Here is a 211,025-nt window from a genome sequence, read left to right as displayed (position 1 = left end):
ACTTTTGTTTCTAATGTTTCTGCTTCAGAATCTGATAATTTTAATAATAACAATAAAGACTCCCCCTCTGATGAGGATGCCGACGACACTCCCCCTAAAATTAGACACATGATTCAACAGGAGGAGAGTCGCCGAGCAAAACCACTCGAAAAGGAAATTGAAACTGTGAATATAGGTGATGAAACCTTGATTCGGGAGATTCGAATTGGCAAAATTTTATATCCTGAAGAACGCGAGGAATTAATCACCCTATTTAAAGAGTTCAAGGAAGTTTTTGCTTGGTCATATGATGACATGCCAGGATTAAGTGAGAAAATTGTTCAGCATCGCTTACCCTTAATTCCTGGTATTAAGCCAAAGAAGCAAAAACTCTAAAAACTCAAAACTGAATGGGAGTTAAAAGTTTACGAAGAAGTAAAGAAGCTGTTAGAAGTAAAATTTATTCAAGTTGTTGAATATCCAGAATGGCTTGAGAACATTGTATCGGTGCCCAAAAAGGACGGAAAAGTTCAAATGTGTGTCGATTTTCGAGACCTGAACAAGGCAAGTCCTATGGATGACTTTCCTCTTCCAAACATTGATCTCCTGGTTGACAATACAGCTGGTCATGCTCTTTTATACTTTATGGATGGGTTCTCAGGCTACAATCAGATTAAGATGGCGCCAGAGGACATGATGAAAACAGCGTTCATTACTCAGTGGGGTACTTACTGCTACAAGGTGATGCCGTTTGGTTTGAAAAATGCTGGTGCTACATATCAAAGGGCTGCTACAACTCTTTTGCATGATATGATCCATAAAGAGGTCGAAGTATATGTCGATGACATGATTGTGAAAGGCAAGACTCGACCTGAACATACAATTGCATTAAGAAAATTCTTTGAAAGAATCAGGAAGTATCAGCTTCGCCTAAACCCGAGTAAGTGCATCTTTGGTGTTACATCAGGAAAGCTCTTAGAGTTTATGGTCAGCGAAAGAGGGATCGAAGTGGACCCACAAAAGATCAAGGCGATTCAAGAAATGCAGCCGCCGAAGACAGAAAGGCAGATCTGAGGTTTCCTTGGCAAAGTTCAGTATCTGAGACGGTTCATAGCACATCTGACGATGACGTGTGAACCCATTTTCAAGCTTCTGAAGAAGAATTCCTCGAAGAAGTGGAATGAAGAATGTCAGGAGGCCTTTGAAAAAGTTAAGCAGTGCTTATTTTTACCTCCTGTTCTATCACCTGTCATTCCCGGCCAGCCGTTGTTGTTGTACTTGTCTATCACAGATACAGCGATGGGTTGCATGCTTGCTCAGCAAGATTCAGAGTCTAAAAGGGAGAAGCCCATTTATTACATCAGTAAGAAGATGTTAGAGTACGAGTTAAAGTACATTGTTTTGGAAAAGACATGTCTAGCATTAGTTTGGGCTACCCAGAGACTTAGACATTATTTGCTTACTCTCCCATGCTTAAAAAAAAAAAAAACTCCAAAGAGTGCTCTCTAAAAAAAAAGTCTAACAGTTATTTCTTTCTCTCACTTCTATTTCTCATCTTCGTCTTCTAGTTTTTTTTAGAAAACAATTAAAGCTCCCTCAAGACAAAGATCATTTCCCATCATTTATTTTGATATAGATTAGAATAATAAGAAAAACAAACATTATTCTCCATCCCTTTGAGCTAAACAAATGAATCCACCCGTTCGACTTGCGGTTCCACGGCAATTAGATCGTTCGTGGCTGTTCGAGGTAGATCACGCAGACGATGTCATTTGTATTTTGTTATTTAAATTTCCTTATTTTCAGATCATCTAAACCCTATGATTCCTGGGCTTAAGGGCAAAATCGAAGAAAATTTTATTTCAATGCAATTTATAGTTTCGCTGCACGAAAGGAACCTATCTTTAATTCCTGGGTTTGGGTCCTAAAAGGAGGTGGCTATGGTTGTTAATGGGCTATTAGTTTAGGCATGAATAAAAGGGCGGCTGTCTTGCAGTAGATGAAAGATTGTTTATGGTTTACTTTTAGCACCGAAACAAGGAATGATGACTGTTTTGTGAGGGAGGTGGGCTGAGATTAAAGTGCTGAATGAGTACCTTAAATCTAGGGAGAGGGGAGGAGGCTCTGGAGGTTGAGGAAAATTGGGATTGCAACCGAACTAAATTTTTATTTCCCATAAAAGATGATAATTTCATTCACACTAGTTGCAGACCCGTGCGATGCACATGGACAACTAATACAAATAGGGAATGATTTGGGGAAAAAGGCAAAAATGTCTACTACTTCTCCCTATTACCCCCTTTTTAGAATTAATCATATCTTTTTCAATATTCTATTTAGAGATAAAATAGGAAAAGTGAAATAAAGAAAATATGGGAGAAAGTTTTAAAGAAAGTTTAAGAGATTTTTTTGAAATTGGATTGGCATACAAAAGGCAACATTTTAAAAGAAAGAGAAAACGTTAAAAAATATATATACATAATTGTGGACCCTGATCCGAGAGAGAGTGGGGGACGAGCCCCCAGCAGCCTCTGGATCATCCACGTGTGAAGGAGAGCTCTACCAAGGAACTCTCGAAACGGATGCCACCCTCATAGCATAGCATGAGTGGCGATAAATGAACTAGATACCTCTTGATTCAAGGATAAACCCTCAAACCAAGACGTACCTAAACAAACTCAGAGTCGCCATCCATGGATAGGCCATGGAACCCCAACAAAATAAATCATCTTGCAATGGATAACCAGAAATATCTATAGGCTCGTGCCTGATTACGAATGGAGAAGGTCCGAAGAGTACCCCCAATTCGTCAGAGTGCAAGCACTTGGTCTCTTATGTCATTTATTATTAACCTTGAAAACTTTTAGGCAAAAATCATGTAAAATAGGAACAAATATCCCCGAGTAAACGTCTAACTAATCATGCATGACTCGGGGATGAAATAATAAGCAAACACAACATAAATGAAAGAAGTGTCACCTAAGCATTGCAAGGTTATAAATGACATGCCTAATGGGTATCCAAGTTCTGGTGGACAAACACATGCATGCTACAGCTAAAGGTATAAAGTCTGCATAGGAAAGTAAGAAAACACAACAAAACATGCAATACAACTTGATACCACATATTATATAACAAGACAAATCTTAAGACTCTAATGATTAAACTCAGTCCTTGGGTGGTCTGATGTTCATCCAAAGAAGCCTACGTATCTCCGCCTCCCTAAGAATCAGAGTCACGTAGTTCTTCGCACATATTCTAAATTATGATGCCTAAGACATCTAGACCTCTATCCTAAATTCGATCTAAAAGACCGGACTAGTTATTAAAGCTTCTTGTGCGATTATTTAAATTTCAATGGATTGTGGATTTTAGGACACCCTATATGCCCTAACTAAATGCAGGTTTACCCTAAGCTAATACAGGTGGTTCCTACAACCTATGTGCAACTAAGCTGTGTTTCCTAAGAAAAACAAAGGGCGGACTAACGCATCATATTCTAGTCATTAGTCGGCGATGTAGATCGCCAACTGACCGGACGGAGGCGTTCCTATAACTCTAGGACAAACCCCTAACTCTAAAACAAGCACACAACAAACAAACAATACATCAAGGACAAACTCCTAACTCTAAAAAACTCTCTACCTAGGACAAAGTCCTAACTCTAGAGGAAGATCTTTTCGAAAATAAAGTTTAGAAGATTTTTTATGCTTTCAAAAGGTTTGAAAAGTTTTTTATTTACAAAGTTTGGCTGGACTTGGGATAAATATCCCAAGCTACACTACGTACCTCGTGGAAGAGGATCAAGCCAACGTAGTTCGAAATCGAACTCTCCTACTACGCTCCTAAAACTCAACACTTTAGATTTTATTTTTAGGTTTTTGATGTTTTCAAATGTTTTTTATGTTTTAAATTTCTGATGTTTTTGGATTTTAAAGCTTTTCTAATGTTTTTTAGATTTTTAAAATATTTTAGATGTTTTCTGAATTTTTAACTGTTTTCACCATTTTGGTCAAAGACCTAAAGGAAATACACAAAGCAACACCCTAGGGCCAAACCCTAGGGCTAATATGGAAAACTCCTAAACCAGGTAAGCTAATATCAAAGACAAGGAAATGAATTAAAAACTCAAAAGGCAGAGCTCTAATGAGACTGTGTTAATCTCTAACAAAGAAGAGTGACGACAACACTAAAGAGAAACTCACAACTGATAACACTAAGGAGCTGAACAAACAAGTCAAATACTATCTAATAATACCACATAAAGAACGAATGAGTCAAAGACTCTCTAATAACGCCACTAAAAGATAAATGAGTCAAAGACTCTCTAATAACACTACCAAAAATGACGAGTGAGTCAAAGACTCTCTAATAATACCACCAAAAGGATAAATGAGTCAAAGACTCTCTAATAACACTATCAAAAGGCCAAATGAGTCAAAGACTCTCTAATAATATCATCTAAAGGACGAGTGAGTCAAAGACTCTTTAATAATACTGCTAAAAAAGACAAATGAGTCAAAGACTCTCTAATATGGACAAATGAGTCAAAGACTCTCTAATAATACCACTAAAAAAGGACAAATGAGTCAAAGACCTAATGAGACCACAGTGGTCTCCTAAATAGGGGTCTCTTTCATTGCTCTTACAATGAAAATGCTTCTACTATCTAAAAGGTATCTAAAAGACTGTGTTAGTCTACTATATAAAGGAGGGGAGCGTTGCTTGGACTGAGCAAGTCCTCTAAGGATGGGCTTGGGCTAACGCCTTCATTGCCCTTTCTGTAATAATAACCTAAATATCAAATGAAGATCACAAAATCTTATGGAGCTTCCAATATTTAGATAAAACCTAGGGAAAACAAAGGGAGGATAATGAAATTCACTGTTTAAGATTACTTAATTATAAACCATCAAACAATTTAATGAGCTGAGCCCATTAGAAATAAGGTCAACTTGAATAATCTGGAGCTACACAATTCCAAGGAAATTACATTTTCACTACCACTCATGTCATGACAAGCAAAACTCAATAATAATATTTTAAAATGTTCATCTATGAAGACCTATGTTTACCACTACACTTCTTACAGATATTATATCACATAAATTTCAGTAAAATATTTAAACAGACATATCCTATTAATAATGTATGAAATGATCTGTCACTAAATACTATGAGCTAGATGCAATGAATTATATATCCTGAGGTTACTTGTAAATTAAAGAATGATTGGGCAATATAGGACTGATATATATGCTTAACAAAATTCATACAACTCTGTAATATTATTCTTTTCTTTTAGGATCTAGCAATATGCTTGTAATCTTAAGAAGAAAAATTTACCATTTCTTTAAGATAAATGATCTGTCACTAAATACTATGAGCTAGATGCAATGAATTATATATCCTGAGGTTACTTGTAAATTAAAGAATGATTGGGCAATAGAGTCTGTGTAATCATTTAAACACCTGGAGAATGTGAATATCAATCTTTGGTGAATAAGATTACTACTATGTTCAGATTTGCTGCAGTAAGAAGATTCGATTCTACATCTTAATCCGTTCCTCAGCACTAACATGAAAAATGTTAACCTTCTAAGATAAAATAATGAAACCATTCCACATATACTCAACAATGTAACCACGCAATCAATACGCGTCATAAAAAAAAACAGAATGATATTACTCACATGAATTGCAAACGTGACTGAGAAAACTAGAAGCTGATGCACCTGCTTCCATAACATCAGGTTAACAGATTTAAAATTATATCATACCCTTACACTAATAGGAAGATGAACTCCTAAAAGAAAATCTTGTGTTTCCACCAAAAGAACATCATTTCCAATAACTAGGTGCAAAACAGGGTAATTTTTAAGCCTACATAAATTAGTATAATAAGTCCAAATTATGAACAAAAGGCTAAAATGCTTCCTTTCTATAATTAAAAATCAAAACTTAAAAACTCTAACAAAGTAGAATTCAACCTCTTATGAGTTCAAAAGTTCACAAAGATACTCTACAGGTTTCAAAAAATAAGATGGCCTAACTAATACAATGCTCAACTAACAAGGATTCTTCTAATGTACTTATAGAACCACTAAGACATGAATAACCTAAAATATAGGCAAATATTATAACAGGTAAAGAAGGAATGTTGCTACATGATTTTCATGGAAGGATTTTAACCCAGCTGAAGAGGGAAAAATAAAAATATTTGGTTCAATTTATTGCAAAAGAAGGTGACAATGTCATCCTGTAGCAAGCAAAATAGTTTGAATAAAGAACATGTCATTGTTATAACTCTGCAGACCTCTCAAGCCTCAAATTAGAATGTTTGTGACAACCAAAGTTTTGTGCATTTTCAAAGAACCAAAAAAAATACAGAAAGAATTGTGTGAAAAGCATACAACAAAAGCATCCCAAATTTTCTATGAATCCCTTCCATAGTTTGTCTTTCAAAAAATTCTTCCTCAATAGGACATTTCCCAAGAATATCAACTGAAGTATGTAATGCAAATGAAATCGTGATATTACCCAACTCCTTTGTATTAATATCATCATATACTTTTAACAAAATACAGAGACATCTTAATTTCATGTCATTCCAAAATAGGAAAGGAAAGAAATGACTCAGTTTATTTATTCAAACCATTTTAATCATAAATTCTTTTTCTTGCAAAATAAACTTGAGTACTGATTGAGCATATATAAAGCATTTGCCTGTCACCTTGCAAGATTTAAACAGAACAGTAACCATATCAAAAACAGAAATATGCAAGAGACCACAGAATATAGAGTACTGAGAATGAATAAGAGAATGGGTGAGAAAATATGATAGCTTAGAATGGATGGAATATTACAATGCATTAAGCCTAAATTCATGTAAGCTAAAACTCTAAAGATAAAGCACACAGGGCAAAACTCAGAAATAATCAACTTCCACCTCAAACAAGGCATGTTTTGATTAAAGGAAGAATCAAGCTATAGTTAACATGATCTCCTAATTCATTTGAAACATTGCATGGCTCAAGTATTGAGATAAACAACATATAGGTCATGACCTTCATTTTATCTATTCAAATTTGTCCACAAGTGGTAAAACCAAGGTATGAAAACAGGGATCACCATATAACATACAACTTTGACAAATCTGCTTATGATCATAGCTTATTTAAACACATGCCAAGACAAATCCATGAAAAGAGATCTACTGTCATACTGCCATTCCAACCCCTTTGATGAAGAAAACAATACCAGAAACTCATTCTTATTTATTTATTTATTTTTTTACCAAACCGCAAGATATATAGTATAACAAAAGCCTTCTAAATCAGTCTTGAGATAGGAGAAACCCACCCAAAATGGGTGCTAAAATTAACAACTTGGTATCATTATCTAATATGGACAGAAAAGGAGCCAAGACACAAGTAATACAAACATAATTTAATGTTATTATTAAATCTATGTGAAATTGACCCGAAACATAAACCAGACAAATATAATTTATTGTTATAACAAGTTAATAGCACAATCCATATTCCACAAGTAGCTACCAGCACCATGCCACATAGATCTCATATACTCTCAATCATCCACACCACATACACAGTCATACTTAGGTACATATACCCTCACAAGTACCTACATGTACACACGTACATACTATACATTCAAAATACATATATCGTTATACATACATTTATACATATACTATGTCACTCATGCACACAACACATACACATTCGTTCGTTCACACATTTACATGCATACATTTACTCATACATTTACAGACACATATCTATATATTCTCTCACAAACATATATACATAGACATACATGCATTCATCTATACATAATTGCATAGCCACACACACATAGGTTCACACACACAACACATTCGCACACCTACCCCCACACTCACATACATTGTAAAAAGACCAATCAGTGTATCAAGTTTACACTAGCAACAATAACTCTCACATACATATATATTCTCACGCATATTTTATCCAAGATGCATTCAATCAAACAGGTTATAGGTGTGAGATACCTGCAATTTTACCTTGCGAATACAATACCACTCAAATGTTTTACTCTAAGATACATTTAATCAAACAGATTGCAAGCATGAATGAACATATATCCATTATTTGCTTTCCCAAAAATAAAATCTCTATGTCAAGCCATGTCTCTAGTTATGGAAAGTATTACACACCTTTGAATAATCGAATAAGATCATAATCCTACTCCATTGAAGGAAAATGTCAATAAAATTTAACACCAGTTCTACCTAAACCCTCATCATATACTACCCAAACAAAAATCACAGAGAGGGGATTTCACAACCTTTGATTAACCACCACAATCTTCAATCAAATTCACAACCATACACTACTAAATGAGAATCAAAAGAAGAAAATCACAAGAAACCATTAAGAAATAACTACTATCGAATAAACTTGAAAAGAGAAAAGATCTATTACCTTCTGCTCCAATTTCCGCTTGAAATTGCTAAAAGAATGAAGGAATTATCTATCTTAATTATCAAATCAAGAGATCTCAGCGATTACGAACAGATCTGAGAGTTGAAGATCCTGAGACTAAAATTAGGGTTCAGATTTTATATGTGAGGGAGCATATCTAGCTTGGAGTGTTAGAAATGGGTTTGATGGTGGAAAGTGGGGTAGGGCTGAAGAAAAAACGATCGTGTATAGAGGAAGAAAAAATAGCTATGGTACTTAGATGAACAAATCCGGATGGAGCTTAGCAGGAATCTGGCAAAATTGACCGGAATCCGGCCAAAATTCTGCCGGAGAAGATCGGAGAAAATTAAAGAAAAGATGAAAATTCACCGGAATCATGTCGGGATCTGGTTGAATATGATCGGAGAAGATGACCTTTGCTTAGGAACCCTAACTCCTCTCTCTCTCTCTCTCTCTCTCTCTCTCTCTCTCTCTCTCTCTCTTCAGCGAAAATGAGAATCTTCCTCCTTTTTTTATCGATTTTTTATATACAAACAAAAGGCTGCTGATATTGGCATACCCAATTTGATGGGAGCACAAAAATGATGGGAGCACAAAAATGATGGGCGCACAAACATGTTGCGTCAAAAACGGGCTATATCAACCCCCTTTTTGCAACAAATAACACATTTGCCTCATTTTATTCTCATGGACAGCCTTCATCTTGATTAATTCAACCCCCTTATTGCTCTTATTACCCTACACAATCAACCCCTCTTATTTGCTAGGTAAACCACGATGGATTTTGACAAAATTTTATGGGGACATTAGTGAGACTCTAACCTAGCTTAGGATAGAATTTGAGACTCAAAAACCCTAATTCACTGAGGTTTCAACCTAAACCAAATTATTAGGGCTCAGTCAAAATGGGGTGTCTATAATAATGTTACCACGTGGCGCACTCCCAACGTGTGACATTCTGTTTTACTTATATGTTACTAGTGAACAACCTGTGCGATGCACAGGGCAAAAAATAAATAATTTGCCAAAATTTTGCTAATATATAGGATTTTGAGAGTTATAAACAATTTTGCTAAAATCATGGGACATAGTGGAGATTTTTCTCCAATAAATAGAAACAATTTTGCTAATATACGGCAACTAAAAACTTCTACAATTTTGTCCAATAAAATTTTGTAAATAACGTGAGATATTGTGAGATTTTTTCTACAGTCTTTTTTTCTCTTCTAAATAGCGTGGGATATTGAGTAAGAGAAACAATGCTAAAAACGTGGGAAATTGAGTAATAGAGAGATTTACGTTTATTGAGGAGGGGTGCCACGTGACGCTACACGTCGTCTAGGATTCAATTTTACTATCTATGTTTCTTTCCATTGTCATTCGTCTTTTTTCCAAAAAAAAATTCCTAGAAAATTTTTTCTCCTAGAAAGTCAGATTTGGTCTATCAATTTGAGTTTGCCATTTAAGAAAATTTTTCCAATAAAAACAATTTTGCCATTTTTGGTTTGCCGCCGTGTAAATAGGTTTTAATTTTAATAATGGAGCCTCCAAATCGAATTTCACGCTATTAATTACATTTAATTGGGTTTCGCCTTCAATTTTTCCAACAAAACTACTTTCGCGCCTATTTGTTGGGGTTTGCCGCCCCTGAAATTGGTTTTAATTTTAGTAATGAAGATATATCCTACTAATTTGGTCAAAACACATCTAAAACTGAAGATTTCCTACTAATTAGGTTTTCTAAAACGGATGATCTCCTACTAATTAGGTTTTAATTTTATTGGTAACTTCCATGAAACCTCACTATTTCATCTATCACTTTTTCACCATAGTTACACGTCTCTCTCTCTCTCTCTCTCTCTCTCTCTCTCTCTCTCTCTGCTCGCACGATTGTCCTGACCCTCATTCGTCCCTTCAAATCTATCCTCTTTTGGACACCAAACAAGAGAGACACTGATTGGTAAATTTAATTTTTTAGCTTCTGTTAAATTTCCCTCTCCTTTTGGAACACTCGATCTTTAATCTATAGTTTGTTTTTTCTTTCGTTGTTTTTGTTTTCTGTTTTGCTAATTCTTTTGCTAAATACATTTCCACGGAAGAAATGTGGCTGAGTAAATTGGAATATAATGTGAACTCTCAATGCCAGAACAACGCTTTTGAGCTTAAATTTTTATGGACAGATTATAATGCAGTGGTGAGTTCAGGAAACAACGCTACAGAGGTTTTTTCCCCACCTATAGTTTACAAGTCCTTTTTCTTCCTTTTTCCGTTTTGTTTTCTTCTTCTCTGAGCATTCTGTTCTCATTTTTTCCATGGTTGTTTTCTTCAACGAGCGGCGTCAGCCTAGGTCTGGGAAGGGCGTCACCAACACCTGTGAGGTATGGTGGGTTTTAATTTATACACTTCATTAATCTTTTAATTTCATTTCCATACAAAAATGGCAATTTTTTTTATTGGGCATTCAATTGTGTTCTAGAACAGGGGAACCAAAGAAATATGGGAAGAAACTTTCTCTACCCAGACTTATGCATAGGGTGGGGCCTACCATTTTACCCCTAATGTTATTGTTAATAGACCTGGCAAACAGGTGGGTCGGGCCGGGTCAACCCGCGGGTGATGCGGGTGCGGGTCCACGGGTCGGGTGAGAAAATGACCCGCATTTTGGCGGGTCAAAATTTACGTGACCAGCGCGGCCCGCGGGTGGGCCGGGTCAACCCGCGGGTCACCCGCAAATATGCCGCAAATATGGGATTGTAATAATTATTTTGATCCAAGCCGTCCATGGTTTGGATCCTCCTATGGTGTGGTTCGTACAGTAACATTAAGGCCCAATTTAGGCCCCACCCATATTTTTGAAAATGAAGTGTACCGTCCAGACCATAGGATGATCCGAGCCGTCCATTTGATGGGCCATAACGTAACTAGGTTGTGCCCCCAAAAGGGTTGGCCCATCAAATGAATTGTTTGGATCATCCTGTGGTCGTACAGTAACATTAAGGCCCGTCCACAACATAGGATGATCCAAGCCGTCCATGGTTTGGATAATCCTATGGAGTTGGTCGTACACTAACATTAAGGCCCAATCGTAGACCCCACCGATATTTTTCAAATTGAAGCGCACCGTCCACAACATAGGATTATCCAAGCCGTCCATGGGTTGGATCATCCTATGGTGTGGTTCATACGAATTTAGGCCCCACCCATATTTTTGAAAATGAAGTGTACCATCCAGACCATAGGATGATCCGAGCTGTCCATTTGATGGGCCACAATGTAAATGGATTGTGCCCCAAAAATCATTTCCGTAGGATGATCACAACCCTACAATCTATAGAGGTTGCATAAGATCTAGTTTCTATTTAGATCGGAGGCTAGGATCAACCTATGGAAATAATATTTTGGGACGCAACCTATTTACGTTTATGGCCCATCAAATGGACGATTTGGATTATCCTATGGTGTGGTATGGGCAGGGCCTATGTTGTTCAAAGATAGGCCCACCATTCCACCAACGGTTTCTGTTGGGCACACCAACTGTTCCTGTTGTATGTGTGGAGAGAGCATGGTTTCAAATTTAATTTCAGTGGAGACCGACACCAAAACCACTAAAAACCGAAATGGTCATTTATTTCGGCCTTTTTCCAAAATTTGACCCATAAAATCTGTTTTTTTTTTTTAATTAATTTAACATTTAACCGAAATTTCGGCCAAAGTTACCGAAATTTAATATTGAATAAAATAATAATTTCAATTTTTGTACCAGATTTCGGCCAAAATTTCAGGGTCAAATGGTGGGAAAATGTTAGCCAGCCGTCAAGGGGGGGAAATAGCCTGGTCAGCGCCCTAGATAAAAACTCAAATCTTTAACTTTTCTCCAACGTCCAAGACTCCCAACTCCCAACTCATATTCTTTGTTTCTGTGTATACAAAAGATAAATGAAAAAGTAAATTTTAACTTTGTTGACAAACTTAAATTCTTGGAGTGGAGAATTTATATGATGGCCGACCGTGAAAATTACAAGGGCAGTGTCAAAACTCCGCCCCTTGATTTTTTTTATCCTGGTCAAACCAACTTTTTTGACTTCCCACTTAGATAAAAAATAAGGGACAGAGTTTTGACAATCTGCCCTTGTTGTTCACGGTCGGCCACCATATAAAAACTCGAGTGGGAGGACTCTTAAGCCTTCTTCCCTCTTGAGATGAAGACTCGTACATCTTTGGGATCTTCCAAGATGCACCTGCATCATAAACCTGTGATGATTCTAAATTTTGAATGTCAATTCATTAGAGAAAAAAAAACCCCACCTCCTCTCTTAATAATATGGGTCCCACCTCTGACTGATCCAGAACGTCCATGGCATTACTGTTTGGCCGTAGAGACTTTAATTCTATATCGACGAAGAGACTTGCTACTGATTGGCGTTACACTAGTGACTAGAGGCTGTTAATATAGCCCTCCATTAAATGAGACACAATGTAAATACGTTGTGCCCTAAAAATCATGCCCATAGGATGACCCTAGCCCTCCACTCAGTCCGATGTATATTGAAACTCCATATAATCAAGCCTCCATAGATCTGAGGGCTAGGATCACCATATGAGACATAGATGCAATTAACAAATTATGAAATCCAATTCCAACAGTACTTAAGTCCCTGCAAAAAAAAAGAAGCCATTGCAGCAATTGTATGATAAAGCACTATGCCTAGTGTTTACTGTAAGCACAATAAATAGATAGTTAGGAGATTCCTAAAAGTACTAGCATCATTCACCAATAAGTGTTTGCTTTTGGCTGTAGAAAAATATGCTTGCTTTGGCCCAGCAAAGACCAGTTACATTTTTTTGAACATGACTTTTCATGACCTTTGGTTTGGCAGTGAACATGACTTTTCTCTTATTTTTTAAAGACCAGTTACATTATGACTTTCTCAGGTCTGGCATCACACACTGAATATCCAAGGTTTACCTGATGCACTTCCTTTGCTGAGCCAAAGCAAGCATATTTTTCTACATGCACTTGTCGGTGAATGATATTTTTCTCCAAAAGCATGCACTTGTCGGTGAATGATATCTGTGGTTTACAAACAGAATAGCATTACAATTTGTAATTCACAAACAGAATACCTTCACAACAGAATAGCATTACAAACAGAATAGCATTACATGAGAAACAGAATAGAAACAGAATCACATTCTCCATCATGGAACAGCAACTACCCTTTCCAAGTAAGACTATTCATAAAGTTTAGTGAGAGTATTCATAAAGTTTCAAAACCTGCAACCACATAAAACTGAACTGATTGCAGGTAAACAGTAAAACTACAACTACATTCCATAGTAGTCAGACTAACTTCTTGTAAACCTGCAACAACAACCACAGAAAACCTGCAACCACGTTTCAAAATAAAACCCATTTACAGAGAATGGGCCATTCTGCTGCAGCACAAAAGTTTCAAAATAAAACCCAACACCATCATGTCCGAGAGAGAAAGAGAGATTACCCACCACACTCAAAGATCAAAATTTGAAGAAACATCATCACCAATAGCTGAAAATTCTGAAAAAAACAATACAAATATACGTCAAGTTCCAAGTGAAAAAACAATACCTAAATAATTTGTTAGCACAGTACCTCAATTAGATGAACTATTCAGCAAGGATGTCAGGGTGTTCAGTCCAAAAGCTTTCCCCGATTATATCACAATGGTCCACGATCACAACATCTTCTACCTGATGTTAATATATATTAGATTGCTGTGTGCAATAAGAAAAGCTGAAAGAACAATCCAAAGCAAACATATCCCATTCATGCTGGAAAGAGAGGAAAGAAACAGAGGTTAGAATCAGATAAAAAAACTTGATCTACGCTCAATGAGGATTTGGGTCTGAGTAACCTTGGAAGTTGAATGATTAAATAATTCGATTCCTTAAACTTCACAGAAAAACCAATCAAACTGCGAATCAAAGAACAAAACTACAGGCAAATAACAAGGAGTACACTATAAAACAGCTAGAAAGGGATCACCAAGCACAAAGTTGCTGCTGCAATTTTAAAATCAGCATAAATTCAACAATAAATTGAGAGTTTGTAACTACACAAAGTCTCCAAATTTTTTTTGGGAAATGATATATTTGCCTCAATTTTTACTTGGGACAGCCACCTCCAGCCTCTAGTGAGTAGTAAAAAATACATTAGAGGGGGCTTTCCCGAGTAAGAAAAAAAGAGAGGGTGGGGGTGGGGGGGGGGCGCAGATAATATTTGAATAGAAACATAATTATTTACGCAAACTTCTCTCAAGCATAGTGTTGATCTATGAAAAACCTATGTTAAATGGATTCTTTTGAATCAGTGAAGTACCCATGTCAAACGTGTGTCAGATTCCATGGAGATCTCACCATCAGATTGAAAGGAGTAGCTTCCATGGATTCCTTGGTTTGATTGCCACCATTTTCAATTAAGTTCTCTGCTATTGTTTTCTTTATTAGTTCAGTCTAGCCCAGTTAGGCCTGAGCTTCCCTGTAAAATGGGTTCAAAACCGCCAGACCCTGGTACAAGCATTTTAAAAAACATTGAGGCTCTTCTTGCTCGAGCAAAAAATAGGGGGACAGAGTCAAAGCTGATGAATGCTTCACCACATTCCCACAGCAGTAGCCCCCCTGGTTCTGTCCAGAAAAATCGGACAAAAAGAGACGGAGGAAAAAGAATGAAAAGAGAAATGATCCGAAAAAACTTATCCCCTCCCCACTGAGTCCTATGGGGATAGATTCCATTGAGATTGGGCAACACATTGGAGTCGAACCAGTGAATGGCAGAAGCTTGAAGACGACTTCCTTTTCTGGAAAAACCCATGATCCTTGTTCATGGGTATAATTCAATAACCAATCAAACTGCGAATCAAAGAACAAAACTCCATGGAAAGACTCAATCTTGCTACTGTGCCCATCTGGATTAGACTGACAGGCCTTCCCCTCCAGTTCTGGAATTCCAAGGCACTTAGCAAAATTGAAAGTGGTATTGGTAAATCCTTGTTCATGGACGCTCAGACTCGCTTAAACTACGTGAGATTGTGTGTTGACGTGGGGGCTGATGAAGATCTCCCCGACTCAATTGATATCGAGATGCCAAGAAGAACCATAGTGCAGGAGATGGAATACGAATGGAAACCAAGCGCCTGTAATGATTGCAGAGATTTTAGCCATTCTGGTGATCAGTGCCCAAAAAAAGAAATCCAAGCTAGACACAAGAGTCGCCAAGAATGGAGACCACAAAGAAATTGGACTGGATAGATTGTATGACTGTATCTATTGTGGTGGTGTTGAGTACATGTCTTTCACACCCGTATTTCACTCATAAATCTTTGATGATTTTTTTTTAATGGGGAGAGGGGGGGTCTCTTCCATCTATTAGCTCATGTATATGGAGTTTTATGTTTCCTATATATATATATATATATATATATATATATATATATATACATGATCTTTCTTGTTTGCCATGGATATGTACTTCTCTTGTCTGTAAATCTTTCTATAATCCATGTGTTCATTAGACTATATTTGTTTCAACTTTATAATCTTATGTCTAATAATTATCCATTCTAATTCAAAGTGTACCTCTTATTTGAATGGAGCAAAAATTGAAATGGGTAAGGTGATTAAAATGAAGGGCTTGTGTGCTTGAACTATTACATTTAGATTAATCGCACATAGTCAGGGGGAGCTTGTTAAAGTATAAAAGATAAATACTGCCTTTCTCTAACAGCTTAAGCTTTTAGAGAAGTTGGTAAGTTAACATGGTATCAGAGCCAAAGGTCTCAAGTTCAAACCTCCCGGATAGCAAAAATCCATATGCAATGGTCGGCCCAAAGTGGGACCACATGTGCCACGTGTTTGCCAAGTGGGACACACGTGCGGGGGAGTGTTAAAGTATAAAAGATAAATACTGCCTTTCTCTAATAGCTTAAGCTTTTAGAGAAGTTGGTAAGTTAACAGAGCTTTCACTTGCAAATGTATAATCATATAGGGTCAAACAACTCAAACTCAAAAGTTATTTTATAGTTATTTTCTGCCCTATGATAAGAAATCTCCAACATGATGTAACTTGTGAACTTAAATGGTTAAGTCATAGATCTGAGCATATCTTTGCTCAGGTAGATACGTATCTGCCTTAAAAAGTTGGAAATAAAGCCCAAGTGTTCAAAACATTCACCTTGCATCATTGTACCTTGTCATTACCTCCAACATAGGTTTTCCCTAGGGCCAATGACAAATTCGTGGGGGAGAACTTAATGGTTATATATTCATGATTATATAGACCAATGTGATATGCTCATATGGTTATTGCCCCTATTATTGTGCTTAACTCGCAAATCATTTGATCAAAATTTTGTAAAAAATGGCTTATCATGCATTTCACTTTTGTTTTCTCTTTTATAAGCAATACTAGAGCTTGAATGGTATATCATATATAAGGCATATAGCTTAGACAAGCTATTATTCATCTTGACACCCCACTTACACTTTCACTTGTAGATCCCTACATTTTTACTGTTGCCAAATGGGGGAGAATTTTGAGAATTGATTAGGCAGTCCAATTGTATATGCACCATAAGTTTTACAGTCATTAATTATATTTGTGCATATAGTGAGGGGGAGCTACGGTCTAGTGTGTATATCATATCTTGCTTATTCATCTATTTGATTGATATCTCCTTCCTCCCTAATCAATTTGTTTGCCATCATAAAAAAGGGGGAGAATGTAAGCCCAAGGGTTCCCATGGGTTAATCATTCACCTTACCTTCTTGTTTTGATGCTAGCAAACTAAATTGATTAGGTTTTACAGTCTAATGTGTTGCTTTGAGGTGTTGTGTCATATACAGGAATTTCATGTCATAATCGTCATTACACAACTCAACACAACACATGGCTTGTGGATCAATAAGCAAAGAAGGGACCAAGAGCTTGTACCTACATTGGAGGCATCCTCATTTGAAGATGTTCAAGTCAAGAAGCTCACCATGAAGATCCTACAAGTTCCTAAGCAAGTGTCAAGAAGGAGCTTGGAGTTGAACTAGCCATTGGTGACACCTCATGTACCTCAACATTCTTTGAAGATTGGAGGAGAAGTCACAAGAGTCATGACAAGGTCAAGATGCTCACTCAAGCCGAAGAAGTCCAAGAAAGTGCAAAGGAGCTAAGACATTCCAAGAAGACTCAAGGTTCTTATTTTTAGAATGTATTTGGAGTCCTCTTGATTTTATGTTTAAATGCACTTTCAAAAGGTTTTCAAAATAGTTTTCATACTTAACATTTTACATATTTGAAAACCATCAACACACCCAAAAATGTGTCTGAAAAACCTAGGACTTAAGCCCAAAAACCAACGCCCAAAGCCCCTGGATTTTAAAAGTTAAAAATGGAATTTCACTCAGGGCCGGTCGACTGGGATATGTTGGGCGACCGCGAGATGATACTTGGAAATCCAGCAACTCGAAATTTAGTGGGCCGGTCGACCGGGGTAAGCCGGGTGACCGCGGATATGCTTCTGTTTGAAACAGAAACAATCCAGGTTGGTCTTGGAGGACGATCGCCATAAGGTTGGTCGACCGCGATAGTGTTTTTTAGCCGAATTTTTATTCAAACAGGTTAGCCTTGTTGGGCGACTGCCCTTGGGCCGATCGACCGTGACGGTATGAATTTTGAATTTCAAAAGAAGAGCCCGATAAGGGCGGGCGACCACCGTGCCTCGGTCGACCGCCGTGGCTTGGAAATAGATCTGTTGGGGCTTTCGCAGGTTGACTTTTTCAACCCTGTAATTTACAGTTTTACCCCCAAACAGTCATATTTCCTTGTGGGCTATATATACACTATCTAAATCTTTCAAAATAACCTTTTGCAAGATCAAATCATATCTTCTTGAACCAAAACTTTTACCTGAAAGGTTAAACCTCTTTGAACTTGGATTTTTACATTCTATCAAGAGGTACTCAATAGGTTTTTCATTTTATCTTTCTTGAAGTGTTTGTGAGCTATCAAGTTTGTAATCCGCCTATCTAAAGACGTATTAAGAGTTCTTTCATTTTATTTCTTCATTCTATATTTGAGGGTCTCCGATTTGGCCCGGTAAGAAAGGTAAATCATTTGTAAGAGGAAGGTGTCATCGGAAAGGCTTCGTGTGAAAGGGTGTGGTCCCTTTGAAGTTGAAGGAGTTGGTGTACGGCTTACCCATTGAAGAGTCTTATTGGTTAGTGGAGATCCCAAGGAGGAAAACTTGGAAGAGTGGAGTAGGTCAAGTCGTGACCAAACCACTATAAATCTTGTGCCTGTGGATGCTTTCTCTTCTCCTTCTCTTTGCACTTGGGTGTTTGGTAATCTTTCCCTTTACTTGTGTTTATGTTTGATTGAACAAGGGTTAGAGTATATAAGCATAAAGTAATATCTAATCTCTAACCTACATTATATTTATTGATTGATTAAGGGTTAGACTTGTTAAGGCTTAGTTGGTAAAGTGATTTTGATAATACACTTAATTAAGCCCCAAATTTTTAATTAGCCAATTCACACCTCCCTCTTGGGTTGTCACCTTGTATTTCAGATTTCTGTCTACTTTGATAAGTTTCTTTCCTTATCATGGTTCTCTCTAAATATTCTTATTGTTTTTCTTTGACTCCTATCCTCTAACTTTCTCTTGATATGTAAAGTCACTAGTTCATGTCAAATATAAAGATGATGCTATTAGACTCCGCAAGTATTTGAATGCAAATTGGTGCCGTATTTATATCTTTTGGTAAAGACGTTTTTGTCATTTTTACCAATAAAAAAAAACTTCCTTAGCAAATGAAAGGTATACTTCATCTTCTGGTGAAAGGTGTATCAGAGTCCATACAGCAGCAGCACCTGTGGTAGCAGATCTTGGAGAGATGTACCGCCAAGCATATACTATAGCTCTTGTTTGTTTGTTGAGTAGGCTCGGTAAGATAAATATCTATGTCACAAATATGTTCAATATTTTCAAAAAACTCGAGATTTTTTTCCTACTTTTTTTTTCTTATTTATTCCCCCTATAGATTTATGATACATGTATAGGATGTACTCAATGTGTACGAGCCTGCCCCACAGATGTATTATAAATGCCTTTCTTCGTTCGTGGTTCGATATTCTGGGTGTCCTAGGCGTAGAGGAACCACACCAATCCATCCCGAACTTGGTGGTTAAACTCTACTGCGGTGACGATATTGTAGATGAGGTATGATAAAATGACAAAATCCCTAGAATTTTAAAAAAAAATAGCGATATTTTCATTTACTGTGATAATATCAAGATATTTTTATGATATTTTTTCTTAATTTATTTATTTTTAAACAGTTTTTCCCGATGTAATTTCAAAAAGATAAAAAACAAAATTAATATGTCCCGAGATTTTCCCCTACCGAGAAATTCTCGAGAATGATATTTGTGACATAGATCAATATCCCTTTGATAACTTGTGGCTGTGGTATTCCATATTTTATTGGTTTTCTATCTCCTTATCAGAAACCAAAACATTGCAGTGATTGAGAAAACATTGTCTCATAAGTTGGAAGATGCCCGCCATGCTATCCAATTGAGAATTGTGAAAGGCCTTAGATAATACCGTAATCTCTGTGCCGTGCAACATAGATTGGATGGGAGAATGATATTTCTGGAATCTTTGAAATTCTTACCTTTGTATGGATTAGCACTTTTGAAGTCTATACCTATTCGTGGAGGATACGCCGATGCTCAATTAGACGAAGTTGTGCAGCTGGTTTTAATGTGATGATTTTGCCTATGAAAAGATTGTTGAAGCTCATCTATCCCACATTAATTCGGATTGACGAGTACCTTGTCTTAATGACATTCTTGGGTTTGTCATTTACTGAAATAATTCTGTTAATTGTTCAAACTTGAATCTTTGGATTGATGGTTGGAGATCATCCACAGATTATGCTACTTTTGTAGGCCCCAATTGTTGCTGATGATTTTGGAAACTTCTCAAAACGATTACCCTTATCTTCCGAGAAATTAGATTCTAGAGGCCATTATGTGTATGATGATGGATTTCGCTTCATTATTTGGTTTGGCAGAATGCTATCTTCTGATATCACCACCAATTTACTTGGAGTAAACTTATCTACCATTCTTGATCTGTCCAAGGTGTAGGGTCTTTACTGCAACTTTAAAATTTTCTAGTTTAGAAAGCTCCATTGCCATATGTTGATAAAAAGGTTTTCTAAATATGATGGGTGAGGTTAAAATTTCACAATCTTGGGGTGCCATTTAGTTTTGTTGCCTGTTGACTTGATATATGGACTAAGTATTATCGCATCTATTAAGGGAGAAATTATATGGTGTAAGGCCTTAAAACAATAAGGCCTTTGTACTGTGAAAGTACCACCATTGACATTTGATCCAACAGCAGCTCCTCAAAATCCTCAAAAGTGAGCTGCTGTAGGATCAAATATCAAGGGTTGTACCCCTAACTACCTTATTGTTATAAGGCCTTACACCATATAAAATCACCTATTAAAGATCATTTGTTTCTTTGCTTGGATATGTACCTTTCCCTATTATTTGTGGACACGGACATGAGTGTCGCGTGTCGACACAAACACGGAGTGACTCGGCGAACTACCAAAATTTAGAAACAGGGACATGCCTAAAATAGAAAGTACATATAATCATGATTTGTGGACACGGATTCGTGAGCTAAGTTTCGACAACAATATGAGGTATCTAATAAGGTAACCCCTAAAAATTCCCCTAAAAATCTAAAAATAGTGTCACTCTCAAACACCTACATACATATAAAGTTATTGTCCTTTCTAGCAGTACGCTTAAAAGTGTCTAAAGGAGTGTCGGACACGACACGACACGCGTGTCGACAATAAATTTAAAGTGTCGGCCAAATCATAGACCTTTCCCTTTGCCATTTTTTAATAGACTTCCATGCAGGAGTTTTGATGCACCTTATATCTTCAATGATGTTTATTGGTTTACTGATTTGTGCAAAATTTTGCATATTGTATTGTTTTATGCTTTATGTGCCTATAATCTGGCATTGAATGCAGATTGATATATAGAATCTCATATTTCAGTTTCTTTTTTTTCCAAGCTCCTTTTTTTAATTTGATATTTTTTTATTTCTTAATTAAAGTTTGAGAATTTTTATCCACACTCCTCTGTCCTTCTAACCTTACACATTCTAATTAATCTTTTTTTGCCGATTATAATTCTTAAAAACTTATAAACGGCCAATTAGAAAGGTCTTTATTAAAGTGAGGAGTGCCATTATCAAAAGGGGAGTGCAGATATCAAGTTATGAGATTAATCAGTGATATCTTTCTGAACCATAATTTACCCTTTCATTTTATTTATTTGGATTTCTTAAAATTATTATTTAGATCTTCCTTTCCATGATACTTTTCTTGAGACCTTTGAATCACAATCATTCCAATATTGTCTCCTTTCCAAGGTGTTATGGATAAAAGCAAAATAATAAATGAGGAGGAAAGGGAAGAGTAAGAAACTTCCAAAATTTCCACACTCTAATAGCTATTTTTAACGTTCTTCCCATTTTTATCGGTTGGCAGTTTTATAAGAATTCGAAGGTTATTATTAAATCCAAGAACGGTAAATAGTCGTGAAGAGATTTTGGGGGGAGATTGGGATAGTTGGACTGGTTTTGGGGGGGGGGGGAAGAAAGTGAGGGGGCGCACATTGAAATTTTAATTTCAATATGAGAGATAATATAGGCACTAAATCTGGCTTTTCGCCATTAATATTAGGAATTGGCTCAAATTAGTATCATCAGGGCGGCAAACCTAAAATTATTTCAAATTAGTATCATCTGGCGGCAAATTTTGGTGTGGAAAAATATTTCTGAGAAAAACCTTTCTTGGGAAAAAGATGAATGAAAGCGGAAAGAAACATGCCTATTATATTATATATTATAGATAGATGGATAGATAGATTATAGATAGACAGATGGGGGGTGATAAATTCACCCCCTTCGATTACAATATTCACCCCCTATTTTCAAAATGGACTGTACAGCTCACACCATAAGATGATCTGAACCGTCCAGTTGATGGGCCACAATGTAAATAGATCGTGCCCCAAATATCACTTCCATGGGATGATCCTAGCCCTCCGATCTATAGAGAAACTCCATATAATCAAACCTCCATAGATCGGAGGGCTAGGATCATCCTATGGACATAATTTTTGGGGCACAACCTATTTACATTGTGGCCCATCATATGGACAGTTTGGATAATCCTATGCTGTGGGCTGTACAGTCCGCTTTGAAAAATAGGGGGTGAATATTGTAATGGAAGGGGGTGAATTTATCAATGCCCATTAATATGTTGAAATCAGCTGGTGGCTGGGGTGCACATAGACCTGGCAAAAAGTGACCCGGACCCGCGGGTCCACCCGGCCCGCCCCTTAAATTACGGGTCCGGGTCACCGATTGATGACCCGTTTGAAATTGACCCGCGGGTCCACCCGGCCCGTCAAAAGTGGGCCGGGTCGGGTGGATCCGCGGGTGCCCGTAGAAAAGTTAAAAGCGTGTTTTTTATTGGTAATTGTCATATTTTACTACATTTTGGTATTTTTTAGGTAATTTTTCTACTTGTGTCCTTTTTACGGTAATATTTCATTTCAAACTTAGTTAATTCTGAGAATCTTGCAAAATCCGTAATGATTACTTCTCTTATTGCTAGCAACCTTTGCCCCAGACGGTACTTCACCCAATCTTTGCAGCAAAGGAGAGGCTACAAGCCGAAAAATAGCCCAGGAGAAGGTGGCTAGCAAATCCCTAAATAAATAAAAAAAAATACGTAAAAAATCCGGGTGACCCGCGGGTCGACCCGGCCCGTACGGGCCGGGTGCGGGTCCAATGTCAATGACCCGTAATATTTTCCGGGTCACTTTGACCCGGCCCGTTTGACCCGGACCCGTACGGGCCGGGTCAAACCCGGCCCGACCCGCCCGTTTGCCAGGTCTAGGTGCACATGAACCGTGGGTGGGCCCAACAATTAATTTGTTTAAATCTTTGAACAAGGTAGGTCCGACCCATAAATGAACTGTACGTCCCAAATTATAGGATGATCCAAACCGCCCATCTGATCTATGCATAGACTCCATATAATCAAACAACCTATTTACATTGTGCCCCATCAAATGGACGGTTTGGATCATCCTATGGTGTGGGCAGTTCAGTCCATTTTTAAACAATGGGGGTGAATATTGTAATGGAAGTGGGGTGACTTTAAGACATATGGGAGTCTATTTATGAGTCCCTGTATATAAATTATGCGTCACTCTCCCTCCCCCTTTCTCTCGTCTGTATTTCCCTTTATTTTTTCTTCGAAACCCTCTTCCCATTTTCGTTTAATGCGGGAAGAGGGGTTTTCCTTCTTTTCTTCCTCTCTTCGAGGGTTTCCTCCGTGGATCGAAGCTGCTCTTGTCACAGGTTTTCTTCGAGGATCTTACAGTTGGAAAAGGATTTCGAGATTTAACCCATTTTTTCGAGATTAACAGCAACCAACTTTGGGTTTGCTGTTTGTAGTGTTTGGTGTGTAATTTGCTAGCATCCATTTTATCTTTTCATGTTTTGGGGATCGTGAGTATTTAGTTTTATTTGATGCTATGGTGTTGAATTTTCGTGCATTTCTTTAGTTTGGTTTCATAACACATTTAGGTTTGCATTTTGTTGCTTGTTCTTCCTTTTATTGCTGATGCAAGACAGATTTTATTGTTTCCTTGGTCCTTTTTCTGTGTTTTTTTGTTCGTTTTCTTTTCTGTTCATTTTTTTATGCACTTGGGTTGATTCTCATATGCTCCGTCTTGTTCTGATGGATCTTCTACTAAGCGACCTTTCGTATTTTGTGATATTAGTTTTAGTACCATTGTTTTGTTAGCTGTTTTTGCTGTTGTGAGCTTTCTCCTCTATCTTTTGGTGTAAGTCCCCTTTCTCTATGTTCCTTTACATGATGGCACTGAAATTGTTTTCTGCGACTTTTCTATTTTGGTTCTGTAGGTATTTGCTTAATTTATTTTGTTTGATTGGCATCCACCTCTTTATACTGGCTTGAACTAGTCTCTCTTTTATTCCATTTTTATTCATCTTCATCTTCTCATACTGATTGAATTTCTTTCTGTGGAAGTTTGCATACTCTTGGTAAGATTTGGGATATGGCAACTAGCAATTACGAGAATGTATTGGTGCCTTCCTCATGGATTGTAGTCAGAATTGACGGCTGCCATTTTCACGGGTAAAAATATGCAGATGCATTTATGCTCCCACCAATAACAGATGGTACCTCTCTTATATTTATTGCAACATTTCTAGACATAAGTGGTTTAAGATTCTTTTGTCTGAAGTTCTAAGTGATCTTTTGTCATCATTTGCGGTGATGATCCCATTCGATTAATTTTAAATCTGTTAAGCATGGGATTTCTATTGCTTGGTCAACCTGCAATTATGCTGTCTGTTTCTGGGCTAAATACTTAAAACCCTCTTTATGATTTTTGCTAGGTTCTGTGAAGTCCATGAGTTTGACAAGCCCAATGATGAGTGTGCATTGAATCTAATGAATTCGTGTGCAATGTCTGTGCGAGAGGATCTCCCTGACATAGTTTTCTCATATGGTGTTAGTGATGAATACAGTTACTGTATTTGCTACATGAATTTTGTATGTATTATCAGACGAACTTTTATATTTTGTATAACATCACATCTTATAGCATTGTGTTATCGCTCTTATTAAGTAGTGCAAAGAGAAATGGCGTTATAATTAAGGGGCTGTTTGGATACTCGGATTTTAGGATCTTGGATTTCCTTAAAATCGTGGATGGAAGACGAGAGAAGGAGATCGTCTATCGTTTTCTGATTTCTCGCCCAAGGGAGGGAGGGAGGCCCTGTTTTCAGATTTTAGAAATCTCAGGATGGGGAAACATTTCAAAAACCTGGATTCTTACTTAAACCCTCAATCTGCAACCTACTTTCCCCACATCCGCAACCCACATCCGCAACCTACTTTATAATTAAGGAGACCGTATGTCGTTTTCTGATTTCTCGCCCGAGGGAGGGAGGGAGACCCTGTTTTAAGATTTTAGAAATCTCAGGATGGGAAGGGATTTCAAATACCTAGATTCTTATTTTTTTTTGTCTGGAAGATGATATACAAAACAAAGCAAAGCAAGAGGAGGACATGTCACCTAGCCTCAGAAACGAATGAGAAAACCCACTAAAAAGACACAACCAACATCAAATCCAGTACTGAGACATCAACCTAAGCAAACCAAAATTTAAGAAGGTCAAGTCATAAGGTTTGAGCCGGTGACTGGTCTAATTATAGAGCGAATGTTGGGGAATCCCAACGCATCACATCTAGGAGCGCCTTTAGTGAGAGTTCGTAGCTCTGGCCAGGATCTGTAAAAGCGGGTTGGTCTTGGACTCAGCAGCATTGGCAATAGCGTCAGCAACTGTGTTTCCCTCGCGGAACTGATGAGAGCACGTGGGATATATGAGCCTTAGGAGAGATTGGATTTTTGGCCACAGGTATTTTATAGCCCACATCCGCAACCTGGATTCTGAAACCGTTAATCTGCATCCTACTTCCCCCACATCCGCAATCTACTTCCATTGTAAAATCCAGAATTTTACACTGCTTTCAAACTAAAACCTAGATTCTGAAATCCAAGTATCCAAGCAGGGGTGGGTGTTTTAAAATAAAATTGAATTATTTATATGGTATTATACAGTTTATAATTGGTCCTTTACAATTCAAGCTTCTTACGTGCTAGTTATCTTAATGTTTCAGTTTTATTTTGAAGAAGACAGCTCAATTATACGAAAGTCGCGTCAGGTTTTCTCTCCATTCTTCCCTTTTTGCTTTTAGTTTGCACACTTTCTTCTAAGCAAAATTCAGCAACAAAACTATATTTTGGCCATTTTTATGTTGTTGATACAAAAGAGTTGTTGAGAGAGAGAGAAGAGAAGAGAATCTGAGAAATGAGTGAGTTAGGGAGAGTCTCCCCTGACTAATGTGTGTGTGTGTGTGTGTGTGTGTGTGTCTTGGGAGTACAATGACCAAAATGACCTTAGGCCAAAATACGTCTTGTAACAAGAGTAACAAATCATTCACATACTTGATTCAATTTTGACCTGCTCGCATTCGTATTGAATATGCAGGGAAATAATGGCACGCATCGTATCAGTCTTCTCTTGGATGTACGTCTGGAAGTGGAAAGAGTTTTTCCCAACTAAAAAATTGAAATATCCACCTAATTTTGATGCGCGAGTAGTATACTATCCATCAGCTGAAATTATTCGACATTATCTGTCATGGAGGCAAGTAGATTGTGGCCAATTTGCAATCACTTAACTAGTAGAACCATGCAACATCAACATTTTTTAAGTGAATGGATCATGTAATTGATGCATTTTCTTTCAGTTCGAGCAATTTTTACAAAATATGGAACATATCCCTGCCATTTATATCTTTCAGTTGTCAGGTCACGTCAACAATCAATACAACACTTGTTTCTGGATGCTGGTCAAGTCTGGAAAGAGCAAAAAGGAAGCACAAAATCTTTTAAAGTTGTTACAATGCTGTTTAACTTTTATCAGCAGATGGTTGATATATATTGCTATGTTTTCTATGCCGGAGCCATGTCCCCACCTTACTATTATTTGCATTGTTTTCATCCTTGTTGTTCCATCATTTTCTGTTATTGTCTTCTCTGTCATTTGGCATCATAATGTCTTCATGGAATTATCATCATAATGTTTGAGGGAACTTCTCTTTTGGTCCCTTAGTTAAGCCTTTTCATATTACAGTATGGTTTGTGGTGTTGGCTATTTCATAAAAAATTGACTTCTCACATTTTTAAAATTTTAAATGCACTCATAATTTGTATTTGATTATGTCATGTTTTCATTAAGTAAATTATTTTATTCAAGGGAAATCTTTTGCCGTTAAAACTTTCATTTTGTTACCAATACAATCTTGTATTTGTATTGACCTTTTGTGAAGAATTTTGTGAGCGGGGCTGGTTTTGGCACCCACAAATTAGGCAATTAACCGTTTTCTTTTGGTGTGCTATGATTTGTGACTGCCACGGGCTGGACTCCAAGTCAACAGTGATAAAACAAAGAATTAATGAAAACACAGTGAAAAGAAGCCATTCAAAAAAAAAACAGATATCTTTGACGACAGCACCTCTCCCTTTTTCCCTTTGGTCTTCATGACTTGCCATCGCCTTTTTCTCCTAATTACGCAACAACATGATCGTCTAATATAGGGACATGCAAATAGGCTTTAATTTCTCTACCAGGGGCTAAATTCATCGCTACTCTTGTTAAAATCCATGTATTTAGTTCCGATAACGAGTAATTCTCTTGTATTGATGTAGTCTTCTCCAACATACAAATCTTGTGAAACTCCATCTCGTGATATCGAGGTGTCCTCCTTTATATACAACTGTCCCGGACAGAACTTTTGATGATCAGGTGATCACCTCATGGCGGTCCTTAAAGCTGGCCGGTCTGGGTTGAAGAAACATTGCAGACTTCCTTTGCTCTCATGCACCCCATTTCTCCATTGTCGTGTCCATCACCCACACTAGCATAACCTGCTCTACAATATTTATCAACCTAGATAAATGTGAGTTGTTTCTCTTCAGTCATCTAACACCTCAGTGGTCAATTCCTCCGTGCGACATGAATGAGGACGAGCAGCCATCCCATCTTATCTTCAGTGGCTTTGGAATCTCTCCTCGGATTGCAAACTTCTATGCACACCGCTCTTTTTTTGTAAGTCTATTCTCCTTCACTTGTCTTCTTCATGTACTTAGGGCGCATCATCTTGAAAGTGTGGATTGAATGGAACTCCATTGCCTTTGTTTAAGTTGTTTATGAAAAATCCGCTTTCTTCATATAGGGGATAGGATCCATGTTTGGATTTTCTCTCTCTTTGGGGACAAACTTCTCCAAGAAGGGTTCATCGATAGGGAATTCGCCTAGCTGTTGGCATTCGAGTGGAAGTTCTTGGAAAGTGGTTGGTAGTCATATCACGGAAAACAAAAAATGGGTGCCAATACCAGCTCTATTTGTAAAATAGAATCACTGTTATGCTATCCCCCCCAACCTCCCCACTCCAAAACCCCCACTCACCATTTCTCTCTCTCCTAAGGAAGGAGAGAAAAGATGCCGAGCACTCATCATCAAATTAGAACAATTGTACTAGCAACTCTGTCTTTATTTTTTCAAGCCATTGGTTCGGAAACTTTATTGCCTTTAAGTCGTTTTCGTAATTGTTTTGAAAATCTTACGATTTACGGTTCAATTTACTATTCGATTTACGATTCTTAGGCAAAACGATTTGGATCCCATGATGAATCTTAATTTGTATGAATCTTACGATTTTTTATTGAATCTTACGATTCGATCGTAAATCGTACGATTCATACAATTTATGCGATTTATCCAAATTAAGTTTTGTATAAAAGAAAATATGTCTTTCTTTCAAAAAACCTCATTTCCTTTCTACATTACAAGAAGCCTTTGAAATCCCTCTCATTAGAAGGAAGAAGACAGAGGAGGATTAGGACATTTATGGGATTTTGATGAACATGTAAAGTCGATCCTTAGGCCATGTGAGGACATCTAAAAAATTCATTTATATTTTTCTAATATTAATGCTTAAGTGGATGATTGGACATATGTTTTCAATGAAATTCTTTGTGGATGTGTTTTTGATGAATTTTGCTAGATATCAAAATATATACATGTTTGATCTATATCTAACAATGTTTGACATATTTGTTCATCTAGTTGTGGATGCTAAGTGCATATGTGTGTTCTTGCACTCAGATGGAATTTTCAAAAAGATTTTCAATATAACACAAAATATAGTCTAATATGAATACAAAGGTGATTTGCTTTAGACTATAGCATGTATATGATGCTAGCATTAAGCTCAATAAGCAAGGATACATTCTTTTAATGTTAAAAGCATCCCCTACTCTTTTTTTGAAATGGAAAGCATACCCCTACTTTAATAAGGGTTCTTACACGAGAGGACAAAGTACAAATGCGGGCTATTCTAGACAATGATCAACCCATTAAATCATAATCGTTGCTCTGAAGGTGTCTTGGAGTAAAATCTACCCCTAATCCACTATTTTTCCACTCTAATTTTGTGGTCAGAATTCATCATGAAAGGCTCTACGTTTTAATCTGTCCGATGGGGCTAGATTTTGCTCCGTTACCCATCATAGCAAGGCCTAGAAAATAGATGATTTTAATCATTTAGCAAGTGGTTCTACTTGTACTTTATCCGCTTGAAATATATTTGCATCCATAGTATAAGAGCCTTTATGAGGATATCTCTTGAAGGTCTACCAAATTAGCAAGTTGATAATATCTCGACATAGGTTGGGTGGATCACATGGTGATCCGATTTAGAGGGCCCATATTCGAATGTACACAGATCAAAAGAGTATTGTAGGTTTCTAAATTTGAATATGTTTAATTTTAATGCCTTAATTGTGTTGATTTTTCAAGTTAGGAGACACCTCATCGACAAGCATACTGAATGGTGTCAATTTGCGTAGTTTTTGAAACTTTTGCATTTTGAGACAAAACACAATAGCAAGATCAAGATTCAAATTTACCCCAAGTGTGGTGGGTCTGAAACAACCTAGAATGCTTGCTATTGTGGTGTATCTCAAAATTCAAAATCTTCAAAAACTAGGCAAATTGACACCAATCAACATGCTTGTCGTTGAGGTGTCTCCCAACTCAATCAAAACTGATGAGGTGTCTCCTAATTTGAAAAATCAACCCAATTAAGGGATTAAAATTAAAGATATTCGAATTTAGAAAGCTACAATACTCATTTGATCTGTCCACATTTGAGGACATTCCAAGGAGAACAATCTGGATCACCATGTGATTAGGGCTGCAACTCGAGCCGGGTTTTACCCGACCCGCATCGACCCGACCCGAAAATACCCTGGGTTGGGTTCAGGTTTCATGGGTTTCTGGTCGAGCCGGGTCGAGCATTCAAAAGCCCGCATGAATCTCGGGTTGAGCCGGGTTTGAAGGGGCCCAACCCGACCCGGCCTGAGTTACATAAGTTATAGTATGTACATTTTTTTCTATTGTTAGTTAAAAGTTAAAAGTGAAAACCCACGCACCCACTATTATTGCGTGTGAGTGTAATTTCTGCTTCTATGAGTTGGGTTGATTCAAGTGTTTGATTCAACATTGTTTGATTGTAATTACAACATTGTTGATTACAGCATTGTTTGATTCAAGTGTAATGTGAGTATAATTACATCATTGTTTGATTCAAGTGTAATGTGAGTGTAATTTCTGCTTCTATGAGTTGAGTTGCCTTGCCAAACAAGAATTTTCCTTAAAATTTTGCATCAACGTGAAAAAACCCGAACCGACCCGACCCGACCCGAGATTTATCATGGGTAGGGCCGGGTTTGGGAATCGTGGGTTTTCCGAAAAAAAACCCAACCCGACCCGAGATATTTCTCGGGTAGGGTTGGGTTCTCCAAAACCCGACCCGCCCGATCCGAGTTGCAGCCCTACATGTGATCCACCCAACATATAGTGGAGATATTACCAACTTGCTAGATATTATCCAACATAAAGGGCTCATAAGCATAAACCTTCCGAGTCATGTATTTTGTAATATGCCAAAAATGAGGGTTGTAATCAAGGTAATAAAACTAATATAAATATTTCTCCTAATAATGCTGAGTGAATTAAAGGGCTCTTATACGATGGATGCACATATTTTTCAAACGGGTAAAGTACAAGTCTGATGGGTAATGGAGCAAAATCTAGCCCCATTGGACGATTATAATACTCTGATTTCTAGAGCTCTGAGGCTTGCATGCTCTTGCAGCCATGGAGATCCCAAAACTGTGAGGAAGTTTCACCTCACGAGCTTATAAAGGTCTAATTAACTCATCTCAATAAATCAGGACAGGTAAAAGCAATCTCCTTCGACTCTCTATCTCTCTTTTTTCTCTAAACTCATCATATGTGATTTTCTTAGTTTTCCATTTACCTTTCACTCTTTTTAGAGAATGTTTTGATCACAATTTTTCTTTGTCCTTAGATCGTCTTCTTGAAATGAGGAGCCGCCCATTTTTCCCTGGATTTGTTATTTGAAATTCAAGGATAGGGCATGTAGCTATGGTTTTATGAGGCTTGTGATCTAAAAAATGGGATGACTGTTTTGATCTTGGAGTAGGATGTTTTCCCTATGTTATTAACAGATATCATGGGGTTTAGGTTCTTGAGTTCTTCGAATAGGTTTTTTTCTTCTTTTCATTCAACTTTTTCTTTGTCCTTTCCTTTGTCTCCTTGAAATGTAGCTATTCATTCCTCTTGAATTTACTTTTGGTCTTTCATGGTTTCATTTTGGATTTATGGTTTTATGATTTAGGTGGATCTTATATTGTTGAAAATTGGGTGTTTTTTGTAGATTATGTTACGGATTTCCTAGGGTTTAGGTTCTATGATTAGGGTTTCTTTGTATTGATTCTTCTTGTAGTTTCATGATGATGATTTCTTTTGATGCGTTTCTGTATTTTAGTTAGCACATGTTTCTCTCTCTCTCTCTAAACTTCTTCATTTATCTGTTGTTGGTTGCGGTTAAAATCCGTGGGTTATGATCTTATGTAGGATTTTGGGGGTTTGGTTTTTTGGACTTGATAGATATTTGTCATTTTTTCATACTGTTTTCTAAGTCTGAGAAAGATCGCTTTCTTTGCTCCGCGAATTAAAAACTCAGAGGGAAAAACAAGTTGCTTGCTGATGTGAATGATTGGTCATTTTCATTTTAACTATTTGTTTATAGTCTGCCGATCAAATGGCTTGTATCGTGTGATGCGGAGGTTTCCGGATCAATCGGCCATTCATGTTGCCCCTGCTGGATGGCTGGTTTGGATTTGTGTACATGTGCCATGGTACATGGGACAAAGGGGGGACTACTATGGTAGTTTGAGGACTACTTACTAAACCTTGCCTTGTTAAGTGTGCATTTTCTTCCCTGTTGTATTTAGGGCTTTAGTGTTTGCATTTCTGGGTTTGGTTCATTATGTAGTATTTTTTTCATCTTGTTTTAAATTGCTTTATATGCTTGGTTCTTGTGTTTTTAAAATCGCCTATGATACTTTTTAGGTTTGAAATGGTTATTTGATTTGCCTTATTTATAGATTCTGTTAAATTTATTTAGCAAATCTTCCACTTGGTTTTTTTTTCTGATGACATAGGGTATCCCACTTATTTTTTGGGCGGGACTAATCCCTATTGATGCACTCAATCACCCGTAAACCACGTGGATCGGGTAACTCCGAGGGGACTCGAACTCCCGTCTATTGGGAGCAAACCCATGACGCTAGCCGACTTGGTTTTGTGAACCATCTATGCTTCGTATTTTCTTCATTTTTATTAGTATATTAATCACATTGCCAAATTTACTTAGATCATTCTATTTCCCCCCTTAATAGATTCTTTTGACTCATTGTGCATTTTATCTCCTTTTCCTCTTTATTTTATTTGGCTTCTTGATTTGATTTTCACACAATCTTTTGGATGTCATGCTTTTTTTTTGTAGGAATTTGGATTTTGGAGTCCTGCACTTGGGTTTAGGGAGGCAACAATGGAGGTTGTGTGAAAATTGGGTATCTTCTACAAATTAAATTGCTGCAAAGGTTGCAATGGCTATAAAATCTACCAAAGGAACATTGCGTGTATATCTTTACATCCCAAATATCATTGGTAAGCTTCTATTCCTATTTCTTTGCGTATATTCAATTGAGCCATTTGTGAGGCCACCGAGATGATAATGATGCTTATTATGAGAAGAGAGACCGGTCAACCACGAGGGGAAGGTCGTGGGATCTGGAGTGATGGGTTCAGCTTGACATGATATATGCGCCCCATTGTATTGTCACGGTTCCCATTGATCCCACTAATGTGAGTGAGAGGCTCTATTCATCCTCCAATGAAGGAGTGAAGTGGTCCCTCTGATTATTTTTAAAAGATGATATTCTTACAAGTTCCAGCTGAAATGAAATCGCAACAGATAAGAATCCGCTTTGTTGGTTTTACATAGGAGGTATAATTTCTTTGGCTAAAGTGAAAATCTTTTCGTCAAAAGTTTAGATAGAACAATTGAGAGATGTTTGCTTTGGAGCTACTAGACAGATGAATTTCCATCTTTATTTTGTATTTTTTAAAAAAAATTGACATTTATTACTGAGAGAAAAGTACAAGTAGGGGACAAGTCGTCCCCATAAAAAGACAGGATTAAACCCTCTGAAAGTACATCAGATGGAAAAACTTCAGTTACAACAGCGGGCTTCTTGTTTATCCATCTTTATTTTGTATCTAAAATTATTTTCTTCTGCGATTGTTTAGAAGATAATAACATTCATACATAAGGCTCATATTTGATGATTTTCTGCCATCGCATATTTCTACACTGATGTGTTTCACATATATCCACTATTTGTATGGAAGTGCAGGATACATGAGAATTCTTATGAATTGCGTTGCTTTTGCACGTTGCTTTTCTGACAAAAAGCTGTTCGCTGCTCTTTACTTTATCAGGTAATTGTCATAACTCTGATGAAGCTTTATTTCATAATTTCACATGTAAATTTTTGGTTAAAGTTATAAAATTTATGTTTACAGCTTTCTATGTGATGGGTTAGATGGTTGGTTCGCCCGCAAGTTCAATCAAGGTACAATTGGATCTATGACAAATAATGTTAGATTATAGCTTCACGTTGTCCAATTTTGCATCGAGTAGCTCAATTCTTCTTCAATTTTTTTGTTCTTAAATTGTAATATTTAATATTCATGTATAACGACAAATATAAGCAAATTGCGCTAATTTTTCCCATGCATTCAATCCTACATAAGGAAGGAGATATTGAAGAGGGTGTTAACCACATAATAAGAGCAGGTTGGTTGAAGTGGAAGCATGCTTTAGGAGTTCTGTGCAACCGTAAAATACCTACCAAGTTGAAGGGGAAGTTTTATAAGACATCTACGAGGCCAGCCATGCTGTACAGCTCAGAATGTTGGGCCACCAAGAAGCAGCATGTGCATAAGATGAGTGTAGCGGAGATGCGAATGCTTAGATGGATGTGCGGCCACACAAGGTTAGATAGAGTTAAAAATGAAGACATCCGTAAAAAGGTGGGGGGGGGGGGGGGGTGACACCAATTGAGGAGAAGATGAGAGAGCACCGCTTAAGATGGTTTTAATCATATCCAACGTAGGCCTTTGGATGCTCCAGTGAGAAGAAGTAACTCGTGCCAAATTGATGGAGTAAAAAGAGGTAGGGGCAGACCGAAAACAACTTGGATAGAAACAGTGAGGAAAGACTTGATGGCTAGGAACATAACAAAGAACATGACCTTGGATAGGAGAGAATGGAAGAAAATGATCCATGTAGACGAACCCAACTAGTATCAGGATTAGACTTAGTCAATTTGAGCCGGGTAGATCCTTTCACCTTCTTCATGAAAATTTTCTAAAGGATTCAGTAGCCGACCCCAAACTAGTTCGGGACAATGGCTTAGTTGAGTTGAGTTGAGTATTGATGAAAAAAAATTCGCACCATTTATCCTGATGCTTTGTATTTTTTATTTTTTTTTGAATGATTGCTTTGTATTTTTAATTGGAGCACTATAACCTGATTAGAAGTCTTGTTTAAGACTTCTCTTATTCCTTGAAAAGGGCAGCATAAAAAATGATGAAAATGGAAATTAGAAGAACATAGAAGGAACTTTTGGGAAATCACTCGTAACCGTAGTTACAAAATTCGAATTTGGGAACAATTTTGCATGGAAAGAATTCAGTTAATTTGGAAAGGCTACAGGAAAAATTGGGACAAATCAAAGGCCTAAAACACATAATTATTAAAGATCAAAATCCAATAAAATCATCCCAAAATGTTAAAAAAATAATCAAAATTACATTTGTTTTTAAAGTGTAACATTGGAGGTCCATTTGCTTTATCAGCCATGAGAAGTAATTCTCGGTAACTCAACAAGAATGTGCTCGTGAACTCAAAATATCATTAGAGATTCTTTGACTGACTCTCATGGTGGGGTTTATAACTTTTACTTTACTGAAAGAAAAAAATCATATCTTAATTACTTGCATTAGAGACCTTTAGGAGGTTTTCTACTAACCATCTGTTGGATGGTTAATTGGAAAAAACTACTAGTACTTTCTACTATGCTCTGCTTCAAACAATTAAGAAATATTATAACTGCATAAAGTGCAAAAATTATAAAATAGGCACATTAACAAAATACACCCATTACTCTACTACTACTACACCGAGCCTATAAGGCCATTGATGTAGTATAACCTCATATTCGAATTTAAAAGGAGCCCAATTGATCCAAATCCAGACATTGGAGCAGCCAAAGGTCATACAAACTTACTAAGGGATGATTGCGTGCATCCATAGGAATTAGTCCTGCCCTAAAATGGGGTGGTGATACCCTATGTCATAAAAAAAACTTGCTAAAGGAGAAGGAACCTGTTGTTGCTGTCTGTAATCCAGCAGATCCATGGAAAGAAAGAAGTGACCTGATTTTAGAAATTATTGAGACGTGAACAGTTGCACAGTGGGACTTTTGAACATGTGTTTCCTAGTTCTGAAAGGATTGATGATTAGGAAGTTTAGGTGTTTCCTATTGTTTCTGTTTTTTTACAAAGTCCGAAATGTTTAAGACTCGTATTTAGTAATTTTTTATTATTTTTAGTAAGTATTTTCCTTTAATTTTAGGCAGTCCATATTGACTTGGACTCTTAGGAAAAGGGGTCGACAATTGTTTGGCCTTTAAAAGTGATGTTGATACTAAAAAGAGATTTTTATGAGGGATTTGCTTGCGTCCATCGCAGAAGGCATTTCGCGGATGGCCTGTTGCATGTAAGAGCAGCCACATAGGCTCACTTTTCAGCAGATTTTGTCTTCATTCACGAGGTGGCTGCTCTGAAGATGCGGGTTCGATTCCCACTATCAATTCGCCTCTGACCATCAAATGAAATGTGAATAACCCGTCCTTCTCTCTTTGAAACAAGGGGTGATTCCGGTTCTGCCCGTGCTTCAAACAATTTTGTCTTCTCAATATTACCATATCTCTAGAGTCAATAATTTTATATGAGGAACTACTGAACTCAATCACTTGCTGCCGTTACTCTTCAGTTTTCTGTTGAGGTCTATCCCGTAGAGGTACTCAGATTGGATCAGTGCATATCTTGGGTTGGTATGGAAATGGGATCCCCAATAGCTGGAGACAAGAGATTCATATGAGAAAACATAAGTAAACGAGCCTCTGCTTGAACTTCCAAAGATAAAGGTACATGAACAACCATGGATGGGAGGAAAAGAAGAGGGAATATAGAACCACTACACTATCGTGGTCAACTATATCGAATTATTTATCATCACATTACTTTACCATGGGCGGATAGCGGGGATCGCAAGAGGCTGTAGCCCGATCTTAACTGGTTACCAGACGCGTGACTGAGTTCTCGGTTTTGGCAGTTCCATTTTTGGGCATTGGTTCACGACTGCGCTTTCAAAAGTAGTTCTGAAGGGCACCTGTTCATCCTGATCCTATTGAACCTTCTATTGAGGGTCGGACTTCTGGCCTGCTCTAGATAGGAGATTAATTCGACAATGAAACTCTTCAAGCAATGATCTTATCTATGTCATTTCTCTTCACGTGATACAAAAGACGACTTTCGAGAGTCACTTAGCCCCCTGACCTCTTCTCTAAAAAAAGGACCAAAAATGCAAATGGCAGAAAAGCAAAATCTTCATCCTCGGAAAGAAAAAGAAATAGGCAGAAAGTCAAAGAACGGCTGCCAGGAAGGTGAGTGGCCCTCCAGGAAAAAACTCTGTAAAGTAGTCCTTCTATCCTGTCTGCCTCTCAATTCAAAGCATGAGCATGACGGGGATAAGATTTTCAATGTTAGACTAGGTCCTGTTATGCCAAACAAACTGGCCTGTGGTGACTGCTCGATGGAGCCGTTGCCCCATCCTGCGCAAGAAACTTTGAGTTCTGTAGGCCAGTCGTCAGGTCAGTATAAGGGGGTTGTGTCAGTGAGGGGCTTATAGGCTCACTTTTCAGCAGATTTTGTCTTCATTCACGAGGTGACTGCTCTTCCATGCAACAGGCCATCCTTGAAATGGACGCTGGCAAATCCCTATTTATGATTTTTTTAAGGAGAAAAAATGTGGATAAAGAAAAGTTGGATAAAGAAAGTTGTACGCGATATTTTGTTGCACATTTTTTTTTCTTTTGATTTGTGGCTCTAAACAACCAGTTTTAAATCAAACTGAATTAGATTTTATGTTCTAGTTTGTTCACAGACTTGAGGCAAGTTACTATTTTTATTTTATATCAAGAGCTATCCAAGGACTATTGGTATAGATTTTTATTTGAGGCTGCATCATAATTTGGTATCAGAGAGGCCTCTGTTTTGAATTGAGTGGAAATTTGAATTAAGACAAGAACATTGAAGATGGGGGTAAGGGAGCAATTCACTTAGCCCTGCTCTTGCTCCAGTTGTACACAATCAAGAGATGCCTCAAGCTTCGATTGCTTTGGGAGATGTAGAACTAATTTCGAAAGGAGTTGTAAATGTGTTTAATCCTAGGCATCAATTTCTGCCCTATAGACAGCCTCCTCGACACCAGCCCATGTATCGAGCACCCCAAGAAAACAATCGTATTCAAATTAATCAATGGGAAGCTTAAATTAAAATTGAAATTCCAGAATTCTTCTGGGGATTAAAAACTATAGTGGTGACAACGGTTGAGAAGGTACCTGACTACAATGAGTTACCAATTCATAGAAGAATTTCTTTGGTTGATTTGAAGTTTAGAGGTCGTGCAAAGTCTTGGCAGCAATCATAAAGATTGAAAGAGCCCAATTATTCTAGCCTGCAATTACGAATTGGGCAGACATGAAAAGAATGATGGGAAGGGAGTTTTTACCTTTTAATTATTGCAAAACCTTTTATGAACAACTCCACAAACCCACTCATGGTATGAAAATTGTGTCTCAATATACATTGAATTTTTGTACATTACTTGGTAGGAATATGTTGAGAGACAAGAGCAATCGATTGAGAGATACCTTAGTGGGTGAAAAGCTTCGATTCATGATGATTTAAGAATACCGAACAACTCCAACAAGGTAAGAGTCATATACGGTGGAGTTTTATAAATTACTTGGTGTAATTGATTGAGAGATAACTGAGTGGGTGAAAACCTTCAATTAATGACGCTTTGAGAATACATTGGCTGAATAACTCCAATGAGGTAATAGTTTCTCAACGGTTTTTAATTTCATTTTCTATTAGAAAATAGAGGATTGCTGAAGTCACTCTGAAGAGAAGGATGGCCGAGACGGCAATGCCATTGATAGGCATATGCAACACAGCACGAGGTGGATCATAGTCAAGGTAATAGAGACCATTGGCCGCACGGCCAGACGCAATTGTCTTCCCAGTGGAAAGGTCCTGAAAGACACAATGAGAGGGGAAGAAAGAGGCCGAACAATGATGAGTTTTGGTAATTTGGGTCACATACAATAAATTAAAGGGCGACTTAGGAATACAAAGGACCGATGACAAGGTAAGACCAAGGTGAGGGGAAATAGTGCCGGTACCAGAGATGGGTGCAGTGGTAAGACCAGGGTGAGGGTAAACAGTGCCAGTAGCAGAGATGAGTGCAGTGGTTCCATCAGCTAAAGTAACAGTAAGAGAGGGTTGAAGGGGCATAAACAAGCGAAGGGAAGCAGGGTTACCCGTTATATGGTTGGGCGCCCCAAAATCAATAATCCAAGGACTAGAGGTAGTAAGAAGCAAAGCAGGGGGACTATTGGGATGTGCAAAAGGGGCAATATGGGCTTGGCAATGCGCACGCAGGCTAAAAAACTCATCATAGTCAGCGCGAGAGATACAGACTGGTCTAGTGGAGGGGGAAGACAACCACCACCACGGCCAGAAGATCCGTCACCAATATACACACTAAGAATAGAAGCCCCAATCAAAGGGGTAGGAGTCAGCAGTGGAAAGGGAGCCAAAAGTGGAGAAGTCGATCCGGTAGTACGAGGGGATCTAAGATGAGCATCCATGATGATAGAAATATAGAGACACCCTCAAGCACACTACGATAGAGGATAAACAAGAGAGAAGTGGAGAATCACACGACGAACCCAGCCATAATAGCGTAGCTCCGATGAAGAGACAAAGCATAAGAAGACATAGGATCACTAGCCATGTGGAGAGGAGAGGTTAGGAGATGAAGACGGAGGCACAATAGCTCACTCAGACATTTCAGCAAACAAGTGATGTGCACCTTTGATAGGAAGAGAAAGGGTAGAAAAAACAAGGAAAGGGGAAGTAGACAACGAGAGGAAAAGGAGCTTAGAAGGGCTCAAAAGACATACCGCGGCTCCGGAGAAGAGAGATAGTGGAGGGAGGCATAAGACTACACATCAAAATAGAATGTCAATCTAGTGCATTAGGGCACTAGGAAAAGTAGGAAAAACTGCGAAGGAATAGAAACGAGGCTATTTAAATGATGGAGGGGGTGGCACTATTCACGATACTGTTCATGGCACTATTCATGGTACTGTTCACAATACCATTCATGGCACTGCTCACGGGTTAGGGTTTGGAAAGGATGGATTTGGGGTTAGGTTACGGTTAGGATTAGAGTTAGGGTTAGGGATTTGGAGTGGAATCGTCGATCTTCAATCTTGAGCTTCGCTCGGGTTTGTGGCAGAGATGGGGATGGTTTGTTTGTTTGAGAGAGAGAGAGAGAGAGAGAGAGAGAGAGAGAGGCGGATGTGGACCCTAGGGCATCGTAACCCTAGGGCTCTGATACCATGTTAGAAGAAGAAGAAGAGGAGATGAGAATGAGGGAAAGAAAGAGTGAGTTGAGGATAGCTCCCCCTCACTTATGTATTTATATAAAGAGAGAAGAGTACAATGACCACTATGCCCTTAGGCATCAACACACGCATACACATATTTCTAACATTGGCAAATAATTATTTTTGCCAGTTGGGCATTATTGATAGCTTGAATGCTCTCATTGACGGTGTCAAGTTTGCTTCTATTATCTCTGAGCTCGTCTTGATTGGATTGTATCGTTTCTAACAACTTAGCCCACTGATCTGGGTTTGGGGGGTTAGAAGAAGTCAACATGTGGTAGTTGATTCCACTACGGGTGGGCATGCAATGACAGATTAGAAAGACCCTAAAACAGGTAATAAGAGCTATGAATTCTTAGAAAACTTAACCTAGGCTCTGATATCAAAATTGATGCGGGATGGACCTAATTGAGGGAATCCTATAAGGGCCTGCAACGTGAAGTTATCTAGAACCCCTAGGTCAATGGATAAATTAAGTCTCAACCTAATTAAGAAACTAATGAGGTCAATCTTTTTTTGGACACCAACATAGACATGACGCAAACATGCAAAATAAGTATTCGAAAAGAGAAATATTATAGCTACTAAATCACAACAAAGCAATTTGTAAATGTTGCATGTTTTATGCATTTATGAATTCCAAATAAGGCCCCACAAATACATGGAAAACCTTCTTTGCAATTATAAAATGTAAATCCAATTAAAATAAAAAAAAATTATGCTACCTAGTTTTTTTGCTTCATTCCACAGGTTTTAGCAAAATATTCAAAGTAGGACGACTATAAAAATAGGCAAAGGCTTTCAAAAAGGGGCAAACAGACTTAAAAATGTGTAGATCATGATTTTTTCAATAGATTTCAAGGGAATTAAAGGCTAAAATTCAGATCTTGTTGTATGGAGGCTTTAATTTCCAAATTTTGACAAAAAATGGATATTTTGTTAATTTGGCTAGGTTAATCAATGAGCGTTGATCAAACCAATCAGCCACCAAGCCATGCCCTACCGTAAAAGTTCAAGATAAAAAACGGGCTACTGGTCAATTCAAATGAAGAGAAAATAAAGATCTAAAGGTATTTACAAGATTTAGGAGAAAATAGGGATAAAAGGGGGGAAAATATGAAAGGATTTAGAATATCTGTGAGAAAACTGGGATAGAAAAAGTGGGAAAAGATAATAGAAGGAATCATATGAGAGATCAGGGAAGAAATAGAGAGGGAAATAGGATAGCCAAAAAAAAAAAAAAAAACAGAGAGAGAGAAGAGAAATTCACACTTGCAATAGAAGAAACAAGAGAAATTTTCCTTCATTCAATATTCTCCTTTCTTCATAAGAAAAGTGTCCTACGGCTTACAATATATAAGAAGAGATCATGGAAGACATAGAGAGGGGAATTGGATAGCCAAGAGAGAGAGAGAGAGAGAGAGAGAGAGAGAGAGAGGAATCCACACTTGCAATAGAAGAAACAAGAGAAATTTTCCTTCATTCACTATTCTCCATTCATCATAAGAAAAGTGTCCGACGGCTTACAATATATAAGAAGAGTTCTAAAACCCTAAACAAAATCTAACATTTTTAGACTAAAATACCCTCTAATAACTTTAAAAACCCTCTCCCACATAAATTTTTGTAATGCATGTGGGGCCCATTAAAAACCCTACCAAGTGATTTTTGTGGGAAGAGACTACTACCCGTCTTATGACATAAAAGACTTAAATAACATTCTAAAAACCAAATAAAGGTCTTTTTAACATCAACAATAGACCCATCTTCTTAACTCCATGATTCTTCAATGCATATTGGATGGTCGTCCATCAACCCTCGTAGATCTCTGCAACTGGCTGTTGTACCGAACATGGTTTGAAATTTCGGCACTGAAATGACCGAAACTAAAATTTGCCGAAATCCGGAATTTCGGGAAATCCTAAATTTCGGCCGAAATTTCAAGAAAATGTATTTTTTTTAATAAAAGAAATGTTACAAAATTTCGGCTGAATCGAAATTAATTAAATAATCTTTTTAAATTATTACGAGATTTCGGCCCGGTGCCGAAATTTCGGATTTTGGTGGGGTCTGAAATCGGTACCGAAACCGAAATTTAAAACCTTGGTACTGAAGAAATGTTTGGCTGTTACCTTTGTAACTCATTACCTAGCCAAATCAAGGTATTGGATGGCCGGTGAGGATGTTGACGTAGCTGGTAAACCTGGAATCAAGTGTCGATATCCCCATCACATACAATAAAGCCCGCCAACTCTGGAGTGGATTTGCTCACTTCTATACGATAGAGTTGAAGCCCGCAATACCCTTCAGTTCTCCTTGGTAGAGAGATGGAATCTCCAAAAAAGACGTTCTCTCTGGAGTTTGAAGATGGCCCAGCCGGAGAATAAGGTCCAGCGGAGGAGGAAATTCAGTGGGGTGGAGCGGATGAGAAGAGGAAAATCCTTTGGGTAAGTTGGGAGGAAGTGTGTAAGCCTATAGAAGCAGGTGGCCTGAGCATAAGAAGACTAAAAGTTGTACACAATGCTTTGTTTGGTAAATTGTTATGGAGGTCCGGGAGAAGCGAAACCATCTCTGAACTAGAGTTGTTGAATTAATGTATGAGGCCTCTCTGGTCCAATTGGTATCTCTGATAATAGGTACATACATGGCAGAGTCACACTTTGAAGGGATATGTTGAGACAAAGTCATGAGCTCAATAAGGGATAAAAGATTGACCATTGTTCTAATTGGCATATGTTGATTGTGGGTTATTGTGCCCTTTGCATGGAGTCAGGCGAGACAGCAGACCATATACTTCTCCGCTCAGATGTTATTGACCAAGAGTGGAGGACATAAGCATATAAATGACATGTTGTCGTATGGAACACTTGTGTCCATGTGTTTGGGAGCACAAGAGTGAAACATCCTAGAACGATCGACTTCTTTAATGTGTCGATCTTATGCTCAACAACCCATTTTGAGATCTTTAGTGTCAATTCATTCTATCATCAACGTGTCCCCAACTCTGGCCCATCGCTTCTAGCCATGATGTGGAGCATTCCAACTCGCCCCCTAAGGTCTGCATTCGGATGGACAACCTTTCTCGATAGAATCCCCTTGATTGACCACCTTTGGAGTCCGCATATGTTGATTGTGGATCATTGTGCTCTTTTCATAGAGTTAGGAGAGACAGTGGACCATATGTTTCTCCATTGTAAGATGACCAAATGCTACTGATCATGAGTGGAGGGCATAAGCATATAAACGACTTGTAGTAGTATGGAACAACTTGAGATGAGTACTCACTTCTACTATCACTCTTAGGTGTTTAATGTGGGTTTTGATGCGTAGTGGCATACATACTATATATAAAGAGTAGCCCCCTCCTACATTCAAGGGCAATTAAAATCCAAATTCAGTCCGCAATAAAAGTCTGTGGTTTTCAAAAGAACTTGCTAAAGTTGGAGTACCATAAGATATTGACACTCGAACATGCTAACTATGGAGTAGGTTTTCTCCAACCCAGGGGAAGACTTGCAAGGAAAGTTCATGAACATATGCCCATAATTCAGAGAACCGTATTCAGGAGAAGAAGCATACCAATGTAAATAGTAGGCCATACAGCGCTCCAATTGTCACTAAAATTGGAAGCTGATTTATATAGATTTTTGGTAATTTTTGTTTAATTTTTGGTTCATGTAGGTTTTGGTGGACTCTATGAATAGAAAACATGAAATGTTTTTGGGTCATGAATAATTATGAGTTTTTCCTATTGGATTTTGGGGTTGTCTCGTCTCTGATCTTGTCCCAATCAAATCTTTTGTTGTTTAGATGCTGTTATTTTTATTCAAGATGGACAGGCTGTTCCTGCCCTTGAATACTCCAAATTTGCCACGTATTCCCGCTTTATATCCTCATGCTGATCCAATGCTTGACAATCTTGAAAGGCCACCACATATTTTGCTATTGTCACTAAAATTGGAAGCTGATTTATATAGATTTTTGGTAATTTTTATTTAATTTTTGGGTAACGTAGGTTTTGGTGGACCCTATGAATAGAAAACATGAAATGTTTTGGGGCATGAATAATTATGAGTTTTTCCTATTGGGTTTTGGTGTTTTATCGTCTCTGAGCTTGTCCCAATCAAATCTTTTGTTGTTTAGATGCTGTTATTTTTTTTTTCAAGATGAACAGCCCTTGAATACTTATAAGTTGCCATGTACTCCTGCTTTATATTCTCATGCTGATCCAATGCTTGGCCACCACATATTTTGCATTTGCTTGTGGCTTCCATTGAAATCAAATTCAATACCCTTAAATCTTCCCAACTACTTCATACTGAGTTTCACTGGATTCCCTTACTAGAATCTTAGTATTTAGTTTCAATCCTTAGTTGTTTATGATTCTATTAGATTGCCTAAAATCTTTAGCATACGGCCATAATATGCATCAACTCTCTAGTCACAATTTGAACTTTCATGTGTAGATGATTCTTCATATAAAATGAGACCAATAGGGATTAATATTTTAAAAGAAATGCCTCAGCTAAGGTTCTCACCTCGGACTGGAAATACCTAAGTCCATTTATTAGAGTGAACATTGAGAATAAATGCTATTTAATAGGTGTGGTGGAAGGAATTCCTTATGGATTTAGTAAATATTGTCATTCTAGAATGGGGGCTCCGATTTCAATTGATGCTAAAACGGCTTCTGAGAACTCTGAGGATGAGTCGTTGAAGGTTCCCGCCGCTGATAAGTTGTTGTTGGAGTCAGGGAAAGTTTCTGATGAGTCGGGGTCAGGGAAGCCGGTCCTTCTGATGCCCCAGATGCGGGGGAGGGGGGGACCTTTGGAGAAACCTAAATTCAAATTTGAAATGGGATCTAATCGGGCGGTGTATTCTTTAGCAGGTACGTTGAGGCTGGCAAATTCTTGAGGTGGAGGTGATTGGCTCAATGAGACGGCGAGGAGCCCTAAATTAAAGGCTAAGCCACGTGGTTAGAGGGGAATGTGTAAGCAATTGATGGGAGAGGAGGGAGGTTCGACAGAGAATGATGAAAACATTCTCTCTTCCTGGAAAAAGAAAAAGGTGGTCAGAAACCAAATCGATGAAGATAAAAATGGGAAAAAGAAACATGGTACGCTGGACACGTGTCAAGTTTGCACATGCTCTATCGTGGGACCCAAGGCAGAGCTTAAAAGGTTATCGGGAAAAGGATGACTTCGACAGCTATAAAATTTTTGGGAAGAAGAAACATAATAAATTAAAGCTGAAGCCAGTGATCAAAAGGGGCGGTTTGTTCCCTTATTAAAAGAACAGTAGCGGTGGACCTCTCTTCAGACGAGAGAAAAAGTTCGCGTCGAGTTTGCTCTCTCTGCTTAAAAGGTATGTCCATTTTTAAGATGATGAGTTTCAGAACCCTAATTTTGAGCATCCTTTCAGTCGTTATCATCGGTTCGGAGTGGGTGATTCATCGAGATTCAAGCGGCCGGGCAAGGTAGTGATCGAAAGTTGGAACGTTAGGAGATTTTTAGAAAGGCGGAAGTGGCGCTGGAATACCTTAAGTTCCAATGGAAAAAGCTGCAAGAAGAGGCGGAAGGTACGGAGGAAGAAATAATGGAGATGACGGGGAAGAAAAGCTTGGAAGAGGCTTGTGTTCCGCTCTATGAACTGACAAGATTTGGATGTAGAATCAATGGCAAGTGAAAATCAGAAGGGAGAGAATACTGAATTCTTGTAGGTGCAGACAAAAGTGACTCAATGGGTTGTCTTACAAGGAGAAATTGGGATGTCTCGGGAGACGTGGATCTTAGTGCCAAGATCAAAGCATGTCTTCAAAGGGATGATGAAGAGTTGGGGGAGGCGGTTTCAGAGAGTGTGGAGGAAGAAAACAATGAGCTGTTGGAAGAATTTAAGGAGATGAAGAAGATGGGTAGTTGTTTGGGGATTGGTTATGAGGAGAATGTGAACGAGACAAAGATGATGCACTTGCATATTGAGAGGTGTGATGCTGTCAAAGGGAAGACCCCTAGTAAAGGACACAGCGAGCTTAAATCCCTGTTAAGTTAATTAGATGGTTTTGATGGCTGTACATACAGTTTTTTGGGAGCTTTGTTGGGCCGCCTCTTTGGATGTAGTTGGGAAGGTGTTTTTCTGATTTGCTAACATGTGATGGTGTAGATGGAAGGTTGAAGGGAGGTTCTTTTCGACTCATTGAGTGACCTTGAGGGACATTAGTCCTTCGTTGCTCGGGTTCCTTTGTCCCCTGGTTGGTCAACCTTTTGTTGTGTTAGCTGTTGGAAGAATTTAAGGAGATGAAGAAGATGGGAAGTTGTTTGGGGATTGGTTATGAGGAGAATGTGAACGAGACAAAGAGGATGCACTTGCATATTGAGAGGTGTGATGCTGTCAAAGGGAAGACCCCTAGTAAAGGACACAGCGAGCTTAAATCCCTGTTAAGTTAATTAGATGGTTTTGATGGCTGTACATACAGTTTTTTGGGAGCTTTGATGGGCCGCCTCTTTGGATGTAGTTGGGAAGGTGTTTTTCTGATTTGCTAACATGTGATGGTGTAGATGGAAAGGTTGAAGGGAGGTTCTTTTCGACTCATTGAGTGACCTTGAGGGACATTAGTCCTTCGTTGCTCGGGTTCCTTTGTCCCCTGGTTGGTCAACCTTTTGTTGTGTTATTTGGTGGGGGTTGCATATATGAGGATGGATGAAGGAAAGGTGTTGGAAGACTCGTCTGGTTGAGAGTCTTGGTTGTTCTGAGTGGTAGTATTCTGCGCGTTCGGGGGAGTAGGATGGAAGGCTACTTCGGGGTTTACGGGGTTTATCTATTGATGTTCTAATTTTTTGGGCCATTGGAGAAGTCTCCTATGGTATGTTGTGATGTAATGTAATGTGGCGGGACAACTTGTCCCCATCACTTTGTACATCTTATCTAGTATGAATATATATGTCATTTTTCAAAAAAATTATTTTAAAAGAAATGCCTGAGTTATAGCATTTGACTAATCTCTTTGACTTCATGTTTCAGTATCTACCTTTGGAGCGGTTTTGGATATGGTAACTGACAGGTGCCCTTCTATCCATCTTTTTGTTAATGATTTTGTAGAAATGCACAGAAGCTTCATTTCTCTCCATATGTTTCTTTTAGTGCTATAACCTAGCAATCATTACTGTCCGGTAAAATCAAAAGCTTTATTTCACCATCCATATGGACCTTATTTTTCATCTGTTTCCTCCACTCCCAGGGTCAGCACTGCTTGTCTGTTGGTAATCCTTTCTCAGTTTTACAGGTAACATTTTGTTAAATAGATTTGTTTAATGCTTATATAATTTCTTTGGATCCATTCATATATATGACTGTCTTATTAAGCATTTTAATATCACCCTTTTTGCAGTCCTGGTTTGATTTTCTTATCATTGCTTGCCTTGGATATTGCCAGTCACTGGCTGCAAATGTACAGGTATTTCATATCTATTGGTGGTCTGGAGACCTCTGTTCATATATTAGGCTTGGACTTATGTTATCCTATAATTTATGTGAATTGAAACCCATGGTGGAACCTCACAGGTTCATGAATTGTTTAAGTTGTTGTCAAATGATGTAAGGGCAAATCAGTTTGTTTCAAATTGTCAATTATACTTGGAAGTCGTTTACCTTTGGCCTTATGTTTATTAATTTTTAATTTCTTTTGATATTGACTGTCAATTTGAAAAAGGAAAAAAGGGACAAAACACAAATTCTTATCCTTAGCGGAATCCATAAAATACAAATTCCCGGTTCCTCCCCGAGCTTGTAACTGCTTGAAATAACCAGGATTTGCATGTTAAAAATAGGTATACACATGGAATGAGATATCGGTGTCATATCGTTTAGGTCAATGTAATATTTAAGGCCCCATATTCATTGATATTTGCTGATATGGCTGATACATATCACTGATATGGCCGATATTCATCGATATTCGCTGATATGGCCGATACGTATCGCCGATATGGCCGATACGTATTGCCGATATGGCCGATACCTATCGATGATGACTGATATTGATATTTTGAAGCATGGGTATACATTCTGCTGCAAGCATGTCTAACTTAGATCACATTTCTTCTAATCCTAACTTATATATTAGTTCTAATTTTCCCTGCTTTCTTGGCACAGTACTTTCCTCGCAGGCAAGGCTAATCACAAAGACGTAAAAGACAGCAGCAATTGGCTTTTTAAAGCATACTATGGAAATCGATTATTCATGGGCTATTGCTGCGTTGCATCCGAGGCAATTGATACTGCCTATCTGGTCCTTTCATTTTTCTTCCTTTACGAGCTATGTCTCTGTTAAACCAATTGCAATATAATGCTACAGGTTCTTTACATTATGCTCTTCCTTCTTGCTGAAAACCAACCTGGAAGTGTAATTGATGTAAGCCATTGGTTGCATTGTCATTTGGACTTGCAAATCTATAGAGAAGCTTTTTCCATCTTATTTTTTTGGGTTTTTGGTTTTCTTTATTGCAGGTTTTTGTGAATACTGTGAAAAAGACTCCACTACTTTCTTTTCCAGCTGTGTTGGTAATAATTGGTTGGGCAATCAAACAAACAGTTAATGTCATACAGGTATAATTCTACCTCTTTCATAGTTTTCAAGGAAACATCTCCCTTCCCAATTCTTTGTGGCATGAAGAAGTTCTACCTGGATTTGATGAATTGATCATAATACTATTTTTAATTTTTTGAATGGCATCATAAAGCCATTCTTTCTGCTAAAATGATCAAAATGCCCTTAAAAGTGACTGGAGTCGGTATAAATTAAACATGGTTTCTAGATTATAATGTTCCATCTAATCATATATCTTGTACTAGTTAATTTAAACAGAAGCAACGAGCTATTATTTGCCAGAATGATTTGGGAAACGTTGACTCTCTATTGGTGTTCTCTAAGAAGGAATACTGCTGTAAATTGGTTTGCCCGTTGCAATTATATAATAAGTATGAATGACGTAAGAAAGTGCATTTATTTTAAGAAGTAAATTTTTCTGCTGAGTATTATTTTCTGATAGTCTGCATTTTCTGGTTAATGTTATTGCTGTTTACATTATATTATTTATTTTCCATGTTAATTAAGTGCATATTGCTAAAACAAGGAAAAAAGGCTTTGAATAACCCTCCTCTCACCTCGGATTGGGGAGATCAAATCTACCATCTACAAGGGAAAGGTTTGATTCATTTTCAATCCCAAGTGATGGCTCTAATTGCGGATGCTTAGTGATCCGATCCGGAAAATGTTTTTCTCCGGCTGCTCACTTCCCAGCCTATCGAATCAGTTTGTACCTTCCTTAAGAAAAGAAAGTTATCTCGCTTCTCGACAAAAAAAGAGTGGGTGGAGGGAGGAGCCAGACATTGTATTGTTAATGGAGACTAAAATCTAATAAGTTAACATTATGTACGAAGTGCAACTAAGACAACATTTGCGACTATGACAACATTTATTCAGTCCTCATGCCTATCAGGGGATAGGACTCACTAAACCCAGGGGATTTGGCTCACTAAACCTTACTGTTATCTGCTGGAGACAGAGTCATATCACTCGTGGTAGGTTTTCTGTATTAATGCAGATGATCATGAATTTGATTTCATGGATGTTGTTGCCAATATATCCCCCATTTGATTACACTGAGAGAGAGCTTTCGGGGAAGCTATCCAACACACAGGCTAAAGATATTGATCCTTGATGCATTTCTTGGAATTTTAACTCTATTAGATGGCCTGAAGAGAGTTCTACTCCATGCATATCCCCGACGATGATTAGTTTTTTTAATTTTATCTCAGGTCAAGACCTAGTTGACCTATGATTTTTAGTTTCAGTTGCCCTGGAAACGGAAACATTTCAGTGTAGGGTGGAAATTTTGGTGGGAATCCTGTAAAATTGAAGTAACATATGGAAACATATGCAAATGATAGAATTTAAAGATGAGAAATGCTAAAATAAGCACAAATACACACTTAGAAACTATCATGTAAGAAAGACAACCGTCCATAATGGTTTAAAAACATCGAACACCTAGTGACATGCATTGTCGCACCTTTTTGATAATTTAGTGCATACCAAATTTCACTTTGAAGCCATATAAATATTTATACGTAATGCATACACCACATTTATACACTTACGATTTTGGTTTATAAATTTCGTTCCTTTCGGTTTCAGTTTCGGTGGAAATTTAAAACCATGACTCGATCAGAATTCAAAGCGATATGCTTCTCGTGGTTGCATCTAGTTACAGTGGTTTCGTAGTCGATAGACAATGGATGGAAGTGTGGTGGCCAATAAAGTCATTTTTACCTCAATCATGATATGGAAAAACCCTATGATAGATTGGAATGTGCTTTGCTCCTATGGAGACTGGAGAAAATGGCATTCAACCTTAAATGGAGAAAGTGGATTGAATGGTCCATTACTACGATTCACTTATCTGTTGTTATTAAGAAACGTCAATTCAACAATTTTTTTTAACTAGAGGTCAAAGGCTCGGGACCCTTTTTCTCCATTCCTTTTCAGTTTGGCACTGGCACCTCAGCATATTAGTTATATTCTCTTCTAAAGGTCAAAAAATGGTCCCCATTGTGGACTTGAGACTTGTCTTAGGATTTTGTCTGTCTGTCACTTGCTATGTTAATGACACAATCATTTTTGTCTTTTTTTAAAATGGTAACACAATAATTTAGTCGAGGCTTCTCTGTTCAAGCTATTCATATCTACATCTTAATTGTTTTTATAGAGGAGACCACATGCTAGAAAATAAATAGGAAAAAAGTTTTTTGTATGTTGGGTCAATGTAGATGAATTGGAAGCGGGGGCGAGGAAGCGGAGCACTGTGGGAGCGTTAATGTAAGATTTTCATCATGTCTTTCCCCAAAAAAAAAAAAAAGAATAAAAAAAAAAAATCAAGCCTTCCAGGGAGCGCCGAATCGAGGTTCCGAGTCGGGACCGGCACCCCGAGGGAAGATCCTGCTTCTAAGCTCCTTCCCCTTTGTCCTAGATTTCAGGTCGGCCTCCCTCCCAATTAAAGTATCTAGCCTTCTTCTCAAAGAAATGGGCCTCAACCCCCATGATTGGGACTGTGGTGGAAAGAATTGAGTCTATACCTGAGATGTAGAAAAGTATGTGTCCCATCCTGGCAGGATATCTTATTGAAGGCCTCCCTGCCAAATATCTATCCCTTTTTTATATCCATGTATATCAGCCCCCCACCCCTCATGCAGAGATGATAAAGAGAGCCCACCGGAGTTTACTCTAGACCAATGACATTATCTTTAGGGGAGTCCCCTCATTTAATTGGAAGTATTCTGGCTGCAAAATTTGATTGCCTCGACAATCTGCAAAGAAACGAGTGAAACCGGCGTGCTCTTCTTGCTGCGAGTTGAACGGTGAGTTAACTCAGTTGTCTTCAACCTCCAACCATCTCCTTAACACCGTATTTCCTAGACATACCCCTGAAACCCCATCTCCCAATTTCAGTCCCACCACCTGCTTCCAAACAAAACCAGTCCTTCCATTCCCTTCAAAACCCTTCACAGTCCTCACCAAAAGTCTGGCAATCCCATAACCCCGTTGAAAACTGACCATACTTTTCTAGAACCCCAGACTCCACCATTATCTCCTGCATCTAACCCACCACAACTACTATCCTCCAAACCCTAATCGAACCCTAAACCGTAGCCCAAAACAGAACCCAAAATCTGCAAAAACTCACCCCAGATTTGCCACCCTTCTTTCAGCCCATAAACGCAGATTTTCGGGTTGCCAATCTGCCATTGCTGCAAACTTTGAGGGTGTTTGTGTCTGAGTGTATAGCACGCCTCCTTGATAGTGCCGTATGCCTCAAACAATTTTGGGTATTTTGGGAAATTACTATTGCCTCGTTCGACAAAGAAAGGGAAGCTGAATCTATCCGCATCTTTATTTTTAGTAACCTGCAGCCACAGGTTAAGTGACCAGCAATAACAAGTAACTTACATATTACTTGTAAGCTTTAGGAAAGGTAACTTGCCCACTAAGTTATCTATCCACGACCTTGGTTTCTATTATTGATTAGAGGAGTTGCTTAAAGGGAAAAAAAAAAGGCAACTGAAGGCAGCAAGTACGGAGGTTTCTTCTCGCATAAGGAAGTTATCTAATACCTTCTAACCCTACCTTCTCTCCTTGGACACCCCTTTGTTACCTTATAAATTGCGGTATATTTTCACCCCCCCCCCCTCTTTTCCTCCTGGGCACCCCTCCTTCCACTATTTTGTGAACTGATCTCACCACCCCCTCTTTTATCTTTAGGCACCCCCCAAAATAAATAAAAAATCTGAAGAAAGCATACATAGTTTCTCTCCTCTCTCTATCTAGTTTCTCTCTCTTCTGTTTGGACTATTTCTGCTCAAAATTGGCCCTCGACCTCAACACAGAAGTTGTTCGTGACAACTTATAGAGCGCATCCATCCTATTTTTAGCAGTGAACAACAGTCTTCAGCACAGTTTCATGAGTCATTTCAACCGTTGATCGCGCCCCTTCTTCCGATCATCAGCTTTCACTCATCCGATTTCAGATCCGCGACAGACGTTGTGCTTCTTTCGACATGCTAGACAGATCAGACAATTGATTTCAATTTTCGACATTGATCCCTATGCCTCCACCATTTATTCCATATTTTGATGGGTACGACGAAAGCTATTGGAATGGACGCACTCCATTTAGCTATTATGAGGATTCATGTTTACAGTGGATTGATGCTCTAGACGCTTATCATGAGTACAATGGCCATGATCACCAAGCGACTATCTACTGGGCTAAAAAAACTGTGCGACGACAAACTCGATGCTCATGGGACCACATGGAGACGAACCGTCGTAGAAAAAGTGAGCCTCCAATCTGTCGTTGAAAGGATGTTCGTGATTTTTTTCTGACTCTTTATACGGAGATTGAAGCGTGAAGAAGCCGCTCGACGAGAAGAAGCAGCTTGCCGTGAACAAGAAGCTGAAGTCTTCGCTCGCTTTGACCGAATCATCGTAGCCCGTCATGCACGAGAGGCCGAAATTGAAGCAGCAAAGGAATTTGGTAACACTATTGATAAGCCAAACACAGATGATGCTATTGGTGCAACAGATGATTTTGTGGATGGGATCATTATGGTTGAGTCCTTGGTTATGTTAGATACTGAGTCAGAGATGTCAGATATAGAGCCAGAGAATCCAGTGATTGATGAGGCCGATGTCGACGAGCATGACGATTCAGAGGTTTCCCTAGCACCGATTGCCGAGCATTTATAGAAGGATCTTGACACTTCCACAGCAGAGGCAGATCTTGTGTTAGAGCCATGTGAGGCTGTTCCTTTGGCGGAGCCGACCGAGCACCGCTATGAGTCAGAGGCGAGTGACTTGCCTAATAAGCCATTATCTGAGATGGATGATCGAGAGCATATTGTTAAGGATTACCCTATCTTTGAGCCGATTGATCAGATTATCGAGATTGGTGCTGACACAGAGGAGCTTGTTACGCACATTGATCAGGAGGATTGCCCGCATGATATCACTATGCCAGATACGATTCTAGCAGATCACTTTGTTGTTGATTCCATTGCGCCCAATGTGATACCAGTAGATGATGATGACCTTATTGAGGCTTGTTATGGATTGGTATTGCCCATTGTTGTTATGCCGATCCCATTGATCCAGAAGGAGTACGTTGCCATTTTCCCCGCTACGTTACTTGTCAGGAGAGGTTTGCACATTTATGGTTCTACATGGGCGATTTCTTCCCTCTCACTCCGTTGGCATTTCAAACACCTCACAGTTGTTACGAGCATTACACATCAGGAGTGTCGCCGAAAGATTGTGACTCATGCTGCTTGAGTGGGTCGTCTACGTATTTGATCCAGGTGGATTAGAACTCGAGGGCGAGTTCTTTTCAAGCGGGGAATGATGCAGATATTAGGATTTATTTCCGCATTATTTAGTTTCTAATATTTTTATTTCCATGTTATTAGTTTCTAGGATTTTATTTTCCATGTTATTTTTAGGAATTCTTATTTTAGTAGGTTTCTATCTTTTAGATTGTTTATTTGCCTATATATAGGCCTCTTTACAACTGTTTTGTGAACATTGATTGATATTGAATAAAGATTCTTCTCCCTCTAATTCTGGTTTTCTTCTCTTCTCTCCCTAAATTCATCTATTCTTCTCTTCTTCTTCTACTTCTCCCTAAATTCATCTCTTCTTCAGGTTATTTTCGTCTCTTCTTCCCCTATTCTTCTAATTCTATCCCCTTTCATCTATTTCTCTCCCCTTTTCTCAATTTCTCTTCACGGTGCTGCATCAAATTTATAGGACACTTGAGAATGGATAACTGATAATTTGGGATATTAGCCAATACTGACTTGATTAGAGTAAGCATGCCGCGTCCTGTAGGTACTAAATTCCGTTTCTATGTATGAAGTTGTCTTTCAACTCTCTCAACAATGGGCTCCCAACATCCTTTCTTTGCTCTACCCGCTCGAAAGGGAAGACCGAGATAAGAAGAGGGGATGGAGTCCACCTTACATCCTAGAACCCTTGCCAACCCTGAAGTCATATCCATTGCCAAGTTTATGCCAAACACCCTAGACTTGTCACCATTTCCTGCTATAAAAGCCTTCTATCAATCCTCTATCTCTGCCTCTGTCCAAAAGCCTATTAAAGGTCTCTGCCAGCAAGACAAAGAGGCAAGGAGATAGGGGGTCACCCTGCCTCAGTCCCCTGGGAATGTAAAATAGCCAAAAGGGAGAGTTGAAAACCATGCAGATGATACGCATCTCGTCATCCATGATCTCCATCTAGACTCGAACCCCATCCTTACCTAGTAGGTAATCAAGACAATCCTATTCCACTAGATCATACGCTTTTTCCACATCCAGTTTGCACACTGTACCTTTCTTACCCATTTTTTAATACAACTCAACCGGTTCATTGGATTTGGCGATCAGAGAGCAATCCAATATTTGTCTTTTATACACAAAAGCACACCGAGAGGGAGAGATAATATTCAATAAAAACTTCTTTAACCTTTTCGCTAGAACTTTTTCCAACACTTTGTAAACGCAACCAACTAAACTTACATAGGACAATAGTCAAAGATTTTAGAGACCCCTTGACTTTGGGCACTAAAGCTATAAACAGTGCACCAGTCCCTCTATCCAATCACGACTTCATAGAACTCTTGGAAGAATCTTATGATATCCCCGTTAACATACCCACAACACTGTTGAAAAAACGTAAGGCAGAAACCATCTGGGCCTCGGGCTCTGTCTCTCCCAATGAAAAGACCCCCTTTTCGATTTCCTCAAAAAAAAGGACATTCCAACTTCCTACTTTCTTTCTCCCTAAGACACCCAAATGCCTCCACCCTAGGAATCGAGTGAATCATTTTTTTGGAAGAGTATAAGTTTAAGTAAAAGTCCAATATCTCTTTCCTCAGTACCTTGTTATAACCTAAGAAGCACGGGTACTCTCCGGAGGCCCACATACCCGTGTCGGGTGCGTATCGGGTGCTCTTGGTACTCTTTGGGTGCGTACTGGGTACGCACCTAAGTTTGTGTACGTATTGGGTGCGCACCCGGTTCAAATTAAATCGAAAATTACAGATTTACAATAGAGGGGCTGTCCCAATTAACAAAAGGGGGGTTGAATATATCAAAATATCTATAATATATCTATATCCCGTAGTTAAAAACCTAACAACTTAGAAGTAATATTAGATTTTGGTGATGTTATCGTTATTTGATTGTTCTCCAATTAAATTGTTTGAATTCTTTAACAAAATATTTAATTTTTTATTTTTATAAATATATAATAAAATATAAAATATATTATATTCAGCGTACCCCCAACGTACCCGTATCCTTTTCTTTTTTTAAATCACTTATTCACGTACCCGTATCATGTCGTACCCGCACCCCGTACCCGTATCCGTGCTTCATTGACTTATAACCCCATTGACATCTATTGCTTTAGTCCGATTACTACGCTTTCAAGCACTAGCAGTGGCATGAAAGTACGCAGTATTTTATTTTTTTTTGAAAATTAACGATTCCGTTCCATTGATCATGAATCATGAAAGTACACGATATTTTTATCCCCTTCTTTTAGCGACTTTACCCTAGACTTCTATCTCCAAGAGATTTCTTCCTGCAAGATTACTCTGTTGTTCTCTTTCTTCAATTTTCCCACTTCTACCACTTCGTCAGCAGAAGCTAATCCGGTAATCCCTTGGTCTCCTTTTCCAATAGTTCTTATATTTTGATTAACAAGCACACTTTCCTTTCAGATGTCACCCTTTGATTCTCTAGGTTCCATTTTTTAAGCTTCTTCTTAACATAACGAAGCTTCGACCCAATGACCACATCCGCCGGACCAGTCACGCTTAGCTCTGACCACCACCCCACCATGTTTTCCTCTATTTTGGGATGCTCCAACCATGCTAACTCAAGTCTGAATGGGGAAGGACCCCAAGACTCCAATCTAGGATCCAAGAGAATCAGACAATGATCCGAAATCGAATGGGAGAGAGCTCTCTGACATACATCTAGGCAAATATCAAGCCAACAGGGGGCAACGGTAAGTCCACCAACTCATGAATGGCAATGAATTCAGCAAAAGCCATCATGTTGTGATTAGCACTATTGCACCCAACATGCTCCTCCATCGACCGAATTTCATTGAAATCCCCAGCAATACACCATGGATGGGACCACCTCTCGTCTATTTCCTCCTGCCCCTCCCAAAGTAGACCTTTATCCTCTCTTAAAACAGGACCATAAACACTCGTGAAAGTCCAAAGCGAACTGTCATAAACTTTTTTCAGAACCGTAGACATCGAATATCTACAAATCCAGGAGTCAACTTGCTCTAGCCTCACCACGTTCCATGTTACTAGAATTCCTCCCGAGGCAACCACTGCTTCTTTATATGCAAAATCCTAATGGCTCCAAAACCCCCATACCTTTTATTGCTGCCCTGTTGGTTGTCGACCACTTCGTTTCTTGGATGTACAAAATATTGGGCTTATGTTTCTTCAACAGTTCCTTAACTTGGGCCTTTTTATTCAGGGAGCCCAACCCATTAGCATTCCATGATTATATCTTCATTTAGAGCGGAGTCTGGAATGGTCCTCAGGAATGAGTCTTTCATCCTTGACCCTCCCCTTTATACTTGGTCTGCACTGAGCCCCACCTCTGTAGTTAATCCTGGTTTTTAATCTAGCCAATTCTCGCAGGATCCTTTCGATGTCTCTTGGCCAGCAGAGCCTGAATTCTCAAGCAACGTAGGGTCTCACATTTCTGACTGCCGAAATATATTCCACAGACTATCCTCTATTAAGGAAAAAATTGATACCCAGAACTTTGCTTCATTCCACTACATGATCAAGCAGAGAATTTCAAGATATCTATTGATGAGTCATACCCCTCTGAAACATCCATGTCTGATTCTGATAGCTGAATTGCTAACAAACTATTCAGCTGAACTTATACACCCAACAGCAGATTTCGATTGGTTCGGACTCCACTCATTGACCAGACAACCCGGGGTTGGAACTTGGAACTCAATTTCTAGTGGCAAGATAGATACTGAAGGGATCATTGTACCTTGCCCTAGACCCTGCAAGGCAGAAAAGAGAGAGACAAGCCACACAGAAATCCACCAGATAACAGATAGAACGTACCTCATTTTTTGAACACAGAGAGGAATGCTTTCCGGTCCGAAGTGAACCCATTTGAGGGCCGCTGCCAAGCAATATCCATGGTACTAAGATCATCAAAATGGGAAGTGAGCGGGAAGACATCGATTTCCTCCAATCGATATGAGATATTCCAACTCCGGGTCAGCGGATTCGTTGCTTTCTCCGATGATGAATCACACGTGCTGATTCTTGAATCCTTTTTGAGAGTAAGCTCGTCTTCTATTATGATTCGATATCCGTCGACGACGCAAGCCCCCCTAAATCTCCATGAATCTGAACTCTGCACTTGCGGCCATCTTTTAATTCGATCCTTAGCCTTGGATCGGTGAAACTCATCTCTTGTGGGTGAATAGTAAAAGGCAGACAACTGAGACGGATGGCCCCCTCCTTCTCCCTGCTTAATTACTCTCAGATATCCACGGAATGAAAAGCTCTCCTGGCCCGACAGGTTTAATGGGCCCATGCCCACCAAGGGATACCTACCCAAACCCAGCTCAACAGCACAAAGGTCCTCTCTCTGGGGCCAAATATCCATGCCACTGGATAGAGAGAAATCCTGGCCGGAGATCTTAGAGGGAGGGTGGATAAGATTTTCTAGACAGCGGGACACCAATTGTTCCAAGTGGTCATCTGACAAAAGCCACCCCTTCGCTGATAGATCACAAGCTATGCTTCCAATTAGGATGTGACAACCACTCAAGACCTCCCTATCATAAAGCACCGATTATCTGCTATCTCTGAAACGTAAGAAACTTGGAGAATACACCACTAACTCTGCCTCTGAGGCATGCTGAGAAGCAACTGTGGAAGATATCACCCCTTCATCTTCCAATAGGGAGCCCCGCGATCTGTCCATGTGTCGCTGGCTCTGTGAAGACGACTCCACCTCGTGGGAACAAGATTCAAGTTCGAGTGCGCCGGCTGGGCTAATATGCGCCAAGACACCCATTGTCTCCGACGAGTTTCTTCTTCTGTGTAAAGTTGCCCCTCCACTACGGCTAACCTCCGGCGATACTATCTTCTTCCTCGATCCTTTTCACGACTCTAGGACTCTTTCTGTTGATTTTCTTGACATTTTTGGCAGAGATCCAGAAACATAAATCGTCAACAAAAGTCGGGGAGCCGATTTAGAGGCTTGCAGAAGGATGAAACCAGAGTCATATCGGTTGCCAGCTTAGCAAGAATTGTCCGTATCTAAAACTTTTCCAAATCTGCTCCCCACTATTTTGAAGTTCCTTTCACACCAAGCCTGAAGAGTGATTCCTTTGATTTCCCACTAAGATGTGGTATTAGTGTTGGAGAATTTAGGATTAGGTGATTACCATCACCAGTGTTTAAAAACTTGTTGACTCGACTCGGAACTCGCCCGAGTTGACTCCCTTTTACCTTGGCCGCATTCCGCGTTGCACCGCATCCGCATTCCGTGTTTTGCCCTTCAGAGTCAAATAAAAATTCCTTTGACTCTCCCGAGTTATGACTGAGTCAACCGCATTCTTGGCCGCGTCCGCACTGAGTCGACAAGGATTTTTCTTGGCCGTGTTCTGCATCACATCCACGTTTTTAAACACTGACCATACTGCATGTCTTCGAAGGGAGAATGAAAGGAACTAAGCCATTTTCTCTTCATTAATTCCAGATTCACTAAAACAGGCGGGACAATGAGAACTTCACTATCTTTCAGCTGGTATATCATCAAACCATCCTCCATATCTCCGTAGCTAAGCAACCAAGATTTCAAGTTACACAGATCTCCTGACCGGCTTTCTTGAAGTTTATCCCATACACCTCTCTTGGCGCATGGAACAGCCCAGAGAGATAACACTTTAGTCCATTGGATTTTAGGGAGGGGGTGAGGAGCTTCCCTTTCCCCAACATTGGTTTCAGTTTCCAACCCTAGTTCTGCAGCTCTTTCTTCTTCATGTGTGTGAGTTCTAATCGCTCCACCGCCTGAACCAGCTTTGGATATTACCACTTCTGGATCATTTCTTTGTACACTTCCAGCAGCAGACACTTCTTCTGAAAATGGAGAAGCCACATTTCAAACATTTCCAATCCCTAGATCGTAGCTCCTTATCTTCGTGGCCTTCACAAGTCTTCTTCCTCATCTGGATCAATCTATTTCCCAACTAGTGTTCTCCTCTCTCGCTACCCTCTCAGTTTGATGTAGATTTTCCGAGGCTTCTCCATCCACCCGCAAGCCCACTAGTGAATTCCTCTAAGGTTTTTCAAACCTATCGAACCATTTTCATTCCTACCGAAACGCAAGAACCACCTTCGGTTTTTCTCCATCCTCTTGGCTTCACTTGGATCCTTATTAGACGTCGGACCCTGTTCCCCTCAATGTTCTATCTTTTTAGTCAAGTCCTATTTTACTCTAGTTGCAAATTTATAGAATTATCCTAGATTCCCCTACATTTGGATCTCCTTTGCTTCTCCCATTGTGATAGCCTTAATGTTATGTGTTCTTAATAGTTAGATCCTCACTGATGACCGGATGATTAAAAGGGGAAGATGTATAAATATAGTGACCACGTCTTTTGTGGCTCCCTAGTGGAATCTCTTACCCACCTGTTTATTTAGTGCCCGTTGTTGATGTAGATACAAGTTACTTCTTTGGTCTATTTCGTGTGTGCTCTGATATAAAATTATCTTTTATCAATTCCTTCTGGCCTTGAGGGTGCAAACCGGTAAGAAATAGCGAACTTGAATGTTTATGGAAAATCCTATTTTCCTCACCATTTTGTATAGTTTGGAAGGATATAAATGTTAGAATGTTCAATGAAAAAGGCAAAAACCATGGCCAAATCATAAACTATATCATAGTTAAAGTATCCAAATGCTCATCAAAATGACATTCTTTCATATACTGCTATTCAATATATAATTATTGTTTTGATATTAATCAGTGCTGAGTTTCCCCCTAGTCAGATCTTCTGACCTGTGGTAAACCCCTTGTCTCCTTTGGGTTGTTTAGACTCAAGTTAAACTGAAGTAGCGAAATATCCCATGTGGGTGATGCTATATCCATTCTGGCGGGTATTGGGGGTCATGTAGTGCAAATCCGTAGCTCCTTTCAACAAAATATTGGAGAAGGGAGGATGAACTTTGAATAATTTTGATGATTTTACTTGGTATTTTGAATGATTTTGTTGGGTTTTAGAAAGTCGATGTTTTGGTAGAAGATGTGGTTGTTTGAAACTTCTAGGGTTCAAATTTTGTATTCATGACGTTGAAGTTGAAATAGGAAGGTTAAATTAGGTTGATTTATAATTAGAAATAATTTACAATAGGAAGTTGTATTTTTTAATGGATTGTAGTTGCCTCAACACAAGTCCCTATGGATAATAAGCATGTTGCTATTTCGGGTAATGTGGATGTCCTCAACTTCAGCGGGACAAGGTGAGTTTGTGTTGGATAATTACAAGACCTCAAAAAGGTGTACTGAGAAGTTGGGTTTGGCGTTGAAGGCTTGGATGAGTTCACAAAAGCTTTTTGTGGCAGACATCAATCCATCATGCTGAAGAAGCTACACTCGAATCTTAGCAAATGTAGGGAAAGCTAAACCAGTGACGATGGAGGTGGTGAATGTGGTGCAGTCATCACCAAGGCTCTAGAGAGTGGCTTGGATGAGGTCGTAGTATCCTTGGTGGCAGATGTTAATCCATCATGTTGCAGAAACAACTTTCGAAGCTCAACAATTGTAGGGAAAGCTATGCGAGAGTGGAGATAGTGTGCCTGGTGCAGTCATCAACAAGACTGTGGAGAGTACCTGTGTCACGATAGGTCACGAGTTTTTGAATTGCTACAAACTGGTCAACAAGGCTCTTTATTTTGGCAAGTTATTCTTCGATTGTTAATTTGCCATAGTGTTTTGCAGTTCAACCTTCAACCAAGGTTACATGGAATGCGGTTCGTTCCGGTACGCAGTACGAGAACGGGTACGGGCTACGATGATAGACCGGTACGCGGTACGATGAGGGCAGGCTAAGTTGGTTCACTATATGGGGTCGCAGGTCGGTTTGGAGCATTAATCTGGGTCGCTCTGGAGAGCATTCTCTCTCTCTCTCTCTAGTTTAATGTTAGGCCAAGATATGCTAAAGCATTGTTAGGCCTTATCTTAAATATGACGGTCAAGTGTAACAGCTGGTGGCTGCTGATAGTTTTTGGGAAGGGTAATCACATTTGAAAGCTATTTAAAAAAAGAGAATAAAACTTGTATTGCCAATATCAGTTTTTTGGGAAAGGCAATAACATTTGACAACTGTTTAAAAAAGTTGTTAAAACTTGTAGCGCCAATGCTAGTAGGCTTGTGGTCGGATTTTTTTAGGGTTTTTAAGTGGCTAGCCTTCACGGGTTCCCTTCTCCCTCATCTCTTATATCATTTACAAACCCCCCCCCCCCCCCCCCCCCCCCCCCCCCTCTCTCTCTCTCTGTAAAAGCAAGGAAGCAGAGAGGGGGGTTTTACAGTACTGTACATGGATTGGATTTTGATTGGCAATCTTCAGTGGAAGTTTCTATCAGAACATCTGTTTCAGTTTAGTCTCTTTACCTCTTCTCAGTTTCTTCTTTTTTTTCGACCTCCAATGAGGTATGATTAGATTAAAGTTGGGAAGGAAAGTTGTTTTTTGTTCCCTTTCCCCCTTCTTCCCCCTCTCTCTTTCTATGCACTTCTTCCTGCGGTGCGGGTCGCCTGGGTCGCCATTTTTAGCGATCCTGGTCGAAAATGACCAACGTTGGGGTCGGCGACCCCGGATCGTGGGTTGGAGGGTGGGAGGGCGACCACGGTAACATTGCCTTCAACTGTATAATGTGGGCTTCAAATTAGAAAGTACTTCCCATAAATCTTGATATGAACTGATATTGAGCACTTGAGCAGGAATCTTAGAAGGGTGGAATTAATCCAAGTGACTATATGCTAATCCTTGGTAAACAAGAGGATACAATTCCCTTGAATCTGCCATCCTTTCTCAATCTCCCCATCTGTCTTTTCTACCGTTATCAATTTATCTGGTGGTATAGCTAAACCTGTAAGTCGGTGGTCAATGAACCCCAACCCTTGAGGCAAGAATAAAAGAAGTATCTGACTTTTTAGAGTAGGAAATGGCTATGGGGATGTTTAATTGTGAGAAGCTAGGAGAAAAGGGAAGTGAGGGTGAAGTGGAGGAAGTATGGAGGAAAAAGATTTCATAATGTGGTCAATGAACCCCAACCCCTGAGGCAAGAATAAAAGAAGTATCTGACTTTTTAGAGTAGGAAATGGCTATGGGGATGTTTAATTGTGAGAAGCTAGGAGAAAAGGGAAGCGAGGGTGAAGTGGAGGAAGTATGGAGGAAAAAGATTTCATGATATAGGATTTAAGGAGTTGGAGAAAAGAGAGAAGAGAAGGTTTGAAAGTGACCGAAGACAAACTTTGAGAGAATGAGGAAAAAGTGGGTACAAAGTGTAGAGGAAATAGTGGGAGGGGAGAGAAAGGGTGAGATCCCTTGGTTGAGTACCCTAAATGATTAAATGCATGAGGCCTATAAAGGGGATACAAATACTTAAATATGTGAGACCTGAAAGAGTTTTTTTCCCCTTTCTTGTGTCAGTAGGCAAATTGAAACCTAACTAATAGAGGAAGACAAGTGCAGTAAGGAAATACTAGAGTTTAAGAAGTACAAATGACCGTCAAGCCTATGTACAATTACTAAATGATTTAGGTTCGTATCTTGACACTTCCACTATTTTCCTCTTATCTTTTTTGACTGCTTTTGTCTCTCAGCCCACACGTAACTCTCTCGTTGCCTAGCCACCGGCCATGTCTTAGCAGGTTTCTTAACTCCCAACGCTGATGAGGAAGATCTTCTTGGCCGTTGATGCAGCAAAACGGGCAGCCCGGGTAGGACCAGGGCTCTGTTTTGAAACAATGTCTGAGAATTAGGGAACTCGGATTCCATTAAGTTCGAGGGAGGAGGAGTCTCTACTGGGGAAGACTCCCTCATGGCAGCCCGATAGATTCCAAGGCCAACAGTATCGATCATTCCAGAGTCTATCCAAACGATGACTCTCCTACTTTATTTTGTGACCATAGGGTTGGGCTTAATGACATCAGCATCAAACTTCATCATCATCGTCATACTTCAGAGTTATTCCATGGGTAGAATAGAAAAGTAGAAAAAAAGAATAGAAAAGAAGAAAGCAGATTTCATGGCTTCCTCAACATCTTTTCACTTACTAGAAATTTCTCTCTCTCTCTCTCTCTCTCTCTCTCTCTCTCTCTCTCTCTCTCTCTCGTAATTGTATATAGATCCAAGGCTAGAAGGGTAATTTTATGTGCAGTTCAACAGCTACGTGGGTCTTTTCCTTAGTTCAAATGGTCACCTGCAAGCTGTGCACTCACATGTTGTCTTCTTTCGATCGAGTAGTTAAGATTCTCTATCTCATGCAGCACAGCACTGTGTCTTTCTTCATGAATTATCTCCCGGAGAATGGTGATATATCGGTCAAATCCTAGCAGATCTATTCGGTAAATCTCGACAAAGAATATTAAAATGGAACAATTGGTTGAGTTCTGTTTATGGTTGAAAGATGAAGAGGGAAAGCAAAAATGAGAACTATAGGGTATTTGTTCACATGTGATCAGTTCGATGACCCCTATTGGGGGTAGCGACCTTCGTTGCCGACGCCAGCGCAGGTGAGCCCTCGCAAAAAAACAAAAAAAAAATTGTACTTCGTTTAGTCAATTGGGGAAGATGGGGTTATGTTTCTTAATTTTCTAAAAGTAATGGTAGTTTTGGTAATTTTGCTCTCTTTAGGTTTTTTAGTCTTTTTAACAATGAAACCTTTGGTGAAATTCCACAAATGGAATCTGAGATCGGTTCGGCTGCATGTGGAATCCTGTAATGGTAAAACAAGTACTCATAAGCAGCATATCTAATTATCTATATTCCATGTTCTCTATCAGTAGCGGTCTCAATGGTGGGTATACTACGATCTTTAGGCCATTGGATTTACATTGAGCTAAAAACTCAAAAATATGGGCTCAAAAGCATGATGATTACCAATTTACTTCTGTTGGAAACTTAAGCTCACATTAGCAACATATTGTGGAAGCAAATACTGGGTATAAGACTTTTGCATCAATCTTAGTGAATTGCTTCCAAAGTATCCTTATGACAAATATGGAATCTTCTAACAATCAATAGGAAATACCTTATCCCTTTTAATACATCCAGCATATCATTATGGAGAGTAAGGGTTGGAAAGGACTACTCTTCTTTTGAGAAGTGTGAATTAGAGAAAATCTTCTTTCTAACAATAGGAAAGATCCTATCCCCATTAAGACATCCAACATATCATTATGGAGATTACGGGTTGGAAAGGGTTACACTTCTGTTGAGAAGTGAGACTTAGAGAATTAGATGATAGCTTCTGCACATCTTTTATGAACTTATCCAATGGAGACACAACCTAAATGATCCTATTCATCCATAGAAGCGTCTAAGTCATGAAGAAAATAGTCACATCGAATTATACATGGTATAATAAAACAAACAGAAAAGGTTAGGCCTAATAACCTGGATAGGCACTTGTCACCCCAAAGCAAGAGCTGCCATATGATTTATCAAGACACAGTGACGTTTTAGCCAAAAAATCCGTACCTTCATTTGCGGGAGAGCACATGTAACATGCAGAAGATGATGGATCTTAATATTGAGATGAGGACAGAAGGTCCTAGAATCTGTGTCGTATTCATACAAATAGGTCTGTTGATCTTTTGGAGATATTCTCTTCAATGTTGGATCTCAAGAGATGACGACTGCATTGGACCGATCCTCAATCGCTTAATGGAACAACTTGAAAGCAAACAATACCTGGGAAATTTGGAAGGAATAAATTGAATTGAATAGAGATGGCACTTCCAAAGTAAATATATACCTGGACGGAAAGACCGTCCCAGGTTCCTAGATGAATTCCGAGTTTCAAAAAACAATTTAAAGTAAACAATACATCATCTATGAGATATTATTCATCGATAGGGCTGAGTTAATTTTCAGGTTACTTCTGTCCCATATATTCCGCTTTTCTAGAAGAGCTTCTTTGTGTTCGTTCCAAAATGAAAAATCCTCGGTGAAGGAATTAATTTCCTTATATCTAGAGGGAGAGGTCACAAGGACATGTCCCTACTTGATGCAGAACGTAGGTCCCATAAGAGGCAGATTCACCCATTATGACTTTTAGGGATTTATATCCATGATTTAGTTTCTAGGATTTTTATTTCCATGTTTTAGTTTTTAGGGCTTTTATTTTCCATGTTATTTCAATTGCCTATATAAGGCCCTCATGTTTTAGGGGTTTTAAAACTTTGGATGAATTAATGAATTGAAAATACATACTTTCCCCTTTTTCTCCTCTTCTTCCTCCCTTTCTTTCTTCTTCTTCTTCCTTCCCTCCTCCTGTCTTCATATATTTCTCCTCCACTCTTCTCTTTCCCTTCTTCTATTCTTCTTTTCTTCCTCTTCTCTTTTCCCCTCTATCGTTTATTTTTCCCCTCCCTAGATCACATTAGTTTAATATCAGAGCAAAAGATCCCAACACTTTGCTCTCTCCCTATTTTTCTCACTCCCTCTCTCTTTGTCTCCCTCTTTCCGCTTCCTCCCCCATCTTTCCCTTCTCCTTTTCGTTCTAAAACCCTAACCCTTAAAAGCCAATCTGAAACCATCCCCTTCACCCCCCCCCCCCCCCCCCACAACAATCATAAGTCACATTTCCGCCGCAGCCGTCATCAGCCGCCTTCTTCGGCCTCTCCATCTCCACCCAAACCAGTCCCATGTAAACCCAGTACCAAACAACCTTCCTTTGAGTCTTAGGAATTTTTTTGGATTTACTAAAAATATTAAGTCTCAACTCAACTCAACAAAGCCTTTGTCCCAAACTAGTTGGGGTAGGCTAAAAATAGTTTGTCTGATATTTTAAAGTCTGATCTCTCTCTTCATTTGGACCATTTCTGCTCTAAATTTGGCCTCACTGTCTACACAAGAGTTGATCAGGACGACTTGAAGAGTCTATCTAGCCTGTCCCAAACTAGTTGGGGTCGGCTAAAAATAGTTGAAGTCTGATATTTTTAAGTCTGATCTCTCTCTTCACTTGGGCCATTTTTGCTCGAAATTTGGCCTCACTGTCTACACAAGAGTTGATCAGGACGACTTGAAGAGTCTATCTAGCCTATTCTCAGCAGCCAATAGCAAGCGAAGCTACTACTTCACTCAACTTTCCTCATCCGTCAATTTTGGTTCGACCGCCGATCCAGGTTATCCTGGAGTCTGAGATCAGCAAAAGGCGTTTTGTTCCTTTTGACATCACAAACAGATTTGACGGCTGATTTTCACAGAGTCCATTTGGGGGCCATGTGGCACAAACAGATCTGGCGGCTGATTTTCACAGAGTCCATTTGGGGGCCATGTGACATTGATTCGCCCCATAGTGACTGCACCATGGGTTCCATATTTCTATGGTTCCGATGCCTACTACTATCCCTATGGAGATTACGATGTTGTGCGTCTGTGATGGATCGAGGCTCTTGATGCATAACATAACTACTATGGTTATGATCATCAAATGACCATTCGTCAAAGAGATGCCAAGGTGAAATGGAGACACTTTTGAGAGAGCAGTGACTTAGGCATGTTTTAGTCGATGGCAAGATCTCCGTGATGGGTTCTCGAAGGTCTATGCTAGAAAGGCTTATTATCAATATCATCAGATGCAAAGACATGGCGCAACAGTAAGGTTGCTCCATTGTGACTTGGTGGTCACGGGTTCGAGTCACGAAACAGCCTCTCTGCAAAGCAGGGGTAAGGCTGTGTACATCTAGCCCTCCCCAGACCCCGCAATGGCGGGAGCCTCGTGCACTGGGTCACCCTTTTTTTTTATCAGAGGCATAGACAAGTCCAACCCAGAGGAGCTTGGGAACAACGCACTCAAGCTACTTTGGATCAGCACTCGAACATGATAGCTGATATGAAAGCTGCCTTGAATTGCATTAACAAGCATCTCGGGCATTAAGGCTCCCAGGGAGGCAGCCTATCCGTCTCGTTCTTCCCCTGTTGATGAGGCTACTTCTCAAGAAGGGGAGGAAGATGCTACGACTGATGTTAATGACTCCCACGATATGCCAGACGTAGTTGATGCTAGTGATGGGCCGGATGTTCTTGGTGATGAGGCTGACACGATGATCCGGTTGCTGAGCGTACTGAGTCTGAGCCTATTGCAGAGATTGCAGACACAGAGGCCATGATGAGCATTGTGCATGAGGATACAGTTGTTGTAGATGGTCCCCACTATTACAGAGGAGATTTTTGGCACACGTTCATGTGCATATGGTGTTGCCTATGGATTTTAAATTTGACACGGTCGAGATCTTTTATGCGGCTACCATAAGTGACCATTTACAGTCTATGATTGGCCTCAGCGGGGTTGCCACTTTTCCAGTCTGTCACACTTACCCGGATGGACCGCTTATGATGGCCTATATCAGATGTGACTTTGACGACCTTCTACTCCTACTATGGGCGTGGGTCATTTTTACGTTTGATAAAGGCGGACTAGAACTCGAGGCGAGTTCTTTTCAACGAGGGAGAATGATTCTGTGCTATAAGAGGCATATTTGCCCAGTAGGATTTTTAGGGATTTATTTCCATTATTATTTAGTTTCTGAGATTTTATTTCCGTTGTCATTTGGTTTGGGCATATGCAACGTAGGCCTTTGGATGCTCCAGTGAGAAGAAGTGACTCGTGCCAAGTTGATGGAGTGAAAAGAGGTAGGGGCGAACCGAACACAACTTGGGTAGAAACAGTGAGGAAAGACTTGATGGCTAGGAACATAACAGAGAACATGACCTTGGATAGGAGAGAATGGAAGAAAATGATCCATGTAGACGAACCCAACTAGTGTCAGGATTTGACTTTAGTCACTCTAAGCCGGGTAGCTTCTTTCACCTTCTTCATGAAATTTTTCTAAAGGATTCATTAACCGACCCCAACTAGTTTTGGACAGAGGCTTAGTTGAGTTGAGATTATTTAGTTTCTAGGATTTTTATTTCCATGTTTTAGGTTTTAGGGCTTTTATTTTCCATGTTATTTCAATTGCCTATATAAGGCTCTCATGTATTAGGTATTTTAGAACTTTGGATGAATTAATGAATTGAGAATACAGATTCTTTCCAATTTCTCCTCTTCTTCCCTTTCTTCTTCCTTCCCTCTCTTTTCTTCACAATTTTCTCTTCTACTCTTTCTCTTCTTCTATTCATCCTATCTTCCTCTTCTTCTTCTCTTTTCCCCTCCATCGTCAATTTTTCTCCTCCCTGGATCACATCACTACGCATGGACGAGGGAGAAATAATTTCTCCTAGGAAAATAATGCAATTGGATTATCAGTTTTGTGGTATGAATGTAGGATGGTTTATCTATAGAAATGTGACGAAGTGGCATGGAAAGCTAAAGTGGAAGTATTGGTTGATAGTGCTCAAAGATGCGTTCTCTACATGCCCACTATCAATTAATACCCTTTTCACTGTTGCAGAATGTATCATGATATATTGGACTTACTGAACTTCCTAAACATAAATTAACCAATGTATGCATTGGGACTCGGATGAATCGTAATCAGTGTGTTTTCAGTTGCTGTTGGCATTGTAATCATTGTCTCATATTGAGGCTTCTTTTCCAAGTGAATTTACTGTTCTAATTGTAATTCTATATTATTTTGGTTGCAGATGAAGACAGCCGCAGATGTCTGTGTGCTTTATGATATAAACAGAAACCAGAGGCCATGAAGCTGCTTATCATGGCTCTGACTCCTTTGTCTTCTTATCTTGATGGTCTGAAAAGAAAAAAGTAGATATTGTTTTAAATTCTCATTACTGTTTCCTTAACACTTATTTTTAAGGGATTTTTGCCAATTAGTACTTGCTTTGCAATATTATTGCTAAATAGCCCTTGAGAAATTCATATTTGCCAATTAGTTACTGCGTGTGGAAAATAATTGACATACCATCCCATTTGCTAGGCAATTTCGCGCGAAGCAATTTTGCAGATGGCTTTGCATGTAAGAACAGCCAGAGGTGGAGAGGACTGATTCTGCGCTCGAGTTCAGATAGCTTATTTGAGCTCGAGCGTCAAAACCTCATGCGGGCCCACATTTTTGGGTGATCCAAACCATTCATTTGAAAAGGCCCTTACATAGATAGAGTGTGTACTAAAAATCAGCTCTATAGGATTATCCTAACCCATCCAAAATTGGAGGGCAAAAATGGATAGATACTGTTTCTCTAAAAATCTGCGCATTTTTCCCTCAACAAATGGAAGGGCAAGGATGATCCTAACCATCTGATTTTTTATGGACATCTTATATATGTAAGGGCCTTTCAAATGAATGCTTTGGATCACCCAAAAAATGTGGGCTCAAGGGAAAATTGTTTCTGAGCTCGAGCTCAGATAGCTTCCCCTATTTCTGAGCTCAAGCTCAGAAACAATTTTCCCTTTATATATATATATATATATAGAGAGAGAGAGAGAGAGAGAGAGAGGATTGTACGCTCGAGCGTACCAAGCTTATGGCACGCTCGAGTGCCTAATCATATGGGCCCCACATTTTTTGTGGTGATCCAAAGCATTCATTTGCAAAGCCATATTATAGATAGGGCGTGTACCAAAAATCAGGTCCATTGAATCATCCTAATCCCTCCAAAAGTGGAGGGCAAATATGGGCAGATTTGTGGACAAACAGTGTCTGTCCATTTTGACCTCCACAAATGGATGGGTTAGGATGATCCTATGGAGCTGATTTTTGGTACACCCCATCTATGTAAGGGCCTTTCAAATGAATGCTTTGGATCATCCTAACAAAGTGGGCCCACATGCGATTGGGCACTCGAGCGTACAATCCTTTTCCTCATATATATATATATATATATATATATATATATATGAGAAGTGTTTCTAGTGGGCCAATTAGAAAAGTTATCTAGTCCATCGGCCATAAAAACAGTGGGGGCCCACATTGTTTGGGTGATCCTAAGAAGTCATAGGCCCTGACATGGATAGGGTGCGCCCAAAAAATCAGCTCCATAGGATCATCCCAACCCTACAATTTGTAAAGGTTAAAATGGATGGGTATAAAATTCCACAAATATGTCCATTTTTTAGCTCAACAAATCAAAGGGTTAGGATGATCCAATAAAGCTGATTTTTTGGGCACACCCTATCTATATTAAGGCCTATCAAATGAGTGCTTTGGATCATCCTAACCCCTCCTAAAGTAGAGGGCAAAAATGGGTAGATTTGTGGACAAACAGAGTCTGTCCATTTTGACCTCAACAAATGGATGGGTTAGGATGATCCTATGGAGCTAATTTTTGGTACATACCCCATCTATGTAAGGGTCTTTCAAATGAATGCTCTGGATCATCCTAACAAAGTGAGCCAACATGAGTTTGGGGCACTCGAGCGCACCTAAGCTTGGTGCGCTCGAGCGTACAATCCTTTTCCACACAGTGTCTGTCCAATTTCCCCTCCACCTTTGATTGAGTTAGGATGACCCTATTGATTTGATTTTTGGTATACACCCTATCCATGGAAGGGCCTTCCAAATGAATGCTTTGGATCCCCCCAAAAATGTGGCCCCCCATGGCTTGTGAGCTCTGCTCAGATAAGCTTATCTAAGCAGCTGCTCACAAACCATTTCCTCATATATATATATATATATATATATATATATATATATATATGCGCTCAAGCTCTAATAGGAAATGGTGCGCTTGAGTGCACCAATCACATGGGTCCCACAATTTCTGTGAGGATCCAAACCATTCATTTGCAAGGCCCTATCATAGATAGGGTGTGTACCAAAAATCAGCTCCATTGAATCATCCTAACCCCTCCAAAAGTGGAGGGCAAAAATGGGCAGATTTGTGGTCTGTCCATTTTGACCTCCACAAATGGATGGGTTAGGATGATCCTATGGAGCTGATTTTTTGTACACACCCTATCTATGTAAGGCCCTTTCTAGTGAATGCTTTGGATCATCCTAACAATGTGGGCCTCATTGGTTTGAGAGCTCAAGCTCACCATAAGGTTCCAACGCTCAAGCTCACAATCCTTTTCCTCATATATATATATATATATATAGTTGAAGAGAATGGGAGAATTATTTGAATTTCTCTCAAAATTCTAAGAGAATCACACATCACTTTTTTTTTGACTTTTTTTAACGAAGGCAACCATTCAACCCACATATTTTCAATCCTACGCCCCCCTTTATGCTTTTTAACAAAGGCACCCATTAAAGCCACATAATTTCAATCCTACCCCCCTCCTTTATGCTTTTGAAATAAAAAAAATGGACAAAGTCACGTTTTTTCTTTGCAAAAATACGGATTGGGTGCATATGTTACATAATATTATGAATTTTTGTGAACATATTATATAATATTACGACTTGGGGACACCTTTACAAATATTGACGAATTGCGGACACCTTCAGAGGAACAACAATTATGGAAACCTCTATAGATTGGAGGGCTAGGATCAGCCTATGGAAATGATTTTATGGGCACATCCTATTTATGTTGTGTTCCATCACATGGATGGTTTGGATCAACCTATGATGTGGTCCGTACAGTTCTTTGTCGACCCGTGCATCGCACGGGATTTTTTACTAGTATATATATAGCAGAAGGGAAAAGGAGAGAATTATTTGAATTATTTGAAAATTCTATGAGAATTACACATCACTTTTTTTAATAAAGGCACCCATTCAGCCCACATATTTTCAATCCTACCCTCTCCCTTATGCTTTTTAACAAAGGCACCCATTAAAGCCACATAAGTTCAATCTACCCCCTCCTTTATGCTCTTTTAATTATGGAAGCCTCTATAGATTGGAGGGCTATGATCAGCCTATGGAAATGATTTTACGGGTACAACCTATTGATGTTGTGTTCCATCACATGGACTGTTTGGTTCAACCTATGATGTGGTCCGTACAGTTCTTTGTCGGCCCGTGCATCGCACGGGGTTTTTTACTTGTGTGTGTGTCTATATATATGAGGAAAAGAATTGTGAGCTTGAGCGTTGGAACCTTATGGTGAGCTTGAGCTCTCAATCCAATGAGGCCCACATTGTTAGGATGATCCAAAGCATTCATTAGAAAGGGCCTTACATAGATAGGGTGTGTACAAAAAATCAGCTCCATAGGATCATCCTAACCCATCCATTTGTGGAGGTCAAAATGGACAGACCACAAATCTGCCCATTTTTGCCCTCCACTTTTGGAGGGGTTAGGATGATTCAATGGAGCTGATTTTTGGTACACACCCTATCTATGATAGGGCCTTGCAAATGAATGGTTTGGATCCTCATAGAAATTGTGGGACCCATGTGATTGGTGCACTCAAGCGCACCATTTCCTATAAGAGCTTGAGCGCACGAACATATTCCTCTCTCTCTCTCTCTCTCTCTCTCTCTCTCTCTCTATATATATATATATATATATATATATATATATATATATAGACACACACACACACACTAAGTAGGGTTGTGCATTCGGTTATAACCGAACCGATTTTGCCGAAATTAATCGAACCGAAAAGTTTCGGTTATGTAAACTAGGTAACCGAAACCGCAACCAAATTATACACTAACCAAACCGAACCAAAGCTGAAAAAAGAATTCGGTTGATCGGTTAGTTCGGTTAGAACCGAATAACGAGCAGTGGGTTTCCATTCGGTCAAAACTGAACCGTTACATATACTAACCGAACAGTTACACATACTAACCAAACTGGTTATGTCGGTTTGAATCTATTAATGAACAACCCTGCTATTTTGCTAATAAATTGCTTGTCAAAGCCAAAACAAACAAGGTTCTCAAGATGCTAAATGCCTAAATTAATGATTAAAAACATCAATTAGCATAATCTTGAACCAATTTTTTCCTATGAAAATGACAAGGGTATTTTGCTAATAATATTTCATGAACTACCTGGATAAGTTACTATTTTTTTTGTGATTCTAGGACCTGGAAGATGACATTAAATCTATACTTCCATTAATGACAGAAGATGAATGCAAAAACTGTTGGAATGGATGAAACCTTCATGATCACAGATTCACAGGCATAAAATAAATTCGGAGTAAAAAAAGGCATACTACTATAAATACTTCATGATCCCTCAATATGAATGCAGTCAATGCACTCAAATTTCAAACATTTATGGAATTTCTTCTACCAGCAATCAAAATATCAATAGGCCCAATGGAGTTTTTTCTACCCACTATCTTTAAATTGCAGCCATGAAAGGATATAAAAGCTCAAATTTTAAATAGTAAAATGCAGCCATGAGAAAATAGTTGCAACTTGCAACTTTACACCAAATAGTTGCAGCCCAAAAGTTTCTAAAGATGAATCTTGTTATTGTGCATCCACACCTTGAGAACTCTCCTCAGAAAAATCTGTAAAAATGATTCATAGATGGGTTAGATCACATCATGGTGATGTGTGTTGCCTGGGCAATGACGAAAATATGTACATATATTAATACCAACATATATCTACAGATCCCCATTGACCAGTGAACTAGACACCCCAAAAATCTATCAGATACTCAGCAAACCAGGACTCATTCACAAGTACTGAACTGAATCATGATACACATCCAAGAAAATTAATGAACAAAGAACTCCTAAATGAATCTTTCATGGCTGTAGTTTTAAACATTAAACTGCAGCCATGAAAGTAGTTGCAACTTGCAACTTTACACCACATAGTTGGAGCCCAAAAGTTTTTAAACATGAATCTTGTATAAACATGAATCTTGTATAAAGTTGCAGCCCAAAAGTTTCTAAAGATGAATCTTGTATAAAGTTTCTAAAGATGAATCTTTTAAAAGAGAAGATCAGAGGGCAGCCACAAGAGTGAGACTTGTATAAACTACATGAACACAGCATAAGATGGAGTAGTGATAGAATAGAATACAAAAGTGCTTTAGCTCATGATACAAAAATACTGAATACATATAGAAATAGCTATGTATCCAAGTATCCAAGTGCTTTGTGGTTGATAATTATGTACATCATGGCTCATAATGATTGATAATTATGTATCCAACTCCAAGTGCAAAAATACTGCATGGTTCATAATGATTGATAATTATGTATCCAACTCCTCCATTAACAGGCTGATAATTAACAAGGTGATAAACTGATAATGTGAAAAGAAACAAGAAATATGCTAGTACATCTGTACATGGGTTGATCAGCTGATGGGCAAAAGGCACTCTAGTGGATTCCAAATTTCCAATCATTATGAACCATGAAAGTAGGAAAATATTAGATTAAAAGAAATGATTAAAAGGAAACTCCACATACCTGAAACCTCAATCGTTCACTCTTCAAAGATCAATATTTGAAGAAGCATCTTCAGTATTTGAAATTCTAAAAAAAAAGAATACCAATATAACAAAATCAAGTTCCAAGTAGAACATACTCAAAAAATTTTAAAAATACAAATATTACCATTATCACCTGTTTCAAGTTCTTTTAATGCTTCTTCGATGTTAACCGGCATTGACGATGATCGAAGCCAATCTTGAACACATTGTGCTATCTTAGGAGTCAAAAAACTCCTACATGCATCAAGAACACGTCTCTCTGTGCTAAATGCATACTCTGAAGCAACGGTAGAGATCAGAACCGCCAACACACTCCTAGCCATTTGTGACAGTACAGGAAATCTAGGACTGTTAAGTTTTCACCACCCTAACATATCAAACTCGTCACTATCGTCTTCGATATCTTCACTTAAATATTTATCCAACTCCGATTTGTTATCCCCACCACCGGATGCGATCATGTGCTTCTTGAACTTTTCCTTCATCATCTTCCTCACATGTTGTTTTGGTTCTTGCATTTGTGAGTTTTGAGCATTCTCACTTGAACTTGATTATCCTGAGTGAACTTGAGTGTCATGAGGTGTGTTGGTTGTGTTCTTATTATTTAACTCATTAAACATTTCAACTATGGCATCAAACACTTTTTCTCCCAACTCTTTGCCCTTTTCATCTCCATACAAATCAATAAGAGCAAACTTCAGAAAATTCATTTTGTTTCAAGGATCAGGAACAACCGCGATATAAATTAACTTATTCATCTTTTCAATATTGCCCCAATACTTGTCATACTTCTCTTTTATTCTCCTGGCCGTCATTACCTATTGAAAGTCATCACTCTCACTCCATTGTTTCAAAAGGCATTCAACCTCACTAATTTTATGAAATAGAGTGTCGGATGTAACATATATTGAGCCTGAAACCTATATGGTGAGCTCATAGAAGTTTTGAAGCAATGTGGCCATCCTTCTAACCTTTTCCCAATCTTCATAATCGGGCTTTCTAATCCCATTCACATACCCCGAATCAAGTTCACTACTGAAAAACGGATCTTGATCGTCAAATCTATCAAATGCCTTTTCAAACTTTTCAGGTGCTTTTAACATCAAATAAGTCAAGTTCCATCTAGTGGAAACATACAGACACAATGAACTCTTGCTTTGAATCCTTTCAGTCTCAACACATTCTTTGAAGAGCTTCAACCTAGCTGGAGAACGCTTCACATATCTAACCGCCGCCCACACACGTTCAACTGAAATTCCCACTTGTTTCAGGTCATCACACACAACTAGATTGATTATGTGTGCGATACATCTCATATGAAGGTATTCTCCTTGCAACACATTAGACCCCCAATCGACAAGTCTTCTCCTTAAGTATCCAACCGCCACATCATTTGAACTTGCATTGTCCAAGGTAATGGTGAACACTTTATCAATCCCCCATTCAAGTAAACACTTTTCAACCGCCTTACCAATGTCCTCACCTTTGTGACTAGAAATTTGACAAAATTTTATTATCTTTTTGTTTAATTTCCGTTCACTATTTATATAATGAGCTGTGAGACACATGTAGTTAATTCTTTGCAAAGATGACCATGTGTTTGTGGTGAGACATACCCTTTGACTTGAGTGTTTAAAAAGCTTTTTCAACTTCAACCTCTCCTCCAAAAACAATTGAAATGGATCCCTGGTAATCGTCCAATGTGACAAAATATGAAACCGAGGACATGCAACTAACATGAAATCTCTGAACCCTTCATTCTCTACAAACTTGAAAGAAAGCTCATCAACAATTACCATACGGGCTAAGGCATTTCTAATAGCCTCTTGATCAAACTTTCAACTAGTAAGGGTGCCACTACCTTCCCCCTCTTCACCCCTTATCAGTTGGTAATTCAATTGTGTTTGCTTTGTGTTTAAGTTGGCGATGAACTTTTTGCATGAACAAATGTGATTCCTAAGTGTGGTAGTTCCATTTCTTCGCGCATCACAATGTAACTCCTTCTCACAGTACCTACACCTAGCCTTACTTTCACCCTCCTCATTAACAAATTTTATATAGTGATCCCACACTTCTGACCATGGCTTCATTGACTTTCTCTTCCGTGAGTTTGCAACCGTTTGGCTTGAGTCTATGGGGTTTGAAGATTGTTCACTACCAATAACATTAGGCACCTTTTCTTGCGACATCCAAGGAGAAAAAGAAAAGTATAATAAAATAAGAATTTTAACATAGGAGCATAGCATGCATCATGTGTGCATTGAAATCCCAATATGCAACACAAGAGGGGGGTGAATTGGGTTATTAAAATTTTTGTCCTAATTAAGTGTAATGTTAAAACCAATTTTAACAATTAGCAATTAGAAGTTCAATTAGGATTTTGAAAAGTATTACAAGTTTAAATCTAACCCTTGTTCAATTAAGCATAAACATAAATCAAGGTTAGAAATTACCAAACACCCAATAGGAGACAAGAAGGAAAACAAGGAGACTACACAGAGATTTATAGTGGTTCGGTCATAAACGAACCTACTCCACTACCCAAGTACTTGGTCTTTCCTTGGGATTTTTCTTCACTATGTTGGACCTCTTTAAACGCTGAGTCCTAGGCTTTACAATATAAACCGCCTCCAAGGGAACAAACTCGCTTTGCAAATCGCTTCCAAGGAACAATCCATCTTCGCAAAACTGCTTCCAAGAAAATCACTCCTCTTCGCAAACCGCCTCCAAGGTAGTGATCACTCTTCGCAAACGTCTCAAAGGGAAAAGCTCCTCTTCGCGTCGGATTCACCTTTGTTGTTGGGCCAAATCGTAGACCCCGATTACATTGAGAATGGAACAAAATAAAGCTCACTTAATGCCTCTTGATAGGCTAATACAAACACTCAAAAGCTCACTCTCTCCAAAAGACTAGCAAAGTAAAAGCCTATGGAGATCCTCTTGATAAATGAAAATACACAAATCAAAGCATAAAGAGGATAAAAGTAAAGAACCTTAGATTTGCAAGTTTTGACTCAAAGGATTTGAAAATAATTTACCAAAAGGTTGTTTAGTTGGTCTAGGATAGGGTTTAAATAGCCCATGGAAAGATATGACCGTTTGGGGCGTAAAACCGTAAAAACTGGGTTGAAAAACTCAACCTGTGCAAGCCCCAACGACTCTTTTTCTAGGCCGCGGCGGTTGACCAAGGCACGGCGGTCGCTCGCCCTTATCGGGCTCTTTATATAAATTTCAAATTTCAAACATACGCGGTCGACCGGCCCATGGCGGTTGCCCGACGAGGGCTACCCCGACTTTTATATTTTTCTCCAATTCCCTATCCGCGGTCGCCCGGCACTATGGTGATCGACCGGCCCGACCATGATTGAGTGCTTCTGGATTTCCAGGAACACCTCCGCGGTCGACCGGCCCGCTATGTTTCGACAAGTGTTGGATTTCCAGCCACCTTGCCGCGGTCGCCCGGGGAACCCCGGTCGACCGGCCCTGTTTGAAAATCCTTTTTAACTTATAAAAATCCAAGGTCTTGGGCCATGGTCTTTGGGCTTTTGTCCAAGGTTTTCAAATACATTTTGGGGAGTGTTGATGGTTTCTAAAGATATCAAATCTGTTTTACGAAACCATTTTGAAAGCCTTTGAAAGTGCAAATACATTTAAATTAAGAGGACTCCAATACAATCTAAAAGTGTAAACCTTGAGTCTTCTTGATGTCTTGGCTCCTCCGCACTTTCTTAGACATCTTCAACTTGTGAGTGAACTCTTCAACTTGCTTTGGATCTTGTAACTTCCTCCATTCTTCAAATCATGTTGAGAGGTACATGAGGTGGTCACCAATGCTGGTTCAACTCCAAGCTTCCATTAGCACTTTGCTCAGCATGCTTGTGAGATCTTTTACTTGAGCTCTTTGACTTGAACATCTTCTGAGGATGATGTCTCCCATGTGTGTACAAGCTCTTTGGTTCCTTTGTGCATGTTGATCCGCAAGCCATGTGTTGAGTTGTGTAATGGCGATATGACCTCTCAGGTTCCTGTCTAAGGTACAACACTACAAAGCAACACATTAGTCTATAAAGACTAATTAATTTGGGTTTGCCAGCATCAAAACAAGAAGGTAAGGTGAATGTTTGAACCCTTGGGCTTACATGCATATTAACCAAATAGGAACTTATCAAATCATAATAATTCAAATTGAAAAAGAAAGAAACAAGAAAAAGAATGCAAACAATGAATTCAATTAAACAAATATTATGGCAGTGACAAACTGAATGGCTTCGTGTCGACAGAGTGGTTACCTCAAAAATCAAACCCCTAAACCTGATTCTCCAAACAGACCCAAATTGCAATAGATATTATGGGTGATAATCTAAACACACCCAAATTGCAATAAATTTTATGAAAGTTCTATATTTCTCTATACTACTCTGTACATAACCCAATAACTCAAGAAGCCCCATGAAAGAAACCTCCATTTCTGCCATGAACTTCCATATGCCTTATATTTATGGTCTTAAGGCTCTGAGTGTCACCAAACACACTACCACACCACATATAATGCATATTATTCCAACCAACAAGGTCCTTTGGGACTTTTTACAAATACGGAAAGTGCACATATGAAATTATGAACTGAAGAAAAACTAAAATCAAAGACCGAAATCAGTGTGTACTGTGTAGTGAAGAAAAACTATAAGAAAAACAAATTCAAATACAAAGGAGGAAGAGAAGATCCAACTTGGACAAAGAGGTATGAGGGAGATGGCCGAACCCAAACCCAAATCTCCCAAACTGATTCAAAGAAATGCCTTCAAATAAAAAATACCCAATTGAAAGGAGTCTGAATTTGTTTAGGATTTACGTAGGAATTAGGAAGAGACTTTAGGAACTTTTAGAGTTGTTTTAGAAGTTTAAAAGTTGTAGGCTTTTAGAAAGAGATGGGCAAATTTTGAAGATTTGTTTTAGAGGATTTTTAGGATTTTAGATTGAGTAGGAGTTCTCTTTTTGAAATCCTATAAATAGGCAATATTGTAAACGTTTTCATCATCTTTTGGAATAAAAATTTAGTCGTTGCCTTGTTGCCTTATTGTCGTTGTTGCTTTTCGAAGCCACACCGAGAAGAGCCATATGTTGCTCTTGTTCCCCTTGATTCAAGCCATCTGCTGCTTGAATTTACGCCATGAATCCCCAACAGCCACCTCTATATTCATCTTGAAATATGAACCCCAAGCTTCATTAATTTGTAGCCCACCGATTATCCGCCCCTGCGTTATTTCGTATCAGAGCTTAGGAAAACAAGAATTATATCTTCTTGTAATCTTGGGTTAGAAAATTAAGATCCCTCACCACGTCTCCATCACGAGCGGATCAAATCACCGAGATATTAAAAATTATAAGTGAGATGGAGGAACAACAATGTGTTAGAGATGAACAACAACGAATTCTCGGTGAATGACTTTAAGCTCATATCAATGCACTCACAGAGCAAATCAAGGCAGGAATTGATGGATTAGACCGATGTGTTGAGGAACATAGTTTGAGCGAATCAGTTTCTCCAATCGTCATTGAAGATCCATTGACGCCAAACGAACACCTTGAGGATTCCCTTGCGGATGATAAGATTCAAAAAGAAGATCAGTCGAAAATAGATGAATCGCTTGAAGATGACCACAAATCGATTGAAAGCGAGCTCAAAGTCATTGATGTTGATCGAAGTGAAAGCTATTTTTTGCATTCGTCACCAAAATTCGAAGACTACATCGAGGGCCTATTTTCCAACCGAATCAAATCCCATCGTTCATCGACGAATGCTAGAATACTTACCCTATGAAAATATTTAATTCGCTGGAAAGGCCTCCAATTCGAAGTTGGAGTACGAAGCAAATCTGGTGTGCCAATTTTTACTTCCAACGGTTTCATCATGAACTCGTGGTCGAGTTCTTTTCAAGAAAGCGGGTATGATGCATGTGCATCTTGCACGATCACGAAGATCAACGGTTGAGATCGTCAGAACCTTAATTGGATCGTTCAAGACCCTCGGATCGAAAGATATAATATGGCGCCAAGATCAACGACTCACGTTGATTACTACGTTTCAAGAGTCCTTTTTGGGTTGTTTTGTTTTGTTTTATTTTTATTTAGAGTTGGCCATCCATATTTAGAATTTTTAGGAAATTGAGTTTTTTTAAGAGTTTGAATTTGTTTAGGATTTACGTAGGAATTACGAAGAGATTTTAGAAACTTTTAGAGTTGTTTTAGAAGTTTAAAAGTTGCAGGCTTTTAGAAAGAGATGGACAAATTTTGAAGATTTGTTTTAGAGTGTTTTTAGGATTTTAGATTGAGTAGGATTTCACTTTTCGGAATCCTATAAATAGGCAATATTGTAAACATTTTCATCATCTTTTGGAATAAAAATTTAGTCGTTGCCTTGTTGCCTTATTGCCGTTGTTGCTTTCCGAAGCCACACAGAGAAGAGCCGTATGTTGCTCTTGTTCCTCTTGATTCAAGCCATTTGCTGCTTGAATTTACCCCATGAATCCCCAACAGCCACCTCTATATTCATCTTGAAATATCAACCCCAAGCTTCATTAATTTGTAGCTCACTGATTATCCGCCCCTGTGTTAGAGGGGGAGAGAGAGCCCTCAAAAAAAGAATCCGAACAGAATAATTTAAGAAAGAGAGCCTTGCCCACCAGAAAAATCCCAAACTAGCCTCATAAAAATAGAAAACTTGCTGCTACTCCTATTAAAATATCTTCTTCCCATTATAGCTAACTAGTAAAAGTGCACGTGCGTTGCGACGTGCGTGCTAGTAATCAGCGGGGAACAAATGGAGAAGTCTTATTGATTCTTCCCAATCATTGAAGAATCATAACCAAGAATCAATAACTTACAAAATGGAGTTAAGGAAATTATAAGGATTAAAGACCAACAAAAAGAAAAAGATGCAACATGAATGTTCAGGAGCTTTCAAACATCCCTAAATCTCATTGAAGAATCATAATCAAGAATCATTATCTTACAACATGATTTAGTATGGTTTACTACTGACAAGACCTTCACTTCAAAGGACGTTCGCCAAAAGTTTTAACACGGAACCGATACTAAGGTTGTGAATCTTCTTCATCTTCATCTTCGCTCCAGTGTGCCCGCAGCATCAAGGCTCCAGGTGTGCTTCTGATCCAGCTCAAGCACCGATGTACATTCCTCTACTGCCTAATATGTTGGTCTGCTTATCAGTTAAATACGCTAAAAATGTGTAAAGCCAAACCAAACACAGGAAAAAGAAAACATAGATTATGATTTCATATTGTCTAGTGCCATGTTGTAAGGTTCCAGTTTCACATTTTTGAGGCCTTCACTACTTTTGGATGCAAATCATAATATAGACATAAGAACAAAAATAATCAATTAAATCAAGCCAATAGCAATGTACACGACATTGATAGTAACGTATTAGGGAACGGTATGATCCCACATTATGGGTGGCTGATTTTGGATTTACCTTCTTCTTTGTTTCATCTTCAGTCGGCAGAATCCATCTAGCCTGAATAAAAAAATGAAGTCAATAAGATCCAAATGCAGCAAATAACCCAATAAAAATGCCCGAAAAATGATAAAATCAGTCGTAAACCTTAAAAATCACTCATTCAAATTAAAGGGCAAGGGAAAAGCTAAAGCAAATGTAGAACTCGAAGCACAGAATCGATCTCCAGGGCAAGGGAAAACCCAAATGTGAAATTGTACACGGAGTGGTTATGTAAATCGCAGAATCCATCTCTAGGTCTATCGAAATACCTCTACTTGAAATTAGAGAGGGCAAGGTAGAACCCAAAGGTTTGTTGTCTTTTCCTAAGAATAAAACCACTTATCTCAGAAAATGATTTGTCCTCGTGAAAATAATGAGCTGAACATAATGTAGCCAAAATAAGGGGAATCTCGATTCATATATACTTAAGATTTCAGCAGCATGAAGAAAATAGAAAAGAGAAGTTCAAATATTGCACATGCGACTTAAGGTATTTTACAACATAAATCTGAAAAAATACGTGTTTATACATGTGACTGAGGTATTTTACAACACAAATCTGAAAAATACATGATTATTTTACCACAAACTTTATCAGACATCTTCTCAATGTCATTGACCTCGTGAAGACCCAGGAGATGGATACATCCTATTGCTGCAACTACCCGTAAAATAAAAACTCCATATTTGGGCTAGTAAAACTTGTCCAAATGCATTGCAATCTTGTCCTCAATTCCAATTCAAAGGTTTACTAATGTTTCCTTTCCATTCAGGAAGTAAACTATCTTGATCACTTGACTTTCAGAACTCCAAGGAATGACTACACGGCTACACCTGCTCCAATTGTTTTCGCATCTTCTGTTGTGACTGTTACCACACTATCATTCAACAATCTGTCACCTTGAAAGGGAATGATCCAGATTAGAGAACACTAATAAACAGAGCATACAAACACATGACTGAAACCATAAGCCCATTAATCAACTAAATAATTATTAATTCATATATGTGATTCCAAGAGAAACACATACGCATCAATAAATCATCTCCCTTATTTAATTCATGGCTCTCATGTAACAGTTGTCCCACGAAATGCCTTTTGCCTTCTGCAATAGTCCCTACGAAATCCCCTTTTTTTAAATATCATTTTTATTGATAAATCTAAAATAATTGTTAAAATTCAAGTAAATCTCTAGATTTTTTTATATCATAAACATCTATCGAGATCTCCACTGTTGACTGTACCATCCAAGAATTGAACTTTGGTCAAGCTAGTTAAAATCGGAGGCAGCTCCATTGTGTAGTTGAGTTTATGTAAGCATGAGAAAGAAAATGAAGAAATAGCATCAGGTACATACATGACTAACAAAAAAATGGAAAGGTATAATTGTTCCGTCCAGGGAAAAAATCCATGTAAATATGAAGATTTTTTTTATATCATAAACACCTATTGAGATCTCCACTGTTGACTTTGTACCATCCAAGATTTGAACTTTGGTCAAGCTGGTTAAAATCAGAGGCATTTTGTAGTTGAGTTTTATATAAGCATGAGAAAGAAAATGAAGAAATAGCATCAAGTACATACATGACTAACACAAAAAATGGAAAGGCTTTTTAACTAATATCTATTAAGAACATGTGCCCTGCACCAACAACTTTTTAGAAATAGAGGATCATTATTACCAATGAAAAATGCCACACGGACTCATTGCATATTCTTACCACAGCTAAATCCTTTTCATGCTTTGGTATAAGTGTTGTATCAACTATGCCATTTCTGAATTCCTGGAATAAAATGGGAACAGCTAGATGGCAAGGTTATGAATAGATCGGCTGCTTCAAGAGATCAATATTTTGACAATTCTAAAATATATTCATACAAAAAGGGGAATAATTATAATCCAAAAGACTTGTTAAGGTACCACCAAATCCCACATGCAGAAAATCGAAAGGTAAATGGTTCGGTTAGCCAAGCTAATGTAAAAGGGAAATGCCTTGCCAGCGGGACTCTCAAAGCAATTTCCGGCCTGCAAGTTATAATTAAGAAGGTCCACTAACATATGAAGATGATAGTCTCTGCACCTCGATATCAATGATGAATTTATGGTATTCAATGGCTGTAAGAATTCCTGCCAAAAGAAGTAACTAAGATCATTTAAACTGATACATAACTCAGTAGAGTGTAATCCTCCTAAATAATGTTGAGAACATAGCATAGATACCAATGTGTAACAGGCATGGTTTAAAATTTCGACCGAAATCCGAAATTTCGGACCGAAATTTCAGATACCGGTGGAGACCGAAACCGAAATTTTTCGAAATTCAATTTTTCACCATTTACCAAATTTCGGACCGAAATTTCGGTTTTATGACATTTTTTTTTTTTTAAAGTGTTACAAAATTTCAGAATTTCGGTCCGAAATTTTGAAATTTGGGTTCGGAATTTGGAACCAAATTACCAAATTTCGGACCGAAATTTTGATTTCTGGTGGGGTCCGAAACGGTTACCGAAACTGAAATTTTAAACCTTGGTAACAAGTACTGGGTTTTTACCATTAAAAAAAGAAGTACTGGCTTTGTTAATACAATAGATTATAATATCATTCTTTTTTTAATGGTATTATGAGAGAAATTATATGGTGGTCGACCGTGAAGTCCCGTCAAGGTGGTACGTAAGAGGTACCACTCTTGATATTTGATCCAATAGCAACCTCTTAAAAAGTGTGGTGGTGTTGGATAAAATATCAAGGGTGGTACAACATTCACGGTAGGTACTTCGCGGTCTGGCACCATATAAAAACTCGGTATTATAATATCATTCTTAAGGCCTCAATTATCAGAATAAATGCCAACTAACAACCACAAAAAAACAAACTACAACCAAATTTGCAAGGACCAAAATCAACCAAACAAGTAACGAAAAATATACCAATTCTAAAATGAAACCCACGTCATTTTGAGGTTCAAATCCCCATATTGTATGTAAAAGAAAATATATTTTTGCGCTAGTGAATTCTCCCACCTACAATTATTTGAAATAACTACAAAGGGGGATCATCCAAACAATTAGAAATTGTAATAAACATAGGATTCACAAAAGGGAAATTTATATGAAGATATCATCACCCACAAGCAAGCTCAATGGCATTTGCTAGGCAATTTCATAGAAAGCAATTTCACGGCTGCTTTGGCAGATTTTTTTTTCTTATTCATTTAATTCATTCAAAGTAATATTCTTAAAGGCTACTAATTAGCAAATAAGAGAAAACAGTACAGGAACGAACAACAAATAAAATCAAGTATAAAACAGTTGAAATAACTAAATTGATCAAATATGGAAAAATTCTGAACAAAGCTCATAAACATGCATAATAGCAAGAAGTACTTGATCTAAAAACTGAAATGCAATTTAGTTCTCTTCATGCCCAATAACTAAATTGATCAAATATGGAAAATTCTCAACAAAGCTCATAAACATGCATAATAGCAAGAAGTACCTGATCTAAAAACTGCAATGCAATTTAGTTCTCTTCATGCCCATCTTGCAATTAATCCCTTTCTTAGGAAAATTATCTCTTCTAAACTAAGCAGAAACTTATAAAAAGCTGTCATAATAACATATAGGTTCAACTAATTATCCCTATTTAAACGACGAGCATCATCTGTTATACTTCTCCAAAGACACTCATTTGATCTTTCTATAAAAGATTGGTGACATCATTTTATGATTCATGATCTTTTTATAAAATTCAGTAAAGAAATGTTTACAATTAAACTTGGCTATTGTCATTCTAAATTTTGAAAGCCACCTTGTATTGTATAAACATGGTTGAAAAAAGAGCAGACCCTGATTCTAGACGAGTGTGGTGTGGCTTTTACCCGAACAAGAAAGCATAAGAAAAGATAAAATTAATGAGAAAACAAAGAAATCAACATGCAAGCAAACATCTATAGTGAATTGCAAGAACCTTTTACAGGCTAAATACAGAAGGGTAAAACGAAGGTAAGAGTGCTATTATTGATAAATATTCACAAATTGGCATATTTGATTATAAAATTAAGAGGAATGCTAAAATGAAGGGGCTGATTGCTTCCATTTATAGAGACCAAAGTGCATATAAAATAAATAATGAAATACCCACAGCCCAAATCAAAGTACGTGCCCTAACAAACTGGAAACCACCGATGCAAGAAGATCATAACTCTAACTGATCATATTTCTTTTCTATAGGTGAGGTAGATATAGAGTTGGTTTGTGTGGACCCTGATCCGAGAGAGAGGTGAGGGATGAGCCCCCAACTGCCTCTCGGATCATCCACGTGAATGGAGAGCTCTACCATGGAACTCTCGAAACGATGTCACCCTCATAGCATAGCATGAGTGGCGATATAAACAAGATACCTCTCGATTCGAGACGTACCTAAGATAACTCAGAGTTGCCATCCATGGATAGGCCATGGAACCCAAAAAATAAATCCTCTGTGCAATGGATAACCAGAAATGTATATGGGCTCGTGCCTGATTACGAATGGAGAAGATTCGAAGAGCACCCCCAATTCGTCCGAGTGCAAGCACTTGGTCTCTTATGCCATTTATTATTAACCTTGAAAAGTTTTGGGCGAAAATCATATGAAATGGGATCAATCCTCAGGAGTCGTCGACCTAAGCATGCATTTCCTGAGAATAGAAATAATAAGTACATAAAAAATAAATGAAAGAAGTGTGTCACCTAAGCATTGCTAGGTTATGAGTGACATGCCTAATGGGTGTCTAAGTTCTGATGGACAAACACATGCATTCTACAGCTAAAGGTATAAGATCTGCGCAGAAAAGTAAAAAAACACAACAAAACACGCAATATAACCTATTGATATCACATGCGACACAACAAATCCTAAACTCTAAATGATTTAGCCCGAGTCCTTGGATGGTCTGATGTTCATCCAAAGAAGCCTACGTATCCCTCCTCCCCAAGAATCAAGGCAACGTACTTCTGTGCACCAATTCTAAACTATGATGCCTAAGACACCTAGACCTCAATCCTAGACTTGACCTAAAAGACCAGACTAGTTATTAAAGCTTTTTGTGCGATTATTTAAATTCCAGTGGATTGCGGATTTTTAGGACATCCTATATGCCCTAACTAAATGCAGGTTAGCCCTAAGCTAATGCAGGTGGTTCCTACAACCTATGTATAACTAGGTTGTGTGTCATAAGGAAAATAATGGGATCACTAACGCATCCTAGACCTAGTCATCAGTCAGCGATGTGAATCGCTAACTAATCGGACGGAGGCGTTCCTATAACTCTAGGACAAACTCTTAACTCTAAAACAAGCACACAACAAACAAAAAAGGACAAACCCCTAACTCTGAAAAAAACTCTCTATTTAGGACAAAATCCTAACTCTAGAGGAAGATCTTTTCGAAAAAAAGTTATACGGAAGATTTCTTGCATTTTTAAAAGGGTTAGATGGTTTATTTACAAAGTTTGGCCGGACTTAGTATAAGGATCCCAAGTTGCACTACGTATCTCCTGAAAGAGGATCAAGCGAACGTAGTTCGAAAACACATTTTCCTAATACGCTCTTAAAATTTCTTAAGTTTTCAAATATTTGTGTATTTTAAATGCTTCAATGTGTTTACCCTTTCAGCTAAAGGGAATCCAATATAAGAGACTCTACACTCACCATATCGCGCTAGAGTACTAAAGAGGTAAAATGAAATCCCAACAACCTAAGGGAAAAGCCTTAACGAGGGAACTAAAGTTCCCTGACAAACTAACAATCTCAAAGAGATGACAAACTTTACCAAGGCTTAGCCAGTCTCCAAAGAAAAGGGATAAATGTCCAAAACAAAAGTCAAACTCCCATACTAAGGGTCAAATTCTTAAGCTTAAAGGCTGACACTTAAACTATGACACTAGAAAAATAATGAGACATAGCTTGTCTCCAAAGGAAGCAAAAACCTTTAACTCTACTGAGACTTTAAAAGCCTCCTAAGGTGGGCTCCAAATGAGAAGGCTCATCTCCAAGGGAGAACCGCCTAACAAAATAAAACATGTCTCTTAATGGGGGCCCTAGATGACTCTTTCATTGCACATGCAATGAGGGAAAAACTAGTGTCTAAAAGACTAGGAAAGCACCTAAAAGAGAAGAAAAAAATACTACTGGGACATAGTAAGAGTCCTAAATGATAGGCTTGGGCTAACGCCTTCATCGCCTTCGCAATAAATAAGCAAGTGCCAAGACAAATTGCTAAACTAAAAGACAAGACTCTAAAAAAAAACTTATGAATATGGAGAATACGAACCTAAAAGAAAATCCTCTAATCTTGTAAAATCCTAAGACAAGAGGGAATAGGGCTGACTAGGGGAACATTCCACCATTACCCAAAACATGAAAGATAATCCTTTACACTCAATGGACAAATTCTAAAAGAAAACAGAAAAGAGCCATGAAAACTATGAAAGATCTTAGCCCAATTCGACCTTCACTTTAAAAATGTAGGAAATGAGGTAAGGGAACTAGATGGTGCATCAACACCCTTTAGGTATATGTAACTGAAGAGGGAAAACTAAAGTAAGAATGAAACTACAATTAAACTTTATATCTATCCACAACATGCACATGTTACAAAATGGAGCAATGAAGGTAAAAGCACAAAGAGGATGTCAACAGTAGACATAATGTATGTATTACCTGACCATCCATGTTGAAAATATAAAATCAATGTGAGAAACACACGAGAGGATTCAACCAACATTCCATAAATTTAAATGTCTTAATAAAAAGATCACAATTCATTATTGAGCATGGCCATAAAAAAAATCACAACTTCAAAACCGTATGTAAGAGGACCTTAAAACTTGAATTAATAGAGCAAGCATATGTAATCTAAATAAAAAATGGCAACAGTAGATAAAAAGAAAGATCTGCTAATGTAACTGCTCCTACATGATGAATGAGAGAAAATAAACAACTATACAATCATGATGATGCTAATCATCCAAGTGCAAAGAAACAAATGAGTATCATTTAAACAATCATATTCGGGCATTTCTATCACTGGTCTCATTTTTCATTGAACCAAAATTACCATTACTTTCATTGGGGTCAAAGAAAACCTAAAAAAAATGCAAATCCAATTATACCTGGACATGGCTCCTAGTTATAATGATGGTGATAACCATGCTTTATTAGCTATTCTATCCCACCTATTATTCCCTGCTTAAGCACTCCATGGACATGGCAAACTAACTTCATGTGGTGAGCTCATAAAAGAAATAAGAAGGCGGCATTGTGCATATCTTTCTCGACAATAAAGGTACTAAAGTCACAAAGTGTTCAGGTTTTGTGCTATATATAAAACTAATACATAATTTAAACCATTGAAACAAAACTACATTGATAGCCAATATAACAAGCATATTTTATACAATGTCTAACATTATGGTGCTAAACCAAAACCAAGAAAATTTTTGCACCATGACCTACATAAAGATTCAAAACACATATAACCCTCGAAATCTGCAAATGAACAGATTTGAACTTATAAGACTATTGTAGCAAAACAAATTGTTACTACACATGGAAGAGATAGATGAAGAAAATTAAAATTTTAAGTAAGTCATGTACAACTACAGCTCCATAGTGATATTCGACAAGAAATGATATTAATTTTACCATTTTTACTATTTGCACAAATATCTTTTCTAACCAGTCACCAAAGGTTGCTGAAATTCTCAAAAATCCCCACACAGTAATAAAACAGAATGCCACTCAATCATGGTTAGTTTAATTATAAAAAACATACACAATACCTTTTTTTGGCATTTGCTATTAAAACCACTACCTTATCAGCTAAAAAAAAATCAAACAACCTTACCCTTTTAAAGCTCCTCACAGGTTAACTAAATGATATGAAAGAGGCGTCCAAGCTAAAAATATTTTCAAATGAAACACCAAGAATCTATATTAACCACAACCATATTTTGGTATTCCCTATTATGTTTGTAGAATAAACTCATGTGGCTATCCCTTGTATATAACAGCCCAACTATAAAACATCTTTTACAATGATCCATCAATAGCCCTTATCTATTTAAAGAAAAAGTCAAAACTGTAGCAGAGGGCTCACTTGCACAATTAATAGATTTATACCATGAGCTACGACTTCAAAACTCTACTGAATACCAAGGTAAAATTCCAACAAAACTACTGTCAAGTTCTGACAATTATACCAGAATTATTTTATTTCGAGTTTTCCAATACACCTGTATGATTTCATAATCTGCTAAATTATATGCGCATGTTAAAACTTTCTTAAACTCAGCAAAACAGTTGTAGCTAAAACAGAAAATGCTAAGAAGAACTGCTGCAGCCTTCTTACTCAGACATATGTCCTCTAATAATCGGATTAAGACAGGAAACTTCTTCATCTTCTAACTTATCAACCTCTGCATTAATAGGCATTTTCACCCACCAAACCCTCCACCCTATCATATCTACTCCCTTTACAGGTTGTAAAATGAAAGTCTAACTCCTTACTTTACTTGAATAAAATTCATGTAGATAACAAAACAAGGCTGATGCGCACGTATCCCAAAAGAACTAAAGAAAAAGGATTAACAAAAAAAAAAAAAATCTTTCAGCCAAAAAGACCGACGCACAATGGGTTCACATAACAAGCATCATTCTCAAAAAGTTTTGTAAACATATTTTAAAACCAAAATGAAAGTTAAAACATGACAAATTTCTCTAACCAACTGTAGTTTGGGCTCTTTTATATCTACAGAGACTAAATAAATCAATAAAGGAACTCAAGGTTGCAAGTCTCTACGCTTGTTGACTACAAAGTCCACTAGGATGCAAATCACACTTACACACATACACACACATCTCATACACACATATGGCACACACATATACATGCATACATTATTTAATCAAAACAAGTATGCCTAAACTGATAGTTATTGACTAAATCAAAGATCATTTTAATACTTTAGCAATATAAACTACTATAAAACTTTGCACTAAACTTTCTTGACCTCTCCATTATTCAAGGAGTGACTTAGAAGAAACCTCTGCATTTTATAATGAAGCTAACGATTCATGCACAAAAGTGATCCAAATTCAGGTTATATAATAAATGATCTTAAGGCTACAATAACTGAACACAAAAAATTCTCTTTATAAAAGAACAAATCCATAGAGCATTTAAACGAGTAACCTATACACCTGTGCCTAAAAAAAACTTACATCTACATATCAGCTGGTATAAATGATTCCACTAAAAATAAAACGTTAAACTCTTAATAAACTCCTGCTATAAATTGATTGAAATAACATAAGTCTCTACACATATTACACTAAGATTTGGAATATAGCCTAAAAACCTATCAAATCAACCTCTAAAACAGATCATACATTTTTTTCTTAATAAAATAAAAAAGGGTTTTGCTAACGAGTGCCCTAAGGGCACTCGTTAAGGAGCATTAAAAGCTCTCTTTTTTACTCATTTTTAGACGGCAGCCCTTCTTTTCCCACGTTTCATTAAATGCCCGCCACTTTTGTCAACATCAAGAAAAGATTGAAGCTTAGAGGGGTGTCTATATAAAAAATAGCTTTCTATTATTAGCAATGCTAAATAGTAAGAATAGTTGTTTTAATATAGACACTCCTCAAAAGCCTCTCTTTTCTCACCCCTACCTGTTAAAGAGAGGAGTGCCCATATCAAAAGAAAAGGAAAATGAAAATGGAAAAAGCACAACTTTCTAATATGAACATCAAGAGTCTCTCTCTCTCTCTCTCTCTCTCTCTCTCTCTCTCTCTCTCTCTCTCTCTCTCTCTCTCTCTCTCTCCTGTTACCAGACTTGTGAAGAAAGGACGTCTTTCCCTTTCATCAAGCTTGAGGGGATTCTCTAGCTTCCTTTGAGACAAAGGAACCTTCAGACAATTGTTTGAGGTAGTTATTCATTTGATTTCAATGGTTTTTTCCACTTTACAAGAGAAGATCACAAAAACACTTGCTTAGTTCCTCTGCCCTATTTGCTGAAATCTTTTTTTTTGTTACCTGAATTTCATTGATATTTCCTTTTTTTATTGAATTTGTTGGTGGATTGTTCTATGTGATATTTAAACCAAGTAACAAAATTTATTTTTTGTTGCAAGATACTTACATTGGGTCTAATCTGATAGTTTCTTTGTTTTCACATTCCAGTTTCTTCCGTCCGGCCTTGGTTAGGCCTTTCTTGGACTCCTTGGAGGCATCCAATAAATGAAGTATGTAATTATGTATTCACTTATTGTGTTTAGACATCTTTCTAATATGAACAGTAAAGTTATATTTTTCATATCTTGTTTGCTTCCGATAATTTCTTTTAATATTTATACTGTTAGATCTAGGCAATCTCAATTGATAATCCAATTTTAGTAGATATATGTATTTCAATTGATTTCTTTTAGTGAGGGCTTTAACATTAATAGAATTTACTATTTAACTATGCTAATAATAGAAAGCAGTTTTTGATATAGACACCCCTCTAATGCTTCAATCTTCTCTTGATGTTGACAAAAGTAGCAGGCATTTAATGAAACGTGGGAAATGAGGGGCTGCCGTCTAAAAATGAGTAAAAAAGAGAGTTTTTAATGCTCCTTAAAGAGTGCCCTAAGGGCACTCGTTAGCAAAACCCAATAAAAAATACAAATGTCACATATCTTTTATTAATGGAAGATCAATTGACAGAAATACGTTTAATATTCATATAAGTTGTTCCAAATACACGCAAATTCTCTAATTTTAATACAAGATTTCTAAATTTATTCAATGATTTTAAAAACAATAAAAAAAATCATACAATCTCAAGGAATATCAACAATCTACAAATAGCGAATGCAATTTCATCCACTCGTGTCTTCACAAATTAGTTGAGAAAATAATTTCAAGAGAGGAAAATCACATGAATGCCTGATTCGAGAATTTTTATCTAAAAAAAAAAATTGTACATACACATCAAGCAAAAACATACATTTAGTAACCACATGCTCAACTCATCATCTTAATTTTAAAATAATTTTTCTTTCACACACATAAAAAAAATGAGATCAAATTGAATCAAACAAATGAAGATTTTCTACATACCTCTGTTTTACTCCTTTGTACTTTTAGCAAGATGACTTGAATCTGACCTTTCTTCCTTTATATTCGTCCAAGAACCAATTAATAATCAGAGCTAGTGGCCAAAAGTTGCAGAGAGAAATTCAAACCAGAATTTACTAAAACCAACTGAATACAAAGCTGGAACATTCGGATCTATGGAAGAAATATGTAATTCGATGAAGGAGAAACCCGAATCTAGGAGTTAGGGTTTGGAAACACGTTTTCAATAGAAAATTAAACTACTTTGGATGAAAAGAGTAAGAATAAGGAATTTTTTGCAGAGAGGAATGAAGACGAAGACATTTAACAATAGCAATTAGCCAGAAAATGGCCGAATCTCAGTTGGATCTAGCCGGAGAAGATCGGAGAAGGGAAATGTTAGGGTTTCGGTTGAGGGAACTCTCTCTCGCTCTCTCTCTCTCTCTCTCTCTCTCTCTGATTTTGGAAAACGAAACCTTAGATCCAAGAAAATGAGGGTTAGACTTTTATTTATAGGCTTTTTCGGAAGTTAATATTGGCACTCCTTTTGATGGGCGTTCAAATGTGTGATTCTGCCTGGATAATGCACCCCCTATTTTTGATATCTACACAAACTGGCCCCGTCCTTAGTGCAATTTTTCATCGGAATTTTCTGAAATTTTTCAAAGAAATTTTTGGGGTCCTAATCTGTTTAAAAATGTATCTATGGGCACCTAAAACATTAGTCTGATAAAAAAGATCCTCCAAATACATGGATTTTGAGGTGTACACCTAGATTGAATTAGCTCACCCTCCCTATTGCACTGCACTGCACCACACTATACACTGAACTCGCTTGAGGGGCAGCTCTTGTCCGATTCCTTTGAAAATTAGTGGGGATCTTGGTGGGACCCTAACCCATTCTAGAAAGAAATTTGGTTTTTTTTTAAATCAATGGTTTGATGGGGTTTTTGCACAAACAATGTGAACTAGGGTCCGGTCAAAATGGGGTGTCTACAGTTTGTTTGTTTTTGTAATTATCTGGAAATATTTTCCCCCTTTTTCAGTGTCATTGCTTGAAGGTCCTTAACAGTATTTTGATGGAGGCAACTGATTGGGATTGCATCCATCTTGCTTAGAGTATAAAATATATAGATTAAAATCATGACTACATTTTGCACAAAGTTTCTGCGGCAAACAATTCCCATCAGGTCTTGTAATACTATCTTCAAGGCATGTATGAGAAGCATTGTACAGCAGTGAAATCCCTCTTTCATCTACCCACTTCAGCACCTATATCAGCTTTGGTAGAACTCATCTCACTCTCAGGCAGAGAAGTGCTCACACCACCACCACTTGAATGTAGATCACAGAAATATCATGCCTCAAATTTTCGACCTTTTAACTTCCAGAAAAAAGAGAAGGATACATCTAAATATGCACAAAAAAGAAAGAAATAGAAGATACAACACATAAGAAAAGCTTAGAGAATATGTGGATATCTCAATTTAGCTTCAGAGTAAGCTTAAGGCAGTCGGTAAATAAGATTTAAAGTGTATGGCAGATGAAGCAGGATACTGGACTTGAAAATTCAAATTACAAAAGAATATAACAAGATAAATGTATTTAGATTTGAGTACAATAAAATGCCACATCAATATGAAGCAATTGAAATAAAATACTGAGGATACCTTTTCAATTTCTGGGCTTTGCAATCTGTCAACGCTTAGAATTACAAAAGTTGTTGACCTGAGAAGAAATACAAATAAACTTTATGAGACCAAAATGATCAATTTAAAGCAATAAATCCAAAACTCAAACACACTCCACCTAAAGAAAATCACACAGTAAAACAATAAAATAAATCCAAAATCACAAAATTATTTAAATAGTAATGAAACTAAGAAAGTTAACATAGGCAATTTTATCATAGCCATGTTCTTTGGATTTTTAGCATTGAGGCATCGGGATCTACAAGGTGAATACCTAATTGCAAAATAGTTAACAACAAATTTTAGTAAAAACGAAGGCAGAACACATGATTTCTGCTTTTACTTTTTCCCTTTAGATATTCATAAATTGCATGATATGTCAGAAGTAACTGGTTTCGGGGGGGGGGGGGGATCTTTTAAATTTATTTCATCATACTCTGAAGAGGAGAAAATTTTCTTCAACAACTATCTGCACGGAAAATATGAGCTAAAGGCTTATCTCTTTAAACAAAAGATAGAATCCTTCCACATTCATCACCAACAAATCCTAGAAGAAAAAATGGAGTATTAGAGCTAAAGGTAGATCTCCTAAATTCATGACCAGTAGCAAGGAACTGTAAATCAGGCACATCTATGAGAAATTGGTGGTATAATTTAAAAAAATTAATTTATAGAAACGGAACCAACAGAATTACAGAAGACTTGTGTCATTTTAGAAAGAAAGATAGAATGATAGAAAAACACAGCAAAAAACATAGCTGAAGGAAACCCACATCGATTTAAAAGAAACAGATCAAACCTTTTGCATAATAAACAATAAAACAACAGCCAAATTAACAAAAAACGATAAATAGAACACACGATTTCTGCTCCTCCTTTCTCCTCGTAGATTTTCGTAGATTGCATGATGTTTCAGAAGAGAGAGATAAGGAAACCCAAGGCAAGCAGAGAGAACGCGTAGCTTACATGCCGCAAGATTTTTGCACGTGGCTTTCCAGGCAAAGCAGCATTGAAGTGACGAAATTGCCCTGAAAAAATAGGGACATAGGAGGAAGATTTCAAAGACAAGAGCAGGGAATTAAGGGAAAAGTAGGTTGACGAAATTTCAGGGCTTCAGGCTTTTAGAATAGTAAGGATTGTTATAATATAGTTGCTACAGGACAAGCTGATCAGAGTGGAAATAATCCACACGAGATGGTATGCTTCTAATACGGGGTTAAAGATTGCATGTACGATTCCGCCTCCATCGTAAGTTTTCTTTTATATTCTTGCAGCTTGCTTCTGCTCATATTAAGAAAGCAAAGATTTCATATCCGGAATTTATAGCAACCAGTTGGATCCCCTCATTCCCACGTGATATACTTGCACATGTAAGTAACAAAATTTCAAGTTGCCATTTAAATTAGCCAACACAGATTTGGCCAGTTAGTAAAATGAACTCCATTATTTTTCTATTTTAAATTTATACACCTCAGCACCATGGCATTATGAGTACCTCAATTAATTTGTAGCCTCATACGTGCCCTTGCCAATGGCCTTTGTGCCCCGATTGGGATTAGATCAAGCTCGCCCTTTTAACTGTGATGCAATGACCTATGAGATAGCACCCAATTGGCAGAATCCCTCTGGATTAGAAATTCAGTTTCTAATAGTTCATAGTGGGCCCCACATCATGAAATTTGAATTATACTTGGTGCCCAACACAAAAGATAAATGCGAAGTACTTTGAATACAACCCAAATTTTTTTAATCTTAATCACGTAGCGGACCCCATTTTGGAATTGGCAAAACTCCAATCCCTTTAAAATTCAGATTTTCCATGGGAAAAATGAGGGAAAATGAAAGCGAGGGAAACTTGATGGAGAATGAGAGAACACTGATGGAAGGTGAGGTAAAACATCGGGAATTTGAAGAAACCATGGAAATAAATTGCATGGAAATATCCAGGGAAACCAATTAGAATTCCCTAGAATATTCTGGGAATGAGGAAAATAATGGAATTGTCATAGAAAATGAAAGAACTTAGGAAACCGACCAAGAACAGAGAAAATGTCGGAAACTGGCACAAAAATGGAGAAAATGTAAGAAACTAACCTAGAGGGTGAGAAAACCTAAAAAACCGACCCCAAGACAGAAAACCTTTGTTGGCTAAAGCGAAGCAAAATGGGGCTGCTACAGCTTCTTATTAAAATCCAAAAAAAAAAAACATGAGATAAGGATTCCCCCTAAAGCAGTCGAGTGACCTTCTTTTCTTTATCTTGGACGAAAGTCCACACTCTTCTTGAAAGTATAAAGTTGAATATCACCCGGATACCACAAAACAATGTCCTCTTCGAATTAGATTATCCCCCAAGTGGGACCCAACCGCATGGTTTATTTGAGAGGATGGGAGGAAGAGATGAATGAAGTGGAGAGAGACATAGAGAGGGAGAGAGAGGGAGAGAGAGAGAGAGAGAGAGTAACCCCCCCAAAACCATCCGAACATGCTTTGTGGAGTCATATATATAACATGAGTACTCTTCTAAAACCAATTCTCATTGGAAACATGTAGTTTGACCAAGAATCTCATCCAAATGGGACCCACATGATCTGTATATGGAACCAATTCTCCCCTTTACAAATACAATATGCCCTTTTTCCCGCATTAAAGATAACACAAATTATATTCATACATGCAACAACAGTTCAGGAGATTCCAAAAGCCCTCCAATCTGTTGGTTCGTGTGTTTAGATCATCTTGTGTGTTTCTTTTATATTCTCAACACAGTACTTATGTTACTCAAGTTTTCGTCGACCAATTAGAATTTGGATGGAAAAAAGAATTTCTTTCTCTTGGAGGCACACACATGATGGATAATTTCATAAAAGATTCCTTCTCTAAAAGTAACTCCAATTGGATGAGGAAAAAAACTATATATTTTGGATAGATTAAAATACTTGTTGATCGAATTCTCACTTAGTGTTAACTGAAATACCGACCCTTTGAAATTTGATTTCTCAGTGGAAATTTTCCTAAGAAAATGGAAAATAGATGGAAAGTGGACAAAAACAGGAAGAGGAAAGGTAATGGAAAGTGAGCAAAAACTGATGAAAAGAAACAAAATTGATAGAAAAACACTAAATTCTTTGTTGATTAAAGACGAGCAAAATGGGGGTGTCCATAGGATGTGATTGAGGAAATCGGTTACAATGGCAGTAAACGAGATCCAGTTGATGAAAACTCTTCCAGTCTGTGGCATAAGCGTTTAGGCCACATTTCCATCAGTCGAATGGAAAGACTGGTTAGAGATGGACTTCTTCCTCCTCTTGACTTTTCCAATTTCAGGATTTGTAGGCAGTGTCTTAAGGGTAAAGAAACTAAAAATAGTAAGAAGGGCGCCACTAAGAGCACTGCCCTACCAGAAGTCATACATACTGACGTCTATGGGCCCTTTCCGCTCGTCCTGATGCCAATGCCTCCACCTGAGGATGTTGGTGCACCAGATGGAACATTGGAGATTCTGACCAACATTCTTGATGCTCCGTTGCCCTTGAGCAGCCTATGCGTAGATCATAGGGAGAAGGAGAGAGAGAGAGAGAGAGAGAGAGAGAGAGAGGAGGTCAGCCATCTGTGGACCTCGATCCTGAGAACGGTGAGGGAACGGAGCCCCCACCATCCTCTAGATCTCCACATGAAAGAGAGCTCTGCCAAAGGAACTCTCGAAACAGTGCCACCCTCATAGCATAGCACGAGTGGTGATATAAACTAAATACCCCTTGATCAAAGGATAAATCCTCAAACCATGACGTACCTAAAATAACTCAGAGTCGCCATCCATGAATAGGCCATGGAACCCCAAAATCAAATCCTCTGTGCAATGGATAACCAGAAATACATATGAGCTCGTGCCTGATTACGAATGGAGAAGGTCCGAAGAGCACCCCCAATTTGTCCGAGTGCAAGTACTTGGTCTCTTACGCCATTTTCATTAACTCCAAAGAATTTTGAGCAAAATCATGTGAAATGGGAACAAATATCCCCGAGTGGACGTCTACCTAATCATACATGACTCGGAGATGAAATAATAAGCACACATAAAATAAAATAAAAGATGTGTCGCCTAAGCACAGCTAGGTTGTGAGTGACATGCCTAATTGGTGTCTAAGTTCTGGTGGACATACACATGCATGCTACAGCTAAAGGTATAGGATCAGTACAAGAAAGTAAGAAAACACATCAAAACATACAATAACAAGACAACAAATCCTAAGACTCTAAACCATTTAGCCCGAGTCCTCGGATGGTCTGGTATTCATCCAAAGAAGCCTATGTATCCCCGCCTCCGCAAGAATCAGAGCAACGTAGTTCTTTGCGCCTATTCTAAGCTATGATGCCTAAGACACCTAGACATCTATCCTAGACTCGATCTAAAAGATCGGACCAGTTATTAAAGTTTCTTGTATGATTATTTAAATTCCAGTGAATTGTGGATTTTAGGACACCCTATATGCCCTAACTAAATGCAGATTAGCCCTAAGCTAATGCAGGTGGTTCCTACAACCAATATGTAACTAGGCTGTGTTTCCTAAGAAAAACAAAGGGGGAACTAACGTATCCTACTCTAGTCATCACTCGGCGATGTGGATCGTCGACTGACCGGACAGAGGCGTTCCTATAACTCTAGGGCAGACCCCTAACTCTAAAATAAGCACACAACAAATAAACAAACAAACTACCTATCAAAAGAAACTCCTAACTCTAAAACTCTCTATCTAGGAGAAAATTCTAACTCTAGAGGGAGATCTTTTGAAAACAATGTTTTAAAGGTTGCTTGTTCAAAAAGATTTAAAAAATGTTATTTCCAAAAGTTTGGCTGGACTTGGGATATAAATCCCAAGCTGCACTACGTACTTCGTGGAAGAGGATCAAGCCAACGTAGTTCGAAAATGAACTCTCTCTCTAAAACTCTAAAGCAATTCAAATGGCTTAAGGTTTTTGATATTTTTCAAATGTTTTTGAAATTTAATATATTTCAATGTTTTTGGGATTTTTAAATGTTTTAACAAGCTTTTTTTTTGAATTTTAAGATATTTCAATTGTTTTTGGGTTTCAAATTTTTAATGTTTTTGAGATTTTTAAATGCTTTAATGATTTTAAGATTCCAAAAGTTTTCACCCTTTTGGTCAAAGACCTAAGGGAACACAAAGCAACACCCTAGGGCCAAACCCTAGGGCTAACAGGGGAAACCCCTAAACTGGGCAAACTAACTATCGAGGATGACGAAATGATCTAAGATCCCAAAAGGCAAAGCTCTAATAAGACTGGGCAAGTCTCCTGTACACAAAGGACAGATGAGTCAAAGACTCCACAACAATCACCAAAAGAACGAATGAGTCAAAGACTCTCTAATAATATCATTAAAAAGGACAAACGAGTCAAAGACTCACTCTAAAAGAAAGGGACTCTAACATGAGGCTAGATAAGCCACCTAAAAGGAAAACTCCCTAATGAGACAAAGCCTGTCTCTTATACAAGAATGCTAGACTACTACCACACCAAGTTGGCCTCCTACTAATAGGGGGAAACAAGTTAGGATACAACTTGGAAAATGCTCCATAAATGAGGCAAAGTATGCCTCCTATGATCTAACTCTCTATACAAATCAAAACAGACTCTCTAAGAGGGAGGCTCTAAACTATAAAGCTTGTCTCCAAATGAGAATTGCCTTAATGAGACAGAGCATATCTCCTAGTGCAACTCTCTAATGAGACCACAATGGTTTCCTAAATGAGGAAGAGAAACCATCATTTAACGGCTTCTAAAAGATTAAAGAAGTCCACTAAATAGAAAGGGGAACCCTACTTGGATTAAGCAAGTCCCCTGAGGAAGGGCTTTTCTATAGAGACATAAATTGTCTCTCTATAGGGGAGGCTCCGACTACCGCCACCATTGCCTTTGCAATGATACACTCTAGACTCTATACAGATTAGACCCTTATCACTACATTTAGGAATATAATATTCCACACATTTATTCAACACAGCTACAAAGATGCCTCTGAAAGAAGGCTCATGAAATCATGATAAGCTCTTATATCAAAGGTCTACTTTAATTTAAATCACAAACAATTATGTGTTGAGATTCAAAGACATTTTAGCAACATCACTAAGCAAGTCAGCTGAGGAATCTAAATAGGTAAACAGACATAAGCTTGATGAAATAACAAGTGTCTCAAATTTCCAAAAGAGTATCATTCCTGGGCAAATTTCATTTCAACCAATGAAATCCAAAACAGTTTGCAAGACAAGATCATTATCACTCATCATCATTCTATTTCTCGCATAATGGAAAACACTCTGGATGCACAAATATTGTCGTTTCAAGATGTGTAATGCTCATGGAAAACTAAGGTCCAAATGAAATTCAGTAAGACAAATCTTAAAACTAACGCTGACCATTTTTTCAAAGGGTATTGACCTTGTCAATCTCCTATCATTTAAAGGATTGTCTCAAATTATAATGACTTCTCTTCACGATTTCTAAATTAAGTATATAGAAGAACATGCAAATGATTAGATGAGACAAAAGAAACAAGCTTGATCTAACAATGCTATAACCTAGAGAGTATTTACATGATTTAAAGTAAACAAAGTTCCAATATTTCATACACATGGTAAGCTAATTGCACAAAATACACATGAAAGAGTTGAGAACACGCCAATAAAGAAACCATGTGGCTAAGATTTTGATAGGAGAAAACAGGGATTAATTTGTAAACTGCTGCAAAATGCATTGATCTTTAAGATCAACAAAATGACACCCGGATATCTTACATGAATATTCAATGATTCAAACTAATTATATGCGTAGGAAGACCACAGAGTATATGCATGCATCCATTTAATTGATTAAATCAAAACACATTTGCTGATATCATTTCTCTCAGCACATCAAACTGATTTAGTATAATCAACTGAAATGACATATGACTTTGTATCTAAGATTCTAGATATAAGTAAATTCTCAAAACAGTTTAATCATCAACAAGATATCGACAAATTAACTTATCTATCTAATGCCTTCAATGTGGTTTCCAACAGGAAATATTCAACTCTTTGACTAGGCCATTATGTCCTTTTTTTATATCAAGCAGACCATTAAAGACCAGATTTCAAAACCATATAGGGAAGAAAAGGGCTTCCACTAATAAGAAAGCAAGGGCTTAGTACAAAATCTTGTGAGAAATGAGGGTATATGCGGTTGCTAATATCATTTTCTCCCAATAAAGCCCTGTAAAAGCTATTCCAGCTTACCACCTTTAAGAAAACTTAACCCCAAAACAAATGAACCCAAGGCAATAACAGTGCTAATATGTAATCACGTACGATATTAAAGAAATTGTAGATACCCTGCACATTTAGTTGCAGACAACACATTATCCGAACATATATCTGAACAGGCTTCCACTTAACCTGTTTAATCTCAATTTGAAACCCGATAAGAATAACTCAGAGAATAGACAATATGAACATCAGACCATAGATGTGATTATATACCAAGTTTAACCTGTCCACGCCTCTTATTTTATTGATAAGATTCGAGAATTAAGACTACAAATATAAGCTAAATCGCGTGCTACACATTCACAATAGGAAGGGCACCTGTCCAACATAACCAATATCCTCAGACCCAAAGCCTGAATCCCATTCAATACTGCATCTCATGTCCATTCCCACACACCAAAAGGCTTTAAACATTGGATGCACAGAGACCTTGCAATAACTTCTAAAAGATATGCACAACAGAATAACACTGTTATCTCAGTTTAAACCTGAGCTAAGAATTTCATATCTTACCTTTCTCCAGATTAGAAAGAAGTTACAAACACAGATATAAAATTTGTAAGGCCTCATATAGCAATTTTGACATTAAAAACAGAGTTCACACTGAAGAAAAGAATAAAGCTGAAATGATGACATTAAAAACACATGGACAGATAGCAAGTCTGTACAGCTTTGAGGCCCTAAAGCTTAAAATCAAAGGAATTATTCCAATGTGACCATCAAATCTCACCCTACTCTTTTGATCACTAAAAAAATAGACTCCTCTCCTATATATTATGCACAAACCTGCAGCCTCATCATCAACCAGATCAAAATGAAACAGCCTCCATGATATCCCAATTAAATGTGTCCACCAACACTATTATAAGCAAGGAAGTTATAATGACCAAGAATTATGAATCATAATACAATTAAAACGTTATACCAATGAGAATGAGCATAGATCCAATCTGAAATAAGATGAAATTATTGAACCCAAGCAGAGAACTCTACTCAACACTTACATGTATATGCCACCACTAATCAAAATAATTCAGCTAGGCAAATTAGAAGAGTAAAATAGCAAAAATAATAATAATAATAATAACAATATGTGTGTGTGTATATATATATATATATATATATATATATATATAAGAAACACGTTACCTGAAAACAACAAGGATAGATCAGAACTCAGTGAAACTCGAGCATATCAACCTTCTTTTCCTCTTCTTATTCCCCTCTTGCTCCAGCAACGATTTAGTGGTGAAGATTCAAGGAAATGATGACCAAACAAGGTGAAAAGGGATAGATATGTGATGGGAGAAGATGGAGCTGATTTAGGGATTCTAAATGATGGTGATGAAGTTATAGTGTAGATCTAGGAGAAATCACAGATCTAGCACTAGTGGAGGTGGAGAAGTGGATTGAGATGAACACAGACCCAAAGCTTTAGATCTGGGAATTGAGGCAAGCAAGGTAGAAAATGAGGCTATAAAATGAGAGCGAAAAAAAATCCGACCAGAAATTGGCCGGAATCCGGTGAAGGCCTAATCAGAGAAAATAAAAAAAAAGAGGCTAGGGTTTGATTTAGGGATTTCTCTTTCTTTTCCTTTCTTAGATCTCTCTTAGCAAAAGACCCTAAAAATGAGATCTCATTCTCTGATAAAACCGTAATTGAAGAAAATCCGGATCTGCTTAAGGAAGAACAGAGGATGGCCGGAGGTGGCAGATCTTGCCAGAAAAATAGAGGAAAGGAGCAGATTTGGATTTTCTTGGGTAGCAAAAAGAAAAGATGACTACAATGAGAGAAGAAAACAATCTAACCTATAAAGATCATCGGAATTTATGGAGGCTCGCCGGAGGTAGTGCCTGGCCGGAGAAGATTACCGGAATACGGGTTTTCTCGCTCTCTCTCTCTCTCTATGTTTTAGACGAGAATGAACAGTGCCCTTCTTTCTTGTTTTTGTTTTTTTTGTTTTTTATAACCTTGAAAAGCTGCTGATAACGGCACCCCACTAATTGATGATTGCACAAAATATGATAGGCGCGCGGAAAATGATAAGGTGCGCCCGCCATTTTTGTCTTATTTGGCCAGGGCGCGACCTTCGCAGAATCAATGCACCCCCCTTCTCAACTGGATATTCTCCTCCGCGGATAAATCGCCCCCCTTTTTACACTTATACTATGCCTCCTTCTCAGCTCGTCCTATTTGCCATTTCTCTGCAGATTTTGCCGAAACTTTACGGGGGCCTCAGTGAGACCCTAACCCAGCTTAGGATAAAATTCGGGGCCTCAACTCACTAATTTGACAAGGTCTCTCACAAACACTACGAACTTGTGTCCGGTCAAATTGGGGTGTCTACACCATCTCAGATGACTATGTTGTCTATCTGAACGAGTGTGACTAAGACGGTGAAATGGATAATGATTCACTTTCATTTGGCCAAGCTGTGAACAATGATCGATCAACTCAGTGGCTGGAAGCCAGGAAGGATGAGTTGCTCTTGATGGAAAAGAACAGTGTCTAGGAACTCACTGAGTTACCTAAAGAGGTCAAGCCTGTACGCTGTAAATGGGTCTTCAAGACTATAAGAGACTCCAAGGGTGGTATTGAAAGATATAAGGCCAGATTAGTTCCTAAGGGGTTCACTTAGAATGAGGGAATAGATTACAAAGGGACTTTCTCTCCAGTGTCAAGGAAATACTATTTGAGGATAGTCATAGCTCTAGTGGATCATTATGACTTAGAGTTGCACCATATTGATGTAAAGACTGCATTTTTGAATGGTGACCTGCATGAGGATGTCTATATGACACAACCTGAATGTTTCAAGTTTGAGGGCGAGAAGAACCTAGTTCGTAGGCTTAAAAAGTCTATTTAGGGACTTAAGCAAGCTTCTGGGCAGTGGTATCTGAAATTCCATGAGGTTGTGTCTAGTTTTGGGTTCAAGAAAAATGATGTAGATCAATGCATATATCTTAAGGTTAGTGGGAGTCGATTCATCATACTAGTGTTATACATTGATGATGTGCTACTTGCCAGTAGTAACCTAGGCATGCTTAACGAGACAAAACAATTCCTCTCAAGGAATTTTGATATGAAAAATCTTGGAGAAGCATCATATGTTATAGGAATTGAGATTCACTGGGATATGACTAGAGGACTACTGGGATTATCTCAGAAGGCCTATATAGAGAAGTCCTTACGTGATTCAGCATGGATAGGTGCTCCCCTAGTCCCACCTCTATAGTTAAGGGCGATGTATTCAGCTAGTTACAATGTCCCAGGAATGCACTGGAATAGAATGGGATGAGATATATCCCTTATGCTTCCGTAGTTGGGAGTCTCATGTATGCTCAGGTCTATATCTGTCTAGATATTGCATTTGCTCTTGGCATGCTTGAGAGGTACCAAAGTGACCCAGTTTGGACCACTGGAAGGCATCCAAAAAGGTCATGTGTTACCTGTGAGAGACTTCAGATTACATGCTCACTTTTAGGAGATCGGATAGCCTTGAGGTGATCGACTATTCTGATTCTGACTTTGCTGGTTGTTGGGCACCCATCGGTTCACTTCTGATTATATTTTTATGCTTGCAGGAGGACATATTTCTTGGAAAAGCGTCAAGCAGAGAATAAAGGCTTCATCCACTACGGAGGAAGAGCTTATTTTGTGTTCAGAGGCTTCAGCTCACGCCTTATGGCTGAGGAATTTTATTTCAGGACTTCATTTGATTGATTCTATTGAGAGGCCACTGAAATTTCTCTGTAATAATTCCGAAGCAGTTTTCTTTTCCAAGAACAACAAGTTTGGAGACGGCTCGAAGCATATTAGATCTAAAGTTTCTTGTTTCGAGGGAAAAAGTTCAGAATCATTGTGTATTTGTGGATTACTTAAGCACCGCACTTATGTTGACAGATCCTTTGACTAAGGGCTTGTCACTGTAGACACCCCATTTTGACCTGGCCCTAAATTCCCAAAATCAAATAAAATCCGGAAATCAAATAAAGCTTCCAAAATTCGAGACCTAAAACTGAATTCGGAATCTTCCGAAACCACGCTTCAAGTTCCCGAAACGAATCATCAAATGTTTTGAAACCGAGTCCTGAAATTTCCAAAAAACCAAATCATAATTGCAAAAAATCCAAAAAATCCTCCTTGCAAAGCTTTCCCAAGAATTTTTGTAGTCCAGAAAACTCCCGTGCCCCTGTATGCACTTTTGTTTTGAAATTTCCAAGCTTTTCCTTCATCTTGCGAAAATTAGAAAAAATTACAAAATACCCCTGAGATTTGGTATTAGCACTCCTCTATTTGAATCCCCTGAGTTCAACTGTATACCGCCACACCCCTATCTTGATATTTTCACCAACCCATCATGTCTTTTAGTGTTTAAAGAGTCATCAATGGTCATTACCGTTCCCAAAATGCCCTACAAGACGATAAAATGAAGAAAAGACAAGTTGAGTTTTGTCAATATCAAACCACAGAGGTGCCAATATCATTCCTCCACAAGAGAAAAGCAATTTAATTTCCCCCTTCAGTTGGCTAGACCACCCCTATAGTCTATAGACGCCTATAGTGTAGTAAATACACTAAAGAGGGCTGTCCAGGCAAGAAAAGGGTGCAAAATATATCACTTCTCGTTTCTTACCACACTCTCTTCTCACCGAAATTTCGTCATCCCTAGGAAATCTCCAAAAAATCTGGAATTTATCTCCGAAAAATCTCCAAAGCCTAAATTTCAGTAATTTCGATCGAAATTGTGTACGAGATAAAATATTATTTAATATGATTACGTTAGATTTCGTCCGAAATTCGGCTGAAATTTCGGTCTTGGTGAGGAACGAAATGCATTGCGAAACCGAAATTTGAAACCTAGGTCGTAGTCCTAGATACATTCAGGGGGCTGTCCCAAAAGAGAAAAGAGGGTCGAATATATCATTCCCCTTTTAAAAGGGGACGAATTAGGGTTTCCAAAGAGGGGTTCTTATCATTTCGTTAAAAAAGGCAGAGAGGGTTCTCGATTTCACAGAGAGGGAGAGAAAGGGATCTTCGTTGAAAAATCCTAGGAGAGAGAGAGAGAGAGAGAGAGAGAGAGAGAGAGAGAGAGAGAGAGAGAGATAGAGTTAGGGTTTCATCAAATCCATCATCTACATCTTCATGTTTTGGTAGAAAGGGTCTGCAAAGGAAGCTTAGAGTAGGGTTTCTCAAGCTTTTGAAAGAAGAAGAAGAAGAAAAAGAGAGCTCGGCCTCCACAATCTTCATCCGACCACTCACCATTTTCACCCAAATCCGACACCAATTTCGCCATCAGACCCCTTCACCATTGCTAGCAGCCTCCCTTGCTTGATCCCATCCCCATCTCAATCTCCACAGACCCTATTTCTACTCCGATCACACCTCCATAGTTTCTGGCAAAAATCACTAGCTCCCACCATTTCTTTCAATTCCAGCAACCCTCCTTCTCCAGCAAATTTTATTTGCCACTGGTCATCCCCGCGAGACCCGTGCCATCATCGTCAACTATTTCTTCATTCCTGTAAGTGATTTTCTATTAGAATTTCATTCCTCTCTGAAGCCTGTTAAAGTTCCGTTGATGTGTTGTTGATTCATTTTGTAACTGGATTTTAAGAAGGGATAGATTCGATTTGCATTGAAAGTAGGTTTAAGCATGAACCATTTGATTCATATGGTGTTTGTTCACAGAGCATTATACCTGGAATAGAGGAATTTCTTCCAATTTTGTTTGGATTTCAAGAACCAAATGCTTTAAAATTGTCATTTCAAAATGATATAATCTAATGAATACTCTGTATATTGGTCCCCTTTCCAGTTTTAGATGTCAAAATTCCATGATTCTCCTTTGAATTCATTTTCCAAAGCTTGGGCATGTATAGTGACAGGCCATGGTTCTCATTGCTCGAATGGATTATGCTTGCAGAAAACCCTCAAAAGTTTTTTCCCTTTCATTTTGAGCGAACTGTTATTGGTATGAATATGTCCTGTCGTCATACAAACCAACCTGACCAACCATTTCACTTTGGTTAATTTCGTTGACTTGTTTAGTGAATTATAACAGAATTGGTTGATCACTGAAATGAAGTCGGACAAAGTAGGGTTAGTTTGTAGGGAGGCCAGGGTATGGCTATGGTGATGCTTCTTCACTAGTGAACATTAGGTGAATTGATGTCTCTATTTTCGCAAAGTGAAGCAAGTTTACTCCCATAATAAAAATCGAATGAATGTTTTCAGCGCAACCATGTCTTGCTACCTGCCTAGTTCTAGCTTGTCTTTATATTTGATGCGGAATGATATTAGACCATCAATATCTTGTTAATTATATAACTCAACCCCATATTGGCACCCCATACATTCCCATCTCGTGTCCTTTTGCCTTGGCCTTTTAAAAGTGCCTCATTTTCTTGCAAGTTATTTATATCTCAACCCCATGTTTGATATGTGCACACTTTTTCTGTCTTGTTGTTGCCGTCATTATATTAGTTGTTTGTTGTCGCTCATCTCATTTCTTCTTTATCTTCCAAATCTCCTTTTTCCAATCGATTATAGTTGAGGTGCTTCCGTTTGAGGTGTGTGCTTGAAATCATTGCTTTTTTCAGTTGGGGTGCTTCATTGCTTTTGAAGTGTGTGCTTGAAAGAGTGTTTCAAATTCCATGAGGATCGGTAGTAGACCCATGATGTCATGCCAATCGAGGCTCATTCTGGCCTATTGAGGCCCCATCTTGCCCATTTCGGCCTTCTTGCCCATTTCAACATTGGTCCATTGTGACCCATTTCTTGCCCATTCCGGCATTGGTCCATTGTGAACCATTTCTTACCCATTCTAGCGTTGGTCCATTGTGATCCATTTCTTGCCCGTTCCGGCTTTGGTCCATAGTGACCAATTTCTAAAGGGTTCGGTATACGAACCGGCATACATGACTCGCCCATTCCGGCTTGAGTCCAATCCAGTTCTTTGAGGCTCTTTGCAGCTCATCTTTCACGTGACACATCCTTCAACAACAGGCGATATTCATCTTCAACAATATCAATAACAGGCAGACACCAATCGTACCAGTGTGCATCAATATTTGCAAATTTTTATATTTATTTTTTGGGAAAATCTATTGTAATCAAACGTATATCGATTTCCAATCCATATACGTTTGAGGGGGCATGTTAGAATATATGGGATCCAATGGCTGTAGTGGGTTGAGATTCAGCGTTGGATCATCTTGGTCGTAGATTGGGCATGTTGGTTAAAGGGATAATCTTGATACATTAGGCACCTAGATTAAATTAGTAACTAGGTTAGATTAGAGTATTATACTAATATCTCTTTCCATGTTTACCATGATCTTCTTTCTATGTTTATCATCGAAGTGCTCTATATAAGCACTACTTGATTATCTTGTAATTATATCCAAGAATAATGGAAATTCTCAGATTTTGTCACATTTGGTTAGTTAATTGCTTTTGTGAAAGGCAGTAAATGAAAAGTCATGAAAAAAAGCATACGTTTGGGGAGAGGGATCAGTGTGATGAGGAGTTGCATCCCTTCCCACAAACATCTATAAAAGAAACTCTTGGGTCCTTGCTTGCACACGACAATTTAGTTTCTAAGTCTCTACAAATCCACGTCAAAGAGAAGAGGAAAACTGTCACCATCACTGTCTGTTGTGGAACAAGGAGAAATACCGGACTAGAATCCCTTCCAGTGGGAACAAAACGATATCCATGGCTTCCTGTCTGTCTTTTTCACATTTCAATTCAATCCATACTGTTAATTGAGTTTGCTCAATGTTGGATCGCCAAGATCCGTTGCTAGTGTTCCTATTGTGTTTAACACTAACATTTTGATGACACCTCCTAGTTGGAAATTACATATTTAAGAATGAAATATGGGTGTGTTCGGTGACCGAATGTTTTTTCCCAAGCATATGTGAAGGATTGAAGTAATTGAAGATGGAAGAGTAGCATGCAAAAGAAATTGTGGAAGAGGCATAGAAATTGAGGAAAACTATCTCATGTGCTAACTATCTTCAAGCCCGGAGATAAGAACATTTTTGACCGTTCAGTTTACCTTTTCGGTAGGCCCCAAAGATCTCTTACAGTAAATGATTTTAGCCAACAATTTAATTGCAATAAAAATAGATGGCTTAGATAAATTTGAGTTTTATGCCGTAAAACTAGTGGTCATTGGATCACTATGTTTGTTTTACCCATTGTTTACCACTTGCAATGGATCCACGGAAAAGAACACCTTTATGTTGAAAAAGAGACTTGAAGCACCGCAGTTCAAATTTTATTCAAAGCCTCTGAATTATGGAAATAAAAAAGGTTTTGACCCCTGATTACATAAAAAAAGAGAAGATGAGTTTAGTGCCATTAACAAACATTGTAGTGCCAATATCGGTATCTCATATAATGGATATATATTATATGCACTTCGTCCCCAAGACGATACCCTAAAACCTGCAATCCAAGGAGCTTCTAGCCGTGCGTATTCGTTGTTGCAGCCATGGAGGCCACATGAACTGTTGAAGATGTTTCCCCTAACAAGTCTGTGAAGGCCTACTTGACTCGTCTCATCAAATCAGTATAGGTAAAAAGCCATCATCTTTGATTATTTCCCCTCCACATCTCCTCCTATCCACTTATGTGATTTTCTTGAAATGAAGAGGGATCCTTTTCCTGGGTTTGTTGATTAGGGTTTGTGACTATGGGTTGTTTTTCCTAGGTTTTGTAACAAAGTTCGTGGGGGTTTAGGTTCTAATATTAGGGTTTGTCTCTATGATATTTCATTGCATTTTTCTTCGTCCTCAGTCCGTCTCCTTGTAATGAACTAGCTACCCATATTTCTTGGGTTTGTTTTTTTATCTTTTAGGGTTAGGGATTGTGGCTATGGATTTATGATTTGGGTGGGTCGCATGGTCTCGAAAATGAGGCTTTTTGCTAGGTCATGTAACAGATTTTCTCAGGATATGATTTGTGTGGGTCACGTGGTCTTGTAAATGTGATATTTTTGCTAGGTGGTCTATCTAACGTTTTTCTTAGGATTTTGGTTCTATTATCAGGGTTTGTTTCTGGTCATTCGTCCTCTCATCATTGTGATGGTTTTTTTTTTCCTATTCGTTTCTGTATTTTATTTATCTCAGTTTCGATTTTTTGAATACTCCATGCTCCTATTTTTGTTTTCAGTATAAAATCTGTACATTGCAGTGAAGTGTATGGTTTTGGGTTTTTAAATTGGATATTTATTTAGTTATTTCGTAGAATGTTTTTCTAAGGCTTAATTCAATCAGATTTTGATTAATATTTCTATTTGTAAGCTGACAGATGGATTCTATGTCACTGGGTTCTGCTTTTCTAGTATAGGACCGTCAAATCTTATAGTCTGCTTTAATCTCAACTTTGCATGTTGAATGTGCATGATTAAGTGGTGGTTCTCATTCATGGACACTGCCCAGTTATCACAGTGGCCACCCTAATGTCCAAGGGCTGGATCTCTCGTTGCTGATGCGGATGTTCGGTCATTTTCATTCCATCCATCTGTTTATGGTGTGTCGATCAGATGGCTGGAATTATGTGGCGGTGAGGTTTCTGTATCATTGGCCATTCTTGATGGGCCCTGCTAGATGACTAGTTCCTATATGTGTACACGTGCCATTGTATGTCATATTTGGTACTAAACTAGGCCTCATTTAGTCTGTTTTTTTTTTTTTTTAATTTTAATTTTGTTTTTGTTTTTGTTGCTTGCATGGCTTTAGTGTTTTCAATTATTTGATTGATTCGTTATGTAACAATTTTTCAATATTGTTTTAACTTTCTTTATACACTTGGTTCTTGTTCTTTATACCCTTAGGTCGCAATTAAATAATGCTCACTTAGGGCTAATATGGTCCAAGTCATGCTCACTTAGGGCTAATATGGTCCAAGTCTGCCATGAAGTGGGGTGTGGGGTGTGGGGTGGTGTGGGCCTTAGGTGATGTGGACAACCCCCTCATTTAGGTTCCAACATAGCATAATAGTAAGATAAAAGTCCTAGATACAAAAAAAGAAGCTAATCCAATATAGTCATGGCTGGATCACGTCATAAGTTCTTTTTGCTTCACAAATTTAGGGAAAGCATGCTTACTAAACTCTTCTTAATTACGAGTACACACCATATTCAGGTGGCTGTTTTTCCATTTTGATAAGCTGAAGGTGTATTTAAAACTTACCATTCAAAAAAAATAAATAAAAAAAATGGTGTATTTAAAACTTAAAATACTCATCTTAAACTTAATGTGGATCTTTTTCCAAAAACTTCAACCCTAAATCTACACGAATAAAACATTTTAAACTTTAAATTCCCTAAAATTTGTAATCTTAATCAGCTGGAAGTCCTCTTTGTTACTTGCAATTCTAACCTACATTAATCCTTGACTCTGATAAAGTTTTGAAATTAAAAGCGGTGCTCCAGTGCTATGGAGTTGTAACATTTCAAAGGTGTAATTTTTGAAAATCTAAGCTGCATGGTATCCATCTTGTAGATGATGAGAGAGACAAAATAGTGAGGTTTTTTTTTTTTTTTTTTAAAAAAAAAAAAAATTAGATTAGCGAGCTTGCTTGTGTGCTTTGTGGAGATTTATGAAGAGATGGAACCCGTTGTTGAAAGGTGGAAAGAAAACTATCCGCTTGGAAGTGGATACTCGTTTCGCTTAGGGGCAAAATCACTCTTATTAAGGTGGTATTAGCAAACATCCCCATTTATTTCCTCTCTTTATTTAGTTGCCTGTTGGTGTGATCAAACTCATTTTTTTAATGTTAGAAAGCTTTCTTTCAAACGAAAGGGAGGACCGAGATGGTCAGCCCTGATCCCAATAATATTAAAATTTCATCATAAGGGGGAACATAGCAAGTGACAACACAGACAATAAAAAAGATACAAATCAAGGGGGGAGCAAGTCAAACATTTCCAGCCCTGATCTAACCCCATTCTTGCGAGGCTATCCGCCTCGCAATTGACCGTTCTTCTAACATGATCATCTAGTGCTCTGTGGTGCACCCTCTATCTCAGCCAAAGTTTGTAAATTTCATTCCCCCCCTAGGGTAAGCTTTTTTAGTTGGGCGGTGAGCCGTGGTCGAATCCAGACAATTGACTTCGTTAGGAAAAATGGGTATGTGGCTTGTGGACCATTGCCTCCTATGTTTGGAAGATGGAGAAGCCATAGACCACCTATTTATACATTGCAGGGTTACGAGAGAGGTATGGGGTTTTATATTGGCGCGGTTTGGGATCTGCTGGGTGTTCCCGCAAACAATCCCTGAGTTGATCAAGACTTGGGAGTTGGTTCCCTGTAATAAGAAAGGGAAGGTCGTATGGAGGATATGTCTCCTAGCTACTTGGTGGGTTATCTGGAAAGAAAGGAACTCTAGGGTGTTTGATGGGGTAGCCAAAACTCCATATTTGGCTCTATATTAAAGTTATAGCATTATCCATCTTGTGGGCGAGAAGCCTCCCGCTGTTTAGATTTGTTTTGGCTTTCGACTTATATTGTGCAATGATAGAGAGGAGAACTCAGATTGCTCAACATTGGGAGGCACCGCTTGAAGACTTAATCAAACTCAATTTTGACGGGTCTAGTTTGGGCAATCCGGGGCCTGCGGGTATTGGGGTCTTTGTAGTGACTCTTTCGGTTCGGTTTTGTGGGCTTATTCAGGCCTTATTAGTATATGTGATTCAAGTGAGGCCGAGGTAAGGGTGGCTTACCAAGGCATCAAGCGAGTAGATAAAGACCTCTATGATAAGGTGATAGTGGAAGGCGATTCTAAAAATGTAGTTAGATGGTTGTCGGGGCGGTAGCTCCACCATGGAGGTTTTTATCTTTTTTTTTTGAGGAGATCTCAGACTTAACTTCTGATTCTTCTATTTTCTTTAATCATGTAAGGAGATCCTCGAATGGTGAAAACATATTCTCTAGCTAGATTGAGTGTGAGTAGGGTGGGTTTGGAATGGTACAATTTCTTCTCACCTTGAGATATTTGTATTTTGTATTTTAGTTCACCTTCATGTACTCTGTGAGGACCATCTCGGTTCTCTTTCTATCAATATATCATATTACCATTTCAAAAGAAAGAAAGAAAGAAAGAAAAAGACGATCGAAGACCCGGCCACAAGGTCTTGGATCTCGTCAAAGAACTGCGCAAATCTGTAAGGAGGAAAACGACAACCCCTAAGCCATCGGATGACGGTTATGTAGTCTCCTTCCACCACCACTCTATCCATGCTAGCCTTGTCCAAGCACTTTATACCTTCGTGAGCCGCTTGAACCTCAATTTTCGTGCTTATCCCAATTGTTGGTTCAGTTTATGAATGGCGAAAAGGAGCATAATGGCCCTATCGTCCGATGGAGAGAAGAACCTATGATTAGCTTCCGGTAGTAGATCCTTTAGATTCAACGTCAACTATGCTCCAACCTAGGATCGTTGGCGAGGAACATTATGAAACTGTGCAATTGTACATCTTTTTGATATATATATATATATATGAGGAAACTGTTGGTGAGGTTAAGCTCACCAAACTTATGGTGAGCTAGCTTGCCCAATCACATGGGTCCCACATTTTGGGGAGTGATCCAAACCATTCATTTGCAAGGCCTTATCATAGATAGGGGGTGTACCAAAAATCAGCTCCATAGGATCATCCTAACCCCTCCATTTGTGGAGGACAAAAATGGGGCAGATTTGTGTCTGTCCATTTTTGTCCTCCACAAATGGAGGGGTTAGAATGATCCTATGGAGCTGATTTTTGGTACACCCCCCATCTATGTAAGGGACTTTCAAATGAATGCTTTAGATCATCCTAACAAAGTGGGCCCCCATGTGATTGGGCAAGCTAGTTCACCATAAGTTTGGTGAGCTTAAGCTCACCAAACTTATTTTCAACTTTATACATATAACTCATTATAATGATAACTCATTAGAATGATAACTCATTCTGCAGGGTTTTTTTTCTTACAAATAAAAAAATATCTCTATCTCTATTCTCTGCTGAAAAATGCCCCCATCATCTCTAAGAACACGATACCGGGAGGACCCGGGTTACCCAAGCTAAACCCATCAAAATTAAGCTTTAATAGGCCTTGGGAAGGGGGTTCCCATTGAGCAGATTTCGAGGGAGGGGGTTTCTCTGTGGCAACTTAGAAGAGGAGAAATTTCCACCTTTTTTTAGTTAGGAGGAGATTTGTAAACCGATTAAATCGGGTGTGTTAGGATTCCATAATTTGAGAGGTGTTAACAAATCTTTGCATGGGAAGTGTCTGTGGAGGTATGGGGAGCAAAGGCTTCAACTTTGGACTAGAGTCATTGACAACAAGTATAGAGCCTGTCTTGGTAACTGGATCGCTGATGATGACACTAAAGTACCATATTATTTAAGATTCTTTCTATGTGTTCCATAGTGTATGATTATCACATACTGATCCTCTAGGTGGTTGCAAGCAAACTGATTTAGAGCGGGAAATATGTTTTATTGGGAAGTGTGAATTGGAATTTTTCTGCTCTCTAGAATAAGGGAACAATGTGTCTAGTGTGCCGAATTTAGGGTAAAATGTGAACTAAATGTTTCCTGGGAAACATAAATAGAATTCTGCCCCTTTTTTTGAAATCACTGTTGCTTGCTTTCACGGTTTCACCTTTTGCATTTGTTCGCACACACTGGTAGTCATGTTTTCTTTATCAAAATATTTTCTAGGTTTTCAGTAGAATGACAAATTGAAAATTTGTATGGTTCAATTACCTCTCTGTCTCTCAGTAGGAAACTGATTTTAGAGCGGGAAATATGTTTTATTGGGAAGTGTGAATTGGAATTATTCTGCTCTCTAGAATAAGGGAACAATGTGTCTAGTGTGCCGAATTTAGGGTAAAATGTGAACTAAATGTTTCCTGGGAAACATAAACAGAATTCCGCCTCCTTTTTTTGAAACCACTGGTGCTTGCTTTCACCTTTTGCATTTGTTTCGCACACACTGGTAGTCATGTTTTCTTTGTCAAAATATTTTCTAGGTTTTCAGTAGAATGTCAAATTGAAAATCTGTATGGTTCAATTTCCTCTATGTCTCTCAGTAGTAAACTTGTCAATACTCAAAGGAAAATGTATAGATCTACATGAATTTCTTCTCTTAAGATTGGTGAATATACATGTTTCTCTTTTCTCTTCTCTGTTGAAATGTGAAGACTAAAGAAAATGAAACTTTTTCTTGAAATGATTGAGATCCTATTCATTGCCTGTATGCTTTGAAGTCAAGGCTTGTTGTTTGAGGCACACAGATCCATTTTTTTGTCAGGTTCTTAATGACCAAGGATCTTTCAAGTCCGATATAAATTTTTTGCATGGCTCTAAAGTACTATATTATTTAAGATTATTTTCTATGCGCTCCATAGTGTCTGATTATCAAATCCTGATCCTCTGGTGGTTGCAAGCAAACTGATATTGGAGCAGGAAATATGTATTATTTGGAAGTGTGAATTGGAAAATATTTCTAGGCTGCTTTTTAAAATTAGGGAATATTGGTCCGTTGTGCTGAATTTAGGGCAAAATTTGAACTAAGTGGCTCCTGGGAAACATAAATAGAATTCTTCCCTTCCCTCATTTTTTCTCGTTTCTCTTTGTAAATTTTCTGCCCATCAGGTGATACATTGGTTCTTGATGTTCAGCAACCATTCTTTGTAATCTCAACGAAGGTTTTTCATAGACATTGAATACGTGGATGCATCGAGGCGGCTTATTCATTTTTAAATGAATTCTCTACCAATCTTAAACTTTTTCTTTGTTTTTTTTTGCGTAGACATTGGATTTTGTTGCTGTGAAGTTTACAATTGTAAAATGATATCCTTACATGCATCTGTTTTATTGTCTGTTGAGTAGCTTCTGATTAACTTCTGATTATATGCAGGGATGGAGGATGTTTACTTGGTTGCTTTCTGATAGGTCTCCATAGGATGCATTTTGCATTCCCCAGAAAGTTCTGAAATACATTTAGCGTGGGGGGGCTGTTATCTTCCTGAGAGGCTTTGCTGCTATGCGTGGTGTATTTGCATTTTTATTTTCTCGTGGCTGCAATTTATTGACCGGTGCTGCTTGCTGACTTGCCCACCAAAGTTATGGAGATACAGACTTCTGGGAAACCTATTGATTCTTTGCTAGAGAAGGTCCTTTGTATGAATATCCTTTCCTCAGATTATTTTAAAGAGCTTTACAGATTAAAGACTTATCATGAAGTTATAGATGAGATCTACAATCAAGTGGATCACGTGGAACCCTGGATGACTGGCAACTGTAGAGGTCCTTCAACAGCATTTTGCCTTCTCTACAAGTTTTTTACGATGAAACTTACTATCAAACAAATGCATGGGCTATTGAAGCACCCTGATTCTCCCTATATTAGAGCTGTGAGTATCCTCACATCCACATTTTCTTATGGTACTACCCTCATTGATAGTCTTACTTAAGTTGCACTTTTTTTTTGCCCTGCATCTGTTTTTTGTTAGCTTTGGATCCTTCCATGTCTTCTTCAATCTTTTTTGGGCATCTATGCCCTGTACTTACCAAATAGTTTCAAAATTTGTTTCTTTTCTCATGATAATAGATTTTCTTTAAAATTTTTTGAATTATTGAAAACTTCATGAAGGTTTCCAACAAGTCTCGAATTTATCTGAAATTGCAAATTTATTTCAGATAAATTTCACCATACTACACAAACCTTTTAATTATCAGTAAAGCGGGAACTGAACCTGCAATCACTGAAAAGTGAAAACACAATTGAAACACTTAGCCAACTCATTGTCACCTTCACTGAAGCCTTATTATGTAAAATATGTTGTATATATATATATATATGTATATTAAATAAAAACACGAATTTTTCCCTATCTTTTGCAGATTTTTTTGAACATTTTCTTTGCTGAATTATCAAGTTCCAACTTGGTAAATATGGTATGCTACAATGCACACGGGATGAGATGATTAAATTACTTTTCCACCATACATGGTAGATTGTAGAGCAAACATATGCATGAATACACATATACACAAGCGTGTTCTTATACTTATAATCAATCTTAAGATCCACTAGGATTTTTCATTTTCTGCTACATTTGCTCCCATAACAAGTACATGCACACACACGGTACCAAATTTCATCATGAAAAGAGTCAGTTTCAGCTGAAATGTTTCGGTATCAGCCCACATTAAATCATAAGGTATTTGATTTATTACAATATTTCTCTTTGATTTCTGTCTTGTTTTGGTTGATATGATCAAAATGCTACAATGAGTGTGTAACCAGAACAAATAATTGAATTAGGGCAACCGAAAAGCAAGAAGATACTGTAAAAAGGAACGGGGACAGAAATAGACCGTTGCAGGCCAACTTAACATTTTTTTTTTAATGGTGCCAACTTAACTTTTCTGCACAGGCCTAACCTGGTAGCGAACCACCCTTCCCTTTGGGGGGAGAGATGGAAGGCATTAGTAACAGGTGCCAAATCCCTGGTGCATTATAGGGGGTCTTAATATGACCAGGGCCATAGGGGAGAGGGCAGGGAGCAGTAGGATCATCATGTTTTTTTTTTTCAAAATGCAGGTGAGATTGATCGAGTGGTGGAATGAGTCGTGGTGGAATGAGTCGATCCTTCTGGCTTGGCTGATGTGGTAATTAACCAAAATCTGCGTTATCTGAAATCCAGACTCATGCATTGGAGTAAGGCCAACTCTTGGGTAATGCCAGAAAGGGAATCTTGGTTGATTGGCTAGAATGCCGGATATCGGTCAAGTGGAAGAGATTGGAATGGCTAGTCTGGACGAGTTGACTGAGTTGGGAAGCATAAAGGAATACAACCTACTTATCCTCCACGATGAAATCTGCTGGAGACAAAGGTCTAAAAACAAATGGTTAAAAGAGGGTGATAAAAATACCACTTATTTCCACGGGATTGTGAGTGTTAGAAGAAGATGAAATTGGAGTGGACCAGTGCTCTCCATTTAAGGATCAAGGTGAGAGAATAAAGAGGCCATCATCAAAGAGATTGTGGATTTTTACTAGGTTCTCTACTCAATTGAAGCAGGGGGATACCCTAGACCAGAAGTGGATCGAGTAGCCTTGGAAAAATTATTTGATGAGGAGATAAGGGTAAGTTTGATTTTTCTGAGCAGAGATAGAGCCTCTGGGCCGGACGGTGTCTGCATTGCCTTCTTTTAGTGTTATTGGGATGCTGCAAAAGAGGATAATTTTCTTTTAAGGAATTCCATGAAGGATTAGTCCTTGAGAGAAGCACGGGAGCAACTGTCATTGCGTTGATTCCTAAAGTTAATAGTGCGGATAAAATTTTGGAAAACTTCGCCTCCCATGTCGCCAAAGTCATTTATTTTCCTAATATGTACAATTAATAGAAAAACAAAGGAAGGTCAATATCATACAAGTAAAAAGAAGGGGGGAGAGGAGCAACAAGCCCACCAAAATTTAAACATATCAGAAAAATGCAAAAAACTGCAAAGAAGTCATCCATGCCAACTAGGGCTGCAAACGAGCCGAGCCGAGCTTTGGGGTGTTCGGGCTCGGCTCGTTTAGTTTTTAAGAAGGCTCGTGTTCGGCTCGGCTCGGCTCGGCTCGTGAAATATTCGAGAAAGCTCGGCTTGGGCTCGGGCTCGGCTCGGCTCGTCTCAAGAATGATAAAAACATACATCTGTGGGATTTGAACTCAAGCCCCCTCTAAATCCAGCGCCTTAACCACTCCGCCAAACCTTCATTTGTGATAAACAACCCACATTCTTTTATTTTATATATAAAAAACAAACATAATCCAAGCTTTAAAGCTCGGCTCGGCTCGTTTATGAACCGAGCCTAAAAAGCTCACGAGCTTTTCCGAGCAGAACTATACAAAGCTCAAGTTCGGCTCGTTTATTTGGCGAGCCTAATTTTTGGGCTTGGGTTTGGCTCGTTTAGTAAACGAACGAGCCCGAGCCAAGCTTTTTACGAGCCGAACCCAAACATGTTCGCGAGCCGGCTCGGTTCATTTGCAGCCCTAATGCCAACTCCTCCACGGCCTTCAAAATATTGAAGATCTCTCTGAAGAGACGTCTAAATCTTCATGGGACAGACTCCATACGAAAATACCGAATAATGTTGAGCAAATCATGGTTTAAATTCCACTGAAATGACCGTAATGTTTCCATTTCCATTCTCATGGAAACGAAATCTACGTGATTTCCTTTTACATCATTTTTTTCCCCGAAATTTTGACCGAAATTCCTGAAATTTGATCAAAATTCTCGAAATTTGACCAAAATTTCCAAAATTCAACTAAAATTTCCGAAATTCGAACGGAAGGGTTGGAACGACAGAAAAATGGAAAGATGTTATTATATGCATTTCATTTCATTAATGTTGAGAATGATATTTGGTAGGCAATATCATTGAACTGCACAGCACATAAACCATATCTTAGGCATGGGATGTCAGATTGATAAGGCACCAATAATACCTCGTAACTCTATATGGAATGTAGTAGACATAGAGTTGGGGTCCTCAGAGGAGAGAATGATCATTGTACTCTCTTATACGTCATTATATTGTATTTCTTTGTTGACTTGATTGGACATGTGTGACAATGCATGTCACTAGTCGTTCGATGTGATTAAACCATTATGGATATTTTTGTTCCTTATGTGATGCTTTCTTTCTTTCTTTTTTTGTTTTTTTTTGAATGGTAAAAGATTTTTATTCCAAGCTTAAAAGACCGAGAAGGTCTATACAAGGAACTAAGAGAAATAAACAGAAAAAATGCAGAAACATTCCCGCAAGGGACGAGATGTCTCCTTCAGGACGAAATATCATGGAGACAGTAGTCCAGAGTCAGTTGGTTAAAGGAAGGAGATAAAAACACTGCTTACTTTCATAATATGGCCAGTGCAAAGAGACAGAATAATAGAATCGAGGTATTGGAGGTTAAGGGATCCTTATCCTGCAGCAAAGATGCGATTACCAAGGAAATTGTTGACTACTACAAATCGTTATACTCAGCGGAATGTCTTGTCAGGCCTAGGATGGACGAGGTTCCTTTTAAATCTCTTGATGATACTAATAGCTCGGGGCTGGAAAGTCCTTTTTTGGAGGAGGAAGTGGAGAAAGGGGTCTTCTCGATGAATCGTGACAAAGCTCCGGGGCCGGATGGCTTTTGCCTCGCCTTTTTCCAGGTTTGTTGGGAGTATGTGAAGGGAGATATAATGTCATTTTTTCGAGAATTTTATTCTGGCATGGAGTTGGACCGAGGAACCGGCGCCACTTTTATTGCTCTCGTGCCAAAAGTAAAAGGAGTAGTGAAAGTCTCTGACTTTAGGCCTATTAGCTTGGTCGGCTGTCTTTATAAGGTGCTGTCAAAAGTATTGGCGGATCAGGTAAAGAGGGTCCTTCCATCTATCAAATCCGAGAATCAGAGCGCTTTTGTTAGCCAGAGACAAATTTTGGATTGCTCGCTGGTAGCAAATGAAATGGTGGATTGGATGGCAAAATCAGGTGAGCAAGGTGTTATTTGTAAGCTGGATATGGAAAAAGCGTATGACCGAGTGGATTGGCAATGTTTGGATTATTTTCTTGAAAGGATGGGTTTCGGTGTGAAGTGGCGAGGGTGGATTAGAAGCTGTTTATCTTCAGCCTATTTCTCCATTCTTATTAATGGCTCTTCAAAAGGTTTTTTCAAATCTTCGCGAAGCTTGCGCCAAGGGGATCCTCTCTCTCCCTTTCTATTTGTAATTGTTACGGAAGCTTTGAGCGTGCTATTGATGAAAGGCAGATCGGAGGGTATGGTCTCCGGGGTTAAATGTAGCCAGTTTGGGATTGAGGTATCGCACTTACAATTTGCGGATGACACCTTACTCTTTAGCTCCCCCCCAGGCCTCAAATATTCTTAATCTCAAGGCGATTCTCCGTTGTTATGAATTAGTAACAGGGCTCCGTTCAAACTTCTCAAAATCAAGACTATGCTGTGAATATCGCCTAGGCAGAAGCATCTAGTCTAGCCAATATCGTGGGTTGTTCATTGGAAAGTTTGCCCGCTTCGTATTTGGGATTGCCCTTGGGGATGGGGCGACCTCACAAATGTGCATGGGATCCCATTGTGGAAAGAATCGAAAGAAGACTTGATACTTGGAAGAGGAATTTGGTCTCTAAAGGAGGCCGATTAACCTTGATTAAGGCAGTTTTGGCCAATATTCCCATTTACCAGTTATCGTTATTTAAATGTCCTGTGAATGTTGTTAAGCGTATTGAACAGATTCAGAGAAGATTTTTGTGGGGGGATCGGAGAAGAAGAGGTCTTTGGCCCTAGTAAGTTGGGAACAGGTCTGCAAGCCCATCCAAGGAGGAGGCCTCTGTATTCGCAGGATCAAGCAGATTAATCAAGCATTAATGGGAAAATGGCTGTGGCGGTTTGGCGAGGAAAAAGCAAGATTATGGGCTAAAGTAATATCAGGGAAATATGGTGTTGCTCCCGGTAATTGGGTTTCTCTGAATAGCATGAGCAAACCTGGGGTGACAATTTGGAGGGATATTCTCTGTCTAAATTCACATTTTGATCGAGGGGTCAGATATAGAGTGTATTCCGGCGACAGGATATCCTTCTGGTCCATGCGGTGGTGCTCTAGTTCCCCTTTAAAAGATTTATTCCCTGACATTTTCTTAGTTGCTGCTGATAAGTCAGCTCTAGTGAATGACTGTTATGAGAGAATCGCTGGTAAAGTCATCTGGAAACCACTCTTCAGGAGGAATTTCTTTGATAGGGAATTGCCTTCGGTGATCAATTTATTTCAGGTCCTTGATAAGAATTACATCAGCTTAACAGGGGAAGATAGAAGGCTCTGGGTTTTGAAATCGTCTGGTTGCTTTTCAGTCAAGTCTTTCTACAATAGCTTGATACCCTTCGAGGAAAATTTATTGGCAGCAAAGGTGTGGAAAATAAAGGCTCCTCCAAGAGTTTGTTTTTTTGGCTGGTCAGCGTTAGGCAACTGGATCCAAACGGTGGACTTTCTGAGAAAGAGGAATATGCTGATTATTGACCATTGTGCTCTGTGCATTGAATCAGGGGAGTTGATAGATCACATCTTCATCCACTGCAGAGTAGCTCGGGAGGTATGGGGAAGGATTCTAGAAAGGTTTGGTATAAATTGGGTTTTTCCATCATCTATTAAAGAGCTGTTTGCAGGATGGACGTGTACACCATGGGGGAAAAAAGGTAAGCAATTGTGGTGGCTTTCTTTGTTGGCCTTCTTATGGGTTACGTGGACTGAAAGGAACACTAGAGTTTTCGAAGCTAAATCTCCTTATTTTCTATTCATCAAGGCCATTTCTCATACTATCTCTTGGGCTCGGGCTCTTCCGATTTGTTTCGGCCTTCGACTTGTGGGAGGGTTGGGGCGTAGTATGTAATAGTCAGGAGATTATTAATATAACTTCTCAGCTTTGGTGCCCTCCCCCTGAGGGGCTAGTAAAAATAAATTTCGATGGCTCAAGTTTGGGCAATCCTGGCCCTGCGTGGATCGGCGGCGTATTAAGAGACTGTGCCGGTGACGTCATTAAGGCTTTTTCTGGCCCAATTGGAACAGCAGATTCGAATGAAGAGGAGGTAAGAGCTGTGCACCAAGGCTTTCTGAGTTTGGATAGGGATCGATTAGGTAGTTGTATTGTAGAGGGTGATTCACTTAATGTTATAAGATGGCTTAGGGGCCCTAGGTGTCCTCCGTGGAGATTCCTTCATTTCTTTGTTGAGATAAAAGACCTTTTAGAAGGATGTCCGGTACCATTTCAGCATGTGAGAAGATCTGCTAATGTTGTGGCAGATAAGTTGGCAAAAGATGGAGTATCGAAGCAGGTTCTTGAACTTTTTGATTTTCTTCCGCCCTAAGTGTTTTTTCTGGGGTTGTATAAGATCCTCGTGGCTTGTAAGTGTGTCGTTATATTGTAAGGGGGACCTCCTCAGTCTTCTTTTAATATATTCTGTTACCATTCAAAAAAAGAAAAGAAAAAGGGACGGGATGCTTATGTGATGGTTTCAAAGTATGTATTTGTGCTTATTCTAGAATTTTCCAAAGTCGCATCTTAAAATTTCATCATTTGCATATGTTTTTTTAGAGATTAAAAAATTTCATCATTTGCATATGTTTCTATATGGTTCCGTGATTTTACAAGATTTCCACCGAAACCAAAATGTTTCCGTTTCCATACTGACTGAAACTGAAATTTAAAACCTTGGAGCAAATTACCCCCCACTCATACCTTAGAAACATCGATTAGGGCCTTAAGTTTGACCACATTTTATATTGCGCAGACTTCAGCCTCCACAACATCACTATCCTTTCTAGGGCCTGCATAAGATATAATAATCTAGGAGTTACAGTCGAAGAAAACTCTCCCATAAAGGAGTATTCAAAAGATATATGATAGAGATGTAAACACACCCTATCAATGTAAAGTTTTCTTCAATTATCAAATACCATATAAGTGTATTGTCAAATATCACACATGTAAACACGTCTTATACATGTAAGTTTCTTCTTTATGTTATACTACTCATTTTTTGTAGTGTAGTCTCTTTATGGAATTAATGAATGATGTGGTTACGTACATTTTGTGTTTCCTACATATATGTGTCTCATATTATTTCAGATATCCACGACAATGCATGTCACTAGGTGTTCATTGTTGCTAAACTATTGTGAATGATTATCTTGCTTATGTTATGATTTCTAAGTGTGTATTTGTGGTTATTCTAGCATTTCTTGAAGTTTTATCTTAAATTTCCTTCATTTGCTTATGTTTCCATACATTTTCGAGATTTTACAAGATTTCCACTGAGATTTTCAAAGAAATGTTGTTTCCGTGTGACTAGAACGCATACCAAAATCAAAACTTGAAACCTTTTGCACACGTTTTCAATTCCATTCACGATAGAAATGAATAAGATTCGAGTCAACAAAGAAAGGAACGCTTCAAAAAAAAGCCGTAGCGCCCCTTCCACGTAAGGCCCCTAAAAAAGATTTTTATTTTAGAGAAAAGTTCTTTCGTGAAATATGATCTAAGATTCTTCATGCTAATGTTTTTAGATCTGATCAACCCAGCTTGGTATCATTAATAGACAGTTAATAATCTGCTGATGCACCAAGTAGTGCTATTACCATGGTTTCCATATTTTTTATACAATTTGCAAACTCAACCCATTTAGATATCCACATTTGTCGTACTCTGATGCACTGGGACTGATACCCTGAAATGCTGTGCAGATTGGTTTTCTGTACTTGCGGTATGCTGCAGATCCAAAAACTTTATGGGGCTGGTTTGAGCCTTATGTAAAAGATGATGAGGTATCTATCAATTTACTTTTGTTGAATTGCTCTCTTATTAGTATCTATGCTCTAAAAGAACCTACATCTGCAAGCTCGATATTTAGTTAAAGAGCTCTTCTTACCATTCAAAAAGAAAAAAAAAAAAACACAAAAAAAGATCCTTGTTCTTTTCTTCTCATTGAATTCATATCTCCGAAAGTCTTTAGTAAAAGCATCCCTCTATCTTGAATAGGTTCCCATGCAGCCTCTTTTAGTTGGACATGTTACAGTTGAGAGGTTTTTGACGTAATCGTAAACCATCACATGTTACAAATTTCTATTTCTTTTAATTGTCTGATGGAAGGAATTCATATTGCAAAGAATGATTATTTCAAAGCAAGTTTATGTCTAGCATATAATGTGTAGTAAAAAAAACTTTTTTCTTCATCCACATTTTGCGATGACTGGAATTTTATTAAAAGAGAAAAAGAGATATAGAACACACAAAAGAGAAGAAAATTTATGGAATCAGAACCAAATAGCTAGTTTACAAAGACGAGAGCGAGTCACATATTCCCAAGCAAGTGAATTAGCTGTCTTGTTAGTCAAGCAAGGGTGTCCTCACGTTCAATTTGCCAATGGAAAGAGAAACATAAAAGGAAGATAAAACGGAGAAAACATGGCGATGCGTTATAATTGCAAGTCACATAAGTAACTTGTGCATGTTGGCCTTATCAAATGCTCGTGTCAATTATCATGGATGGAGTTATTTAAGTCATAGATTCTTTAATTTGGGGTTTTCAAGTTTTTAAACTGTTTTAATGTGGTTTTTGTTGGCCCTATTATTTTATGAATTGAATATCCTTGTGGGGATTTAGAGGTTTTTTTTTGGGTCACATTGGGAGTCTCTTTAGAAGTTTAGGTTATGATAAATTCATTGTAGACTAGGGTTTGCATGGGGTTGTATATTGTTTTTATGAATTTATTTCGGGATTTTTTTTGAATTGAAGAAATAAAAGGTCATCTTCTTGAGAGAATCTCAAATTTGAGGGTGTGATGTCTCAATTTTGGGAGTGCTTTCTTGAAACTGAAATTTTATAGAGGTTTAATAAATTGGTTGAATGGAGGATTATTTGATTGGTAGAGCTTAAAACATTTATTATTATTATTATAAAAAATTTGTTTTGGGAGTGTTTTCTTGAAATTTTGTAGCGATTTATTGCTGAAATTTTACAGAGGTTTTAATTTGCAAAAATCAGTTGAAATATTGAAGCATTTGAACCATTCAAAAAAAAAGAAAAGATTGAAGCATTTGATAGGTATTGAATCGTGTAATTGCTTGGATCTTTTTCTGCTTTAATTGGTATGGTGTCAAGTTCTGATCCCACATGCTATGCTGAATTGTACCAAAAATTGGTGAAAATCATCTCATATTGTGATGTTGTGAATTTTTCGATAAGCTACCAACAATGGGACTAAATTTAGAGGTAACTAAATAATGCATGGAGGGATTCTATTATATGTGATCATGCAAAGTTTGATCAAAATAATGCAAATGTTGGATAATCAAGAATGATAAGTACACCAATATGATCATGAGTTCGAATGATTAGCTGAACATATTGCGAAATTGGGGTGGTTTGAGACAGGCTGAAGATATTGTGAAATTGGGGCGATTTAAGACAGGCTTATTATCTCAAACTGCTATGCTATTGTTTAAGAGCATTGTAATATGTTTTATTTCTATTGGTCTGGGGCTACCTCAGCCTGAGTCTCTTCACTTCCATGAATAAATTTATCTTTTCAAAAAAAAAAGGAGAAATTAAAGATTAAATTAGAACATGAAAAAACTGAGAGAATTCAAATAAAAATGATAGACCTGAGAAGAAGATAATCAGTGTTAGATCAACGCTATATTGATTCATAATCCAAATGAAGCATACTAAGGAGCTGGAGTAGCTAGCCTAGAGAAATCAGATGTAAAGGATAACTCGAGGACTTCAACCAGACAACCACAATGTTGAAGAGGGTTGATCGTTGATCAATGATATGGACATGATGACTGAGAATTTGTTCACGCTGCTTAATGTACGCATTTTTCGATCAAGTGGAGGATATATTCAAGGTTTGATCAGGGAAGTAGATACTATAATCTGGTGTGCATGCGGCTTTGATGAGCGAGTGTGAAGATTAATTTTTGAAGTTGATCATCCTCGGCCTAGGGGAAATTGAAGGGATTTTTCATGTTGACATTTGTCCTGAATTTGATGGGGTTTATCAGAATGTTCAACTTGGTGGGGTTTATCAGAATATGCCGTATGAAAAAATGGGTTATATTGGAATTTTCTGTTTAAAAACTGGGGTTTATCAGAATGTTCGACTTTATGTGGGAGATTAGTATGATAGGGTGGTCCGTCCCCTGATCAATGAAATTTATCAAGGATGGGAGTGGGAACCTCAATTCCCGGGTTCTCAAATCCGAAACGGGAATCTTCTCGAATCCCCAAAAACTGGGAATCCCGGTTCGGATTCGCCGGAAACCCGATTCCCACTTTTGGGAATCGCGGTTTATGATTCCTTCCCGCTTCTGACCATCCTGGGAAGCCTTCGATTCCCGCTTTCGATTCCTGCTCTGGCAACCTTGAAATTTATTTACCATTTCAAAACAAAAAAAAATTAGTATGATAGGGTGAAGTTATGAAACCCGATTTGTTCCTTCATTGATTGCCAACATTAACAACTTCTTTGATGTGGGAGATTAGTCAACTTGTTGTGGGAGATTAGTATGATAAGGTGAAGTTATGAAACCGGATTTGTTGCTTCATTGATTGCCAACAGTAACAACTTCTTTGCTCGGAAGTATTTGCAGAGGCATGAAAGGTGCAATTGGTGACTACCAAATTAAAGGGACTCACCCTACTGGGCAAAATAGATAGTGAGAAGTGAATATTGGATTGAGAAGAGGAACTATAGCACATGGGAGGAGATGGGTAAGTTGAAGTTTTTTACGGTTAACTTGCACACCTTTCACAAAGTTCAAGATCTCGGACAAAAGCATGAGGCTGATGAGGAACATACTAAGAACTTTGAGTTAACAACTCATACTAACAACTTGGAATCCAATGTCTTGACAAAACAATATAGTGTTTGCCTCAGTTTCAGGATGAGATAGCTACTATTCGTTTGTGGACTATAGACAAACCCCGTCAAGTTGCTTTACTGATTAAGGATGAATTAAGGATGAATTGAGCAGACTGTATGATAATCAGAAGTTCCATATTTGAAGCCAACAGATTTACCAAATTAAAAATAAATTAAAATGAAGAACCTATAGATCAACTGTGTAAGGATGGCATTGATCTTAAACGCTTCAAGCATGGAGCAAGAAGATGCTTGGCGTGTATGATTGTTCACTAAGGTGTGGAAACTTGGTTGTCTAGAAAGAAATTATGACGTTGAAGCAAAACAACAAAATCCTATGGCATGTGTCTTTCCTAGCCATCATCTGGGTTCTATGGAAAGAAAGGAACGCTAGAGCATTCAAAGGGATTTCTCGGAACCTGGATTTTCTATTCATTAGAGTTATTGCCCTCACGATATCTTGGGTAAAGATCTTACCTTCTTTTAGATTTGTTTCGGCTTATGATCTTTGGGAAGGGTGGAGAGTTATTTGTGGATTGACGAGCCACAGACTCAAAATATCCCAAGCGTGGTCCTCTTCGTCGCCGGACTTTGTGAAATTTAACTTTTATGTTTCTAGCTTTGGTAACCCGGGTCCGACAGGTATTGGTGGTGTTTTAAGAAATTCCCTTGGAGAGGTGATGTGGGCCTTTGCTGGTCCCATCGGAATTGCAGATGCATCGGAGGCGGAAATAAAAGCGGCTCATTAAGGATTGAAGCTATTAGCCAGAGATTGGGTGGAAAATGTGATAGTAGGAGGAGACTATGAATGTCATTAGGTGGCTTAATAAAATCCAAAAAACCTCCTTGCTGGTTTGATTCTCTTTTTGACGAGATGTTTGATTGGATGGCTCGCTTCTATGTTCGTCGCCCCGCTAATCATGTGGCCGATCGTCTTGTGAGAGGAGTTTCTAAGGACGCTTTTGCTCTCTATGATTCCCTCCCCCCTTAAATCCCGTGTTTTTGCTTTTGTATTTGTATTCTCTTTTGTTTCTCTCTGTACCTTGACCACCTCGGTCATTTATCAATTCTCTTTTGTTTCTCACAGCTGTGAGGCCAGCCATGCTATATGGCTCATAATGTTGGGCAACTAAGAAGCAGCATGTGCATAAGATGAGTGTAGCAGAGATGCGAATGCTTGGATGGATGTGCGGCCACACAAGGTTAGATAGAATTAAAAATGAAGACATCCGTAAAAAGGTAGGTGTTGCACCAATTGAGGAGAAGAAGAGAGAGCACAACTTAATATGGTTTGGGCATATGCAACGTAGGCCTTTGGATGCTCCAGTGAGAAGAAGTTACTCGTGCAAAGTTGATGGAGTAAAAAGTGGTAGGTGCAGATAAAAAACAACTTGGGTAGAAAAAGTGTGGAAATACTTGATAGGAGAGAATGGAAGAAAATGATCCATGTAGACAAACCCAACTAGTGTCAGGATTAGACTTCGTTAATTTGAGCCGGGTAGATTCTTTCACCTTCATGAAAATTTTCTAAAGGATTCATTAGCGGACCCCGACTAGTTTGGGACAAAGGCTTAGTTGAGTTGAGTTGAGTATGGTTATCATTTAAAAAAAAAATATTATGATGCTGACGAAGATGGGGAGGAAAATGAGATGTAGTGGAAGTGCAATTGTTATGATTATTGACATATAAGTGATGCGGGATCTTTCTCAATCAGCACTATATTATGAATTTTAGGTTGGGGTTTTGTCTAGGGAAAGAGTTAGAGGATGACTAATAATGAAATAAATAGGGCTTTGGGTTTGATGGAGGATTTATATAGCTAGTGGAAGGGATTTAATTAGGTTAATTTGAAAAGAAAAAAACAATGTGGGTTTGTAGAAAAACTAAAGAAGAATGATAGAGAAACCTAGGCAATCACACCTAGGGTTTTCCTAAGCACTCACACTTAGGAGACGGCAATCATACCCTCAATGAAGAGCTCAACACTGAAAATTCTAGAATTCATTCATTGCCTCGAAATGATCATTACAATTGTTTTTAGACTCCATAACTTGGTGATCAAGTAAACTTGAAGGCCAAGTAAACTTGGTGATCAAGTAAACTTGGAGGCCAAGTAACTACAATTGTCTTGGACTCTTTACCTACTAGATTCAATAAAGCCGGTTCAAATCAACATAAAAAGCCCACAAACAAAAAACCCACTGATCTAGCCCACAACCACCGGCCTTAAACAAAAAATGACTAGAATACCCCTAATAATAAACTCAACACTAGCAACAGGACTCAAAATCACTTTGACTCTTTAAGCAAGGTCTGATTGGGAATCTTGCCAAATAACTATATTGGCCTTCGAATTAGGCGCGCCCCTTCTCTTGTAATATTTTCCAAATTTCCCTTGCATGGTGCTTGCATCATCTCTCCCCTGCTTGGAAAAACTCAACTCTGGCGAGTTGAAAAAGTGGTATCTCTCATAAAGATCACGAGCCAATTGTTGAAATTCCTCATTAGAAATCCACATGCAGTCCGACCACGGCCTATTCTTCCGCTTCACCAAATACTTTTGGTACCCACCGCTTCGAGTTGAAACAATGTTGGTGTCCACAATATCCTCAATCTCATCATGAACATTAGAAGCTGGAGGAAGACGAGCAGTAGTGAGGTCGCTAGAAGCATCAAAATGTCCAGGGTAAGGAGTAAGATCTTCAATATTGAAGATATTACGAATACCCATGCTGTCCGGCAAGTCCAAAACATAGGCATTAGAGTTTATCTTCTTTAGAATCTTATAAGGACCAACACTTCGATATTGAAGCTTCTTATACTCGCTGGTCAGAAAGCGTTTGGGTCGTATACGCACCATAACTTGATCCCCAACTTCAAACTCAGCATGTCGACAATGTAAGTCTGCTTGGCTCTTGTATCTAGCATTGCTTGAAGCAATTTTGTGGCGCACATCAGCATGGATGGCTCGAATATGCTCTGCAAACGCGTTTGCTTCTGCACTAGGACGAGCTGAAAGGGGTAGAGGAACCAAATCAATTGGTTTCCTTGGTTGCAAACCCAAAACAATCTCAAAGGGGCTACGATCAGTAGATCTGTTAATTGAGCTAGTGTATTCAAACTCAGCCATCGGTAAAATCAAATCCCATGTAGTAATCTTGTCTTCCACCAAGCAACGAAGTAGATTTCCAAGACTTCTATTAACAACTTCGGTCTGCCCATCAGTTTGAGGATGAAAAGCAGCTGAAAATTTTAGCTGAGTATTCAATAAATGCCACAAAGTCCGCCAAAAGTAGCTATTGAACTTCACATCTCTGTCTGACACAATAGTTTTCGGCAATCCATGGAGTCGCACCACTTCTTTAAAGAACAATTTTGCCACATGTACGGCATCTGTGGTCTTTGAGCAAGGAATAAAATGTGCCATCTTTGAAAAACGATCCACAACAACTAAGATAGAATCGTATCCCCGAACGGTCTTTGGCAATCCTAGGACAAAGTCCATACTTAGGTCTTGCCATGGCTCATGAGGAATCGGAAGTGGTGTATAAAGGCCCGTGTTCTTCTTCCTTCCCTTTAACAATTGACATGCACGACATTGGGACACCAATTTAGCAACATCATGCTTGAGACTAGGCCAATAAAATCTTTCCTCAATCATGGCAATCGTCTTGTCTCGTTCGAAGTGACCTCTCCCATGCAATTCCCATACAACTTGGTCACGCACAGAAGTAGAGGGTAAACAAAGATGATGTGCCTTGAATAGATAGCCATTTTGTAAAGAAAAGTCAGTATGAACCCGCTGTCTAGCTAGCAAATCATCATAGATAATGCAAAAATCCTTGCATGAAGGGTACTTATTCTTCAATTGCTCAAATCCTACATCCTTTACGGTCATGGTAGTAAGCACGTACAACACTCGGCTAAGAGCGTCGACTGCTTTGTTCTCGACGCCAGCCTTGTGCTTAATGACAAATGTATAAGCTTGAAGGAATTCAACCCATTTCCTTAATTTTTTCTGATTGTTGATATGCTTCAAAGTTTCATGATCAGAATATAGCACAAAGTCCTTAGAGATAAGATAATGCCGCCAATAACGTAAGGCTTGTACTACCGCATAAAACTCCTTGTCATACGTAGAATATTTTTGTTTGGCGTCATTAAGCTTCTCACTGAAGAATGCAATTGGATGGCCTTCCTGACTGAGTACACCACCAATACCAACGTGTGAAGCATCACAAGCCACTTCAAAAACTTTGGTAAAATCTGGTAATTGTAGTACTGGTGCCTCTGTCATTCGCTTCTTTACCTCTTCAAAAGCTTTGGAAGCTCCTCGTGTCCCTGTGAACTGGCCCTTCTTCATGCAATCAATTATTGGAGCCATAACAGTGCTGAAACTACGAATAAATCTCGAATAGAAAGTTGCTAACCCGTGGAAACTCCGCACCTCATGCAATGTGGTAGGTGTAGGCCAGTTGACAATGGCTTCAATTTTCTCTGGATCTGCTTCCACACCCCTAGCAGACACAATAAATCCCAAAAACACAACATGAGAACTCATGAAGGAACACTTCTTCATATTAATATAGAGTTTCTCTTGCCGGAGAACCCTCAGCACTTGTTGCAAATGGAAGTGATGTTCCTCCTTAGTCTTGCTATAGATCAATATATCATCAAAGTACACAACCAAGAAATGACCAATAAAAGGCTGTAGTACCTGCGCCATCCCTCGCATGAAGGTACTTGGTGCATTGCATAGGCCGAAAGGCATAACTAGCCACTCGTAGAGTCCATCCTTGGTCTTGAAAGCCGTCTTCCATTCATCTCCGGGGCGAATACGGATTTGGTGATAACCACTCTTGAGATCCAGCTTCGAAAAGATGGTAGCTCCAGCCATCATGTCCAGCATATCATCGAGCCGCGGAATAGGAAAGCGATGCTTGATGGTGATCTTGTTGATAGAACAACTGTCCACGCGCATGCGCCAACTCCCATCCTTCTTTGGGGTCAATAACGCTGGCACAACACACGGACTCAAGCTTTCTCTAATGAATCCTTTTGACAAAAGCTTATCCACTTGCCTCTTCAACTCGGCATGTTCCATAGGATTCATTCGATAAGCTGGCAAGTTCGGCAGTTGTGCACTTGGAACTAAATCGATTGATTGCTGGACATCACGCGTAGGTGGCAAGGCATCAGGCAAGTCATCAGGAGCAACATCAGAGAAATCTTGTAGAAGCTTTGCCACTACTTTAGGCACATCTGAAGGCTGATAAGCTGTTGGTTTTTCAACTTCTTTGGCCACAACAACATACATAACTCCCATACTCTTGCTTTCACGTTCAAACTTCTTCCTGGTAAGCAATTGGAGTGCTTTCTTCCAATGGGCAGCTTGCTGTATGGACGTTCTGTGTAGTTTCCTTGAATTTCTTGAGCTCTTCTGTGCTCTTGGGGAATAGGGTGATGTCCTCATCATTGCACATAAAATGGTAAGTATTCTCTTTCCCACAATGGTACACACCACTATCATAGAACTAGGGTCGGCCCAATAATATGTGTGTAACATTCATGGGGACCACATCACACCAAACATAATCCTTATATTGACCCGAAGAAATGGAAACTAAGCAACGTTGGTTTACTGGTATGGTGGTGTTGTCGATCCAAGCAACATGATATGGTTGTGTCTCACCACCATTGCGAGGGAAGTGTCTATGTCTGAATCTGCTTAGTCATCAGCGTTGTACACTGCGCCTTCTTCATTCGCCTCATTCTCGGCTTCTTCTTGTTGACTAGGCTCTTCCACATGTTCTTTCCCCAGATGTAGGTTGGATTTGGTTGGACAATGGTACGCCATGTGTCCTTTGCCTCCGCACCTAAAGCAAAAGTCTTTTCCATTGTGCTTCTTCGTTACGTCAACCATGGGTGCCTTTCCTTTAGGATCAATGGGCCTTCTATTAGTTTGAGAAGGTGCTGCCCTAAAGGTTTGGTTGCCTTCATTAATCCTTTTTGTGGCCGTCTCCCCAGCTTGGGAAGAAAATTTCTTCATAGTTGGCACTCACAAGTACTCCTCCATGTCTAAGGCCACCTGGAAAGCCTGCTCCACGTTGTATAGTGGTTTTCGGAGCAATTCTCTCCTTATATAAGATCTCAGACCAGATTTGAATCTAGCCAAGGTATGACGAGGATCTTCAACAATTTGACTTCGGGTGTTGAGTTCGTCGAACCTTTGCATATATTCTGCCACGGACATGCTTCCTTGCTTAAGATTGACAAGCTGCTCACATATTCGGTCTTGATAATTGGGTGGCATGTACTTTTCTCGAAGTTTTGCCTTCATCTCTTGCCAAGTACGAATGGGTGGTTGTCCTAACCTTCTTATGTCGCCTTCGACACCCATCCACCACACTTTTGTTAGACTTACGAGCTTCATCTTAGTAAAACAAACTCGCCTCTCATCTGACATATAGTTCCAATCGGCAAAGATTGTTGGATCGAGTCTCCCGTCAAAGTCTTTCACATCCACCTTCTCCTTCTTTGTGATATCTCCCGCCATATCTTGAGGTTCATAATAGTCTCTCTCAAGCAACACCCTTGTCCAATCCATCAAGGGGGGTTGGGGCTCTTGTTGAGGTCTGTCAATCCCCACTCCTCGCCTTGGAGTGAGATTAATTGGCTGATCTACATGCTGTCCACCTCGTTCAACAGCTCTCTCATCATTGGCTTCGCCTACACTTGATTCTCCATCAAGGTTGGCTGCAGAGTTAACCTGTGGTTTGAGTAACCCTTGATTCTAGGACTCCCATACGAGTGTTTAAGCCATCCATTTGCTCCACAAGCCTCAGCTACAACTCATCTCGTTGATGATCAATCAATCTCCCTTTGTAGGTTCTTCCCGTACGAGTAGACATAGTGCTGACCTGCTCTGATACCAAAATGATGTAGGATCTTTCTCAATCAGCAAAAAGCACCACAAACCTCCACGGAATTGAGTGATTGCCGTTGAGCCATTTTATCACATTGATTGAGTCTCCTTCAATTTCCACATTTTCCATTTCTACATTCATAAGAAGCTTGATACCATGGTAAATGGCCCTTACTTCTGCCTCATTGGCATCCACTATCCTAATCGGACCTGAAAAGGCCCAAATGACATTTCCTTGGTCATCTCTTAAAACTCCCCCAATTCCAGATGGGCCCGGATTTCCCATACTAGAACCATCGAAGTTGAGTTTCAAGAATCCTTGAGCGGGTGACTCCCAAGATTGGGTTATTCTAGGCTCAGTCCTTACACCCTCACATATCACTCTCCATTCATGCCACAAATCATAAGCAGACACAAATGCAAAACTTGGAATGGTTCTAACCCAAGATATTGTGAGGGCTATCATTTTGTTATATAGGAATAGAGGTCTTTTTGAGAATCCTTTAAACACCCTAGCATTTCTTTCTTTCCAAAGAATCCATATCATTGCAAGGAATGATACATCCCACAATACGGTAACTATACTCGGACATGATACTTTTGTTAAAAGTCATTAGTAGGGATATTATTTGACCTACTTTTGGATAAACATAATTGTATTCTTTCATGTTGTTAATAAAGGAATCAACTTTAGACGACTCCATACGATATCTTCTCTAATCTTCTTCATCTTATTTCTCGGTATTATATTTTATGTAATTTCAAAGCGGGACAAAATCAAGATCATCATCATTGGGCCATTCTTCTCTTTCTCATCTTTCAAAAAGGTATTTCTTTCTTCCTCTTCACTCTTAATGAAAATCCGAGACCCAGCTGATCCCTTCCGCTCTTGCGTACCTCATCAATTCATAATTTCTCCTCTAATATGCCCGTCTTATAGCATCTTTTCTTTTTTCTAAAAAGAAGTGAAGAAATCTCTTCTCCTATCCACCCAAGGCTCACCTTTTGTTCCCTATGGTTGCCTCCTCATCCACTTCTTTTCCTTCTTTCTTTCTCTCGCGAACATAAAAGTCTCGTTTAAGTGTGCTTTATGTCAGCAAGCCACTTTAAGTTCTCTATTTTGTGTCTGATGCACCCTATCATCCTCTACTTAAAATTTAGGTGCATTTTAGTACCATTTGAGAAATTTACAGCAAACACTCTTCTCCTTCAAAAGTCAGAAAAATTTTCAAATCTCAAATTTGTTCATGTGATTCCACCTCTCTATTCAACCCTGTTGACCCTTTCCACTCTATTTTGCTCCCCCTTTCCTTTTATATAATCTGTTTCCCTAGTCTTTCTTCATTCCATAACATTACTCTTTTTATCTCCACTGTCCTCTTTTCCCTTCCTTGGTGCATCCTCATCATATTCATTCCTTCCTCATCCTATCTTTGGTCGCCTTGGAGGTTTAGTGTTACCTTCTAGTGAACTTGTGAAGATTGAAGGGAATGATGGTGATATTCAGATATTGGAGGTTGGAGCATTTCCCGAAATATGATACTTTGTATCCAAGGATCAATTGATTGTAATGTGGATTAACTCTTTACTCGTTCTCCCAAGGCATTTTTGTGGGTTTTTTATGGCTTTTGTTAGGTATTTTTTGGTTTTACAAGTCTCTTTTATGTTACGTTAGGCCTCTTTAGAAGTTTAGATGAAGTGTTAGGATTACATCACTATACTATTAACTAGGATATTTGAGTGATATAAACAAAATAGCGGTCTTTTGATCTGTTTGGCAGCTTGTCGCATTGAATAAATAAAAGTTGCATCTTCCTGAGAGGATTCTCTGAGTCTGAGATCTGATCATGTAATGTCCCAATCTCAAATAGCGTGATGCTGTTTCTCAATATCCAGAAATCTACAAGGAAGTTCCTTCATATTTTGCTTGGAATTTATTTTATTATATACAAGAATTATTCTAGGATTATTCTGAATATTCACAACTATTGAATGCTGTTTATTTGTGGAGGGTTTTAATTGGAGAGATTTTTTTCTGGATAGGTAAGCTGGGGTTTGATGGGGACCCCTACCATTTTATTAGATAAAGAGAAAGATATTACACTCGTGGGTACAAGATGCCATCCTTGATTGCGTGCATCCATAGGGATTAGGCCTGCCGTAAAATGGGGTGGGGATACCCTATGTCATAAAAAAAAAAAGACACCATCCTTAACTCGGAAAACATGTGAGAGGGAGATCCAAATTTGGGTTAGACGAATACAGAACACTGGACCTAAGAGTTCAAACTGCTCAATGCTCTTGAGTTACATAATCGACTAGCTTGATGGGAGCATGTTGGGATCCTTGGGAGCGTCTTAGCCAATTCTTCTTTGGAACCTTCTGCCATGGTTCATGGGAGGGTGACTCCGCATCTTCTATCATTACCTTGCCCTTTTCCTGTAATTCTATGTGCGGTACATTTGATTCTTCCAATTCTGGGCCCTCTCCTTTACTGCCCTCTTGCTCAACTAGGATCAATGTGACTAGATGACGTTTATCCACGCATGATACTTTCTTCTTTCGAGCTTTTTGGATTGTCTTCACTATCTGAGGAGTATTTCGATGAGTGATTTTTTTTCTGCCCATGATTCCTCATTTTCAGAGGTGCCTTCTTCACTACTTGTTGTGAATTCTTCATCTGATGGGTGGATGCATTCTATGTTTAATTCTTCTTGGTGCGTCTGTGCAAGGGTGGCAAAACTATTCTTCATGGAGTTACTACTTTCTGAGGGGGAGTTTTTTCTATCTTGGGTGCTGGCCTTGCAAGGTTGGTTTAATTCTAGAGGTTCCTCATCAGATTGAATTATCTCCTCTTGAATTTGCTCGTCATCCTCATTAGGGAATTCTTCAAGTAATTTGAAGCTATTGGTTAAGGGGATTTTTCTTTCTTCTCTGTTTTCCATGCCGGGGCATTCAATGTCTTCTTCTTGGAGGTGTTCCTTTGCTGCAGTAGGATGTTTATTTAATTATGTTGTTGGCTCTTTGCCATGCCTTAAAAACTCTCCATTCTTTCTTGATGGGTTTTCCCTGATTTCTAGATTCTGGGAGCCAAGTCCCACCAAGGAAGCAGGAATCGTTACTTCGACTAGGGAATCACGATTCCCCAATTCACGATTTGAAATCAAGAATCTTTGCGATTCCCCAAAAATTGGGAATCGTGGGAAACGTGATTCCCACTCTATGGGAATCACGATTCCACTTTGGGAAACACGTTTCCTATCTACCCTCCTTGTCTCTTGGCAGTGTTCTTCTCTTCCTCTTCTTTGTATTTAAATGTAAAGTCATTTCAGTATTTACTTAAGATTTACATGTAAATAAGGGAATACCCCACATTTGAATCTATTAAAAATAGTTTCAAGACCCAAATGTAAAAGGATAAAAAGTCAACTTTTCAGTTCTAGTACAAAATTCGAAAAAACGGGTCGGTCAAAACCTTAACTTCCAAACAATGGGGTATTTATCCAATTTTAATAATTCATAAATTCTATCATGTCCAAACATTATTAAATCTCAAAATTTCGGTAAAAAAAATCTCATAATTTGGTTTCTAATTTTTCTACAGGCACTAGTCAACGCACTGGTCAACACGGGCATTTCAGCTGATAGTTATTTTCCTTCAAGTAAATGTTGGATCTTTTAATAAAAGGTGTTTTTTTAATATTTGGTTGGTTCATTTAATTAGGGAAATATTATCATCACTACTGTATTTTGATGAGGGCGCTCCTCACTTTATTAAAAGTACGGTATGGCCCGCACCATAGGATGATCCAAACCGTCCATTAGATGGGCCACAGCCTAAATTGGTTGTGCCCCAAAAATCATTTCCATAGGTTGATCCCAACCCTTCGATCCTAACCCTCTATAGATCAGAGGATTGGGATCAACCTATGGAAATGATTTTTGGGGCACAACCTATTTAGGCTGTGGCCCATCTAATGGACGGTCTGGATCATCCTATGGTGCGGGCCATACCGTACTTTTAATAAAGTGAGGAGTGCCCTCATCAAAATACAGTAGTGCTGATAACATTTCCCTATAATTATTTCTTATATTTTTTTAGTAATTTTTTAAAATATTTAACTATTAAAAAAAATTCTCCGACCTTTCATGCTTCCCGCTTCCCACCTTCCTGAGTGCCTTTGCTTCCCGCTCTGGCAACCTTGAGTTGCACCCTTCGGAAGGTGGGTTAAGTTCTTATATAGCGTGCAAGCTGATGGCTTCGATTCATATTGCACAACTGAGAGTGAGTCCCTGTGGGAATTAAATAAGATTGTGTCTGGGGGGGGGGGGGGGGTGGGGGCGTGTTTCCCAGCAGTTACTTCGACACAAACTCGGGCAAAACTTAGTCTGGATGTCTCTACAGTGAGGGAGTCCATATACAGAGGTCTGCCTATTGTACTAGCTATTTTGCGGTTTCGGTGAGGACTGAAACACATACCTAAACCAAAATTTAAAACCATCCTCTTAGGGCAACAAAGTAAGGTCTTCTACCAATTAAATATCCGACCAGGCAGTTTGCCCATCTCTCCTTTGCAGCTTTGAACTCTTCTTCTTCAAAGATCACCACTGCTTGATCATCATCCGAGGGTTGGGGTTCCATATATTCCAGTTTTCGGACTGTTGGTTCACTTGGTGGTCAGAGAACAGGTTGCTCCATTTCCATTTTGTGTTTTCTTGCTGCTCAAACTCCTGGTTCAAAGGATATTTTCAGGATGAGAGGGGGGTATAGCTTTACATCTCGAGCATCTTTCTGAAAGTCGAAAACTAGATACCTGTCCTTTTTGGGGTGTTGGTAGTCAGGGTTTTCTTTGCCTTCTATTTTACCTTGTCTGTTGAAACTTACCGTTTTGTGAGTAGCTCCCTTCCTGCTTAGAATTTCAAGCCTTAGCTAGGTGGGAATTTCTGCCTGTATCTGGTGGCATGGGAGTGCCCATATCTGGGTAGGAAAACTCAAAATACGACGAGGTATGCTTGGAAATGGGTTAGGAGACAAGTAAATGCTCAGCATTTATGATGAAGCTAGGGGAAATGATGCAGTGGGAGGAAGAATGTAGAAAACTGGGAAGAAGCAGAGCCCTAATGGTAATAACCCCTTTGTTAGAGAAGGTTTTCTTCGGTTTCGGTGGAAACCCTAGCCCTAGATCGACATCAACGAGTTCGTGATTGAAGATTTTGAACCGGATTCAGGTTCGTCGTTTGCGCGGGAGAAATCTACATAGCAGAACCCCAATTGTAATAACCCCTTTGTTAGAGAAGGTTTTCTTCGGTTTCGTCGGAAACCCTAACCCTAGATCGACATCAACGAGTTCGCGATCGAAGATTTTGAACCGGATTCAGGTTCATTGTTTGCGCGAGAGAAATCTACCTTACCTCTTATCTTCTCCTCAGCAAATACACGAAAATGGTTCGTCGTTTGCGTGAGAGAAATCTACCTGACCTCTACCTTCTCCTTAACAATTTTCAATGCTAGGAGAAACTGACAGATGCCTCTGGCCCGACTAGAATTCCACCTTCTGACTGGTTAATTGGAGAGATTGGTTGAAAAGCGAAGACTTTGATTTATATTGATAGTGTAATTGCTGTTTTTTTCCCAATATTAGTTAGCGTCCTTGCAAACTGAATATAGGGAAAGAACCCTCAACCTCCTCTTCTCCTGAGGGTTGCATGGTGTACTTGAGTTTGGAGAGCTAGCAGAGAAATATCCACATTCTTAACTGTTTGGATGTAAAATTATATATATCCTCAATTATTAAAAACTCTAAAAAGCTATATACAGTATCTAAAATTTATGATTTAAAACAAAACTGTATTACCGGGCTGTTTGGCAAATTTTAACAAATCGTGAATGAATTATTTTAAGTCTTGTGTCTTTTTGATTGTTTTATAATTCCCTAGTTTAAAAAATACATAACACAACATAGGTTCCATAAGATGAACAGTCAGATTAGCCAAAGTTGGTGCCCACTATGTAGTAGCCATGGTTTTAAATTTCGGCCGAAACATTTCATTTTGGCCGAAACATTTCATTTCGGCCGAACATTTCATTTCGGCCGAAATATTTCGGTTTCGGCACAAACCGAAACGAAATTCACACGAAGTCGTTTCTTTACAAGATTTCACCGAAATCTTACTGAAATTTCACCGAAATTCTTTTTTTACTTTTTTTTTTTTTTTTATTTATTTATAAATTTCCACCGAAATTTTAAAAATGTACACCGAAATGTTATAATTTCCACCGAAATAGCTGAAATTTCAACCGAATTCGCCGAAATTGACACCAAAATTTTAGACATTTTGGTCGAAATTAAAAAAATAAACGAAATCACAATCATATTTTTACATGGTTTCGGCCTGAAATCGAAACATTTTGGTTTCTCGGTTTCGGTGGTGGCCGAAACTGACATCGAAACCGAAATTTAAAACCTTGGTAGTAGCGGTGTGCTTTATTGTATTACAAAGGGGGCTACTCAAGCATCCCTATTCCTCAAAAATTCCTGCTTTGTATCGTTAAGTGATTCAATTCGTGATTTTAAAGGGAAACGATATCCACATTCCCCTGTTTTGATAATGACTCTCTCCACATTGATGTCATTTTAATGCTTGATGCCTTAAAGGCCAACAAAAACTAACTTCATAATCCTCCACTATCTCCATGATTAGGTTGGGTGGATCACAGCTGAAATTGAAAAATGAAAGAGAAATTGAAGGACCTCTCCATCTCTTAGCACGTGAATGAAGGTAGAATTTAATGAAAGCAATTAAATTCAAACCTTATCAGGTTGCACACTCTAATTGTCGAATGTATGATCTTTTAAATGAGGGGCCAAATGGTAACATATCTGCACACTAGAAGACATTTAAAGTATAGAGTTTAATGGAGTCTGTTAAACTCAGAACGTGGTACTTGATTGAGCCCGTATATAACCTTATTGAATCTGCAGACATAATCTCTTTTATTTGCTGCCTGTTACTACTCAGGATGTTCCATATACACTTCATTCAGACACTTGGCTAGGAATGAATTTGTAACATCTAATTACAATAGAGAACATCTAAAAGTGTTAGCCAAGGCCATGACCAGTCAAATTGCGTTACTCTTCACCTGTAGATTAAACATTTGATTATAGTCAATTTGATTTTGCTAGTTATATTCTTTTGCAACAAGGCAGACTTTATAGCACCTGTCTATTGTACCATTGAGTTTTCGTTTCAACTTATGAAACAACATACATCCAACAATATTCTTACCTAATGGTCCGAGGACAATTCCCAAGTGTTATAGCCACCCATGTCATCTTCCATCCATGAGTGAAGCTGATTCCCAAATGTTTGTCACCCTTGTTATCAGGGAGATGACAGTTGTAGAACATCCCATGGGGTTGAAGAATCCTGGGTTTAATTTATGGAGGAGAGAACATCAGTAGAGGTACTGTGAGGTAGAGAACTAGCTGGAGGGGGGATCCATGAGTGTATCTCCCTTAAGCTCATGTCCAGCACTTAGAAGATCATAAAAACAGCCATTATCAAAGGTGACATGAAGTGAGATTAGTTTTTTCATAGAAATTGGGAATAACATTTGTATCCCCTGTGCTTGTCATTCTGACCAATGAAAATACATATCACAATTGTGGGGAGAGTGCTTCTTTTGCTGAGTTGATGGCACAGGAACGTAAGAATACAACTCCATGACTGGAGGAATGAGTAATTTGGATGTCCTCCAATGAGGGCATGAAATGGCGTTCGTTCACCAAGGGTGGATGGCGTAAACCTGATGATAATGATGTGAGATGTGTTGTGAAGAGCCTCAGTTCATAAGCAGGCAAAATGACTTTATTTGTTCTTATTACATGCTTAACCCAAATCATTTGGTGGCATTCGCACTGGTGCCTTGAAGGTGTCACTTGGTTCTTGCCAGACGTTCCCTTTGAAGTTTCACATCATGGCTATTCTTAGGATTATGGTATGGCACCTCATTGTGGGTTGAAAATGAAAATTACTTGCATGCAACACAGAGGGGTAATCATTAACATGCTGGATGAGGGTGATTGTGGGATAAATTTCCAGCTCTCACGCCACCTAGTCATAGCTATTGTATTTGGCATGACCTGTATACAGGATTGCAAGAAATAGAGATCATGTGTGTGGGACACAATATCCTTATTTTGGGCACGTACTTCCCTATATTACGATTCTTAGACACGATTCAAGAAGTTCTTTTAAATGCGTGGAGAAGAGGTTTGGCAGTAGCCGCAAAGTAGCAACAATAATCTTATTTCTAAGTGTGTATGAACTAGTGGCAAGCACCCATGCAATTCTAGACAGAGAGATGAAAACAACCTAGCTGCTGCAATAAAAGGCTGAATAGTTATGAATTGGCGGAAAGGCTTGGGTTCAGGTAGCAACAATAATCTTATATTCTGCTCTAATTGCTAGTTATTTTGCGTACTATTATTTTTCCCTAGGATCTTGTTTACTTATCATTCTTTACATTATGTACTTTCTTCCATATAATAGTTGCTCTTTTGCACCGTTATTTTTATTTATTGGTGGGGTTTGATCTGGTTTGATGGAAATATAATATTCGATACATCAATAAATCAAATAAATCCATGAAGAATAATAAAAATTGATGCCCCGCAAAAAACAAGGGGCTGATTAATGTGCACGTTCTTTTAATCTAGCCTACTTTCAGATTACTACTGTTGGCCTCATGTTGGAGCATATGGGTTTAAAGTTGGCATGACTGATCATCATCAAGTTGACTACGTAGATTTCAATTTGGTGATAAACAGATCACATTTGCTAGATTTTGGTTGCTAAAAGAGGACGGTTGTTAATTACTGCAAATCGGAGAATATTTACAGTTATCCTTTAACTTCTGGGACAATTTTGTAATTTTAGTTTATTTATTTGCATGGAAATTCACATGGGGGGGTTGTCAGGCCTAGGGTTTTATATGTAAGAGAATGAAAAAAAGAGAAAAGCTACTCTTTTCTTTTCTATTGAGACCATTAAGGTTTGCCCTATTTCTCTTCCTCATCTAACTGATCTTCTTGAATCCATTATTTGCTGTAATTTTCTCCTCCTCCTTTGATGCTACTTTAAAGGGAGATGATTGTTTCACCCCCCCTCTCTCTCCCGGTAGGATTATGCACGCCCCCTTTTAAAGTGAATTGTGGCAGACTTCAACGCTTTTTGATATCAAATCACGTTACAAGGGGGGCGCATAATCCTACCCCGCGGGGGGGGGGGGGGGGGGTGGAGGGGGTGGTGAAAAAAATCATCTCCCTGCTTTAAATTATGATTTAACTTTCTCTACATGCTGCTTTGTATTCTTGGGGCAGAGCAAAGTGGGTGGTGGCACTGATGACATGAGTTCTAATTAACATATTATGTAAAAGTTTGTACTATTCCACATTCTTGACAATATTGCAATTTAATTTTTTGTATTCTTGCATTTTTGTATCTTTTCCCTTCTTTAGTTAGCTTAACATCTAGAAACAAAACACCAAAAAGCTTGACAAGTAACTGTTTGACTATGTATTGGTGCATGTTGTATTCATATTTATTTTCTGTTCTTCAGGAATTTTCTCCAGGGTCTAATGGGCGAATTGCAACCATGGGTGTATATGTACGTGATTTGCTTCTTGGACAGGTCAGTAGTCTTTTATTTCTTGCATGCTACTATCTCATGGAAAATTGCTTGCCAGTTCCATATGCCCGTCTTTCAAACTTTCTTTAAATCGTTAGTGCTCACTCATATCTACTTAACCTTGATTGATTGCTATTGTGTTCCTTCATCGTACTAATTATCTATATGAGAAAAATCTACCTTGAAGTTAATTTTTTGTTGGGGTAGTTGAAGCTGATCATTTTTGGTGCATGATTTATTTGTTGGTGTGAGATATTGAGCTTGGATTGCCCAATGGAGGTTTCTAAGAACGGAGAACACATCTCTATCTTCAACAACTCAAATTTAAGGTTTGTAATGTTGATCTTGAAACGAAGCAAAGTATGCCACCAAAGATGGTCTGCACTATAATGATTGAGTGTGATCCTTTCGTAGAAATAAGTTAACAATTGTCTAAATTATCATTAGCTGCTTATTTTACTCCTGTCTTGACCCGTGACTCTTTCATTCCTTTATGGATGCTTTGTTTGCATGTTCATGTTCAAGTGGAGACCCCTTGCATTTATTTTGCAATACCTGGAATTGGTATTGCTAATGAATTCTGCTAAGCCTTTTCAATATCAATTTGCAAAGGTATCATCGTCGAGATGGCGGTCTAATGGTTTAATTGATAAAATCTTGTTAGGGATCTAAAGTCCCGTACTGATACCTTTGAAATGTTGTTGAACTAACTTTGGATATGTACCTTTGATAGGAATTTGGATAGTATTTTGAAAATTTGGAATTTGGATAGTTGGTACTCCTCTCTTTATTAAACACTCTTTTGTTGGTTGTTGATAGCTTCTTTGGAATTAACAACATTTAACAAAATAATTAATTGTAAAATAAGCCAAGGAGTGCCATTTTTTAATCAAGGGACTGTGGGTGCCAATTCCCATTTTTACTCTATCGTGTTTGTGTTTGTAAGTTTTCAATAAGTGTGCATGATATGCTATTGTTTATCAGCATTTGTACTCATATTAACATGTCGACTCATGGTGCCAGTTGATCCAAAGTAATAGGTATTAGGTCTTATATTTTTGTTTAGGGCAGTGGTTCCGACTTATATAGCTCGACCCTATCATCTGTAGTGCATACTATATAATTAACTTTTAAGGACTACATATTGCGTAATATATAATTAAATGCTAACTATATGTGTGTATGGACACCAAAAACAGCTATGTTAAATGGTATTGACGCTTCAAATAAGGCATTTGTCTCTAATCGTAAGTGCTTAATACCATCTCTCTCTCTCTCTCTCTTTCAAATCATACACACACAGATAATACACACATGTATATATGTATGAGGAAATTATATTCATTCCCTTGTTTTGATATTGGTATCCCTCTCCACTTGTTTTTATTGACTGTTTCATTTTCCAACTACTTATCATTTGCCAGTCATATTTCCAACAAGTTAGCTTCTGCCAATCATTTTTCCAACAAGCTATCATTTAAATTTAAAATAAAGGGATGCCAAGATCAAGGCAATGGAGTGTGACTAACATCTCCATATATAGGGGCACAATGTGTTACTTTTCTATTTAGTTATTCTTAGTTCTACATGTCATATATGTTTGCTCAACCAAGACTCACCACTAGATGGACGCCACTAGAGATGGCTGGAAATTTTCTACGTGATTCTTAGTTATACATGTCATATCTGTATGCTCAACCAAGACCAACCACTTGGACCACACTAGCGATGGCTGTAATTTTTCTAAGTGATTTTTATTTACACGCCATATCTGTATGCTCAACCATGACTCCCCACTAGATGGACCATACTAGGGAAGGCTCAGAGTTCGAAAATCTTGTTTGTTGGTCATTTATCGGAGGGATAGCATTATCTTTTGCGAGTTTTCCACGCCATGAGCCATCTATGATGAGATCCACACTTTAGTGGGTTGATCAAATGTGTGCCACAATTATAGATAAGAAGCACACAATAGAGATGTGATTTGGTCACTACTAAAGAATACATATCTACAATATATGGCAGCAAACACTCATTCCTGATCAGTTTAAACCATAGTAGCTGGAAACTCCTTGGGCAAGTGGGACGTTTCCCCTAAAACACGTTTCGGAAAGGTGGGAAACTCGTTTCCGAAATGTATAAGGAACTTATATGAAAAACGTGAGAAACATATGGAAAACCTTTAGAAAACTTATGTGAAACGTGTGGGAAATATTTGTGAACCTTACGAAAATCATTTTTTTTTTTAAAACACAATAAAATTGTGGAATAGATATTAAAAAGGAAAACAACAGCGTATACCTTATTAAAAACTAAAAGTAAGAAATATCTAAATAGATACTTGAACTTAACAAAATTTGAATCTACAAAACCATATATTTCATGTTTTCCTTTTTTTTTTTGAAAAGCCTATTTCATGTTTTCCTTGTGTTTCACATGCGTTTTCATTAACGTTGCTATATCGTTTCTGAAACGATTCTAATGTGTTTCCTAAGACATTTCTCGTATGATTTTTTTTATAGTTTTCTCGTTTCTCGCTTCCCGTTCCCCCTCAATATTTTTTCTTGTGTTTCCCGTTTCGCTTCCCGAATCCGTTTCCCACGCTGGCAACTATGATTTAAACATAACATGGTAATCAATCACTACTAGATTATTCGTAGAAGATATATAGCTGTTGGGTTCAATCATCAATAAAGAATGTAAACTATCCAAGCAGTGTTCCATACATTAGATCCATGATAAATCAAACCAAACATGAAAGAAATCTGTCACAGAGTGTGTGAAGCAAAAATAAAAGTTCTATAATATGCCTATAAATAACTCATATAGGTACCTAAATGGTGGAAAAAAGGGGAGCGCAAGAAAGGTGATTGAATTATGATATGATGGTGATGAGTAACAAGGGGGTTAGAGGAATACTCAACTCAATTCAACTTATCCTTTGTCCCAAACTAGTTGGGGTCTGCTATTTCATAGAAGAGTGTGGCAAAGTTTACGGCCGGCTACCAACCTGATGCCAACCCTCCTCCTTTATCTTGGCTTGGGACAGGCTGTGAAAAACACAGGTGGAGTAACAAGGGGGTTAGAGGAATGGTTGGGTAAATAGGGTATAGAGAAGAAGAGGGAAAAAGGTCAAAGGAAAAGGGAGGAGAAGGAGTGGTAATTGTGCGAAAAAGGGGCAGGAGAGAAGGGTTGAAGGGGGGGTGCGTAATTGAGGGTAGGGCGACATGGCTGCCTTGTCATGGGATTATCCACCAATGAGGAGGGACATGAAAAAGGGTGAGAGCGAAGAAGAAAGAGAAGGCGGAATGGAAACCCTCAACTGTGCGCATGAGAGAGGAAGAGAGGGAAGAGAGAAAGGGAGTGGGGACTCTTAGTCGTGAACAAGAGAGGGGGAGAGAAGTAGAAAGAAGTTGGGTGCGGGTTGTTGTGGCAGCCCTCCAAATGAGAGTGAGGAGGGTTCCTTTTTTTTTGTCCAAAAATTAGGATTGGGGATGAGGGTTGGTGATGGAGGGCCATCCACGATCTAAAAAACTTTCGGTAGTGCCCGAACTGATTGCTACAATGTGGGGCCCACATGGGCCACTTGCCCCTGAGTAGACGCAAAGAACTCAACCGTAGGAAGTACGGACAAAATTATCATTTTTGAACATTTGAGTTGGCCAAAATTTTTTAAAAAAAGGGGTTACTTTGTGGTTGCCGAAATGCAAGGCGGGAGCTCACTTGATGAAATTGTTTTAGTATTATTTAGGGATTTTATTTGATTGATGTTAAGAGTCCTATTAGAGTTGTATTTCGAGGTTGAAGAGTCTTTAAATAAGAGTCATAGTATTTAAATAAGAGTCATAGTATTTAGGGAGTTTAGTTGGATTAGGATAAGATTAGCTGGAAGTCGTTAAGAAAGAGTTTGAGTCTAAGTTACAAGTTGTAAATTATTTTATTTTAATTTGAAAATTTAGACAAGCAGGAAGAATCCATGTTCGTGGCCGACCACCTTGGAAGGTATAAATTATAAATCAGGTGAAGCCATGCGGTCGGTAAGGTGGGCATTTTCTGCTCCTATAGGGGTGGCTGACACTAGTGAAGTTGAAGTGCAAGCCATCTTTCAAGGGTGTTAACAGGTCTTTAGGTCTTTATTGTAATGCCCAAGGGCATACTTGTCTTTGTACTTCACCCTTTATTATTTATATTACATGAGTGAGGGGGAGAACCCTAACTCAATCTTTTCTCTCACTCTTTACTTTCTCTCTTTTTTCTACCTCTCTCAACATGGTATCAGAGCTCTAGGGCATGGATGCTTAGGGCCATTTTTGTTCTTTTCTTTCCTTCTTTTTTCCCTAACCCTAATCGTAACATCCACCTCCATCTTCTCCATCTTCTCCATCCCTAACCCTAACCATAACCCCTCCATTCTTTGCTGCAGTACCCGCTACAGTAAATCGCTACAGTACTGCTACAGTACATCGCTACAGTACCCTCTTTTCCCCACTCTTCCTTGCCCTAATTTGATCCATCATAATCTCTTCTTCTTCTTTTGGGTCATAGCTATGCCCTAGATTTTCTTGTTCGGCTTGATCACTATCTTCATAGTGTTGTTCTGGATTTGTACTTACATCATTGCGATGTTTGTGGCTTGGAGTTGTCTCGACTTTGTCTTTATGTCGTGTGGCTATCTCATGCCTCCCTTATGCATATGTTGTCCTCACGAAGCCGCGGTCTATTAGCTTGCTTATAGTCTTTATCCTTGTCTCTACTTGCTCGTTGTTGGTCCTCTTCAGTCTTCTTCCCGGTCTCTTATGGAAGATACCCCTCATATTGAGGACCCTACTATTCGTACTCCAGCTATGGCTACTACTTCCCAGCCGCGTCAGGCTGCGTCGTCGTCTTTGTCTTCGGTTGATGCGTCATTCCCACTGATTACCACTTCCCGTTTTGATGGATCCAACTATTTAACTTGGAAGATTGCAGTGGAGACATATCTGAAGGCCTTACGAAAGATTTCTATTATTCGTCGTGATCCCCCTCCTGAGACTGACCCTACCTTTGATGATTGGGATGTAGATGATGCCCTTGTTCGTACACTTCTATGGCAGAATATGACCCCTGCCATTGCTAGCACCATGATGGATCTCCCTACTGCCAAAAAGGTATGGGAGCACACTGCGGCATTATATTCTGGTGAGGGGAATGTCGCCCGTCTCTGCGACACTTATTCGCGCTGGATGGGTCACAGGCGCGGTGATTCTACAGTCCATGATTACTACAGACAGTTTGTCTCCTATTGCCAGCAGCTGGATGCTCTTATGCCTCTCACCACTGATCTTACCACGGCAGCCGGACAGCGGGATCAGCTCTGTGTTGTTCATTTTCTTGAGGGTCTTGGACCAGAGTGCACTCATCTTCGACAGCACATCCTTGGGTCTGGTACTGCACCCAATATTCAGGAGGTATTATTACGAGCTCAGCAGTGTGCACTTGGCATTACTGTTCCTACTCCCGTGGATGTCTCGACAACTGCTGCTTATGGAGCCGCTGACCGCCCTTCCCGAGGAGGAGACATTTTTGGTCGCGGTCGTGGTCGCGATACTAGCCGAGGCGGACATGGCGGCGGCCGAGAAGGTGGCCGTGGAGGTCGAGCTCGGCCCTATTGTACTCATTGTAGGCGTGAGGGTCACTATCACGAGACATGCTTTGATCTCCATCCTGAGCTGCGTCACACTCCATATCCTCGTCAGGGCCGTACTGCACATCTTGCCCTTCCAGATTCGCTTGCTCCTATTGACAGCCCCTCACAGACACCGCTGGCTACTCCGACCGATCAGATGGTCGTCTCTCGTGCCGACTATGATGAGCTACAACGTTTCAGGTCTGCTAGCCGCCCTCCTACTGCTGGTCTTGTTCAGCCAGGTAGTTCTCCTGCTTCGTTCCTCTCTAGTTCTAGCTCCTGGATTATTGATTCGGGAGCATATCATCACGTGTTTACCAGATCTGATTCAGCGAGGCTACATATCTCCCGTGTTTACCAGATCTACAGATCAATTAGCAGACATGTTCACGAAGCCTCTGAGTAGAGCTAAGTTAGTTGATAATTGTAACAAGCTAGGAATGTTAGATATCTACATTCCAGCTTGAGGGGGAGTGTTAACAGGTCTTTAGGTCTTTGTTGTAATGCCCAAGGGCATACTTGTCTTTGTACTTCACTCTTTATTATTTATATTACATGAGTGAGGGGGAGAACCCTAACTCAATCTTTTCTCTCACTCTTTACTTTCTCTCTTTTCTCTGCCTCTCTCAACAAAAGGGATCTAGTTTTTGAATCATGAAACTTTGGACAAGGTTGTGGTGGAAGGCGACTCCCTTAATATGATTTGATGACTTTATGTAGCATCTAAAATCCCTTGGATATTTGCTCCCTTTTTTACGACATCCAAGACGTAGTAAGGGGCCACGAGACTTCCTTTAGGCATGTGAGAAGGACCGCTAAGAGAGATGTCCACTAGCTTGCTAGGGAAGGTGATTCCAAAGAGGGACTGGAGCCTTTTGATCTCCTACAGCCTTGATAGATCGTTCTTTAGAGTCGGGGATGTTATCTCTCTTTTGTACGTTTGTTTTTCTTATGTATTTCTCTTGACCGTCTCAGTCTGTCATCAGTGAAATTCTTGGATTTGGAGTATATTTTCTTGGTTTCTTGAATGGTGTGATGGTTTCTCTGTGCAAGGGATATTCTTGATTGCATTTAGGTGGGAAATCTAGAATCTTGTAGGTGAGAAGCATTCCTTCTAAGAGTGATTTGTGGATCATCTAGATGTGATGCGGAGATCGTGGTGTGATGCGAAAATCCATGGGTGGCTACGCCTTAGGGATTCTTGGATCGTTTAGGTGTGAAGCCTAGATCATGGTGAGGCGACAAGCTTAGAGTGCAATGCCTTAAGGTAATCTTGAGTGATTCCAGGTGAGTTATCTTTTGTTTTTCTCATCTATTTTCCTAATTTTTGTCTCCACCAACACCTTTACCTTTTCCATTTCCCATTTCCCCCATCCCTTTTTCCTTTTCGATATCCCCTTTCACCTTCCCTTTTCCCGATTTATTTCCTTACTCAACCTATAGACCACCCGATCATTCACGAATCAATATCTTTCATTCTTTTCGCCTAAATATCGATCTTTACCATTTCTTTATCAAATCTATAGCCTCTATCATTGATCAGAGATTTCTATACGAAAAATACGAATCGGAGTGGGAGAGGGAGTTTTCTCTTTCAGGACGTGGGCACAGGTGGGTGGTATGGGTAGTGTGTCATGCGTAATGATGTGGACATCCCCTAGATCTATGTCCAATCAAATATAACAAAAATAACTGAAATAAAGAAATGAAATAAAACAAACATTTACTACATAAACAAAATAATCCTAATGCTAAATCATATCTGTTAGATAGCCACATGGAGAATGGATAATGGAGAAGCAGTAAAGAGAGAGAATGTGGGTATCCACGTGAGAAGAGGGTCGTTAGACTTCTCTAACTCACGCCCCAATTATATTTATGCTTAATAATAAGAAAGTTGCAGAAATACCCCTATTCATCTAACACTCCCCCCCCCCCCCCCAAGCTGGAATGTATATATCATACATTCCTAGCTTGTTACATGCATCTTTCAATTTTGCAGGTCCCAAAGCTTTGGTGAACACATCCGCAAGTTGATCGGCAGACCTAGTGAACATGGTGCAAATTTCTCCTCCTTGAATCAGCTGGAGAATAAAGTGACAATCCACTTCAATATGTTTGGTTCGCTCGTGAAAAACAAGATTGTTGGCAATATAAATAGCTGACCTGTTATCCCAATACAACCATGACGGTCCTAGAGAAGTAAAAAGCAAGATTTTGTCGATAGGAATATGGGGGGGGGCGGTATGGAGTCATAGAGAGGGGGTGGGGGTGCGATGGAAACAAGGGGAGGAGAGGGGGTACGGTTAGATTAGGGTTAGGTTTGATTAAGGAAGAGGAAAAAAAGATGTGTTAATCTACCATGGTTCTATACCATGTTAGATAGCCACATGGAGAATGGATAATGGAGAAGTAGAAAAGAGAGAGAACGTGGGTATCCATGCGAGAAGAGAGTCGTTAAACTTCTCTAACTCACGCCCCAATTATATTTATGCTTAATAATAAGAAAGTTACACAAATACCCCGATACATCTAACAATATCAATAATTATACCTAGACTTTCACGTGGATTTATGGCTTAGTGGATCCTACGGAGGAGACTTTTTGGCAGGAGCCAAGTTCAATTCCGAGTAGATGGAACCTTCTGTGGTGCGTTGGTGCGGATTTTAAGACAGTGAGATGCGTACGAGAAATGCAATGGGGGAAGATTCACTGCAGACATGTGATGTATGGATTCTATTTTCTTAAAAAAAAAAAAAAATCTTGGAAAATGAGTTTTCCACTGTTTGGTCAACTCATTTACCAGAGTTTTTTTTATTCTTCGGTAAAATTTTCATCATAAACTAGAGAAAACAAAAGCATAGTCATGCCGGATATTTTCTTTTCCAAGAAAAGAAAACACCCGTGTCTCGTAGAACATACCTATTTGTGTATCCATAGTATGTGAAGGGGTTATGGGTAGTGTCATCAGTAATGATGTGGGCATCCCCCGGATCTCTGTCCAATCAAATATAACAAAAATAACTAAAATAAAGAAATGAAATAAAAAAGCATGCCCTGCATGGACAAAATAAACCTAAGGCCAAATCATATCAATAATTATACCTAAACTTTCACACGATGGCCTAGTGGATCTTAGGAGGGACGATTTTTGGCAAGAGCGAAGTTTGATTCCGAGTAGATGGAACCTTCCGTGGTGCATTGGTGTTGATTTCAGGACAGTGAGACGTGTTCCGGAAATGTAATGGGGGAAGATTCATGACAGACATGTCTGGATGTATGGATTCTATTTTCTCGAAAAGATTTCCTTGGAAAATGAGTTTTCCATTGTTAAGTTAACCAATCTCTTACATTCTCTAGTGGTTTAAGGCAGTAACGGCTTTCTTGCCGAGAGGTGTAGGGTTCAAGACTGGTACCCAAGGGGAAGAGATCGAAAAAGGTTAACTCATTTGCTACAGATGTTTTTATTCTTGGGTTAAATTTTCCCCCATAAACTATAGAAAACAAAAGGCCTAGTCTTGCCGGTTTTTTTCTTTTCCAAGAAAAGAAAATAGCAACGTCTTGTAGAACATCCCTATTTGTGCATCCACAGTATGTTCGAGAAAAGATGGAAAATGAGAAAAAAAATTAAAAAAATCTTGAAAGAGGAAGCAAAGAAAATCTTAAAACACTCCTATCTCATAGAGAATGACCAAAATACTTGTATCTCATAAAAAATGATCAGAGCACTCCTATTTCATAAAAATTATCAAAGGACCCCAATATCGTAGAAAATAACTAAAATACCAATATCTCAGAAAATAGCCAAAACTCCCTTCTCATGGAAAATTGACTAAAATACCTCTACCTCATGGACTCTTTACTTTACAGGGTGGTTCCCTTCATGTTTTAAAATTTTGGATACCGGTGGGGACCAAAACCGAAAATTTCCGAAATTCAATTTTTCGCCATTTACCAAATTTCGGACCGAAATTTCGGTTTAATGACATTATTTATTAAGAAAATAAAGTGTTCGAAATTTGGGTCCGGAATTTGGAACCAAATTACCAAATTTCGGTTTTTGGTGGGGTCCGAAACGGTTACCGAAACCGAAATTTTAAACCTTGGTTCCCTTTATGGTTCAAGAATTTTCGTGGTTCGCTCACTTTTGTTTAACCCGTAACGGTCCGGACGGAGTAGAAAAACAACCCTTGCGTGCTTGGGGCCGTGTCCGTACGACCGCGTCCATATGACTTGAATATCCCTATCTCATAGAAAATAAACAAAACACCCTCAAATTTTATTTACCTCTACCTCATACGGATTATGGTTATTATGGTCATTCTCTATGAGATAGGGGTAGTTTGGTCATTATATGAGCTGTGGGTATTTGGGTCATTATGATGAGATAAAGGTATTTTAATCTTTTTCTATCAGATAGGGGGATTTTGGTAATATTCTGTAAGGTAGAGTTGCCCCGATGCCGGTGAGGCGGTGAGTGACGTGGATATAACGGTGTGACCTTGCCATTGGACTCTTGTAAGGGCACCCTTCACTTTATGTTTCCTCTAAATAATTAACGAAAAAGTAGAATTTAAAATTCCAAAAATTGAAGTATGTGAAGTAAACAGTAAAAAACAATCACAAAAAAAATCCATAAGAGTTTTCCAGGAAAAATATTTTCCAAACATGTGCTGCAAGTATGCGGCACTTTTCGAAATCCATTATTTGACAATGAATTGATTGATCTTTTGATGTTGGGTGCTAAGTTCACTTGGACAAACAATCTGCACCAAATTGGACAGATTCTTAATCTCGAGAGATTGGGAAAACTTATTGGCTCATGGCTCGTCCTCATCCTGTATCAAATCATCGCCCTCTCCTCTCGATGGATGTGCTCACCACAGGTTCGAAGCCTTTCATATTCAATATACCCTGGATGGAAGTCTGAGGCTTTAATGAGATGATTGCTGATTGGTGGAAAGAATGCAAGGTGGAAGGATGGCAAAGCTATAAGTTCATGTGAGCTGAATTACGTCAAAGGAAAGTTGAAAAGTTGGAATAAGGGCGTCTTCATAAAGATGATTACCAAAAAGGAGGAGGTGCTTGCTATAGACATAAAGTGGAGAATCATTACAAGAATATCCTCAATTGGGAAGTAGTTGGATAATGAAATCTAGATTCTCTTGGTTGAAGGGGACAGGAATGCAACCTACTTCCATAAAATGACAAATGCTAGGATAAGACGTAATCAAATTTGGGGGGTTTAGGTTGGAAACTCCCTGGTCGAAGATTAGAATGACATAAATCAGGCTTTTATTGATTATTATGCAAGTCTGTATTCCCGTGAGGATTGGTGGAGACTGGTTTGCGATGACCTCAAAGTTTCTTCAATCTTTGAACAACTTAAACAGATGCTCGAAAAGAAGTTTGAAGAGAAAGCGAGGACGATTCTTTTTAATTATGCCAAGAGATAAAGCTCCTGGTGGTCCTGACGGTTTCACTTGGCTTTCTACCCAGGATTTTGGGTGACTATAAAGGAAGACTGTCTTTATGTTGATAAATTAAAAAAAACATTAATGCTAATTTTATTGTTCTCATTCCAAAATTGGAAGGGGTGGTAGAGAGGAAGGATTATCGTCCTATTAGTTTGGTCAGTGGCCCTTACAAAATTCTATCTGAAGTTCTAGCTACGAGATTGAAAGTTCTGTTGCTGAGCGTCATCTCTTTGACTCAAGGTGGTTTTTATTGCAGAAATGTAGATACTTCATGGTATTTTGGTTGCTCGTGCATGTATAGACTAATATGCATCACAATAAAAGGGAAGTCTTTCTATGCAAAATTGATATTGAGAAGGCTTATGACCAAATGGATTGGGGGTTCTTGAATCACATTCTTTGACAAATAGGATTCAGCAAGACATGGAAATCATGGATCGCAGCTTGTATCTCAAATGTATCCTTTTCTTTGCTTATAAATAGAATTCTAGCTGGTTAGTTCAAGAGCAGCAGCGGCCATGCTGCCTTGGACAAACAGACTTGTTTTCTCCTCTCCTTTTCGTTAGTGTAGGTGGTTTTAAGCTTAATGCCCCCTAAGGAAGAATCAAAAGGCTTGTTTGTGGGGTGAAAATTAGTAATAATCTCTCGCCTATTTCTCATCTTCAATCTAGGTTTCAGGGTTTCGGTTTGCGTTTAGTAGTAACGAAAATGAAAAAAATGTCAGTTTTGAATGAAATTTTGGTGAAATTTCTATAAAATCATGGAAACTTATGGAAACATATGAAAATGTTGAACATTTAAGATGAAACTCTAGGAAGTTGTAGAATAAGGACAAATTCACACAAAAACCATTACATAAGGAAAAAACAACCCAAAATGGTTTTAATAACATCAAACACATCGGGACATGCGCTGTCACACATGTCTGATAATTTCAGTACAGACCATATTTCAAATGTAATTCATATTAATATTTATGCATAATACATAAATCACATTTCGTATGCAATTTATATAAATATAATTATGTTACAAAAACTAATATAGTATACCACTAATATACTTATAGTTTTTGTTTTAGTATGTGCTTCGGTTTCAGTTTGCGTTTCGGAGGGGATGGAAATGGAAATATTTCGGTTGTTTCGTGTCGGTTTCGGTGGAAATTTAAAACCATGTATATACTAATGATGTGATTGTCTTTGCTAAAAACAAAGTGTAGGATCTCAGAAATATCAGAGCTAGTTTGAGGTTTCTCAGAGCCAAAAATCTCCCTTATAGGCATAAGCATTCAAAAGTCCAGATCATTGAATAAGGCCGAGATTTTTGTTCCAGGATGGATATCATTTACCTTGGTCTTCCTTTGGGAATTAGGGCCCCTTCGTAACTCCTTATGGTCGGTGGTGGTTGATAGAATGGAAAGGTAACTAGCTTCTTGGAAAAACTATCTCCCTTTAGGAGGGAGAATTATTCTAATCAAAGTTGATCGGATTGACTTGCCAGTTTATTATATATCTCTAGTTAACATTCCTTCGATTATTGCTAAAAAGATTGGAAAACTTCAGCGGCACTAGCATTTGATTTATTGAGAAGATGTTAGCAGGCTAAAAAATATTGTTGCTTGGGCACCGGCAACATCAATAACCCTAGAAGAAACTTCTCCCTCCTTGGCAAATACTAGCATTTGATATATTGAGAAGATGTTAGCATGCTAAAAAGCATTGTGGCTTGGGCCTCGGCAACATCAATATCCCTAGAAAAAACTGCTCCCACCTTGGCAAATGACTATGGAGATACAAAGAAGCGTTGAATGCCCTTTGGTGTAAGGAGTAAGGACGGTAAGGTCATTCAGGAGAAGTATGGCATTCACGTCCCCATGGATCACCATCAGCTTAACCAATGGTTGAAAATTTGCAGTTTGGCGTTCGATTATAGCTCGTTTGTTGATGCTTTCCTCAAAGGTATTCTATTATAGCTCGTTTGTTGATGCTTTCATCAAAGGTAATAGACTCTGTATTGGCCAAGTGATGTCCTGATGTAGGACAGGTCACGCTTGTATGGGGTTTCTTGAAACTGGAATGAGGGTGACCGATTATCAAGTTTTAGACGTCCACGAATATGAAAAGCATAGTAACAAAAGTGCAATAAATGTGGACAAATTGCTAATACTTTGATTTGGCCATGTAAATATGATTAAACAGCAGAGATTTTGAGTGTCTCCATGAGGGTCTATTTGGTTGCACAATTTCTGGGGTTTTATAGGTGTTTGGACCAGTTTTGGGGTGCCCCGTCATCTACTTTTTCTGTTTGGTTGCATATTTTGATTCAAACTACCGGGAGACTACTATTCTTGTCTCTCCCTTGTTTGCCCATGTGGCACAACTTTTGTTCCCCATCAAAGTACTTGAAAAAAGGTGGTTTTTTGCTAGTAGTCTTGGGTTTTAGCACTTTTATCTTTTCCTCTCTCTCTCTCATCTCTTTATACATATTGTTAATGGCACCCGTACCACCTCCTTGTTTTGGTAATGGCACTCCGCACTAGGACACATCACAGTACTTCAGTTGACAACCAAACACTACTTACCACAACTCTACAATGAGACTACGTCACTGCTATTATTTATGTTGACTAAAGTTTTAATTCACCACTACTCTGAGATAACCACGTGCAACTAAACTGACCCTGAGTAAATTTAATTATACAATCAATCTACACGCAAGAATGCAAGTAACAAGAATATCAAGAAATCACAATTCTCACTATTAGGAAATTTCAGCAATCCCACATAAAATTTGACATGGTCTCAAACAATATCAATATGCCTATGCTATTCTAGATCTCAAAAGCGGATTTCTAGCTAGATTTGGCTAGGTTTAGAGGTGTGGGGACACAAGTCAGAAAGTTGCAGACGTATGCTGGGAAGATGTAAAATTAATTTTGAGACAAAACGAAAATGTGGCATAGGGTATAGATGGATTTGAATGATGTTTCTAAGGTAGGCGAATTTTTATAATGAGTGTTTTGAGAGTTTCGGGTAGACAATAGGTGTGTGTGAGGTGTTGGTGGTGGTTAAGGGTTGGGTAGATGTGGGCGTATGATGTATAGGGTGTGGAGGAGTAGTTGCAGGGCTTAAAGAGTTGAGAGATAGTTAGAAAATTGTAAGAAATAATGCAAAAGAGATTTTTGAGTATGAGTAATAAATGTTTGGGGTTCCGAGAATGTGTTTTATGGGAAAAATAAGAAAAATGAGAGAAAATTAGTAGAAACAACAGGTGACAAGGAGTGTACTTATCACAAGGCTTCACACTAGGAGTTTCTTTGGCATATCATCAAAGAATCTTGGCCATCTCACCAAAGAAGAAGAAGAAGAACAAGAAGCATTTTCTCCGAGAAGCTCTCAATATCAATGTCAAAGTGTACGTGTTGTCTTCCAAACCCAACGTAAAGTACTTCTATGAAACAAATAAAAACCTAAGGACTAAACTAGCCCTCTCTAAGGACTTAAAGACATGCTCCCACTTAAAATTTTCGTAATACATGTGTGGGGCTCATGTAAAACATTCACAATTCAAATAACTTAAGCTATATTGATGCGGAAAAACCTATTACCCTTTGACTTAAAAGACCTATAAAAGACATTTAAAACCCTATAAGTAAAACAAAAACCCTAAGGAATGTATGGAATCCAAAAGGGGCCTGCTTGCCTTATGAATCATCTCTAAAAAATATATATATGGTCCCACCAAGCTATGATTTAGCCGACACTTTGAATTTATTGCCGGCACACGTGTCCTACCGTGTCCGACACGACACGCGTGTCCACACATGTCGACACTCCTTTGGACACTTTTAGTTTGTTAAATGAATATCATATTTCTATTGTTACAAATTATGATACTAACCAATAATTTTATATGTATGTACATGCTACTATTTCTAGATTTTTAGATGTTGCCATGTCAGACAACTCGTATCCGTGTTGAAACCCGACACAAGAATCCATAACTACAATCATGATTATATATACTTTGTATTTTAGCCATGTCCCCGTTTCGAAATTTTGGGGGTTTGCCGTGTCTGACACTCCGTGTCTATGTCGACATGCGACACTCGTGTCCGTGTCCACAAATCATAGCCACCGAGCATTTGGAATATTTCTGCGACATCTGTAGACCATTTGTGTCATCGGATCTTTGATCTTGAATTTCTGGATCAAAGAATATGTGATAATAGTAGGCCAAATAAGTGGCATATTTGTCCATTAGAATTTATTATTTTATTTACATGTTTTTAGTTTTCCATGTTATTTAATTTCTAAGATTTTATTTTCCATTTTTTTAGGGCTTTTATTTTTCATGGAATTTTAGTTCAGTTGCCTATATATAGGCCTTATGTATTAGGGATTATTAACTTTGATGATTATTGAATTGAATTGATATTTCTCCCCTCTACACATTTTCCCCGGTTCTTCCTCTTCTTCTCCCTAAATTCCTCTATTCTTCTCTTCTTGTTTCCTCTCCTATTCTTCTTCTCTTCTATTCTTCTATTCTCTTCTTCTTCTTTATCCTCTTTCTTCTATTTCCCTTCCCAGTCCTACATCAAATTTGGTATCAGAGCAACAGATTCAAGAATTGTTGCCGCAAAGTCCGGCAAAGATTGCTTGCAAATCTGTGTTTCAGCAGCTTAGCGCCCTTCCGCAGAACCACCACAAGATCATCCCAAGCAGCCACCTAATTCCTTGATTCCAAACCCTAACTCCACTACCGACACCTCTAGCCTTAATCTCAGCCTCCTTTCAGCCCTCGTTTCAAAACCCAACCCACAACATCACTTTCTCTCCCATATTCTATCACCTGAAAACCCATCTCTTCTCAGCCCGGGAACAACTTAAATTTCAGCCCCTTTCCTTTGTTCTCAATCACACAAACCAGCCCTTCGTTCCCTTCTCTTAACCCCTATCATATCAGCCGAATGTAAACCCAGATTTCTAGGTTCCGTCCGCTCAAAACCCAGTCAACTTTCCCTCTACTCTTTAGCCCTTTACCTTGCCAAACTCTCCTGGGTGTTCCACATTCCATAAGAACTTGGAAAGCTAGCCATCCTTGCTGGATTTACCGCTTTTCCACCGTTATTCTTGGGCTCATTTGGGGTTTCGAGTGGCACACGCTACATCCAAAGGATGTAGATCGTTTCCGTTGAGAAATTTAGGAGGCGGTGATAACTATTTGGGTTTTAGGGAAGGTGCTGATGCCATCATACAAAAGGAGCAGTCCACAAATAAAAGGAGAGCTACGTGTTGACTGGACAGCAAGCTTCCACAGCAAGGAAGGGAGAAAAGGTAGTCATTCCTTTAATTTTTACAATTTGTTTCTCTTATTAAGGTGGTACTCGGCTATCACAGTCAATAGAAAAGGCAACTTACCTAGCCTAGAGAAGTGATAGCTGTGAAGAAATAAAGATAAAGTGGAATGTTACCTTGTCAGTAAATAACTTTTTTTTTTTTTTTGAAATGGTAAATTATATATTGAAGGAAGAGAAACCGAGATGTTACCTTGTCAGTAAATAACTTGCACATCAAGTTTCCCCTTTCTTTTTGTTGTTAAGGTTCCTAATAGAGTGGTCCCCACCTCTTAAGCTATACTTGGTTACCACCACCAAAGTTATATCAACAGTCACGGTAAAGGCAAATTTCCTTATAATATAATACCTTACCCACCCCCCTTTCTTCCCTTGGGCACCCATTCTATTTAGGAAAGACCAATTTCCACCCCCCTTTTTTTCTTGGACCACCCACTTGCATAAAGTAAAGAGACTTATATATTCCACCCCCTTTCTCCTTTGGGCACCCCCTTTCTTTTATCTTTAAGCAAATTAAACCCCCCTCGTTTTACCCGAGGCACCCCCCTCCCAAAAAATAAAAAAACAAACAGAGAAAAGAAAAGAAAAGAAAAGAATCATTTTTTCTCTTCTCTCTCCATCCCATTGTCTCTCTCCTCACCTGGGCCGTTTCCACTCAAAATTTGATCCCACAACGAACACAAAAGTTGTTCGTGTCAACTTAAAGTGCACATCCAGCCCACTTTCATTACCTGCCTCATTAGCTAAAGCGTGGGCTGGCTTTTCTTATTTGCCTTTAGTGAGTGATGTTCTAGTTCTTTGGTAGCCCCATCTTAGCCCTTATTAGTATAGTACAAAGTTCAAAGCCCCCCTTATGTGATGGGGGGGGCCCTCTTAGCCCTTATTAGCCCCTCTTCACGTAAGGGCGTTTAGGGCACGTAAAGGTTTTGAAGCAAGCTACAGCTTCTTTAAAGCCCCCTATCCCGACATACTAATAAAGCAAGCGCAAGCACTACTTCGATCAACTTTGGTCGTCCGTTCGTTTTGGTTCGACCGCTGATCCGAGCCATCCAGAAGTCCGATTTGAGATCTGAGACCGGGATTGTGTTCCTTTCGACATAACATACAGTCATACAGACAAGACGGTTAATTTTATTTTTCGACACCGATCCCAATGGCTCCACCAGTTCCATATTTTGATGGATACGAGGATCAATATTTTTTCTCCACCACGGGTTCCATATTTCTATGGTTATGATGACTATGGAGATTTCGAGGATGCATTTCTAGAATGGATCAAGACACTTGATGCATATCATAAGTATTATGGTTATGATCATCAAATAGCCATTCATTGTGTCAAGGATACGGTAGGTAGAGACACTAGGTCGAAATGACGATTCTTTGTGTTAGAGCGCAGTGACTTAGGCAAAACACCATTCCGTCTATGGGAATGAGTTCATTATGAATTTATGAACATTTATGGATATCATTATCAACAAAGATTGAAACGTGAGCGATCAACGTATAAACAAAGATTGATGCGTGAAGAAGCCACTCGACGTACACAAGAAGCCGAAATTAAAGCAGCCACTAGATACCAAGAGCGTCGCATGCCTGAGTCGAATTTGTAGAGCCACTTTACTACTTCCTCCGTACCACCTGAGTCGGATTGCCCTATCTTTGAGCCGATTGTTTAGATTGTCGATCTTTGTGCTGATACACAAGAACCTATTACACAGTTTGATCAGGAGGTACTAGCATTTGTAGAGATGGGTTCAGCGTCTTAGCATTTGTAGAGATGGGCTCAGCTGGGCCAGATGAGACTACAAAGGAGCGTATTATTGAAAAGTTTTGCTGAGGCTTGCTAGAGATTGACCTTGTAGAGCAGGGGTTGATGCTACCCATGGCCATCACTCTATTACATGAGTATGTTGCTATATTCCCAGCCAGTTTACTTCTTCGGCGCAGTTTGTGTTCTTATGATTCTACGTGGGCGATTTCTTCCTTATTGCTCCGTCGGCGTATCAGGCTATTCTCACCGTTGTCGCGAGCATTAGACATCACGAGTTCTTCTGGCGGATTACAACTCCTACTGCTTGATTGGGTCGTTTACATATTTGATCCAGAAGGACTAGAACTCGAGGTCGAGTTTTTTTCAAGCGGAGGAGAATGATGCAGATAGTAGGCCAAATAAGTGGCATATTTGCCCACTAGTATTTATTTACATGTTTTTAGTTTTCCATGTTATTTAATTTCTAGGATTTTATTTTCCATGTTATTTTTACGTCTTTCATTTTCCATAGAATTTTAGCTCAGTTGCCTATATATGCCTATATACAGGCCTCATGTATTAGGGATTATTAACTTTGATGATTTTTGAATTGAATTGATATTTCTCCCCTCTACATATTTTCCCCGGTTCTTCTCTTCTCCCTAAATTCCTCTATTCTTCTCTTCTCTTCTTCTCTTCTTCTCTCCTCTCCTATTCTTCTTCTCTTCTATTCTTCTATTCTTCTATTCTGTTCTCCTATGCTCTTCTTCTTTACCCTCTTTCTTCTATTTCCCTAACCGGTCCTACATCAATATGGTTGTCCATCCAAATTGAAATCATTTGTCTCTTTCTTATCAGCCGTTAGTACATTCTGAATCCCGAGTCTGGATCCCCTATCAATTCTCCCCGACTGAGAAATACTCTTCTCCAGTGAGTAGGAACTTTGATACCTCTCTTAAAGGTCCGGGTTGAGTTGTTAAAGCTCATGTGCTATATTCCACGTGTAGTTTGAATCGAGTTGTCCCATCGAACCAAGAATCGTGTATATCCTTCTAAAGGGGTGGATATTACCTGCTCATCTATAATATCAGCTCTCTCCTCTCTCTCTCTCTCTCTCTCTCTCTCTCTCTCTGATTGGGTGGCAATTGGGTATGGAAGGAGTGGGTGAGGAAAGTGTTGTGTAAGTCTCCAGTGAGATTTTATATGTTATGCAAGCATAAACTCCAGAATTTTCCAAAAAAGTACAGTGGGACCCACTTCATAGGATTATCCAAACTGATCATTTGTTGTGCCACAATATAAATAGGCTTTACCCCATTAATCATCTCCGTAGGATGATCCTAACCCTCTGTGTAGTCCTTCAGATCAGAGGGTTAGGATCATCCTATAGAGATCATTTTCCGAGTACAACTTATTTGCGTTGTGGTCCAACAAATGAAAGGTTGAACCTAAGAAGTATGGGTACTCTCCAGAGGCCCAAGCACCGGGTGCTCTTAGGTACACTTTGGATGCATACCGGGTCCGGTACGCACCCAAACATCAAACAAAACGAAAATCCAGTTTGGGGGGTTTGTGTACTTATCGGGTGCACATCTGGTTCGAATTAAATTGAAAATTACAGATTTACAGTAGAGGGGCTGTCCCAATTAACAAGGAGGGTGGGGGAGGGGGGGGGGTTGAATATATATATATATATATATATATATATATATATGAGGAAAATGATTGTGAGCTTGAAGCTCATATAGCTTATATGAGCTATATATATATATATATAGAGAGAGAGAGAGAGAGAGAGAGAGAGAAAAGTGTAGCTACACATACGTGTAGCTAACTTAGCTACACCGACGGCTTAAAATACAGTGGGCCCCACATTGTTTGGGTGATGCAAACCATTTATTTGATAAGCCCTCACATAGATAGGGTGTGCCCAAAAAATCAGCTCCATAGGATCATCCCAACCCTACGATTTGTGGAGGCAAAAATGGACGTGTAAAAACCTTCACAAATCTGTCCATTTTTGCCTCCACAGTTTGAAGTGTTGAGATCATCCAATGGAGCTGATTTTTGGGCACACCCTATCAATGTGAGGTCCTATCAAATGAATGGTTTGGATCACCCAAATAATGTGGGCCCACTGTATTTTAAGCCGTCGGTGTAGCTAAGTTAGCTACACGTATGTGTAGCTTCACTTAACTCATATATATAATATATCCCGTGATTAAAAACCTAACAACTTAGAAGTAATATTAGATTTTGGTGAAGTAATATTGGATTTTGGTGATGTTATTGTTATTTGATTGTTCTTCAATTAAATTGTTTGAATTCTTTAAGGAAAGTTTTAATTTTTAATTTTTATAAATATATAATAAAATATAAAAATATATTATATTCAGCGTACCCCCAACGTACCCGTATCCTTTAAAAAAAAAAAAAATCGCGTATCCACGTACCCGTATCCATGCTTCATTGGTTTGGACCATGCTATGAAGTGGGCCCTATTGTACATTTTGAAAAATACTGTACTTCACGCCCACACATAAAATCTTAGTTTCTAGTATGGTTTGGTTTTGACGGGATAAAGGTAGGTTATCGTGGGATGGTAATGCAAGCTCAGTTAAGTTTGCTTGGCCCTTAAAGGGTACCAGATCTGCCACATTAAACACATTGCTATTTGCCATGTTGGGGATCGGCACCTGCTAGCTTTGATTTAGCCACCATATCCTTCCGAATTTAGCCCCACACACACCCTCCCAACCCAGCTTTGATTTATTTTCCGAATTTAGCCACACACACACACCCCCATCCAGCTTTGATGTATTTTAATATGATGCTTTCTCATTTAGGACTTATAAATTGGAGGCCTTTTTCACGATTTGTTGATTTATGATAAACTTTGGGAATTAACCTAGAATATTGGTCCTGTGAAATCTTTGGTTTTGAAGCATTGTTCTCCTTGTTCCTTCTTGGTCCAAATCTCCATCAAAATTTGTTTTCTTCTCAAACCCTGGCATCGTGCTTTTTGTTCTACTTTCTTTTTCTAGTGATGGTGTTTGTGGAGTAGAATTTCTTGTATGATTCTGATTTTCTAGTGATGGCATGTAAATATGTACTTTACATCATATGTACTGCTACGTTAGCAATTTTTTTCTTATGTAAATTATGATATTTGAAAACTTGAGAAGTAGAATATGAAGACACCCTATTATTTTCATTTGGGATTTGCTAGCGTCCATTGCATGGCTGCTCTCACATGCAACAGGCCATCCACAAAATGCCTTCTGCGATGGACGCTAGCAAATCCCTTTTCATTTATCTTCTATTTTACTCCCATTTAGATCAAATTTGAACTTTTTAGAGTTCCACTGATCTTGTTAATGGCATGTTGACCTGGTGTATTTTGTTTTAACTATTACACTAGTTTAGAGAGTAATGATCCACTACATGCATTTAACGGATATTTCAGTCTGAACAAATAGAAAGGATGCTTTTGACATGTGGGGATCGGCACCTGCTAGCTTGGCTGGCCCCAAATCGGATTGCTTCCAGATGATTGTCCCACATGCAATGACTGTCTGGTATATAGTTAGATACCTTCCAGTTGCTAATACTAAAATTTCTTTCAAGTGATCACACTTGATTTTTCTTCATCATTAAATCATTTAAAGCTTTCCTTGGTACTTTACTTCCTTAATTTAAAGCATTGGCAGTTTGTAGCCATTCAAAAAAAAAAAAAAACATTGGCAGTTTGTGGTTCATGTGGGAAATAGCATATAAAGCTATCTACTTTGACATGTCATAAAAGGTTTTGCTCTTTGCTTATTGACAAAAAGGAAAGGACTTCTAAAATGGGTTTTATTTTGGTTAAATATTGATGGAATGACAGAAATACCCTTGTTTAAGGATTAATTTTTTTTTACCAAATGGCATCACCACCAAAGCCGTCACCGTCAATCGGATGCAACTTACGTAGAGAGAAAGAGTTGAAGTCTCTAGAAAATTTCAAAACATTTTTTGACTTAAATTTGAGAGCTGATACTAGCACTCCCCTGGTTTTTTGGCACTCTATTTTACACTCTTCTCATTTGCTTGCTATAATGTCAGACAACCTATCAGCTCCCAATGAGACATTTGAAAAAGAGGAGTGGCATCAACAAGGGAGTGCATATACATGTTTCTTTTTATCTTTATATTTTTACTTGTGTGAGATTTCAAATGATAAAGATGTCTAATATTTTTCTGTTTTTTACCCGTTCGCACTTATCAAGTTTTAAAGGAAAACATAGTTTATTTAATACTTCAATGGCATTATTTTAGTTGCTAGAATTAATGGTAGCCGCCAACTTGGGTTGCCATTAATGCGGGTGAGTAGGGTGTGAGCACAGGGGCTGGTTGGTTGTATTTGATTTATTGATGTTTTGCATTGTGATGTTGCAGTATTACTTTGATACCCTATTCCCTCGGACCCCTGTTCCAATAATGCGGCAGATTGTTGGCAACCTGGAGAGGATTAAGCTGCCCACCAAGCACTCTGGCGTGACTGGAGAATCTAGTCGTCATGGATCTGATGACACTGCCCGGCGCCCACCTTCTGTTAAAGCTGCCTTATCAGTTTCCTTTGGCCAGCGTGCTCCCCATCGTGCTTCCACAAGGGACTCATCGCCCGTCCGGCGAACCCTACCACCACACGATCGAAACAATGAGGACCAGCGAAGGTCGTCCCCAAGCAGCCGCCATCGCAGTCGGAGCTGTGATGAATCTGATGATCGAGATCGTTCGTCGGACAGGGACAGGAGACATGGACGTGATAGTAGAGACTCTCACCGTTCCTCCAAGTACTCTCAGAGAGAAAGTAGTAGGAGGGACTACGAGAGGAGCAGCAGGAGCCGTTCTCATCGAAGCAGGAGTAGAAGCAGGAGCAGGAGCCGGAGCCGGAGTTTGCAAGTTCTTGGCTCTGATCATCATCGTTCAAGCCCAAGTAGAGATAAACCATCATCATCATCAGTGTCGAGCAATCTGGCTAAGTTGAGAGACCTCTATGGCGATGGGAGTGATCGGAAAGTTGGTGAGACCGGCTTGGAGAGAGGTCCCAGAGATGGTAGTAGTGAAGAGGTTATTAGACTCGGTGGATCTACTTGGAAGTAGTAAGAAAAAACTTGATTATTGTGATGTCTAATGTAATAGTAAGACGGTCAGAGAACCCCCCCTCTACTCCACAAATCTTATCAAGACTTGAAAAGAATTGTAAGTAACTTTTGCTTTTCTTTAATTACATCTGTTCTTATTACGCTCCACCTTATCTGGTTGTCATTATAGTGCGGATTGCAAGGAAATAGCAGGCTGGTTACGAGAGAGAACCTCTTAATCTTAACATTGGCTAAGCTCTCACCAAAACCATTTAAGCATTTCCCCTATCACCAATTGTCCAGAGTCAAGTATGTTGCCATCTTTAGAATGAGTTAAAGCTCAGCCGCCAATAATGGAAACATCCTAAGTAATTAAAGAAGTGAATATTAATCCCACCTTAGAGAAAGAAAATTATAGCGCACGTAATGAGGACATGACACATACAAGAAAACCTCTTATGGTCGGCTGTTGTTTTATGAAATATGCACCTGCCCATCTTTAGGAATTGGACATGCTGTATAGTTATTGATGTGTCTAGTCGTAGCACCTGGCCTTTGGGGCCACAGATAAAAAAAAACCGGGAACCTTGTTATTATTCATCATCGATCCCCTCTGACCTCTGAAAGTGATAGTTTGAAAGAGTTTTCTGTTGAATACTTGCTAAAAAAAAATTAAGGTATTCCGTTGAATACTAGTTTTATACAGTTTGGGTTGCATTTTCCTTTTTTTTCTTTCTCTTTTTCTATATTCAAGGGGTTGAATTTGACAGAAAATTCAATGAAAACATCACCCACCGACCTGCCTATGATTTCACATTTAATGAAAGGGCAGTGATAAATCGACTCCAGAGGAGGAGAGAGAAAGACACATGGGGAGTCGATTTACCCTCCGTTTGGATGCCAGAATTATTTTGGTTCTTGGGACTTTTGTGGAACAAAAAACTTCCTGGGAGATTGGTAGGAAAAAAAACTCCCTGGAAGTATCCCGGTAAAATAAAAATCCCATGTTTGGCTGACCGGACTATAGTGGGAAAAAAAGTCCCGGTAAAATAAAATTCCCCGCTTTGTTTGGTTGCTTGAACTGTTGGGAAGAAAAAAGTTCTTCTTTTGGTTATTTTGGTTTCTCGGATTTCGTGCGGGATTATTTTGGTTCTTGGGATATTTTTTTCAGCTTTGGGTTTTGTGCGGGGTTATTTTAGTTTGTGGGATTCTTTTTTGCCCACTATATAACTAGCAACCAAATGTGGGTTTCCTTGGAAAATTCCACAAAAGTCCCAAGAACCAAAAAGATTCTGGCATCCTAATGAAAAGTTAATAGAACCGGGTTATCTTCTCTTGGCTAAAAAAAGTATAGTCTCTCCACTCATGGATGGAGAAAAGTGGAAATGAAAATAATAAATAAAAATTTCCAAGAAAGTAAAAATTAAAAAAATAGGAAGTAATGAAACAGTGAATATGTAAGATGGTAGAGTTATTCAAAGGAGAAAGGGTAGTGGCATGAGTAAGGTGCAGAGATTTTACTCTGAGATGGTCCACGTCAGAATACGCGTTGGAAGCTGTGCCACGTAAGCTAGAGGTTTTGTTGTCTTTCTTTTCACTCTTTCCTTCTTTTATTTTCTCTCCTGTTGCTTCACTTCCCCTCCCTCCCTCATTTATATATCAATTTTTTGGGTTTGACCGCACTGACACGTTGACTCACTCTATTCTTCACCCCTCAAACCTTTCCAAATGACACATTCTACCCTTGGTGGGTTAGACTAGTGGCTATCGCTTCTTTTGTCCTTTCACTCATCCAAGGGGTGCCACTTGGGCCGGTTGGATGGGTTTGAGGGCAACCCTAGCCCAGAACAACCCAACCCAACCCAACCCAACCTGTCTTCCAAATCTGGTATAGGATTGTGTTGGGGTTGGCATGGGGTAAAATTAGAAAGAAAAAAAATCATAAGATAGATTTTGAAAATTATCATCAAATCAAAATAAAATTAGTGTGATGAGTATGTGTTGGAAATTAAATCCTTAACCCAAGTAGCCAACCCAACCTGAGCCCGGCCCAAGTTGGACCGTTGACTATGTTTGGATGGAAGTTTACTTAAAAAAGGTGGATGAATATAAAATAGGATAGTCGAGAGAGCACGATCTGAATCACATTTCTCCTTGTAGAGTAAGAGGAGTATAAATAGAATAGAAACACGCGGGGGAGAGAGAGAGAGAGAGAGTGGAGGTATTGGAATTTGATATGTATGCGTAGTTAACCAGGGGTTAGGTATAGCTGGTTGGCAGGAAGTCAACCCCGACGAAAATCGGCGCCGGTTAGCGTCGCTGTCCGCAAGGGGGCAAGTAGCCAAACTCCCAAACCCCAAAATCCAAGCCGTAGCAGCAAGCAACTCGCTCCGGCTAAGATAGATAGCAGTTGGGATTGGCTTTTTGCATTAATGCTTGCGTTTAAATGAGCCAATAAATAGCTTTTGACGATTGATGGCTGGTACAAGTGTTGTTGTTGGCCCCCCCTCCTCCTCCCCTCTCTCTCTCTCTGCCTGCGTATGATGTGTTGTTAAAAGAGTTTAGAGAGAGAGAGAGAGAGGTTTTAAGCCTCCCTTCACGCATTTATGCTATTCCTCTGGTTTTAAAAAAAATGGAAATTAAGAGAGAGAGAGAGGGAGGCAGAGATTTGGGAGTAACTGTACAAGTACCATTAGTTGATACAACAGACAGTCTGCAGGAATTGAAGAAGAAGTCGGGACAGAGAGGAGGGTAACTGTAGCATCTCGTATACAATAGATCGGAAGGAAGGTAGACGGTGAGAGAGAGAGAGAGAGAGGCATTTCCCCTTTCCGAAACCCCTAAATCCCTCTTTCCCCTTCTTTTAATTCCATCACCTCTCTCATAAATCACACACTAACAACACATACCATAATGGCAGAGGAAAACCCACCAAATTGGAGAAGAAGAGGATGATGATATCACGGTACCTGACCTACTAAGCATGACGGATCGCCAAAACACACTTTTCTCCTCCTCCTTCTTCTTCTTCTTCTTCTTTCTCCCATTCTCATTTGGACAGCAGCAGCAACAGCCTTTAAGCTCCAGCATAGAACTTGCTGCCTTATTCTCCCTCCGCTCCTCATTAGGTCTCCGGAGCAGGGACTGGCCCAGAAAAGCCGACCCCTGTTCCGTCTGGGTTGGCATCCGTTGCCAAGGCGGTCGGGTTGTTTCCCTCAATCTCTCTGGCTTCAGGCGAACTAGGCTTGGCCGTCTCAACCCCCAATTCTCAGTTGCCGGACTTGCTAACCTAACCCTCCTCGCCACCTTCAATTCCACCGGCTTTTCCCTCCCAGGATCCATCCCTGACTTGTTCGGTCGACTCAACTCTCTTTCCGTCCTTGATCTCCGTTTCTCCTCTATCTTCGGTCCCATTCCTTCTTCCCTCGGCAACTTATCCAACCTCACCCATCTCTACCTTTCCGGCAATGCCCTATCTGGAAACATCCCACAAACCCTAGGCCAGCTTTCCAACCTCTTGGTCCTCGAACTATCTCAAAATTTCTTATCCGGTCCTATTCCTCCTTCTCTTGGCTCCCTTTTCAACCTAACATCCCTACACCTCTCCAACAACAACCTTACTTCATCAGTTCCCACTCAGCTTGCTAACCTTTCTCTCTTGCGCGACCTTGATCTCAGCTTCAATCTCCTTTCCGGTCCTCTGCCTCCTATCGTTTTTTCAACTCTCCAACACCTGCAATCCTTAGTCTTGACTCACAACAGCTTTGACAGTGCTCTTCCGGATTCTTTATGGTCTCGATCTGAATTGCAGTTTCTCGATGCCTCCTACAATAACCTCACGGGGACCCTACCTAACCTTACCTCAATTCCTAATGCTACTGCCGCCATCTTCAATCTCTCTCACAATCTCTTGTATGGCTCTCTCACGTCCCAGCTCGAGAGCTTCGTTTTTATCGACTTCTCCGACAACTATTTCCAAGGCAGAGTTCCTGATGGGACTAGTTTCAATGCTTCCGTCAATGACAACTGCCTACAGAACGTGTCGAATCAGAGAAGTTTACAGGACTGCCAATCGTTCTATGCTGCGAGAGGCTTGATTTTCCAAGGCTTTGGACCTGCCATTAACACGACTCCACCACCTGCGCCAGCTGAGAAGAGCAGCTCACACTTGAGATTCATATTGGCAGGTGTGTTCGGGGGCCTCGGTTTTATTCTCCTCTTGGTATTGCTGGTAGTACTGTTCCTACGCAGACGTGAAGGGCAAACTGCTGATCAAACAGAAATTAGTGCGAACCCTGTCCCTTCAGGAGGCGGTCCGCCACCTTCTGGGATCTCTATTAACTTGTCCAGCCTAGGGGAAGCCTTTACCTATGAACAGCTACTTCGAGCTACGGCAGATTTTGGTGATTCAAATCTTATCAAGCAAGGGCATTCCGGGGTTCTCTATCGAGGAATGTTGGAAGGTGGGATACCCATAGTTGTGAAGAGGATCGATGTGCGTACGACGAAGAGGGATGCACATATGAAAGAATTGGATTTGTTCAGCAAGGCTTCACATAGCAGAATAGTTCCGCTCTTGGGGCACTGTTTGGAGCATGAAAATGAGAAACTTCTCGTTTACAAGTACATGCCAAACGGTGACCTATCTAATGCCTTGTACAGGAAAACCAGTCGGGAAGAAGATGTTTTGCTGTCACTGGATTGGATAACTAGACTGAAAATAGCAATAGGAGCAGCTGAAGCTCTATCCTATCTGCACCATGAATGTACTCCCCCAATTGTTCACAGGTATCACACTGCTTGCTTCCACAGCTACTACCTTTTTTTTTTTTTTTTTCCTTTTTAACATTTTTATCTAATAACTCTCATGATGCAGTCTCTCCCAGATTTTTTGTTAAGAGACAGTCCTAAATTCATGTCAGGCATCTCTCTTCTAAAGTGGTTTTGCATAAGAGACATTAACAGTATAGGATTGGTTCTACTCTTGTACGCATTTTCTTTTTTCTTTTTTTCCAAGAGTTCACGAACCCGTAAAGTATTGTATATTTTTCGAGGACCTCTTGTTCTCCCCACTCCTTTTCAGCTGCCGCTGGAGTGACGCCCGGATGATATGTTGGAGTGCTGTGCATGAAATTACATATCGTTCAATACTGATACCTCTTGGAGTTTTGCGTCCCCATAACATGATTTGGGGGGTTTGTATGAGCCACATTTACTTTTCAAGAGATCCATATCATCAGCGGTGCATTTTGTACCAAGACCATATCGTCCGATGTGATCCGATACTTGATAATATGCCAAGTGTATTGCATATGTCTTGGTTGGCAGAAATGATGAGGATGGAGTTTCTAAAACCTCATTTTGTCATCTCTCTTTCACTCCAATTCTTTGGAAGGTTCCTAGTGGGATTCTAGAGATGCTTCTCTCAAATTGTTGAGAAAAAAACAGCATTCGATTGAAACACAAATACATGTAGATATCGAACAAAAACAACAACGGAGAACACAAGAGATTTACATGGTTTGTCACATTTCCTGACTAGGTCCATTGGTGAAGACGATCAAAGAGCTTCCACTATATCCAAATATCACAAAAGTAGATGATACGATCTTCAACTAGGACCTTTTACAATATCCCAACATTAATCCCAGTAAAAGAGTTTCACCCAATCACTGTAAACTATCAAGTTTCATATTATGAAATTACATGTATTCGGTGCTTCAGAGTGCACTAGTCCCAATGCCCTGTTTGGGAGGTCTGCTGACAGCTCACGAGGGCCCTTCGGGCCCATTTTGTAATGTAGGGATAGGAATATTAGTTTTCTTGGGCCATGCTATGCATGGTTGTAGCGTAATGGGCCCTCCCTGTCAAAATATGAGGTGTAAAATGGTGGGCCTCACCCTATACATAGGCTTGGGCGGAGAATTGCAGCCTATATAATCTCTTACAGAATACCCCAAGGACAAGATTGAAAATCTTTATTACATTTTTTTATTCATTTATTGCCTGCATCCTCACTAATCCACAATATTTTAAAGTACTTAAACCATTCGAGAATGAAAAACAACCTATTCACATTCCTTTTCCTAATAAAAAACAACCATTCATACCATTAAAAAAAAAAACCCCATTCATGTTCCTTTCCCAAATAAAAACGAAGCTAGGAAAAAAAGGAAAAATAAAATAAAAATAAAATTACAGAGAGAGAGAGAGAGAGAGAGAGAGAGAGAGAGAGAGAGAGAGAGAGAGAGAGAGAGAGAGAGAGAGAGAGAGAGAGAGACGATCACACGCTGTATCGAATCACAAAGCAGGGAAGCACCACTCTCGTTCTGAAAATCAAGATTCCTCTTTCAACCTGGCTTGCATGGTGGGCCCCACCATTTGATGACAGAGTTAAAACTACGATCTTCCTCGCCGACAGCAACACAAATCGATGTCCCTTCTGTGTTTCGTTTCCTCTTCCTACTGTTCATTCCTTCTATAAAAAAAAAAAAAGGACACTCTAGAGAAAGTTGTCAACATTGTTGACCACCTTCTCAACTTCTGTTTCGGCGAAGGCAACCAAAACTCGAAAGAAGAATACGCAAAGGAACAAAATGTGTAGTAAAAATGACCTATCAACGGAGCTGACGATTTGGCTATTTGTCTTTCGGACTCTAGCGAGAAACTACTATTCAGTGGCTATGTGTGGACGAGGTTGGTTACTGCTTGGTGTTGTGGCCCACTGCAAGCTGTGATTGTTGGCATGTTTTAGATCCCCGTCTCCATCTTGGAAAATCACAGCTTAGAGGCGTTGGCGCTAAGTCTTTGTGGCAACATGGAAAACAGAACAAGTTTTCGGGGCTTCAACGTCTGGTGGATGTGGGAGGAACCGAGGAGTGTTGATGCATGCCTGGACGAAGAGGGGATTGAGGGGGAGGAGAAGCAATCAGAGGCAATGAGGTTTCTGAGAAGGAAAGGGGAGAAGATATGATGTGGAATTTTGAAGGTTTGGAAAAGGAGGAAACGAAGTGGTGGGCTGCAGCGAGCTGTTAAGGTAGTGGAGGTTCGGTGGGTGTGTTTGGCAGAGATGAAATGGCCGCGGAAAACATTGGAGGAGGGGGAGAGGAGGCGGGCGGTGATATATGTGTTAATTAGTGAGAAAGAGGTGTGCTGAAGAGGAAAAGGAATCCCATGTGATTCCCATATATCAGTTTCCTAAATCACGTGTGTAGATAGAATCTGTTGATATCTTTGACGTGTTAGTTTCCAAGCATGCCCAGTAGAAAATGGCAATCCATCGGCATTTTAGGAAGACATGCATAGCATTATAGATTAGTGGCAAAACCGAAAAACTGAATGTAAGCTGCAAAATAGAATTAGTAGCGGGAAAACAGATTAGTGGCAAAATCGAATTTTCGGAGAATAGCTTTTCAAATAAAATCTTGGAAAGAAAATAAATGACAATGGAAAGAAACATGGTTAGTATATATTATATATACATGGGATAGAATTCGATACATATAATTAACAAGAATTACTGCAAACAAATAGTGCATGGTGAAAGTTTGGTGCAACATCAAATGACAAACAAAATGTGCTCATATTTTATTAGGTGGTGGCCGAAACCGACACCCAAACTGAACTTTAAATCCTTGCTTGTACTGCACCCATATAAATAGTGTCTCCATATCTTGAGGTCGAATACCACAACTGCCAACTCTAGGTCATCAGTGGAGTAATTTTGCTCATTGGGATTTAACTGTCTAGAGGTGTATGCTACCAGCTTACAATTTTGCATCAGAACACATCCTAAACTCATCTTGGAAGCATCGCTATGGATGGTGAAACTTCCACCCTCAGAAGGTATAGTAAGAATAGGAGCCATCACGGAACATGTCTTCAACTCCCGAAAACCTTTCTCACACTTATCAAGACCCTTTGAACTTGACACCCTTCTTAGTTAACCGGGTCAACGGTACAACTACGCTAGCAAACCCCTCGACATTCCTCATTAGTACCCGACTAAACCCAGGAAGCTGCGTACTTTAGAAACACTGTTAGGTCTGCTCCACTCAACTATAACCTCCGCCTTTTCAGATCTACCGAGATCCGATCATTATCATTAGAAAATAGAAATTATGTGCCCAAAAAATGCCACACTGTCTAGCCAAAATTCGCACTTTGATTTCGTGTACAGCTTTTTCTCTGTGAACCTGTAACATGATTCTTAGGTAGTGCTTGTGCTCCTTCAAACTTCTCGAGTACTCCAAAATGTCATCGATAAAGATGGCTATAAACTGATCCAAGAAAGGTTTGAACACCTGGTTCATCAGATTCATATATGCCATTGGCACATTGGTCAATCCAAATGGCCTCGCCAAAAAGCTCGTAATGCCCACATCTAGTTCGAAAGGCGGTCTTGGGTACATCATCTGCCTTAATCTCCAACTGATGGTAACCAAAATGTAGGTCAATCTTAGAAAAGAACTATGCTTACTAGAGTTAATCAAATAAATCGTCGATCCTCGGTAAGGGGTTCTTGTTCCATATCGTTACCTTATTCAGCTCCAGGCAATCTATGCAAAGTCTTATGCTACCATCCTTTTTTCTTCACAAACACTACTGGAGCTCCCCACGGAGAAACACCAGACCTAATAAAACCCTTATCAATAAGTCTTGTAGTTGCCCCTTCAATTCTTTTAATTCTGCTAGAACCATACAGTATGGAGCCTTAGAAATAGGGCCTGTACCCAGTACCAAATTGATGAAGAATTCTATCTCCCTGTTTGGTGGCTTCCCAGTAAATCATTCAGAAAAACATCTGGGGACAACTTCACAACAGAATTGTCCTCAAGTTTTGGCTCAGCGTTGCCGATGTCCCGCATTAAAGCCTAAATGGAAGAAATCACACGGGGAGGGGCGTACGTGTTACTACCCTTAAAAATGAATTTCAGCTACCCCAGAATTTGGAAATTCACCTTCTTCCCATGACAATCAGTATGGGCACTTTAGGTAGCTAGATCCCTCAAATGATGTGGAAACACCCAAGAGATACCAATCTGTCTGCACCACACCTTTCTAGCGAACCTGCAGTGTGTAAGGAGATGATCAACAAACTCTCCAGCCTTCAGTCATAACGGGCAATGATCAATGATCAGCATATTCTACCTTTCAAAAAAAAATGATCAGCATATTCTAGTTCACCTAACGAAGATGATCCATGGCTAGGATCTTGTCTTGGATTACCGTCCACCTAAGGGCACATATTCTGGGAGGTGCGGGAATGCGTTTCGTTCCTCGCCGAAATCGAAATTTCAGCCGAAAATTTGAAAATTTGGACGAAATCTAATGAAATCAAATAAAATAATATTTTATCTCGTGCAAAATTTCGAACAAAATTACCGAAATTTCAGGAAAATATTAAATAAAGAATAAAATCCAGATTTTTTGGAGATTTTCCTTAAATTTCGGTCAAAATTTTGTAACGTTTCGAGTTTATCTAATTTCGGTTTCGGGGTTGACCGAACCCAAAATTTCGGATTTCGGTCGAAATTTAAAACCTTGCTCCCAATATACGTGGAATCCAAAATAGCTAAGAAGTTTGCCCCTCTCTAACTCCATATCGAAGAAGTTGCTCTTGAAGTCAATCTTCCAAAAAATATGGCCCTCTTCTCTTCCAAAACAGTCTTGCACCCAAGCATCTTTTTTGTTGATCACTCCAAAGGGGTGCGGAAACATATCTTTGAAAGCCAACAGTAGATACAGATATCAATTTTATTTTACTAAAAGAATTGAACATATAATTTTGTACCCTCTAAGAAAAAATGAGAATTTGGAACTAAAATAACAGAATAATACTATTTTTGGTTTGTTTTAGTTTGATTACCTATCAGGGTTTGTCTCCTCAATAGAGTAGTTTACACCCAAATAATCATCGGAATCTGATTTGGCACAATGGCAATAGAGTAGTTCTCAGATGCTCTAATAAGAGCCCATGCAACGAAGAACCCTAAAAGATGGTTTTTATTCTTCCATTTCTCTGTTCTCTTTGGATGTTTTTTGGAGACGGAGGACTAGCCTTCTTTATGTATTTGAAAAGTTAAAAAGTTATGTTATCTTCTTGGAAGACTTGTCTTCTTCCTTCACTTTCTCGTGACTTCCTTATGTTTATCAGACATAAACCCTCCTATCATCACCACCAATGTCTAGATGCAAATCCCTCCTATTATCACCAACTTTTGGCAAGGAAAATGCCAGTTCAATCGGCCATTTTCATGTTTCTCCTTTTCTTTCTTGACGAAATGACCTTGCAACTTAGGGTTTATAATGACGGAAAACCATATATTACATGGATTTTCCAAAAGCAGAGTGATTCGGCATAACATATCTCATCGGTAGCACCTTGGAAAGCTGTGGAGGGTTTTTCATGTAATCTATTAAGATTCTATTGGAATATTCACCTTTGAAAAGCCCGGGGTTTTTCATGAGAAATCCAATCGATGGCATCTTCCCCTAGATTTCATGTAATTTTGTCCAGAAGTATCCTAGTATTTTAGGATTTTTTTGCGACATTTGGGGGGTTAGTTCATTGTATAGATTCACCTACAACCAACCACATGTTTTCCAGGTGACGAATCAGCAAGCTCTTATATATTATTTTGTAGGGGAGCAGTGTTATCTTCTTGGAAGACTTGTCTTCTTCCTTCACTTTCTCGTGACTTCCTTATGTTTATCAGACATAAACCCTCCTATCATCACCACCAATGTCTAGATGCAAATCCCTCCTATTATCACCAACTTTTGGCAAGGAAAATGCCAGTTCAATCGGCCATTTTCATGTTTCTCCTTTTCTTTCTTGACGAAATGACCTTGCAACTTAGGGTTTATAATGACGGAAAACCATATATTACATGGATTTTCCAAAAGCAGAGTGATTCGGCATAACATATCTCATCGGTAGCACCTTGGAAAGCTGTGGAGGGTTTTTCATGTAATCTATTAAGATTCTATTGGAATATTCACCTTTGAAAAGCCCGAGTTTTTCATGAGAAATCCAATCGATGGCATCTTCCCCTAGATTTCATGTAATTTTGTCCAGAAGTATCCTAGTATTTTAGGATTTTTTTGCGACATTTGGGGGGTTAGTTCATTGTATAGATTCACCTACAACCAACCACATGTTTTCCAGGTGACGAATCAGCAAGCTCTTATATATTATTTTGTAGGGGAGCAGTCATCTCCCCATCCATTGCTTTCTTATACCCAGCACTGGCTAGGACTTCCTGACATGACTTAGGCAAAGTGATATGAGAAAGAGACAGAGCAAAGTGTTTATGGAAACCTCAGAGCTATTTTCTGTATCATCAGTTCTGAAATTTACTATTTCCAATTTTCTAAGACAATAATGGGAGGGGGCCTTACTGATTTATAGAAGGACTCACATGCTAACCCATGGCGAAGGTAAGTTATCGAAGGAAACAAAATGGGCAATAGGATGTTGAGTACAAAGCCATTCAACTTTGTGAATGTCAAGTGAAAGATCGGAGCACCTGAGAACGAAAAGTCGAGAACTGAACTATATCTTTTAATGTACAGGTATACCTATTTTCCTGTTTAGTCAAGACACTTTGTTCCCATATAAATCTATAAGGGCTACTCGCAGGATACATTAGTTGAAGTAGAGGAAACAACTTCGATGATGATTGAGATAAAGGATCGATGACTAGAAGAGGAACAAAAATAGCTTCTTGAGAATGATGAAGAAAGTTAGTTATAGGGGTTCTTCCTTTGAAGAATATAGAGTATTGTCAAACAAGGCAACATCAACAAAAACAAACCTCTCTTGAAGTCCGTGATGATAACAATGACATCCTTTCTGAGTGTGAGAATGTCCTAGAAAAAACACTTAACGACACTCAGACTCTTAACTTATGAATTCCTGGACTCAGAGTGAACAAAATAGATGTAACCAAATACATGTGGGGGAACAAAAAACACTGTCATGAAAAAGAATTGAACGAGGAGACTCGTGTTTTAAAACCGAAGATGACATACAATTAATTAAATAATATGCAATCAATACATCTTCTCAGTAGACCTATGGTGGACACATATTGAACAATAATGTACGAGTGACTTTAATAATATGACAATGTTTACATTCTGCCACTCCATTTGGTTGAGTGTGACCACAAGAGATTTGATGGAGATTACCACTATTAGCATGACATTTTTTGAAAGACTTGTGACAAATACTCCTTATCATTAGCAAAATTTAAAATGCATATGTTCCTACCAAACTGCGTTTTGATTATTTTGTGGAATAATTAAAAAATGGGTAAATATAATCATGCCATTTTCGAGAAGTCATCCACAAATGTAGCAAAGTATTTATGACCTTACAAACATGTTGTTCTAGCTTGACCTCAAATATATGAATGCACCACTGTAGAAGGAATTGATCATGATTATCACTTTTAGAAGGAAAAGAGACTGATTCTAAAGCCTTGCATTCTAAAGTGGACACAAAATATGACGTATGAAGTCATAGTTGCCGGAAACTTCTTGGGCAAGTGTGAAACCCGTTTCCCCTAAAATGCATTTCTTGCGTGTGGGAAACTTGTTTCCCCTAAAATATGGGAAACACGTTTCGGAAATGTTTCCTAAATATGATAAAAAAAATTGGAGAAATGTTTCTGAAATGCGTGGGAAACATATGAGAAACTTATGTAAAACATGTGTGAAACGCATGATAAACATATGAAAAACTCGTAGAAAACGCATGTGAAACGTGTAGGAAATATGTGTGGAACTTACGAAAGTCATTTTGGAAAAACACATCAAAAATTGTGGAATAGATATTAAAAAAGAAAACAATAGCATATATTGTGATAAAAATAAAAATAAGAAAAATTCAAATAGAAATCTGAAATCAAGGAAATTTAAATTTACAAAACCACATATTTCGTGTTTTCTTTGGGTTTCGTATGTGTTTTTCCTATTTTGTCTGCAACGCTTCTATTGTGTTTCCTGCCTAAGACATTTCTCATACGATTTTCTATAGTTTCTCGTTTCCCTTTTTTTTTTTTTTTCATGCATTTCCCGTTTCCGTTTCCCGTATTCGTTTCCCACCCTGGTAAGTACTAAGAACTTCGAATTCAAAAAAGAAAAGAAAAAAAGCACAACAACTACTACTACTTCAAAGTCAAACTATCCAGGACGATGACCTAGTTGACTATGTAAAGATTTGGGAAGAAATTCGAATGAAGAGTAGCATCACCACAACCATGTTTCCTAATAGTAAAGGCCATCTGACTCAAATCTGCTATCAGTCGTCCTCTGTCTTCAGACCCTTAAAAAATATAAAAAAGAAGGATAAAGGTTTATGGATGATTGAAGACATTTAGTTGATTTACTCACATATAACAAATTAAAAGAAAACTTAGAAACATGAAGCTCTACTGTAGACAGGGGACAAAGAATCATCAGCAAGAGTGGCAACTAAGTTTTGATTCTTTAGAAAAGACTAATCAAACGAAGAAAACACAAAATTCTCAACTGTCGTATGGTTAACATAATTCTCAACTATCTTATGGTTAGAGGATCCCTAGTCCATGACCAAGAATGATTTACCCTATGAAACAATTTACTCACATGATTTGCATGAATTCCATAAACTTTCGTGGTTTTGCAGCAATTTCATGGAAATCTATGACTGAAACCAATCTTTCCATTTTCGTGCCGACTGAAATGAATACTCTAACCGACATTTGAAACCTTAGTCTTAGATCTAAAGGGCGGCCCAGTGCATGAGGCTCTTGCCATTGTAGGGTCTGGGGAGGGCTAGATGTACGCAGCCTTACTCCTGCTTTGCAGAGAGGCTGTTTTCGTGACTTGAACCCATGACCACCAGGTCACAATGGAGTAACCTTACTGTTGCTTAGTCTTAGATCTAAGCATCTCAAAAATTGTTACAAAGAAAGATTTATGATGGCTGGGATAAGCACCAACATTTGGAGCAAAATATGGGAAGCAACAACCATAACTTGTGTTTTTTTGGCATTTGCATCTTGTAAATGTGATTATAAGGATCAGAAATTTCTGATTGAGCTTGAATCTTGCGAGTTGAATGTGTCATACTCATGCAAGTCCTGTTGTTTCAAGAGAGAAATATTCAATATCATAGGAATTTCTGCACAAAAAATGATGTTTAGATACAGAAGTTTGAGGTTTTTGGTCACTCTAGAATATGGTTATCATGCATGTCTATCTGAAAAAGGAAATTGGGGTTAATTTTGTGGAACCTGCAAAGATCAATATTCTGGGCTGTTTCCTCAGTATGAAAAGTGGTTTGCTTTTATCCCTTCCGATGAAAATGCATAGGTTTTTTTTTTAAATGCATTTTTTGATATTAAAGGTGGCCTTGTAGCAGTTAATTTGATTCATATCATTAAAACAGTAGTTAATTTGATTCACATGTAATGTAATTGAGGTTTTTTGGTACTTGCATAATTTGTTCTAACAATTGGATATGATTTTCTGGTGGTTAAAGAGATGTTCAAGCTAGCAGTATCCTTCTTGATGATAAATTTGAGGTGCGACTTGGAAGCTTGAGCGAGGTATGCACCCAAGAAGGGGACAGCCATCAAAATGTCCTCACGAGGTTCCTGCGGTTATCACAGTAAGTATTTAATTTCTATTTCTATTTTTTTGGTCTGTCAAATCATGCTCTAGTTATGCCAAGGAGCAGGATGTATTGCTTCTGGGTCTTCAATTATTCCTATATAAATCTGTGTTGTGGTGATGCTATATTTCTTTTGATGTCATGACTATGTGGAATCATGACTTATCAGTTTAATCCTTCTGTTCCCTTTGTTCGTTTTTATTTTCAATTTTCTACTTTTTGCTAGTTTAAGAAGGCTTGGTGGTTGCATTTAAGATTCATAGTGCTTTACCCGAATCTCTCTCTCTCTCTCTCTCTCTCTCTCTCTCTCTCTTATCTGCTGTTTATTTCAATTTCCATTAATATTTTTTGGTGTTTGTGCTATGGGTGCATCACTTACAAGTCAACATGCAATATGGCAATTAGGTTCAAGGTTTCTACGCTGTCAATAATGATGTATATATTTCAATGTTGAGGTTACAGTCTTCCTCCCGGTTTGCTGGCCATTAAAAAGTCACTTTCTCATCCTATAACATGTATGAGTAGCAAGTTTTCTGATTGACCTTTTTGTAGCCATGTAAAATGGTTGGCTCATAGATTGTGTGCTTTTTTGTGGTTTCTTTTCCTTCCATGGATGCTGCTGGCATTTATCTAGCTGTTAGAAAAAAATTAGTTAATATGTTGTTGATTGAATTTCAAGCTTGGGAGTGCAGACTCCTCAAAATGGCACTTCTTGGAAATAGTTGGTGCATCCCAAGCAAGGGACTTTTAGGCCCTATCTTAATTATATGATATAAACCATTGTAACTTAAAAAGGAACTACATTGAAACTCCAATATATGCCTACTAATATAAACTGATAACTCTTTAACCCACCCACCCACCCACACACACAAGCTAGAGAATAGTTACCAGGGTAGGAAACGAATTCGGGAAACGGAAACGGGAAACGCATGAAAAAAAATACAGGGGAAACGAGAAACAATAGAAAATCGTAAGAGAAATGTCTTAAGAAATCATGTATTTTTTCCAAAATGATTTTCGTAAGTTCCACACATGTTTCCTACACGTTTCATATGCGTTTTCTACGAGTGTTGCAAATGTTTATCACGCGTTTACACATTATTTACATAAGTTATCCATATGTTTCCCACGTGTTTCGGGAACAATTCTCCAATTTTGTATCATATTTTGGAAACGTTTCCGAAACGTGTTTCCTTCATTTTAGGGGAAACGAGTTTCCCAACCTCGAGAAATGCATTTTAGGGAAAACGGGTTTACCACCCACCCAAGGAGTTTCCGGCAACTATGAGCTGGAGTATGGATGCCATTCATGCCCAGCTTGAAACAAATACTTCCTAGCCGACTACACACAAGTGCCTTCATAAATATGTTTGAGAACTGATCTTTAGGCCTCACTCACGGAGGTGATTTCAATTTGCTGCTGACCTTTTCAAAGGCAAAATGACTATCTACCTTAATGTTCATAGGCCTCTCATGAAACAACAAATTACTAGAGATATAAATAGTTGCTTGAGTGTCACAGAATATCTACATTGCTTGTAAACATCAAAACGTAACTCTTTCGTGTCTTTAACCACGTTCACTCATAAATTGTGTGCACCATTTCACGCTGGTTTGCTTCTACACGAGACCATGCAACCACAGACAAACATAATCATGTAGGTTAAGGTCTATTTGAAAATGACCTTGCCCAATGTTGAATAATGTATTAGGTTAGTTTAGTCATTACATGTAAGTTAGAGGGTATTATAATCATTGTACATTTGATACCCTATTTGGGCCTATATATACATCATTTACATGAGGAGCTCCCTAGTGGAGACTCTCCATCTCTCTATTCCTCCTCTTCTTCCTCTTCTCAAACCCTAATCTCATTTCTAACATGGTATCTGAGCTAAAGATCCTAAGGAAAGAAGTAAAGAAGAGGAGTGTATCCTTCTCACGCCCCTCCCTTTTTTTTTTTAACATCTTTCCCCATCTTCTTTGACCTATATGGGTAGCGTTCTTCTCTTCTAGCCGTCGGGTGTTCCTGGCCTACATATTCCCGTTACATTTCTCACTTTTTTGGTCGCGGCTCCGCTTTGTTACATTTTTCTTTGATTCCTACTTGATGACTTAAGCTTTGTCTCTATGTTTCGTTGTAGTTCCACAAGTATGAGACTTCGTGCTTGTTCTTTCGGGGTCCTTCCGGCGGATGTTTGTGGTTTTTCCTTCTGATTGTTTATCTCCGTGGTGATTTGCTTGCCTATATTTGGCTGCCCTTTTCTGTGGGTATCTGTGATTGTTGTGGTGTGTCTTGTCTGGTCTGCTTCACCGACATCCCATTTGACTTTTGGTGTTTATTATGGCCTTGCCATCAGCTTCTTCCTCCGGTTCATTTCCGGTGTCGGTGACCTCTATGACATCCATTAAATTGGATGGTGCTAATTACCTTGCCTGGAGTCATTCTGTTCACCTCTATCTGCGAGGTCAAGGCAAGTTACGTTTCCTCACGACGGATCCTCCGAATCCGAAAGATGCTGGGTATGATAAGTGGAGTCAGGAGGATGCCCAGTTCCAGTCTCTTCTCTATCAGAGTATGAAACCAAAGATTGCGAGCCACATGCTATTTCTGGATACATCACGGGCAGTCTGGTTGCGTGTTGAGACGCTCTATTCCGCCAGCAACAATCTCACGCGGATTACTGATGTTTACAGTGACTTCTTTCGTATCTCCCGTGGAGATAAGACCGTCGCTGAGTACGATTCAGATTTTGTTGGTCTTTGTGAGCAGATTGATATTTATCATCCACCGTCCACCGACCTTAAGGTCTTGGCTCAACAGAAGAATGAGCTCCGTACTACTCGGTTTTCTGATGGCTTAGGGCCTGAGTTTGTCCCTCTTCGGCAACAGATCCTTGGGTTAGGCACGCTCCCATCTTTGGATGAGATCTTTTCTCACGTTCAGCGTGCTCTACGTATCGATCCGGCTATCTCTGTTGTTGGTGACCAGTCCGCTTTTGCTGTCCAGCCTGGTTCCTTTCGGAGCACTCGTGGTAGGGGTCGTGGTCGCGGTCGTTGCGGACAAGGCCGTGGCTTTGGTCGAGATTCAGGGGGAGGCCGTACTTATGGGGGTCGTGGCTCACGTTATTGCAGTCATTGTGAGATGGATGGTCACACTATTGATTTCTGTTACGATCTCCATCCCGAGCTGCATCCCGCTCGATCCGCCCACTTCGCTTCTAAGACACCTGCTACCTCAGACACCATGGTTGTCTCTCGGACTGAGTATGAGTCACTTTTGCGCCTACAGGAGAAAGGGAAACAACCAGCTGCTCAACTTGCCACAGAAGGTAGCCACCCATCTTGCTCCCTTAACCACTTCGCTTCCTGGCTCATTGATTCTGGTGCCTCTCATCATATGACCGGTAACAGTACACTTCTTAGTTCCTTTACTTCTTGTGCTCCTACTAAGATGGTCACCTTGGCCAATGGGACTCGATGTCCTATTTCAGGCACTGGGACTGTTACAGCCACCTTCCACTTATCCTTATCATCTGTACTCTGTGTTCCTACTTTTTCCTGCAATCTTCTTTCTGTTCGTCAGATTACTAATCGCCTTAATTGTTCAGTAACATTCTTTCCGTCTTACTGTGTTTTTCAGGACCTTGTGACTGGGAAGAAGATTGGCTCGGGGTATGAGACAGATGGCCTATACTACCTGGATGATGCTATCACTCCCACGGTGTTTAGTACCTCAGCAGATTCTTTTATGTGGCACTGTCGGCTCGGTCATCCTTCTCCTGAGCATCTGCAGCGTTCTTTAGTTGTTATTAGTCATTTTCATTGTGAGTCCTGTCAGTATGGAAAACACCATCGTGTTTCCTACCCGTCTCGTTCTGTTAGTTGCGTCAGTAGTCCTTTTGAGTTAGTGCATTCTGATGTTTGGGGTTCCATGTCGTATTCCTTCTATGTTTGGTGGGAAGTACTTTGTGATTTTTGTTGATGATTTTTCCAGGATGACCTGGCTTTATATAATAAATGATCATTCTAAGGTGTTTTCTACATTTTGTTTATTTTATGCTGAAATTACAAATCAATACTCATGTTCCCTTAAATGTTTACGTACTGATAATGCTCGTGAGTATTTTTCTGATCGGCACGATTTTCAAGAGTTTCTTTCTAGTCGTGGAATTATTCATCAGTCGTCTTGTGCCCACACTTCACAACAGAATGGTGTTGCCGAGCGGAAAATACGGTATCTTGTAGATATAGCTCGCACCATTCTGTATCAGATGCATGTTCCCAAATCTTTTTGGGCTGACGCTATGCTTACAGCCTGCTTTCTGGCTAATTGTCTACCTTCTTCAGTTCTTAGCAATCGGTCCCCTTTTTCGGCCCTTCTGGGGATCCGTTTCCGTTACCTCCCAAGGTGTTTGGGTGTGTTTGCTTTGTTCAGGATCTCACTCCAAGACTTGATAAATTGGCCCCAAGGGCAATCAAGTGTGTTTTCCTGGGTTATTCACGAACCCAGAAGGGTTACTGATGCTACAGTCCTCAACTTCGCCGCAAATTTATCAGTGCTGATGTCTCATTTTTTTAGGATACTCCATACTTTCCTGCTTCCTTTTCTTTATCGGTATCTCTTCCTCCGTTGCCGGTTCCGGTTCCAAGTCTGCCACCGGATCCGGTTCAGCGTCCTTTCCAGGTATATACTCGTAAGCGTTCTACTACTTCAGTTGAGCCTTCATGCCCTGCCATCTCTTCTCAGCAAGCAGGTCCTTCATTACCCTCATCCTGTGATGATGCTGCTCAGGTTGATGATTCTCTTGATGCTCCCATGGCTGGCCGTACTCGTTCTCGTACCACTCATCACCCTATTTTTGATGCGGTAAGTTATGCTCGGTTATCTCCTTCGTATATCGCATTTATATCATCTTTGTCATCGATTTCTATTCCTTGCTCTGCTCGAGAGGCTATGCTTGATTCGGGATGGCGGGCAGCTATGGATGCTGAGATGGATGCTTTGGCCAAAAATCAGACATGGCAGTTGGCTTCCCTTCCTCCTGGTGCTCAAGTAGTCAGATGTAAGTGGGTGTTCACTGTCAAATACCTACCTGATGGCTCTGTTGAGAGGTTAAAAGCCCGTCTTGTTGCAAAGGGCTTTACTCAGACTTATGGGATTGATTATGTTGAGACATTCTCTCCAGTGGCAAAGATTCCGTCCATCCGTGTATTGATTTCTTTGGCCGTGAATCAGTCTTGGCCACTATATCAGTTGGATATCAAGAATGCGTTCCTCCATGGTGATTTGCAAGAGGAGGTGTATATGGAGCAACCACCAGGGTTTGTTGCTTAGGGGGAGTTGCAGCATACCGTCTGTAAGCTTAGAAGGCGATTTATGGTCTTAAACAGTCTCCTCGTGCTTGGTTTGGGAGATTCAGTGAGGCCATCCTACGATTTGGTATGAAACAATGTGTTGTTTACCATTCTGTGTTCAGCTCTCAAAGTAAGGATGGTCTGATTCTCCTGGTTGTATATGTTGATGACATTGTTATTACAGGGAATGACAAAGCAAGAATATAACGTCTCAAAGATTTCCTTCAGAATGAATTCAGCACAAAAAACCTTGGTGTTCTGAGATACTTTTTAGGCATTGAAGCGGCACATTCACAAGGGGGGCTATCTTTGTCCCAAAGGAAGTATGCTCTTAATATTTTGGAAGAAACAGGTCTTCTGGGGGCAAAACCTGCGCAGACTCCTATGAATCCGAATGTCAAGCTTTCACCTGATTAGGGGGAGCCACTAGACGATCCTGGTCGATACAAACGGTTAGAAGGACGGTTGATCTATCTCACAGTCACTTGTCCGGATATTGCATATGATGTTGGTGTGGTTAGCCAGTATATGAGTGCGCCTCAGACATCACATTGGTCAGCTGTGACTCAGATAGTGAAGTATCTGAAGAAAGCTCATCGGAAAGGTCTTCTCTTCCGGAAGCATAACCATTTGAGAATTGAGGGATACTCTGATGCAGACTGGGCCGGATCTCCTACTGACTGACTGGCGGTCTACTAATGGCTATTGTACCTTCATAGGTGGAAATCTAGTATTTTGGAAGAGTAAGAAGCAGGACGTTATGCCTCGATCCAGTGCAGAAGCAGAATACAGGGCCATGACTTACACCAGCTGTGAATTAATTTGACTACGATCGTTTATGTCAAAGATTGGATTCTCATACTCCTCTCCTGCGTCCCTCTACTATGACAACAAGTCAGCAATTCACATAGCTATGAATCAGGTATTTCACGAACGAACTAAGCATATAGAAGTGGATTGTCACTTTATTCGTCACAGGATTCAGACAGGCCAAATTCAAACCGAGTTCACTCAAACAAATGATCAGATTGCAGACATGTTTACCAAGTCGTTGAATGGAGTTCGATTGAGTGATTTATGGAACAAGCTGGGCATGTATGACCAGCTTGAGGGGGAGTGTTAGAATAAGCTTATGTAGCCGAAGGGCATTATAGTATTTTCATATTCTTCTCATAATAAATATATGTGTGTGTTAGGGTAAGACGGCTAACACACAACATTTCATTCTCAAATCTGTTAACAGCTTCTATTTCCCCGTCGAGGTGTCGCTGTTCGATCCTTCATGGTTTGCAGATGTATTTGCCGGGCTCTTATTCAGGGGGAGGCCCTGTTTTTTATCACTCTCGCCGTCATGCTACTTCAGGGGGAGTTGCTCTTTTTTTATGGCCGTTGATCTCGATGCTATTCATGATGGCCGTTATCTTTTATTATGCTTTCATTATGTAATCACCACACCAGCTTGAGGAGTGCTATACCAAGCTGGATGTGTGTATGAGCTTATTGTACTTTTTGTTGTCTTTAGTTGTTTGTTGTAGTTTCTTTATAGCAAGCTGGAGTTCTATAATATATGTACTCCAGCTTGAGGGGGAGTGTTGAATAATGTATTAGGTTGGTTTAGTCATTACATGTAAGTTAGAGGGTATTGTAGTCATTGTACATTTGATGCCCTATTTGGGCCTATATATACATCATTTACATGAGGAGATCCCTAGTGGGGACTCTCCATCTCTCTATTCCTCTTCTTCTTCCTCTTCTTAAACCCTAATCTCAATATGCGTTTAAGAAACGTGGTTGTTTTTCTGGAATATGTCATATACTCGGTGCAATTTAGATATCTTAGAATATGCCCAACTACGTCCCAATTATCAACGATAGGACTTTCCATGAACTAACTTTAACAATTATAGGGAAGGGAAATGACTACCTAGGTTGCGTAGATAAGTCTTTAGTTGAGAGAAAGAGTTAGAGAGAAAGTGAATAAGTTGGAGTGATGTCTCCCCCTTACTCACATATTTATATTCACTCAATAAAGGTACAAAGTCTATTATGCCCTTAGGCATATCACATATTCCAACACCCCCCCTCAAGATGGGATGTTTATATCATACATTCCTAGCTTGTTACATATATCACTCAACTTAGCCCTACTTAAAGACTTTGTAAACATATCGGTTAACTGATCCACCAACCGAGTAAAAACGCAGTACATATTTCTCCCTTCTGGATTCTCTAACGGATAAAATGGCAATCCACTTCGATGTGTTTGGTGCGCTCATGGAAGACTGGATTGGTAGCGATGTGTATTGCAGCTTTGTTATCACTATACAGCTGCGAAGGAGAAGATGAAACAAAACCCAACTCAGGTAGAAGTGAACGCAGCCAAATGAGTTCAGTGCTTGTGTGTGCCATTGCTCTGTATTCCGCTTCTGCACTGGATTTAGCTATGACATCTTGCTTCTTGCTTCTCCATGACACTAGGTTGCCTCCGACAAAGGTAGAGTACCCAGTAGTTGATCTCCTATCTGCTGGAGATCCAACCCAATCCGCATCAGAGAAACCTTCAATCTTCATATGATCATGTCTTTTAAACAACAAGCCCTTTCCTAGAGCACCTTTCAAGTACCTGAGGATTTGGACTACTGCAGCCCAATGAGAGGTACGTGGGGAGCTCATGTACTGACTGACTACTCTTACATCATATGATATGTTAGGACGAGTAATTGTAAGATATATGAGCTTACTAACCAACCTTCTGTATTTGCCGGGGTCTTCCAACAAATCACCTTCTTCTGGAACAAGCTTCACATTAGGGTCCATGGGTTCAGAAGTTGGTTTGAACTCAAGATTGTCTGTCTCTTCTAACAAATCCAAAACACACTTCCTTTGTGATAGAGACGAGCCTCTGGAAGAACGGGCTATACCTCTATCCCAAGAAAGTACCTGAGATGACCCAAATCTTTGGTGGAGAATTCTTTTTGCAAGAAGACTTGTTGTATACCTCGTGAATCGCTACCTGTGATGATGATGATGTAATCAACATACATGATCAACAAAATGCACCAAGCTGATGAGTGATGATTGAAGACCGAGTGGTCTACTGCACATTGTTTCATTCCAAAGCGCATGATTGCCTCACTGAACCTCCCAAACCACGCGCGTGGAGATTTCTTGAGGCCATAAAGTGATTTGCGCAGGTGAGACACGTAGGGAGGTGGGCGGGGGTAGCAGGAGGTTGCAGTGAGAAGAGGGGGTTGTAGCAGGGGGTGCAAGGGGTTGTTGGAGGTCCCAAGAGAGAGAAGATGAAGGGAGGTCGAGAGATTGAGGGAGGGTGGAGAGAGAGAGGGTGAAAGAGCATGGGGTGAAAGAGAAAGGTTTAGGGCATGACGGTGAGTGGTGGTGCGGAGAAGGGGGAAGACATGAGGTCTTCAATGGAGGTCCCTAGGGCACGCTAACCCTAGGGCTCTGATACCATGTTGAGAGAAAGAGTTAGAGAGAAAGTGAATAAGTTGGAGTGATGTCTCACTTTACTCACATATTTATATTCACTCAATAAAGGTACAAAGTCTATTATGCCTTTAGGCATATCACATATTCCAACATCTTCCAACAAGGAGATGATGCCTACCAAGGTCTTCAAATGACTCTCATAAAGTTTTTGGCTGTGTCTTCATTGTACATTCTGTGTCTTTTTTTAGACAATCTATTTTTTGGGATACTCTCCTACTGAGAAAGGATATCGATGTTTCAATCTAAATTTGAAGGAAAAATATGTTTGTGCTGAAGTCACCTTCTTTGAGGATAATCCATACTTTTTCATCATCTTCTTTATGTGAGAGAAATATTGAAATATTTTCTCCTTTTGATAATGTTGAAGGAGCGTATTTTAAAAAAAAGTGTATTTGAAACTTGAAAACCGTCTTAAGTTTCAAATGAAAATTATTTGGATCTTTTACAAAAACTTAACATTAAATATACATGAATAAAACATGTGAAACTGTAAATTCCTAAAAAAATTTATCCTAATTAGTCGCAAAGTCTTATTTTCTACTTCTAATCCTTGCCTATGTTAACCCTTCCTCCCTAACCTGCTACAATCCTACTCTTTTTATGTACTTCTTGTTTGCCTCCAATGGGGCTTATTACACGCTTCATGTTGACTTTCAATGAAGATTCCCATAAATTTTCTATTTACTTTTCCTTAGAGCTTTTGCTGCTCACATTTTCTCTTTTCTAAATCCCTCTCTTCCCGCACTCCCTTCCCACTCTGGCAACTATGTTAAGAGTAACCCCATGAAAACCCCACACCTTTTATTCATATCCTGTAAACATTAAAAAAGACAAAAATACCCCTATAAGTGGCTTAAGTGAGATAAAGTCACTTGATGGACCCATCTACGTCATGATAAATAAATAAAAGAGCATAAATAAAAAGACAATTAAGTATGTGATAGGGCCCACACATGAAACAATTATCACAAGTCACTTGTACATAATTACCCAAAAGGCACCATTCAACACACACACACACACACACACACACACACACACACACACACACAAGACACATTGCTAGAAACAAGATGTTGAGACGCTAGATAATAGAATTGCTAGCCTTCGTGTTGAGGAGGATATCTCAAAATAGAGGCAAATGAGTCTTTTTTGGACTTGGATCGTTGAATTGGGCAGCAAAGCAGCATCAGTGTAAAAATGGAATGACATTCGTGGACAGGATAGTAACATGTGAGTCTCTCAACAATTAATACTCAGAAATCTTCGGACCGTCTTTGCCTACACCCGCTTTGGCTACTCTATCCACATCACTATTTCCCGATCTCTGTGCATGCTAAAAACAGACATGGAAATCTGTCACTCGCTCCTAGATCTCATCTGCCATGTTATCAAATCTCCACGGGTGGGGCGGCCACCATCCATCCATGTGACTATATTGAGCTAGTCTCCCTCTACAAGCAGCATGCATAAGTCCCTCAATAATTCTGAAGCCTTGCAGGACTGCTTTCAATTCCACTTCATTAGAATCTGTGATCCCAATGGGGCTCGAGAACGCCCACCTGGTTCTTCATTGATCTTCCCTAAGAACTCCTACACCAATAGGTTCCGGATTACCTAGGCCTGATCCATCAAAGTTGAGCTTCATAAGGCCTTGATCGTTGGGGCGGGGGTGGGGTGTTCCACCGTGAAGCAAGAATTTCCTTCTTATCCCCAATTTGCAAATCTCTCTCTAGCATCTCCATAAGTCGGAGTTCTATATGAACCTGAAACGAGGGAGAGTCTTTACCCAAGCAATGGTTACCGAGATAATCTTCATAAACAAGTAATGCAATCTTTTCAGCAAGCCTCTAAAGATTCTGTCATCTCTTTCCTTGCAGATAACCTATGATTTGTAGACACGGACACGCGTGTCACTTATCGACATGGACATAGAGTGTTGGACACGGCAAACTCCCAAATTTTAGAAACGGGACACGGCTAAAATAGAAAGTACTTATAATCATAATTTGTGGATAGGGATTCGTGTGCCGAGTTTCAACATGGATACAAGGTACCTGACATTGCAATCCCTAAAAATCTAGAAATCGTAGCACACTCGTACACATACATACATATAAAGTTAATGACACTTCTAGCAGTACGTTTAAAAGTGTCTAAAGGAGTTTGGACACGGGTGTTGTGTCAGACACGACACGACATGTGTGTCAGCAATAAATTCAGAGTGTCAGCTAAATCATATCTGATAAACTCATATCTCCCGCGTACTCCTCCATGTGTCAAACATCCAATTCTCAAGGAGATCTACCAAGCTTTCTCGATAGACCCAGGATAGTCCAAATCACCCAAGAATGAGGTACCAGATCTCTCTGACAACCTTGCGGTGCAAAAGTATATGGTTTACAAACTCTCCTGCCTCAATGCATAAGGCACAATGACCAATTATTAGCATCTTACATTCACCTCTAAAATCTTTTTAAATTAATTTTCCTCCTTTTTTATAGTTCTAGTTTGCCACCATAGTTCAGGTGTTTCAGGCATAAACATTTCAACCCATCAAGCATCTTAGGCATGAGTGGGATGGCCATGCTTTAATAAATGAACGTACTTGGTGAGTGGGTACTACTACTCCCAAGATGAAGACACTTTGGTTGTGTCTGAGATTCTCACTGTTTTGGGTGAAAGGACTGCTGGTTGGGTAATCAAGGGTAATCAAGGGTGCCCCTTTGTAAAAGTTCTGAACTTGTTGTCAACTTTGGAGGTGATGTAGGTTATTTGCACTATTGAAGTAAACTCATTGATCAATGGTTTGGCTAAAATGGGCCACCCATTTGTTTTTCTAGTCTGTGGCCTGCCTTTGGTTGGTGCTCTTATTTCCATAAATAGTTCTTGAAAAAAAACTTTGATTTATCAGAAATAAAAAAAGGAATGATAAGGAGTCAAGTATACATTAATCTGCCCCTTACCAGGGTTAGTGGCAGCACTATCTTGAAACTTAGTTTCACTTTTTGGATACCTTTGATGGTATTCTAACAAGAAACATTCAGTGACTAATCTCCAAGGGAGGCACATGCATTTAATCAGGCTTTTAATGTTTTAAGATTCATCTTTTATATCTATGTTAACCTTATTATGTCTACTAATGAAATGATGACCATTGCAAATCATTTCATTTAGTTTCATTTCCTTGTTTCTTTTGCCCTTTCGTTTGAATTCTCATACTAGAGAAGTCATACGTGTTTATCACGGGAATCCATGGCTTGTGTAACTTCAAGTGTTCGAACTTGTTTTGGAAGATGTTAATGTTATTGAAATAAAATGGTATCTATGCCTTGAAAAGTTTTACTGGTGCTGAAACGATATGACCTAAAACATGGTGTTACAACGTACCCTAAAACATGGTTCAATAATGTAAAAAAATGGTTAGGGAACCTATTTTGGAATCTCCCAATCACTATACTAAGAAGCAGCATGTGCATAAGATGAGTGGAACGGAGATGCAAATGTTTAGATGGAAGTGCGGCCACACAAGGTTAGATAGAATTAAAAATAAAGACATCCGTAAAAAGGTCGGGGTGGCACCAATTGAGGAGAAGATGAGAGAGCACCGCTTAAGATGGTTTGGGCATATCCAACGTAGGCCTTTGGATGACTCATGCCAAGTTGATGGAGTAAAAGGAGGTAGGGGCAGACCAAAAACAACTTGGGTAGAAACAGTGAGGAAAGACTTGATGGCTAGGAACATAACAGAGAACATGACCTTGGATAGGAGAGATTGGAAGAAAATGATCCATGTAGACGAACCCAACTAGTGTCAGGATTAGATTTAGTCAATTTGACGCGGGTAGATTCTTTCACCTTCATGAAAATTTCTGAAGGATTCATTAGCCGACCCCAACTAGTTTGGGACAAAGGCTTAGTTGAGTTGAGTTGAGTTTGACAATATGAGGGCTTTTTTCTGACTTTTAGCATCAGAAATTTTGCTACATGTGAGAGACAAAATCATTGGTTGGGAATGGGGTATATATATTTTTTGTTCAAGAACTGGTAGGCAATCTACTCAAACATGGCATAATAATCATCATATTTGGGTGGCATCTGTTTTCATTGGTTTCTTATAAACCCAATTGGAACTTTCATGCAACATTCAGGTTTATATGTATGGGTGCATGCATCACATTATAAAATTTGACCCGCTGGTCTGCTGCCAAGCACTGAATCCATTGCAAGATACTGCAGATATTGGCTCTGTTGATCAGTTATTTAACTTCTTATGAATGTTGATGATCTGAAAACATGCTCATTGAATCCTTAGGGAGAAAAAAGTGAACGGTTGTTTTTGTTTGTTGAAAGTTGTAATGACCCGATGCTTATACTTTTTTTAAGAAAAAAGTAGATACCATTTATTAAACGACAGGATTATGAGTGCACATCAGGGGCTAAAGAAAGCCATAAAAAACTTGTTAGAAGCTCCAGATTTGGCTAGATGATCAGCCAAATCGTTGGCGCTTCTTGGAATAAGTGTGAAAGATATAAGTCTGCTCAATGTAGTCTGCTGCTGCTGCTTAGAAAATGAAGGCATTCGTTTGCACGTGCGCGTGCACACATGCATGTCATCTCCGCTTGTGTGTCTGTGTACATATTGTATGTGTGTGTGTGGCGCCGTCTTGAAACTGGGTGTGTGACTGATATTTAGATTTTAATTTATAATGTTTTATACGAGTATAACTCATTGGTGGCACTGCATGTCTATGACTCGTTTTCTAACTATTTCCCTCGTTTTGATGATGTGCAGGACCTCGGAACAAGGCCTCTCCGGTATGTACACTTTACTTCGATCAAAACCTCTCTCTCTCTCTCTCTCTCCCTCCTGTGTAGACAGATGGAGAGAACCCTTTCTAATATTTTAGGGGACATATAGGCCCAACCATGTTTTGATAATGGGATGAATCACTTTTTTAACAAGCTGTCAAAAGCTATTTCAATTCCCAAAAAGCTCTCAGCAGCCAATTAAATTAGTGTAAAACAAGGTTATTCGACCCATCATCAAACATGGTCGTGCAGATATCATCCCCCTATTTTTGTGCATCCTATGTATATGAAACTTTAAGGCTCAGACGTGCAACTATGCAGCTTTATAGGTTTCGTTGAGATTCAAGTACAAAGTTTCATTGTTTTTGAAAAAAATGCCTATTGATCTGAGTTTATATTTTGTTTTGACTCAATTTGCACAATTCTTAATTTCTTAATGCTTCTTTTTTTATGGAATGGTATTTCTTAATGCTTATTCAGAAAGCTTCTTCCAAAAATCTTTTTTTTTTTCAATCCAAAGAAAGACCCAGAAAGATATTACTTCACTCTTCTTCTCCTTCGTTCTCCAGAATCTGATAGTCTCATGCTTCTCTCCCATTTAACGAGAAAGGCCAATACCTAGCCCAAAACCAAATATTTTTATCTATTTCTTCTCAAGTGTCTCATGATAATTTCACATTGACTCTGAGTTGAAGTTCGGATTTAGAAAACCAATAGTTAATCGGTCTTGATCTTTTAGATGTTGGTTTTATCTTTCAAAAAAAATAGTGTTTAGGTAATGCCAAGTCTGTTCTCTTTGTAGTGCTCTGCGCTGGCTGCAAGCTAGGGCAGAGAACCCTTGAAACTGCCAAAACCTCCCAATGGGTTAGGGATTCTCAATGCCATTCAACTCAATCCCATTTCAGACAATAATGAAGAGAGAGAGCACTGATAGATACTATTGTCTGTTTGTGCTTTTAAAACTATGCAGGTTCTCCATCAGCAACATGTGCTTATGATGTTTACTGCTTGGGGAAGGTGTTGCTAGAGCTAGTAAGTGGTAAGCTTGGCATCAGTGGATCCAGTGATGAGAGCACAAATGAATGGTTGGAATATGCATTGCCTTACATCAATATTTATGAGAAAGAATTGGTGACAAAGATAGTGGACCCATCTCTGATTATCGACGAGGATCTGTTGGAGGAGGTGTGGGCCATGGCAATTGTGGCAAAGTCATGTCTGAATCCAAAGCCTTCAAAACGTCCACTCACGAGATACATCCTGAAAGCGCTGGAGAACCCGCTGAAGGTGGTTAGAGAAGAGAGTTCCAGCTCCGCAAGGCTGAGGACTACATCGTCTAGAGGCTCTTGGAATGCTGCACTGTTTGGGAGCTGGCGTCAAAGCTCATCTGAAACCGTGGCAGTAGTCCCCCCCACCATTTTAAAAAGATCAGGGACGGCACATTCTCAAGGAAGTTTGCAAGGTAGTGGTGGTGGGGATGTGTCCTCTTCCCACAGGAGAGTATCCAAGGAGATATTCCCTGAACCAGCTGTTTCACCAGACATTGAGAGACTGGAGGATTATGAGGATTGAATACGATGAGTTTTGTGATTCCTTGGTAATAAATTTAGCAGGCTCCCCATTCGAGTGCCTGCCCAAGAACAAGAATTTCCATGGTGTTTTGTTTCCATGATGCAATTCTGAGAGTTGGGTATATGAACCATTCAAGTAGTAGGGTGCATGCAGTTGTGTTGCCCCCAGAGAGAGAGAGAGAGAGAGACAAAAACGGGGGAGGACTGGTGATACTCTGCCGCTTTACTCATTATTGTTTACTTTGCAGGTTGGTTTTTAGTAAAGCCTACAAGCTGCAAATTTTTTATGTAATTCATCCATTGTTGGCTTTGCCTAATGTAAATTGCAATGTTTAGCATAACTTTGAGCTTTCTTTATTTTATCCATGTTTCTTTTCAGGAAAAAAAGAAAGAAAATTGAAAATAATACTCAATTTTCTTGCGGCTTCTCAACCCATATTTTTTTATAGGGAATCAATAGAATGGCAAAGTGCGTTGATGAACAGAAAGCCATCATCACATCAACTTGCCCTGTTTGTTTTTCTGGATTTTGATTACCGGACTCGAAAAGAAATACAATTTTGAGTCCAGTAATCGATTTTGTGCTCAGAATCAATTCACAAAATCGCACAGAATCCCTTTTTATCAGATTTTTTCTTATTCATTTATTTCATCTGAGGTGGATGTTCTCTCATGCAAAAGTAAGCCTTTAAATAATTATCAGTGAGTTTGCCTAGCAAATCCCAAATAATGTAAAGTTACTGATGCTGGCACTACTAGGCTTCCACTTTTGATCATTGCACTAGCTCATCTTGTCTTTTATATCATACAACGCCAATCAAAAGGAAATGACAAGCTGGGTTTGTGTAATTATTAAAGCATTGTAGTGCAAGTATCAGTGGCCTAATAAAAACGAAAGTAAAAAAAAAACGGAGACTAGGTGACTTTCAGACATTCATTTGTGTCTCGCCAACTAGAGGGACGGCCTCTGCGTGCACCGTCGGGGCTGAGTGGAGGGGGCGGGCGGAGAGGGTTGTGCGGTGATGTTGGGTTTCCACGCAAAACATCGGAGAAGTAATGTGGATGTGGATGGGTTATAAGGGAATGGGCAACCTCCACTTAACGGCTAGCTTTTAGGAGTGAGTTCACTTCTTCTACCCATTATTCACAAAAAAGGCAACCAAGCACCTCTATTCAGTCATGAAAAACTTTACTCGAAAAATGATTTTTATATTGTTTGGTTAACTTATTTATTAGAGATTTTTTTGAGCCAAAGTTTTTAAGTAGCCCTGACTCTATTGTAAAACACCCCTATCTGTATATCCAAGTCCTCTCAAGGAAAAATAGAAAAAATGAAAAATAATTAAAAAAACGCAAAGTTTATGCTAAATTGTGAATAAAGAGTAGACATTTAAATTTTGTAAAAAAATGGCTGTCAGGTGAGAGAGTATGAGTTTTAGGACAAATATACCTCCACTTTCATTTTCCCACCATTTTTTATGCTCTAATCCCTATGCTTTTTTCGGCAACCCACTTCACATTTTTCTTTCTTCTTCCGCACCCATCCAATGTGAAAAACACCCAGTGCAGCCATTGCCATCCTTTGGAAGCTCCAATCCCATTGTATTTTGTTAAAAAAAACACCATTACTCGTGACAAATTTGAACTTGGGTGATAAACATAGCTCCAAGTAGGTCCATGCTCTTCTACTTGAATAGGTTTAACATTTTATGAAGGTTCTCATGTTTTGTTGGGTTTTAACATTTTATGAAGGTTTTCATTGTTTTCATTGTTTTGTGTTGAAAAAAACAGAGAAATTACCTAAGTTGTTCTATGTTTGTTGTATAATTGTTTTCATTGTTTTCTTGGGTTTTAAAAAAAAGTTAGAACTACTATTTTCTCTGTTGGAAAAAGACCATTACTTGTTTCTACCCAATTTGGTTCGTACTGGTTCCGGGGTAGAAAATGTCGTTCCGTACTGGTTCCGGCGTATAAAATGGGGTTCCCTAGTGGTTCCGAGGTATAAAATTTGGTTCCGTACTAGGTTCAAGGGTATAAAATGTGGTTCCGTAGTTGCTCTAGGGTATGAAATGTGGTTCCGTAGTGGTTCCGGCGTATAAAATGTGGTTCGCAAGTGGTTCCGGGGTTGAAAATTTGGTTCCCTAGTGGTTCCAGGGTATAAAATGTGGTTCCCTAGTGATTCCGAGGTATAAAATTTGGTTCCGTACTAGGTTCAAGGGTATAAAATGTGGTTCTGTAGTGGTTTTGGGGTATGAAATGTGGTTCCGGCGTATAAAATGTGGTTCCCAAGTGGTTCCGGGGTTTAAATTGTGGTTCCCTAGTGGTTCCAGGGTATAAAATGTGGTTCCCTAGTGGTTACGAGGTATAAAATGTGGTTCCATAATGGTTGCGGAGTATAAAATGTGGTTCCCTAGTGGTTCCAGGGTATAAAATGTGGTTCCCTAGTGGTTCCGAGGTATAAAATTTGGTTACGTACTAGGTTCAAGGGTATAAAATGTGGTTCTGTAGTGGTTTTGGAGTATGAAATGTGGTTCCGGCGTATAAAATGTGGTTCCCAAGTGGTTCCGGGGTTTAAATTGTGGTTCCCTAGTGGTTCCAGGGTATAAAATGTGGTTCCCTAGTGGTTACGAGGTATAAAATGTGGTTCCATAATGGTTGCGGAGTATAAAATGTGGTTCCCTAGTGGTTCCAGGGTATAAAATGTGGTTCCCTAGTAGTTATGAGGTATAAAATGTGATTCCGTAGTGGTTGCGGGGTATAAAATGTGGTTCCCTAGTGGTTACGAGGTATAAAATGTGGTTCCGTAGTGGTTCAAGGGTATAAAATATGGTTTCATAGTGGTTCCGGGGTATGTAATGTGGTTCCCTAGTGGTTCCGGCGTATAAAATGTGGTTCCCAAGTGGTTCCGGGGTATAAAAGGTGGTTCCGTACTAGGTTCAGGGATATAAAATGAGGTTCCCTAGTGGTTCTTGGGTCTGAAATGTGGTTCCCTAGTGGGTCCGGAGAATAAAATGTGGTTCCCAAGTGGTTCTGGGGTAAAAAATATTGTTCCCTAGTGGTTTCAGGGCATAAAATGTGGTTCCCTAGTGGTTACGAGGTATAAAATGTGGTTCCGTAGTGGTTGCAGGGTATAAAATGTTGTTCCCTAGTGGTTCCTGGGTATAAAATGTGGTTCCCTAGTGTTACGAGGTATAAAATGTGTTTCCGTAGTGGTTGCGGGGTATAAAATGTGGTTCCCTAGTGGTTCCGGGATATAAAATGTGGTTCCCTAATGGTTCCGAGGTATAAAATGCGGTTCCGTAGTGGTTCAGGGGTATAAAATATGGCTTCGTAGTGGTTTCGGGTATGAAATGTGGTTCCCTAGTGGTTCCGGCGTATAAAATGTGGTTCCCAAGTGGTTCTGGGGTATAAAATGTGGTTCCGTACTAGGTTCAGGGGTATAAAATGTGGTTCTCTAATGGTTATGGGGTATGAAATGTGGTTCCCAATTGGTTTTAGGGTAGAAAATGTTGTTTCCTAGTGGTTCCGGGGTTTAAAATGTGGTTCCCTAGTGGTTACGAGGTATAAAATGTGGTTCCGTAGTGGTTGCGGGGTATAAACTGTGGTTCCGTAGTGGTTCAGGGGTATAAAATATGGTTCCCTAGTGGTTCCGGGGTATGAAATGTGGTTCCCCAGTGGTTCCGGGGTATGAAATGTGGTTCCCTAGTGGTTCGACGTATAAAATGTGGTTTTCAAGTGATTCTGGGGTATAAGATGTGGTTCCCTAGTGGTTCCGGTGAATAAAATGCGGTTCCCTAGTGGTTCCAGGGTAGAAAATATGGTTCCCTAGTGGTTCCGAGGTATAAAATGTGTTTCCCTAGTGGTTACGAGGTATAAAATGTGGTTCCCTAGTGGTTGCGAGGTATAAAATGTAGTTCTGTAGTGGTTCCAGGGTATAAAATGTGGTTCCCTAGTGGTTCTGAGGTATAAAATGTGGTTCGGTAGTGATTCAGGGGTATAAAATATGGTTCCCTAATGGTTCCGGGGTATGAAATGTGGTTCCGTAGTGGTTCCGGCGTATAAAATGTGGTTTTGTAGTGGTTCCGGGGTATAAGATATGATTCCCTAGTGGTACCGGTGTATAAAATGTGGTTCTCTAGTGGTTCCAGGGTAGCAAATATGGTTCCCTAGTGGTTCCGGGGTATAAGATGTGGTTCCCTAGTGGTTCCGATGAATAAAATGCGGTTCCCTAGTGATTCCAGGGTAGAAAATATGGTTCCCTAGTGGTTCCGAGGTATAAAATGTGTTTCCCTAGTGGTTACGAGGTATAAAATGTGGTTCCCTAGTGGTTGCGAGGTATAAAATGTAGTTCTGTAGTGGTTCCGGGGTATAAAATGTGGTTCCCTAGTGGTTCTGAGGTATAAAATGTGGTTCGGTAGTGATTCAGGGGTATAAAATATGGTTCCCTAATGGTTCCGGGGTATGAAATGTGGTTCCGTAGTGGTTCCGGCGTATAAAATGTGGTTTTGTAGTGGTTCCGGGGTATAAGATATGGGTTCCCTAGTGGTACCGGTATATAAATGTGGTTCTCTAGTGGTTCCAGGGTAGCAAATATGGTTCCCTAGTGGTTCCGTGGTATAAAATGTGTTTCCCTAGTGGTTACGAGGTATAAAATGTGGTTCCGTAGTGGTTGCGAGGTATAAAATGTGGTTCCGTAGTGGTTCTGGGGTATACAATGTGGTTCCCTAGTGGTTTCTAGGTATAAAATGTGGTTCCATCGTCTTCAGGGGTATAAAATATGGTTCCCTAGTGGTTCCGGGGTATGAAATGTAGTTCCATAGTAGTTCAGGTGTATAAAATGTGGTTTTCAAGTGGTTCCGGGGTATAAAATGTGGTTCCTTAGTAGTTCCGGGGTATAAAATATGGTTCCCGAGTGGTCCCGAGGTAAAAAATGTGGTTCCCTAGTGGTGCCAGGGTAGAAAATGTGGTTCCCTAGTGGTTCCGATGTATAAAATGTGGTTCCGTAGTGGGTGCGGGGTATAAAATGCGATTCCCTAGTGGTTCCGGAGTATGAAATGTGGTTCCTTAGTCGTTCCGGGGTAGAAAATGTGGTTCCCTAGTGGTTCCAAGGTATAAAATGTGGTTCCAGAGTGGTTGCGGGGTATAAAATGTGGTTCCCTAGTGGTTCCGAGGTATAAAATGTGTTTCCCTAATGGTCCCGTATAAAATGTGGTTCCCGAGTGGTCCCGGGGTAAAATATGTGGTTCCCTAGTGGTTCCGGGGTAGAAAATGCGGTTCCCTAGTAGTTCCTATGTATAAAATGTGGTTCCGTAGTGGCTGTGGCTTATAAAATGTGGTTCCCTAGTGGTTCCGAAGTATGAAATGTGGTTCCGGAGTGGTCCTGGGGTAAAAAAATGTGCTTCCCTAGTGGTTCCGGGGTAGAAAATGTGGTTCCCTAGTGGTTGCGAGGTATAAAATGTGGTTCTGTAGTGGTTGCAGTGTTTAAAATGTTGTTCCCTAGTGGTTCTGAGTTATAAAATGTGTTTCCCTAGTGGTTCCGGGGTATAAAATGTGGTTCCCGAGTAGTCCTGGGGTAAAAAATGTAGTTCCCTAGTGGTTCCGGGGTAGAAAATGTGGTTCCCTAGTGGTTCTGATGTATAAAATGTGGATCCGTAGTGGTTCAGGGGTATAAAATGTGGTTCCCTAGTGGTTCCGGGATATAAAATGTGGCTCCCAAAGCGTTCCAGGGTATAAGATGTGGTTCCCTAGTGGTTATGGGGTATAAAATGTGGTTCCCGAGTGGTCCCGGGGTAAAAAATGTGGTTCCGTAATGGTTGTGGGGTATAAATATGGTTCTGTAGTGGTTCAGGGGTATAAAATATGGCTCTCTAATGGTTCCGGGGTATGAAATGTGGTTCCTTAGTGGTTCCGGCGTATAAAATGTGGTTTTCAAGTGGTTCCAGGGTATAAGATGTGGTTCCCTAGTGGTTACGGTGTATAAAATGTGGTTCCCTACTGGTTCCGGTGTAGAAAATATGGTTCCGTAGTGGTTTCGAGGTATAAAATGTGTTTCCCTAGTGGTTCCGAGGTATAAAATGTGGTTCCCGAGTGGTCCAGGGGTAAAAAAGGTGGTTCCCTAGTGGTTTTGGGGTAGAAAATGTGGTTCCCTAGTGGTTCCACGGTATAAGATGCGGTTCCGTAGTGGTTCAGGGGTATAAAATGTGGTTCCCTAGTGGTTCCGGGGTATGAAATGTGGTTCCTTAGTGGTTACGGCGTATAAAATGTGGTTTCCTAGTGGTTCCGGGGTATGAAATGTGGTTCCCTAGTGGTTACGACGTATAAAATGTGGTACCCTAGTGGTTCCGGCGTATATAATGTGGTTCACAAGTGGTTCCGGGGTATAAGATGTGGTTCCCTAGTGGTTCCGGTGTATAAAATGTGGTTCCCGAGTGGTTCTAGGGTAGAAAATATGGTTCCCTAGTCGTTCCGAACTATAAAATGTGTTTCCCTAGTGGTTCCGGGGTATCAAATGTAGTTCCCAACTTGTTCCGGGGTATAAGATGTGGTTTCGTAGTGGTTCCGGGGTATAGAATGTGGTTCCCTATTTGTTCTGAGGTATAAAATGTGGTTCTGTAGTGGTTTCGAGGTATAAAATGTGGTTCTAAGAGTCTAACTTATTGTTCCAATTGTGCTTCTAACATTCTAAAGTGGTTGTATCATTGTAAATGGTTGTTTATAGTTTGTATTGAAATTTTATGAAGGATTAATAATGGTTCTTATCCTAATAGGGTTTGCGAAAATGGTGGAAAGAAGGGCTTCTTTTATCTTACACATTGATGGGTACTTGAAGGATGAAGTATCATTTCAGTATATTGGCAGGACGAAGATGCCTTTAATTGTGAATCGGCATATAAAATTTTCAGAATTTGAGTCTCTAGTTCACCAAAAAATTGGGACCACAGCAACCGATATCTCGCTATCTATAAAATGTCGATATGTCGTGGATCAATATCAAATCTTGTTGTACGACATTCGAAATGATGATGACCTAGTTATGGTGATGATGCTTTTTGAAAATAGCCTCTTCAATTGTATGAGCATGTACATAACCAAAGAGTACAAAGTAGGAGGAATTAGTTCTGCACCGATCCCCGTCTGGAGGTAAAATATTCACTCAGTTGGAAATTTTCATTCTTTGAACTCTCATTCCATTACACTATTAGCTCATGTGAAATTTGTCATTGGTCAGGAATATGGTGGATAGAAGTCAACATTATGAAGATCCTATTTTATATGGAAATATTTGTGAACCTTCTTCTCGTCCTCTTGAACCGCCATTGAACCCCATAAATAATTCCATCCGTGTAGCCTCAGCAACACCTAATCGAAATGACGTTGCTGGTCCCAAGAACATACCAATATTGGATAGAATTCGAAAAGATGCCAATATTGGTCAGAATCCGAAAAGATATTCAGTGGACTTGAACCAAGACTATGAGGACCCTATTTTTAATGAGACAGAGGAAAATATAACTCAACATATGAGCACTGCCATGTAATCTTCTAATTACTAATTATATTTACTTGGTCAGTTCTATGTTTGTCTCATACAATATTCATTCTAACGTAGTCCCTACTGTGCAGGCACGATGCAAAGTTCAGCAGGGATTTCCATAGTGATATGCATGTTAGTGATGGCATTGAATGCGATGATGGTAACAGTATAAAGGGTGATGATTCATTTGGTGATGATGACTTTGTTGAGGACAGTGAGCGCGAAGGTGACTTTGGTAAGGAAGATGAGTGCGAAGGTGTACGCCCCCTCGTTGGTCTACAGAACGTTGTGGGCGACCCGTTCTGTAATATGTATATAAGGGAGCCGTTGGAAGTAGATAAGATGGTTGTAGATGAATTAAATGAGGGACGTATAGGACTTGAGGAGATCAAGGTGGGGGGAATCTTCCCGAATTTGAAAGTATTTAAGAACAAAGTCAAAGAGTTTGTATTCGTCTCAGTAGATTCAAAGCCTACAAAGTATGTTGTTAGATGCAAGGATAAAAGTTGCCCCTTCAGAATCAGTGGGAGAAATTATTTGGATCATGTTATGGTAAAAATGTTTGTGCCAGAGCATACATGCTCACGTACTTTGAGGGATAATGACCGTCCCCTTGTCACAGCAGCTTGGGCAGCAGACACCTGCCTTGGGTTATTTCCCCGCCTAGGAGACGTGAGGCCTACTTTGATAAGAGCATACATCAAGGATAAGTGGGGTATAATCATAAGCTATGCGAAGGATTTCAATGCGAAGGTAATTATACACGAAATAATGTGTGGAAATGCCGAGGCGTCTTACCGCATCCTTCCTACATATGCTCAAGAGATGGAGAGATGCAATCCTAGCACCATTATGCGTGCATATCGAAGTCGGGAGCTATGGAGGGGTGGAGATCATACATTTGGTCGTTTATTTTGGTCATTCGGCCCTAGCATACGCGCCTTCAGTCGAACAATTAGACCACTGATACTAATTGATGGGACACATTTGCAAGGCAAGTATAAAGGAATTTTATTGGCTGCGACTGCAGTAGATGGTGACGGTGGATTATTTCCGTAGCATATGCAGTGGTTGAGAATGAGATGTATGAGAGCTGGCTATGGTTTCTTCGTTTACTCTGCCAGAGGGTGATACCAGCAGAAAAAAATAATAACGAATTCACTATTTCCTCTGATCGGACGAAGGGTTTGCCTAGAGCTATAGACGAAGCATTGCCGGGATCATACCATAGCTACTGTATTCGTCACCTCAATGCCAATTTCCTGAAGACCTTTAAGAGTCAAATACTTTGCAAACTATTTTTGAGAGCCGCATATGCTTTAAGGGAGAGAGACTATAAGGAGATGATGGAATGTTTTAAAGCGAAGAATGCAAAAGCAGAGAAATTGATATCTGAGATTCCTAAAGAAAACTGGGCTAATGTATACTTTAAAGGGTCTAGGTGAAATATGTTGACAACTAATGCAGCGGAGTCCTTCAACAACGTATTAAAGGGCGCACGGGAGTTACCGATCGCGGCTCTAGTCAATCACACTAGATGGAAAGTACAAGACTACTTCCATCTTCGCCGCAAGGCTGCTTCTGAATGGAAAATGCAATTGACCCATAATGCAGAAAAATGGTTAGACAGATCATGTCTGTATGGCAGTAAGTTTACACCCCAGCCGTATAGTTGGAATGAATATGAAGTGATATCATCAACTAATACGGATCATGTGGACTTAGAGAAGAGAACGTGTACGTGTGGTATTTTTGAAATGATGGGATTGTCGTGTGGGCATGCCATAGCAGCCATGGGAGTAAACAAGCTGGACAAATATAGGTACTGCCAGGATTGATTTTTGGCTTCAACTTATCGGACTGCATATGAGGAGGTAATTCACCCTACTTTAGATCGAACACAATGGTCGGAGCCATCCCATGTTTTAGAAGTAGCGTTGACGACCCAAAAAAATACGAATGGAAAGAGGGCTACAATTTAGACAACATCACAACTGCAAATCATGTGGGTAACCTGGACACAACAAAAGAACGTGCGAAAATCCCCCTCGTAAATCGTCAGTTAAATAGGAATCCCATCGGTCCATCCGCACCTACAGTAAATAGGTATGTTCCATTATTACTCACTCGATATGATTTCTATATCAAACCCATCATTTTATTGATTGTTGCAAGTTTCTCTTGTAGGTCCGGTGTGTCCTTCGCACCTCCTTTCTTCGCTTAGGGATGGAGTTATTGTTTGTTTTGTAGATGATACTTACTCACACGGAATTGGTAGAAATTAAATGTTATTGTAGCCACTATTTGGATGGAACTGTACATTGATTTTATGTTTACCTCTCTCTCTCTATCTCTATCTCTCTATATCTCTCTCTCTAATAGTATTAAATTGGTTCGAAGAGTGCAAGTTGTGTTCGGGACATTCTAATAGTATTACATTGGTTGTACAACTGATCATGACTATTGTAAGGTGTTTTAAAAATGTTGGAACAATTACTTAGGCCTCAGAACCACTAAAAATACTGGTTTCAAGACTGTAAATTATGGTTCCAAGAGTCCAACTACTGTTTCATACATTTTAATAGTATATTATTGGTTATAAAAGTGATGGGTAATGTATCATTGCTGTTGGAAATATCATTGGGGTTCGAAGAGTCTAAATTATTATAGCTTGAATTTCTATAAGGTAGGCCCCCTCTTTGAAACACAATCAATGCTAATGAAGACCCCATACACCCCTCCGAACCCCATACCCGAATCTAAACACGATCGAAAACTCACTGGGCCCACATTGTTTGGATCATCGGATCATCATAACCCTTCCATCTATGGACCAACAATGACTACTTAGCCCTACTCGGAAGTCCGAACCAAGATTCGGACTTCCGAATAGAGTCCAGTGATATGGGCATTGCACTGGACTTCATTCGGAAGTCCGACACAAGTATCGGACTTCCGACTGGAGTCTAGTGATATGACTCTTCTACTGGACTTCATTCGGAAGTCCGAGTCGGAATTTCGAAACTATTTCCGGACTTCCGAATGCAGTCCAGTAGAATGGCCATATCACTGGACTTCCGAATGGAAACCAATACAATGGATTCGGGAATGGGGTTTGGATGGGCGTATGGAGTCTTCATTAGCATTGCCTGTTTCAAAGAGGGGGCAACCTTATACAAATTCAAACCACAAGAGGGTTTACTTGTAATTGTTTAAGCTATCAATAGAGACAATGGGTACAAGTATATTTTATTTACAAAACAGCACCCATAATACATACAAACAATGGGTACAAGTCATCCCTTAAAGTGATTACAGCAACAATTCCCCAAACCATCTCACTACCTCTTTGATACAGTAATCTATCAATACATTACACACTGTCCTAGATATACCGGTTAATAAAGTATTCTATCCATAGAAGAAGAGAAAAAAACAGCAGAGGCTCCCTCAATTTCTTGTGACCTTTAGGCTCCCAAGAAAAGGCAACAATCTTGTCATTCTTGTTCTCAAGCTCCAATACCTCAATTGGGATATCTTTTTCTTTGATAAAGAACAGCTCGAAGCTTTCTTTATTTTGGTGTATCTATCAACCTTAATGGTGATCCTTAGCGGTGAGGTACTCCCCGTTACTTTGCCAGTACATTTTGCAGTCACTAACGTTGAAGAGATTGTTCTGTCTCAGTTCTTCTTTCCCACGAATTTGAACAAGGCTTACCTGCAAACAAGAACAATTATC

The 211,025-nt window shown here is 39.1% G+C and overlaps 5 protein-coding genes and 1 pseudogene across 14 annotated transcripts; 5 read left to right on the top strand and 1 right to left on the bottom strand.

Moving 5' to 3' along the window:
- Positions 1-19,388: 19,388 nt before the first annotated feature.
- Positions 19,389-20,649, top strand: LOC143850684 (protein transport protein SEC24 A pseudogene; annotated as a pseudogene).
- A 3,175-nt stretch (positions 20,650-23,824) lies between these two features.
- Positions 23,825-27,342, top strand: LOC143850847 (tRNA(His) guanylyltransferase 1-like). 7 transcript variants are annotated; one of them, XR_013236077.1, is made up of 6 exons: positions 23,827-24,115; positions 24,660-24,767; positions 25,031-25,187; positions 26,319-26,363; positions 26,690-26,848; positions 27,013-27,342. XR_013236077.1 is itself a non-coding variant. In XM_077360117.1 (5 exons), exons 2-5 carry the CDS (start codon positions 24,688-24,690, stop codon positions 26,762-26,764), a joined length of 357 nt encoding a protein of 118 aa, XP_077216232.1. In that variant the 5' UTR covers positions 23,827-24,067; positions 24,660-24,687; the 3' UTR covers positions 26,765-26,950. The 7 variants fall into 7 exon arrangements, 2 of the variants coding, with proteins under 2 accessions (XP_077216232.1, XP_077216230.1); XR_013236081.1 differs by lacking the exon at positions 27,013-27,342 and having other exon boundaries at positions 23,825-23,965; positions 24,660-24,811; positions 26,690-26,950; XR_013236079.1 differs by lacking the exon at positions 27,013-27,342 and having other exon boundaries at positions 23,827-24,067; positions 24,660-24,811; positions 26,690-26,950.
- A 3,926-nt stretch (positions 27,343-31,268) lies between these two features.
- Positions 31,269-70,195, top strand: LOC143851558 (CDP-diacylglycerol--inositol 3-phosphatidyltransferase 1-like). Of its 2 annotated transcripts, XM_077361023.1 has the most exons (11): positions 31,271-31,508; positions 33,144-33,307; positions 34,057-34,141; positions 34,226-34,275; positions 47,527-47,566; positions 47,744-47,788; positions 47,894-47,959; positions 48,658-48,772; positions 48,860-48,916; positions 49,012-49,110; positions 70,007-70,195. In XM_077361023.1, exons 2-11 carry the CDS (start codon positions 33,247-33,249, stop codon positions 70,064-70,066), a joined length of 678 nt encoding a protein of 225 aa, XP_077217138.1. In that variant the 5' UTR covers positions 31,271-31,508; positions 33,144-33,246; the 3' UTR covers positions 70,067-70,195. The 2 variants fall into 2 exon arrangements, with proteins under 2 accessions (XP_077217139.1, XP_077217138.1); XM_077361024.1 differs by lacking the exon at positions 48,860-48,916 and having other exon boundaries at positions 31,269-31,508.
- Positions 70,196-74,428: 4,233 nt separating this feature from the next.
- Positions 74,429-96,941, bottom strand: LOC143850683 (uncharacterized). Its single transcript, XM_077359908.1, has 6 exons — positions 96,835-96,941; positions 96,015-96,072; positions 85,262-85,332; positions 83,180-83,221; positions 75,662-75,727; positions 74,429-74,746 (listed from the first exon to the last, which is right to left on the bottom strand). Exons 1-5 carry the CDS (start codon positions 96,939-96,941, stop codon positions 75,685-75,687), a joined length of 321 nt encoding a protein of 106 aa, XP_077216023.1. The 3' UTR covers positions 74,429-74,746; positions 75,662-75,684.
- Positions 96,942-108,302: 11,361 nt separating this feature from the next.
- On the top strand, positions 108,303-170,004 carry ATSRL1 (PRP38 family protein). Of its 3 annotated transcripts, none has more exons than XM_077358901.1 (6): positions 108,303-108,883; positions 112,812-112,935; positions 118,281-118,776; positions 126,656-126,736; positions 146,390-146,461; positions 169,148-170,004. In XM_077358901.1, exons 3-6 carry the CDS (start codon positions 118,489-118,491, stop codon positions 169,853-169,855), a joined length of 1,149 nt encoding a protein of 382 aa, XP_077215016.1. In that variant the 5' UTR covers positions 108,303-108,883; positions 112,812-112,935; positions 118,281-118,488; the 3' UTR covers positions 169,856-170,004. The 3 variants fall into 3 exon arrangements, with proteins under 3 accessions (XP_077215016.1, XP_077215015.1, XP_077215014.1); XM_077358900.1 differs by having other exon boundaries at positions 112,782-112,935; XM_077358899.1 differs by lacking the exon at positions 112,812-112,935.
- Positions 170,005-172,046: 2,042 nt separating this feature from the next.
- On the top strand, positions 172,047-200,114 carry LOC143849748 (putative LRR receptor-like serine/threonine-protein kinase At2g16250). Its single transcript, XM_077358923.1, has 4 exons — positions 172,047-174,624; positions 184,370-184,498; positions 198,165-198,187; positions 199,152-200,114. The coding sequence occupies exons 1-4, from the start codon at positions 172,820-172,822 to the stop codon at positions 199,751-199,753; spliced, it is 2,559 nt and encodes an 852-aa protein (XP_077215038.1). The 5' UTR covers positions 172,047-172,819; the 3' UTR covers positions 199,754-200,114.
- The last annotated feature ends 10,911 nt before the right edge of the window (positions 200,115-211,025 follow it).

The sequence above is a fragment of the Tasmannia lanceolata genome, unplaced genomic scaffold (genome assembly GCF_043159265.1).
Source record: "Tasmannia lanceolata isolate RefF3 unplaced genomic scaffold, GAP_Taslan_0.1 ptg000018l, whole genome shotgun sequence".
Lineage (NCBI taxonomy): Eukaryota > Viridiplantae > Streptophyta > Magnoliopsida > Canellales > Winteraceae > Tasmannia > Tasmannia lanceolata.
This window is presented reverse-complemented; position numbering and strand designations above follow the sequence as displayed.

What these genes read in the sequence shown, in the direction of transcription:
- LOC143850847 (XM_077360115.1), top strand. An exon ending in GTATTTGCTACATGAATTTT is followed by an intron (nt 25,188 to 26,318) that starts GTATGTATTATC and finishes TTAATGTTTCAG; the next exon opens with TTTTATTTTGAAGAAGACAG. An exon ending in TTATACGAAAGTCGCGTCAG is followed by an intron (nt 26,364 to 26,689) that starts GTTTTCTCTCCA and finishes TTGAATATGCAG; the next exon opens with GGAAATAATGGCACGCATCG.
- LOC143851558 (XM_077361023.1), top strand. Translation starts at nt 33,247, where the DNA reads ATGGCTATAAAATCTACCAAAGGAACATTGCGTGTATATCTTTACATC. An exon ending in TTACATCCCAAATATCATTG is followed by an intron (nt 33,308 to 34,056) that starts GTAAGCTTCTAT and finishes ATGGAAGTGCAG; the next exon opens with GATACATGAGAATTCTTATG. An exon ending in CACTGGCTGCAAATGTACAG is followed by an intron (nt 47,960 to 48,657) that starts GTATTTCATATC and finishes TTCTTGGCACAG; the next exon opens with TACTTTCCTCGCAGGCAAGG.
- ATSRL1 (XM_077358899.1), top strand. Translation starts at nt 118,489, where the DNA reads ATGGAGATACAGACTTCTGGGAAACCTATTGATTCTTTGCTAGAGAAG. An exon ending in ATTCTCCCTATATTAGAGCT is followed by an intron (nt 118,777 to 126,655) that starts GTGAGTATCCTC and finishes AATGCTGTGCAG; the next exon opens with ATTGGTTTTCTGTACTTGCG. An exon ending in GTGATTTGCTTCTTGGACAG is followed by an intron (nt 146,462 to 169,147) that starts GTCAGTAGTCTT and finishes GTGATGTTGCAG; the next exon opens with TATTACTTTGATACCCTATT.
- LOC143849748 (XM_077358923.1), top strand. Translation starts at nt 172,820, where the DNA reads ATGACGGATCGCCAAAACACACTTTTCTCCTCCTCCTTCTTCTTCTTC. An exon ending in AGGTTCCTGCGGTTATCACA is followed by an intron (nt 184,499 to 198,164) that starts GTAAGTATTTAA and finishes GATGATGTGCAG; the next exon opens with GACCTCGGAACAAGGCCTCT. An exon ending in CTCGGAACAAGGCCTCTCCG is followed by an intron (nt 198,188 to 199,151) that starts GTATGTACACTT and finishes AAAACTATGCAG; the next exon opens with GTTCTCCATCAGCAACATGT.
- LOC143850683 (XM_077359908.1), bottom strand. Translation starts at nt 96,941, where the DNA reads ATGCAATCTACGAAAATCTACGAGGAGAAAGGAGGAGCAGAAATCGTG. An exon ending in TATTGTTTATTATGCAAAAG is followed by an intron (nt 96,073 to 96,834) that starts GTTTGATCTGTT and finishes ATTTCTTCTCAG; the next exon opens with GTCAACAACTTTTGTAATTC. An exon ending in AAAGCCCAGAAATTGAAAAG is followed by an intron (nt 85,333 to 96,014) that starts GTATCCTCAGTA and finishes TTCTTTTGGCAG; the next exon opens with GAATTCTTACAGCCATTGAA.